Source organism: Thamnophis elegans, chromosome 3, assembly GCF_009769535.1.
Source record: "Thamnophis elegans isolate rThaEle1 chromosome 3, rThaEle1.pri, whole genome shotgun sequence".
In the NCBI taxonomy this organism is placed as follows: Eukaryota; Metazoa; Chordata; class Lepidosauria; order Squamata; family Colubridae; genus Thamnophis; species Thamnophis elegans.
The window spans coordinates 108,446,520-108,734,877 of NC_045543.1; the positions used below are offsets into that span (position 1 = coordinate 108,446,520).

The 288,358-nt window shown below is 36.1% G+C and overlaps 1 protein-coding gene across 4 annotated transcripts; it reads left to right on the forward strand.

The window, feature by feature from the left end:
- Nucleotides 1–17,348: 17,348 nt before the first annotated feature.
- MEF2C (myocyte enhancer factor 2C) lies at nt 17,349–168,285 on the forward strand. Of its 4 annotated transcripts, XM_032213051.1 has the most exons (11): nt 17,349–18,037; nt 74,810–75,003; nt 91,746–91,949; nt 121,428–121,487; nt 121,632–121,769; nt 136,740–136,926; nt 138,823–138,870; nt 156,459–156,631; nt 160,186–160,315; nt 161,633–161,768; nt 167,532–168,285. In XM_032213051.1, exons 2-11 carry the CDS (start codon nt 74,950–74,952, stop codon nt 167,851–167,853), a joined length of 1,452 nt encoding a protein of 483 aa, XP_032068942.1. In that variant the 5' UTR covers nt 17,349–18,037; nt 74,810–74,949; the 3' UTR covers nt 167,854–168,285. The 4 variants fall into 4 exon arrangements, with proteins under 4 accessions (XP_032068942.1, XP_032068941.1, XP_032068939.1 ...); XM_032213050.1 differs by lacking the exon at nt 121,632–121,769 and having other exon boundaries at nt 17,361–18,037; nt 121,428–121,571; nt 167,628–168,285; XM_032213048.1 differs by lacking the exon at nt 121,632–121,769 and having other exon boundaries at nt 17,362–18,037; nt 121,428–121,571.
- The last annotated feature ends 120,073 nt before the right edge of the window (nt 168,286–288,358 follow it).

Sequence of the window (288,358 nt, forward strand, 5' to 3'; positions counted from 1 at the left end):
TTTTGTTTTGCGATTTATATTGCTTTAAAAGACAGCTGCCTGCTTGGTTGGATTAATCAGTGGGCTTAGCAAGCCCTTGAACAGAACTGTGTACCAGTCATAGCAGCACTCTGCAATAAAACAGCACCTCATGAAAAGGTAGGCTGGTCTCATACATGCTGTCTCTATGCCAGGCTCCTTTCAAATTCCACTCATCTGAATGTGGCAGCTGTGTACTTAATCATATGACCATCTCGTGCCCTCAGTTTAATACTGAAAGGCCGCCAAGAATGAAAAGAAAAAATGTAGAGTACACACTATGGGACTCAGAGCTACAGAAGTCCTCGACTACGAACTCAATTGAGCCCAAAATTTCTGTTGCTAAACAAGACAGTTGTTAAGTGAATTTTTGCCCCATTTTACAACCATTGTTGTTAAGTGAATCTGGCTTCCCCATTGACTTTGTTTGGCTGAAGGCTGCAAAAGATGACATGATCCCGGGACATTGCAATTGTCATAAATGTGAGTCGGTTACCAAGTGTCTGAATTTTGATCACGTGACTGTGGGAACTGCTGCAACAAGTCATAAGTGTGACAAACAGGCATAAGTCACTTTTTTCACTGTAGTTGTAACTTTGAACAGTCACTAAATGCACTTTGTAAGTCAAAGATGACACGTAGACAGCATTCTATGCATGCTGCCTTACTTCCCAGATTGATTTATTATTTCATTTTTGAAAAATTTATATGACCACCCTATCTTATGAAACACATTTGGTTTGCGACATTAAAAATATTTTTTTTTAATTTATTTTTTTAAAAACCAATAGAAACAATAATACTGAACATGCCATTGTATTTGGCTTAGTGTAATGGGCAGATACTCTCATCAAGAGGAGGCCCAGAGGTAATCTGGTTTCATGCCATGTAGGGCTTTAAATGTGATAACCAATATCGTGAATTTCACCTGGGAAGAGATCAGGAGTTTCTTTATGTATTGAATTTATATGCTGCCACAAACTCACAATAGTCAGCTTTTGATACTATAAACCGGTATCTTATTAGACCACCTATGAATGTTGGATTAGGAATTGGTTTGCTCTTTCCTTAATGGACAGTTACAGTCTATTTTGGTGGGTGTGAGAGGTTGGCCTAAGGCAGGGGTGTCAAACTCAAGGCCTGGGGCCAGATCTGGCCCGAGAGATGCTTATATCTGACCCACAGGGCCAGCATAGAAACAGTGAAGGACTAGCCCGGGTGCCTCTGCCAGTGAAAATGGCACTTGGGAGGGCCATGGCGGCCCTCCCGAGCTCTATTTCACTGGCAGAGAGGTGCAGGAGGCCGTTGCAGCCAAAAATGAAACTTGGGACTGAGTGCTTAGGCCACCACAGGCACCCTCGACAAAAATGACATCAAGCTGGCCATGCCCACCCTGGCCATGCCCACTTTGCCCCCCCCCCAGGTCAAACACAACCTGATGCTGCCCTCAATGAAATCAAATTTGACACCCCTGGCCTAAGGCAACGGGGACGCTACAGGAGTTTGGTCCTTTCTCCCTTGCACTTTAACATCTATATGAAATCACTGGGGATCAACTGACAGTATAGAGTGGTATCATCAATGTATACATCCTATTCAATCACACACTGACACTTGAATAATAGGGAGATGCTGTTGATGATCTATTTTGGGGCTTGAAAATTATAAGGGCCTGGATGGGACATTACAGAAATTGAACTTAAGCAAGACAGTTGTTATTTGTACATCAGTGTTTCCATCAACAACAGGTTTATCTCTGGACATGCAAGCACTACATTTTAAGGACAAAGTTCCTGATTTTGGATCCTTCTGAACTCATAGCTCTTTCTTGAATATCAAATGGAAGCAAGGTCTAGAGGGCCTAAGCCCAGTGCAGGTTTGCCCAGTGCACTGATTTATACATCTCATGTTTTCCTTATCCCTCAGATAGATTACTGCCAATGTAGTTGAAATGTGGCCACCTTTGAAGGTTATGCAGATTATAACTAGTCCAAAATGCAAAGGCCCTTGTGCTTACTGGCATCCAGTGTAAGATTGATATTGTGGGTCCTGTACTGTTATTGATTCAGATCTGGGGACAATTAGGTCCTGGCTTTAACCTACAGTATAATTTACTGTGTATAGCTTGGTACCTGCCTGAATGTCTTCTCCAAACTGCTTCAGTGTCTCCTAGCAGAGTTGAGCAGAGCCAATGCCAAAATGTATTGCTGTTCAATGGCAACACAATACTGTAAAATGATCTCTTCTCAGAGATCAAGCTTTGCTTTCAATGGCTTTCAAAAAGTTGTTAAAATTGAGCTTTTCTGGAAATATTTCAAGTGATGTTTCTCTACTGTAGCATTTTTATAACTTCTATTTTTGTTATTTTTATTGTAAGAAGGTAGGTAGGTAGGTAGTTAGGTGGATGGGAAGGAAGGAAGGAAAGAAGGAAGGTAGATATTATGAGTAACCAATGTAACTAATATGATTTAACATCTGCCATACATATTCAAGGATTTAATCCTGGAGCAGGTTCAGATTGTACTTGCAAACAGACCCTGTTGTCTCTAGAACAGGAAAGGGCATTTTTTCTTTCCTGGTGTAGAACAGCACAGCTAGTGACATATGAGGAATAACTCCTCCTTTCAGTTCAACTTGGTCTTTCAAAGAAAGTGCAGTCATTAGAAAATCCTTTCAATCTGACTGTTGCCTCCCATTGCCATTTTCTAATATACTTATAGTGTGTTTCCCCCCCCCCCCTCTTTCAGTAAGAACAAAACAAGACAGGAATAAGTCTTTGCTAGATCTTTTATTTGTCTGCGGTGGCCTTAAAATATTTTCTAGCAGTCATTCTTGTAAATTTATCCTTTATATAAGCTATTACAGTGGTGCTTTGTTCTAAGACAGAGTTCCTGATTAGAGGATTTAGGGAGATGGGAATACATGGCAGCTCCCCTCTCCCAAAATAAGGAGTTTGAGCTACATAATTATTCCAATAATTGGTAATAGCTGCACCAGAAGGCAAAGGATGTTATTGCATCGTCTGATGGACTACTTATATTTTACATTTTTAGTTATCAAAAGGCTGGGCACTGATTATCCAGCATATTATGAGGCACTGCAATATTAAAGCTATTACCCTTTTAATGCCAAACTATTGCAAGGTTATTATTCAGAAAAGCCTCAGTCTGATTTTCATTCTGGGTCCATTGCCTCTCTCCCTGCTCTACATTATGAGGGTACAAGTCTCTGAGAAAGTATCAACTGCATTTTCTTCTCGTATATGTGCATAATTAAAGAAAAGTATTTTCAGATCAGAGGTTAGCATTGATGGTTGCACAGGTATTTTTCACTAGGTCTACACATCATTTAATTATGGTTTTTTAGAATAAACAACAGTCTGTCAAGCTGGCAGAAAAATCTAAAGCATAAATAGAAGTTAACAGATCATGACAGTTAAATCTGTGTGATAAGCTAAGCCCAAAGATACAATTCAGAGCTATGTATGTACTTGTCTGTCTGTCTGTCTGTCTGACTGTCTCTATCTATCTATCTATCTATCTATCTATCTATCTATCTATCTATCTATCTATCATCTATCTTAATGTAAGGACCTATTATATAACACCATGATTTTAAAATATTGAAACAGGTGGCACTTGGACAGAGTACATGACAGATCTTCTCCATTGTGTTTCAGAAATGTGACCTATATTTCACTTAAAATATGTATTATATAGAGCTGTGGTGTCAGAGTGGTTTGAATGCAGTATTGCAGGCTAATTCTGCTGACTGCAGGAGTTCGATTCTGAGTAGCTCAAGGTTGACTCAGCCTTCCACCTTCCAAGGTTGGTAAAATGAAGATTGTTGGGAACAATAATGCTGACTCTAAAGCACTTAGGGTTGTAAAGTACTATAATACTGTATATAAGTCTAAGCACTATTGCTATGCTGTGTACCTGTCAAGAGATGGATAGTGTAGTGGTTAAGATGCTGGTCTAGAAACTGGGAGTTCTAGACTGTCCCTTAGACACTGACATTCATTGTCTGACTTTGGGCAGTCACTCTCTTTCAGCCCAATTTACATCACTGGGTTGTTGTGGTGGGGGGAGGAAAGAGCTTTTTACATGCCACCTTGAGCTGCATAAGGGCAGGATATAAATAAAAGTAACAAGAACAGATTCTCTCAAAATGAGCCTTTTAGATTTGAATAAATTGAAGAATAAGCCTTTGTCACTGGCTATATTACTGGAATGTACATTGTAGCAATATTTATTTATTTATTTATTTACTATTTGTTTAATTTCTCTGTTGCCCATCACACCATTGGAGATTATGCACACACATAGATTTCAATTATTTTGCTTTCTTTTTTAACTACTGGAAAGAACATAGGGCCACCAAATTCTTCATTGGATTAGTCCTTGCCATTGCCCTAAAAACACTGGTTCTCCTAATTGCACATATAGACCTTCCATTACACGGCACCTGATGATATGTCAAGCGAGCTGTGTGAGCCTCAAGACCCCTTTGTGCTTGTTTTATTTTTTTTTAAATCCCCAATTGTTTAGTTAGACCAATAAGAGAAGAAAAGAGGCTTAGGGGACATACGATTTGGGAATAGACTTCTGAAGAAGAATTACCTTCCAGGACCCTTTTTTAAAGAAGAGGGGAGGGTTGTTTGACTTTGCTCTCTCAGGTAAAATAATTCAGCTCTCACTGAAAATCCACTTTCCAACCAAGGCAGAGAGAAAGATATTTGATTTATGACATTTCTTTTGCTACCAACACTGGAATTGTATCTTCAGTGTACAGAATGGAAATACTTTAAAAAAAAAAAGGCCTTGTGTTTAAAGGCAGGCCTGAAACATATGGACGATTAGGAAAAGGCACCAAAGAGCTGCCCAAAGCCCCTGCCTAACTGGATGAATCCACTCAACGGCCAAGCAGATTATCTGTAAATTCGTGCGCTGCTTTTATATCCCTCCCCAAATCCTGCTTATTTCGTCCTGCCTAAGAGCTTCGGTTGCCCTGGGAGCCGAAAGACCCGACCTATGCCGTGGGAGTCTGAAAGAGAGAGAGAGCCGGCGGCAGACTCAAAAAAGCTCGTGTGGCTGGCTGAGATTTGAGCGAAGCTTTTCCCTCTGGAGCCACGCGGTTCTAAAGTGCGCGACTTCTTTCGAAGCGGCGTGAACCTCCGCAACGACCCCCCCCCCACCGCCCCTTCCACAAATTAACCCTTTCAACCGAGCCGCTCTTGAGTGCAGTAAGAATCAAAGGGGCGGAGCAAATCGGCCCAGACAACAGCCGAAACCCCTCGCTTCCCGGGCTCCCCCCCCCCGGCTGCGTGGCTAACAAGCGCGTGGCTTGTGTCACAGCGAAGAAAACTCGAAGCGGGCGACTTTGGGGCTGACCTGGCCGACTCAAAAGTAAAGCCGCCCTTGAAAGCGCGGCGGCGGCGGCAACATTTCTTGGAGGTCCCCCTCGCGAGTGGCCCGAAGGACCGACGAAGCGATGCTTTTGGACTCGGGGACGGCGGCGGAAGCGAGATCGCTTTAAAAGCCGGGGGTCGTGCGTAGGTCGCAGCCTTGTTCTGCTTCCCTTGACTTGCTTTGCTTGTGGGCGGGTGGAGCCGGTAGTTCTGGAAGCGCGACTGTCATCCACGGAAGTTTATGAGCTAATTAAATATACCGGTTTTTAGGGAGCCCAGTCGAATTATTTTTTTTTTAGTTAAACCGGTGGGTGTCCAAATTCCAAAAGGTACAGAACTTTCTCGGCTCCTTTTATGATGGCTTTGAAGCCAAACAGCTCTCGGAATCTCTCCCCTCCCCGGCCTTCTTTGCGGTACCTGTCGATTTTCTGGTTTTAAATGGACAGCTTCTAAATCGGGATGAGTGGAGGGAGGGGTGAACTGTTAGGGGAAATCGGATCTGCTTACTGCAAACTGGTAAAGTGAAATGCGCAGGGTTGCCATCGCCGTTTCCCCTTGCTTCTTTTCTGGCAAGGTTTCCTATGGTTTTTAACCTAGTGCCGTTAGAATGTCAGGAACGGAAGTTTTTTTTTTCCTTCCCCTCAAAATCTTTCCATACTGGGAAAATATTTCGCCTCTCGAATTTCTGCCTGCTCTGCTATATTAACATTTGCCTGGGAGTTCTCAGGAGGGGGCGTAGCTCAGTGGCAGAGCGCGCAGGCTTGGCAGGCGGATGTTCCCCGCTTCACATCCCCTGGCGCTTCCTGGCAGCGCCGCGAAAAGTCTAGCCTCAAAGTGTCAGTAGTGACGGGCTTAGATGGCCGGCAAGTTGACTGCATCGGAGGCAATATGCTCCTCCTCATAATATATATGGAGAGTTGCGGTGTGCCGTGTAATTTCATTAACTCAATATTCTCCCTACCTGATGCCCACCAATAGGGACCGCAGCTCCCAGAATCCCAAACAGTCATGGTAAGTGGGGAATTCTGGGAATTGCAGTCCTAATAAGCCCTTCTGCCTAGTTGGGGCAGCTGATCTATTTATAAATTGATTCAAGCAGGTGCACTTATATACAACATAATATGCTTCTCCAGGGCCAAAGTGAGTTCTTTTTCCTCAGTATCCACAAATGGAACACTCTGACATTCTCCCGTTTCTGAAAGACACGTTTATCTACTTAGCCCTTTTGACAGACTCAGAACTTGCCGTGTAATATATATTTGGATGTTCATGTGTGCTCACTTTCTTAAATACACAAAACTTTTTTCTTACCTTTTCTACTTAGACAATCTAATCCTATTCATATTTACTCTGAGTAAATTCCATAAGGTTCAATGAAAAAAAAATGTAAGGAAAATGTGCACAGCATTGCAACAACCTTAAAAACTGTCCCTGATTCATTTTAAATGACAGGTTCTTCCAACATAGCCACCCAATTTTGAATCCCTCTAGACTTTTTTTACATTTCAGAATTCTGCTTCTTCCCTTTGAAACATACCTTTATTTTTTGCCTTAATTAAACAAACCTTGGTTAAGTGTGTCAAGCACAGTGCCTATTAAAGAGAAAACTAAACCATCTTGGTCTGTCAAAATAAACTCAGAGAACTCTGCATAGCCAAACATTTGAGATACCAATCATTCTATGAAAAGGCCTGTACATATGTTGTGCCTGTAGAGCTGTATCAAATGTAGGAGGAATTTGTTAATTTGCAAGCCTTTAAAATGGTCTCACAGATGGAGAAGGAAGATATCTGAAATAGCAAAAAAAAGTTAAGAGTGCAAGGTAGTCATTTTTACCTGTGAGTAAAATATGGGACATAGTAGAACTTAAAAATCAATGCATGAATTTAAATTGTTATAAACTTAATACAGCATGAATAAAATCTGTATATTGTATGTGTTGAGGTGTTCACGTTGTTTCCATTTCCCCCAGTTCCTTTAAAAGGAGAATATAATAGAGACTCGCTATGCTATATGTATTAGATAGCATATTTACAAATGTTTAGGATTAGGGTTAAGCCATATGAAAACCAGTTAATATAAGAGGAAGTAATAGTCATTAAACAATATCAGTTGCTTAATCATTATATGTAGTTATAAGGTATGAACTACACAAAAGTTTTACAATAAAATCTTCTCAAAATGTTTTTCTCTCTCTCTGTTGCTGATATTTAAACTGCTTAAAGAGTGCTTCTCCCAGCCTTTAGACAGCAAGGAGTAATTTGGAACTATTATTGGTCACACAAGCTATTCATCAGAAATAGTTCTCATTTTTCAGCATTAGATACAGGCTATATAAATTTGTAAGTGAGGGAGGTAATTATTCATTTAATGGATTGGAAAGATATTGAAAGATGGCTTTAGTCAGTATGGGTACTTTATTGCTACTATACTACTTGAGCCATATTGGTGCGGTGGTTAGAATGCAGTATTGCAGGCTGACTCTGCTCATTGCCAAGAGTTCAATCCTGATCAGCATAACGTTGACTTAGCCTTCCATCTTTCCAAGGTTGGTAAAATGAGGACCCAGATTGTTGGGAACAATATGCTGACTCTGTAAACTGTTTAGAGTGTGCTATAAGGTACTACAAAGAGGTATATAAGTCTAAGTGCTATTGCTATTTTTACTTTTATCATTAGCTGTCTACATTTTCAGTTGAGCCAATTCTATACCCATACAAGACACAGAATCTGCAGCAATAGAGCCCAAGAAGAACCAGAATTCTAAACTGATCTAGTAGAGCCTATTGCAAAATATACAGGCTTACAATCTAGCAAGGTATTAAAAAGCAATATCCTATATACAAGTACATTAGTGGACTTTGAAGAACTTGGGTAAAAAAGTATTGATACTTTTGAACTTGGAAGTTAGAACAACAACAAATCGACCAATCCAGAGCTCTCACTGAAGTCACAAGGAAGGAAGGAAGGAAGGAAGGAAGGAAGGAAGGAAGGAAGGAAGGAAGGAAGGAAGGAAGGAAGGAAGGAAGGAAGGAAATAACCAGGGTCAAGTTATTCTGCTTCAGACACATTTTGCAAAGAAAAGGCTCTGATTTTGGGAAAGTTGGGAGGTAAAGATAAGAGGAAGACCAAAAACAAAGTTATTGTGGCAATGGATACACTACTGGAAAACCTGAAGGACCAGATAGAGACAAATTGTCATGTTATCTATATGACGGATGTCAAACTCACAGGCCGCGAACCAGATGCATCATGCTCTGGCCACGCCCACCCCATTTTAGAAAAAAAAGGGGGCGGGAATTGTGATACATCAAGTGACAATGTGATACTACAAGTTTGACGCCCCGATCTATGTGGTTGCTAAGAATCCTTACCAACCTGATGGCATATAAAAAAATAATCAAAATAAAGAAGTAGGGAGAATGATAGAAAGCATAACATTTCATTGTCTGTTGTTTTTTTTAACTCACTATTTTCTACAGAAATTCATCAAGAGATCTCACAGTGGATCAAGATTAATTTTATATTCATTATATTAGTATCTGCTGTTAAGACTGACCACATAGGACTTATTTTATCCTGATAATGCACAGAATATTGTGTAATGCACATATTAGTACACAAGTAAAATTTGGATAGGTAATAATAATAGTAGTTGTAATAAAATATTATGCTGACATAAAGCCATCTTTTCAACATTTTTCCATTAAATATACACTCTGCAATAGTGCCATAATAATTTGAGTTTAATTTATGCAGCATGATGAATAAGTCAGAAAATAAGCATATACATTTATTGAGAAAGCTAAAACTGTTAAAAATTATACCAAGTATCAAGGATATATTTTATTTGCATTTATTTCAGTCTGGTATTCTAGACCTGGTGTAAGACTTGGCTCACTATTATTATAATTCAGCATTTCAAAGACAGAATTCAGATGGAATTTACTAAACCGGTTGATCTTTAAACTTGTTCCTAATACGTAGTTTCTAAGTGATAGCAGCTATTTGCCTAAGGCATAAAAGGAGTTATTTTCAAAGGTTTTTATACAAATTGCTTCACTAATAAGAGACCTGTATTTTAATAATCTCTTACTGTTGTGCTTTTAAACATTCAAGGTGCCGACTAAGAGTTGTAAACTGTGAAGTAAATACCATGGAACAGATTAAGTAAAGCAAATGACTTTCAAAATAAAGAGAGTGGACGTGGTAAGTGCTATATTCTTTTTTCATTTACATCATTCAATATTTCAAGAAAGCTCTGTTTATTAGTTTCATTCTCTACATTTTTTAAAGTTAAAGTGTAGGATAAACCCTGCAGTAGTAGGTACTAAAAGGTAGTATAATGACAAAGACTTTCTATAATCACAACTTATTGTACATTATACCATTTTAACTCTGGCATGCAATTTATATTCAGGTGTCACTTTTCAGCACCTAGCTTTGAAAATATATTTTACAATTAATTCATTTCCAAGAAATTACATACATTTTCTTTCTCCCCTGTGGACTGTGAAATATTTAAATTACCCTTCTGGAATCTATATCCTATTATAATGAGATTCTGGGAATTTACATGTTATATGAAATTATAAAAGTAATATGGATTGAAATAATGTTCTGAATAAGTGGGAGAACAAATAAAGTATTGTTGATCTTGAGGGGTAGATTAATCTCTAGCCTTGATTTTTTTTTTGAATATGTTACTCTGACACCTACCTCAATTAATTCTATGTGTGCAGGTGAGCGAAAAAGAAAGAGTTATAAAGCTCACTATAAAAGCTGTATCAAAAGCTTAAAAGCAGGCAGATATGAGAAGTGTTTCAGCAAACCATTTTTTAAAGATGGGATGGATTTGATGAAATCAAAGAAGTGTTTACCAACCGAGACAACTTTTAAGATGCGTGAACTTCAATTTCCAGAATTATCCAGCCAACACTGAAGTTGAGGTCCACATGTCTTAAAGTTGTGAAGGTTGAGCAACACTCAAGTAGAGTAAGAAGAATAGTAGGGTGGGGCTGGACCCTGGATGGAAAATTGAAACCACAGCACTCAGGGTTAGGATGCATAAACTGTGGGGCTATTTTCAACATAACCTTGGCTCCCTGTAATTTAAATGTCATTTTTACTGAGTAAATTGGCAGGCTCATTACTGTTAAAGAATTAAACATTTGACTATCATTCTAAAATGAGAAAAAACTTGGGTAATTACTGAAAGAGGATGTTAACTGAGCTCACCATGAAATAATCATATTCGTAAGGGAAACAGACACTTGGCTACACCTCAGCCCTTCAGTAAGGTTATAGAAGGGTTGATTATTCCAATAATTACACCTCCTGTTGTGCTTTTTTTTTTTTTAAAGTCAGATGTAAGTTTCAGGTGGAAGGCTGGGAAACAGTGCAAAATTTCTGTTTCCTGTTGCCAGCAGGCCTGTGCCTAACAGGAACCTTTAATCTTACCTTTTTGGAAAGAATCCAGAGGGGATTTGCTGCCAATTATTGGCTGTTTGTAACACATGTTTTAAAAATATGGTCTGAAGGTAACATTTCAATGTAAATTATACCGAATTCTAAATGACACAGGAAGATTCCACAGGTGTTGTAAGAGCTATTTTTATTTGTTCACTAAAATGTTCTCTACTGAGTTTTGACAATTAAAGAAACTATAGTATTTGGCTTCTACAATTTGTCTACAATGAATTGCAATGGTTTTTTTTTTCAAAAAGCAAAACAGTAGCACCCCTTACTCATTGCCTTGAGGATCTTTTCTTTGACTGAAAAATATTGCCATTAACTGCTGAGTATAGACTTAATATAAAATCATGACTATTTAAAGAATCATTCTAATAATGAATACTAAGATGCACCTAGTTGACCTGATCTGGATCAGAAGCTTAGCAAATTGAGGATTTATTAGCATTTGAATGGGAAATGTTAGGAAATTCAAACTGATATCAGTATAGGAAATTTAAAACAAAAACAAACAGTTACTACTTTTAAACATCCCGATTTCAAATAATCCTAATTAGAAATCTTTAAGAAGTTTTTGGGGCATATTCGAACTATATAAAAACTGATGTACTATGTAATATAAAGTGCCTAATGGTAGTTAGATTGCTGAACTATAATTCCCATACAATGAAATTATGTGGCAATTATGGTTCAAGCAGCATTTGAAATCCCCACCTTTGTTTTATTTACCAACATGGGGCTTAAAACTTCAACAATCACATCCTCATTATATAAACATATGAAAGCCAGGTCCTAAATTCTTTTTATTTTAGCCCAGCTTGTAGAGATCATTTAGGTCTACAATATATATGCTACATGATCAGAGGTGGGTTCCTACCAGTTCGCACCAGTTCGGTGGAACCAGTTGATCAAATCTACTGAACCGGTTAGAAGAGGTTCCACCAGTGGATCCGGAAAGCAGGCCACATCTACAGAAGAGGTTCCAAATTTTTTTGAAACCCACCACTCACACACACACACAGACTCACACAGAGAAAGAGAAAGAAAGGAAGAAATAAATAAAGAAAAAAGAAAGAAAAGTGAGAGAGAGATGAAAGAAAAAAAGGAAAAAGGGACAGAGAGACAAAAGGAAGGAAGAAGAGAGAGAGAGAGAGAGAGAGAGAGAGAGAGAGAGAACGCAAGCCACTCCCACAAAGGAGGCCACATCCACAGAGTAGTTTCGAAAAAAATTTGAAACCCACCACTGTACATGATCTAACTTTATATACTATTAAAATTGTGGCATCATGGAGAGGATTATGGAGATGGTCTTGAAGAAGGAATGCAACAGTCATTACATATATAAATAGCAGCTGGGAAAAGAATAAGAAGGAAACTCAAGATATTCCTGCCTTGATTTTCTTTGGTATGAAAACAGAGAGACATATACTCTAATCAGGCTTTCAAAATTCTGTTATTATATCCTGCAACAATAAAGTATAGTTTCAGTAGCCCATCAAAAACGGCTAATACATCACCAAAATAAGACAAATCTGATTTATTGAGAAGTACATTAATGCCATTTAAAGTAGACTCATGGATCAGGTCTCTATTTTGCTGTATTAATAGATTATCTCCTCACATCCTCACTGCAAATGGATAGTTGTGCTCTAGAAAAGGAAAACTGATACAAAAATAAGCCCCACTAAAAACAGTGGAGCTTCATTCTGGTTGCAAATATCTAGGCATGCTCTAATAAGTTTTCCCTGGTTGAGGAAATGTGGTTAAGGCATGTTTATAAGCACGTATGCATTGATCAGTTCTTACAATATTCCATGTGTGAGGCATATATTACTACTTCCTTGTGTAAATAGTCATTTCAGATCAAATCTAGTTCATGTAAAACACAATACTTTTCAAAAGGCAAAGTACCACATCTTATTGGAATTCATTGAATGATAGCTTTATGATTGATGTAGATTGCAGCACGTGAAATACGAGTGCATAGCAATTATTCTTAGATAAGAGCTGTAGTGATGATGCTATGTGATCATATGGTTTCAGATGCTCCTAGATTTCTCCATTGTTTTAATCACTGTTTCACTGTATGTAAATAAATATGTAAATATGTAAATAAACTTAAAATACAAATGTTCAGTAAAAAATTCCAATTGATTATTGAAATAATTTTAGGGTCTCTTTTCATGTGTTATATCTTTGCCAACAGGAAACTGTGTCTGACTGTGGAAATAATAGAATGGCAAGTCCACCCCATAATGAATAAAAAATGTACATGTCTTCTTAATGTATTGTTCTAGTTTGATTTTGTTTTCTGAAGTATACTGTCAAAAGGACACAAAACTTTTTGCATTATAAATAATATAAATGTACTTTTTTCATTTCTGTCACCTCAATTCTGGAAGGTCACAGATCTGTCTTATCCATTTTCATTTTTCAAAATGGAAAATAAATGAAATAATAAAATACAAATAAATATATAAAGGAAAAACAAAATGAACAATGTTTAAAACATATAAATACTTATATTTAAGCATACATAGGATATAGTCACTTTTTTCTTTGGTACATCAATTCAGTCTTCATTCATGGTGACTTACATGGACAAGTCCAAGTAGTTTTTATCGCAATAGTTTTGGATTACCTCTATCCTTAGACTAAACCAAAGAAACTAAGCCACGGTCACCCTGTGGTTTAATGCCTAAGTCAGGACTAGCTCTCCTCATTCCATCTTAATTGTAGATCAATGCACTAGATCTGAACATAAGATACCCACCAAAGGTCTGCATTACTGCATAATGGTTTAACAAAGTTCTTTGATAGTAGGAATGTTAAAATGTCAAGATCAGCATTGTTTGCACAGTTGCAACTGCTAACTTGACTTTTATTAGCCTATCCTGTGGACACCCATGCTTCATAACACTAAAAGGCAATATAGGATGAGAATTTTAAAAAATGTTGCAGGAAAAGAGTACTTGAAATCATAATGATAAAACTAAGGGTTGATATTCATGGATTTTCACTCATCTACTGGTTTCTCTAAAGGCTTAATTTAATTCTCCCTTATATTATCTATAGTGCCATCTATGTGCTGGGGCTATACAAAGCTTTAGAAATCTGACTTAAAGAATGTAGTACAGACTAAGAATGTAGTACAGACTATACTTCAATGGTACTTGAATGTATTGTATTTATGTAGTCCTGGTGAAGAACTTAGTAGTAATGAAGTTTATCAGATAAGTTTTCCTTGTAAGATAGTGAACCATCCCAATATCATAAAAACTTCCATCTTCCATAAGCCGGTCATCCCCCCAAAATGATGAAGCAATATTGATTTCATTGAATTTATAAATGAGCAAAGCAACCCCATCTTAATTCTCGAGGAACTGCCATGTCCTGTGCTCTGCAATTTTACTATGACCAGTGGGAGATTACTGCAACTGGTAGAAAATTTCATTAGTTCATGAAATGCATCAGGAAAATGAATATGCTTTACTTGGCTTCAACCCAAATGAAATGTCTGAGCTTTCTGCAGCTGGGTTGAGAAATTTCCAGTGTTTTAACAGCACAGAATCATTTTTGCACTTATATGAGAATCCCCTCATTTAACTGATGAATAATATAGCCTTGCTTCCAGTCTCCTTTTTAAACAATTCCTACCTTTACTCTCAGAGATTGTGCATTTAAAAAAAAAATGGAATTCCTTTACCCTGGCCCTGGAATATTTAATTACAAGTACTTAATTTTTGTCCAAAGTTGCAAAAGAATTGTGCAGAGGGGTGCATTGATATCTGAAGAAAAAGGAACACAAGAGAAAGTAGGATTATATTAAAACCCAAAGTAGTCATGTTGCCCATTCTAGAATTCACATTAGGTCAATATCTTAATTTCAGCAATTGAAAGATGGTAGGACTAACTAAAGTGTCTCATAACACAGTGAAAACACACCCAAATTCTCTAAAATTCTTCTTCAGAAGAAAGGTTAAAGTGCAAAAAAAGAGTGAGAATAAAGAAAAAAATGTTTCTAGATACTGTGCAAAGTAATTGGGGTTTTGTTCACTGCTCCCCTATTTTGCTTGATCTCCATGTTGGTGATTTGCATTTTGCCCAACCTTCTGAAGAAGGGCCAAGTTTCTGGATACAGTAACATAGTTGCTGTGAATGATAATAATAGAATATCTGTTTGTAATGGCTGGCATCCTTAAAATTATTGCCTTTGTATTATAAGTATAAGTATAATCTTTATTGTCATTGTACATAAATACAATGAAAATGGTTTTAACCTCACTGGTGCAAAATTATAACAGAAACGGAAAAAAGAAAGAAAAAGAAAAAAAAACTGGTATGTGCATGGAGTGATTGTGGTTGCATTTAAAAGTCTCACAGCCCAAGGATAGAAACTATGTTTAAACGTATTTGTTCTGATGGCTATGCTTTGATGTCTTCTGCCTGATGGTAGAAGTGCAAAGAGACACTGACCAGGGTGTGAATCATCTCTGAGTATCTTCCTTACTCTGCTAAAGCAGCGAGATCTGGCAATGTCATCCAGTGGTGTCAGAGGGCAACCAATGGTTTCTTGTGCAGAATTATCACTCTCTGTAGTGCCTTCCTGTCCGCAGCTTTATGGGCAACAATATTTTATGTATTGATCCCCCACCTTTTCCCATGGGTATATCAATGGCAAGCCGCAAATGTTCACAAAAACAACCCCAAAAGAGAACTGAAGACTTGTAAAGTTTAATGGATAGGGCCCTAAGACCGTCCCTTTTCTGGAAGGTCACTTCGTGTCAATCTAAAGGGGACTCTACAGTACTTCCAAGGAAAGGCGCGTGTAGGATTGCAGCATACGGTGACGAAGCGAAGGCTACTCTCGCTTTTTGGACTACTCCCGCCTGATTCTGAAGCGGTGAGTTGGCACGGCAGACTTTCTGGAAGCAAAGCGTTTTTATACGGAGGAAACGTGCAATCTTGCTAGCAAAAGCATATCCGCGCAAAAAGAGCGCCTAAAAGTCAGGAATCAGCCAGGAAAAAGAAAGGATCGGTACTTTTAGCTACTACTACTACTGTGTCCTTGGCGAGCTGGGGCGGCTGCTTTTATCTGACTTTCTTCTTTCCATCCTCGCCTTCAAAAGTTTAGTCTCGGAACAAGGGCGGACAGCCTAGCGCTACGAGGCGGAAGCCGGACGAAAACTAAAAGGAGCCGATTTGCAGACTCAGTGTCTTAAGAAAGGTGCAGAAAAGGGATGGAGGCAAAAAGGGAGGAGAAAGGAAATGTCAACGGCCATGATTTAAAAAATAATAATAAAAGGAGGGGGAGTCGCATCCGCTGCTTGTCTTGCATCTCATCCCTGCCAGATATTGGGGAAGAGGGCGGGGGATGTTTCCAAAGTGCCTCGAAAGTTGGCCCGATAGCTCTGACCCAGCCTCCCTGGTGGAAGTCGGCGGAGTCCTTCCTCCGTTTCCCCGCCAAGAACGGCGCAGGCTCCCCATTTCACCCCTTTCCCACCCCCTCCACCCACCCGCAGTCCGCTTCTGCCGGAGGAGTTGGCTGGCAGGCCGTCCCGGACGGACCGCTCCGCTTCGCTCTCGCAGCGCCGTTTTCGGATCGGTCCATCGATTTCGCTACTACGTTGAGGAGAAGCGGAAAAGAAACAAGGGCGAAAACGAGTTGCCCCAAAGGACCAAGGCTTGAGCAAAAGCCCTTCTCGCTCCGGTCTCTGGCGAACATCCGAAGAGCCTTTCTGAAAAGGTCGCCGCTGAAGGAATGCGGAGTCCCTTTCTCTTAAGCAACCCCCCCTCCTCCCGCCTCAGGTTTCTGGTCAAGAAGACCTACTTCGGCTGGTTCCGGCAGCAATATCGCCCTCTATCCCACCCACCCCCAGCCCAATTTTTTAAAGGCCCCCATCGTCATCTTCCCATGGAGATGTATGGGGGGGGGGGGAAGAAGGGGAAAGAGCGATGCAATTCTCCGCCTTATTGCCGCGATCTCTACGAGTGCGTGTAATAATACAGGATTGTCATTAGGGTTGCTCCATGGCATATGTCGTTTCGCCAACTCTCCTAAACCGCTAAACCAGCCCTCCCTTCTCTCTTCCCCACCCCCCCCCACCCCCGGCGGTAAAAAACTAAAATTAGCAAAATGTCAGGCATGGCAAGATTGATTCAGCCCAGATGCAATTATCATTTAAAAAGTGCTTGATTGAGGTGCCTGATGTTGGGTGATTTATTCTGCATACCATATACATAATTAAAGTAGGGTAGTGGAGTAATTTATCAATCTCGTTGAGACTAGAGAGGGGCACGGAAGGCGGAAAGAGAGAGAGAGGGAGAGAGAGAGAGAGCTCTTTGCCACCGCCTCTGCTCTGCTCTGCGCTGGTCGCTCTCTCTGCGCTCTGTTTGTTTTATTAAAACGCGTTCGGGATGTGATCCCGCCCCCTTTTTTCAAGAGTGAAACTGATTATTTCTCCAGCTCGGCAAGAGAGAGTCCGTTTGGGATTGTGGGAGAGAGAGAGAGAAAAGAGGGAGGAAAAAAAAGAGGAGGAGGGAAGGCAGAAGGAAGAGAAGCCTCGCCGGGCGTGGAGTTTTTGAATCCTCCCTTCCCTGCCTCTCTCCTCTCCCCCCTCCCCTCCTTCCTGCGATCCGTGATGTTACAAAGCCCGTGAGCTGTGCTTTCCCCATTCGCCTCCTGTCACTTCCTTCCTGGACGCTCTCAGGACGAGTCCGCTTACTTTTAATCCGACCAGCAGCACGGGCACTTGCGCCTGCTGCACGCTTAGGGACACACACGACCGCCGCCGCCGCCGCCACCACCACCAGCAGCAGCGCCACCAGCGCCACCACAGAGCTCCTGGCGGTTCATTGGATTGATTTTCAAGGTTGTGTGTCTGTATGCGCGCGCTGTTGTGCGCGCGCGCGCCCGTGTGCATGTGTGGTTAAACGAGGCTGCGTGTTGGACCAGGTGGAGAACATCTTACAAGGCTGGAAGAATTAAAAGCTTTTTCCCTCCGTTCCTTTTCCTCCTCCTTCTCCTCCTCCTCCCCCCCCTGCTCTATTCAATCACTTCTCTTTCTCTCCCTTGTTTCTCAAGAAGAGGAAAAAAGATCTCTCAAGGACTCGTCTGATCATCCAAACATTTGCGATGTAAGTACACGTGCAATTCCATTTAGAAGTCAGGCTGTGTTGACACTGCTGGATGTCTTAATGATAGGCATTGTGACTTGTATGGCAGTAAAGTCAGGTGTCCTGGGGATGGTAGCGTCAGCCAGCAGTAGATGGCTTTGAGGAAATGTGGCACTCTTAAGTCATATAGGTAAGTTGCTGAGAATGTCTTCCTCTCTTCCCCTCCATCTGCTTGAGTGTTTAAAGTTTCATGAAGTTACTTCACGTCATTGGTGTATTTTGGTATTGTGGAGTGAGCTAGGGTTGTTTGTCTTTTAACATTTTACCAAATGCGTATGACCTTGGAGTACTTGCCCCATGAATTATCAAACAGTGCAGTGAAGAAATAACCTGGCATAAGAGCAAATGCCCTTTTAAACTTCGATGTGTGTGCAGTACATCACTTTTCATGCTTTGGTTTTCATCACAGCATCTCTCCCAACACATGTTTGCCTTTATAAGATTTTTTTTATGAAATGGAGGAAATTAGAACATGAGAATGGAAAAGGAAGTGATGTTCCACTTTTGCAGTCTTTCTAACTTTAGCTATAAGTTGAGCGAGGTTGCATTGCACTTTAAAAGCCTAGTCCCCCCCACCCTTAATTAAAACTTCAGGCTGAAGATGAGTATGAAAGGACAAGGGAAATCTATACAGAATACTCTTTCATTGTAAAAAAAATAAAGTAGTTATAGCTTCTTCATAGGATCTAGTGGTTTCCTAACAGACTTGGCAATTAATAGGAAAAATTGCTTTTAATATTGTTTATTAATATATTTTACAGTAATAAAACTTTGTGCTTTAATATTGACATTACTTGCAAATGTTGGGCAGTTTCATCTTTAAGTAGCACAGATTGGACTTTAAATAAGATACTTATGGCATGTACTTTATATCTGCTACTGTTGGATAAGTAAGCAGCACAAGGGCAATCTGCCAGTATTTCAGAGGTGGACTAAAGATTCTTGACTTGAGAAGAAATGTCTTTTAGTGAATTATAAAAGCAATTGTCTTTAAATGGTATCAGTTCTATATAGTTTTAGTACAACATATAAATATGTTCTAAGAGCCAATTGTCCTAGCTGTATATCTGAAGTCTATTACTTTAAATTGCATTCAGTAGCGATTGCATAACATAGATACCTACAAGAAATATAATAATACTAAGCTATAAGGCATAGTACCTATGAAGTAATAATTCTGTTTTAAAGAGCAGTATTCAGGTATAACCAGTCTCATTTGATTTCTTTTTTCAATTTAAGATTTTAACATATAGTCAGCATTGTATCAGATGGTCTGATACATTTAAGATTAATGGATTTTCATTGCACAGCTTTGATAAGCTGTAGCTCGGTATCAAAATAATAAAAGTACTGTGTTTTTTTATACTGCCAGAAGTGATAGGCAATAAAATTCACGTATTTAGAAAGTGTTAAGGCAATTCCTATTATTCTTAAATGGCTATTGCATTCATTTTAATGTGACAAAGATTATTTAGTGCTATTAGGAATACTGACTAAAATCGTGAGGATTTGATAAGTTCTGTCAGTATTATTGCAGATATGTTTTACTTTGTTTTACTTCTTATACAGAATAAATTGCTCTTCTATATTCAAATATTAGTTTTGAAACATGCAAGCCATTTCATGAGTTAAGTTTCAGTCAACAGTGCCTTGCATGACAGTCATATAAATGAGTGAAGGTTTATGAAATGAAACTCATTATCAGAAACAAGTATCTTTGGGGTTGTTACGAACAGTGCTTTGAACAGTGTAGACTGCCAGCTGATTACACTTCCTTAGATTTTCTTTTAAAGTATGCTAAATTATTAAAGTCACATCTGTGTAACAGGTGATATATAACTGCATATAAATTAGAAATGTAATAATGGAATATTCTAGATTCAGAGCTGAGTAATACCCTATTAGGATGCACTACAATGGCACAAAAACTATATGACCTATTATTAGACTACGTTATTTAAAGTTAAAGTATGTCTGAATTGTCCTTTATAGAATAATTTGCATATGCAATAATGCAATCATAAAACATTATATTGAAAGATATTTATTTAGAATACAATTGTAAATAATGATGTACTACCAGGATTAATAATTAAAATATACTTTTTTGGTCATCTAATACCAAGATAATAACAGATTTTATTAATATTATGCAATATACAAACAACTATGTCTGTACTTTAATTAATGTTACATACTTAATAAGGGAATAAAACTATTTTTGTCTCACATTATAAAATACATAATTATTGGATGAGTAAATAGAAATAAACTTTAAACAGTTAGCATGACTGAACTGCAAACTTGCTTAACTCTTATATGTTCTCTTTATGATACTGATGAAAAATAAAGCCACAGTTTAAATCACATAGATACTAAGATCTATAGAACTCTGAGAAATACATTTCTTAAGGCTAGATTTTAAATACTTTGTAAGCAGTATTGCCTTCAAAGTAAGAAACTATGGTTCAGTCATTTTTAAGTGTTTAACAAATTAGACAGTGCCATTTTTACTTCCTTCCCTGACTATCCCAGGATTTTTTATTTATTTATTTTAATGTTTACATAGCATCATGTTTCCATATTAAATACCATAAAGAATGCTTACATTAAAAATGTTAAGATTTAAACCTGTTGGACATAGACCAACTTTTCAATTATGCCACTTAAGTCAAATTATTTTTAAAAAAAACATAGATTGGGATAGTTTAAATTCTGATATTTTTATACATGGACCGTAAAAAAGTCCTATTAATGAAAACAAAAATAGTTCACTCATCTTTTCTATTGCAAATGACATTTATCCCAAGTATTTGTCTGATATATATTCTTTACTTATTTCCATCTCATAAATGTTATGTATTTGACAAAATGGAGACATCAAATTTAGCAAAGATATACATCCCTGTGCTATAGTGTTAAAACCTATATTAAATTATGTGTTAAACAGCTGTTGCTATACTTTTTTATTTATAATATATATAAAGAAGGCCTAAGAACTATAGAGTAGATTAACAGAGTAAAGAAGTTGTAAATAAGGTGTGCATATTTCCAAGCACATTTCTTTATTTTAAGGGTATAATGATTGGTTTATGGTTCCAAACTGGTTTACGTTAATCTTCTGAGAGGTGTCAGGCAGTATGGTAGTTGTGGACAGGTGTGATTAAATCCTAGTATCTTCATCTGTACCTTAATCTCAACTGTTGCATTGACTGCAGTGCAGCAAAGCAGGGTTGTTTGTTAGGATCTGTCATCTTTAGGAAATCAGAGCAGATTATATAGACAATTCACAAAACCAACAGTGACAACGAAGTCTTATGTGCCTTACAAAAGGAGGATTAGGCAGTTCAGATGTCAACTTGATTGGACAGAGATAAAAGCTGATTGCTGCTGCGTGGCAAGGCACACTTCATTTTCAATTGGTTATTTATTAGATAAGGAGTATCATACTTCGCTTAATCATTGTTAGGATACTATTGGAAATATAGGAAGCTCAGGTTTTCAGTCAGAATATGAGTTTTGGAAAAGATGTCATTCAGACTGCAACATATACAGTATAGTTACAATGTTTTAAAACACTGTGCAATGATAAAACCTTGGAAAGTTCTATTTTATGATACCACAGTACCTGATGAACTGGCATATGCCCCAATACTATAAGATTGTTCCAAAAGTATGGTCTATTTTTTTTTACATATATACAACAGAAAGCAAGACAGAAGCATAGCACATCCAAACATTTTCAGAATATTTTACTGAAATCATTGGCATTGCTGCTGAATACATTATTTCAGAATTACAATTATTCAATTAAATTATTAATTTATCAGAATATGTATTGCCTTCAGTCTGTTTCATTCCCAGGAACTTTTGACAAACTGTTTTGGAGAGAGTATCCAGTTGTGTTTGTATATTGTATTTGGGAAGGTAACTGGCATTTTTTATTACAACATTTGAAAGCTTTGAGTTGCTTTTTGCTGATTAATTGTCCAATATTTCTCATTTTTTTAAAAACAAAATACTGTTTTTAAAAAGCACGGTGGTTTTGCCTTCTGTAACATCAGCGAGTCAGATATAAACATATATATTGTTTCTGATTGCCTGTGATATAAATTTCTAAAACTAATACTGTACTTGTAACATTTTCTATTAATTTTAAGTATTTTAAATTGCATTTTTTTCAAAATTAATTATACTTGTTTAATTACAAATGTTTCATATTTGCGATATTTTATGTTCATTTACTCCCCCCACCCCTGCAATCTAATTTCATATTTATAAGATTCACAGTTTAGATTATGGTCTATATAAGGTGATTCTATTTATGCACTATGGTCCTAAACACATTGCCTGGAAATAAGTCCCATTGAAGTCAGCAGAGTATGATCTAAATACATATAGAGTTGAGATGCCGGTCAGTCTACAGAGAAGAATGTTAGTACTAGATTCCTATGTATGTTTATTTAAAAGTAAACTCCCCCAAATCTAGTAGAATTCATTTTGAAATAATAGGTTAGATTAGATGTCAGTCAACATAAATCAAAGCATTATGATATAACTGGATTGGATGCATAAGTGTGAGAAATAACACTGAAAAAATTACCTTCTTAGTTTGAGCGTGTTACAAATACACAAGCCTGTAACAGTCCATTTCATATACTACAAGCATTTCACAGCAATGTAGAAGCAAAGTCTTGTGAAAGTAAAAATGTATTACCATTGATATGCTATATGAACTTTATCAAATATTATTACATAGTTCAAATAATGTATGGTTGCTGCTAAAGATTAAATATAATTAAAGATGTTTGCTATAAATAATCAAGAATGAAACATGAAAGTTTACGATAACATTCTTGAAACTGGCTTAAGTTTTCAATACTTGTAAAAATATACAGTTTAAAAAAATAGTACTGATATGAAATATTTTAATTATATAGAAGAGATTATCTCTTCAATTTGTAAACCTTTCTGGTAGCCATTATTTTAAATACAAATGAGCCACTGAGCAACAATATTTTAGTTTTCAATTTTTGTATCCTTCAATGGTTTGCTGAGCAAAAGTATAACTTCCTAAATTAGTTATGTTGTATGGAATAATCACTTATCAAAGTTAATCTTTGGAGAACTTTATAGGTATCAGTCAATAGCCTAAATATACATTTAACCTAAATGTAGTATATTAATGATATAATAAATCCACCGTGCCTTTTCAGTATGCTGAGAACTAGCATGTCATTTTTTTTCTTACATTCAATTGTGTTTAATTCTTGAGAGTGCCTGAACAGGTCCCTGAAGTTTTCTTGGCAAGATTTTCAAAAGTGGTTCACCATTGCCTCCTTCCTAAGGCTAAGAGAAGGTGACTGGCTCAAGGTCACTGACTTTGTACCTAAGGCAGGACTAGAACTCATGGTCTCCCAGTTTCTAATCTGATACCTTAACCACTGCATCAAAGTGGTTTATAGCCTGAATTACAAATTTGGATGATGATAAAACTATTTTTTCATCTATCTAGAACTTGTGAAACTATTCAACTAAAAGTTGGATAAATATTAAACATTTCTTTTAGAATTCATAGCCTCAGATTTGTTCATAATACTCCAAAACCACAACACACAATGCTTTGTTTACAGTTCTTAATGACCTGTACTGAAATTTATTTTTGGAACAAAAGTATCAAGTGGTCTTTAATCTAAAACTCTGCCATATAATTAACTGCTAAGCTTACATTTAGTAAGATACAATTCTAAAATATGCCTTTTTAAAAATTCCATTTGGAATGAAAACGTAAGTTACTTATAACCATCACTATTAACTTAAACTTTAGCATAGGAATCTAAAAAATTAAGATATTGCTGAGAAAACGTACTCACCACTTATTGTTTGAATGCCACAGAAAGTTTTGATATAATTTTGTATAAAGTGATGTTTGCATTTCCATTAAAGCCCATGATATTTAAAGAGAGTTATTGTACACAACTCTGACAATGTATTAAATAAAACTGCAATTGGATTAAAATTTCTAAAAATATGGAGAATGTACAGAATAAATATTTAAAACTAGATTAAATTAAATTAAAAACTAGACTGGCAAATGACACAAAGATGGCATATATAATAATAAAAGTATAAGCAAGATATTATCTTGTTTGCTTGCTACCAGAAATGTTATGGTTTTTCTAGTAAGGGTTGGAAGAAGAGCACAGATGAGTAGATTTCAGAGAAAATCTTTTAGTCATTTATCGTACTAGCAGAATATAGCTGACATTGATGGGCTGTGTCCATGAGTTTCCTAGTATGGCTTTGTTGCAGTTCCTTAATAGTTAGTTAAGTATATTCACGATGGAGATATTTCAGAATATATTACAGTCCTTTTTCCTCCAGTCCTGAAAGCAAAGAAGAAATGTGTTGAACATGTTCCTATGACCTGACATACTTTTCTTTTTCCTGGAAAATGGAAGGCAACTCTTAAAGCTATGAACTTTTCATTAAAGAAAGACATGGATTTAGATACTTGCATTAAACCATATGTGCATAGAAATCATTTAAAGGTTTTTATTTTTTACAAGGGAGACAATTTTGCATTGCAAAATTTGCAATGCCTTTATATCATAGAGTTCTATAGCTGAAATTAAAACACATAGAACACTAAAAAAATCAGATGTATGTGTGTGTGTCTGTGTATACATACATACATGCATACATACATACATACATACATACATATATATATATATATATATATAACATTGCATTTCATTGGTTTGTCAAGGGTCAGCCTAGTATATAATGCATGTTTAGTAAATCTGTAGGTGTAATGAAATGCTTATTATTAGAAGTAAGAGTTATTGTTTACATATGTTGCCATTTTCCTATACCCATAAATCGGACCAGATTTTCATATCTTTCAGACCCATTTAATTAATAAAAACATCTCTCAATGTGCCACATAATTTACAGTACTGTACATGTTCTTTCATGTCACGTCCAAGCCTAGAATAACATGGACGCTGTGTTGTTGGGACATTTTGGCTATTTGCTCTACTATAGTTACTCCTATCCTCCTATAATCGTTGACAAAGATAGTACAGATTCAGTGTTATCCTAGTCTACATAGTGCATAAAGTTATATATTCTTAGATCATACTCTGCCATAATATAGGTTTAGACTTAATATGCTTTGTAACCCAGTTGTACATTATAAATCATGGCTTAGGATTTATAAATTCTGCCAATATTTGCTCTGTCTTAATGGACAATGTGAATCCAGACATATGGTCAAGGATGAGTCATTGGCAGCTACCTGAGGTTCCACGAAATGATCTGTGAAATCCAATGAGTGGAAGGATGAACCTAGAAATTGAATACTGGGTTGCATTGAAACACAGTAGAGACAGGAAGTTTTTGTTGTCCGGTTAAAGTACTATCCTAAGCAGGAAGCATATAATGTTTCCTGTTTTGGATGGCCAATGTCTTGCCTGGTGAGTGAAGATACTTTATTATAAGTTTCAAAGGGAACATCTACATACCAAGTATTGCCTGCAGTGCCAAGGATACAGTTAGAGTCTAAATTGGGAAAAAATTGCTGAACAGTTTCTTAATTGCCTATTGCAGCAAGGCAATATAGTATTTTCTTAGTAGTCACACAGCATTCTGGATGCGTCAGTCTTCTGCCTACTGGTATTCTTCTGAATTTGATCTATAAGAATTACCAGAATTATATTGGTTAAAGGAAGAATACAGTGGTGCTTAGGTATATGATCTTAAAAATTATTTGTTATGTAGATATTCTAAAAGAATGGACAGTGAACTTGGACTGGAAATGGTTTTTTTCCCAATGCTTTCAACACTTCCTGTTTTTAATTTTTAAAAATGAATCAAAATGCCTGCAGAAGAAGAAATTAAGAGCAGAAAGAAAAATCAGAGAGGGAAGCTTAATCCTCCTGTTTATAGTTTTTCTGTTTGAAATGTCCAAGTTTTTTTTTTCCTATATTAGATTATATACATATATACTTATACATCTACACACCAACATTAAAGCTGAACCCAACAGGTTATGAGTATATTCAGATCTCTGGTCATTTGAAATGGAAAAATGAAACAGAAAAGGAAAACATGCATCATCCTTCTTTGTTCTTTGACTGTAAACTTTTATTTTTCCAAGGTATCTGGTTTGCTTCTTATTAAGGACCCTTTTTTTAAAAAAAAAATTAAAGATCTGTTTTACATCTTTATCTAAGAACAGGAAGGCAGTTGGTAATGGGTTCAGATCTAACTATGAAAGCATTCAAAAATAGAAAGTTTCATCAGGTCCAAAAGTTGACCACAAGAAAAATTGTGGGTGAAATGGTTGCACTGCATTTTAGTTAACTTAAGAGAATTTAATGAATTTGATCTGTCTCTTTTGAGCCCTTACATTTGCAATGTTAAATTTATATATTAGCCTAGTTATCTATCTAGAGTATATTTTTAAACTGGCTTTTAATACATTTATATCAGAGATGCAAACTCAACCAAGTGTTATTTGTAGTTGAATACATAAACAAAGCAGAATGAATGTCACTTGTAGCCTACAACTATTGCCTGGATTAAACTGCAGTGCTAGTTTTCAAATAATACCTGTTAAAAGGTACAGGGGTGGACGTGTGGGTTGGAATACTTATCAGAAAGAACTGAGAGGGCTAATTGCTTACCCATAAAATGTAGAGAAACAGTTTTCAAAGATAAGACAATCTGTAGGTAATGGCATCTTGTAACAGATAAACAATATATGAATGCTTTCTTCATTGGAATGTTAGTAATTGCAAAGCAGATTAAGTCAATGATTAAAAGCATGGATTTTGTTCTGCAGTGCATACAGTGATGTTGTGATATACAGTTGTGATACAGTTGTGATATACGGTTATATATCACAACTGCTGACATGCAACTATTTTCTGAGAAAAAAAAGGTCTTGCTAATCTAAACTGTTTCATTGAATCTGACCTTTAGGTTTTTGGTTTTTGTTTTATTTTTTGGAAAATTCTGATGTTTTAAGTAATATGTACACTCATTATGGATTTCTATCCTGTTAATTGTATTCTACTGGTAGGTAGTAGAAAGTAGAAAATCAGAAAGAATGGCTTTCTGAAGGTAATCAGAAAATTTAGAACAAAATAACTATTACTGTTATAAAATGCTATTATAAAACTAATCACTATAAAATAAGTCAACTACTTGGTAGGATTGCAATACAATAATTTATTAAACTTGTATGCTGCCCAAATCTCAACAACTATAGACAGCTCACAATGAACATACAAGGGATTAGAGTAAATTCAATAACACATATAAATAAAGTAAAAGAAAGATAGATGGCAGGGGTGATCAAGGGAAGGATCTAGCTGGCCTTGTTAAACCCCAGATGAACATGTCTGGAATTCAATTATGGCTATTGTGAAAGTTTTGTTTACTGTAGCCAAGAACTTTGAAACTGAAGTAATCCTGATTTAATTGCTATTCTCTTTGATTTATTCTATATTCTACATACTGTCTCTTACATATCTGTGTGTATGCATATCTGTGTTTTCTTATACTTTACATCTATATATTCTATTTATTGTTTGCTACTTGTTCTATTTATATTCTCTGCTTTTGTCAAACCAGCTTTCAGATGGCCCATGGCAAATACTTTGTCACCATAACGTTGCCCTTTTATACAAATTATTTATTCTTTTTTTTTTAAAGGCCAGGAGACAGAGGGAGAAAAGTTAGTATGATTAATCAGTTTCTGTCAACTTTAGTGTTTAAATTCTAGAATAAGTATTCTTGCCACTGACAAAACATGAAACTAGTAAACTTTACAAAAATGAAGTATGTGTGAGTATATATCATAATAATATGAACATTAATGAAGTATTGTAACCTGATATTGTATTTAGCAATTAATGAATCTGAAAGTGTATTTCATTAATCTACGAAAAAGCAAATGTTTCTTTTTAAAGGCATTTTATAACTTAGTGATATCAGACTGTAAATACTATTATTAAAAGTAAAAGTATAGTAATTGATAACCATTTAATCTGGCGCTTTACTGAGAGACACTAATCATTAGGTGGAAACAGGACACTTTAACATGCAATAAAATATGCAACTAGGAAAGCTTCAGTAAATATATACCTAAACTGAACCCATATTTTTCCTTAAATCTGATTAAGCCTTACACATGATGATTTGTTATATGTAAACAAGGATTACGTTCTTATTTGTGTATTTTTATTAAGATAGGAATATCAGGGACTACATCAACCAGGCTCCCTAAATGAGAGTGGTTGGTTTTTGTTTTTTTTTAAAGTACTGAACCTTTTTTTAATGTTTATCAGAAACTGTAGTAAGTTAGTATCCCATGTGGTACAATTTGCACATGGAATAACAGATGCCAGTATACTCTTTTTGCATGTCCCAGGACTTACATGTAGTGTGTTTTATGGCTGATGAATATTGTCTTGATTCTTAAATCATAGTGTAAGATTAATTATTGCTGGGATTTAAACATTTCAGAAAAAGATGGTACTATAGTTAAGGAAAAACAAACACTTGTTTTCCCTTCACGGGCTGTGTCATGATGAAAAAGATGAGATGTAAGTTATGAGATAGAGACTTCAGCACATAACATTGATAGAATAATTTAGTTTCTGACCAAGTTAATATCGTCTGAGATCAAATGCATTGTTTATTGGTGATTTATTTTTTTAAAAAAACAACCTTATTTTTTATTAGGGACATGCTACAATGGGTATAGTTCTTTCTACTTTTCTACACTGGGCTTTTGACACATTCAAATATATTCACACACACTGTACACTTCCTGCAAATTCATGAGCATCTGAAGTGGTGATATTTATATTTTAGTGTTGCGTTCACTATGAATGTTCAAAAAGGTAGTATCAGCATATTTAGCTTGTATTCAAAAATCCAATGGATCCATTGTATTGTAATACTTATGAAAGGGATCTGTATAGTAATTTAGGAAGTTGCATCCTTTCAGTTAACAGCTGAAAGGTTGGTGGTGACATGGAGGTCTTTTTAATCTTTTTGGATTCCTGCTATAATCAACAGCAACAGTGCAACTGAGCCAGCTTCAGGGCAGCTCTGCCCCTTACTAAATATATCTTTCAACATCAGCTTTGTCCATATTAAAAAAAATGCTATTATCTCACACTTGGAATTACTGCACTTGCACACAATAGGATTTCTAAGGGAATAGGTAGGTAGGATCACACTAACTGTAATTGTTATCATAACTGTTGCCATTATTCTTACCACATGATATCAATGTGAAAAAATGTGAAATGGGTTATAGTGGAATCCTGCAGCTAATGGCAAATGACCCTAAGCTTAGTTTGCCATGATAAGATTGAAGAAGCATATTTGTGGAATAAGAAAATTTAGAAAAAACAGAAGTTCTGCTAAATATTCAATGACAAAATAAGACTTTTATTATTTTTCCAAGTTAACAGAGAGGACATTGCTGATTGTGTTATTGATGTGAGATTAAAATAATGAACATTACTCTTATGTTTTTGTTCTTGTTTCACTAAACCATTATAGTATTCCACTTTGGAAAATAAAAGCTCATTTATTTCCTACCTGGGAAAAAAAAAACCTGTGAAATTGTGCTGTATATTTTCAGAAGCCATGGCTAGTGGTGACTGCCAGGCCCCAAACAGAGGACTTGAGGGGCCACATAGAGCCTCAGAGTTTCAGGTTGATTATTCTTACTGTATGCATGGAACAAACTGCACCTGCAGAAGAAGTAAATTAATAGTAGGAAGTTACTGCCATCTGAAGCTAAGGAATGAAGCCCTGTAATAATTCTGGTAGAATTCTTTGGTGGTTGGGGGGAGGGGGGAACCTATCAGCTAAACAAGCAACAAACACATAGAAGTTAATTTTCTATTATTGACCTGAACCTGAATGAGAAATTGTTGCAATTTTAACAATTGTATGTGTGTGTGTATGTATGTGTATATGTATATGTATGTATATGTACATATACATGTACATACATATACATATACATATCTCAACTACATTTTGCTGTGGCTAACCAACACTTTGATTAAAGGTGCAATTCCTATATACCACGGTCAGTACTTAGAATTTTCAGTCATACTGCAGTCACTGCCTACTAAACCCTAAAACACAATTTGAACCCTAAAACACAATTTATGTTCCAGCATTTATGTATTCACAGTTGCTGGGAATGAAATGCTAAAAGTGGCTTGAATATTATATAGGTGCTTGGGAAAAAATGAAACCTTAAATCCTTTTTTTTTCATTTGCTGGATGATACATTTTAATATAATCAGTGAAGAACAATTGTCACTAGATAACTAGATCTTCTGGTTCCATTTCTGGAATGGATATTTATGTGTCGTTTGAATTGGTGAATTTGTATATGATTTTCAGAATTGAAAATCAAACTTCATTAGAATATTGAGCAAACTTTCATTCTTGCAGGATGCTTATCTAAAAAACCTTTTTTCACTTTGAATCACTTGTAAATGAGGAAAGGTTGACTACCTTTAATTTAAAAAAAATAAAAATAAAAACACAATTGCTTCGATGGTCAGTAGAATTAGAAACAACTTTTTATATAAGTGCTTCAGTATTTACACATATGTTTGTGACCAAATGTATACTCTATTTTCCATATGATTTCATAACTTGTGAACCTTTAAAATAAATAGATCTTCGCTGTTCTAGTTGTTTCTTTTCTTGTAAGCACTAGTTGTCTCATTCTTAGTGCAATATATATATTTATTCATGGAAGTATGTCACAGGGCTTTTAGTGAGGCTCACACTTAAGTAAGCAGTAAGTTTACAGTAGTTAATTTGTGAATGGTAAAGTTTGCATATTCCCTGAAGTTTTCTTTAAATTCTCATTTGCGGTGCTAAAGGCTGCTTAAATTTAGTGTTGTGGAGAAGAATCACTACTTTTTACCAGTATTCATTCACATGGGGCTGAAAGTGCATCTGGGGTGGTTGCCTTTGGCAGGCATTTCATATAGACTTAACTTAGCAAATCTCTATCCTGTTGCCGTTGGCTTTTGTTATCTTTCTGTCACTCTCTCCTGTTCTGAAGCAGGATCATAAGGATATGCAGTGTCAGTGAGATAAAACAGGACTTCTTGCTGGCCGCATAACCCAAAATGCCTATAACTTTATCTCTTGGAGTTGCTAGGTAATAGAATGTAATGAGATGCAGGCATTTGGAATACCAAATGCAGGATGCAACTTTGTGGGATGCACGTGTTTTGTTTTTTTAAAGCAATGTACAAATGAAGATGTTAAGAATTAAAGTGGATGTGGAAAATATAGATCACAGCAATAGACAAAGAAGAGTACTCTTTTGTACTTGGGAAGAAATCCAGGTGGTTTCCAGAGAAAGATTTGGCCAATATACAGTACTATAATTTTTTTCAGATGGATACTTCATCATATCCCTAAAGCAGTATATAAGAGTTTAGGATTCAGTGGTAGGATTCAGTAATGATCGTATTAAAGAAGGAACTTTTTCTGTTTTAGCTCCCCCCTTCCCCCTCTGTATTGGGGCAATCAAATAGAAATTAGCAGTGGAGAGAATTTGTTCAGTTTATCATTTATTTGCCTTTATAAACCATTATATATATATTTGCTTCATTTTGATTTAATGTGACTGAATAGTGTACTGTGCTAGCTAACTTTTTCATTTTATTCCTTTCTCCACACAAGTTTATTGTTCTCAGTTAAAAAAAAAGAACTTTGTTCATGTATCAAATAAGCCGATGCTTCCTGATTAATTTTACCTACTTGTGTAAAGAAAGACAGTTGTGGATAAGAAAATTGATTTGTCTTTATGTGTCACTGGGACCACTTTCTTCATTTTAGGGAATATTCATAGTTTTTTTTTTTTCTGTTTATAATAAAAGGAGTCTTTTAGGGGCCTAACTGTAATTTGCTGTAGTGATTTAAATCAGAAATCATGGACACTTTTGGACCTTAGAGCATTGTGTTACAGTAGATTGTGTGTGTGTGTTTATATCACATCATAGAATCTGATTCTTGAAAATTGAATAATTTTCTTGAATGATTTATATTGGAAGACTGAAAACTGGTAATTAATCATTTGGCCTAACCAACAACATTTTGAAAAAAACAAATCCAGATATTGTATAGTTGGGCTAATTCTTTCATTTTGCTACTATATGTGGAATGCCTTATATAGAAAAAGAAGAATAGCTAGTATTGAAACGCTGATTGTGGGCACCTCATTGTGGCCACTTTTATCTACTTAATGAAGTCTTCAGTGATAACCTCTGATAATCATTTCTATCATTTCCTTTGTCTGTAGATAATTTCATCCAATAGGCAAAAGGAATGACATAGAATAAATTATTATTATTCAGCCTGAGACATTTCATTTCTAATCCTGAATTCACAAAGTTACTATCTGAAAAAAAAATCCCCATCCTTTCAAATGAAATAAATTTTTAAAAGGGAATTCTAGTCTTCCTTCCTTACAAAAACCCATGTGCTGAGTGAATTATTCCCATCTGCCCTTCTTCTACTCCCATTCGGTAACCTTGTTGCAAGGTTATGATTAGTGAGAAATGGATCTTAATCACCAGTTGTAACGTTCTCCTTTCGCTGCAGCTGTTGCAGGCAAGCTACCACACTGCAAAACTTTGACTTTGGTTTCATTTGAAATCCAAGGGGAAAAATATTTTCAAGCATTTTGAACATAAAACTGTTTAATTACTTTTATTTAGAAGGACTACAAAGTTTCAGATTCAGTTTCCAAAAGGTGCTTTGGTTTGTACAGAACTAGAAATACAGAGGTGTCTGTCCTTTAGTGATACCTCATGACCTTCATTTTTAGTGTTGTTGTTGTTCTTTCAGTGAAACGTGGCAGAAGGGCTAAAAACTCATTTTCTAGTAAAATATTTCTTTTCCTTAAAAAATAGGGAAATTTAAGATATTGTTTATATAATGTGCTACTGAATTTAATTAAAACGTTAACCTGCTCTATTTTTAATTCTTTTATGATAGCTGTGCCAAACTGTCCATGTGTATCTCTTTGTTATCACCTGTTTCATCTTCAGCAGATGCACACAATCTGCTCTCTTGTCACTAAATAGGGTGAAGAAGATGTTAGAACATTCAGCTGTTCTGCATAAAAAATCTTTTCTTCAAATTGTGTAGCATAAAATTGAGGGGGAGAATACACTTCTGATTATACACTTCAAAATACCATAATGTAAACATTCGAATCAGGAACCTTTGAAATGATTAGATTAGTGGTCAGATTAAAGTTTTGTGTAGATACTTTTTTGCATCAATTTTCTTAATCACTGAATCAACTCTCAATTTTCTACTACACATACAAGGATTAAATACTGATATTTTAATGGCACTTCCTTTTGCTGGATTAAGATGTTAAATAAGAAGGGAAAAGGTTCTGAACTAAAGAGATCTTCTGAATATACTTTTTTTTACAGAATATATGCTGCAAAAAAATAAGTTGTACAGAATGCCTTTTTGTAAATAATGGATCCCCCACCCAGCCAGCTTCTCATTTAACGCTAAATATTTATGGGAGATGATGCCCACGTAGTAGTCCATCACTGGTGCGATGGACTACTATGAAGCAGCATTTTTTTAAGAAAGAGGAAACAGTCCCAAGAAGGCAGGGAGAGAGACAAGAGGCAGCCCAGCTCAGAATTGCATAAGAGAAAAAGGTAGAGCATAAGGATAGCCACTCCGTAAACTCTCTGAGGAGATATGTATTAGACTGAGGATACTAACAGCTTAGTCTGACAAGATTCTGTCTATTATGTATAAGTAAAACATTCTGGTTGAATTGTTATACGTCATTCGTTATTCATCGGTTTAGCTTGACAATATTACTGTTGGAATCCATGATCATCTTATTTAATCCATTTTATACCATTCTGTATCTCCAAGAGATCTTCAAGTAGGGTATGGTAAAATTCAATGTTGTCTAAAGCCACTATAATATAAAAAAGAATAATATAGACTTTACAAAAATTTAAACATTCCATATTTTTTAAAAAGAAATGCTTATGAAAAACCTGCCAATTTGTAAAAAGTACATCTAATGACGGTTGAAAATGGATGGCTTCCCTGGAATTATCTGGCACTTTCACAGCTTCATGGTTCCTGTACCTCTGACTAAAAGACTATTGCAAAATACTAGCAGAAAACATATAGTACTTCCAATACTATAGAAACATAATTGAATAGGCCTTGTATTAATGGAAACATCTTTTGGGCTGTTATTTAGCCATTATGGTGATATTACAGAAAGGAATACAATATGAAATATGGCTCTGCCACGCCCTCCTGATTTCTTAATGTCCTTTGCATTACACTCATATGCATTAAGATAACTGTTGTCCCTTTGTCAAATGGCTCTGGTGAACCAAAATAGTTCCAGAATACTAAAGAAAGTGCTGTGGTCTATGATACTTCTGCTTCTGCAAGAAATTGAGATGGAGGCAGTCTCATTAATAATTGACTCAGCCAAATGTGTTTAAAATATATTAGGGGGCTTGCAGTTTCATAGAATATTTTTGAGTTGCTCTTTTATTGCCATATTGCCAGGGATAATGGGAGCGTAGATAAAATCCTATGTCTATTCCTCCTTCAGTGACAATATGGAATTAAAACTTCATATAGAATTTCATTGGCAAATAGACTGCATACCACTAATAGTTAAATTGAGTCTTACTGAGAATCCACAAAATATTTCTTAACAAAAGCTTCTTTTTGGGAGGGGGGGGTGAAGGCTTTTGGGACCCTTTTTAAAAGGCAATACAGATTGAATAAGTAAATGCCTCCTTTTTTAGCTTATCTAGAGAAAACACATCTTGCTTTTGTAATGCATGCCTTTATGACTGCCAAACTAGATAACAGAAATGTGCTGCCTCTGGGGCCACCTTGGGTAATTCTTAAAAGCTGGGGCAGAATGTAGCATGAAGAAATAGATCCACCTTACCCAACCCAATGGTCTCCTGAAGTGTTGGATTGTAATTCCCAGCATTGGATTGTAATTCCCATCCGTGTCTCTTTGGCATATTTAATATGGACTATAATTATTTGATTCTAATCTTGACTCATTTTAAGATGTTGCTTTTATTTTCGACATTCTTCCAAACTGGAGACAACTTATCTGAAAAACTGTGAGTCTCTGGGTTGGATTATTCTAGTCATTGGTTTTAGTAGTTCTGTTTTCTTCTTTTAAGCTTTTTAAAAAGTATTTGGTCTTTATTTTATTTTTTGTTCTTCAGAGTTTCTTCTGTTTGATCATCTCTTTTTGCAACATAATGAACAGATTTAATCAATAAATCCTTTTGCAGCTATTGTACATTAAGATCCAATTTCCTCAGAAGATCATTCTTGTGAGGTAGGATGTGTTGGGAGACATGAGTCCAAAAGTCACTGTGTAAGCTCTATAGCTACAGTAGGTGGAGTCCTTATGACCCCTTTGTATTGGTGTTTACCGTAACTTGAATTCTTTTTATGATTCACAATTCATTCTCTTTGTCTGTCTGTCTGTCTGTCTGTCTGTTTCTCTCTCTCTCTCTCTCTCTCCCTCTCTCTCTCTCTCTCTCACACACACACACACACACACACACACACGGGCAGGAGGGGAATCCACATATATGTGAACATATATACAAATAAAATTTGCCCACACTATTTTCTATTTTGGGGGATTTTTTTCAGTTTTTCAACAGATAAGCTCTTGAAGTTTGTCCATTTTTCATCAAACTTTCCCTGACAAAAAAAACCTATTTTCCACTGTACACCCCAGATGTTTTAATTCATACTGTGAATCTTATCTGTATCTTTTTATGATGTTTTTGAACTTCTTTAATGACAGTGAGGTGGCAGTGGTGTAGCTACTGTATATTTTTGGACCCTCTTTGTGTTGTATTTCTTCACCTGAAAAACAGGAAGAGATGGATGGATGGATGGATGGATGGATGGATGGAAGAAAAAAAGGAAGGAACTGCTGACTGTCTTGTCTATCTGTCTGTCTCTTTCTCTCTCACACACACACACACACATACACACACCTTTTTTTTTGACAGAAATCTTAGCCTGGCAATATTTGGAAATAGAGCTTATGCTCTAGATAGCTTGATTAAAGCACCTATGATATGCAAGATCTGGGCCTGTATTTGAAGGCAAGAACAGCAAAGCAGAAATTTGCAATAGTGGTGAATATTTGTAGCTCAGGTATAGGATGAGAGTGAAGCTTCATTCTCCAAGCTTGTGGGTTGGTTTCCAAATGTTTCATTACCAGACTAAGTAAAATCTTCAGCTGAGTCAGTGATGCCCTTATAAACAGAAGAACACTTGACACTGACATCCATAAACTCTGCTGAAGATGTTACCTAGCCTGGTAACGAAACGTTTGGAAATCAATGCACAAGAGAACGAACCTTCTCCCTCAAAGTAGAAATTACTACTGTTATGCTTCCATTAAAATGTCTTTGTATGAGTCTGTGTGTATGTGATTGTTATGTCTGTGTGCTTGTATGTATGCATGCAGTCTGTCCCTGGGTCTAAAGATGAACTGTTAGGAAAACTCATGACCTTTAAAAAAAGAAAAAGAAAAGAAAAAGAATTTTTGAACATCAAATGTAAAAGTACAATGCATGCATACCGAACAACAGATTTTGAGTTACAATTTAATGTCAACCAGAATCCTATTATTCTTATGCTTAACGATAAAACTTATGACTTATTTCCCCTTTTTCATAGGAGTTGATTTCTTAGGGTGTTTTCGATAACTAAAAAATTAATTCTTCAACAGAGGAAAGCTCCATTAATTCCCAAAATCAAAGACTGTTTTAATGAGCTTAGTGACTTGACTGAATTTAAAGTAGTTGCTATATACATTTACATAAATTAAATATATTTAAAGAATTTTATCTCTATTTTTAGAGAGGTTTTTTTTCAAAAATACTGTTCTACTTTAGGGTTGGCTGTCATTAATTTAAAGACTGGATTATTCAGTTATCAGGACAAAAATTACTATGTGCTTCTTCAAAAATATTGAAGAATATTTTTTAAAAGGTATGTGTGCGTATTACATTGAAATACTAGTCAATGTAGATAGTTGTATCTTCATTGACTGAAATATTAGTGACACTAGCATCCTGTAAAAACAACTTTATTTCCTCAATTTGCTAATTGCTAAACTGATACATCTAGAAAGATGAATTTGAAGCAATTCTAAATATTTTGAAGTAATGTATGCCTACCAGTCTGAATATGTTTATACACACACTCACTCTGGGAGACTTCGTACAATATCGTAGAAATGAAAAGTAATGTAGGAGAAACAAGTGGCAACAACATATCACAGAAAGATCCATAATAAAAATACCTTTTTTAATGCATTGATCATATGGTTGAAATTTGATTGAATTGACTAGATGAAGTGAGATGTTATGTCCAGGTTTATGAGTTTGTGTGCTTTTGCTGTGCAGGAATAATAGTAGTTCAGGTAATAGGGTGATTAAATTAAAGAAGAATGGAATGGAATGGAATAGAATAGAATAGAATAGAATAGAATAGAATAGAATAGAATAGAATAGAATAGAATTCTTTATTGGCCAAGTATGACTGGACACACAAGGAATTTATCTTTGGTGCATATGTTCTCAATGCACATAAAAGGGTGAAAAAAGAAAAAATACATTCATAAAGAATCATAAGATATAACACTTAGTGATAGTCATAGGTTAATAATAAGCAAACAGGAAACAGTTTGTTTCCATACTAGGAAACAAGCAGAACAATATAATTCAATATTATAAAGATATATGATTATGATTATGGGCAACAATCTTCATTCCTGATTTTAAAGTTTGAATTACATTAGGATCTCCTCAGAATATATTAGAAGTGAAGCTCTTCAGAAAATATAAACTAAGATGAAGAAAAATTGAAAGAAGTGGGTACCTTTAGGCATGAGAAAAACCTGAAGAAGGATATGAGAATAATGTCTATGGAGATTCTCAGTCATCCAGGTCGTGGTTGTCCCAAGGAAAAAATGAAGCCCATTTACCTTTGAAAAAGACACTTTGGGGGATTTGAGACTAATTCTCAAGTATCTGAAAGAAAGCGATCGTGGTACATTTTCTATCACCACAGTATATATAGAATAACAGATTTGAAGTCAGCTTTCAGTGGAATGGTAGAACAATAAGCATTTTGACAGTCCAGTTACTTAGAAAAATGGTGATTTTTTTTTAATACATTTATGCTGAGAACAGATAGTTATCTCTCAGCAATGCTTCAATTTGTAGAATGGGACTCCGGTGACCTAAATTCCCATTCCAACACTGTGTTTCTCTGTAGTATTTAACTAGTCAAAGGAAAACAGGACATTTGGAAAAAATAACTATTCAAAATTTCCTCTTTCGCATTAGAAAGATAAGAACAATAGTGTTCAAGGATCCATATACAGCAGTTTATAGTACACAAAGTATACATTCAACTGAAATTAAACAGCTATATACAGGAGAGATTTAAAAGTCTCTATTTAGTCTACAGTGATAATGATGGAAAATAATAGATAAATATAAAAATAAAGGAAACCCTGTGCTGAGATACAAAAGGCTGTTCAGAAAAGCAAAGACTTATGATTAGATCTGGGTACTGCCTTTATATTTTGAGCACTGATCCTTGAAAATCAGACAATAGAGCCAGTATAATATCGGCACCTACCATAATAAAGATGAGTTCTTCTTTCCTATTGTTCAGAAAAAAATAATTCCTTCCTGAATTGAGGAAGTGGAAATATGCAGATAAAAGTTGCAGCTACTGATGTGTTTTTAAAAAATGCTTGCTCCCCCTTGGTAATATTGAGCATTTATAAGCCATATTTCTTTCAAATATATGCTGCTTATTTGTGTTCTAAATCAATATTCATATGCTTGTAAATTACTTTTTTCAGTTTAAATTTCTTGGAACAACAGAATAATATATAAACCTTCCTTGCCTTATCATCCAGATTGACTTGTTAATAAGTCCAGTAGGATTCAATGACTTCTTTCCAAGGTGTAATTAATTGCATACTGGAGTTTTGGCCAATTCACTTAGAAATAATTTTTGAGCAAGTTCTCATCGGTACATAAAGGTATCATTTAAAACAATCCTCTTTGTATTATTTAGCATCCTCTGGAATCCCTGCATAAAGCTTAAATAGGCTAAGAGGGAAGGTGGGTATATCGTCATTAAATATTCTACTCATACGATATGTTCTATATAATATGATTGATATGCATGTACAACTGGAGAAGATGAGTTAATCAATTTTCTATGGAAACAGTTACTGTGTGTGCGTGCATGCGTGTGTGTGTGTGTGTGTGTGTGTGTGAGAGAGAGAGAGAGAGAGAGAGCGCCTATGTGTGAAAATAACAAGTCAGTAATTTATCAACCATCCAAAACGATTAAGCTTAACCAAAGCGTTTTTCACTCTTTGTGCACCACATAAGATGACTAAATATTTAGAGCTTTCTCTTAAGCATACTTAGTTCAGTTGAATTCAAAAGGACTTTTATTCAAGTAATTATGTTCAGGACTGGTATTTAAAGTTTTCCAAATTTTCATTGCATGATGCTCAGTAAACCTGCTATGGTTTACAATTCCCATTATTCCCCATTTGCTCTGAAAACTCCTCAGCTGGGAAGCTGAAAAATTCAGTGAGTTTTGCTTCTTAGTAGAAGCCTCTGTGCTGGTTCTTTCTAATATTTGCTTTGTTTCTGCTGTTTCCCTTTTGACATACATAGCTTTTCATACTTTCCCACAAAGTTTTATTTCACAGGGCTACGGATGTCTGTGTGACATGACATGACATAGTGTTGCTTCAACCTGATTTGCTTTGCTATAATGATTCATCTTGGTTTGCTTCAATCATATCTGGACAGTGGCTTAGTAGGAGCAACTCTTAGCTTTCCCCCTACTTAACTGAAGTGACTCTAGGCTGGATGCCATGAGAAAGGTGTGAAGGCTTTGCTAAAGTCCGCAAAGTCTGGAAAGTCTGCAGCGTGTATTAAATAGTCTTCAAGCTGGCTTTCTTCAGTGCTTTCCAGTTTAGGGGCATTTTGGGCCCTTAATCCTGTGAAGGTTTGAGCACTGGCAATACTGATAATAAGGTGCAAATTCTGAACTTGCTAAGACAGAAACTTTGTAACTAGAAGAAAATGAATGTCTAAACAATTAGTATCTGCTTATCTAAAACAATGACCAGAAGTCTATTCACATGGAAAGGCAAGAGGAAAAGGCTTAGAGTCAAAATAGGTTTCTTTCTTTCTTTCTTTCTTTCTTTCTTTCTTTCTTTCTGTCTGTCTTTCTTTCTTTCTCTCTCTCTCTCTCTCTCCCCCCCCTCTCTCTCACACACACACTGTTCATCCATCGTGTTTGAAGAGAACCTTGACATCTAATTGAGAGGATGTCAAGATTTGTGCGTCAATTGGATTAAAGCGAGGGAGAGGTATGCAGAGTCAGCTTCATACTCTCTTTTCTGATTCCATCTTGCTCCAGTAGCAGGACAAGAATCAAGACAGTTAGAGATGGGCTAGGTGCAGTGGTTGACCAGGGCGTCTTTTGTGTCTTGCCGTACCCTTAGCGTAACACACACACACACAAAACACAAACTTGTACATAAATATATTCCTGTCTGCAGTAATGATTTATGCAGTTATGCTGTGAAGCTTCTGCTCTTAGCTACTTATTGCACACCGGTTTTGTTTCTAGAGATTTACTGATCTTACATCTAGTAGTAGGCAAATTGTACGACAGAAACAGTCTTCCTGGATGATTTCTCTTGCCCATTGATCATCTAGGGAGCAGGTGGGCACAGTTAAACCTTCTTCTCCTATATTGGCAATTCTATTTGAAAACATTTGAACAAACTTTGAAACGAAACAAAATGTGATCTTACAAGTGAGATATCTGTACTATACTGCTTCATGAAGCATCTTTGAAAGGGTGCTTCATTTGAAACTTTGTCCAAGAAAAGCATCTTTTAAAAGTTTTGCAGACCCTTACTGAATATACAGTAAATATGTATCTATATAAATATCAATCCTTTGATGTAAGCAAGGTTAGAAAAAAGCAGCCTTGGAAAGATATTTTTTTTAATGTGGAAAGAGTATTCTCAAAATCCCTATTTCAATTTATACTTAATACAATCAAGGCGAAGTTGTTTTGAGTTTCATTTTCTATTTTCCCATGATTCAAATTTCCTTTTTGTAGCGTATTAGCTTTCCTTTACCCCTTTTCTGAGTAAAACCCACTTAAATAATAAATGAAATAAAGGTACAGCAGTAACAAGTCAACACGCAAACACTTCTGCTAATGTAGATGATGGATAACAGTGCTGGAGTATTCTTTTTATCCTTCTCTCACTTGTTCAGTGTCCACCAAATCACAAAGTATATTGCTTTCTACATATTGTTGTTAAAAAATTATTGTTTTTTTTTTCATTTTTTATCATTAGAGACTAAGTATGCTAATTAGAATGTAAGGTTCTGTGCCATTGGTAGAACAGAAAAAATTCTCTATCTCTCTTTGAATATAGAAAAATTGCTATAAAATTCTCAGTATCGACAATGAATTTTGTAATAGATATTCTCAGACACTGGAAGCAAATATGGACACACTTGCCTAGTTTATCAATAGTTATCCAGTTGCAGAATGTATTTCAATAATTTGGGGATATTCGTTTATGGATTTTGTTGGATATGGGATTATTTTAAACCCTAACCATAAGTTAAATTTGTTTTGTTTTAAATGCTTTCAATTTCTTCCTGCCTCATACTTTTTCAAAATAGCTTTTCTGTCATATTCTTGAATAGAATATTTCTTTTCAACACAATTCCTTATGGAATTAGAGAAGATAGCTTTAAATAGGCACAGTATATCTAATAATCACAAAACCAATCTGAAAGTTATTTTCTCCTGCCATGCAACTGCTCCTGGTACAGTATTAATAATATGATTGAGCCCAACCTCTTCCTAAATGTAGTTGTATATTTTATGAAAACAAAGTATTATATATATGTGTGTGCGCATGCACACACAAACTCAAGTTTTAAATGTAACTATTTTTCTTCCATAGCTTTAATTTAGATAAATATTGTTTTTAGGCTTGATTTTTTTTTATAAAAGCACTTTCTTCCCTGTGGTTATACCATGAAAATTTAAAGAAATGGCATTAAAGGAAAAATAGAATTCTCTTAGTACAGCCAAGAAAGAACAAATGTGGATATTTTGCACTCAGAATACTTTGCAATGCTTTGCCAGCATCTCTGTTTCTGATTGAGATAGACCACCCTCTTTAACAGTGAAGTGTTGATTTTTCTCTCTGCTGGTTTGGTCATGGCCTTAGTTGGGTACAGCTAGCTTGTTTTGTGAAGCTGTCCCAAAATATGTATTATTCATGGCCTACTGCAAAGACTTGGCATACTTGTAATGATAGGTTAGAATTTTAAGATTAGTCCAGTACACACATATCTTAAGACTGTTTTAACCGATTCAGGAAAAGCACATATCTTCACTTTTTTCCCCCTACATCTGCATACATTCTGTCCATGGTATTCCCCAAAAAGAACTAATGACATATTTTCAAATGGTGGATGCATGTTTATTTCAAAATGAGCCAACTGATGCCATTTGGTTTTGCTTTATATTTATTGACATGATATTTGTGCAAATCTTAGGACTCAAACTCAAAAGCATTGTTCAGGGTTTAATTCCTGAGAATCTACATTTTTTATTTACTAACCAGGATACAACACTGTATTAAGAAAGCTGTGAAAGAGATCTCTGCTAAGCTTTGTTGTTGGGTAATTTATTGTTTGAGTGGAATTGTAGTAGTTATTGGATTTTTATTTATAAAGTGACAAAATGAGTAAGTTTCTAGGCAGAAAGGTGTTAGCAATACAGTAGCTCACCTGTATCCTTTAAACCATCTGTGCAAATGTTTTTTATTTTATTTACAATAATACTTTAACACAGTCCTGGCCCTTCCCTTAAATGTACATGGTATAGTCCTAGAGAGGTGTAAAACCAATACTGTACCATCTTTTACGTAGGTAATAACCACCTCCTGTATGTTTTTATCTTGATTTGTATATCATTGAATTCACTATTTCCATGTTTCCCTCTTATCGTAGTTAATGAGAAATAAACCTCTTTCTGCCAAGTAAAAATTTAGACTGTGGTGGCTTGGTGGTAGGATAAAAATCGGTGCATATCTTGAGCCCTGCTTGCTCTTTATCTGACAGAATATCAGTATAGAATTGTTTGGTTAATATTTAAAACACAAAACAGCCTACAGAGATCAGTAGTTTAGCCAGCCCAAGAATTTGTAGGCAGTCTACATAATCCTTGGGTATTTCATTTTTCTGAAATTTGCCTCTTATAATTTTTAAAAGCCAAGAGTGGCCCTAACTCTAGACTTCTTCAAAATTTATAAAATATTCTTTGAAGATATATTTATACTTCTTTACTCTTCTAGTAGAATCCTAAGTTTCTGTAACAAATCTTTTTCTCAGCAGGAATGTTAACTTTTAATTTGAAAATATTAGAAGTGGATCAAGTTACTATATCCCATATTGCAAAACTAGGGTGTATAACTTGCACATTATGCAAACCTATTTAATTTGTTTTTTAAAAATTCCTTTTTAAGTAGTTTTTTAAAAGAATGTATTGGATAATTAAAACTATCATCAATATTGATACAAGTAGCTCTTTCCTAAATAAAAAGGTTTTCTTTTAATTCCTAATTTGGAATAGTGTTCAGGCTAATCAAGGAAAAATGTTCAGTGGTACTATTAAATAAGGCAAACCAGACATTTTCACTAATTTCCTTCTTCCATAAAATCATTATATTGCCCTTTTGATTCATTTGAATTACCTACATTGTTATATTTCAGTTCCCAGAAAAGAAATTATTTTCTCTCTTGTAGATAATCTCATAATTTTTTTTAGCATTTTATAGACTTCAACCACTGAAACTTTCTCTTTCTCCTTTTCAAGGTCCCTTTGTCAAGCAGACTCATGTAAGAATGTATAAACTACAGGTAGAGTTCAGTTAATGGATACATAAAGAAAACTCATCACTTTACAATATCTCTCTGTATGTAGTTCGGTGCTTTCTTTTTTTAGGTGGCATTTCTCTTTTCAGTCTGAAGCTAATGCTACTGGAAACTAGTTAAAGGATATTAAAGTTTTAGGAAAATCCTGCAACACAATTCTGAACAGAAAGATCCAGCCTGGAATGGCAAAAAGGATAAATCTAGAGCTGCAATTGTTATGTCATTTTCCTGGATTAAGCACCATTGTTTTACTTCCCAGTTGATACCATTACAATATCACCCTAGGAGCAGTGACAGTAGGATTTAAATTCAGGGATGAAAAGGTCCTCCGATCTGATATCCTGATAAGCTTTCTTAAGCTTTCTTTCTTTAATAAATGTATAGAAAAGGAAAAAGGGCAAAAGGCTGATGGGAAAAATGGAAGGGGAGGGAATAGGTGATTGTAACCCCACCTTTTCCACCTGGGGGGAAAGCAGGCTGCTTCACCCTTTCCTTCACTCTCAATAAGCCAGTAGTCTATTATGCCTTTTTTCCCCCGTTTGTCCATTTGCTTGAAGCTACTGCTGTTTTTCCTGAGCACTTTGCTTGCCAGAAAACATAGATTTCTTTTCCTTGGTGGACTGGGTTCCGCTGACAATGCTCTCTCTTGGCCCACCTCAGGCTTATGCTCATATGAGACCACTTCCCACTTCTTTCAGCATTGGCCAGTTTCGTGCTTACTCTTTGCTTTTTCTTAAACATGGGGAAGGGTCCACGCATTTCCTGCCACGCCCACCCTTTTATCCAATCATGACTTCTGCTCCTTTACAGTCCTTTCCTGACTCTTCTGGTTTCCTGTACAATAGGCTACATCAGAAACTAGGGCAAACTCTGGTAAAAAGCAGGTTTTTGGTGGAAAGGAACAAATCTGACTCTACCAATATGGCAATATTATGTTTGACAATTTTTCACTTCAGTATTCATTTTGACCAATGCATAAGTTGTAAGAAATGGTTTCTTATGAAATATTTATCTGCTCATCAAAAACTAACATATAAGTCAGCAATGTGAATAGGTTTCCTGATTCTTTAAATGTCACAATGACAAAATTGGTACTCCTTCTGAATTTGTTTACTGTCCGGGTGTATCAGTGTGTTTGTCAGAGGGTTCAGTGTTATTCTCTGAATATTATCTCAACTATGCTGCTATATTCTCACCCCTACCCATTTAAGGTAAAACAAATAAGAAATGAAATGGTTAAATAATCTTCTCACCACCTCAGTTGAAAGCAAGTTCATAGCTTTCTCAACTGCATTTCAATTAATTAAAATAAGAAAAATATATATGAATGTGTGTGTGTGTGCATGTGTGTGCATCTGTGTGTGAAAGAGAACAGGTAATGATGAATTTAAAAAAAGAACAAATTCAAACATGAGTACTTATTACAAGCTAACATAAGACTCCAAGAATCTCAGAACTTATTAGACATACTAAAGATCACATAATCAAATAACTATCATTAAATAATAATTGCATAGATAAATATTTCATTATATTTATCCAAACTAAGTCTACATCAATAGGCAATCTACTCATAGGTGGCAAGTGCAATCAGATCCTTGATCCACTGATTGAAATAGTCTTTATCTTTCTAATGCTGTATATCACCAGTCTTTTGGCCATAATAAGGATACAGAGAATCTATTTACATTGTCTACTCATCAAATTTCAAGTATTATGTAGTTCAAAAACATATTATTGCCTATTTTTTGTAGATTTTGTCACACAATATGTGTACATAATTCAGTATTTATTCCTTAAATTTAGTAAGTGTAAGACACTGTAAAAACAAGTTCTAAAGATGCATTGTCCTTTTTGCACCACTTGCAAAAGTTTTTGACCACCATTTTTTATACAAATGTATCAGAGTCCAATAAATCCTAAATACTATTTTTGTTTTATAAGTTGTAATATTATAGAAGTTAAAACATTCTCCCATTATCTAGACCAGGGGTGTGAAACTGGCGGCCGCAGGCCAAATGCGTCATGCACAGGCCACGTCCACCACAGATCCGCAAAGGGATAAAGCATCGTGAAATGTCACGTGACAGCAACGTGATGCCGTGAGTTAGACACCCATAATCTAGACAATATAGGACTCTCTAATTTTTTATTTCATTCATTTATTGTAACAAATATCTATCAAGAAATAAGAGTAGACTTTTTTAGTTTTAAAGGATTTAATACAGTAAGTTGTTCTATATGTATAGGCTCCCCAGATTATTTTTTACCATCATGACACCTGGCAAGCAAAAACTGCTTATCTTAATATTGGTCTTGAAAGTATGTAGGATTAAAATACTTTTTGACAAGAGGGACTAATATTTATTGGTACGCTAAGAATACTCTGAATCAGGAGAGGTAGAATTTGGAGTCATTTGTTGTTGGTTTTTTTTTTTTGTTAGTTTGGAATTATAATGATGAAATAAAGAAGCTTTTCCTTTTATAGAAGAGAACTGTAACTGGAGAAAGGGCTAGTCCATAGCTTAGTCAGAACATGAATTCCTTTGTATTGGATCTATTTGTTATCCGTGTGTGTGTGAAGAGTAAATTTTTGGCAATTAATATTAACTGAATCATAATCAGAGTTATGAGTAATTTTTGGATCAGCTACAGAAAAATAAAAAATGCATATAGAAATCTAATTCTTTGTCAAGGAATTAAATCTAACACATGTCTAAGAGGTGTGAATAGTATATATTACCACCCTAACCATCTTCGTGCCAGACTTGTAACCAATAACATTTTATTAAGTCAAGAAGGAAATTAATAACGGTTCTATATGAAGCTTGGCAGCAGTGCCAAAATCAGCATGGCAGGTATAAGTCTTACCATCAAGTTGACTAGACAAAAAATTCTAAAACAGGCATTCAAGATCAGGGTTGCCATGTTTTGTTAGTTGTGTCTTTGATATGTTGATATTAATAAGGATTAAAAAGGATTATCTCTATGCTGTATACCACTCTTTCCCAAACTTGCCAATTTTAAAATGTGTGGACTTCAAGTGGTAGAATTACCTAACTGGCTAGGGAATCCGGGAATTGAAGTCAACACATCTTAAATTCAAGCTGGCTAGGGAATTCTGGGAGTTGAAGTTCATATATTTTAAAATTGCCAAGTCTGAGGAAGAACTCTAAAGAATATTTACTGCACATCTACTGATTTCTCTAATATATGCAACTCTTCATTTGGGTGGTTTGTGGTCAACTGGTAACTAAGGATATAGACCTATTTACTATATAGTCATTTCTATAATTTCTTTCTGTGGAATCCTCATCTGATTGCTTGCTTGCAGATGTTTGATTATCCAACTAGATAACATCATCAGTGGCATTTGCTCTTGGTTTATATGCAATAGCTTGCCCTGCCAGTTTTTCTCTTTGGTTTTCTCCTTATAATTTCTTTCTTTAAATAAATGTATATTTACAGAGAGTTTGCTTAGTCTACATTAACTTGGAAACTTATGCTTTCCATTTGTGTTACTCCTTTCCATCTACAGTCTATAAAGACACAATTCAAAGATACAGATTGCCTTTGGGGAGAACAAGGCCTTCATCAGTTGATAAATGAATGTTAAGAGAAACAAAATAAGAAACCTTCACCTTTGATATCCATGTTAGCCTGAATGAGCCTGAGAACTGAAGTGTTTTAAAAGTGCTTCAGGGTATAATTTCTGAGCTTCGTGCATTCCAGAGTTGTTGGGGATTTGTGTTCTAGAAGTCCTAGCCAGCCCAGTTACTGGTTATGTTATCCCAATACATCTGGTGAGGTGTAGAGAAAGGCTTTTGCAAATGATGTCCTTATTTGTCCTATGGTGACCTTACATTGCTATCCATGGCTTTTTTAGAATTAGAAAAAGATTATTTTAATTCCCTCCAATCTGCCCTGTCATTTTCAGGCTGCTGAAAATGCTCACAGGCTTGAACAAGTGCTCTTCAACGTAAAATCATTAGTTTTACAATGCTTAGAAGCATCGGTTTGATTTTAAGGCGGGACAGGGGCCTTCAACAGCACATATCTGGGTTATATTGTGTTCAGTGTAACATTATTTGGCCAGCTGACTTTATTCAGGCATACCATGTTCCCTTTATGATTCTTTTCACTGTATGGGAGATAAGCAAGTGATCAAGCATTTGTGCAATTAAAAGATTCTGTAACCAACTGCTTTTTTATTTTATACTACAGCAAATGACTTCACAAATGACTACATACAGGTAGTCCTTGACTTACAATCACAATTGGGACTATTGCTAAGGAGGCAGTTCTAAGTGAGTTGTAACTGATTTGATGACCTTTTCTTCCACAGTTGCTGAACAGATCACTGCAATTAAGTGAATCACTTGTTCACTTAAGTGAATCACTTGTTCACTGTTAAATCAAGCTAGCTTCTCCCATTGCCTTTGCTTGTCAGAAACTGGCTGGGAAGATTGCAAAAGCTGATCACATGATCCTGGGTTGCTGCAACCATCATAAATAGATGACAGTTGCCAAATACCCAAAGTTTGATTACGTGACTGTGGGGATGCTGCAACAGTTGTAACTGCGAGGACCAGTTGCAAGTCATTATTTTCAATGCTGCTGTAACTTTGAATGATCACTAAACAAATGATTGTAAATCAAGGACTACTGGGTACAGCTATACAACATACCAGAAAGGTACAATGTAGAGGTGGGTTGTTCCCGGTTCAGCCCACATCAGCCAAATTGGTAGTGGCGGTGGTAGGAGGCTCTGGCCACTCAGAAGCTTTTGCGCATGCACAGAAGCATCATGTGTACATGTGAGCGCGGGAGCACGAGTGAAACGGTAGCACTGGGATTTGAAACCCACTTCTGGTACAAGGCTAATGTGGATCATTCATTACTTCAGATGCTTTACAGTAGTTCTGTCTCATGTACAATATATTTGTATTTCTTGTTTTTATTTTTTAAAAGCAATGCTAATTTTCTTACCGATGAAATGCTGCTTTTCTCAAGGATTTTCTGATTTAAAGAAAGTTGGTGTATTGTGTAATACCTGTTGTCATAAACCCAAGAACTTTAGCAAAGCAAAACACTCTGGCTTTTTTATCTATAGTTAGAAAATAAACTTATAGCCTGGTTGTGTAGGTACAGTAGCTACATGTCTAACCAATCAAGATACCCATCAATTGTGAAAGCTTTTGACATGAGGTGTAACTGAAAAACTATAGAAGTATGATGCTGAAAAAGGTTTTCTCATTAAACAAATCATCCAAATTGTTAGAGCTTCATCCCTCCTCCTCCATGCCTTAATGGAAGTCACATTGTGTGACTTCTCCCACACACACACATACACACATACATTGTGTGTATGTGTGTGTGTGTGTGGGGGGGAGGTAGCAATCACTTGTCATGCAATAATTGCTATAATGTAAAATTAGAACAATATGAATAAGCCTCTGTTGTATAAGTCCAAGGATGCTTATTGTGAATGACATACATTTAAAATTAGTCTTTGAAAAAAAAAACTGAAAAACCCAAAGAAGCTGATGTAAGTATATATTTTATACAGTCTGTATGTGAAAGTATTTTCAATTTCTGTTACTGATATGTGTGGCTTTAAAAGAATTTGTGGTCAAGATACACTGACTGGACTATGAACATACTTTTTCATTCTATTTCTTAAAGATGAAGATCAAATTATAGATTCCCATGCACTGTAATGTTTTTAAGATTGACATTAAATCAGGCAGTGGTTATATTAGATAGGTATACATTTCTTGATAAATCATTCCAAGTCCTCTTACTAAGCATCCAGACAAAACATGGTGCATTTTTAATTTAATGGCTTTCTCTTTTATGGACTCCTGAAATACTTTTCTTTGCTGGGATAGTATATCATCTCTGCATTCATATCAATAAAGATATACACTCTTCTCTTCTGATTTGGTGTATATGAATATTGTCCTTCAGAGCTATGTATATGGATTTAATGACTAATTGTAAATGGATTTGGTAGTCCACAATTTCATTGAATCCAAATGTCTGCAAAACACTGAAACCTCAAACCATTTTGGAACATCATCACTTAGGACACAAATTTCCACCCTGCCACCTTGTTTTCTCTCAACCTTTCATTCAGCAGTGTCAGCTTAAATGAATCAGTTTTCTCCAGCCAGATGTAGATGACTGCATCATCCGTAATTTTAGCCAGAAAGATGGAAAGCTGTAGTAGATCATTCACCAGATGAAATACATAGTCATCATGTTTGTTTGCATATAGTTCTTGCATCCATTGGGCCTTTATAAAGATTTGAAAGAGATCATCATAAAGCATGTTGCCAGAAACCAATTGTCATCAGCATAGCATAAGTTACTGATGTTTCTGCCTCCAGTTTTAAAACTATGCTCATCTTCTTTTAATTCAGTTTACCTTAATATACATGAAGCATGTAAAGTGAGTAAACAAGGGAGAAATATGCAGCCTTACTATTTGCCAACTTGGAGCCAGTCTGTTTCACCAAGTTTCTTCTGTGAATTCCTGACTTGTATATACCGTAACTGTTGTCCTGAGGACAATAAGATGTTCTGTGATTCACAATTTTATAAACACATCCCATAGCTTGACATGAACGACACAATCAAAGGCCTCTCTATAATCAATGAAGAGCCCATGCTTTCTTTTTGGTTTTATTTCACTTTCTGAATTATTGAATACAAATAAATGGAAATGCACGCAACAATAATGTATTTTTAATTTCAATTTAATGTTATTACTTTTATATATCATAGTTTTTCTTTTAAAATTGGGCAGTGTAGAACACACAGTTCTCTCCTATCCCAAATTTTCCAGTGTTCAATAAAGTAGATTATGTGCAGAAAGACAAGCCCAGGACCATATAGTGAGTGCTACAATGCTGGGAAGTTTTAACCTGGCTCTAATCCTATTTCAATCATGGTCTCTTAATACAAAGGCATCTTATCCTATTTCAGCTATTCACTTTGATGCCACATATGAAAAGGAGGCAACAATAATATACACTTTATGTACATCATATTTCTCCAGGTGCTGGCAGCACGGTCACATATATTATTGCCTATAAGTCTGGCAAGAGTCACACTAAAGTACATGTGCATGAGTGCAAAAGTCAGAATCAAGCTTTAATGCTATAATCCAATTAAGAGGATTTATCACCATTATCTCAGCCTATGTGATCATAATCAGAAACTGTTCCTGAAAATGAATTTTAGCCCTTAGTAATGTAAGGGAACTCTTAAGAAGATGTTCAAAACATATATTAGGTTTATTGGTAAGGGCATTGTTAGAATGTGTTGTCTCCTGTTACCTATATATGTTTTTTTTTTGGTATATGAAGTGAAGCCTTCAGTATCTTAGCCATGCAGGACTGTTTATAAAACTGTTTTTTTTAATGTGGTATAATAAATGCATGGAACTGAAAGGAACTGAATGAGACAAATTCAGGACACAATGCTGTCCGATATTGTGCCTTGAATATTGAGATTCTAGCATTTATCATTTATCAATTCTATACTTCATGTCCAAAGTAAAAAAAAAATGTGTTTTGCTTTTCGCATGCACATGCGCGCGCACACATAGAGAACTGACAAGAAATAGTAGTATCAGTATAAGACAATACTTTAATGTTTAAAAGCCATACCTGCTGAGTCTATGGCTGAGTTCTTACAAAATAGAGAAAATTTCAAAAAATGAACTTCTGCCACCAGAAACAACTACAAAGTAGATATCAGGTAAACCTCTCCAAGGAGAGGTAATTTCACAAGTGACTGCTCTTGCTGCAAGATCTATTAAGTAGTCATCTACCTAAATTAGAAATGGGCACAGTTTTTAGAATCCTTTGCCAGATTTGGGGGAAGAAATTGGATGGGAGGTGTTCCAGCAATTTGCCAAAGGCTGGTCTCTTCTTACAGTAGCAGTACAGTAACAATGGAAAAAGTTCAATAAGCGTTCCTTTATGATATTGTCCTTTGGCATTTAATTGAAGGATAGAATTAGGGGGGCTGCAGACCACCAGAAGAAAAAGCAGTGCATTCTTAAGTAAATATGCTTAAGAACACCGTGAGAGTTTTCTGAATGTTTTATGTCCTTTGGGGAAAAAATCTTTAGCAAAGTCTCATCAGACTGAATGGAAAACTGGTGGGAAAAGTGCAAGATAATTTCTATGTGTGGCACAAGTTGAATTTTCTCTAGTTTATGAGGATATTTGGAATTTAGAACTAGTTTGGTGTAGTAGTTTAGATGGGGGCCTAAAGAACAGTTCCTGTGCCAGTTTAGGCATGAAAAACTTTGGACCAGTCACTTTTCTCAGGCCAACCCACCTTACAGGGTTGCTGTTGTGGAGAAAATAGGAGGAGGAAGGAGTATTATATACGTTTGCCACCTTGAGTTCCTTATAAAAGTAATAAAGGCAAGATAAAAACCCACCTTGAATGATAAAGTATAGGAAGAAATGTTTTTTTCAAGGAATCTGGCCTCAAACTAAGATTGAAAGACATACATTGGATTTAGTTTAATCAGTACTTATGTGAGTTTCCCCATATATGTTCATTTTCAAGATGATTAACAATGAAGAGATCCTATCATCCATAGTATGTTTCATGGGTTCACCGACAAATGCGCGATAGACAAATGCGCGCTGACAAAACCGCGATGGACAAATGAGCGCCGTCAAAATCGCTAATTGATTTTCGACATGCACGCCGACAAATGCGCTCTGACAAAATCGTGTCATCAACAAACGCGTATACGTACGTTATAACCCTAACCCTAAACTTTTTCGATGTTATTGTGCTTGTCATCACGCTTTTGTCAGTGCAATTTTGACGTCACAAATTTGTGGGCACAATTTTGACATCACGTTTTAATCGGCGCTATTTTGTCAGCGCGCATATGTCTATTGCGCAATTGTCGGGTCACGTGTTTCATGAATTTCTCTGAATACATTATCACTTTCATATGTAACAATATTGTCTACAGGAATTTATTATCAGGAAAGAGATCTCTCATTCTTTAATATTTCATATATTAAATGAAATAAAATATTAAAGAACACACACACACCATATTTCCCTGAAAATAAGATGGGTCTTATATTATTTTTTTTGCTCCAAAAGGCACATTAGGTTTTATTTTTGGGAAATATGGTACTAAATGCGATCATCAGGCTGCCAATTTAACTGGGACTTATTTTGGGGGTAAGGCTTATATTACAAGCATCCTGAAAAAAATCATGTTACGGCTTATTTGTAGGATGGTTCTTATTTTCAGGGAAACACGGTATATACATAATACTTTGTCAGCTTTATGACTTTAGATGAACATGTGCTATAAAATTTATAGGCCACCCTTTGTATCTCAAGGTAATGGCATTTTACCACTTTTTAGACTTCTATCTGCATTTTGTTCAGGAACTCAAGGCCTGCTAGCTGGTGAGTTTCCATGCCTAAGATTGGAACTGCCCTATTGGCAATCAAACACTTTAACCCCCATGCTAGTTCTTTTATACTACATGATTGTGAGGGTTGGGAGTCTTTCTTAAAAATAATGCAATTATTTTTACATATAGCCACATGTGTGGTCTGTTGCAATAATGAAAAGGTTTGTAGTAACCCAATGACTTCATTGTTGGAAACATTTTCTAGACAATTTAATATAAGTAAAGAAATAGATTAACAATATTCTTTACTGTCCTCAATATTATTTATTAAAAATAATAAATACGAGAACATAGTCCTTTGTCCCAGTAGAAATTGGCATGAAATGAGATATCAGTGCTGGTGCCAAAGATACAGTATTATTTCAATATTTGCTTTATAATACCTGGCATAAATGCAAGTTGTACTCTTTTAATGTTACAAAGCTTTCTTTGGCTGTGTTCTTCATAAAGAATATGTTGGTAACTAATCAAATTTCTGATAGAGAGAAATGCATTATATCGAACCATGCTCAATATCTTTATTTTTATTTATTTATTTTTCACATAGCTGAACCACCATCTCCCTCAAAGAGCATGTTAGTAATGTTTAAGTGTTTATTCATCTGGCCTAAACATCTTGGCAGTTCTAGGGCCCTAAAAATGCAAGATGTTGTTTTAGATTCTAGTTGCGTAATACGCAATGTTTTGAAAGGTGAATTTTTTAGGATCTGGTCAATAAAACAGAAATGTTATCACTGGCAGCAACATTAAATAATCAAGATGTCAGCAATTGGCCACAGTTGTTTGAATCTCAGCCTTGGAAGTGGATTTGCCCTTGAAGTAGTTAGAAACAGTGTAAAACGGACCACAAAGTCTTTTTTATATATCTATTTTCTTTGCCTATTTTAATGTCTGCTTTATGTAAATGTCTTAGTCATCTATTATGGCATAACAGGTTACGCAGATATGCCATTGTGTAAAATACCTTAAGATAATCATTTTTAAAGCAAAAACTGACAAAACAACAACTTAAAAACAATGAAAGAGATGTAAAACATTTTAAAATAGTATTTCAGTTAAAAATAAGAATAGGAACATTAAGAAAAACATTAGAAGTTAGAAACAGTTTCTATTTGTAAGAGACACAACAGATAAAGGTCTCTCACTTCCCTCAGATATAGTCTGGAAGAGTAAAAAAAAAAGCCATGGCTACAGGGCCTATTCACTTACATGTGATTTGCAGTAAATTTCTCCTGGTCATTTTGAAGGTAAGCATGGTAATTGTCTTTTTTTAAGTCAACATTTTAGTCTGTCTAGAACAATATTGGCTATTATGCCTGGAAATGCATTCTAGTATCTCAGATAAAAGTTGCAGCTTTTGGCATTACCAGTAAAAGGCTGTTTATTTTGCTAACTTTTGTGGAAAGAAAAGAAGTAGTAGAAACAACAACAAAAAATCTACATTATGTATGAAAAATAATGATTCAAACAGAATGTTTATCTCATGTAAAAATTCTGTGAATAAGTCTGGGTTATTGTACAATTAAAGCCTCACTAGAAGAACTCTTGCAAATATCCAAATTTAAACATTTATAAGGCTGTCTGATTGCATTTTAACACTTGATTGTATACAGTAGTGGCCAAAATTGTGGAAACCTTTTGAAAAAAGTGTATTTTTGAGGTTTGATGGTTAATACCACCACTTTTTTTAGTAGTACCATAAAATTATATATCAATGGAAGGCAATTTAATCAAGAATGTAATGCAACAAAGTTTGTTTAATTATCTATATTTTATGAAAAGTTATATACAGTCATTCAATCTTGGTTTCACATTATAACAGCTGCAGAACTAAAAGACTTGGTTCACTCCATGGGAAGACATTGTAAGGCCGTAAATCATGCTAAAGGTTTCCCAATTAAGTATTAACTGACATGGTGATAATTTTTATGTATCTCATTTTTTCTACGTGTTTCACTTTTCTTATAACTGCTATTCTAATAGCAAATACTTCATAAAAGTTATTGTATTACATTCTTGATTAAATTATCTTTCCATTGATATATAATTTTATGATACTACTCCAAAAAAAAGTGTTATTAGCCATCAAACCTCAAAATACTTTTCCCAAAAGATTTCCACAATTTTGGCCACTACTTTATAATATAAAAACAATGTAAATGAAAACAATATTAGCAAAATAGAGTCTTAATCTGTCTAATAGAAAGAATGGAAGCAAATTAAAACTAGTATCTGTGTATAGAAGTGGCTATAGTAGTGAAATTGTCTGCATTCCTAAACCCAGCTTGTGTGAGAATTAGATGTCAGCTCAAGCCTTGAACTCTGCCTTAAAAACAATACTAATAGTGTGACCATTGGCTAGTTTTTACCTTGTCTTTCAAGCTGTACTATCGTGCAGGAGACTTATAAGAATAAAAGGAAACGAGAAGAATTATTGATGCCATTTTGATTCCTTGCAGAAAAATGTGGTGGTGGTGGTGGTGGTGGTGGTCAAGGAGGAGGAGGAGGAGGAGGAGGAGGAGGAGGAGGAGGAGGAGGAGGAGGAGGATGAAAGGGGCAATAAGAAACTAAATTCTTTCTTTCATAATTGGTTTTCCAAAATAACTTGCTAGGCTCAACTTGCCTCTGCAAAAAGAACAACTTTCTTCATTTATTTTCATTTTTTAAACAACACTTATCTTTTCAGTCAACATTTACAGCTCCCAATTAAATCCTTTTGTATTAAATTGGTTACCCAGAGTTCATACATCATACTAGAAGTTGGAACTGTCATAAACTGTTAGGAAGATTGCCAATCCTCTGCTAGTTTGGCCACTGTTATGCTGACACAGTCATCTGTGGAATATCTCAAAATACAAGATATCACTTAGTCTTGAAAATCATATTGAGTTTGCAGAAGCATTGTTCACTTCCCTGTGGACATCAAATCATAATAGAGAATAAATTCAAACTAAAATACTGGTAGTTCAGCCTCATAAACTCCTAGCGATTATTTAGTAGTACTTTAGGTAATTATTTATTTGTAGTCAGATAAACAGTTTAGTGCAGTGGCCCCCAAACTTTTGGGCACCAGGACCGGTTCCATGAAGAAAGGTTTTTATGTGGACCAGATGAGACAGGGTTTTGCATGCTGCCTGCAGCCTGCGGATGGGGCTTCATTTGAGTGGCCCTATTGCTGGCATGTCATGGCTCAGTGCCAGTCCACAGGCCAGGAGTTGGGGACTCCTGGTTTAGCGGTTCCTTACACTATCTTGAAACATTGGCAAAAATACTATCACTTTATCCTGTTAATAATACTGAAAGTAGCTATAGAGAGTGGGGTTTTGCTTTCTCTTAAGTTTCTGTTTGATAGATTGATTCCTTGCTATGTAGCAATTATCAGGAGTAACTTCTTAAGATTATTTCAGACCACAAAATAAAATTTCATTGTCTCAAGACTTCTAAGAGAAAAAGTTATTCGTGGAGCGAAAAAAGCATTTACCATTTGCAATCTTTGTGTTGTTTGCAAACAAAATCACTCTCATGGGTATTTGAATGAACTAATCTCATGTTGTTATATGCATGTATGAATCATATAAACTGGTTTTAGATTGGAGTTGGTAGAAATATGGCAGAGTCATTATGTTTTACTATAATGAACAACCATATAAATCTATTTGTAACTTCCAATTGCAGTTCTGCAAGTAGGACCACAGTTGTAATTTTCTGAAATTTGCTACATCCATGAAACCATTCAAACTGGGAATAATCTCCTGAATACTAGAGTGCACCACTTTAAAGCATTTCTTCATTCTGTATTTGGCTCAATAGGACTGTGTGTCTATTTTGCTAAAATATTTGAGTAGTTACTTATTGTTCCTAAAGCATGTTATATTCTGAAAATGAAGTTTAAAAAAAATCTTCACATTAGAACTGAAATGAAGCCTATAGTTCCATTTCTTTCCTTCCAATACCTATCCTATCCTGGCCAATTGGATCACATCAGAAAGTCCTTTTTTCATTAGCACAGTCTAGCTGAATGTTACATCATGAAGCAAGATACCTAGTCTTGTAATTGACACTGACAAGACTCTGCATGGAGAAATCTGTAGAATGGACTTGTCAAACCTATTTTTTCTCCTTATATTAATATGTCTAAATGCAGCTATAAACTTTGCATAGGTAGGAGTCCCTGTGGATTTTACTTCAGTAGTTGTTGCCACCTGTAGGAGGCAGCACTCATCTCCATTTCAAGGTCATGAGCCAGCGCTATCCAAAGACTTTTTCTGTGGTCATGTGGCTAACATGACATCATGGAGCACTGTTTCTTCCCCACTAAAGTTGTACCTATTTATTTACTCGCATTTGCATGCTTTTGAACTGCTAGTAGCTAGGCGAAGATGCATAACACTCAGGCCTTAAACTTGGCCTTCCAATAACAAGCCCACTTTTTTAACCACTGAGCCATTATGCCTTGCATGTGTAAGATTTGAAACATTACTACAGAACACTTTATTTTGATAAACAAGTTTTAATAATGTCCAAGACATTTGTTTGTAATTCTTCACTGTATTTGCACATTTATCACAGGTTTAATGATGTAGGTTATAAGCATGTACATGTGTGTGCAAGGGAGATGAGAAGTTTGAAGGCTGTAATGTGTATAAATGGTGTTTATGAAAGTGCAGGCGAAATCAACTGCAAGGCAAAAAATTGCTGGAAGATCCTTAACTCTTTGTCTTTTTTATTTTCATTTTCTCTCCTTACCAAGCCTGTAAGCTTCTGACCATGTGAATTTTTTGCTTTTAGGGGTGGGGGGAAGCAATAAGAAATTAAACTTAACTGTCATCTGCCCCATATGCTGTTGCCTAAGCTTCAGTAAATGGTTAATATAATTCCATGTGAAAGCACTTCTGAAGTAGATTTTTTTCTTTCTCATTTTTTTCTTCTTACAGGCCTTAATATGATAAATAAATATGATACAGAGATTTCCTCAAGTCTTCTTCCACAGTTGGCATGGGTTGTATGTGGGAAGCTAGGTAGAAAAAGCATTTAGTTTGTCAGCAATGTCATAAATAGATGAAAGGCCTTTTTATGGTACTTAAACTACTGGAATGTACAGATTAATTTTGGTAATTTTGAGTTTATATTTTTTTAATCCTATGTATATCATAAACATAAATTTAATTTTAAAAAAATTAGAGCCATTCTTAAATAAGAAATATATAGTTAGATCTTAATATTTTATATCTGAAGTTTATATAATGAATTTTATTTCTTTCAATGGGACTTATTTCTGTATATCCATGCATAGCATTCAGAGTTAAATTCCACTATTATAAATGGTAATTTTGAAGCTAACAGTTTCCTTAATAATTATGAAAAGAACAATATGTCTAGAAGAAAACGTATATGGAAAGGACACTAAGATAAAAATTATTTGGGGCAGTTGTTAGAATATTTTAGCAATTTAGTTCTATTGTTTCCTTCTATCTATCCTATTTCCAACTGATCCGTTGAACAAAAAAGAAAATAATAAATGAGCAATTGTTTTTGAAGATCTTGTTATCTTAAGCAGTTTTCTACATGACACCGGTGACTGCTATTCAAAGAAGTAAGATACAGTCCAACTGGATAGACAGAGCTGATTATATGGTTGCTTAGATTTGAATCTTAATTTTACTTAAATATCTAAAATGTCATCCAACTTCAATTTTTTCTTACTAATTGTATTAAAAAGCAACAGAAAAATGTGTTTTTAAAAGTAAATAAATAAATGAGATGGCAAAACTAGTCAATGGCAAATATCTAATGGACCTAACAAAGAATTCCTAGCCTAAAGCCTGCAAGAAGAGTCCTTTTTAAGGCCTTCCTTAGTGATTCTGATTTCTGGGATAATCCCACTCCAGAAGGCAGATACCACAACAGATAAGGCACACTTCTGGGGTTTTAATAAATGACACAGCTTAATCAAAATAAGTGCTTCCTGATCTAGAAAGCCCAAATCAAGCTGCACAAGGCTTTTCTTAGCCACAGCTGTCACCTTCTCGACAAGCAGGATCTGTGTCTAGGAAGACACTCAAATTGCATACCACACTTGAATAGTGAAGTGCTATCTCACCCCAGGTTTTTTACACTATATGTTTTTGCCTTTTCTGATGGTAGTTCTAAAGTATATATTTCAATAGAAAGACGAAAGAGCAAGAGCAAATTTGACACATTTCCATAAAGAATTCACTAAGCAGATTAAGTAATAGGAAGGTAGCTAAATAATTTTTTAGTGTCATTTGTTATGGAACTCAATGTAAAATTGAATAAGGTTATGAAATGAATTTTTCTGTATCTTTGCAAAGATTCTCAAGGGGAAGAAACTAGGTTTCTTGGCAACAAGGTCAGTTTTGCTTTACATTTCTCAGTTCATTCCAAAACTGAAGCTACTGCTGTCATTAATTGGAGGCAGGCTGCAATATTTGGAAAAGTATCAGCTAGGTTGAATTTTTAGCATTTTAAATTTTTGCTGAGGTTGTAATAAAAACTACTATCAATTGTTTCAGTCTCTTTAAAATAAATGAATTAAAAGTGTCAACGTAGCCATTATTGTTTGTAAACCATAATATACCAAACCAAATATGTTGTTTTGGCCTGGTAGGATTTGTTTAATAATGAAATTGAAGTTGCAGTTAACTTTGGAGTAGATCTTTGCAACTTTTTCCAATTTGATAGCTTCCAGTTTTTTAGATGTAAAACAACGATATCCATAAAATTTCAATCAAAATAGTCAATATGGTGGCTACAATAATGCAATTGAAGCCTTGCCCTTTTTTTATATGAGTCTTGATATTTTTTTTCACCCACTTGCTATGGATCATTTTCATAAAAAGTCAAGTAAACTATACATGGTCAGAGCCCAGGGGAGACCGAAGGCAGCAATGCTTGGAAATTGGACTGGGCCTTGTGGTTCAAATTTTTCATCTTAACATATAACTGAGATTATCACTGACCCATTCTATTTCCAAGACTATAGTTTTGGAATTTAAATGAAGAGAAATAACATTATCTACTTGGATTGGCACTAATTCTCCTATTTCCTGGATTAGTTCAGTTTAATAAGAAAATGGCTCTTTTTAACACTATGATTTTTTGCTGTTTTTTTAAAGGATAGAAATGAATGCACTAAACTTACTAAAGAATAAGTAGATCTACTTCTATTTTACTCTTCCAGTCTATCAAGCTGTATGTCACTTATGCATACAACTATTAATTTTTTTATTTGAAACATTTATATATGTTTTATATGTAACAAACCAACCCTCTTATAACCAATTCTGGGTGGTTCTCAGTCAAAAGTAAAAGAAATGTTCTAGTTGTAGCAAAAATAAAGTAAAGAGTGATATTCTCAAAGCATTATCTTAAGGTCATAGTTAGCTTGGATCAAGCAATCACTTTACAGTTCTGTACATGTTTCTTCCAAAGTATGCTTGAGAATCTTACTCCTATTTATGTGTGCATAGGAATGTAGCCTTTATCACATGGGCATCCTTGTTTACTTTTTACTACTTAGATGTTGAGAATGTTTACTCCCATAGAAATATTTATTATAAGTACAACTGGTATGGGGATTTTCAGGAAAGTGCTGTGCTTGAACAGATATGTAAGTGACGAAATAGGAAAGGAAAAAAATGTATGGGGTTCATTTCATGAAATGAATACCATCTATCGACATGCGATATAAATAGAAGCTGGAGATGTATAACAATTATATTACTAAAGATATATTCTTTAACATATTTTTTACATATTAATTTATTGACTTGTTTATTTAAATTACATCTAACTATCTCATGGTGGCATACATAAAATTCTCCCATGGATTTTTTTTCTTACATAGACACACTAGTATTTTTTTATTTTTATCCTTAGTGTTCAAGTTTTGCTATAACATCAAAAATAGGTAGCTAAAAATAGATTGTACTTCTAGCAGTCCATAAGAAAAAAAATATGTTTGAGTTTTTGGGGAGAAAGAGCTTTGGAGGACAGTGAAGAAGAAAATATGATTTATAAATGTGGAATATTCTTCTCAACTGTGCCTTATATTAGAGTTTATAAATTCACATGTACTATTTTATTAAAAAGGTGGCAGAATGTGCATAGAAATAAAATGGCTTGTTGTCTGATACTTAGCAAATGATGATCTGCAATTTCATTTCTATCACCTAGATTCATGATGGCGAACCAGAGGTGGCATGTAGCACCCTCTCTGTGGGCAGTGTGCCATCGTCAGCTGTTCTTCTGGTTTCCAGTACACCAGCTGATCTTCGCATGTGCCAAAGCCCCAGAAACCTGAAGATGAGCTGGCAGTGCACACCCAAAGACCAGGTGGGTGGCGCGCATATGCGCACCGGCCAACTGGTGTTCAGGTTTCTAGGGCTGTGACACGTGCTCTGGTTTGGTCACTTGGTGCCGAAAAGGTTCGCCATCACTGACCTAGAGTATCTGTTTTGTTTTCTAATCTTCAACACCTTTGATAGGTTGAATAAGATTTTTTTTAAGAATAATATTTATATGTCTAGTTTGGCTAATATGCTATTAGTGTTGGATTCCCCCCCGCCCCCCCAAACACATGTATTAATGAACTTTTTTGTTTGGAAAAATTATGACTTACTTTGAAGACATTTGTTGTAAACATGTTGGAAGCGAGAATGTATGGTTTCTATCTCAAACCACTAAAAAACATCTGCATGTCTTTTTAGTGCTGACTAATGGTATCATTTCTGTTGATCTGATATCCCTAGAGATTTTCTACATATATGTATATGTAGAATTAATATTTCTTCTTGGGGAAGTCCGGTTTAACTATTGTCCTTCATAAGCAAAATATGTTCTAAAATTATTATATTATGATCATTGGAATTAATCAGAAATTGTACAGAAAAAATACATTTAGACCAAGCCAGAACAGTTTATGACTTGCCAAGCTGAAAACAGTGCACTGATTGCTCTAGAGCTGGGTTATTCAAACTTAGGAACCTCAAGACTTGTGGACTTCAATTCTCAGAATTCCTAACATAGAACTCTGTGAGTTGTAGTCCGCAAGTCTTAAAGTTCCCAAGGTTGGACACCCCAGCTCTAGAGGTTAGTGGAACTTTTGGTTCAGGCAGATCATATTTGTCTATTTAATAATATTTTTATTGTTATATTTTCATCTATCCAATAATCAAAATTCTGAATGTATTAGACAACTGTTTGTAAAATAAAATGGTAAAAAAATTAAAGTATGTTAATATATCTCATAACAAGAAAAGAAAATACTTAAAAATCACTGTTCCAGTGAAATGCACTTAAAACTAAGCTGGCATTTTAAGTGTTCCAAGGTAATTTTCTTTTTCTAAGCAAATTTTTAAAAGTAATTAGAAACCCTTGATGAAACCGTATATTTATGATGAAAATAAATACATTTTCGTAAAAGATGAAAAAATTATGCAATCACAAGTTTATAAAATCGGGGAAGTCGGAAGCTAATAAGAAATACGACACATGAGTAGAAAATTTCTTTTCCTTTTCTTTTCAATATGACTGAGACTAATAGGGTCTAAAAGAAGAAAATTAGGTGTGGAAAATTCCTCATTGATCTTTTAAGAGAAATTATTCAATACAATGGGATTGTTGCGTTCCCATTTATGCACTGAAGAAAATACATTGATACACGTGCCATGCAACTGTAGAGCTACATACAGTAATCCAATAAAAGATATGCCTAAATTACATTCTGTTTATTATTTGGGTGTAATCTAAGAACCATATTCAAGCTTGCTTATCGCCTTGATCAAGGCCTATCATCTATTGTAACAATATATTTTAAAAAGATAATGTACGTTTTTACAATGTAGAAAGAACAGAAAGAAAATATCACTTACATTGAAATAAATTTACCTCAGTAATGTATCTTGGTATAAAAAAATGACGGGGTTAAATCGATGCAGTTTTTAGTTCAAAGAAAAAGCTTAAGGTAAATCCCTAGACTGATGTTACAATTTAGATTTTAAAAAGTCAAATCTACCCATAAAATATTTTAAAATGGAGGAGAAATTCATTTGTTCATCATTTATTCATTCATTTATATCCTTATAAATATAATAAATTTTGAGTACTAAATCCTAAGGACACCTGTATTACAAGCAAATTGTAGAAATGTTGCTTCAAAGCTTCATACTGGATATGTGTGAAACATTTTTAAAATAGAATTTAAGGATACATTTTATTATGTTTTTCCCACCCCTCTGGGGATTTGTTTCTCACGTAGTTCTCATTTCACAGAATCACAGAAGGAAAGGGGTAATTTAGTCAATTAAATCCAATCCTCAGCTCAGAGAATAAATCCAAATTAAAGCATGCTCAGTGGAGTGCCATCCAACTTCTGCTTGCACTCATTCAGCAAAGTGGAATCTATTCCTTCCAAAGATAATTGGTCAAACTGAACCATTTTTACACCATTTTTCTTTCAGTACTACTCAACAAAATAAAAATCCTGCAGAATTACCAAGTTTATCAGGTGGTCAAAAGAAATATATAAAAAGAAATTTACAGCCAGTCCTCAACCTTACAGCCACTGAAGCATTCTCACAGTCATGTGATTGTGATTCGGGCACTTTCCAAATTGTTCAAGAACAATTAAAATTAAGAAATGAAGAAAAAGACATTTAAAAAAAACAAAAGATAAAAATTCTAATATAGTTAAGGATTTGTCCATTCCATGATGTTTTTATATAGAGTCATTGTACTGAAGGGATCTTAAAAATCATAAATAAGAACTTTTGACTTGTCCTTTTTCTCACACAGCATTTAGCATCTTTCATATGATGTATGTTGTAACTTAATGAAACTAATTTCAAGAAAACTTACCTGATATGTGAATAAGGCTGTTTTGAAGGTGAATATCTCTTATCATGAATCTTCATAATAGTGTTCAACTGCATTTACCAGATAAACTTAATTGGTATTAAAGAAATAGATCAAAGTAAACAAAGATATACAAATGAGAAGATTCGTCATTTTATTGGATTTGAAGACCATTGAGTTGTGCATCTTAATTGGGGCCAGTTGGGATCATTTAATAATTGCTGTCAGAATATCAGATTTAATTCTCTTTATGCAAGTACTACAGTGGGATGGAGTTAAGCAAATTGTCATTTAAGGTTCCAAATGAACAAAGCTTTAATTAGGTTGATTAGCCTTCTATAAGACAAAAGAAGGAACTCTAAAAGGGATATGTATTATGAGTCTTGCATTACTAGTATCAAATGCTTTTATACAGTGTATGTATGCATTTGCATGATGCTTATTTTATTAATACATTTCTATGCTACCCATCAATAGCAGTTTTCACATGAGTCCCCTGTAATTTAAAAAAATCATGCACAAAGTTAATATTATGTGGCAATTGTGTATGTCCTTTCCTCAGAATATTACTTCTAAGTAGATAGGCATGCATAACAAAAAAAAGATTAGGGACAGTAGCTGAGCTATTAGGTTGTTCTGTCTCCCCACCCCCACCCCCACCCCTGTATTGGGTTTTTCCCAAATGTTCATCTCTATTTATTTATTTTTTGTTTTATTTTACTTTTGAGATGTAAGCTATCCAGAGTCATTTGGGAATTGTATTGCCTGTGATTCCAATAAATAAATGTTCCAGTTCATAATGTAAAATAGCATGTTTTTCTGGATGTATCCTAACAGAACATCATTCTTGCCAGACAGGAGAGCTTTCTGGTTCTTGTTTGGCTTATATGCAAGAATCAAACATGCACAATCCACAAGATATTAAAACATCACATTTGGAATTTGTGTTCTTCATTATTCTACCTACAGGTAATTAATTTTTGCTTGTTGTAAGCAACTATCTATACTAAACATTTCTGAGAATCAACTTCTTCAGCATACTTTATTTTCCTATTAAATAAGATTCGGACCGAGAGAAATAGGAAAAAGATCAATCCAACAATCCATTGTAACCTAAAGATTCTACTTAAAATATTGTACCTGTACTTAAACTTCAAAGCTAATCTATGTGTTTTAATGTGTAATCTTAGCTGCTTTTGTGTCAAAGGTTCAAGTTGCCTGCACAAGAATAGTTTTCATCCTTTTTATCACACTTTACTGCTTTTAAGAACGATTTTTGTCAGGGATCACTGTGTATACTAATAGGCTAGAAAAAAATTTCTGGGAAAATGTAATGTAATTGAAGGCCGTCGAAAGATTAGCTAATGTATCTTACAATTGATTTTGTTATTTTCCCCCTAGTGTACTCCATCTGACAATAATAAAATGAAAAATATTGACAATAATCTCTGAAGTGAAAAAAGGAAGGATATCTTCCATTGGAACAAAGTTTTTTAACCAAGCAAATATTTGGTTATGAAAACTAAGTACCAACTTAAAAATTTAAATAACAATATGTATATGTAAATTAACTATATATTTATAGTTTTGTGTAATAATGAAATGCATTTTCCTAAAGAGATCCGTTCTGTTCCTACCATTGACAGCTTCTGCAATATCTAGATACTTACCATTTCTTTGCACACCAACCTGTGCCTTATAGTTCATTATAGAAATATCTTGAATAGATGTTTAATCTAAGTATGGTCCTGACCAACTAGATATAAGGGCAACAGTGTGGTACTTTTTAAATAATTTGTCTGTTGGTATTTAATCATGCCACATGACCACGGAGACGTCTTTGGAGAGCGCTGGCTCTTTGGCTTTGAAACAGAAATGAGCACCATCCCCTAGAGTCGGGAATGACTAGCACATATGTGCGAGGGGAATCTTTACCTTTACTTTACCTGTTGGTGTTATTTTCAAATCTCTACCAAATTTTGAAGTGGAACTAAAATTCAGTTGCTGATGCCTGTAGTATGGGTAACATTTCCTAGATCAGCACTGGGATATACAAGTTCTGTAAAAAAAAGGAGGGGTTCTTATTTCAGGGTGTGTTGAGAGCCATATTTCTAATGGTTTTCAACCAGGGGAATCTCTGGGGGACCTAGAGTATTTTAAGGGTACCACAGGGAAAAATATCTAGTAGGGGCATAGTGTGTGATGAAAAGCAAAATGTATAATTTTGCAAATACTATTGTAGATGCCAGAAAACATACCAGTTATTATGTTGTGTCTTTTTCCTAATAATGGGATGTGGACTGGGAGGCCAAACAGGAGAAAACCAAGGTCAGAAAGGGGATAACAATTGAAAAATGGTTGGATAACATTGTTGTAGAACAAAAATAAATTATATTTAATTTAAATTTGTATTTGCATTCAATTAAAATTAAATATAATTGACATTATGCTCAAATCATGTGTGTAATTTTTGTTTTTTTTTGGGGGGGGGGACGGATTGCATTGAGTTCAGAATTGCAAAGATTGGAAAATCTTGGTGTTTGCTTATTTCCTGTAAACATTTCATTACCAAACTAGATAACTTCATCAGGGAAACAAGAGAATGGAGTTTACTGGTCATATGTGCGTGACAGTTTGCCCCACTTGTCTTGATTAGGATTGTAGTTAGTGTGCTTGTTTCTGATGGGCCTACTGAACTTGCTTGGCTATAATATTTTATTCAGAGTTGTTCTATTTATTTTGTTGGTTCTTGCTGTGCTAATTTGTGGAAGTCAATCCTAAAGTATGTGCCATGGACTGTTTGCTTCCTTTTGTTGCTTTGGCTTTTGTTGCTTTTTAAATACTGGTAATTTGTAGATTTGGCTTTTGTTTCTGAAAGCTACTGCAAAGACTTTGAGGGATTATGTGAAATCACCTTCAGATTAGTTGAAAAGGATTAGATGGTGAATGAACATATGACAGAAACCTATGACATGTAAAATCTTGAAAGAAAAGTTGGGTCAACTCTTGATTATTTTCAATTTGCAGCATCAATGACAGGTTTTACTGCCTAGGTTTAAAACATGGAAATGTCAGGGGGATCATGGATATCAACTTTCAAATGATGAGCCAAGGAAGTTATAGTTTTGTAACAAATAACATTTTGAGCATAATACCAGTGGCCAGATTATCTGAGGGACCACCTCTATTGGAACTATTATGTCCGGTATGAGAGCCTCTGCTGGTCCCATCTGCAAAAAGAGTTCCATCTGATGACACCTAAAAGGTTCTTCTTTTGTGCTCCCATAGTGAGATTACTACGAATCCTCATAGCTTTCCAGAAAATCTTTAAAGTAGGTTCTTTTTCCAGTAAAATGGAACAAGAACCAGAATTATCAGGTTAAATTATTAAAAAAATAATCTTTTCCTTATGATTTCCTCCTGATTTATCTACTTAGAGAGTAGATAAATCAGTGCAATTGAGCATATTGCTAAAAGTTGCTTTCTTGTGAGGCAGGCCACAAAATTATGAAATATGTCTGTTGTGAAATAGAAAAGTTTGGGCTCTGATTGCAATAGAATCTGCCAATTTGATCAGGTTTGTCACTTTACCATGACTGCTATATTTATTTGTTTTTATCTACTGAACACTTATGAGGAATTATAACATATTCTTTACTTATTTAGTATGATTCTTGAGTGATGTGTCATTAAAATCATTAAAAGCTGACAGAAAAAATAGAAACACAGAGCCAAGCTCCCCCCCTTCCCAAAATTTTGGGAGATACATTAAAACTAAATTGTGACAATATATCATACAATAATATTCAGTGGCATAGAACAGAGTAAAGCAGAATAAAAGAGACAGACTGTGGTACTATTAGCAAAAAGGCCTTAAAAAAATAACGGATGTTTCATCTGTAAAGATTTGACTTTGTAATTATAATTGAATGGAAAAGTGTTATCTTAAATAAATTGGAAAAAGTGTTATCTTAAATAAATTGGAAAAAGAAAACAAATAATAGTAAATCTGAAAATAGCACAAAATTTTAGAATCACATTTCATGGTCATTTAATTAGTCATACAATGCTTTGAATATTAAGAGACCAAATTAAATGAACTGTTATCCAATACTTCAAAGGGGCATCCATTTAAGAAAGATTGTTTTAATGTTTCTATACTTCTGTTCATTTCTGATCAAATTATGCAGTTCTTAGGCTAAGCTATATACTCTTGTAGAACATCCATGGCAAACTTTCTGTTGTAAGCAAATGTTATCTTAAAATGAATTCTAAAATGAAGTCTTTCCCCACATTTTAATGTGGCTGTCTAGCCGTATCATGGAAATATGTAAATGTAGGTTGTGTTCAGGTTTTGCACTGAAATGTTTGGGACAGATGTTAGAATCTTGTAAAGATCCGGAGCGTCTTTCTTTTTCTTAATAGTGTCTCTCTGCTCAAATTATATTTCTCCTTGTAGTGAGCATGCTGTCTCTGTGTTGTAGTGCAGCGGTAATGACATCTAGTGTATAACTGTATAATGAAGTGGTTTTATTTTTTTTTTAATAAAAACATAAAAATATTTTTTATAAAGAAAGCTGAAAATTAAGAAAGTAATATAAAGAATAAGGAAAGAAGAAAAAATAGGAAAAAAGGAGGACAAAGTCATAGATTCAGAAAACAAAGTAGAACGAAAGAAACAGAAAAAACTATAAAGAACTAGCTTCTGATTTTCTTTAAATCGTAATATAAATTTACTTCTTACTCTGGTTATATCATGAGTTTCATTTTTTCTAAGCTATATTTTGAACTATTGAGATCATAAGTCATAAATTCATCTTTTTCTGTTCCACACAAGAAGTCTAGAAAGGATTTCCAGTGAAGCATACATTTTCTCTAATCAAAGATGTTAATTTGACCACTTTGCAAATTCCATCATCTTATCATTCATTTTCCATTGTAGGCAATGTTGGCTCCTTCCACCTCTGTGCATATAATAATCTTGCTGTACTTACCATATATAAAAACAAAGTTACCTGACTCTTTCCTAATTATTTTTAAATCATTGTCCAGAGAAAAGCCTCTTAAGGCATATTAAACTTTAAAATCTTTTGTATCATTTGAACTGAAAACTTTCTGAATGAATATATATATATCTCCACTAAGCATGATAGAAGTTCCTTCTTGTTTAAATTTCCAATATAATTTTGAACTGACCTTATGCATTCGAGACAGTTTTGCAGCGACATACGGTACTCAATACATCATTTTATTTTTAAAAAAATCTGTAAGATTGTGACAAGGTGTAAATTCCAGACTTTTTCAACTACATATTCCTCCACTATTCTATGTGAATATTATAACCATAGTGTATGAAGAGATATTTTTAGAGAACCATATTTAGGTTTAAACTATATGTGAAGTATGTCAGGGAAAATTAATTTGATGATGGCTTTATGCATTGGCCTGAACATTCATCGGCTCAGTGTTTTCTCCAATAGAAGCACACCAGACTTGTCTATAAAGCACTTACTCTTTGTGCCATGTTTAGAGAATGGAACTAGAGTCATTTCCATTTAAGACTAATAATCAGCAGGAAAACTTACAGCTTTGGCAGCTCTCTACCTCTCTCAACCTGATTTATCTTACAAGGAACTGATTTATTGACTTAGTAAAGATTATGTCCTATTGAATTGGGTTTGGGCTATCCAATTTCTTCTTACGGGAAATGTAGATGTGTGTTACAATGTAAATAAATGCCATCTCAATCTTTATATTAAACTTGGAGCATCCTTATCTCATTCTATTTACAGCCAGAGTTTTACATGTTGAAATTGACGATTCCTGCTGCAATTCATAGCCACATAAAGCAAAATCTCAATACTGTAAAGCTTCTCCCGAAGAATGTTAGCTAAACTTGCCAATGTTTGTTACATCATATTGCAATTCCTATTTTAATATGCATGAAACATTATCTTCTGGCGTCAGTGCACATGTAGGTTTTTGTTGTGGAGGTCGTTTTTTGCATGTCTAAAAGAAAACAGAAAAAAGACTCTATGTTTACCTTTTAAAACATTTTTCATTAAATCTTATCCATGCAAAGTTAGAGGCAGCTGTTGATATATGCAGTTAAATCAAAACAGGGCATGGAGTAGGAAACAGCAGGGACTGTATCTAATTAATATAGAGATAGGTTTTTTTTAAAAAAAGCAAAACCTTACATCATCACCAAACACATTGACTTTTCTTTCTTAGTTGTTTCCTTATTTATAAATTAAATGTTTAGATTCCTCCATTTTGATTTTCCTTCTTGCCCTTTGAGTTATTTGTTCAAAGGGACCCCTGTCTGAAGTATTGCAGCAGAACAGATTCAAAAATGTCTGTTCAGAGAAGGAAGTGAAGAGTTTTGGTTCCCATTTTGCACTTCTGGAACAGTTTAAGGAAGGAAGCACCTTTACACCTTTTATTGTTCGTGGTTGCTGACATCATGTCCTTCCCTGACCACTCAGTGCGTGTTTCCTGCCATTCTGTCAAGACGCTGCTGTGATACTGAGTGGTAGATGGACAGAATGTGTAAGAGAGCAGGCAGAGAAGAGACTGCAGTGTGTGGATTTGTCCACTGGAACTCAGATTCTTCTTCCCTCAGCTGTCTCTGCTTTTGCCAAATTGTAAAGCGAACAGAAGCCCGCCAAAATGAAGTTCCTCATTTTAGCAAACAATCTGATTTTTTTTTGTAAGTGTTTGGGTTTCTGAAAGGGGGAAAATGCTGAAGGCAGTAATTTTGAAGACTGAAACATCAACATTTTTAATGCATATAATGCTGTCATTGTTTTAGAAGATTTCTTTAATGTAGACCTATTTGGATAGGGTTTCTAGAATAATTTAATTCATAGTTTTGGGTGGTGAACATTCTTTAGAGCAGCCTAGAGCTTGTGCTATTGTTAATTTTTTTTTTTTTTTTTTTTTTGAGAAATGCATGGTAGGTTTTCATAGGCAACTTTTAACTGAAAGTTGATCTTGTAGAAGTTTCACAAGCAGGTGGTCAACATACTTTTAGATATTTGGCAATATTAGAGGGTAGATGGCTCATAAATTGACTATGCTTTTAAATTTATCCCACAATATATCTTTACTAAGTATGGGTTTGAATCATTCATATATATATACATACATGCATACATACATACACACATACACACATACACACATACACACACATACCTACACACACACACATACATATACATATATTCTATTTTTAGTTCATGCATGCATATGAGTGTATTTATAGAGGTATTTTTCTGCTATCTTCAGGCGGGGGGGGGGGGGGAATCAGCTGGAAAAAAAAACCTAAAACCCTACAAAGCCACTTTTGAGCAAAAGCTATTCTTAATCTCTGTTGTTTATAATTGATAGTTGTATCTCTGAATCATGTGTATGTTTCTAAGTGCCTGCGTATGTGCACATATGTATGTATGAATTAGTGAGTGTTTACAGATAGATACAGTGAACATACTGTTAAGCTTCTTGATCCTCCACATTCCTGTATCTGAGAAGCAGCAACCTAATAAATGGGATCAATGTTTCCTTTTTAAATTGCAAGGGTTATTCTCTCTCCCTCCCCCTTTACCATTACCACCAACTTGTCAACAAATTGTTGCTGCAAACAGGCACAATGATTCAAATTCATCTTTTAAATTACAGTGATACAAATGTGGTGTTCTGTAAGTCTCCTTAGTAGGTTTGTTTGCTGGTTCCAAGAGGTATTTGTGAAACTATTTTTAGAATATTTTATATAGTTGCTGAATGTTTAACGTTCCTGACACCGGACTGTTTCTATTTTTCTTTTTCTTTCTGAAAGCTCAATATGAAATGTGGAACTGATAGTGTGTGGGAGGGGCTAACCATGCTGCTGTTTTACCCCGGCTCTGCTCACAAGATCCTGCAGACAAGAGTGTCAGCATTCAGTGATTTCCCGTTCTCCCCCTATTCCTCCCTCCACCCCCCCACCCCCGCCTAAAGTTTTTCTCATGCAGGCTTCAGACTCTGGATGTGTAAAGCAACTCTCATCCTGGCTAACTGTCACCACTTCTTTAATCTGCCCACTCTGACCTTCCACCCTCAACCGAATAAGAGCTTAGGCAGACATAAGGCTGTAAGCCAATAGTGCCTCTGGCTCCACGTGAGTGAATGAAAGGAAAGGAAATTGTCCCATATGTTTTTGCTGTGGATTAGTCTATGGGTTGTGTATGTGGTGGAGAAAGCCTGTTAAACTTCTTTGGGTTCATCTCGTACATGAAAATTACCTGGCTTTTTTAAAATCAGAGGTAAGAATCACTATTTGGTATGGATGGGAAGTGGGGACAGGAGAAAGGCTAAGGAGATGCTCCCAAGAAAAAGTACAGTCAAAAACAAATAAACATGTATAGGCAGTAACTGCCATTAACACTAAGGGACTATGACATGTTCAAATGTATATGATATGCAATACAGTTTTAGAGAGGTTGTTTGAATTTTACTCTATTTCTGGATTATTATGAACAGATCAAGTTGCATCAGTTAACATTGTAGAACTGTACAAATTGAACTGTTTTACCGACACATAGCCTGATTTAGATAGTTATGAAAACATCAATTCTGCAGTTTTTAATGCTATAAAGTAATAGTATCCGCAATTATATTATGAAAACATTATGAAATATAATGCTGATTTGCAGTATAACAGTATACATTTCTAACTATGAGTAAGCTTAGTGAATTCTAAGGAATTTATTCTCTAAAAAGAATATTTAAAATTGCATCTTCAGAGTGTATAGAATGTGGAATTTGTGTGAAAGTAACACATGTTCCCTTCAATTTCTGTTTAAAAGACAAATATCTTTCAACTAAGAAAAGGAGGAGAAAGGAGGACATCAAAATGAGAATCAGTTTTATTGCATGAAAAACAGTACATTGATAAATCATTGCTTCTTATTTTTACATAATTGTTCAGGTTGGTTGTAAGAAAAACCAGTGTCCAATTAACCAGAAAAAACAGTCTGCACATGTATATGCTTTTAATTAATAAATAATTTTGTTATATCAGAATTGTGTATAAAATAATCATCCTGCAACATGCTCACTCACCTAAAATAATCTGACTAATAGGAATAGGATTTTACTATGATATGCAGTATATGAATATGGAAAAGCTGATTTCTCCAACTAATGTTGAAATCTTTTCATGACATTTACAGCCAACTTTTAGGATTGCAAAAAGCTACTGAGAAATTTCTGTCTTTAGGTTTTATGTAATTTGAATTATATTCTTATAATTCTATTGGTTTTTAATTCACAAATATATATTTTATTTTTAGTTTATGTTTTGCAGTGGGTTGGATTAATATTGTGGTTTCTAGCATTTTGGTGGAGGACTTTAAGAAGAGCTGCCATGTGTTTGTGGATTTTTGGTGCAATTATGACTTTTTACAATGTGGTTTTTGTTTGTTCGCTTGCAGTGTATAAGATTTGGTACATGTAATATATCAACAACTGTTCTATTTATTGTGTTTCCTGTAGATGGAGATATATACAAATGTATTTAGGAAATATATACATACTAAACTATGATAGAAGGATGAATACTTTTTTCTTTTGAAATCTTTTTAAATGCGAGATAATTTTAAAAGATTTAATAATCAGCTGACATTTCCCATATATCAAATAAAACATTAATAAAATAATGGTCCAGCCTATTTGCATAATAAGAAGCATTATTATCTCTTCTGTTTTCATTCAAAAGTGAATTAGCTTGATTACTTAGCTTGCATAGGTATGGAAGGCTTCATTAACTCTCTGATTCAGGTAATTTTTCATATTTCTGACGATGTATTACAGAACAGAAAAATGTGCATCGATGAAATGGAGAGCATTTACTTTAATTGTTATAGTGATGCCTTAAAAGGATTCTCCAACACTTACACTTTGAATCTCGTCTTGTATGCATGAATGTTCTAAATAATTGTCTGTAGAACTAGAGTGCCAAAGGTATTTAAGAAAAACCTTGACAACCAATCTGTCAGTAATTAATAATGATAATGCCGAACCATTCTTGACTTCATTTCTAATGTAGTTGCTTATTTAGCAGTTCTACGTGCTAAATGTATTCAGGCTACTTGATAAAATACCACAACTAATCAAGTTATATTGATAATTTGTCTGAGTAACTTAACTATTCACTTCTTTTGTGTACTTGGCAGGAACGGATGCAGGGGTCTGTGAATTGAATTGTGTAAGTGCTGAAGAAGGAGTCTTGGTTTGAGGAAACAGGAAAGAGGAAGGAAAGAGAAGAAGAAAATACAGAAGTGTAGAAACGAACGAAAGAAGAAAAACGGGGACTATGGGGAGAAAAAAGATTCAGATCACGAGGATAATGGATGAACGTAATAGGCAGGTAAGTTGAAATTTAAAAATTCAGTATCATCAGATCTTATAAAGGCTATAATTGTCACATGTGCACTGAATCAATGGGACATAATAATGGATCATAATATGTGTTTCATGTGTAGTTTTCAATTTCTATTGAACTATTAACATACACACATATTTGTAAAAGCAAATTATTCCTGGAATTCCTTATCTCATGAAATGATTGATACTTAATGTAATATTTTTATTAAAGCAAAACACACTTCATTTTATCATCCATATAACTGCTTAGTATCTTAATTTGAAATAATTCAATGATCAAGATAATTCATATAACTCTTACCATTTTTAATGAACTGGTTTTTGAAACTGACTAGGATCATATTGGATAGTTATATTGTTTAATGCTAATTTTGTAATGTAAAACATAACATGGTAGCACTTTGTGGACTTGTTTAATTGTTATTCTTATTTTAAAAATTCCTTTTATGAAATCTGAAAGTTCTCAAGATAGAATTTCTAGTTTGATCTAGATAATTCTGAAATGTCAGCAATACATCTTGCATCAATACAGTAACCCTATATAGAAATTACTTCTGGAGAAATTAAATTGTTGTTTAAAATTAAGGCTGTAATTGCTTTCTATGAAAAAATGTATAGAAACAAAGAAACAATCATTAAAAGTCAACACATATTTGCAGGCATGTAAAAAAAAAGTTTAAAATCTGCCAAAAAGAAGAATAACAGATGTGACTATGTATCTTCAAATATGTTATGGATGCATGCTACATCTTGGGTTTAGATTAGGTTTTGAAAATGAGAACATGTTCCATTTAACTCATTTTAATTGATTATGCAGATCCAGAGGCTTATGGGTAATTGTTTCTTTCTATTCGAGCCACAGACAGGATTTCTAAGTATTATTATTATTCCTTTTTCCTAACTAGAGCAGTAAGAAGTCTTAATCTTTACCCTTTTAATCTTTGTGCTGTCTTTATATTCCAATGCAACCAGGGTATCTGTAACTAGCAAGCAGCTTTTTGCCTGTATCCCTCTTGCTGATCAGTTGCATTCCCCTTATAAATACGATGCAACGTTGGAATAATTTATAGTTCTAATTTTCAAGTGAGTCTTGTGTAAAATTTGAAAACACTGCAATTACAAGCATAACTTGACCTCTTCATGGCAGAAAATCAAGTTTCAAATAAAGGCAACAGTGATAATACTTGATAGATTCATTCAAAGTCTTCCCTCTAGATTACTTATTGTTCTGGGAAAAATTAAAAAGCATTAATTTTGTCAGTAGCAAAGTCTCATATCTGTTTTAATTGTTTATTCTTTGGAATTTAAATTGAAATATAAAATAGAGACTAGCAGCGTTAAGGATATAGACATTGGTAAATTTTACCGTAATTCTTTTAGCCATTTTCTTTCAAGTTATGTCAAAATAAATTTAAAAGTGGAGGGAATTTAAATGTCTACTTATTTTTTTAAGGGAATAAAGTTTGCTCATACATCAGATCTTTTCTTTTAGGCAGACATGGCAAAAATTTCAGATGATATATTTATAAGAATAGTGTTTTCTGCTTTTATTGAAAAACTTCTGTATATTCAAAATACAGATGTTATTTAGTCAAATATTTGAATAAAATATTATTAAAAATAAGAATGTAATATTTAATAAATATCAATGACCAGAAACAGGATCCAGCCACAGCTAAGTTGTGCCGATTTCAAGACAGATTTAAGGCACTGGATTTTAAATTAGTTAAATTTAAAAGAGCTTAACATTGACTCAATTATGCAAAATGTTCTGGAGGGTTAAAGGCCATTATATTTAATCATAGTAGTTATTTTTCTATCATTGCATTTGAAATTCTCTCTCTTGTCTTATTCTTTGGTAAAATGTTGGCACAATACTTCTGGCACAATTGATAGAGATGAATTCTGTTGTTGAACTTGTTTTTGAAAATGCTTAGACTTTTAATACTCCATTGTAAGTTTCAAGAGCAGGCAAAACTTTTATGTCGTATTAGTTTTGCTATTTCTTAGGAAACAAAATTAAATGTTATTTCATAATTATCATAATAGTGAACTGAGTAAACCAAGAGTTGGAAGAAGTTAAATTATATGACTAAACTAAGTTTTTATTAGAGATTCTATGAATCTGATTATATTTTCTAGAGGTAACTATAGAATAGTGTGTAAAGCATATCTGGAGCCTTCAACAGATTCAGTAGAAATCTTTGTTTCTCCAGTGGAGAATTTCTGTTGGAGCCAAGGAGCCATCTTTTTACAAAGGCAAATCTGAATCCAACCTATCATTTTTGTAAGATGTAAGAGTGCATTTGAAACTCCATATACACTATATATCTCTTTCAAAAATATTAGGAAATCAATTTTACAATAGTGTAGAACCAAGATGAAATTTGGAAATTTAGATTAGTCATGGCTATTTTTTTTCTTTCTGATTTCAGTGGGATTTTGTGAGAACTTTCTTTAGTTGCATAGTTTTTTATTTAATAGACGAGTGTTAAAAGATTCACATGCTTGTATTGGAGACTTGCTTAGTATGGAAGGGATAAAATTATCATTTTGTTTTCAATAACTCTTTAATTTGCATAAGAAAATATACATAGGACATGATTGTTTTAAAATTAGGATTAGTTGTGTGGGAAATATAGATGGCTTAATTTTTTTTTCCTGAAACATAATTTGGTTGAATGCATCTATAATATTATTAGATTGACGTTGGTAGACAAAAATTTAGAATGTGTTCCTTCCCTTTTTGGCTCTTGTTTGCCAACCTAGAAAAGTATATACTTCTTTCTGAAACAGAAGGATTGTGAATTGCAGGGGAGACACACACACACACACACACACACACACACACACACACACACACACACACACCCCACACATTTCATGATAAAATACCAATTGAGCATTTATGTGTTTCTTCTTTAGTCCATCAAAGCACAAATGCATAACATCACAAGGCAATATTTCCTCAACACATGAAAATCTTTCAAAGTATTTTTAAACACCTGCAATTTTGATCATCCATAATTTAACCACCTCCATTCAATATTTTAATACTTTTTCTTTTCTTAAGTTATGCATGTTAAATTTGGTTTGACTAGTTTTTAAATAGAATCTGAGATTCTCAAGATTTCCAGGGTACTTCAAGAACCATGTGCTCACTGAATTTTTTTTAGTCATGCTAAAAATAAATTATAAAGTTTTGAGAGTTATCAGTTGTAGCAGCCAGTGCAAAAGCAGTTATAGAACTGGTGTAGAGAATAATTCCAAGGAAGAGATGTAAAAATCAAAATGCATTAATTCCCATCTTCATGCTGTGTTTAAACACTTTCCTGCAAAATGATTTCCTCTATGAGTGTCCAAATTCCTTTTTGCAAAATTTCTCATCATTTAATATTATAATACAATTGTATTTGCCATTTCCCATTATAAAATTGAGTAAATATAAACACTAATTAATTAATTAATTATTAGTACAACTAATAAACTTCTTCTATTCTGCTCTGTTTTAGAAAATTAATGTGCTGATGAATAGAGAGAATTGCAATCTGTTTACATGATTTATTTTCAATATTCTTTTGGAAAGAAATATATGAGCTTTGATTATTTCAACTAACAAAATATGTCCATGTATTGTAATGTATGTACTAACCGTATGTTATAGCAAGTAATGAAATAAATAAAAGAATTGTATGTTTGTGTGTGTGTAGGCATACACACACATACACACAATTCTTTTATTTGGTTATTTATTTATTTATTTATTTATTTATTTATTTATTTATTTATAGTGTGTGTAGGCATACATACTATGACACTGTAGTTGTGCAAGCACAAAATAGTATCAGTTCTGAATTATTAGTTAGAAAAAAGGATCTCAATTTTTTTTGCCGTAACTCCGTTATGCTTTCAATGCACAACAATAATGTTTCAAATGTAAGCAGGGCAGATAAAGTATTTTATGTAAAACATTTTACTGCTTTGATACTCGGCCACTGAATTCACTGCTAGTGTTGTACCTTTATCCTTCCTTCCGTCTCTCCTTCCTTCCTTCCTTCCTCCCTCCCTTCCTTCCTTCCTTCCTTCCTTCCTTCTTTGGGCTGCTCAAAATATCAAGCCTAAAAATTTTGTTCTGCCACCTGAATTATCTCTGGCTGTCAATATTCATGGACCAGAGATTGGCACTGTAGCACCCATGGGTGCTATAGTGACCATGATACCACTAGATGGCATACATTGTCTGTATATGTTTGGGTGGGGGGCTGTATTTGCGTTTGTAAAAAACACACATTTAAAATGGCCAAAATTCCATCCAAAGAGCCAAATTCCACAAGATCTCTTTCTGATTTTTAAATTCAAATTACTTCATTCTTGCATCTTCAATGTTGTAAGACATGCAGCAACTTCCAGCTTTCTGACAAGATTACTAATTCTTTTGGAGACTAAAAAAAACAATCTCTGCCTGCCAGTCAGTCAGACAGTCTCTCCCTCTCTCTCTCTCTCTCACTCACTCTGCCTTCCTCCCTCCCTCCCTCCCTCCCTCCCTCTCTCCCCCCCTCTCTCATGTGTACAGATATAGATATAATGAGCTGTGTGACAACACATAAATGCTGTCAATAAATAAATAAATCTTAGCATTTGGAACTACAAGTGGGCATTATGTGATCAGAGCTTAGTCTTAATATAAATTTATATTTACTTTCCCCACCTCCCTCGATATTGCTGCATTATGAAGTGAAGGAATGAGGGTCAGTATCACTCTTGCTGAAATCTCGAGTCTTTTTTGAAAATTCAAGACTCTGCTGCTTAAGACCTCTCTTTCTGGATAAGAAATGTTGAGAGAACACCTCGTTCCTTTGTTTTAATTTTCCACATAAAGTCAGAATTTTCTTTAAAAATTACCAAGCTAATGGCATACCAGTTTAAAAATATTCTGTTAAAATAATGCTATGTTTGATGGATTTAAAGGATTTTTAGATTTAGACCTAGATTTGCAACTGCTTTGGAACACCTTTGTATATTAGCCTCAGAATCATAAGCTCTTTAGCATTTCAGATTTTTGGTTTTGAACCACAATATATTAAAATGTATTATTATAAATAAAAATGGTGGAGATCATAGTGGTGAGGATAATGATGATGATGCAATGAAACAGTGAGAAATAGCATTACATGAAATGTTTTAATCTTTATCACTTTATGGTATGGATATGGTTAGCAGACATTCTGATCATGTAAGAATAAGATTAAAATAGATTTTTAAATGTTTCTCTAAGTTAAAAGGGAAGGAGCACCTTTGTGTACATGCATAAGCATAAGGATTTATATACAGTATGTATGTATGTATGTGTGTGTGTGTGTGTGTGTGTGTGTGTGTATATATATATATATATATATATATATATATATATATATATATATTCATACTTGTAATGCTTTAGGGCTGTTTGGAACATGGAATTGTGGATGATTAATGCAAAGATTTATGAATTGATATCAGTACCTCTGAAACATGACAGTAGAAAGGCAGAGAATTAAAACAAAAAAAGCTTCAAACATATGTGGAACAGAGGTAGGTTGTGCCTGTTTGGCCCAGATCAGCCGAACCGGTAGTAGTAGTGACGGGACGCTCCACCCACTTCCCTGGTAACTTCTGCACATGTGCGAGCGGGAGTGAGCGGGAGTAAAAAGATTAGCAACCCACCTCTGGTGTGGAACACATCAAAACAAAAATATTATCTATATTTTGACCCAGATATAGGGTGCTGTGTATTAAAAAAAATGTTTTTCCCCAAGCATGTCTCATAATACAATGAAACACTCACCCCCAGAAGCCACATTCTAAAAGTCAGGCATATGATTGGAATGGAAAGAATATTGAAAGAGATTAGGAACTACAAGAAGTGGTAGGTAAATAGGGGTATAAAACCACCTTTTTGCCAGCTGATTTTTCTTGGAACCTAAACATATGCAAATATCATATTTTAATACATTAAAAAAGGCAAGGGGCCATTCATTGATCCAAATGATTACAGTGCTTTGATGGCACAGAGCAAATAACTCTGGAATAGATATAGACAAGATATAGGCAGTTTCATTTTAGCTCCAGTGAAGTAATAAAACCTGAATGAATCATGACAGACTTACTCTATGAATTTTACTGAGGTTTGGATGTCCTATGATACTGGCAGCATTGCTGAGGTGTCATATAGGATGTCTGCTTCTAGAGGTATCTTTAGAGCCAAGGCAGAAAATTCTCTCTTCTTCCCTTGCTCAGCATTCTACAAGAAAAATACAGCCAGATATAGTGTTAATCGGCAAGTTCCCGACACACTCTTCCCTAAATGATAAAACAATATCAGGCCTGTGGCTGACTTAATTAATCATATCCCATTGGCCACGGTGAGGGAGATTAAAAACAAAAAGTGTTTCTCAATGTGTCTTTGTTTGGATTCTCTCCCTTTCTCAACTGTACAGAATTGAGTTCATAAGTTTGATTAATTTGCTGCATATTCATTTTAGCTTTAATGTCAGTGGCTAACAAATTCAACATCTGTCAGGTTCATCTAGGAAATGGAGGAGGAACCATACTTGTTGCTCTTCTTGTCTGCTTTTGCTTTTAAAAAAGAAATCCCTCCCATTGTAGACAACAAGATAATGTTAGAACTAAAAAAGAACCTGATCCCCCCCACTTAAGTTTGTGAATAAGGATTCATTGGATCGGCCCTCCTGATCAAGCCTTGTTGTGGTTTCTGATTCGTCCTCTTTTGTTTTTAGTCAGAATTTTGAAGTCAGTAATCAGTTTTATTTATTTATGACCTAAAGGCTGTAATTTTTTTTTTAAAGTCAGGGTAAAAAAATTATCTGAAGGGCCAGAATGAATGATGTTCAGTTGCTTATCTAAAATTTTAATTTCCCTCCATTTGGGAGCAGGTACTCCAATTCATTCTACAATTCCTGTGATCCCTCTCTCCCCCCCCAGTTAACCAATATCTGTTTCCAATATTATATGCATTATCGGTATTTCAAAATAGAAACATCCATTTTTCTGTTAATTCTAGTTGTGTAGTGAAACACGAGGTTGTGAAATTAAATTAAAAGGAAAACAAAGTATTTATAATGACAAAAACCAAAACAATCCTCAGGATTTTATTTATTATACTTAGAAAATGTGTAATTCTTGAAAATTTTATTATAGGAATGAATGCTATATATTACACTGCAATGGTGCATACGTTAGCTGCGGTGTTTGATTAATTTTCTTCATATAATCAACACAATAGTTTTAACAACATTAAAAAGATTTTCATTATTTTCAATACAAGAATCTAGAAATCTGGGCAGTGCCACTTTTAAAACATGTGAAATAATCTGCCTTCAAAAATGGAGATGCATTCAATTATATATATGAGCAATCTAAAATTAAAGGATTATTTTTTCTTACCAATGGTTGATTGGTATCATAATTTGAAACAAATTTGAGCTGATTAATAAATTTGGTATATATGCTTTTGTTTTTAATAATAAACATATACACTTACATCATTAGCAATTAAAATTGTAAAATCTCATAAGTGCAATAGCTTGCAAGTTAAATAGAAGACTGTAAAACAAGATGTAGCATATGGCTTTCCAGATGTGGCTGGGCTACAACTTCTAGGGACCCACCCAGCATGCCAGTAAGTGAAGGATTCTGAAAGTAATAGTTAAACAACATGAAATTATCAAGCAGCTCACACCAGCACATTTGCTCATTCACAAAATGCAGAAAGCCAGAAGGCTTTGTATACAGATATAACAATCTCATTTTTTTCACCGTCGGTTTACTGTCACAAATTATGCTGTCTGTATTCTTAGATATGAAAATTCATGAAAGTAAAATATAATACAAGTTTCCATATTTTATAAAAAAAAATCATGAGTTTTCTCTTCATACTTGAAAAATATGTTATTCAATAGTTGACTGTGCTTAAATAAGTAGGATGGGAATTGTAATTTTTCCCCTCAAACAGAATTTTTAAGAAAAAAAATCTTAATAGTAGTATTCCATTGCACAGTTGAGATGGAAATGTTTTAAAATATATGATCTTATAGTTATGATTCTAGTATTTCTTTGTTCATGCCTATTTTCGAACAACAATGATATCTCAAGATAAATATATCTTTATTTATGCCAAGTGAAGCTAAATTCCGAAAGCCCTCCTTGAGGTACAGAAATTTTGTTTGTTGAAAAAGGGGGTACTAATTGATACCAGTATCCAGGGGCTCCGTGGATCAGGAAGCCTTGACTGATAAACTGTATTGAAGCATAATTTTAGAATGAATTATTTATATAGATTACATTGCTCTTCATTCTCAGTACAAGCGAGAATGTAAACAGCAAACCATGTCAATGAGTTGTCAAAGACTAGAACAAGCAAGCCAAAGAAACAATTATGTCTGTCTTTTAAGGATTCATTTGGAAGGCCCTCAGGGAATAAGAACTGGAGGTGGGAAGCAAAACTAAAGTCATTGTGTGGAGGAAGAAGTTGCACTCTTCCTGTTTTGACAGGAAATGGAGACAAATGTGCTTCCTGACCATTTGCTCGGTAGGGAATGAAATATTCTCTGACCTTTACCTCATGAACATTTTAGCTTTGTTTTAACTAGTAAACATGTTTTCAACCCAAACATGTATTTATATTTGCCAAAGTGTCTTAGCATTTTGTGGCTAAAGTGTAGTCTTATTGTTTATTACAATGCATCATACAAATTCTTCTGCGCTATCGTGTAACATTCAGAAAGATATAGTTTGTTGCAGAAAGAAAGTTTTCTCAGATGATTCTCAAAAACACCCACAATGTTTACTTTAGGGATAAAAAAATACAGTGCAGAGAGTGAAACAGAATGAGAGATAATCAAGGATATTCCTGTCATGCAGTAAAGTCCAGAACTGCCATTCTGAGGAAGCCCATCTATCCAATTTGCAAAGAAATAAAATTGTTTTCAGATGTATTCAAGAAAGGGGATGCTAAATATTGATAAGTCATAAAGTCAGTTAAAATGCCAATTTATATAGAGATGCCCTTTTGTTTGCTATTCTTTAAAAACAAATTTGCTTACAAAATGCCCAGTCCTATATAGCTCTCTTCTTCATTACAAGGCTTCTATTGTTGTAGGGGGGGAAGGGGGGTAGGTGTTGTTTCATGGTAGTCCATGAAGCTGTTCTCTCTTTTATTCTGTTTTCCAATCCTCAACCCGGTTCAATAGCATATTTAGATTTAGGTACATTCAATCCCACTGAAGTTAGTGATACTCAATCATCTTATTACTTCAAATCTATTTTTTGGCTTGCTTCGGAATGGATGGGGGTAGTTCACATTAGAGCCACAACTTGAAAGCATCTGTATTGCAGCTCCTTTTTAGCCAGTTGTGGAACAGGATGCTTTGTCAAGGACAATGGTTCCCTTTTCAGTTTCTCTCAGTCCTGTCTTGTCCCTGTAAATTATACTGAAGGATTATAAGGAACATAGCAGGAGGGTGATGAACTGTCATTTGCTGCTTCTTTTAAAGGTCCTTTCATTCAGTGGGTCCTATCTGGTCATGATACAAAAGAAGATTTGTCAGGGGAAAACCCTACAATGATGCTTCAACTTATCACTGAGTGGAATCATAAAGTTGGATGCAAGAGAATCTTTGTTCAGACATGATTTGAAACCCTCAAATAGTAAAGAAAAGAGAGAAAAAGAGATTTAGCTTGGAGAGTTTTACAACAAAAAAACTGTTGACAGTTTTGTATGGAAGCTGATTGTATCTTAGATCAGTGGTCCCAACCTTTTGGGCACCAAGGACCAGTTCTGTGAAGAGAGGTTTTTCTGTGGACCTCAGGAGGCATGGTTTCGTGTACTGCCTTCATCCAGTGGATGGAGCTTTGCTTGTTTGTATGACCCAGTTTCTGGCATGCCGCAGTCTGGTGCTTGTCCACAAACCAGGGGTCTGCTTTAGATACTTTTCTAGAAAAGATATGCAGAAGTACTAACAATTCTGATCTGGAAAATTGAAAGAATATAAGAACTATAAAGAGTTTTGAGAGAATATTTTATTTTTGATAGACATAATGTTGGATCCAGATGGTTATGACTAAAAATCTGATTAACTTCAGTGGGAGCAACAAACTCAGTTTTATTGAAGATTGTCAAAAATATTACAATTTTTTAAATGTCAGGTATAATTAGCATTAAACATGTTGATTATTTCTACATGGTGTATTTGTATTTTTTGTATTTCCATTTCTATATGCAGTGGAATAATGGAAGACTAAGCAATATGGGGCTTTCTAGATGTGTTAACATTAAATAATTATTGAGAATAATTTTGGGTAAGGTTTCTAGAAAATACCAGGATAAAGAAAATTAAATAATAGCTCCACTTTGTATTGTGAAATAAAAGGGTCACAGCAAGTCTGTTCTTTCTTTCTATCAGTGGTAGATACCAACACTGTTATTATAGGAGGGTCATAATTATTTTGCCAGCTTACTAAATTTTTAAAATAGAGACAGAAATATCCTGAGAAGGGGGAAGAGGAGGGACAACAGCCATAAAAGCAACATAGTTCTGTATCATAATTTATCACCACAAAAGTGGATGACGTAGTAAGTGGATTTGTGGCTTTTACCTTCCACCCGTAATTTTTGCTCCTACACTGAGCCATTTACAGCTAGGAGTGGCACAGAATTTCAGCTATAATTTTAGTTAAACATAAACAATGGCTAAATGACATTCCTTTTTTGGTACCACAAATTGATGGGATGGCTTCTAGGTGGAAGAAGTCAATTTTGTCATGTTCTACAAAGTTCTGTTATATGTCTGAGAATCAGATCAGAAAACAATAAAGACTTCTTCATTACAAATAAACATTTTAGTTTGTCCATTTTCAATAGTTATACAAGATGGGTCATTTTGTATCTCTGTATTTATATTGTAGAAAGACTCGCTCATCGTTTGAACCTACATTAGCATATAGTGATTTTCACCAATGTGGCCTCAGGCTAAGCTGAAAACATGGAAGTTGCTCATATAATAGATAGGGATTAAATTGGCTCAGTAGTTCCAAACATAGTGTCTCTTCACAGATAGTAGACATGCTGAACAGTGGATTGTGTACTGCATTGGATAGATTTCAACAAACATGTGGTGGCATCTGATTCTTGTCCTTTTTCCCCACCAATTCATTCATTTTCCTGAGGTGAAAGAGAAGGTATGTGAACAATAAGTGAAAAGATACACATTATGTTCAAGGATTATGAACACTATTATGTTTTAATACTGAAAATCGTATTAGAGTTGGGTTGTTTTAGTACAAATCAATCTTGCTAATCATCAAAGCATAAATAAGCCCAATGAGGTCCCATATCCTCATTCTTGTTAAGACAATAAAAATATAATTTAAAACTACTTTATATAGAAAAAAAAATAGATATATATGTCTCAAAAGCAAATTAAGCATTGTCTCAAAATGGGTGGAGAAATATTAAAGCATTGTAAAGCAAATTTGGAAAACCATTAACCTGAATTTCAGGCTTATAGTGAATAAGTACAAATAAAAATATTAAAACAGTTTATTACAACAAATGAAATATTAGAAAACTTTAAAAAGTTGTGATAAAATGTTCTCTGTTTAGCAGCAGCCAATGAAAATCTTGCAAATTTGCATAGCAATGTCTCTTTGTCTAAATTCATTAAATATTCAATTTTATATGAATCAGGCTAAAATGATTTTCTTACTAAGAGGGGCTGCATACTACTTCCATATGCTTATGTGGAAGGAGGTCAGTACAATAAACAATGGTAAAATCTTCTATAATTTCCTTGGAGCAAGGAAAGTATATATTATATGGAGTATTGAGAAATTGACTTTCTCAAGTTACTGATGCCATTTTCTGGAATCTGAAGTGCCTCTCAGAGGGAGGACACTGCAACATACTTCAGATAACATTCATATTCATTTTTAGTGCATGCCAAGGGATAATTTTGTTTTGTAATAATTTAAACAATTTAAATTTAAGAATTTCAGCACCCTGTTTTTGAATAAAAGATTGTTATATGGATTATTTGAATTTAAAAAGAATTTTGGAGAAAAACAAAGATACACATGTGATGGAATGAAAATGTAAAGCATTTAGTACAAGATGAGTGGAAAAATTCACTAGCTCCAGAAGGCACTGCTTTACAAGTCAAAAATCGAGTAATGAGAGGAGTTTTGCATTTATTCCAGTTTTAATTAGGTATATATCAGCTCCTGCATAGAGAGAGGGAACAGGAGCACCTTAAAGTAAACCTAAGTTAGTTCCAAGGAGTTTTTTTTAAAGAGTTCCATGTCATTAAATTGATAGTGAATAAGGTGGCATAAATTAGTCTTCTATGACAAATTAACTAAAATGTTAGCCAGTGCTTATTTATCTATGATTTTATATAATGTCCGTTTTGATAGGACACTGCTTAAAAAAGAAAAGAAGCACAATGAAACCAGGAGTAGTCAGAATAAAAGGCTGTTTGCTAGATAGCTATATTAAACATATAGAATTTTGGAAATGTTCAGGCAAGCATGCCTGAAGATGAGAATAGGCACAGAGAAGATATGGCGTTGTCTCCATCATTCTATTTAATAGAGGAACATCAAGGCAGGAAAGTTGTAACTGGATAAGGATGAGAAAGAAATTATTATAGACAATTATAATATCTGAATTATTTTTAATAATTCAGGTTCTATTATGCATATATAATTAGTTGTTTAGTTATGCCATTTATTTTCATTCACATTGGAAAACCACTAAAAGATGGTGGGAAATAAATATAATGATAAATATCATTATTGATTATCACAAGAATTAGTATTGACTGTGTTCATTCAGTATTGGTGGGCTGTGAAATTTTAATTTTCTACTTCTCATTGATATAGAACATAATATTTCTGCGTGGATAAATAGAAACCTGGTGCAACTAGTCATTTGGTGATTGCCTAGCACTTTTGTCTTCAGAAAATGACGTGAACCCATGAATTAAAACAAGTTAATTTACACAGATAAAAATATAAAACAATGTGTTGATTGGCACTAAACCTACATTGAGTCATAATTCAATAGGTTCACCTATAACCCTTGAAATAGGATGTAATAAGTATAATAACAGCAGTATTTTGTAGCCTGTCTCCACTAGTAGTGTCAATTAGGATATAAAGCAATCAACCACCATAGTAACTTATAAATTCAATTATATACATGGTTTACCAATTATCAGGACACATATTGATAGGATTTTCAGGGCTGGATTGAGATTATCTGAAATTACTATTTATAATATTTGAAAAAGCTAATTGCAGAAAATAATTTAGAAGAGTATTTTAGAAGGCAAGGATATTTTTAGAAGATCCTGGGAAATAACATTGCAGCCTTCTAAAAAACTGGAAATTTTGCATACAATATTCAGATACATACATACAACATGTGTGTGTGTATAATACACACATTCATTCGGTCTGATAACTATAATAACTATAAAATATGTGTAAATATGCTCATCAATAGTCATAATGGAACAAGATTGTTACACATAAGCAACACAGTTCCAAATTTTGGAATCAGTGAAAATAATGGACTATGAACTATTTGCTGTTTGGCTATGTATGTTTTGGATAAGCATCTATAATCTGTTCACCAAAAAGAAAAAAAGAATATTAATTGCAGAAACAAATATGTAAAAACCCATTTTCATTCCAGAAACATTTTTCTGTAACAGAGTTAAGCGTTTAGTGCCATTGAAGTCTTTCAAGTGCAACTCTCATCCATTCTAGTTTAGCACAGCTAATGCCAAAAGACCATAGCAGTTGTTGTTTACTATTCATGGGACAAATCCTAATGTGAGGATTCAGTCCCAGGACATCTGATATCAAGGACAATGAGAAAGGTTATCATTTCAGCATTTCCTCTAAGCACCAATATGCTTATATGGAATTAGATAAACGTTTTTATTATTAAGACATTTGTGGAACTAAATATTTCAGACAAATATGGTAGAAAATGGTACTGCTAGAGCTAGGAAGATATTTCAGGGTTTTCATGCCTGCAGATAAATTCAATTATTTAAAACTTTATTAATGAGGACAAATTCACATATCTTCAGATTCAAGGTGACTTGAACCGAGACAAGAGACTGATTTTAATTAATTAGTTGAATGATTAATTTAGCATACTGGAGAGACCAATGTATTATTTAAAAGTACATAATATTGTTTTTTGTTTTTATAAATCACATACATTAAAAACCTAATATACTTTGTTTTAGCACATGAATAATGAAAAAGAAAAGAATTAAATACCTTTCATGATGCTCTTAATAATTTCTTAAGTCTTGAACTTTCACTAACACAAAAAGAATAGATTCATTCCTATGACAGCTTATTGTAAAAGTATAAGAGATTAATGATTTATGATGATACTGTGCTAAGTGCAAAGAAGTCTGAAATTTTTAACTGTGAGTGGCATATTTTAAATGAATAGTAAAAATTATTTCACTTTAGAAACAGTGATGCATAAAACCAGTTTTATATCTTGGTGAACAATGGTAATATTGTCATATAATGCACCTGGGGAAAATGCTAATGAATCATATTCCAAGCAATTAGGATTACATTTTAATCTTTTTTTTAAATAAAGAAATGCTTTAGTTATTCTGTCATTGTTTTAAATTACAGACTAATGAAAAGAAATCATTTGCAAAAGTCTGCAACAAATCTCATGAAAATTAGTGTGTGCTGTGTAGCACATTCATGTGGTCAGCTTCAGTATTCAGAAACACCTAACTGTAAACACAGTGGTCTTACAGATATTTCTGTTCCAAAATGTACTTTGATGGTGAGAATGTTTAATATGCTAAATTCTGAGGTTTTTCTTCAACAGAAACTATTCTATATACAGACAGTCTTCTTCCAGTACTGTGGTTTGCAAGTTTCATTGAAAATAGTTTCAAATGCAGTAACAGTGTACGGGATTTATATATCCAGCCCAATCCATATTTTAGGCTCTAGACCTTTTCCTTTTTTTAAAAAAAAAAGAGCAAATCGCACACAAACTCATATCCCTTGGAAAATATATTTTCATGTTTTACAAAGCAAAATCCAGCTTGAAATAACGTTAGTTTCAAAATGGCTATAAACATGCCTATTAGTATTATATGGCTAAATTTTATCAATTTCTTTGACAAAGTTCAATTTGGTTTCATGAGCTCAAGTGTTTTTGGAGTGTAAAATCAAGATCAACAAATACAGAATAGTGGTAATCCTAGTGGATAGGGTACCATAATTTTCTTCTCAATTTTTGGACAAGTTAAATGCTTGTTTATTCAATGCTCTGTGCACTTGTATAGCAATCTCTATCAATGCTCTTCATGGAATATGAGGTTATCCTATTATCATCCTAATAGGATGCTAAACTCTTTTTCAAGGAATCCTACTGAAATAGTTTGAATTCCACAGAGTTATGCCGATTTACTTCGCTAGTATTATTCAGATATGTACTCACAACTTTATATACAGTGTTTGTTGGCTTGTCGATCAATACTAATGTGATGCAGTTCAGCAAATTTGATAGTTAAATTGAATATTATGATTGCAAATTATATTAAATACTACTTTAATGAAGACTACAGAAAGTTGTGTGTATATACTCATGTGAATACAATGTAACATAATGTAATAATTTGAAAATTATTTTAGACTTCTGCATCTATATAATAAAAAATCAATAGATTTTTTTCAAGGCAGAAAATCAATAGATGCAAATGTAGTTTGTTTATATTATAGAATATCAATTTGCAAAGAACAGGGAACTAGATACATTTTTGAGTTGGGATAGCTGGTAACATGAAATGGATTTAATATCACGTTTTTCATGGTATAGTTAAATGATATTTTATAGCAGTTTGCAGTTGCATTAGCATGCATTAGATATATAAGATTATTAAACACATCTTTATGAATAATACATATTGAAGTGTTGTATGCTTTATAGAAACCCATGCAGATATTCTTACTGATAGCATTAATGAACTGATAGAAACTAGAACTAATTAAGTTTCCTAAGAGCATGAAACAAGCTCTTTAGCCATAGCATTATAGGATTGATTTGATTACATCAGAAAACTGTTAGATTGGTTTCTTATAATCAGTGCCTGATGAAGAAAACGTTAATATTTTTTATTTAGAAAGCAGTCCTTTTTAAACAATCGGTTATTTGACACAAGGAAGGCCTGTTTTGTTACAGGTCTCCTAATATGCAGTTGGTTAGAACTGGCTAACATATACATGAAATCCTCCAAAGAGATCAATGAATTATAAATTTAAATGTTGGTAGATTTGCAAGCAAGAAACTATATTATAGTAAATGAAAATAAAAAGTATAGGAAACTGACAATGTATGTAATAGTTGATATAAGAAGAACATTAAAGATGACATTATGTATTACATATTTTGAATTGCATTATTATATAGAATGTTCTGGTTTAAATCTGTAAAGATGAGCCCAGATTAATGAATGTCATTCAAGCCTTCCTTCAATTAGTTGTTTATTATATAGGGTATATTTGCACTCTGCATTGATATTATGCACTCCACTTCTGAACTTGTTAGAATCTAGGTATAAAAGCAATTGAGAAAGGATCAAACCTGATTTCTGCCTTTATTGTTTGTTTTAGGTGACTTTTACGAAGAGGAAATTTGGGTTAATGAAGAAGGCTTATGAGTTGAGTGTTCTATGCGACTGTGAAATTGCTCTCATAATATTCAACAGCACCAATAAACTTTTCCAGTATGCCAGCACTGATATGGACAAGGTGTTGCTGAAGTATACAGAATACAATGAGCCGCATGAGAGTCGAACGAATTCAGATATTGTCGAGGTAAGTATTATACTGAATAAGGATGGTTTCTTTCCCTATAATGTACTGTACTAATTTGAAACTGATTTCATTTTCTATGTGACAGTTACCTGAGCTAGTTCAGTCCATAACACTCTCCTTTAGTGCATTCTTTTTGTTAGTTCATTTGGCTTCAATTTTATATTTGTAAAAGAATAAACCTTTCTTAAAATTCACATAGTTTCATCTTATCAAATACAATCTCACAAATTTTTAAAACCATGGATTCATATTTAAAAATATTCCCTCCAATATATTTTGTAATGCTCTAGCAAGTGAAATATAATTTATGAGTCTAACCATACAAATAAAGAAAGCTTTTGGTAAATTTACCTTATACATGTTCCTTAATATATATTGATCGCTATATTATTTTGTTTTGAAGAGAATAATAGCATTGATTTTCAAATGTGTTCTAATTTTTTGCTTGCTGTCATCAATTTACTTTGGAATCTTATGACTATCTTAAACAAAGATGTAAACAGAGTTGCTCCGTCTCAGGAACCTTAAGGTTTTTTAAACAAATGCATACTTTATTGTAACAATCTTAAATAATTTGCTGCTGATTTCACTGGAGCCAGAGTTTAAGTGCATGTCTGGTGGCTAGTTGTATTTCTGATTCTGCACTTCAATGCAAATACAGAAGTACACAATATAATCTTGCAAAAAAAAGTGAAGACCTTCCAAACTTCCAAAAATCCCAATGCAAATACAAATATTCTAGTCTTCTACTTAATTTAGAAACAATGTTTTAAGCAATAAAAATTTTGTTGATTACTAAAGTTGAATAAATTTATACTTTCAGTCAACTTCTGGAAGAAAAAAATGTAAATAAATTACTGTTATAGGCCTTCTTGTGGATTCTTAAGAACTATTATTAACATTTACAGCAGACCATTAAACTACTCTTTCTTTTCTTCCGTTCTTGACTAACAACAAATAAGGAAAGATTCTATTCAATGAAATTCCAGCATATTAATAAAACAAGATGATCTTTCTTGATGAGAGAAACCACTCTGACCTAACAGAAAACCTATCTTCCCCAACTTGCATTCTCTTGTGGCTTGATATTCTCTATTATGAATTATTTTACTTCAGGAATTTGCCATCTCCATCCTTTGTTTCCACTTTATGACCAATTGAAGAAATCTCTCTCAGAAGAAGTTTTTATGACAATAGAAAGAAACGTTACTATCATGTGAATTACTTAGTTGATTAGAAATATTGAAGTTAGTTACGCTGAATGATTTCAAAATAAAAGTGTAGGTACAGGAACAAAACCTGCCACCATGCAGGATAATTGGCATGCAGGATAATTGGAGAATGATTAATATGTTCTACTATTCATTGTAACAGGATATTTCATAGAACACTTTTTACAAATGCCTTATTTTAACAAACAATATCCGCCATCCCCAAAATTTAAAAAAAGATTATCAGATGAAAATTTTGCTCCTAAAATCCCTATATTTTTTTATCTAGATTAGTTTCCATAGATTTCTTTGAATACTAATAATCTTGTCTGTTCCAAAAATCATTGATACAGGACTTCATTTTTCATTTTCTCTTCTTAATTCCTAATAGCATCAGATACCTGTCATTAGCAGCAGGCTGTGTGAATGTTAATCCTGTAGGCAAGTTATATTTTCAGCTATGGGATGTTCCCTCACAATTATTGAATATTGAATGTAGCCTTGGGGATAACTTTAACTTTTATCTATGTCCTTTATAGTACAGTACTATTTTGCTTTTATCTGAAACTGATGGATTTTTTGGTTTCTAAGAGAAAGAAATGGTTAAATGCGAGAAGTAAAGATATTGGTAAACGGCCATGGACAAACAGAAGTACTTCCTGAGAAAAGATGTATGTCATCTGTGCTTGGTGACAAATGTACAATACACAATTATGTGTTTCTGTAGCAGTGGCTGTTTATTAATTTATGTCAGCAAAAGTTTTGGACTCTTTATAACCAAAAAAGCAGTAGTTATAGGAACACAGTGAAAATCATTTTAGAATATTTAAACAGTTAAACAGTAATCACACAAAAGAGATACAAAAGGCTTGCTGCATTGTTCTTTACCATATGGCTTGGTAGCTGCTAAAATAGCTTACTAACTTGAAAGGATGTGATTTTCTATATTCAGAACGAAGTATGGAGTGCAGAGGTCATTCCGGATTCAGCAGTGTTTCAGGGTCAAAGGAAATAATTCTGCAGTATGTGGGGGATGTTTAGGGAAAAAAAGAATCTTTACATTAGCCAAAAAAATCTTCAGCATAATTATATTGTTTTACTTGATAATTAGCATCACTGTTGCCAGTACAATGAAGCAAGAAAACAAAAGCTGAAGTGGCAGGCAGCTTTGTACACAGAAAGTATCTCAGTACATGTCTTGGTGTAGAACAAAGAATTGTCATCTTTTCAATATTTAAATACATCAGTAAAAGATGTATTTAAAGCAAAACTCTGCACTGCCAATCCTATGCAAACCTGGGTTGCAATTCTGTGCATAATACATTAAGAACTATACCATTATATCATTTAACCCTCCAAGACCAAAAATAAAACCCAGATTTTTGAGGCTAGTCAGGTGCTAAATTTCCCTTTCTGTTTCTCTACCCAGCTTGAAGGTTGACATTGTCCAAATAAGGTTGGAGTTATAGGCAAAAGGAAGATGAGATGTTTCTCTACCATATCTACACCCTGGAGAAAAACTGCTGTATGTGTAGCCTGGCTTAAGGCTGCTCTCTCCCATTGAGGATGAGATTATTCTAAGGAAAAGGGACCAATAGGAATTGCATTGAAGATTATTTCTTCATTGCTGCCAGTTGACATTGCAAGTTCAGGCTTGTCAGGATACTGCAATTGCACTTTAAAATTGTTCCATCAATTATACTTAAGAATGAGTCCTTTAAGCCAACTTGTATCAAATAAAGGGACTATTCTTCACATCAAGAATGTGATATTTTTGTTGCGTAGGGTGGATTTTTTTTATTTTTAGTTCTTTTTAAAGACAGCAGAAAATGGATCACTTTCATCTTCTGATTATTCAACTGACCTTCTACATTCTTACAGATAAATATTTTATATCCATAAGTTTAAGTTATATGTGATTCAAATAGCCAATGCATACATGCTGATGATATGAATGTCATCTCTTTCTAAAATTTTAATTTGATAATTTAGTATTTTATAGAATGGCCTTGTGGGATGCCTTTCTATATGCAGTTCTCATAAATGTGGTTTGCTGTGTATTTTTACACAGCAAACCACATTTATGAGAACTGCATGTAGAAATTATGCAGAAACAACAATAAATGTATTTTTAATTGTTTGCTTCCAAGAGCAATTATTCCTAACAAATAAGTCTATTAACCATAGTTTTTATTAAAACAATTTTGTTGCTGTTATTATAATGGCACAGAAGAATGACCCAGCTTTTGAATTATCTTGAACTCTTTATCAGTACTCCAGAAAAGGCAAGAAATAAGAAAGATGCAGGAAAATTCAGAATTTAGTCTCTAGATGTTTCAGGTATAGGGTCTTACTGTGAAAAGATTTATTTATTTACTTAGCATATTTATTTGGCCATCCACCTATAAAGAACTCCAAACAACTTATCTCTGTTGCTAAAAAAAATTCTTCCTTCCTTTAAAAAAAAAATACATTAGCCCACAATCCATTTTCTGACCAATAAGTCAGAGAAAGAGTGGAATTTTACATAATAATCTTGTTTGTTTCTTTTCAAAATGCAACTTGTAAAATCCATGGATGAAAGAAAAGACTCAGTAAAATAACTAAGGAACTTCACTCAGAAGTGCTCAGAAAACGCAACTGGACTTTCTTGGGTTTTTTCTTTGATTTCATCTCATCCAAAAGGTTTTGGGACGATGATCTAAATGATTGAGAATCTCCATAGACATAAGGAACTTAACAGAATTTACAAAACTTTATTTTTATTAGCACATTTTGTTTCGAAAGTGCAATTTAGCAGAACAACCCTAAAGAAAGTAAACTGAATTTCACTAAGACATATTAGACCAATCAATCTTAGAAGGTAAACTGTTAATATAGTAATTAGATTCAGTTGTTTGCATTCACCTGTTTGTTGTTTTCTAATAGAAAATGAAATGGGGGGTTTTTTTTGGGGGGGGGGAGATATCACAGGCTTCCTATTCCCTGGATTTTTCTTTTAATATTATGTTTTCTTACCTCAGGATACCTTGCTTATGTAGCTGAATTATTTCAGTCCTGCATAGCAGATTTAGGTCAGGGCATGATAAAACTAAAACTATTATTACAACTGAACCTTTGTCCTTTTAAACAATTTAAGAACAACAGTTCTTTCCAAAATTGCTAACATAAAATCATAACCCTTACATGAATCAAAGTGCAATCTGCATATTTTATCAAAACATTGTTAAACAAAAATGTAAAATAATTGGCCACTTTTTAAAATGTTACATGTGAACCGAATTTATTGTGGGATTCATTGAACACTTAGCATCTGGGAAGAAGGTATCAGACAATTTTAATCAAAATAATGTTATAAGGTTGTATTCTACTATCATTTGGGCTCCCATGTTCTTATTGTCTATGGTTTTAATACACATTAAAGTGTTGCTTAGTTCCAACATCTGAACATCTAGTTGGTGTTTTTGTTTAATTTAATTTTAATTTAATTTTTTGCCCATTCTCTTTCATTGTTACATAGAATATCATAAATCTTTTAAAGTTCTACAGACAGTCTCTCTAATTTTGCTTTTACACTAACTCTGTTTCTTTCGATTTATGTTTCTACCTGTCTCTCAGACAATCATTCACCTTCTCTGTTAAATCTGGTACATCAATATTTTACTTCTCTGCTTTTCTTAGATGTTTCATCCTTCTTTGTTCTCACTACCTGTTACTTTTTACCATGATTGCTGTTTTATAGTTAGGTTAACCTACTTTACTCAGATTTTCCCTTCTTTCTAAATTTTTAACCTTAGTAACTTTCCCTTAATTTAATTCTTCAAAGATCTGACTGCTTGATTTTATCACACTGTTTTTTGCTAAATATAAGTCTGATTCTCTGGAGAACTTTCCTTTGCTTTTCCTATGTTCTCCAAATTGCTCAGTTAAATGTTTAAATGTACATTACTTAAACCCTATCTTCGCACATTATGATTTGGATCTTCTGTACATCATTTTTTTTGTTTATAGTTTCAAAAAGGAGATAAGAGATGGTATGTTAATTCAATGACCAGAGTTTGGTTCAAATCAAGAGTTAAAAATAGATTTTTATCTTTGTTCAGTCTTAGATCTTTCCTTAGGAGAGGCTAAATCAGGTTAAATTCAGGTTCTTTGTAACTCTAATAAAAGAGCACAATAAAATTATACAGTTGTCCATGATTATAGGCTGACTTCCACTGAAATTAATGCCAGGTATCTAAATGATCTTAATGGAATTGCATTGCAGAACATAAAGAAAAAATGAAAATGGTACTTTAAACATTGTTCTTTTTTAATAGCACTGCTAAATTGAGAATTGATATAATCGAAGACGTATGAAACATTAGGGAAAATGTTCCTAGTCAAACAAATTTAGTCACTAACCCACCATATACATATTAAATACCTCCCAACAATTAAATACCTCCCAATAATGTGGCATGAAAATAAAATTTCTGATCTATAGTGAAATGATACCATGTTTCTCCAAAAATAAGAGAGGGTCTCATTTTCTTTTGACCCCCAACATATGCGCTTGGCCTTATTTTTGGGGAGGTCTTATTATTTTTGAGATGTAGGAGGTGGCGAGCGTGTTCACCTCATGGCTGCTGCTGTGTTGCAATATTTTCGGGGAGGGCTTATTTTAGAGGATGCGCTCAAAAGCCCAATTGGGCTTATTATCTGGGGAGGGGGGATTTTCAGGGAAACAGGGTATTAGGTCAAACCAATATTCTTGGTGTAATAAACTATTCTCTGTTATTTGTTCCTTATTCCTTCCTATATACCAGATTTTATTACTTCAATCTTACATCTAAACTAGAAAAAGCACAGGCTATAACAGATATATAAAATTTAAAACACGGGATTTGAGTATTTGTTTTCAAACGCCAGTCAATGAATGTAGAGGTACTAACAAAATTACCGTAATCTTGCTTCTCTAATAACAACATGAGTAATAATCAACAAATTTCAGTAAAAGAAAGTTAGTTTGTCCAGCACTACCATTTTTTCCCATTCGAATACTTAAGAAAAGTTTCTTAGTATACTAAATAGGGCTGTACAATATTTTGAAACCAGTGTAAGCATTGCATATGTCCAGAACATCTTAAATCTCCCAATTCTTTTTCTACTTTCACACACTACTTTAACAGGTTGTAGACAGATGCTATGTTCATACATCTTTCAGAGAACATAGCAATAGCAATAGCAGTTAGACTTATATACCGCTTCATAGGGCTTTCAGCCCTCTCTAAGCGGTTTACAGAGTGAGCATATTGCCCCCAACAATCCGGGTCCTCATTTTACCCACCTCGGAAGGATGGAAGGCTGAGTCAACCCTGAGCCAGTGAGATTTGAACAGCCGAACTGCAGAACTGCAGTCAGCTGAAGTAGCCTGCAGTGCTGCATTTAACCACTGCGCCACCTCGGCTCTACAAATCTGAAGTTTAGATTTAGATTGTTTATTTGTATGCTGCCCTTTTCCCTGGGGGGACTCAGGGCGGCTCACAATCCAAAGGAAGGGGGGGAAAACAGACTTTTACATATAAGACAGTACATGATTAAAACGCAACATTCCTACCATTCGGGCGGGTTACAATCTTTAGCCCCAGGCCTGACGGGATAGCCAGATTCTAAGGGCTGTGCGGAAGGTCTGGAGGGTGGTGAGGGTACGAAGCTCCACGGGGAGATCGTTCCATTGGGTCAGGGCTACCACCGAGAAGGCTCTCCTCCGCGTGGTGGCCAGTCGGCATTGGCCAGCGGATGGAACTCGGAGGAGGCGTAAATGAGGAGATCTAATGGGTCGTGTGGAGGTGATCGGCAGTAGGCGGTCTCTCAAGTACCCAGATCCACTACCATGAAGGGCTTTATAGGTGGCATATATCGGAGATCGACAGGTAGCCAGCGCAGCTCGCGGAGGATAGGTGTTACGTGGGTGAAGCGAGGTGCACCCACAATCGCTCGCGCGGCTGCATTCTGAACTAGCTGAAGTCGCCAAATACTCCTCAAGGGCAGCCCCATGTAGAGCACATTGCAGTACTCCAGCCTAGAGGTCACAAGGGCACGAGTGACTGTTGTGAGAGCCTCCCGGTGCTGCACACAGACGTAAGACTATGGAGAACCTCCATTATTGACATCAGTTGTAGTCTTGACTGGCATCTCATAAACTAAATATATATATATATATATATATTGATACATTCTACAAAATAGTTACACTTTATTCCTTACAAACACAGAGGAATTGCATCTAAGTAAGGCTCTCTGAAGGCAGGAATTTGAAAGCAACTAATATAAATTAAAATGCATAAGTACTGTGAGAGTAACTCCATATTCTTTCTGTCTCATGCTTATGTTTCATAAATGATGAAACATCCCCTTTCTAAACATATTTACTTAACAGCAAATCTTAGTAATTTCTGCAAAATTTGCTGCCAGCTGAGTGATCATGGTCATGCAGAGTCAATATCACATCAGACCATTTGCTGCAGATAGTAGGAGAAGCAGCAACAGCAGATGGAGAAGTCAGTATTGGCAGATGCTTCACTGCTTCTCTCTGTCTTCCTCATTAGATTATTAAAAAAACTTCACATATATTATATAATTATTTTTGGGAAATATATATTATGAGACAATGTGTAAATTTTATAGTATGACTTAGCTCTGTTCCAAACCAATGTTTGGAATCCAGTGCATATGACAAAATAGTATTAGTCCTGGCGGTAGGGATTTTTTTTCTTTATCCAGGTGTTATTATAAATCTCTAACAGTATTTTATTGTTCTAATGATGTCAAGTTGTTGAGAAAATCTATATCGGATCATAAGTAACTAAGTAATAATAACAAAGTAATCATGGTAACTTGAGTATGTTGAAAACCTTAAAACAATTAGGCACAATATTATTTGGATTGTACAGAGAGTATATGTTCATGCACATCACTGAAGCAAAAGTGATATCTTAAGTTTGAAAGAAATGTCAAAGTATGATTTTGCCTATTTTCTTATTGTGCCTCAAATCTCTCTTGTAGTAGAGTCTATACCATACCTAAGATTAGTTACCTGGTGAGAAATTCTGAATGCATTGAAAGAGGGGGAAAAAATCTGTCAATTAATTTTAAAGGTCACAGCATTAATGATCTACTGGGAGGTTAATTAGATTCTGAAAGCTTTTTATATCAATTAAGATACTTATCTATATAAATAAGAACCTCTCACTATTTCAAGCTATGAACCTTTATTCGCTTATTTTGAGTAGTCTTAGACATGATAAAAATGCAGGGTTGGAAGGAAATTAAGGGCAAGGTCTTCATATATCCTGTTTCCATCCTTCCTTATTCAAATCTAAATAATAGAGATATGGTTTGTTCAGAGCTTGAATGTCTCCATCAATATGATAGTCAATTTCACATGTAATGGAGTAAGCAACCTCCTATGCTATAATGTCAGAAACTGATTTAGAAAAGATATTGTCAGGAAGAGTCATTTTCAATTTTCAATGAATGAAACAAATCTTAAAAGCCAACTAACTGAGCAACCCAATTCCCATAATAACTTAAATGGGAATTCTACAGTAAGGAGATTACAACTGGCATAATGATTTTGTAAGAGATTATCTGTGGAAATGAAACATACCCCCAAAACTTGTCAAAGGCAAGATTCTTTCTTAGCTATAAGTTATACTACTCTTCAAAATATTGAGGTGAAGAGCCCCATAATATTGGTTTTTCTTGGCATATGATTGAAGGACATGAAACCAAAATAACTAGTGTATTGGAAAAATCAATGGAATGAAAGGCTGAGCATTCACATGCCATCTTAGTCTCCTCCATCAGGGAGAATTTCTTTACCTTTGAAGGCTTTCTAAGATCATATCCATTTCTTAAAATGAATGATATCTGGGAGGAAAAATGCTAATGCATTTGCCTGGCATTAAGAAATATCTCTCTGTCCTAACATTTTTCCCAGCTACTGGCATTCGGAGACAGAACGCCTCTGAAGTTAGATTTCCTTTACAACAGTTACAGCAGATAACTTTGAGTTGCCTCATCCTGCCTACGTCTTTAAGGCATGGTGAGAGTTGTGTGGAATGTATAGCCAATAGGACTTATTACCTTGGAATAGCAAGTAGAAAACCATAAATTATAATTTTAAAAATGCAAGTCATTGGATCCATTCTGGCAGTCAAGTATATCTTCTGGATTGAGCAATTTTAACATTCTTCGAATAGATGAGCTGAAGAGAAAGGGTAGCTTACTGTTTCTTTAAAAAGGATCAGAAGCATTATCAACTTTTTTTTTTGCTTGCTTTACCAAATTCAGCAGATCAGGTCTTTGCAAATGGCTGTGAATTTGATTCTCAAGACAGTAATCACCAGCAGGAAATGATAATTATCACAAGAGTACTAAGCAGTAACAGATTCAAGAAATAGAGAAAATGACCATGGGAGTCTTGAGCTACAAGGTTCAGTGATCTTATAATGCAAATGCAGGAAATGAAAAAGCAATCCAAAGTTTGAAAACATCTTTTTTTAAAAATAATTCAAGCAGTTTCAGAGAGAAAGAAGAATTTAACTTCACATTCAAAGGATTTTCTCCCCTTTCCCCCAAAATAAGAATTCTAATAGCTCAAAATTGATAATTAATGTAAAAATGGCTTGGAATATCTGAGGCAGTAGAAAAACAATTTTGTTAAAAAATAAAATAAACCAGCCATCGCTTATGTATTTTTGCATTGGGCATTTTTAATTCCTACACATAAAGCATTATAACTTTATGCTTTATGTATTCTTAATGTGTATTCTTAATGAAAGGCTATACTTAAAGAATAGTCTATCCTACCAATTCTATAATGGTAAATCTCATAATGAAATTTGTTGGTGAGATAAATATATGAAGGCAATAATTATTCAGGAAGTGGAAGGGATATTTAAGACACCTACTTGTATCAATTTTCTCCTATAGATGCTGTCTATATAAACCCCTCATTAAAGAGGCTTTAAATCTGGACGTTTACAAATATAAAGAGAAACTGGCTTTTAGAGGAGATATTTTTCAAGGCAACTTAGGCCATGAATGATGGACTTAGGAACTTTTCCCTCTTAGTGTTGATCTTCATCTTCACACTCAATATTTCCAGTATTGGGTTTGGCAACTAGCATTTCCTCACATAAAACGTTAATTCCATTGCAACCAATGGGGTTTTCTTCCAAGGAAACATGTTTAGAATTAGGCATTTGTTCCACTTGGTTTTAATACAGTAAGGCTAACATACAAATAAGGGTCTAATTCCTTATTTTCATGGAATTTATTTGTAGAATAATTGTTATTTGTAAGTAGTAAGGCTGTGCAGATGTGCTGCTTAAAATGCTGAGATGCTGGGCTTTGTTGAAAAGCCAATGCCACCATTTTGCTTCAGTGGCATATCTAGCAGAAATATAATCTGTATGTAGAGAGTTATAGCAGAACTTTTGTTGTTTCTTAAATCCCCCTTCTGAATGATTTGTACAGCTCTAATAATTAGAAGATACCGATGTGCTAGGTTATTCCTCCAGTTTGCTCCCAATTTATTTAATGAAGTGTTTAAATAAGTCCAGTTGAAAGTTATTATGCTATGGTAGAAAAGTTGTGAAGTATTTGATTTCTGTATTATAGCCATGAGTTTGCAAGAAAGTTACATTTATTCACCAAAACACCGAATTGGGATGGGTTATTTAGGCTGTGTAGTCCAAGGCTCTATTGAGCTGACAAATCTGAGTTGGTAACTGTCAAGTTGCTTTTTACTGTTAGAAAGTTTTTTCTTATATTCCAAATTATATACCCTGGGATGATAGAAAATGGATCTCTGCAACTCCTATCCAAACATTTGAAAAGTGCTATCACAACCTACCCAATATCCATAGAAGTAGACATCATTTCTGACACTTGCTGATATTGTGGCTAATATTTTCTGATTCCATTCTTTAAAAGTCTCTTTCAATATTTTTATTTTTGTAATCAATCATGAGTGGGGTATATCTTTCCTCATCCTAAAATTATTAGACTGTATAATGTCTAGTCTTTGAAGTCATGAGATGACTTATTTATATTGTGTCTTGTAAAAACCAAAACAGGATCTATTTCCCATAAGAAGCTTTTATATTCTGTAAGCAATTACAAAATCTTATTCTAAAAGTTTTGTTCCAATTTTATCTGGATCCTTGGTCCATTTATAACTTTCCTAGATCAAAAGTGTATTTAACTTTTAGCTGTTTATTTCATGTTACTTACATTCTTAAGTTTATAATTACAGTTTTGTTTCATTTGGGATTAAAAGGCGGACTTATCCTGCATTTTCAGACTTCTAATCTCTAATAGCTACAAGTAGTTAATGAGTAAATTTCTGGAAGGGATGAAAAAGTGAAGTTTATTAATTTAGTGTCCTTTAAAAGGTTCTGCTGTGATTGGAAGCAAGATTGCTAATCACACCATATGTCAGCATTCAAACCAGTGAAAAACTGCTGTCCTGTGGTCTCCTCTGAAGAATCACCATCCAGACCATACGTGGATGATCTCTTCACATCTACTTATCTGAAGGGGTTCCAAAGCATTGGGGTATACACAAGCCCCTTGGCCTTTGCCACAGAGATGAGCTCCACTTTTCAGAACTCACATTGAATCTCACAATTCAACCAATCAATCAATAGAAATAGCCTTCAGAAGTTGTGGATGCTCCATCATTGGAGACTTTCAAAAAGAGATTGGACAACCATTTGTCTGTAATGGTAGCAGGGGGTTGGACTAGAAGAATTCTACTCTACTCCACTCTACTCTACTCTTTTACATTCCATCTTCTTTTCTATGGAACCATTATCTTGAAATTGAGTTTCTATTGAGCAGCATAAAATTGGCAAATGCATCTTTAGTGGCCATGGCTCACTGTTTATATTCAGTCTCTAATCAACTTCAAAATGCTCTGAAACTGGCAAGGGCCTTTAATTTCCCTAGCCCTTCCATTCCTGTTAACCACAGCCTAATGTTTTCGTGGTAAGAATCATAGGATACCAATATTATGAACAGGGAAAGGGAGAGCAAATTCTTTAAAAGTGATTCACAAACAATTCTTTTAATAGGAAAAAAAAGGATCTGAATCCATATTGTGTTATTTTCTTTAAGATATAAAAGAGTTGGCTTAAAAGCTGAGAAAAAAACCCTTCCATGTCTGTGTAATGTTCTTATAACCTAATAGTTCTAAATGTTTTGTTTTGGCTTTGTTTTTCCCCTCCTCCTTCTTAATCCAGTCATTTGTTTTTTTAGTCACTGATTCACATAGTAACAGCTTGTTGTATTTTGGTCTATTTGCCAGAGGCCTGGTTTATTTTTAAATTCTTGAACTTTTGGATTTTCTTTTATTTTCACAAGATTGGAAGCAGCTGAACTGCCTGGAGTTACAGGTTGAAAAGCTTGCTTTACATTATGAGAAAGGAAGCGCCACCCTCCCCCCTTCCCTTTTTGTGTTCCTTTTTATTTCCATTTTTTTATTTTTTCCCCCTAACAAATGTCTCTAACTGCTAGTTGCCTAAAAATAGAAAGCCACCTCACTAAAAATAGCTTGGCTCTCAGTCTTGCCAAGGAAAATGGAGAGGAATGGGCGTGGACTTCAAGGCTGAGTAATCCAGTTCTATTCATTCAGAGATCCCTTTGAGAATGTAGCTGATGATAAAGTGTCCTGCAAAAAAAAAAGGCCTCACTTGCTCTCTTCAGACGCCTAGGTGCCAATAAATATTTTAGCCGGAGGATTATTTTTTTTCTCGTAGTTGTAAACATTTTATGAAAGACAAGGTTTTGTTTCACAGCAGCTAACTTGCTGTCAAAAATAGCTGGCTTTTCCTGAAGTCTTTTCTCCAGCTCTCTCCAGCCTTCACTTTCCACAGGGCTTGAAGCTATTTCTTTCCTTTTTTAAAATGCATATTCTAACAGTGTCCAGTAAGGATACAACGTACTTCTTCATAAATTTAATTTAATATCTCAGTACTGCAGTTGTATTTAGGGGTTGTTTTCAAGAGTCACCCAATCTGAGAAATTATGTCTCTTAAATTTTTAAACTGGTAGCCTGGTAGGTTATAAGATCCCTGCTAACTCTTAAAATGCCTTTGAATTTTTTTCCTGCATTTATTATTCAACATTGTGAAAGTGAGGAATCTGAACTTAAATGCATTCTTTCAATTTTAATGGAGCACTAAGCAGGTTGATAGCAGAGCATCTAAAATTTCTTAGTGATTGCATCTTTTTTAAAAGGCACAGGACTTCAGAGAATATTCTTGTTCATGAAAGCTATTATTTTGGAAATACAGTTTTGATTTATTTTGGTTTTGTTAATGCCAGATCAATAGCAAACCACTTCCATATTGCTGCCAAGAAAACTTCACGGCCATGGCCACGTAGTTATCAGAACTAAGCTCTTTAAGGAGACCTTATTGAAGCACAGAATATATGAGGAACATTAATCAATAAATGATGATGTTAAAAATGGATTGAGAAGCAAATTTATATCCCTGCTGATGGATGAGCTCTATATATCTTATTACTACTTTTTATTTAGGCAGAAGAGTTTTGAGGACTTTTAAAAAAATTAAAAACAATCTTACACAGCTGGTTATACAGAAATCTCTGCAAAGTTCAGAAGGTTATTTTGTCTTGCTTATTGTTATACTCAGTTCCTGTAATGCTACTGGTGATAAGGCTCTGAAGACAAAGGACAATAATTGATGAGAGAGGACTTAAATCATCCCAGAAGAATTAGAAGCCTTGTATCTATCAACATTAACTCTTCTAGGCTTCTTCCGTCTTATAAGGAATTTTGTCTTACTGCACGTTTCAACATGCCCCTCTCTTCAGCAAATGCTTTTTGTAACAGAGGCAGACCATAAATGACCTCTTTATGCAGTAAACAGGGTGTCATGGTGTCTGTGTGGTGTATTAGTAATTGCCAAGACTGAATTACCATATTGTATCTTTACATATTGCATGGAAAAATAGAATGCCTGACCTGTGCAACTCCTTCCAGCCTAGTAGTAATCTGCTTATTGCTGTATCAGGGAGACAAATGTTTATTAAGAGACTGTTGTATTCACCCTCTTTCACATTGCTGAATATAGTACAGATAACTTGCTTTTAACTTTCATTAACCTCTTCCCTTATTTACATATTTCTGACAAAACCCGAATTAAATTTCAAAATTTTCCCTTTGTTATAGTAAACAAAAGTTACTTATTTGTGTACACCCATGTCATCTATACCCATTTTCATGTACTGTAGATATTATTGATTGGTTTTCAATGTATTTCAGAAATCTGTAAATGTAAATGATATGGTTTTCCTAATGCTCAAAATAAGTTAGTGAAAACTAACAAATATATTGGTTTGTAAAACTGTCAAGTTTGGTTGGTTAACCTAGCTACTTAATAATCATATCACCAATAGTGAATTGAGTTTGTATAGTGAGTTGTTGTTTGTTATAATTACTTATATGTTAATTGTTTAATAGTTTAAATATTCAATAAATATTTGAAATGGCAATTTGCTGAAGTTTTATAAGATTCAAAAAATCAAAAAAAATCAAGATGATTTTTTTTCATATTCAACATTGAAAGCAAATTTACATATATATATGCATGTATGTATGTATCCATCCATCCATCCATCCATCCATCCATCCATTATGGCTTGACATTTCAAGCTTCACAGTGTTATGTAGAAAAAGAATAAAAAATAGCAAGCCATAAGCATGCATAGCTAAAAGAAAGCATAGCTAAAGTAAATCCATATCAACACTGGTTTCCTGTGCTTCTTCATAGGTATACCTTGTAAATAATTCTCACTTTTATTATGCCTATGGATTGCATTTTGTTCTTTAAACTTCTCATCTTTCTCTTTTTCAGGATCTTATCATTTCCATCTAATTATCAAACCTCAACCATTTATTTTTCCTCCATATATTTGTATTGGAATTTGATTCTCATTCTTTGTTACATAAGCAAATCAGTTCAACATATTGGTCACTCGGCTTTGTTTTTAATTCACATTCATTCAGCACCTTTTTATTCATCTTGTTTTACTGCATGTATTTTAAATACAACTTACTGTGCACTCAACTTACTTTGATGCTTTTCCTAACCTATCTAACTCTTCCTGTATAACAAAGCAGGCAGAAACACATTCTTATCCACATCATTTTTGCTTATTTTAATAAACACCTATACTGCGCCACAGACCCCATACTTTCTACCAGCTTTCTAATGGCATTTGCACATCTTAAAATTTTTCTATTTTCTCATCTGTAATAAACATATGGGGTACATACATTCCCTTTTTTACCATTCATATATTGCACTCAGTCATTGCGAAATTTAATTTTTATTTCGAGAGAAAACAATTAGTTTATTGAACAAAACTGCCACACAGTAGAAGCTAAGTAGTATTATCACAAAGGGAGGTGATTAAGACGAGCTCCATGGGAAATGAGCCAAGGTTTTGAGAAGAATAAAGCATAGAGTGTCCAGGCTGAGGAAGGCAGTTAACCAAGTATGAGAACAAAGGGTGTGAGAAGAAATAAAGAAGGAAATGAATCAGATCAAGGATGGAATTAACCCTGTGATCCTTATTGCCCTTCATTTGGCCTTCCTTCTTTCAGGAGAAGGGAAAATAATGCTTCCTTCCTATCTTCTGCTGTATGGAATAAATGAAAAGAGATAGCATGGTTTCTGGAAGGAGCTCACCAGATTGGGCAATTTGGCATAGAGAGCTAATGAACCCCAAATGGCCACTGGACTGAGATTTTCCTCTGCTTAGCTAGCTAGTTGACTAATAAAACACAGAGAAAGTCTGAGGATAAGTGAATGAGGAAATGTATGGACAATGTGTACTATATATTTGTACTGGAGAATAGAAAAAGGCAAGAGAATTAAGGAAAATATTTCATATTCTAACTGCAGTGATAGGAGATTGTAACAAAAACTAAAATACTCTTGAACACAGTACAGTGTACAAGTGTGAAGTTAAATGAATCTCTCAGCTGTATATAAAAAGTTATTTCTGTGATTTATGACAGATTTAAAAAGACTTTCCCTGTATCCTTATTTCCAGATGTCTCCATTTATAGCTCCAAATGTTGTTAAGTCTAAGCAGTTTCACCTAATTTTCTTCATTAGCAAGAGTCTTGAACTGTCAGGCCCCCTGCAGATAACAAGATCTGACAGTTGTTGACTGAAGTTGCAACTTCCTGAACCAATAATCCAAAATAAAACTAGCTGAGAATGTACCTGTCCAGAGCTTACTCAAAGCTGAGAATTTCAATAGCAATTTAAGTAGGACTGTGGAATGGTAATACGAACAGGAAAACTTACAGTAATATAGTTTAAGGTTTTTTTAAAGCAGAATTGCACAAGCTAAATCCAAAATAGTGTGCCCATTCCCAGTTTTATATGCAGATTTAAAATCTCTTAATACATTTCTGCTGAATTGAAATTGTTAATGTTAAAAATATGTTGTTAAATATGCAAGGAACAATAATTCCTTCTGCCATTTTATAAGTTAACACTGCCATTCACCTAGTTTGGCCATTTCAGCTTGTCTACTAGAATTTATATTTTTCATTAGAAAAATAGTGATAAGATAAGGAGAAAAATTAAACATCCTGATACTGTTTATCTCTTTACTGCTAGATTTAAATTATTTGTGTGATCTAGCTATGTTATAAAGCACATAATTTTATCTTCTCTTTCTCTTGAGAAATGAACAAATTAGAATCATTGTGTCCAATGCCAGTGCTCTTACCATTCAGGCACCACTATATAACATTTTTATACTGAAGTGCCATATAATATGTTTCTCTCATATTATATATTTTGTTGCACCTCAACTAAACAACCTGTCTTGTACAGATATTGCTGAGCAGTGTCAAAATATAGGAAACATACAAATTAATCAACAACAGTAAGATGACCACCATCCTTCACTACTGCCTATTAAGCTTCTGAAAATGAAAGAGCCAGGGGTGAGGGGGTATCTCCAGAGCCAGCTTCTTCCACAATATGGCACAGAATGGGCAGAATCATTTTGGACAAGATGGTTCCTTATGACAATTGGAAAAACAGTTATACTTTTTGGGTCAGGAAACAGATGTGAATGTCTAGTGGATTATAATGCCTCAGATTTGTGATATGTGTAGGAGAAAATGGAAGCACTAGTTTGTTCCAACGGACAATTAGTCAGCAAAGTGTTGTGGTTGCAAACAACCTAAATTAAATTTAACTAAAGTCTCTTAATCACAATGATAAATTTTTCCACTCTATTTTGCATAGTCAGACTCCACCTTTAGTATTGTACCCAATAATGGTCACTACTTTTTAAAAAGTCAGATAAACTAGAAAAAATGGAAATGAAGGATATAAATCAAAATTGTAACTAAAGATGGTCAAACATCTATACAACAAAATTCTATGAAAAAAACGTTTAAAAATCCTGGAGTGTTTACTTTGCAACAAAAAGACTAAAAAGAAGATATGGTAGTACTCTTGTCATAGAAAAGTAGATCAAGACCTGATGTTCATCATCCCAAAGCACAGGATGTGAAATAATGGATATAAGTTATAATACGTCAGGTTCCAATTGAATGCTAGGAAAATCTTCCTAACAATAAAAGAGTTTACTAGGAGAACCAATTACATAGTGATCTGGTGGGATTTCCTTTATCTGATATATTCAGCTAGAATTTGGAATGTCATCTGCTAGAGATATTACAATCTGGATCCCTTCACTGACACTTTGGATTCCTTCACTGAGCAAATTGGTCTCTTCCAACTTTGTGATTCTGTGATAATCCCAAGAGTTTTCATAACTGAGAACTTGTATTTTTCTGTCCTCGTACGGTATTTTAACCACCACTCTATACTGACTTTTAGAAGCCGTCTATAAAGGAGTTTTCCAGTGTTTTGCTCCCTAATCTGATATACACAGTATGTCATATCATAGTATAATACACATACATAGTATGTACATAGTATAATACATGTATATACATTGAATTAATGCAATATAAAGATGAGTTAGTTGCTTTAGAATGATTAGCCTCTACTGATATACAGAGAAGTTCATGAGTATGTCATTTAAGTCCCATAAACTAAGTGCCAGCTTTCTATCCTCTAGATCTAAAGGCTTGCTACATTTTCGGAATCTTCTAGGAAACAATTGAATTCTAGCACTTGAATCCTAGTACTGTAGAATATGAGAAAAAAAACCCTCTTCTCATACAACCTAAAATGACAAAGTTCTACAGAAGAGCTTTGCTTGCCATTTTCTATAACTTTTCCTATGCTGGGATATATTTTTTGAGATGGAACAGGAAGTTATTTTAAAGCTGGCTGGGTGGCGGAGGAATTATCATGGGTCAACTGCTGACTGGAGATGACAGTTTTTTCTGGTTGGGGTAGTAGTCTGAGAAAAGTGGAAAGGACTAGATAAAGACTTCAATGTTGAATTTGAACTGTGATCAAGAATCTTCTTGACTGTTTTGCACAGCAATGTCCAGCAGAAGGAGTTACCTGGCCCTTTTCTTGCCATTGGTAGCAGTGGTGGGTTGCCAATTTTACTACTGGTTCGGGCACGCTTCCTCATGCACAGATGCATCTGGGCGGATGGAAGGAGCCTCCCATTGCTGCTACTACCGGTTTGCCCGAATCGGCAGCAACCCACCTCTGATTTATAGTAGTGGAGTTTTAAATTTCTGTGCTTAATAAGTGCCTAAACTAATACAGTTATTTGTTCAAATTATGTGCTATAGGGATTTTGTGAGTATATTTAATTATGACGGAAAGCCACATTTAGGCAAGTTATAATGAGTTCTCTGTGCACTTTTTTATTTATTTGTCCATAGGTAAATTCCTGAAATAGCTGTTACAAATTGTATACAGATTTTAAACACATGGGGGTGTTTAACGCGCAGGTGATAGTGGGTGTGCCACATTACACCTATCCTCCGTGAGCTGCACTGGCTACCCATTGGTCTCCGGACTCAATTCAAGGTGTTGGTTATCACCTTTAAAGCCCTACATGGCTTAGGGCCAGGATACCTTCGAGACCGCCTGCTGACACATACCTCCCAGCGACCAGTAAGATCCCATAGATTGGGCCTCCTTCGGGTACCGTCGGCCAAACAATGTTGGCTGGTGGGCCCTCGGAGGAGAGCCTTCTCGGTGGCTGCTCCGACTCTTTGGAACCAGCTTCCCCCGGAAATCCGGACCATACCCACTCTGATGGCTTTCAGGAAAGCAGTAAAAACTTGGCCTGGGGCTGTTGACCTCACTGTTGAGGTCCGGCCCCGACTAGAATGAATTTATGAGGGATGACTGTTATTTTAAATTGTATTGTTGTTATGTTTCTTTATATTTTCTTTGTAAGCCGCCCGGAGTCCTTTGGGATTGGACGGCATATAAAAGCTTTAAATAAAATAAAAAATAAATATAATTTAAGGAGCATGGTCTGCAGTCTTAACCTTCCTATGCATCCTTTTAAAAAAGGAGATGGATATGTCCTTCATATTAATTGGCTAACCACTGATTCTGCAGGATAAACTGCATGGCCATATGTACTGCACAGATTTTTCACACAATTATATTGAATCATGACTATATTAGATTTCAAGCATTACTGCCACTGTCTGAGTCAATAAAGGAACAATGGGAAGTGAGGGAATAAACAATTATGTATGTTTTAGAGACTCATTGTCTTAGAGCAACAAAACAACAGAAAGGCTGCCTCAGCTGACCTTTGTTTAGTGACATTGGCACATTTCTAAAGACGACTCTGAGTTGCATCTGTCTACTGTTACTATTCCTCTAAGATTTGAGAATAAGAGCCACTGTAAAACTAAAGATGGTGCTAGGAGACTGGTGACATCAAGGAATGTTTCTTATGAGTACATGACATCATTGGCAGAGGCTACCTATTAAATATGGTGTGCTGAACCATGAATATATTTATGAACTCAATCTAGTATATCAAAACCAATATAAATAGAACTATTAAAGTCTTCTAGTTTTAAGCCCTTACATGCAGTTACAGCACATTGAGATTATTGACCCCATATTAATTTAATTTTGCATCAAAAGTACACAGCTTTGTATCATTCTTATTTCATATGGATTGTTTTACATCTCCTTTAAGCAGCTTGGAATCACTTCATTTTCCTTTATTTTCAGTTAATTCAGTTCATTTTTCTCTTGCTTCTTTTCTATAACTGGAAATACAAGCAGCTAACCTGATTCTTGACTGTTTCAAAGCTATCCCAGTTGAATAACTAAAGTGTAATTGGCCAAAATCCTGTTAATGTTTTTCACCAGTTGCTTATAAAAGCTGTGAGGGACAGCAGGGGGTATGGAAACCCCATTCCTATAGGATTCGATAACCAGCAGTGCTATAACATATATAATTTGCTCAAGATATTGACTAGGTTTTTTTTATCTGTGACAGAATTTCTGTGTTCATGCATGGGATGGAATTATTATTTTTCCTTTTTGACTCTGCTTCTAAAAATCTCTCATAGATTGGGGACAATTTGGAAATGAAACATTAGGACAGTTTGAAGGGAGAAGTGTTCAATCTTGACAACTTTAAAACTTGTGGATAGCACTTCCAGCCAGCCCACCATGGAACTCTGGGAGCTGAAGTCCACAAGTCTTAAAGACACCCCTGATTTAAGAGCTTTTAGAGAGATATTTCACATTCTGCTAGAGCATGGGTGTCAAACTCGCCGTGTCACATTGCTGTCATGTGACATTTCACAATGCTTTCCCCATTTACAGAGCTGGCAAGGCCTGTACATGACGCATCCAGCCCGTGGCCACCAGTTTGACACCCTTATACTAAAGCAGTAACAAAGTACTTGTCTTTGAGATGCTTACGTGGCTCTGTTGTTGAAGTGGCTATTATCAGCTTTTTGTCTAGATTTCTTATTTCTGTTTTTACTTTTTAAAGTGATTTTATAGTTTTCCATGTGGTTTTATCTGTATTGTGTGTTACCCAGAGCTTTTGGTGAGATGTGCAGGTATAGAAATTTGATTGATAAATAAATAGCATGTGATTTTTGCAAAGCAGATATCTTACTGGAATTAGAATTAGAGTCTCCATTATTCTTAAAATGTGACAGGACATTGTTATAAGACGTTATTTCTGAAAATTTATTTTCCTTGTGATGGAATGTGTTAAATCTGATAGCATTGTGCTCTGAAGCCTTGATCTGTATGAGCAGCACCATATAAATTGGGATACACCCAATCCTATGCAACTTTAGCCAGAAAACTGCTCCCTTTTCCTTTGTGCCTATAGCAGTGACTGCTCCCCCCTATTGTTGTTATTCAATCTTGCCTTGCCTGTTTTTAACTCTTTAAATGTTTTTCTTCTACTTTGAAAAGAATCCAGCTTCACAAATCCAAATCAGTTTAGAGTCAAGAATGTAGTGGTATATGGACATATATGTATACACAGAGAAACAGCTACGGAAAATCTAATTGCTACGACAGGATGAATGGTGTTCACCTTTTAAAACAAAGAATTACACAACTTTGCTACAATTAGAGTAAAAAAAGGCTTTCTTCTAACCACTACAATTACATTAACCACCAGGAGGAAAGTGGTCACTGTAACTGAAAATACCACACAGGATATACTCTGGGTAAAAAGAGGAGGGGTGGAAATCATGTAAAACCCAAAACATGGGCACAAGAAAAGTGGACTGAATATACCATTCTGATAAATAAACTTCTGAAAAGTGGTAAGACTTTGGGAAAAGCTGTGTCTGTGAGTCTGTGTGTGTGACAATATAAGGGTGATATCCACTTTTTTTTTTTAACTAAGAACCACTTTTTAAAAGTTAGAATATCCCCTAGTAAAATGCACAATGATATGTATATATGCCCTTAATTAAAATTAGTAGTTAATACAAATAGTCTCAAGTTATGAATGTAATAATATTCCCTTTTTCTCAGAACAATTTTGATCTTTGAGAAGCATATTCAAAGTTTTCAAGACTTGCATGTAATCATAGATTACATTTATTTATTTTTCATATCTATATACTGCCCATCTCACAACATGTGGCTCTGGGTTTGAGTTGAATCTGAACTATGGCAATATAGTAAAAGAATGTGTTAAGACACGGCATATATTTGGTGGTGTTTCAGTTCCTCTTTTTGTTTTGGTGATTTTGAAAATAATTCAGAAATTTTATGGGTCATTTGGATTTTGAATTCCTTGGATTTTTAGTGAAGTCAATATGCATTGTGAAAATTATATATAAATCCAGCTAGAAAACCAAGGAGTCTACGAAATTCCATGCAAAATCTACCCTGCAACATACATAGGACAAATGAACAGGAGAATAAATGCACGCATCATAGAATACAAGAACTCAGTAAGAAAAAAAGAAAAAACTTCCCTCCCTTTTCCAGCACCTTAAAGCTACGAGACATGAAATTAATTTTGAAGGAACCAGGTTAATCTCCAAAACTGAACACTTCAACAAGAGAATAATTATGGAAGCTATCAAAATAGAGAAACAACCCACAACTTAAATAAACGTGACGATACCTCCTGCCTACCAGACTTCTGGAAACCAGCCCTAGTCAACAAACGAGCCCCACCCACCACCCAGGCTATTACAACACTAAACAATAACAGACACACAGCCAGCACCAAACTACCAATTATGAGACAACCACACAACCAATCATTCCACTTACTGAAACAAAGTCAGCACCTCACACACCCCCACCCATATTTATAGAGAGACGGCAGCTCCAACCACGGTTTAAGCCCAAAACCTAGCCTGAAGATGGTGAGTGACACCTGGCCGAAACATTGCCAAGACAATCTCAATCTTACATTCATATAGCCATAATTTGGTATACCATTGTAGCAGAATCACCACCACTTATTTGGAATGTTTAGATAGGTTTACTCTCAGAATATATACATTGCTTATGACATAGTAAACAACTAAAATTGTGATGGGACTTCTTAGTACAGATTTCATGCTTGCAAATATCAACAATTCTGGTGCACCCCAGAACAAATCTTTCAACCTTTTGCAGGTGCAACACTTCTCTATGACTTGCCTTTCTCCAGACTTCCACAGTGTGATTTAAAGCACTTTCATATTCTTTCTGGGTTGTCTACTTCAACCAATAGCCTGAAAAGAAATTACTTGTGCAACTCTGAAACACTTCTGAATCATTTTCAAAGAGTACATATCCCAAACATGTTATGTTTCTTAATCTATTACTTGCATGCCATTCATAATTTAGTAGAAAGTTTAAACCAGAAGCAGGCAACTTGGAGACCTGGAGGTGGGGACAAGGTTTTTTTTTTAATCTGCCTCTGCTCCCAGGCCACTGGAAGATGACTGTGACATAATAATGTCACTAAAGAGAGCCTCCTTAATAATTTTCAGTTCTTAGTTAGCTTTTGTTTGAGGTTTTTGTGTATGTTTTTTATGTTATGTATGTATTATGTATGAATGTATTAAATTTTTATGCCACTCATCTCCCCTATAAAGCAGCTCTTGCAACCAATGCATCTCATACAACAGGAGTATTATATCTCATACAACAGGGGCCCTAGAACTGTGCATGCTTCTGCCTTCTGCTCCAGCTGCAGCTTTTGAATACTCTTGAAGAGTAGTCCCATGTAGAGCTTGTTGCAGTAATCCAACCAACAGATAACTAGGACTTGAGTGACCAGGTGCAGGAGTCACGGTCCAGGACAGGGCACAACTAGCACACAACATGAAGTTGTACAAAGGCCCTTCTAGCCACTCCTACCACTTGCTCTTTGAGTAGGAGTTGTGAATCCAGGACAAATTCCAACTTGTGGTTTGTTTGGGTTAGTGCAACTCCATCCAGAACTAAAGATGATAAACAACTGGTTCCTAAGGTCCTTTGCCTCCACAGCTATTCCATCTTGCCAGGATTCATTTGAACCCTGTTGTTCCCCATCCATACTCCTACAGCCTCCAGGCACTGAGAAAGGGCAGCCACAGCATTGCTTGGAAATAATGCTGAAATATAATCTGAAAATGCTTAAAGAAAAAAAATTCCTATTATCTAGTTACCCAGTTGTTGTGGGAGGGCTTATTAAATATCTCTGGTAATGTTGCCAAATATGGGATTGCTAGCATGTTGGTGGTGTGTTTTCAGTTGAGTCATCATTGCAAAGCCTCTTCTTTTGTGCCACCTCTGTAAGTGTAGGCTTGTAGATGAAATGCAAAACCAAAAGATCGGTTGCTTACAGTTCCTAGGCCTATTATATGCCTGATTCTAAAGTCCAGGGGAAAAAGTTGGCCTCTAGTAATTATATTCTATCATTCAGTTTCTGCTGGCTGCATCACACATCATTTCCTGTCCTAAAAATAGTTACTGGTAAAGGATAATTTTGATGTTTCCACCCTAGGGATGGCTACTTTAAAAGAACAAAAAAACTCCAAAACATGGTATGCCTTGTTAGATGCAGCTGTATAATATAATTTCTCATTTTTTTTTATTTTGTGCTTTAATTAACATTTTTACATCTGTAGGACATAAAAGTAGCAAAGAAAATTAATACTAAAGATTTAGGTCTTTATTTGTAAAGCTTAAGGCATAGGTTTATACATATTACATTTTTCAAAGGTTTTATGTACTTCTGTTGTTGTTTTTTCTAAACACATAAAATATAGAGAGGGTGTTTACATGTGTTTTCAAGCAGGTGTATCATTCCAGCATATTCAGCTTGGAGCCAGATTGGCTCTGTAGTCAGGACCAAAGTAGGTAAGAAGAGACAGATAATTCAAGAGACAGACAAAAAATGCATATATCTACTACCTCCTCATAAAGCTGAGTTAGTACTATTGAATCTGCCTTTATAGTAGCCCGTTTCACTTAAGACAGTGTCTGGAGCAATCAAGTTCTAGGAGATTGAATATGGGATAAAGGAAGAATTTAGAAAAGTCTGTCTTTTCCAAGGTTGTATATATGAATGGAAAAGACACCTTAATCAGTAGTGGTCTCCTCAGATTTAGTCTGGCCTTCACTGGGCAATCTAATTTTCCTTGTGTGTACCGCATAGAATAGCTTCTTAGAAAATATCTTGAAAGTCAGGGTACTATATATGGATCTGTCATCCTGTAGATATATATGTAGAGAAATGATATGTTGTCTTTGGAAAAAAGGCGGCTGCTTTCAGTTTGTAAACCATGCATAACTGAAATAAATATTCTGACTATAGAGTAACACCACTGGAATTGACATAATGGTTTATTTTGCATTTGTACACAATGGAAACAAATGCTGGACTAAAAGGCCTTCGGGTTCTGTTCTGTTTGAGCTTCACTTGACCCTTGCAGTGGGAAAGCCGCTGCAGCGGGTCCCAATGTGTACATTTTCCTTTCATGGTATGGCAAGCATATTTATAATTTTTTTTAAAAGGGTTCAAGTTTTATTTTAAGTATTTTTCATTTATTGCTCAGATTATATTGTATTTATGCTTCTATAAATATTAAGCCAAATTAGATGGTAAATGAAAATTACCAATTGCTGCTTTTTCCCAGGCTTTGGGAACAAGAGTACTGTATTTGTAACAGCAACACTGACAGACAGAACATCAGTCTTACTCCAGTGAAGATTTCCACAGGCTGCTAAATGGAGAGCAGGCATTTAGTTGAGCTTTGAAGGAAACAATATTAACATGAAATGGTGGTGGCATAGTTGGAAAAAATTGGAAAGTTGATGCAGGAGATTCATATCGGGCAGTCATGCGGTGTGTATGTCTCCTAAATCTTAAATTCAGCATTGTCAGCTCCTCAGATGTCCTCCAGTTTCCTCTTCTGTTATTTTACCCTACAGTGTATGATCTTTCCTCCTCCCTCAAAGATTGAGATGGAGATGCTAAGTCACTTTGGGGCTGGTATAACTTCAGAATTGGGAAGTGAAGGTTGTTTCTGACTAAGGTCTTGAGCATGTATCTGTCAGAAATCATGTGTTAATCATTGAAGATACAGCTTTTATATCACCGGATACAAATTCATATTAGATTGTTTGTGCTTTTATCTGAGTCTTACTAACATTAAATAAGTAAATGCTAATAATATCTGAAATGTTTCATTTGGGGCTGTTGTTTTTTAACAAAAAACCTTCAGGTGAGTATGAATTAGATGGTGGAGAAGGTATTTGATAACTGCATTAGTGAAATTGTTTATTGATATTAGGGAATGATCTGATCAAGTAATAAACGTTAGAAGAAATTAATTTTTCACCTGAGGATATGGTTCTTATAAAGAAAATACAAAAGGTTAGATTTAACAGAGTGGATAAAGGAAAAAAGATTTTTAGCATGGTGATACAGTCATTCAGTGGCCCAATTCCATATATATAAAAGGTGGAAAAAACTGAACAGGTTTGAATTTAACTTCACTAAGTAATAAGGTGTGTATAAACTGACATCTGAATGAGAAGTCTTTCTCATTCTGAAGAAAATAGTTGGATAATATTTAAAAATATTTAATATTTGGAAAATATTTTAAAAATAATTAAGTCATAGTTAAGCCATAGTTAAAATATTGGCTGAATATCAATGCATCTTTATTTTAATTTTTACAATGACCATATTACTGTAAGACTTTTCCCATAGTACCCATCTACAGAAAGTTGAATTGAGGCGCTGTTATAAAGCAATAGGATTTCTTTCTTCTTTAAATGAGAACAAAAACTTTTTTAAAAAATGGCACTGAAGAGATAATCTGGACTTGTGTATAAACAAGTTTAAAACCCATTTGCATATGTGGGCTATTGTGGGAAGGAAACTTGTATAAGAAACAGCATGTGTCATTCTTAAACACTTAACTCAGTGAAGAACTGAAAACTGTGACACCATTACAAGGACAAAAAGCAGACTGCTGAAATCCACAGAGATTAGCAGCCTTAGTACACAGAAACACAATTGAGAAAAGCCATGTATGGTCATGTTGCAGCAGGAGCTGCTGTGATTGGCTGCTGTCACTTGGTCTTTGCCAGAGTAGACAACAGGTGCAGAGTTGCTGACAGGTGTGAATGTCTAAAATACGTAAGATTGCTGATGCCTAGTGATGTAGCCTTATGTCAGATTGTGAAGTGCTGAGCTCTCATGGACAAGAATCCAGCTTGCATATTTTTCAGATCAGTTGAAGTGTACTCATTCACCCCTTCCTCTCTTCTCTTCCTGGGCCCTTAGTGAATGCCTAGATGACTAAACTTAACCCCTGCTGGGGCCTCAGGACACTGAAGTCTGAGTAAATTTGTAGAAGAAATGTATACCTACCATTCTTGCCATTTGGATTTTATTTAATTAAGTTGTATATAGACTGAATTGTCTGAAATACATCTTTTTCCCAATCCTTCCACCCTACAAACTGTCATGATTCCTTAGTCCATACTTAGATAATTTCATGTTTTACTTGGTACATGCTTCTCACATTCTATGTTCCAGTTGCATGTATTCTTGTGAAACAAGAAACTCCTTTTACACCTGGTGTTCTAAAGAGTACAAGTGCCTTTTGCATCATCAGTGATCAGACTTTCTTGTAGCTTCTTTTTTTTTTTTGGCTCTGTCATTATCTCAATATCTACTTTTAAAAGTTCAATAGTCTTTCCAATAAGTGGATAAGTGGCTTTTGTCCTGCATTTGGTGCTCAAACTCATATAAATGTTACTGTGATACCCATACAATTTGTCTCTATCATACAGACATTTTGTTTGTCATTGCCATTTCATAGGTTTTATTTGGGGGGCTTTCTCCTACATATCCGTTGGGAATTACCCTTAGCATCATCTCTTCCTTTTCCATTTATCAGCATCTTGTTCCCACTAAATAAATCTCAGCATCTCTAAAGTTATTCAATCCTCTCAACCTATCACTGGGTTTTCAAGTATGGATTGTAAAAATAAAAACTTATATAGATAGATTTTGTTTTAATCATTACAACAGAAATTTCCTAATTTTTAAAATGAGAATGAGTAAGAGCTGACATTCAGAAATGCTACCAAGCATTTTTATTGAGCTTTCTGCAGTGCCAAATAAGAGTGGCAAATGTTATACTCACAATAGGGTTGGATTGGGAATATACCGCACAAATTCCTGCTTCCTTGTGTTACTCAAGACATAAATCTTTATAATGGGAGCAAGGAGCATAAGACCTGGCTGGCCTTCAATGACAGACAAAGACATCTGAGATGCACTACAAAAAAAAAGATTTATTCCTCTTTATAATTCAAATCTCTAACTTTTTTTGTGGAGACTGTTGGCATCTCAGAAATCTGAATGGCCCATGTTCTTTGACTGGTATTTTCTCTATAGGATTAAAAAAAAAGTTGCTTTTTTTTCTTAAAAAAAATAAATACTATAAGATGCTAAAAATGTATTAATTTTCAATATTACCCAAAATTCAGAATTTGATGTACAGCAAGACTTGTCTCAAAATTCTGATAAAACTAGTAAGATGATAGGAAGATAAAATTGTAAATTTAACCTGATTCTTTGTTCCAAAGTGATTTATAAGTAATTATTTCAGTTTCTGTTTTTTTTGTAAGGTTGTGTGTCAAGGGAAAAATTTGATCACAGTGTTTCATTAATGTTGAAGATCATGCTACTGTAGATAACTGATTATATTAGGTTTTACTTTATAGAAACTGATTTAAAATGTTTTTTAAAAAACAAAGATTTTTCAAGTTATGGTATTACATGTAAGAGTCAGAGTATCTTGACAATTACATGACCATTATCACTTTAACTCCTTCATTTTAGTGCTCTTACAGAGCAGTATTAGGGCAGATTGATCTGTAGATTAATATAAGAACAATTGTAGGCTTGATACTGTACTGCCATTCTATTCACTATGAACTACTAGTTCTTTTTTGATTGAATTCTTTGCCCTGTGTGTATTTAAACTATTGATGTTTCCATTCCTGAGAAAAGCTGTGATGGTAATACAGATATTTTATTAGAAGTTATGCTCTCTTCATTTACTAATTCTGTTTCAGGAGAGCTGTCTTTGGTAACAAAATCTGCTGTTTATTGACCTAAACATCTCAATTTACTGTCTCTCCCTAATGTATAATGTGACAGCCTTCAACCAGTCTGTACTGCGGTAAAGGCCCTGAATTGTTCTTGCTGCCTCTGTCAAGGCTTCAACTTTCTAAATTATCTATTTCAGACGTTGAGAAAGAAAGGACTTAATGGGTGTGACAGTCCAGATCCCGATGCAGATGATTCAGTAGGTCACAGCCCTGAGTCTGAGGACAAGTACAGGAAAATTAATGAAGATATTGATCTAATGATCAGCAGGCAAAGATTATGTGTAAGTACTCTGAATTCCCTTCATTTTTTTTACTTTCTGATATTTCTCTGAACCTGGCAGGCATTGAACAAGAAAGAAAACAAAGGCTGTGAAAGCCCTGATCCAGACTCCTCTTATGCCCTCACCCCACGCACTGAAGAAAAATATAAAAAAATTAATGAAGAGTTTGATAATATGATCAAGAGCCATAAAATTCCTGTAAGTACCAAAGGTTAGATGGCTGTCTGCTGATAACCACTGCAGTAACACACCCTAACCCTTTCAGTTCTGGTTTCTTCCAAAATAAAACACATTCAGTGAGGGGCATATTTCGACAGCACCCATTAAAACCAACATACAGAGAGGAAGTAGGACCCAATTATCTTTTTTTTTCTTTTTTTCACTCTTGAAGTGTGGAAAGTTCCTTCATGACATGTGTTTGACAAAACCTAAAGAAGGAAGCTTTTGAAAGTAGACGTTATGTATAGTAAATTTACAGAATTCTGGTTTACCACACTGAGCTACCCCAAAATGTATTTAGAGAATATCGGTAAAACATGCTGTGGAGAAGTGACATTCTCACAGTTTTATGTGGGTCTGAAGGAAGAAGAAACAGTATAAAATGAAAAATCTCTTAATGTAATATTTTCAAGATACTGCTACTGCTGGAATTTAGTGTTCTTAATTCAGTTACCACACTGAAGGGTTATGTAGCTACTTGCTAGTTGCAGGAAAAGAGTCTGCATGAGAATCTAATGGTAGCATTCAATCATTTATGTGTGTTGAGGATAACTTTACAGCTTTATCAGACAATTTGCTTTGATTCCATCAGCATTCCTCTTAATGCTTTAACGAGCGCTAAATTTTGTTTTAACCATAGCCAAATTTCTAACAGTCATATGCCTTGCCAGATATTTAAGAGAAATAACTCTGCATGTAGCTATTTTGTTTGCATATACATAAAAGGGGAAATTTGTGCGAATATGACAAGTGCTGTCATAATATGGTTAGTATTATTACATGTATTCAAGTGGACATTTGTTTTCATCCATTCTAGACTAAAAGAACAGTCCTTTGGCACTTAAACATATATCAAAAATAAGGCTCATAAATACTGATGTATTCATAAAGTGACAGTGGTTTTAAGAATAAAATCAGGAGTTCACTATCAGGATAAATCCTGTGAAGTCCTATAAACCCAAATCTCTTTCATGTTACCGTAAAACCTAGTAATGGGAACCAAATAGTAAGGCATACCAACTTTTATTATCATTTATCATGGCTGTCATTTATCTAGATGTATTTATCTTTATATTTGTAAATTAAATATTTAGTTAACTATAAAAAATGGGTTTTTTAACAGCATCTATCAATTGAATATAAAAACCAAAGAAGAATAAACAGTAGTCAATTCTTAAAAAGAGAATCCAGACCAGGAAACCAAAACTAAGAATACTAATATTATCTTTATTGTAAGATCATGGTAATAGAGTCTTGCAAGTCTGAAAACTTCTCCCCTCCCCTGCCTTTATTGTCCAAAGAACTAGAGCAGGTCAATTCTGATATCCTTTCATCATCTACTTTGGCCTCAGATTTCTTTTTATTATATATAAAGTTTTTTTATTTTTCCATTTTCATAACATATAACCACATGTATATTATTACATAGACAACATTGTATTGTATTATTAAATGTTTACATCAATTCATCTTACCATCAACTCCCAAAAATAATTATTGGCTCTTCTGCTCTCCCTAAATCAGTGGTGGGTTTTAAAAAAATTTAGAACCTCTTCTGTAGGTGTGGCCTGCTTTGTGGGAGTGGCTTGCCAGCCATGTGACCAAGTGGGAGTGGCTTGGCAGTCATGTGTTTGGGTGGGCATTGCCAACTTGTAAAACGTGGTGAAACTCACTTAACAATGCTCTTGCTTAGCAACCAAAATGTTGGCTCAGAAACTCTGGCATTTGAAGCACGCAAGTCTTAAAGCTGTCAAGTTACAAGACCCTTGCACCCCTAACCCTTTAGAAAAAAAACCCCAGGGGCGTTCAAACTTGACAGCTTTAAGACTTGTGGACTTCAGCTCCCAGAATTCCTCCTCCAGTCATGTTGGCTCAGGAATTATAGCATTGAAGTATGCAAGTCAAGATACAAGACCCTTGCACCCCTAATCCTTAAAAAAACAACCCAGGAATATTCAAACTTGACAGCTTTAAGACTTTAAGGTTTAGATAGGACTCTTAGAGGTGGGCGGGGTGATTGGTGAGCCATCCAATTAGTGAGTGGCAGACGGGGCAAGCGTGGTGTGGACGGGTGGAGGAGGGAGCTGGAACCGGTTCTAAACGGCACGGTAGATTTGTGGAACCTCTTCTATAGAAGAGGTTAGAACTGGCAGGAACCCACTTCTGCCCTAAACCACATATTGCCTCAGATTTTTCATATCAGACCATTGTTCCTCCTCCCTCTCAGGGTTATTCTCACAGCCCATTACATCTGTACAGAAAAGTTATAAAGAAAGAAAAATGAAACCAAAAACAATAAAAAAAAAAACCAACCAAACTATTTAGGACACATTTATGAATACATAAAAGTAGAAAATATCTACATAAGGATTGCAATTAATGTTAGATGTATTTCATATTTTATTATAATTATCCAAAATGAATTTGTATCTATAACTCATTCATAACTAATTCATTTCAATCTTGGTAATAATATCAACTCAAAAGTCCATAGAGAAGCAGGGATCTTTACTTTCCAAAATAGTAGAATAATGCATATTTTTTTAAAAAAGCTTTCTTTATCCAAATATCAGTTTCCATGCAATAGGAATCTAGTTTCTATAAAAAAATGAACATGTGACAACACTAAATAATGTTCTTGTTACTACATGTAATGATTTCTTCCCAAAGCAGAACAGTTATAAAATACTGTACAAACATATCTTTGCATGAAGCATTGACTGCATCTTTCTTTAACAACATGACAGTTTATCTAGCTTATTCTATATAAACACAACAGAGTTCAGTAAGTCTAAAGTATTGTTGTTGATATTGTTATTAAATAAATTGTAACCTAAGATCTATTGAAATTTCTGGGATTGATGTTAACACTTCTTTCCATTGTCTAGGTAAACTAATCTCTTATTCATTATTCCATTCAACTATTACAAATTGTATATCAAAATGATCCACACTAACAGAATTTATATAAAAAGTAATTCTGGAAGGTTTTTTGTGTCATTGGATTTAATAATCACCCAGTTGTTTCCAAGACTTAAAATGCTGTAGGCCATAACTGGGTGTCAATAAATGTAATTGTAAATACTGTCTCTGGGATGTTTTAGGGATATAGTATTCATCCTTTAAAGTTAAAAAAACTATTTTAAAAATCATCATTTTCACATAATTGATATAAAGTCTAAATCCCAGATTCCATACAAGTTTTACATACATATTTTAGACTAATTTTATTAACATTTACAAGTACGACAGAAAAACTAATATAAACTAGAGAAAAATAAAAATAAAAAAATAGCTGTAGAAAAGATAAAATAGAAATAAAAAAGAAATTTACAAAAGAATATAGTGAAAAAAAATAAAAGAAATACATTAAAAATTTACTTTCCACTTCATCACAACTTTATTTAAAAAAAAAAACAATTTTATTTTTCAAAATATGTATATTTTAATTAGTTTTGAGATCTAGATTACTCCATATCATCAACTTAGGATAGAAAAAAGATCAAAGTACTATTTCCAAAAAATAATGTACCATAATCTTCAAATTGATGTACCAGTAAGTAGACTTGTATTAAATTTCTTATATTTTGGTCCTAATGTGTGAATATGTGACTGTAGATTTTGTGGCACTCTTGAATTCAAAGATCTCCAAAAATGTTAGCATTCCATATATCAAGCTGGTGTGCAGTTGGGAGATCTCCTAGTCTCATGACTCCTGTTAAAAGAACAGATAGCAACTGTGACTAAGTAGATATTTACACTGATTTCCTTGTCATGCCTTCATCACTTCCCAAATAAATTACAGGTAGTTGTTGGCTTGTGACCACCATTGAGCCCAAAATTTCCATTTCCAAGTAAGACAGTTGTTAAGTGAGTTTTACCTTGTTTTATGGCCTTTTTGCCCCAGTTGTTAAGTGAATCACTGCAGTTGTTAAATGAATCATTGTGGTCATTAAATTAATCTGGTTCTGGTTCATTGATTTTGCTCATCAGAATCTGGCAGGAAAGGTTACAGATGGTGATCCCATGATCCAAGACAATGCAACTGTCATAAATACATGGCAATTGCCAAGCACCCAAATTGTGATCACATGACCATAGGGATGCTGCAGTGGTTGTAAGTGTGAAAATCAATCACATATCACTTTTTTTCAGTGCAGGGACTATCGTACTGTAACGTGTTGTACATGGGGTTGCTTTTGAACAGTATTCGGAAGCTGCAATGCTTCGGAATTGCAGCATAAGCAGTTTTGAATACTTTGTGATACGACCATGTGAAATCTGTGATCTGAAATCTTCATAGGCCTCTTATCGGTGTAATTTAGGGTGTTGATTGTCACCTATACAGCCCTCAATGGCAGAGACTCATGGTAATTTCAGGACTGCCTGTATCTGATTGCTTCTGCTCAGTCCACCAGAAGTAGGATTGATGCGTTCATGATTCCTTCAGTTAGGGTTAGGATTAGGGTAGGACCTAGAAATTGTGACTTTTTTGTTACAGCATCTATGGAGAAGCATTCTCCTGAAGATCAGGAGGCATAAGGCATTAAATCCTAAAATGGTTTCCCAGGCATTTGGGCCTGGAGGTTAAATCATGTCTGATCTACACTCTTTGAAAATGGAATGATTTTTAGACTTTGGGCATACCGTATGTTGTATTATCACTATTATTTCAGATTAGTACTAGTAAATATTTGGAATGCCAGTCAGCTGTTCCACAGCTAAAGGAGCAGCAGCAGAAGAAGAGCTGGCAGCAAAACTTGAATATGCTTGGCAACATGACTTTTGGGTCAGTGGCAGTGGTATTGTAAATGTATTACTTTTTGAAAAAATCTGGATAGGCTGCACAAGGTTGTTTGACTGGCTGCATGAGGTCCTAAAGCCACATGGTGTGCAGGACAGATATAGACATTACCACTTTGGCCACTTATCCTCTTTTATATTGTTCTTTCTCTAGGTAGTTAACATCCATGTAAAAGATGTGTGGATTTTTTTCATCTTTGTTCTCAATAAATTTGATAATCCATAGCACGTATCAATTATGGTTGCAGCATTTTAATTTTGGTGAGAGTCTCTCAAGGATCCTTAATCTTAAAGAGTATTATCTAGTCAAACACAGCACTCAGCAGAAATGCTCAACAATTTGAGCAAGTTATAAGGCATATAATCTTTACAAAATAAAAAGTGGGTCATATTTACAATTGCTTTAAAGAATAAAATTAATGGAGATTAAGACAATAGGAAAGATACTTTTCTATTACAGAAATAACTTTTTGTCTAGATATAGACATTGATATATTTTTTTTCTAATTTCAAACAAAACTCTTATTATCTGCAGTGATCAGAGAAATTAGTTCATTCTTCTGAAAGTCATAAGCTGTTTTGCAGAATGTGACTATTTACAAAATAAAAAAATGCCCTCCAGACAGTACCGTATGTCTATGGAGATTCTCAATCATCGTCCCAAAGTGCTTTTTTCCAAAAGGTAACTGGGCTTTCTTTAGTTTTCCTTTGAAAATATTTTGCTTCTTATCCAAGAAGCTTTTTCAGTTCTTTAATTTAGAACTGAAGAAGCTTCTTGGATAGGAAGTAAAATGTTTTCAAAAGAAAAAATAAAAGAAATACCAGTTTTCTTTTGGAAAAAAGACCTTTGGATCTCAAAACAGTAACAACAAAATATACCTGACATAAGTGAAACTGCATATATGTGCAAGATTTGTTTTCCTGATGGGAGACATTTGCTATTAAAATTATTGCCATTTTTTTCTCTTAGATTGTTTAAAAAGCATTCATAAGGTGGTATACAGTATTTTTCAGGTGTGTTGAAGAACACTTGACAGACTTGATCTGGTCTTTGTAATAAAAGTCATACTTCTGCAAACTTTTGGAGAATTTAATATTTTATTCAAGAGGCCAGAAAATCTTCAAATGGGACCAATGTTAAGAGTACTATTTTCTAAAATGCTTAACATGTGTATGCAATTTTTAATTGAATGCATGCACACTCATATTTCCTTTTCCACTCATGGTCTTCTCACTTGCCTAATTCCATATGTTGAAAAGAGAGCTTTGAAGTTTTGAGTGTGATTTTATTTTGGCTAAACTTCAACCTGACACTGTTGCTTGATTAGGATTTACTGATTAAATGGCCTTGTGAAATCTCCTACCCTTCTTTCTTCCTTAACAGAAATCTTACTGTTTTAGATTTGCTTCTTTTCAAATCCCTTCACTTAGGCTTGTGATGGGAAACTCAGACCTCTACTCAAATGGAATTGCAGTATTAAGGAACCAGATGTAGCGAAAGATGGAAATAAAAACAGATGGAGCTCCTCTTGTAATAATGTTTGAAGAACTATAAGAGATAAGACTAGCCTAGCAACCTGTTTCCTGTAGTAACCAGCCAGGAAGCCTGTTCGCAGCTCTGAACTTCTTATACCTTGGTAGAAGGTAGTTATTACAATAGACGTTCTGCTACTATAATGCTTTCTAGTGTCAGTTTTAAACCCATCTATATTAATGTCCAACATTGCATCATGCAGAAACATATTCAATGGTTCAAACAACTTTCCCGGAAGCATTTCCTTTCACCATTCTTGAATTGGGTGTTAATTATTGATAATAGTGAAATGATAGGAAACATAGGGCTTGCAAAACTTTTTTTATACATATAAAATACATTCCTGGCAATCTCAATCTTAGCAATGCTTCAGACTAGAAATGAAGTATAATTAATTAGATAGATAGATAGATAGATAGATAGATAGATAGATAGATAGATAGATAGATAGATGATAGATAGATGATAGATAAATAGATAGATAGATAGATAGATAGATAGATAGATAGATAGACAGACATACAGACAGACAGACAGACAGACAGACAGACATGTGTGTGTGTATGCCATGAAGACTGAAATTGCTACTTTTTTAACCTGTCTTCCAAGATAATCCATTAAATATTATTGAATAATATCATCACCATCATCATTGCTGGAAGTATATATCTATACGTGGAATCAGATTATTGTGACAATCTGTAGATCAATTTAAAACATGTAGCACAATCTTGGAAAGCATTGTTTTAAAAATAAAACAATATTTTTGATGCAATGACAGACAGGTATATGATATAAACAATTTCTGTCCATTTTTACTCTGTGATATTTGTTAAATACTGATCACTACTGAACAATGAAAAAATATTGGCAATTGGATTATGTTGGTAGTAGTAGCACTACTCTCTGAAACCCATCTCCCATATTCTGAAGGCCATGGTAAATTGTCATTGCAAATAACTACAGTACCTTCCTCTCCTATTTAGAATAGTAGCTAAAATTTTGTTCAAGTGCTATACGCAAAGCAGTTATGTGCAAAAACAGTTTGTGTAGGACCATGCACATATCTGCTTTCCCTGAAAGTACAATCGTAGAGAGGCTGCAGTAAGAAGAGATAGAAATGCTGCATTCAGCATGCCAATAGAAAGCTCTCTGTGGGTGTTTTTTGTATTTATAAATGCATATGTTCCATTGACATAAAAGCATAAGAGGAAAATTGTTTTAAAGTCTATTGTAAAATATGTAAGAATTAAGCCTAATGAAGGAAGCTATATTTGATATTGTCATATCTGTGTGTTAAAATGCAGAACTGAAACAATTGTGAGACCTCTGAACTAATGTAAAGAATTTGTGCTAGACTTAGCACTTCACTGGGTAAGAAAGGTTTTCAATGTCTTCTCACCAAAAACTGTTTATAGTTTTATTTTATTATTTATAGCAGAGAGCTATAACTTTTCAAGCTAAAGGCTTTTATTTAAAGTTTGTATGATGGCGTACAAGCCATACCAAAATATAGGCCAAAGGAAAACTTGCATGTCATTGAATTTTAATGTATATTTACATTAATTCTGATTAACATGATGACACCCCATGCATTTATTTCTTAAGCTACATTTCAAATTGCAATTCAAAATGAACTTTTGGAGGAACATTGGAGCACATCCAAAGCATTCATAGGCCCTTTTGTCTATGTAAGCTCAAATAGGACATTGCTGACTTCTACAAATTATAGAATTCGTAAAATTTACATTCTTTGTTTAATAACCCTCCAAAAAAGTTGGTGTTTCATTAATTCATGAGTAAGCAACAAAGCACTCTTGGGCACCAATGAGCTAAGAGCCATCTCTCTTGATTCCTGCTGGGCTCCCAGTCTCAGAACTAGGAAGCCTGCAATTAAACCCACGTTTACACTATTTTTAGTGCTAATATAATTTCTTCTGGACCCCACATAGAACTGCCCAGGTCTTCTTTAATGAATAAAAATAATGGGAGGCTGCCACCCAGTGCTTTTCAGAAAAATATCTATTTCTCTATATATAAATAGACAAAGGTAAGTTGATTGGTTAGGACAGCAGCTATAGGAGAAGGACTGCTAAAACCAGGGGAAGGGGTAAAAAAAAGGGTGCAGACCATTAGAGAAGATTCCTGTACCTTGGCTTCTAGCAATAAATCAATTAATTGAACCGTCACATGTAGACCTAGTTTTTCCAAGCCATTCAGCAGCTTCGCTAAGAAAAACTCTTGGAAAAGTTTCTCTTGGAAAGTGAGTAACATCTTCTCAAGGAGACATATTTTTTTAAGAGTGTCTTATCAAAATATCAGGCATATAAATCAGTAAATCAACCTTCCACCCAGGAGCCATACAATAATACAAGATTTTATCATTGCTACACCATTATAATGTCTCATAAAAACCCATTTGTGGGGCAGTCTGCCTTGCAAAGGTTTGTCACTTAATTACATTTCTGAAGACAGTTGGTGCATATGACACAGCAAAGTCTTACCTCAGCTTCAGTAGATTCCCAAAAGCCATTTGCAGTTACAGTTTGCTGTTTGAAAGCATTCAAATGTAAGTAGATTAATAGGTACCACTTTGGTGGAAAGGTGACAGTCATGCTGGCCACATGACTATGGAAATGTCTTTAGATAACACTGGCTAACTCGGCTAAGAAAGGGAGATGAGCACTGCCCCCTTGAATCAGATACAATTGGACAGGGGAAACGTTTACCTTTATGCTTTAGAGAACTAGGAATATGTCCTTTTTAAAATGGAATAACTTTAGATTTCAGGGTCCCTAGAAAAATAATGCAGAAATGAAATGAAAATTCTCAGAAACCATTTTGAAACTTTTAACCCTCACAATATTACCTCTGTCTTCAGGCCATAACTGAACCCTCCTAGATTTTGCTTTAGTTATTCCAGTTTTATAGTAGCATTTTCCCTCTTCTCTTAACTCAATCCTTGCCTTGGACAGAATTTGGTATGTTGCACTGTTAAATTTCTTGATAACATGGCTAAGGATGGAATATGATCTTCTCATAATGACCACTTTCATCTTTTGTGGGCATGCCCTCTCCCCACTAATTGCTGGGCACTGCCCACTAGGTCCATTTTGGCTGCTTGGGAGACCAGGTTTCCACAGAGGCAGCCTCCCTTTTAATGCCTGGCCTGAAACACATGAAAAGCATTATTTGAGAACTTATGCTGACACTAAGAAAGATGGAGTATCTGGACATGGAAGGGTTATTATTGACTTATCCAGTGAAATAAAATGGGAAAAAAATGAAAAGCTTCATAGAACTTAATAATAAAGCTTAAAATAAAAAAGGTCTGAAAAATTCCAAACTCAATTTTCAAGATTGTCTACTTTAATCCCAAATTCTTGGAATTAAAATGTGCTAACAATGTTGCTATGCATCTTTATTAATGGGTCATGAAATACATATTTTCCTTCCACAGTTACTTTTACATGCTTTCTTATTTATTAGCAGACTATTACTCTTTTTCACTTGTTCTCACTCACTTTCATACTTAAATGTGTCTTCATGGAAACATCTTATGGCAATTTTATTCTATATGTGCTACAAACTATAAGCAAGTATAGAAGTCACTTTGTTGAAAAGCATTTTCAACATCACATTAAGTCAAAATTAGATTGTAAGTTCATTAGTGCATATAATTTTGGAATAAATTATTTGAATATATTTTGGAAATGTATTTCCCAAAATTATCAGTATTTGAATAATTTTTTTAAAAAGCATAACTACTCTAGAAATTCACAGTTGATCTCTTATGTGATTCCGTGATTGCTGCAAATTGAATATGCTATCTTTCTCTGGCAGTTTGACAGTTACAGCAACACTACATTGGCTAAAGGACCATATCTGTTTTTCTAGAGCATAACACTATTAAAACAAGTATTCCACTGATATAATCAACCTCAAAAAATTCTCCAGATGAAATTTTCTAGAGAGGTGCCTGGTTTTTCTCTTTGCTTTCAGGAAACTGTTTTTTAATGTCAGCTTGTTTATATGTTAATTTAATATGAAAAGTAGTATTCAGAATTGCCACATAGCATTAAATGCAGAATGTTTTGAAATGTAGGGAATAATTCACAATATCTGCTCTGCAACTCATTTATTTATTATTAATTAAAATAATAAATAAATTTATTAGCCTTTCAGAGGAGACATTTCATAATTTCCCTGTATATACAGTAGGTTAAACAGTTGTGAAATTATTATATTCTATGCTGATCCTAAAGGAGAAAGAGAATGAGAGCAGATAGCCCTGTAGATGTCTCTTGAAACTTTTAGGCTTTCTGTCAGAACAATTTGCTTCAAAATTTGCTTGAAACAAATTGGAAATTGAATTGTTACGGACACTGGTAGAAATACATGTGGAGCCAGCTGTCAATATTTTGCATGACATAAATTATAGCTTTTTTCAAAATACAATTTGTTTTAAGCTTACTGAGTCTACTTCAAAAACAACAGCAATATCAACAAGGCATTATAGTATGTATCACAAATCTACTTAGAAGTACAGTCCAAGCCTACTTACCTCTAATTCTTATAAGAAAGGAATCCTTCTAATGGCATTATCCTATTTTGTTCAGAATCATTCAATCCCTATAGCAGTTGTAGCTAGGTACCATGTTTTCCCCAAAATAAGACATGGTCTTATTTTCTTTTGATCCCCGAAATAAGCACTTAGCCTTATTTTCGGGGAGATCTTATTATTTTTGAGATGCAGGAGGCGGCGAACAGATTTTTCGGGAAAGGGATTATTTTAACGCATGTGCTCAAAAGCCTGATTGGGTTTATTACCTAGGGAGGTTTTATTTTTGAGGAAACAGGGTAGGGCCAAAATTAAGTTAACTAGGCATCACAATGAAATCAGAAAGCAATGAACAGCTGACATAATACAGCAACCATTAAACCTGGAGAATTTTATAGTGACCACCTGGTGAGTTCTTCCTTTGTTAGAAGTCTTCAAAAAAAGATTTAATGGTGATCTGTCAAAGATGTTTTAGCAGATCTCCGCTAGCTAAAAAATTAATCTCTAAGAATCTCTTCCAACCTTATGGCCTGGAACCTAGCCCAAAATATACTGGAAGTTATAGTTGGACTTCAGAAAGATGCACTGTGTGCTGTTACCCACATGTAGTTCTTTTTTTCTGAGCCCCTAAATGGGCATTTCTCCACCATTTGATTGCTTGGATTTGTAACCTTTGGATGCTAAAGTTTTCTACATGGAGGATATGGCTGAAAGTTTTTTAAGATTTTGTGCTGCAGGACGCAAAGAGTGCCAGAAAGTTGTGCAGGAAGGGGAGTCTTGAAACTCCCTACATAATAGATTCTATTTCTAGCTCACAAGTTCCCAAAAGTTCCTGTTACGTAACCCCAACATTTGGGCTCTGAGCTTTAAAGAGTGAATTTCACCCATTGTGTTTCTATACTTGGATACATAATTGTATGATATTTCAAATTATATGGTTCACATGTTTCCTAAGAAACTAAGCCTTCATCATAATTCATGCTTCTTCCTTTGCTGTAGTATATGTGTTGAAAAACATCCTCAAGAAGACATACATCAAGAGCGCAAAAGTGTTTTTAAAATTTGTTTTTCAATTTGGGCTAAAGAAAAGTCAAGATAGGCTTTTAAACAACTCCCTTTGCCACACAACAGTGATGCTCAATATATTTAGATTATCTTCAGACATTCTAAAAAGAGCTAGAGCAAAGAATGTGCAGGGCCCTTAAACTGTCTCAAACTTACCTTCAAAATTATAGATGGTTTTTAACAGGTTTATGACTTTTTGTATGCAATGTTTTCACTTTCCTCTCTATGTAATACTCTTTACAAGTTTGTATTTTATTTTCACAGAGGGGTTACAAAACTTTAAAACTCATAAAATACAATAATTAGTTTTAATACAAATTCAAAAATATTGAAGCAGTTTTGTTTTTTTTGCAAATGCACAAGAGTTCAACTAAGTACCAATTAGAGTAAAAATCCTATAGATGTTTTGTTTTTTTTTAATCTAACTTGCTTTTTGTAATTTTCAAAAAAGATCCAGCACTCAATAAGAACTTATCTCTCTGTTCCAAAATTAGGATGTAACATTCCGGAGTATAAATGTGCAGCTCAATAATAAAATACAATATCAATAATGATCAATATAAAGTATATAATTCTTTAAAATAGGCAAATAATAGTAAAATCAATCCGTAAAACTGAAATGAAAATAATTTCTGGTGAATAAGACTCAGAGTTACTGCTTAGTATTATCCTGATCATGAAAGTATACTGTTCAAGAACTGTGTGGTTTTTATTACAAAAAGGAGATATATACAGTAGAGTAAAAGCCATATCTTCAACTAGTTACTATGAATGCCTATTTTCTGTATTGTACTACAACTTGCAAAAATGCATTCGTCAGCTGAAAGCATAACGGATTCTTCATATGTACTAAAGAACGGAAAGTGCCATGTGATCACAGGTTCCTGTGAGTGGCTTTTTTAACTTACTATCAATGTATCATGGTATATGCTTATAGAAGCAGTTATTTTCCCTAATACTATCATGTTAGCATGTACTGTAAGTTGGAGCTAACATATTCAGTTTGATAGTTTACATGACATTACCAGAAGTCAAGAAGTTGCAAGCAAATTCAAAAAATTATAGCTGCTGCATGAAGAGATGGTGTCAAGTAATTTCCACATGATGCTTTCCTTAGGCTTTGTTCCAGATCAAATACTGTAGTGTAATAGTGTTGTTTTTTAAAATAGAGATGGAACATAATAGGATTTTGTTTAATGTCTTAGATTGTAATTGGAGTGCCTTCAATTGAAAAGATACTATTGACCTAGGGTCAACTACCTATCACCTCCATTGACAGCTGATCTTGTAGCACCTGATTAAAAGAAATTGTTAAGCTAGTTTCTATAAAATACATGTGGAAACAATTCATGAGAAATTATTCTCTGTGATTAAAGCATTATCAGTAAGTGGTTTGCATTGTTGTTGTTCCTAAGAATTTCTAATTTTTGTTATCTTAGATTTCACAAACTCTGGAGAATTTTCAGCAATTTACTTTTTTTAGAGGCTGATAATATATTGTAAATATATTTTATTTGAAAAGTCCTTGCTCTGCTCCTAATCTTGTATGGGGTAATGTAAAGGCTGAAAAAATAGCATCACAAAGGCTGGGAGTATTAAGTCTCTTCATTGATTTTCTTCTTTCTTTGTTGATGTTCATTTCCATTTAGTTACTTTATACTAAGTAGCACAGAAGAAAGTAAGGAGTTAATTGTGAACGAATATTATTAAACAACTAAAGGCCAAAAGAATCTAAAGAATGCTATGAAATATTACTAAAGAAATTATAATTTTAGGGGCTTTTCAGAATGGCTCTTTTATTTAAAAGTTAAATAACTAGAAGGTATGCCAGAGGTCAATCTCATCCCACAATTTCATCATGCTACTGGATTGCAGGCTGCACAATATATTTCATAGTAATTGTTTCAGTAGGGTTGCTTATCCCTATATTAAGAAATATTCAAAATCCAAATATAATAACATGTCGTCTGATTAAGTGTTCTGATTTACCAAATGATTTTTAATTTCATTCATCATTAATAATGACAAATTGCAAACATTTGCATAAGCTGGCATTGCACAGAAGCAATGGTTCCAGTCAGGTGTTATTGTTTTTTAATGTTTGCAGAAAGGCTTTTGACCCAGAAAGGTCAAGAGGTAAGAAGTAATATCCCTCCTCCTGTGCGACACCCTAACTAGGGTGATTTGTAGTGGGAAGGGATGAAAAAGTCAGAGGAGGGCTTCAGCCACACAGTTGTGCCTGTCAAATTGACTTTTTGACACACACATTCTCTGCAGACCACCTCTCCTAAACTTTTGGCAAACTCTGTAACTTTTTAAGCCTTTTTTTTTTTAGGAAAAGGAAGAATGGGAATTAATGAAAGAGATGAAGAATAGGTGAAAATCAGATTCTTCTCTCGATGAATTCCAAGAATAAGAGCACTGTGTAAACAGAAATCCATTCAGGGAATCAGCTACCAAGTCACATCTATTTATTTCAGTTTATAAGATAAACACTATTGGTCCTAGTACTGATATATTCCTAAAAACCCAGATTATCAATTTTGTGAAGAAACCAATATTCAGCCAGTTTGCTTTTCCCTGAATAATTTACAATTCATAATCATATATCTATAATCTCTTTTTATCTATGACATCGTATTAGAACGCAACTACTAAATAATATTGATTTCAATGAGTGGAAGAAACCTGAATGAAACAAGGGTTGTGAAAAATAGGTGGAGCAGAAAACATCCAATCAGGCACCCTTTAATACAAGGAAATGTGGACATTGTAGCAAGACAGGATAGAGAAGACATATTCATTACCAATTTTAAAATTCATCCATTGCGAGGGATAAATTTTTGCTAGTGACTCCTTTCTGCTTTTTTCTAACCAGAATTTATAAAACATTTGAACTAAGTATAAAATAATATATTGTATGAATATCTTGTACCTCTATATTATTCTTGTCTTTTGTTTCCCTTTTTTATTATTGTTACTATAGGCTGTTCAACCACCTAACTTTGAGATGCCAGTTTCTATCCCAGTGTCCAACCACAACAGCTTGGTATACAGCAACCCAGTTAGTTCATTGGGTAACCCCAACCTTTTGCCTCTGGCCCACCCTTCCTTACAGCGGAATAGCATGTCTCCTGGGGTGACACATAGACCACCAAGTGCAGGTAACACAGGTAAGTTTTGCCCAGTTCTACCTCTTTGCTTCAAACGCAACATTTCTATATCTACAGATTGTTACTTGCAAAGCAAGAGTATGTCAGGGTTCTTCAAAAGTCTATTGATTACTTGCCAATATGAAAGTCACACATTTTTTGAAAAATGAATCTACCATGGATTCTTGTCCAGCTTTTTCAAAAATTGAGTAAGCCTAATATATGTATAGCAGCACCAGATTCTTGGTAGACACATAGCTTCTAATCATTTTTGTAAAGTACGATTGCTTTGTGTGGCATATGTTTATTCTCTGAACGTATGTGTATGTGGATTTCATTGGGGGCTAAGATGTATCCTGGCATGGGTTTTCCAGTTGTGGAAAGATTGACCTCACAATCCATACCCAGAGTCATTTTGGCAGAATTATTATAAGATTCTAACTCTTCTCTCTCATTAAAGCGATAATAGCCCCTTATCCTAAAATGCTGGGCTTTCCGAAGGTTATCCAGCCTTAGTATTTACAACTAAATAAAATATGTTTTAAAGATTCTAAATACTGTAGAAACCAGAAGTAGGTAACATAAGAAGACTATATTTGAAACATAAAAATTAGTGGATTTAATCTCCAGGACACTATTATGCAAGGTCAGTTGAAAAGCATACATGTTCAGGAGGAACGTAGCAGAAAACGTCCTAGTAGGCCACATCTTCTGATTTTCTGATCTTAATCCATTTTATCTTTTATTAAATCTCAGTTAAAACTGTCTTAGAAAATGAGGTTGTAAATTTTTACTCTAGTCATAAAATGCAAATTACCTACTTTTTTATAATAATATTAAAAGCTAGGGAAGGAAATTGGAAACAGAACTAAAGATACTATAGATCATTTGAATCTGGAGTCAAGTGATCAAATGCAGCTTCTGAAATAATGTGCTTTATTATTATACACTGAGGCACATATCTCAAGGCTGTATTTATTTATGTGTTACATTTATATCCCACCTCAATCCCACAGAACTCTTGACAGCTTTGCAGAAAGCAGAAATCATTAAAACATTTGTGGTCCAATTAACATTATATAAAGCCTGAAACCTAACAACACACAAAAGTCGCAAATGTTCCAATCCCAAAACAGTCCCAAATGTCCTGTGGAGGAACTCCCATCTAGGTTCCAGTGGGAGGTGTCTCCTGCACTTCATCTCCCCTCAACTCCCCAAAGTAGGGAATTAACTGGTGCTTTCCCCGAAAGATTGAATAGGACAAGCTGATTCTAATAGATGAACATGGCCCTGACGGTAGGTTGGTGCCAAACCAAAGAAGGCTTGCCCACGTGGCATCAAAATTCAAGAGAATCTAAATAACTTTACTGGCCAAAGGCTGTGTTAACTTAACACAGTGGCTGAGGTGACAAATTCCTTCTAAGTAGAAATTAAGCTACTTTTCCTCCAACCACTTACCCATGTTTCTGAAGTTCTCAGAATTTCCAATCAGGGTGGAAGGGACAAGTCTTTCTAACACATTTGAAGGTCACAAAGGTGGAAAAGGGGATAGGAAAAATCTGTGAAATATTAATGGCTGTATACATTGTAATCACATAAGTTTATAATCATTACAATAGTTCATTAGTTGACAATGTATTATATTAGTTTGTCCATTATAAATTCAGTCAATAATGTATGAACAACTACTCACTGAAGCCACTAAATAATGCTTATGCTTTGAAGGAGGAATAAGATAATTTTGTACATAGACGGGAGTCTGGGTGGTTTAAACAGCCTGATCTTTATGAAAATTCTGGTGGTGCAAACTCCTCTAGGGCTCACATTACTTTAAGGAATAAACTGTAATTGCTGCTTGACCTTTGTGGTTTCTTCAGCTCCTCTCTCAGTTTGACTATTTTATTTGTCCTCTCCTAGGTGGCCTGATGGGTGGGGACCTCACAACCGGTGCAGGCACCAGTGCAGGTAAACAGAAGGATGTTTTATGTACCTTATTAAAATGGTTACAGAGTCCACAACAGAGAGTTAGCATGAGGCCAGTCCTAAAATAACTCTATATAATGTTATTAATACCAGAATTAGGTTATTCCTTGAAAATCCTATCAACAAACACCTTCTCAATGCTGAGATTTCCCAATTTCCTTATATTTAAGCAGTCTTTTTTTAAAGGAAATATTTTTATGCATAGTTATGCAGATTCTTATAAGGATATTCAACAGATAAATGAAAGAGCTGATTCAAAACTTTTCTTGGAAATTGTCACATGCAAGTATTTATGTCAGTGTGTAGAGGTTTTTGGTGTTATTCCAGAAAATGCTTCAGAAATTTTTAACAAGTGGATTGTTTGCTTTCCACTTTATACAAGGGCATTATGGTTTTACTTTACACTTTTATCCTATCTTGGTTTTCTGGCAACCTAAGTCAAATGTTCAAAAACAGTATTTAATATAAATAAATGTTTCTTAATAAAAATATAACCTTAGAGAACAAAGGGTGCACACATAACACATAAATATATATATATATATATATATATATATATATATATATATATATATATACATACATACATACATACATACATACATACATACATACATACATACATACATACATACATACATATATATATATATATATATATATATATATATATATATATAAGTCATCTGCCTAAACAAAGAAAGGTATATCTAAACCAGTGGTGGGTTGCTTATCCCGTTCCAATCGGTTCGGTTGGAACGGAGCCGGCGGCGGCCTCATGCACGCGCGCAGTTCACGCATGCATCTTAGCACCTGCGCGATGCTCCAGCTGCTCGCGGAGAATCGTGCAGGCGCTGTATGTGCCATGTGCCTGCGTGGAAGCGCAGAAGCCTTCAAAGACCGGTAAGGAGCGAGGGCGGGCAGGTGGGCCCTTCGCCGTTCCTGGAAGTTACTTCCGGGTTCGCCGACCAACCAGTTCGCGGGGACCGCCGTGAACCGGTTGAAACCCACCCCTGATCTAAACTACATACCATGTTTCCCTGAAAATAGGTTTTATTTTATTTTGACCCCTGAAATAAGTGCTTGGATTTATTTTCAAAGAGCTCTTATTATTTTTGAGGTGCAGGAGGCGGCGAGCGTGATCACTGTGCCTGCTGCTGTGTTGCAATATTTTCAGGGAGGGTTTATTTTCAGGCAACAGGGTTATTACCACTAATTTTTTTTAGTGCCATTTTTCATATACAAACAGTTCCAAATGTTTCTCACTTTCCCTTCCTACCAAGAAAAAGGGTTTTAGCAGTGATTTGTCACAATATCACTGACTAAAATATGTTTTAAAAATGTTTTAGTTTATTACCAAGATTCAGACTCTCATTCAAGTGAAAGAAAATTTTCTCTGTCTACTGATATAATTGCTCCCACATTTGACTTTTTTACAGGAAAATCTTAAGTACTGTGACTGTTATTTTGGGCTTGACGAAGTAAAATTAGTTATAGTTTATAGACTTTAGCAAGCTGCTTTAAAATAGGTTTGTTTCTGTGGCCATAACATGTAGATTACAGCAATTTACAATTTTCCTTATTAGTGCATCCCACTGTTATAAAACATGGAAAATGTTACTTATCTTGATTCTGTAATTCCAGTTACTCCAATCCTGTTTCATTTTGGGAATATCTATTCAAGATTCCTGACTTTGTTTCCATTGTAAGATTTTGAATGGAAATTGACTACTAATGAGTGCCCTCTTCTGGCTTCTTAAATCATTCCACCACCCACGCATAGTTTTAGAACAATTTTAATGCCTATGAAATGAGTGCTTCTTAAATGCAGAGCTCCCACAAATATCATTTATTTTGTCAGAAAGAAACTTGATTAAATTGTTAGAAAATGTGGCTGCTTTCTTTTTATATATATATATATATATATAGTAATATATTGCTTGGAAGTATAATAAAAGATTTTTTAAAAAATTGCTATAGATGAGTATTGGTAAATAAAAATATAATTGTGTACAGAACTCTGGTTCCTTTTGGTGACAAATTTGAATTTAGACCTCACTGCGGATGTGCATTCCTTCTGTCTTAAATATGGAGTAATAAGAGTTTTGCTGTAGGGCAGAACAAGATGAGAGGTCATTATAAGGTTGAGATGTCTGCCACAGTGCCATAATTTAACAGTACTTCTATTTTGGAGAATCTTCTTTCTCTCTCTTAAATATCAAAAGTTCTTTGTTTACCACTTTTTCATGAGGAACAGAGGCCCATGTGTCTTTTCCTGCTGCCATGTTCGAGACTAATACGATGATACTGCTGTTGAAGTTGAGAGCATACACATTCTTTGTTAAATTAGAATTTTAATGCACTTGCATTTTCCTGTTGCATCTAAAAATAGTCTGCTTACAACAAAGAACCAGAAATTGGAGATTTTGGAGATTTGGAGATTTGCTATAGTAATTATAAAGTGAACATACTTATTTGCTAATTGTGAAGCCATCAATTTCTTCATTACTTTAACAGATTACCATATAGCAAGAACGTGGAAATAAGAGGGGAAGGAAATCTTCTTAGGTCAGATACATACATGCAGTGGTGTATTAACCATTAAGCAGACTAAGCATGTGCTTAGGGCACCAGGCCCAAGGGGACACCACAAAGTTGAGAAAGAAAGAACAAAAACCAATGAAAAGTTGTAACGTATATACAAAGGAGGGGGCACCAAGATTTGTCAGTGCTTTGCATGCCAGTGAGCCTTAATCCACCACTGCATACATGTCTTATTGGCCAGTTTGGATCATTTTGAATAATAATTCTAAAATCATCCATCTTTGAGTGCCTAACCAAGGCATAAATAGAACTTGGGAATACTGACTGCTTTTTATTATCCCACACAATTAAATACCAGAAGAGGTATTTTTAACTAAAACCAAGGCTATCTTGGATTTGCTAGACTAAATTTGTTCAAAGGTACTCTCCAATTGGATTACTTATGCCACGTGATAGTCAGAGTTGCCAACAGAATGAAAGAGAACTTCCTATTTAGTGTGGAGTTGCTAAGTTATAAATATAGCCATGGGTTTGGCAACTTTCTTTTAAACCAAAAGCGTGTATGAAGGGAAAGAATAAGATACTCTTGACCTTAAGCCAATATGCCCTTGAGCCAAACAGTCTTACAGTTACATCCTTCATTCTTGCACGCAGAAAAATATATTAGGCATCTAACCTGTAGAAGATGCAGGCCTGGTTTTTTAAAGGATCAAACATTGAAAGTAAATATATTTTTAAATATGGCAATAAAGTAAGAAGCATATAGGTTTGCAGTATGTTTTGAATTCAGATTGTAATCACAATAATAGCAAACATTAGTATTGGAAGTCAGAAAAAAATATTAAAATACCATATGAATATTTTCAGAATGCTGAATATTATTTATCTATACATTTCATTCATTTTCCCTCTTATGGCTTTTTAAAATAAATGCAGGGAACTTTATTGTAAGTTTCCAAATAACTATTTTATACCTGCTTGGAAACTTGATCTGTTGTATTTTCTACATCTGAGAATTGGGCTTGTAAAGCAGTTTGGGGAGGATAATATTGGAAAAGATGTTGATAACAGTGGGGCTACCTGCCAACTGCCAATGAATAGGATTGCAATTTCCTATTCAATAGGATTGCAATTTCCAATTTGGTTGTGTGTGTGTGACATCATATTTATCAACAGATAGTATAAACATTGACCCTCTACAATTTGTCTACCCTGTGCCAGCCATGTTTTACTATATTTTAGTCAGGCATTCTATATCTATTTTTGCTGTTGTTTCAAAAAGCTTTTGGCAAGAAAAAAATAATTGGCTACCAGAAGATTGGTATAATGTTTTACTGCAAGATTGTCTCCCTTACAGCTGGCATAATCCACCTTTTCCCAATTATGTTTGCATGTTTGCCTTTAAATTAGTCTTGACTCCTGGACAAGTCCCTTCAATTTTCTTGGCAAGATTTCAGAAGTGGTTTGCCATAGCCTTCTTCCTAGGGCTAAGAGACAGAGAGAGTGTTTGTCTGGCCAGCTGGCTTTGTGGGACTAGAACTCACAGTCTCTCAGTTTTTAGCCAATGCCTTAACCACTACACCAAATTATTTATTTATTTATAAAATGTATAGGCCACTCATCTTACATCAAGGTAACTACAGGGAATGAAATTAAATGGAAGCTGAATTCATTATTTACACTTTAATTTTTATTTTTTATGTTACTCTTCAAATCATCCTTTTAAAATTCTTGTGTCACACATCTCAAAATTAAAGCTACCAAGTAAACATGTCAACTATATGTAATGAAGAGGCTGACTACAGCTGTCATGTTTTGGGTTTGGGTTTTCCTAAAAGCAAAAAAACAAACAAACCCCACAGTAATTATATTTCATGCCAGTGGTACACAATGCTGTTTCTACAGTATTATGAAAAGTTACATTCAATGGCAGAACTAAATACTTCGCATGCAAAGAATCAAGGAGCGTGGTGGCTCAGTGACTAAGACACTCAGCTTGTTGATTAGAAAGGTCGGCAGTTCAACTGTTTGAATCCCTAGTGCTGCATTATGGAGTGAGCTCCCGTTACTTGTCCCAGCTTCTTGCAACCTAGCAGTTCGAAAATATGTAAAAATGCAAGTAGAAAAATAGGAACCACCTTGGTGGGAAGGTCACAGTGTTGCATGTGCCTTTGGTGTTTAGTTATGTTGGCCACATGACCATGAAAATGTCTTCAGGCAGTGCTGACTCTTCGGCTTTGAAACAGAGATGAGCACCGCACCGTAGATTCGGGAACAACTAGTACATATGTGCGAGGGAAAGCTTTACCTGTACTTTATGCAGAGAATCCCAGGTTCAGTTTCCTGGGAACTTCAAGTAGCATTCACAATGTCACTTGTCTTTATTCTTGAAAAGCTGCTGCCAATCAGCATTAAGGCATCGTTGGACAAAGTCATGTTTTGGCTAAGAACAAGGCATGTTGCTATACTTAAAAGCAGGGTTTAAAATATGTTACTGTAAAGGAGATACATGTTTTCCGGTGTTACAGAAGTGGAGACTACAGAGTTTAAAACCCAAATTTAAAAGGGGAAAGGATAACAGCTTCTGATGAAAGCAAGCATTGCTACATGAAAGACATTTCTGTTACCAGATAAGGAAATGTCCTTCCATTGCAACATCATCTGAAATGTGTCAATGGACAGAAAGACTTGAAGTCTTTTGGAATGTGCAGTTCATTGTGACAATGATTGTCAAATTTGGCCAATTTGAATTTTGAGGTTTTTTGCAAGATTATATCATGCTTATATTACACCATTTGTTCTGCTGCTTTTGGTCACACATGGGCTGCATGTTAATTTATTATATATTCTTCTAGCCTTTCAAACTAAATAGAAATGTAGGTAATAGCTATTTATAATTTATGGGTCTCTTGGTCAAAGGAACTCTGGGCATGCTTTCAAAATAATACAGCCAAAGGAAAAATTTGCAAAGAAAAAGAAGGCAACATGCCCAAATAAGCCTATCCCAAACAAGCAGAGTATGAAGCAATCAGTAGTAAGCCTTTGAACAAATCCTAAAATAATACAGGCAGCCCAAACTCATAAATATCAATGGAATGTACATCTCTTTACATTGGCAGTGGCCAATCAAAACAAACTCCCACTTAAAAAAAACACCATAGGTGACTTAATATCTTTTTGCTGCCAATTAACACTTCTTTAGCTCCAGTCACATATAACGCACAATACAAAATAAGTTCTTATGTATTCATAAAGTTTACTGGCTACACCAGAAGCAATTGACATAGATATGTTGTTGCAAATAGTGAAGTATCCCATTAAATAACAGAAGGATAGTCCAAAGTTTGGACACATTACTTTTTATTATGGAGGATCATATAAACATATTTTCTTATTAAGGAGATGCAACACCCACTCAGCCTCATGCTTAGAAGAAATCTGCTATGATTGCATGGTGCCAAAGCCAACACATTATACAAAGCAAAGTTTGGTGTTGCCTAGCCAACTACTTCTGCAAATCTTATCAGATCCTCCCCCCCCCCATGTTACATATATTCACATGTTTGTTGAATTGATATGTGAAAATGATACACCTATAAGTAAAACCATGTTGAAATGTGTGTGTATATACAGTTATGAATAAGTCCTTAGTAAGCTGACTGTTGAAATGTTTGGTATGTTACATTTTCTTTAAATGGATTATTTAGTTTGAGCATTCATGTGAACATGATAAACAACAGAATAATATTTTATTGCCTGCAAATGTGAGTTTTTATAAACCTTTAAGGAAGATTAACTCCTGCTTTGGGAAAATGTGCCTTTTTCTATGGTTCCTACTTTGTTTGCCATTCTTTTCTTTAAAAATGTTCCCAGTCTTATCCTCTCTAATTTACAATGTCTCAATATTTATCTTTATACAATGATGGATTGAAAGACTAAATCACAGAGCCAGTAATGAGAATCTGTTCTTTTAAATGAGTCATAGTCTTTCCAAGGTGATTTTTGGGAGGAAGAAGAAAAAAAGAATGATTGACTTTTCTCTTCTTAAATAACAAGCAATTAAGTACATTCTTATAGGAAACCCACACTCAAATAATAACTTTTCAGTTGGTGCAATCAGTTCTTTCCCCATGCTATTGTTGAAGTGACTGTGGTATGCATTCATTTTGCATGTGACAATCTGTCCTTTTATTCTGAGAAAAAGTATTAGGAAGTATTGCAAATCAGAAAACATCTGGATTTCAACACACCCTCGAATATTGAAAGAAATAGTTGAAACTTCTGGATTTGGAACAGAACAAAGTGTTAGCTTCAGAATGTAAAACAAGCCATGAGTTTGAACTCTTTGGAGTGAGGAGTCCAGTTTTATTTTAAAATCTCCAAACAGTATTTAATACAGTTAATTTAAAAATAAGCTAAAAGTTAAAACATGTGCTACCTTAAAAAATAACGAGTTGGCTTCTAAGTGTCATATGTCTTGTAAGCAGCCTTCCTTTTGGTGCTTGTTAAAACTTACAGATTAAAATAGATAGAAATTCAGCAGTTTTGTGACCATGTCTGATCCTGGCTTTCTATTTTAAAAGGGAGAAAAAACAAGGCTTTATATTAGAGAAACAATTGATTTATAAAGCCACAACTAAAAATAAATGAATAGTTTACATATTTCTATAAAATAACTATCTGTATCTTTTGTTATGAAGCATAACATTAGGCTATACTGATATTCCAGTGTGGAATATCAGTATATCCTAATATTATGCTTCATAATGCAACAACATAAGGGAACTTTACATCTAGTCCAACGATGACTCTACCATGAGCAGCTAGATACCAGTGGAAGTTCACAATAAATCATGAGCACATTATGAGCCTGATATTCATGTCCCTTTGCTGCTGGTGGTACTCTCTATCTCTCTTTCTCTCTCTGCATGCATGCTTTCTTTATCTTTTATGAACTGATCTCCTTTGAAGCCACCTCAGTTGTGGTGTCTCTATGGTATGGCTTAATGAAGGATTACTTTATCTGTCATTAGTATCGCTTCAACTTCTTCTGATGTTGCCTACATATCCTATGAACCTCAAAATATTGAAAATATTTAAGAGACACAATTAGGCAATCAGTGTTCCCTCTAGCTGGCCAACAGAAAATTGCAAAAAACATTCCTTCAGTGCCCCATTCCCTAACATAAGGCAAAAAAATTAAACAGCTAAAATCTCTCCCCGTGTTTTTTGTATATGTTATGAGTACATTTTTATTTTATCATTTTATAAAATGTTGACCAGGCATCTTTCCTTTTTAAATATTTTTTTAAATCCCTTTGAGAACTGTGATAATAGCATGATTTTCTTAGCAGCTGTAACTGGTTATAAATTGCAGTATGAGGCTTCTGTGTGGGAGGAGGTTAGAATAATGGCTCTGTTGGTCCCAGAGGCTGCAAAACAAGGTGAGGAAAGAGTTGAGTCTTCACACTGCTTAAATAAGCAGAGAAATCAAGCTGGGCTGCTTTTTACAGAGATAGTGAAACTGACTAGAAGAATTAAATAGGTTTATCTTAAGTGACCTGCAAAATCTACTACAACTGTGAAGGTGGGTGAAGCTAGAATTTCTGCAAAGTTCCAACATTAGCAATTGCAAAACAGAAATTTTACGATTTGAACTGTACCACAACCACTTTGGAAATAAATTGGTGATTCAGTTGAAAAAAACAGTGTGGTAACTCAATTCTATAGTGCAAGTGCCCATGTAGAGAGCCCCAATGGAAAAAAAGTAAGTTTAGCTTCACACAATTCATAATTTTATACCGCTCATTTCCCTCCGTTACTAACTAAATGTCCACCAATATTGTAATGTCTCTTTTTATTCCAGTCAGATTTTTTTCCTTTTTTCACATTTCACTAATACTAATTAATCTTATTCATTGGCACAGAAATTATAGGGATGTTACAATAGTCGGAACTGTGAAAAACATTTATGTCACTTTTTTCAGTTGTAACTTTGAACAGTCACTAAATGAACTATTGTAAGTTGAGAACTACCTGCACTATGTTTCGATTGGCTTATACTTAACAGAAAAGCTTAACCATGCAATACTGCATCCCTTATAGTAGAATACCAGCATTTAATCTCTTGACCTTGATACTCAAGATGTTTAAAACTGTAGCCATTAAACAAAAATCAAAACTTGACATCAGAATCTAATATTTCTAAGTACCTTGTTTAATTAATTAAATGTAATTACTGAGTTGACTGGTTAAGAGAAATGAGGAGCCAAGGATAAGAAAGATAATATGATAGATATGGTTTAAAAATCATTTTGCTGAGTGGAACAAATAAATCAATACAATTTGTGCTCAATATAGAGGAAATAACAGGTTTTCTTGCACCACAGCAATACATTTCTCCAATTCAGAAACTATTAAAAAAAACTATCAAATATAAATTTCATGATCTATGTGAAGGGATTACAGAGTTAATGTTGACTGCATGCAACATCCATTCTAGGAATAAAAAAACCTAAAAATGACAGAATCCTGATTGTGCAATTAAGATATGAATATATTTGCTTTTGAATGCTTCTAATATTAGCAGTCTCTACAAAGTCCTGCTCTGTTCTGTTACCAAATAAGCTGATGTTTTCACACCAGCATTTCCCTGTCATTGTACAGATAGGTTAATGACATGGATAAATAAAAAGTAGGTCCAGTATAATTCGCATAGCCTAGATACACTGAATAGTTATATCTAATACTTAAAAGTAATATTAGATATGCTCCTTGTTCCTTTATACGTATTTGAAAATCAGATATAGTGCTGTGGTGGCACAGTGGTTAGAATATTGTAGGCTTTGTCTGTTGACTGCCGACTGCCACCAGTTCGATTCTCACCAGCTCAAGGTTAACTCAGCCTTCCATCCTTCTGAGGTCAGTAAAATGAGAACCTAGATTGTTGGGAACAATATTCTGGCTCTGTAAATTGCTTAGAGAGGGCTGTAAAGCTTAAAGTATAAAAGTCCAAGTGCTATTGCTATTTGGGCAACATTCTTGTATATTTAAATGATTCTATGCACAAGGATTGCCACTCAGAAAATGACTAACATTTTCATTTACTGAATGCTAATCCTTATAAAACCAGAACAGTGTCACTCATTTCATTTGGGAAAGAAAACCACCAAAACATGGTGAAATGAATTAAATATAGAATGCCACATCAAAGTAGGGGCAGATCATGTGGAGAGGTGGGTGGACTCAACCCAGGTCAGCTGACTGATTACATGCCTGCCCAGCATTTGTTACAAGCCAAACTATTTCAATAAACATTTTGTAAATCTTCAGCCACATTTTTTTTTAATGTTCTGTTCATAATTTCCACAAGCCATAAAAGTAACATCAGAGAGTCGTTGCTTGCATCTCTGAAACCATGACAAATTCATGATGTCCAATCTCGGCTAGCATCTGTTTCCAAGGGCAAATTTACCATATCTATTCTTCAAATGTTACAGATGAGGTTAATTGACGATGATTATGCTTTAGCTATGCAATTTAAATGCCTTTGTGTGATGTCTTGAGAATCCTACTTATAGATGATCATTTGCATAGTCATATCTATATTTTTTCCCCCAAAGTTCTGTTTAGCTGTTGTTCTATGACTGAAGATGTCCCAACATCAAAGCTCATAGCAGGACAGTAACAGCCATGTTAAATAAAAAATACCAAAAGTATTTGTAATAGAAGATAGAGATCTGAGGTAATTTTTCCTCAGCAAAATGGATCTAACCCATTCCTGATTCTCTTCTCATAAAGGACTGTAGAAAACTTAACCTACAAATACATCCTTTAGAATTACTCAATAATGCAAAGGTTGTGATTGAATGCAAGTCCCTCAAAAATTATTTTTAGTCCATCAATATATCTTTTATGCCATATCTGGCTTAGTCTGCTCCCAGAAACGTAGCATTGAAAGGCCATTAGTGCAATAATGCGGGGATCAGAAATGACTTTTTAAAGATTTTTTTTTTCTTTTTCTGGAAGAGTATGCTTCCACTTGGGCCTTCCTCTGCAATTTCCACTCAGCCAAGTTAATGTACTTCAATAGACTTAAAGATGTAATACATAGTAGAAAGCTTTAGTTAGTTTAGTAGCAAGTTGCATTAAAGATGAAGGAATTGCATGGTTTTCTGGATTGCCCCAGCCTAGGTTGTAGTTGCTGTTTTACTTTGTAATTCAAAACATTGTTATATTTTATTCTGGTTTTTTAAAAATAAATAAATAAAAGAACATTGTGTCAAAAACAATAAGCATCTAACATTTGATACTGGTTGTTCTCCTAGGAATTCACAATGATATGCATGCAGTTGCCTTTTATGTTTCTGGTTGGTTTGATACGGTGGCTCACTCTTTCTGTTCATTATTATGTTAAACCTAGAAGTGGTGTAGGTTAAATTAAAATACAAAACAAAACAGCACTACCCAAACACAAAAGACAGTTCTCAAGAGCTTTGGGGAATCCCAAGATTTGCAAAGCCGTCTTGAAGAAAAAAAATACTTAAAGGATTTTTTTTAAACTACAAATAGCACATTGTTTTGGAATGTTGACTTAATAAGGATTGAGAGGGAGCTGAGATAGGGAAAAGGGATAAGTTAGATTCTCCAGAATCCTGAACATGGATGTACTACGTGGCAACATTTTAAGAGAGACCATCCTTGTATGGCAGGTTGGAGGTCAACTAGTCCAAGCCCCTGCCAATGCAGGAATTCTCATACCATCCACAACAAATGGCTGTCCAATCATTCCTTGAAAACCTCCCCTGATGGAGCATCTATGAAACACATGTAGACTGCTCCATGCTAAATAGCTGTCACAATCTGGAAATTTGTCCGTATTTAAAGTGTTGATCTCTGAGTCAAGCTTTTATCCATTGCTTCTTGTCTTACCCTTAACTGCTGTAGAGAATAAATCCAGACCCTCTTTGGGTAACATCCAACATCCGTGCCTATGAGGAAGACTGCTATCATATATGTCCATGGCCTTTTCTTTTTAAGGCTAAAATATATCATGTACCTTTAAACACTCTTTGAATTATTTAACCTTAAGAACTCTCTTCCATAAGGAAGTGTGTGTATGCTCATGCAACTGTATTTTATATAAATACAGCCCATAACTTTTCTTTTGTACATTATTACTTAGGCTTCCAACCTCAGAGCTTCATATCTCAGGAAATAGGTCAGGTGTCTGTATTTGTATTGTTCCCTTACTTAGCAAAATCTCATTTTAAAACCCTTCATCTGTTCTCCAAATAAGATAGGCAGGAGCATTTATTGAGTGGGGGGTGGGGGGAGGTGTTAGACACATTCCATTTCATTTCTCCTTATCAGTGTTATTGGTTTCTACAAAGGACTCCTAGGACATTGGATGAAAAAGTGGCTACTTGCTCCAATACAACACTTAGGAAGAAATAGAGTTGCTTCTTGTTTTTAAACATCATTTACTCAATAAAATCAATAACACAAAAAGTAAGTTCTTGTAATGGTCTGTGAAAAAAAAATTCCCAGTGATTGCTGGTGTTTTAGAGCCTCTTGTCTGAGAAGTGTATGTCCCTCTCAAACTTTTACTTCTCCATTAGCAGCGGCATTGTTATTACAGGTATGCACTGCAAGTTATATCCATAACATTGAATGTATTCTATTTCAACAAATACATGGCTTTTAATCAAATAAAATATAAAGCAAACTAGTTCTCCATTTCATCTGGTCCTTATTTTCTCCTAATTTATAATCAGGAAATCCATCAGTACATGGCATATAATTTTCCCTCTTTCTAGTGGCTTGTGGGACATAGCATTGTGCACACAGTTGCATTTAAATTGATAACCGTCCAGGCAAAGTGTAATTTTAAAGGACAGGCTAAAGAAAGGTTTAATCTCTATATTAGAAGGGCTGAGTCGATTTTGTTGCTGCTGGGTTTTTCCTTTGCCTCCGAACTTTCAGGGCATTTAACTTTTAAGGTGCCTCAGCCAGAGCCTTTAACAGAGGATGCGGTTTAAGCATCCAGATTAAATGCAGATTCCCTTCTGCTACAGGCCACATGCATGTATTCATCATGGATTTTCAAATGATGGGTTTATATATCATTGGTTTTGGGTCTACAGTCTTACATTCCAGGATCCATCCTCTGCCAAATGCGTAACGATTTGGTGGCTGGAAGGAGAAACAGTCATTATATGGCTCCAAATTGCCAGCTGGCATAATGTGCCAAGAACAGCAGAAATCCATTGGTAAAGAGAAGATTGCAATCGCTCTTTAAAATAATTTGATGCTCTAAAAATATATATGCAGGAAATATCATCACGTTTCAAAATATTTTACGATCGTGGATAAATACATAAAGAATTACATGACTGGTATCTGTAAGTGGCACAGTCTAAAATGATTGGAAGGCATTACCAGTGGAAAGCTGTATTATATGAACTGCTTTAATTTAATATAAGAGATGCGGTGGCTCAGTGACTAAAATGCTGAGCTTGTCAATCAGAAAGGTCGGCAGTTCAGTGGTTTGAATCCCTAGCACCACGTAACGGAGTGAGCTCTGTTACTTGTCCCAGCTTCTGTCAACCTAGCAGTTCGAAAACATGTAAAAAATGCAAGTAGAAAATAAGGGCCCACCTTTGGTGGGAAGATAACAGTGTTCCGTGCACCTTTGGCGTTTAGTCATGCTGGCCACATGACCACAGAGACGCCTTCAGACAGCGCTGGCTCTTCGGCTTTGAAACCGAGATGAGCACCGCCTCCTAGAGTCGGGAACAACTAGAACATACAGTATGTGCAAAGGGAACCTTTGCCTTTACCTAATTTAATATATTGGTGGGTTTTAAGGGAAAACAAGTATCTCTCCATCATACCCTTTAATTCATTTTCTTAAAAAAAACACATAGAAATGAGACTGTTAGATTATACAGACAAACATTTTTAATACAAGATAAATTGTATATTTGCAGGCATATAAAAAAGAATTTGTATTTGCGTATAAAAAAAATATCCTGTACTGAACAATATACTGAACAATTGATTGTCACTTTTTTGAACTTATTGATTAGATTTATATCTTACTTTCCTCACAAGCATATTATATGATATAATATAATAAAACAGTTTTAATTTCGTATATCAGAACAAGCAATCCATTGCAAATGTTAATAGACATGTTACTTTATGTATTATGTACAATATGTGTTATATAAAGGTAGAATGTATGGGAGCCCTGGACCTCCTTTATCTTAAAAAAAATCCTAAATATTCTTGTTACAGTTTAATGTCCACGGACACAGGAATTATGTTCTGTGAAACTCTAGAAGTATTAACAGTAGTGCAATCTTAATTATTTTACCGTATTCAGAAATAAGTCCTGTTCTGATGAATTTAGTTGCTTCCTATTGTAGCGTAAGAAAATGAAATAGCTGATTATTAGAAAATTAAAAATAAATCTATGCTATTGTGTTTCGCATTATAGTTATTTACACGTTTTGTGTATACCACTGAGTGTGTGAATAAGTGAAGTATTTCCTCATAAGTTGGTGATTTCATGCTATGGTGCCACTTTTTATATACATTTTCAGTAATACTATTGGGATGGGACATTTAAGGCATGCCTCTAAATGCCATTATTTCAGTGGCCTTCAAAATGGGATTTTACTTCTAAGAGTTCCAGGGACTTATTGTGATGTTAGTATAGCAGTTGCCCTTTTTGATTACTGACACTGCAAGAGAATGAAATGCTCTCAAGTAAACAAATTGAAAAACCACTGCCCTGTTAAATAAGTTTAGTTCCTCCCATGTTTCCTCTTCCTCCTCCTCCTCCTCCTCCTCCTCCTCCTCCTCCTCCTCCTCCTCCTTCTGGTGCTGAGAAAGGCTGCTTAATTGCAGTGCTGTGCCAGCATTATCATTGTGATTATTGCAGTTTCAAATGGGAAGCAGCACTGCTTCTGAAAGCACCAAATTAGCACAATGTGAAGATGCCTGTATGTCAGGATGTAAAGCTACAAGTACAGAGATGACATGAAGGGGTGTGTTCAAAATCAGAACCAACTCCTGCTGAACTCAGCATTCAGGATTGGGCTCCGAAAGGGGAGGAAGGGATTGAGGATGAAGCATTTCAGAGGCTTCTGAGTCCTCCTCCGGTTTGTTTTCTCCTTCTTCTTTCTTTTCTGGAAATTATAGCCTTGCTGCACTTTCTTTTGTTTCAAAACAAAAAAGCCTAAAGTGGGGGAATAAAGTGAGTCAAGCTAAGCAGAATTCTATTGCATTTGTCCATAAAGCAGCCCCTTTTATCATGGTTTGCTTTGTTCTTTCTTGTTCTATTTCCCTCCCCCCACCACCTCCCCAGCAATATCATCTGACGTTGGTTTCTTTCTTCTGTGTAACAAGCATTTGGTAATATCCAGTTAAATATTCAATACTGTACAAGAGAGCATACAGAATCCAATCAACCTCTCGACTCAGGTGGCTCAGATTTTTCCTCAAGGTCACCAGACTTTCTGTTAGGAACCTAAAATATTAAAAGAGCAATGTCGAGGAGTCCTATTGTTTATATTACCATCCCATTCTTTTTTTAACTCTTCTGTTTCTTATTTATCTGAACAGCAGACTTGTGGTACAGGTCAGATTCTGAGAGTGAACTTCATAGCTCAGGTGATTTGGACTGAGATGTCGGTTTTCCTGCATATCCTTCATTCACATATATAGACACATAATTCAATTTGTCTGTGGAGTATAGAGAGATACAAGAACAATAGATCTTTTTTGAGACATAGTATATGAAGGACAAACTGTGCCTCACCCTAATATATATTAGGGACGCGGTGGCTCAGTGGCTAAAGCGCTGAGCTTGTTGATGAGAAAGGTCAGCAGTTCGGTGGTTCCAATTCCTAGCACCGCATAACTGAGTGAGCTCCATTACTTGTCCCAGCTTCTGCCAACCTAGCAGTTCAAAAGCACGTAAAAAATGCAAGTAGAAAAATAGGGACTACCTTTGGTGGAAAGGTTCTGTGCGCCTTCAGTGTTTAGTCATGCTGGCCACATGACCATGGAGATGTCTTCGGCCAGCGCTAGCTATTTGGCTTTGAAACAAAGATGAGCACCGCACCCTAAAGTCAGGAACAACTAGTATATATGTGCAGGGGAACCTTTATCTTTTTATATGTGTGTGGATATATATATATATCCTGATTTTTAATATCAGGGTATTATGTGTAGATGTGTATATACACATAATGATAATATGTGTGTATTAAAAATCTTTTAATTTAAAAATCTTTTGCTTTATAAAGAACACATACAATCATAGCTCCTTTTCCAAGTCCTTACATCGATGTAGCCAGAGTTCCACCGTCTAAGAATTAGGGGTAGATAGTGACAGGTAAAGAAAATCCAAGTTTTGGAAGTATAAAAAAGTTCACGGATTTGCAGAAACCAAGACAACCCCATTACGTTGAATACTGAAAATGGACCAGTGATTGGAGGGAGAAGAGTAAACTGGAGGCAGGGGAAAAGGATTGGAATCTATTTGAAAGTTGATTTGGTTAAAACACTGTATTATTTTAATTGTTATAGAACATAGTAAGCAACTTATAACTTTGTATTTTAATTGCAATTGCTTTTGTTCTTATTTGGATGCTTCCCATGAAGCAGGTATAGGCAACAAGAGATTCTAGAAAGGTGTGCAACCTTAGACTTTTTCTTTTGTTTCCCTATTACCAAAATGACTGAAAATTGGAGGAATGAATGCTTTAATGAAAAATAGCATACAGGTACTCCTCAACTTATGATCACAATTGCACCCAAAATTTCTGTTGCTAAGCAAGACAGTTCAGTGAGTTTATCCCATTTTATGACCTTTCTTGCCACAGTTAAGGGAATCATTGCAGTGGTTAAGTTAGGAACATAGTTGTTAAGAGAATCTGACTTCCCCTTTGACTTAGCTTGTCTGCAGGTCACAAAAAGTGATCCAGGACACTATGACTATCATAGATACATGCCAGTTTCCAAGAATCCAAATTTTGATTCACATAACCACCATGGGAATGCTGCTACAGTTGTAAGTTTGAAAATGATTTAAGTCACTTTTTTCAGTGCTTTGTAATTTCAAACGGTCACTAAATAAAAGTTTGTAAATCAAGGACTATCTGTAATTTAGTTCTGAAACTCTCACAATAGTCCTCACCACTCAGCAAAACCAGAATGTTTTTTAATCTGCCCATGTGCATGATATAGTTGTACTCAGTTTACATATCATACCACCCACTTCAGAGTGTGAATATATGTGGCTCCAAACAATCAAAAGGTAGCTCACAGCTTTTGTATGGCTTAGTCAGATGATTATCAAAATACAAATTTGAAAATGAATATGCAGACCCGTTGTTCTACATTCCAAAATTTCAGTCCAAACAATTGTTGTCTTCTGCTACTACTCAGCTAGGATGCTTACCTGTACATACCACATGAAGTGAAATGAAACAAAATGAAATAATGAAATGAAATACTGTTTATTCAAACAATGACCAGCAAAACGTGAAATAAAAATACAAAGAGATAAAATACTAGCATAACATAGATAAAATAGCAATTAAAAATTAACATACACTTCTGTAATGGTGTGTTAATTACCTTTGCGAGTTTATTTTAAAATATTGCAATTCATGCAATACATGTCACTTAGGATGATGAAGAGAGGTTATTGTAGCAACTATCATGACCAATTATCTTCTATTTTGCTACTTTTATTATTTTAAGGAAACGATTCCATCCCACTGGTTCATCAGACACCACATTCCTTTTCTAGGCACCTTCCATACGTAACTGCCCAAAAAATCTTAGCCAACTTGGGGAATACTAGTGTGGGTCTTTAGAACAATTGGTACACACATATTGATCTTACTGAAAAGAAGAACAATATTCCCTGAGGATATTTCAATCTACCTACCTAGGAATCCATTGTTAAACTTGTATTTGTTTGCATTTCTTTGCAACATGAACAGGGAATGGGTATGGCAACCCTAGGAACTCCCCAGGTCTGCTGGTCTCACCTGGCAACTTGAACAAGAATATGCAAGCAAAATCACCACCACCCATGAATTTGGGATTGAACAATCGTAAACCAGACCTCCGAGTGCTGATTCCACCGGGAAGCAAGAACACAATGCCATCTGTGGTAATGCATTATTTTCTTCCTTTTCCTTCAAAGATACAAAGATTCCAATGGGCTTTAGATTAACCTAAATGGTAGGAAATTATTTGCTCAAGAATATTATTCAGGGCTCTTGTTCTTAAACTGAAAGGGTTTTCAGCTAGATTTAGTTCAACAATGAATAGATTGATGTATTAAGTCTTTTGCCAATTGTCACTCTCCAGACATAAGTTGACATTGTACTTACTGGTATTTCCAGCCAACATGCCAACAGCTGAGGATTCTGGGATTTGCAACCCAAATATAGTTTGACAGCACTTGTTAGGTGTGGCTGGGGATTATTAAATTAAAATTATTTTCAAGCAGTTTGCAGGATGGTTTGGCAATATTCTTAATAATGCACTATAGGAATGGAAAGCAATTCTCCTGTAGATTCAATGGGATGAGATTTGGAAGTGTTGCTCCAGATAAATTCATGGCAGAATGAATACTAGCAACAGTCTGAGTCCTGCCCAGATTTATCCTTCCTTCAACCAGAAATTGCTATAAAGGTCTAATATTATACTTAATTATTTGAAAAGTTAAGGAAGTTACTTGAAAACAACAGTGCCATGGTTTTTGAAAGAAAAAACTTTTAATAGAGTTGATTTATTTCAATCCATTTGTCAGACAGGGAATAGTTTCCACAAAATAACTGATTATATATACATTATTCAGCTATTTGTCTTTATTACCCGTTTAATCAACCTCAAAATTATGTAGGTGTACGCGGTAGCTCAATGGCTAAGACGCTGAGCTTGTCGACCAGAAAAGTCGGCAGTTCAATGGTTTCAATCCCTAGCGCCGTGTAACGGAGTGAGCTTCTGTTACTTATCCCAGGTTCTGCCAATCTAGCAGTTTGAAAAGCATGTAAAAATGCAAGAAGAAAAATAGGGACCACTTTGGTGGGAAGGTAACAGCGCTCTGTGCGCCTTCAGCATTTAGTCATGCCAGCCACATGACCACAGAGACATCTTTGGACAGCACTGGCTCTATGGCTTTGAAACAGAGATGACCACCTCCCCCTAGTGTCAGGAACGACTAGCACATATGTGCTAAGGAAACCTTTACCTTTACCTTACTTTTTACCATAGTGACAGTTTGAAGGCAGGGACATTTTGGTTGGATATTTTTACGTATTTTTATTAGAAGTGTGTGTGGGAGAGGACATGATATAAGCGATACCTGCCACTTAGATAGAGGCAACTTAAAATCATATGCAATACATGAATTAAATTCATAAAAATATTGTTTTCAAACACAGTATTTAATATTTTGTAACATTGTTATTTCGCTGTTTGCTCCTCCTGTTCTCAAGAGCTGCCCATTTTATATAAAATTTCAACTTTTTCCTAGGAGTGAGGCAACCATTTATAATATTCTGAATCAGGGAACAAACCAAAGCTTTCATTCCTTGTAAACTTAATTAGGATTTTTCTCCTTGAATTCAATAAGGCTTGGTGCAGATAAGACAGAAATGAATTTTACAAGAATTGTATTTTGACAAAAATCAAAACAATGCACTAGTCTGAATTTGGATTTTATGTTCAAATGATGATACTTTTATATAATTTTGATTTGTGAGTGCTACTACTATAGCCAGGGTTTTTTTTCAATTGTATTTTTAAAAGGTTGCTATTCTCTGTGATTTCATACTTTCTTTTATTACTGTATATAGCATTTTAAAGCTATGCTTTGACATCATATGAAAACAATACTTTACGTTTTAATTGAAACAAAAAGTAATAACCTGAAGAAGTGTATCTTTATTTCTGCAACATCTACAGTATCCTTGTGCATTAAACTCGTATCTTTCATTATGTACTATGAAAGAATATAGGAGGTTAATTTTCCGTGTAATCCATAAAAGTAGGACTATTTGAAAAACAAATCTGATAAGAAATGCTAGGTAATTCTGAGGATACTGCTCTTTCTAAATCAAATTGACAATTATTTTAAATAGTTCTGTGTTAAAACTACCAGCCTGATGCATTTATGCATCCCCTTTGTAGTTTCCATTTGGATAAAACCCAACTATCTCTTCTTGAAGGAATAGGATAAGCTGAATTGCTTGTGCAGCTGACCTTTAGAAAACATCTCCATCAAATGTTTTATTTCTAGGAACATCTAAATTAATAATACTTTCCAAGAGGTCATCTGATTGGCAAGATATTTTGCAACAATGATGTCATTGAGGATGAGTCGCAGATGGAGTCATGATTAGGAAAGCAAAAACATGGGTGTGATACTCTTAGATTAATCTTCATCTCTAAGGGGAAAAGGAAGAAGCTAACCAGGACTTTATGTCCTAAACATAGGAATTTAAATAATGTTTAATGAGATTATATTAGAGTACGTAACTAGCTTGATAGCCAATTCTACTGTGCATTATTGTGAAACAATGCCTTCTTGCATTGGAAGCAGAAGGCTTTAGAATATTTGCTTTTCCTAATTTATTCATCCTCCTCTCTCATGCTATCAGTCTGAGGATGTTGATCTGCTTTTGGTAAGTGGGGATAATGTTTATTGAAGACGTGCAGAAACAATTCATTTGCCTTTCCCTACTGATTTGGCAGCTGAAATATAATGGAACTTTTCTTCAAAAACAAATAGAAGTCTATCCCATCTATCATCTAAGGCTTGAAAGTTGTTTGAAAACCTTGTATTTAACTGCTGTAAAGCAACAATTTTAAAAACGTTGGATTTCAGTAATGTCACCTTTGAATGCCCAAACTTTTTAATGTTTCTGCCAAATGCCCTATGCCTTTAAATTTCCAATCTTGATTTGTACATGTTAAAGTCCCACAGTAAAAAAAAAATACAGGGTAAATATATAAAATATCTTTCATATAAGTTTCACCATTTTTAAGAATGAAGTGACCATAGCACCATCTGCTGGAGAAAATAGAATATGCAGTATTGCATATTCATCATCTAGCTTCCCTATTTTAAGCATAAGCAGCCAGTTCACCTAAGGAGGTCTGTGTATGTAAGCAGGCTTCTGCACTTGCCCCAAATTATAACAGAAACCATAGAAAAGTTGAATAGGCATGTATCATGGTCATATCATTAGGTTGCTTTCAACAGTTAATCCTCTACTACCATCTGGCATAACTCATCCTACTTGGACACTTTTTAAAAGCATCCTTGGAACTGAACTGGGATGAAGGGGTAGCATATATTTTTAGTTACATTTTCAGGCAATTTTTTTGAAACCTAAATGATTACACGTTAAATATTCTTATCCTCCTAATATGACTGCTCCTAATGTATATTGGGGGGGGGGGAGGAGAAAAATCTTATATGTTTGGTAACCTAGGAGATTCTGATTTAATGAGTTACTATGGTGACAACTGTTCTCTTGAAAAAATGATAAATCATGAGATTGGCAGAGTTCATAAAAGCGACAGGATAAATGATTAATGTAGTAAAATCTGTATGCAATTTTGTACCATAGGAACAAATCCAATCTCTAAATATAATTTGTTTCAAATGTTTTCCATGCTTCCATTAATATGTTTATTTTACTCATTTAAAAGAATCAAAGGATAAATAACTCTCAGTCTGCTCAGTCATTGGCTACTCCGGTGGTTTCCGTGGCAACTCCTACTTTACCAGGGCAAGGGATGGGAGGATACCCGTCAGCCATTTCAACAACATATGGTACCGGTAAGTTTCCACATAATTCTGAACCTTATAGATTAATTGAGGAAAAAGCCAGATATTAACATACAAGATAACCCAAATAGTTATGAATTTGATGCTTGTGGTAATATGAAATGAAACATATGTAGAATCCTGTCTCGTTTTTGTTGTGCATCGTAATAATAATTGCTTTTAAGTGGCTTAAGAATCACTCATTCACACTTGACAGTTGAAGAGCCACTTAAATTTCCCTTATCAGAAAGTGCTTTGACATTCCTACTGTAATAATTAATTTGTGCCTGCTGGCACATTGTAGGTATAACCTACCTACATCATACACTTTTGAAAGAGCAGAAATACTTCCACACCTACCTGAACTGCAGACTCCACAGTGTCTTATTTGTACACTCGTGTGGCAATCCCATTTGTACATTAGAAAGACATGATAGGAAACAATAATGATAGTAAGAGGGCATATCACTCCAGAACTATCTATTGTATAATATGCAGGGCCTGGCAGAGCCAAGAATGGCTGCACCTAATGCTTATCTGGAATGGGGAGGCATTTTCCAGTTCAAGGTACCTCCAAAAGTTGAAGCCCAAAGTATGTCCATCCTCCATTGACTAGGGTTCTAAAACTCAATATGAGCCTGGCTGGTCTAGAGGCTACACAATGCAAAAACTAAGTTTCTGCACCTTTCTTCACTTCTGTACTTACAAGCTTGAATGTGTATGTAACATCACAGTCCATGGGAACATAGTAATAAACCCACCCCAGGGCCTAAGGTTGCTATTTCCAAGAATCCAAAGCTAATCTAATTTTGATTGCACTTTAATTTCCCTTAAAGCTGATATATTTGGCCCATACTCAGTATCAAGGGAAGGAACCCTGGTCTTCCAGTAGGTGCTAATCTAGAGTGCCCAGCATCCATTGCTATGCAGGGCCACATAACTTCTTGCCCAACAATATCCAAAGAGTCATAGGTTTCCCATTCCTTGCAAGTAAACTGACTTTGTAGGCTTCATTTTTTGGTGTTGATAAATGTGTGCTACAAATATTACAAAACTTCACAAGCTGAAAGTTCACCAGGAACCAGAAAATCACATATTTAGGATTTATATCCTAAGATAGTAAGCTGAGTTTATGCACTTGTCTATTTATGCATGTGTCCACCTATTGTGCTCGCAGTGAGTGGGGAAGAGAAGGGAGCGTCTTTAATACCAAAACTGCAAAAGATGTTACAATGCCTTATTAATGGAATTGGAGAGAATTTGTTCATAGTTATCAAACTCTTTCTTCTTAATTTTTAAATTGTTTTTTTTTTTTATTCTTGCATTCAGAGTATTCGCTAAGTAGTGCAGATTTGTCATCATTGTCTGGCTTTAACACAGCCAGTGCTCTCCACTTGGGTTCAGTAACTGGCTGGCAGCAGCAACATCTACACAACATGCCACCATCTGCCCTCAGTCAATTGGGGTAAGTCAGAATTCAAAGCATCATATTATTTTTAAAAGACCCATGATATCTCTTTCCTTCCCTGTCGTTCTCCCCCCTAATCATCATCATCATCATCATCCTGGTTTTGGTTATAAAGTTTTTTCCCTTTCTGTTGGAGAAATAACAGTTAATAGCCAGTCCGGTGTTTGGAGAATAATGCTCAGAGTTTCTAGTACCCTTGAAAGGAACCAAAGCTATAGTCTTGGCAGAATGACTGAATTCTCTTTTTCCTACAAAAAAACCAAGAGAGTGGCCTCCATCTAATTCTGCCCTGTGTCCCTTCCTCTGTAGATAACATTCTGGTGGTTGTCAGTAGAAAGTGATATGAGAGGCAGGTGTAACACATAACAAATGGCAGGCCTGCAATATGTCAGTGATTGATGCATCATGCATATGGATAGATTGCAGTGCAGCATTTTTTTGTCATTAGCTAACATGGGGGAGGAGAGCAGGTTAGTGAAATCAGGCAACAGGTGGTCTATGGGATTGTCTTGGTAGTAGAGTTTCAACATTAGCTTTACTAGGCCATGTTTTATTTTATTTATTTGTATCCCGCCTTTATTATTTTTACAAATAACTCAAGGTGGGCAACAGTTCCATATCCCTCCTTCTATTGTTTTTCCACAACAACAGTCCTGTGTGGTGAAAGAAAATGACTGGTCCAGGGTCACCCAGTTGACTTTCATGTTACCAATAGAAGAGAACAGATGAAGCTCAGGGTGGAACTGTGAAGTCCTCGGTGCTCTCTGAGTTTGGCTACTATGTGTTTCAGCTACGTTACATTAGGCTAGAAGCAGCTGGCTTCACCCGGGCTGGCCATGAAATAACCTTCTAGCCCAAATTCAGCTACCCCAAAAGCACAGTGGTGAGAACCCATTTGCTCCCTTGAATGTGGCTTCTTTCTTCCTCTTTCTTTCTTGACCTGCCTCAAAACAGCAAGAGGTAGGGAGGGGAAATCAGTATTCCTTCCATACAGTCCCATTCTCTCAATCTGGAGGTGTGTCCCAAGTGAAAGACAAGCCAATTTAGATCATCTAAGATATCATCCTATCATGGAGAGTTGTAAAAGGTGAAAAAAGGACTATAGTAAATCCCCTGCAAGGAATCCTCACATAACCACCATTCATTTAGCAACAGATATTACAACACTACTGAAAAAAAAGGTGATTTATGACCCGTCCTTGCTCTTACAATCGTACCAGCATTCTCATGGTCACATGATCAAGATTCGAGTGCTTGGCAACTGTTGTGCATTTAGGACCATTGTATCATCCTGTGGCCACAGGGTTGCCATTTGAAACCTTCCCAGACAGTTTCCGATGAGCGAAGTCAATGGAGAACTGGTGGTCATGTGATATCTCAACAACCACGGTGAAGGAGCCGAGGTGGCGCAGTGGTTAGAGTGCAGTACTGCAGGCCACTTCAGCTGACTGCTATCTGCAGTTTGGCGGTTCAAATCTCACCGGCTCAAGGTTGACTCAGCCTTCCATCCTTCCGAGGTGGGTGAAATGAGGACCCAGACTATGGGGGCAATATGCTGACTCTGTAAACTGCTTAGAGAGGGCTGAAAGCCCTATGAAGCGGTATATAAGTCTAACTGCTATTGCTATTGCTATTCGCTAAATGGCAGCAGAAAAAATGTCATAAAATTGAGTGCAGTCACATGATTGCACCGCTTAAGAACAAATTTTAGGGCCCTCTTATAGTCATAAGTTGAGGACTACCTGTACTTTGAATGTGGTTGTTTTAATAGCTAGCATCCCAAGAGATATCAAATGACTGGAATGTCTAAAATCCTGTAGATTATTTGACAGAAGGCATACTTCCATCATTTCTGAGGAAAAGCTCACATAAACTTACCACCTACTTGAGCTGAGTCTAGAAATTACAGGCCAAAAGTTCAGACCTTGAAAGCAGATAAGCAATTCATTTAGAGCTCATCTGTTTTCCCCAATCTATTAACATAAATTTTCCCCAATCTTTGCTGATTGTATCATAACCTTGTAGGCGCAGTGATATTAAAATTCAAGGGTTCTTGTTTTTTCTTCTCTGCTTTTAACCAGAGCCTTAAACCATTCAGACTTTAAGACTTTACTGCACTTTGCAATACCTGTCTGCTTAGTATTACCAACTGACCTACCAGCTTGAACCACACATAATCCACATTTGCTTGAGCGTCAAGCATTTTAGAAGAGGCACAGATATTTCACTTATTCCCCTTATAAGATGATAAATTACATATTCAAAAGGTTGCCAGCGAGCAAGTGTAGTGTTTATTTTCCCAGTGAAAGGGCATGCATTCCTGCCCTCTAGTGGCACATTCAGGAGGGAAAAGCCTATACTAATGTATACTATGCTATTGTAAGTTCCAGAAACAAAAAATTAAATATAAACAAATCCAGTGGAACAAGGGAACTAGCAAACCATAATGTTCACTTTTCCTATTATCTGAATTGCACATAGTCAAGGCTGAATTTCTTTTCAGTGATTGGAGACATGAGTGCACTACAGATATTCCTCAATTTATGTCCACAAATGGAATTTCCACCAGACATAGTGCAATTGCAAGTAGAATTGGTCCTGATTTTAGAACAGTTTTTACATCAGTCATGAAATGAGTGACCATGATTGTTAAGCAAATCCAACTTGTCCAATAGGCATTTTCTGCCAGAAAAAATGGCAAAAAAGTTGCATATGTTGATCATATGATTGCAAGACATTTCAATTGGTAATAATTGTTGCCAAGCTCCCCAGTTGTGATCACATGACCAAGGAGTTGTGTCACAGTCATAAGTATACATAGAGATCATAACTCACTTTTCTCCAAGGCCATCCTAACTTTGAATATATTGTTAAATGAACAATATAAATCAAGGACTATTTGTAATAAAAGGCCCTTGTGGGCCTATTTACTGAGATGCCCTTCTTTCAGGATGCATTGAAAGCAGTAGCTCAGTCCTATTTAAATTAAACAGGGTACCATTCACTTCAGTGAGAAGTGGATTATACCAATTATTTTGTATGTAAGAAGTAAAAATTGTATTGCCGTCAAAAGTCTATTATATATTTCCTATAATCTTCATAATAATATTCTTTGTCCATTAATCTTAAGTGTTTTTAAAAAATACATTACAAAATAGAAAATACTCCACGTAAGCATTTAAAGTGAAAAAATTGTTTTCAATTGAATACCATAACATAAACAGACTTGTTTCACAAAGAAAGCGAGGTTCATAATTAAATGCTAAACCAGTTATGGCGAACCTATGGCATACGTGCCAGAGGTGGCACCCACGCATGCCATCGCCAGCTGCTCTTCTGGTTTCCGGCACACTGGTCTTTGCGCACGCTGAAGTGCTGGAAATTCCAAAACCAGCTGGCCAGTGTGCATGCATGCACTGGCCACCTGGTGTTTGGGTTTCTGGTGCTCCACTGAACACAAAGACCAGCTGGCCGACATGCATGCATGTGCCAGAAACCTGAAGACCAGGTGGCCAGCACATGCATGCGCACCAGCCATTTGGTGCTTGGGTTTCCGGTGCCCAAGCGTGTGTATGCGCATGCACGCACATTCCTGTTTGGGCACTCAGTGTTGAAAATGGTTGCCATCACTGTGTTAAACCAATAGCAAAACTTCATAGACTTGACACACACTATCATCTATTTCTAGTGCCACCATAAAATATCTGCCTTAATTTTGTGTGTACATTATTCTATGAATATTTATTTTACATTTTTCAAAAATTGGAACTAACTGAAAAAAATAAAAAATAAGAAAATAAGGAATTCACTTGGCAATTCCTTCTGTAAATCTTGTAAATCAGATTTAATCTGAAATTAAATAGCAGTTTGTTAGTCCCAAAGAAAAGAAAATACTTCTTTTAATTCTGCTCTATCCAATTTAGTATGTAAACTGGATCTTAAGAGTGTACAATTTTACTTTTTTAGAAATCAAGAAAACTATGTATGAGACCTTATTTATAGCTAGTGCTTCTAGCTTTCACAGCAAATAAAGATATTCATTACACAGCAAGTTGAACTAATTTCCAATAGTTAACTGATCCCAACAATAGACAGTGTGTTAACTTCAGGTATTGCCAAGAATGTAAAATCAAGACAATTCTACCCTTTGGCTTGCTTTTCACGCAACCGCAACTGTAGGGCCAACATGCTTGTCCATTAAACAACTGCACCAATTTTGACAAAATCAGCTGAATGCAGGGCAGATGAAAGCAATTACGGATTGCAGCATTTCTCTTCTTCTTTGTTGACTAACAATAGCCATTCATTATTAAACATTGTGACAATTAATGATAAAAGCATTGCCACATCATTCCAAGGATAGATATCTAGCATTGTTTTGCATTTCTGGAGAGTTTAGAGAACAGTTGGCTACAGTCCTTCACATTGTGTTTAGCCACAAAGATTTTAGAGGGTTAGGGCTGAGCATGTGGGCTTTCCAGTTTTTTTAAATGTGCAGCTCCAGTGCTCAAGTGACATATCTCCTTTATGCCATAGCCTTTCATCCCTCGGTGGAACATTCAATCTGCCCTGTCAGCTCTGAGTGATATACAACTTCCATGCACCATCAACAAGTATTCACAAAGTTGGGAAATTATGCACATAACATTTTCCCTTCCCATCACCATTCTTCTGGGTCTAGAAAACAAGCCTATTTTAGACATCTTAGTAGTTATGATAGAAATTTCAAATATTGTCATAAGTATGTAAGACGTTTATGTTTGACTAATGAAGTTGAATGTCATGATGAGGACATTTCAAGTCATTGCCATTAACATAGCTATTAGCACATTTTGAACGCTTATTGGTTGAGGATTTATCCACATGGTGGCCGAGGAATTTTGGGAGATGAAATGTCTGCATCTTAACATTGCTGAGTTTGAGAAACACTGATTTAAATAATTATATTGAAAATAAACATGAAAATAAAAAAGCCTCTTGGTTCCAATTCCATTGTCAAAAGAGGAGAGAGGGGGGAAATTACAGGAGGCAATAAGCAACAGATAATTTGGTGGTGTTTAACTCAAAATCATGGTTTCGTTTGGTGACTTTTTCTAATGTAACAAGGCTTTAGAATAAATCAGAACTTTCTGTATCCAATCATGCATCAACATTTTGCTTATACTAAAAATGAATATTAGTTTCTATGTACCTTTAGGGTGATACAGATTTTGGTAGGGAATTTCCTGAACCTTTGCTCAAACCTCTTTCCAATATGAGTTGCCATACACCTCAGGATGCTCACCAGAGTCCAGAAGAATGAACCTATGATGTCTTGAAAGCCATGTGAAAAACCAAAAGATGCTGACTAGAACAACCCCAATTGCTCTTGTAGTTGAGTTATAAGCTATCTACACTAGTCTGCCATACAGCCTACCATCTTTTTAAATGACTTTTCTGTATATGCACACATTAAGAAATCAGTCATGGTTTCAAAAACAGCAAGGTGTAGCTCACACTATTTCCATTTGAGATAAAAATCATCCTGGCTTCAATTCTGAGCAATCCATAGAACAAACTGCAAGGACCATCTTAGGAGAGTCATCCTTTCAGACATGTCCCACAGCTGCAGAGACAATCCTTCACACACAGTCCTCCTTGGCCTTGTGCAGGGATCAGTCCCGTCCCCACCCCCGTCTCTTAGCTGGTATTTTGTATAAGTGTGCATTTCAGGGGGCCCTGCCTCCTCCGTCTGTAACTGGGTTTCCTTTCCTCCTACAGAGCTTGCACTAGCACTCATTTATCTCAGAATACAAATCTCTCCCTGCCTTCTACTCAAAGCCTCAACATCAAGTCCGAACCTGTTTCTCCTCCTAGAGACCGTACCACCACGCCATCGAGATATCCACAGCACACGCGCCACGAGGCGGGAAGATCTCCTGTTGACAGCTTGAGCAGCTGTAGTAGTTCCTACGATGGAAGCGACAGGGAAGATCACCGAAATGAATTCCACTCTCCCATTGGACTCACCAGACCTTCGCCGGACGAAAGGGAAAGTCCCTCCGTGAAGCGCATGCGGCTCTCTGAAGGATGGGCAACATGATAACTTTACTAGCTATTAGAGGTTTTTTTTTCCTTGCAGTGCGTGTGTGTGCTATACCTTAAGGGGAAAGTGGGAGGGGGGTCAATATGCATTATATGTGCTGTGTGTGGGGAGGGGGGGAAAGTCAGGTACTCTGTTTTGTAAAAGTACTTTTAAATTGCCTCAGTGATACCATATTAAAAAAGATAAACAGCAATGCTGAAGAGATGCTTCGCACTTGAGTTGTACAACAGATCACTTGTACAAAATAGGTTTTAAGGTTAACTTCTTTTTACTGTTGTGCTCCCTTGCAAAATGTATGTTACAATAGATAGTGTCATGTTGCAGGTTCAACGTTATTTACATGTAAATAGCCAAAAACAGGGGGAAAAAAGAGGAGGCATTTGCCCAATCCTGGGCAAATCTTTACTGAGAGAGAAAGTGGCTGTTATGCAACAAATAGAAATTGTACAGATGTTTTGGGAGACCCAGAAATCGGGTGATTAAGGAAAAAAGAAAAGAAGGAAAATTTTACCTCACTTAGTGCAGGGGTCTCCAATCTTGGCAACTTTAAGACTTGTGGACTTCACCTCCCAGAGTTCCTCAGCCAGCAAAGCTCGCTGAGGAACTCTGGGAGTTGACGTCCACAAGTCTTAAAGTTGCCAAGGTTGGAGACCCCTGACTTCGTGTATCTGAAAATGCTCACAAATGTGTTGGCATATTGTATGAGTATGGCACTCAGTTAAACGGATCAAAATCATTTAAAAGAGGACCATACTTGTGGGGGAAAAAATGTTTTGGGGTTCTTTTTTTTAGTGTGAGGGCTAACCTATTTAATTTTTTTTTTAATTCTGGGTCTGGATCACTTATTAAATAAAAATATTAAAAAATATGTAAATTACATTTTCCTTATTTTCATATTAAAAAGTAAGACAGAGTTTGCAAAGCATTGTGGCTTTTTGTAGTTTTACATAAGCCAAAATGTGTTCTCCCCCTTCATAGCTTTGCCAATATTTTAAACAGCCCTGAAGGAAACAAAAGGGGGGATTTTTTTTGTATAGAAAGCACTACCCTAAGCCATGAAGAACTCCATGCTTTGCTAACCAAGGTAATTGTTTTCTCTTTGCAGAAATTTTGTTTTTGAAATGTGTATTTCTAATTATATAAAATATTAAGAATCTTTTAAAAATCTGTGAAATTAACATGCTTGTGTATAGCTTTCTAATATATATAATAATTATGGTAATAGCAGAAGTTTTTGTTATCTTAATAGTGAGGGAATTATATTTGTGCAGTTGCACATTTAAGTAACTATTTTTTCCTTTTAGTTTTTCTTTTAATCAGAATACATTTTACAGAATCAGTCAGCTGTTGGGGGCTAATCTGCAAACGATTAGGATTTTCCCTTCCTAAAGCAGCCCATATCATTCTAATACATCAGCAGTCAGTTTTGCATCTTGAGTAGTTTCATCATATATTTGAAATGTTCTTCGTACCTTATTTATGTTTTACGTATCTTGAGGCTTTCTGCCCCTTAGATCACAATGTGGCTCAACTGTCTTGTTTCTATACATCCTATATAACTAGCAATCTTTTAGCTGTAAGAGGTAACTGAGAAAGCTTGCACAATCCCAAACAAAATGGAAATCTGGAGTAAAATGAACATAATTTTAAAATCCATAACAATTACCCCAAATTTGGTATCCTGACTGCATATGTTATGTCCAACATTCAGTAGGTTATCTCAGAACTACAAGCAGATTCAGATTCAAATGTGATCAAGGAAAAGTGGCCTTGGTGGCCTAGATAGCCCTTCCAACTCTGTGATTCTTTACTTTTTGTACTCTTTCATACAGAGTAATTGAGGACAGGAATAGCACCAAAAGGTCACCGTTCTAACTTCAATCTGGCTATAAATGTTGAGTTGTTTATGTCCAAGAATGAATTTATACGTGCATTACATTATTTATAATACCATCATGTACAGGTATACTGCAAAATAAATCCAATAAGGTCAAAGGGATTTGTTTCCAGATGACTGAATATAGGTTTACTCAGTATTTTGCTATGCAACACTTGATGACATGGCTGAATGTATGGACCACTGAAAAGTGTTGGGCTTATTTTGACATCTGTATTTAGTTGGTGTTAAGCATGTGTATCATGTTGAGTAACTAGAGCTGAATTCCACAGTTCCATTCAAATGTAGTGGCTGCTGTGTTTTCTTTGAGCAATCAGCCTTGCTATAAAAATTGACTATTATAATTTTCTAATTTAATTGGTTTGGTCACCCAGAACAACATCCATTCTGTTCTACTTTCCTCTTATTGGAGAAAGTGAACATTATCCATAATTCCTACCCATACCTTTAATTAAGAATAATATCAGAATAAAGTTATGCCTGCACAGGGTATCTAATTTATCTGACATTAGCACATATTATTTATAATTTAGCAGGCATAAAAATGCATGAAAGCTATGTCATTTGCTTTAAATACTTCCTTCCTTCATACATACTGGGATTGATTCTTGAAAGGAAAGGATATTTTCCCCCCATACTAAATAATGTGTGAAAGGTATATCTGGATTCCCAGTGCTGTAGGAGAATCCCTTTGTATATGACTTAGTTTATTTTATTCTTTATAATTGTTTTATATTTCTTGGAGCTTTAAGATCTGTCATGCAAATTAGGTCTTGATGGTCCACTCTGCTGAGCTGACCAAGTGACTGAGTAAATGCTACAAGTGATGTAGCTTATTTTCTTTCTTAGGACAGGAGGGCAGGGTAGCAATGTAGGATGGAAGAAATATGAGTAATTTCTAGCACATTAGAGTCAAAGCACAGTTTATGATGCAGTTCCTTGAACTGCTCATTTTGATACAGTATTAATATAAAGCAGAGTGAAAAGTCTGGACTCCTATTCACTCTTTACCACTTAATCCAGTTGCTGATTAATCTGTGAGACCTTTCCAGAGTCATGAACAAGCATTAGCAAACCAACAGACTTTGGCAAATGTTAATGTAGACATAGATGTCTACATAAGAAAGTTGTGAAAACTCTGTTTGATTAAGGATACCAACCAAATATAGATGTACGGCTTTGTTCACTTTTAACAAAATCAGTAATAATGATACCACGTTAGCTATACCACAGCTGTAGTGTCATAGCTTATGATTCCAGGCTGGCTTAGCAGTTGCTTTTTCTTATCCTAAGCATTTCTTGACTAGCCCAGAAAATCTTGGGAGTATGCTGAAGCCATATCATTTGCATGTATGTTCTAGATAATAGAAAAACTGCTTTGATAATGCATAATTCCACCAATGACTTTAAACAGATACACCTGCATTAAAGGAAGTGAGAATGGTGCCAATGTTTGATTTTACTAACTTCAGTCAGGGTTCCAAATGATTTTCTTCACTTTAACATTTAGCACCACTTGAGAACATTCATCTTCAACAGGAATTAAATATGCAATATGTATGTGGCCATTTTTTAAAAAAAAGAAAAAGAAAGAAATAATATTTGGCTTACCAGCATAGTTGTAAGTCATTTGTCAATGTGGGAGGGTGAGAGTGACGGCCATATGCATGTACACATAAAATTACTCTTGAGCCTATAGAATTGAGAGGTTCTGTATATGTTAACCAATGGAAATAAGCTCCTCCCACTCAGCCAGGCAATTGAATTGAATTGTGCAAGAATGGATATTAGTATTTCTTCCTTTTTCCACTATTGAGCGAAACTAAAATATAGAGGCACAAATCCTAGGGTTAACTGAACATTGTAAATGGATTTAATTAATAAAGAAGCACAATGTTTAATGGTGATGTTATTTTCTAGAAGCTTTAGCAGTCAATCCTTAACTGTTCTTTTTATCTATACCTTAATAATTTTTGGTAAAACTACCACGGAGGGACTTATGGTGTGATTCTTTTGTATGTAAGCAGTTTTGGGGCAGTGCCTCATAAAAGGATTGAGACTTTCTTCAACCTGAGCAGAACAAAATTAAAGGCAACATGCAATAGCCAAAAGAATGTCTTCTCCCCTTAAGATGATATTTATTTTGGAAATAGTTTTTTAATGAAGGGATAAAGCCTGTTTTCTGATGACAGTATAGCATATACACCACCCTTTCCAAATCTAGTGCCTTTTTAATATAGTGTCACAGTAAAATTCCTACCCAAAAAGGAAATAGGGATTGGCCATACCTTAGCTGGGAAAGATGAAATTTTTAATTCATATATGAAGAACACTAGGTTGGGGAAAGCTAATAGAGCACACATTTATATATTGTATGCATTGATGCCTTTCTCAGAAAAGGAGATTTTAAAAATCATTTTAGTGCTTTATCAACGGGTGTTATTTTTCTTCTTCATTTTTTGGTAATCAAATGATTTCTATTTTTTCCAGGAGTGGAATTTAACATTTTTAATAATACAGTGATATCTGCTGTTTCTCAGAGGGTTTTTTCCCAAACACATCTAAAATGGAAGAATAAAACAATTGCTATGCTGTTTTCAAGAATGTCAAGAACCCCTTTTTGTATTGTTTGACTTTGTCTTAGCTTTTACCCATCTTCCTCATAGATGCAACAGTGTGGTTTGATTTGATTTGGTTTTCTTTCTTTCCTGCTGCCTCTAGAAGGCAAATACTTTGCCTTTATGTCCCAAAAAGCCACTTGAAACCTCAATAAATGCTATTGCCTAAACCCAGCATATTCCTCTGCTCCCATTTTATGCCATCTGCAGTGACATCTTAACGTCTGTGGCCTCCATTTCTTGACACGGTGAGTCCCTCAAATGGCTGGTGGAACATTAGTGTCAGTTGAGAAGACCTCATTCCCAACTAGTAACAGGCTTCTATGAACATATTCTAACCAAAGATGTGGAGCAATCCAAGTGTAGAATTGCACCCTTTGTATCAAATTCTCTACATCAGGATGGACATAATCATGTTGTTTAGTTTTGTTGTCCCTGCTTGTACCTCAAAGGGGCCCATACTTCAATTTTATTCAAAGATGTCAGCTCAGTGGTAAAAGAAACTCACTTAACCTAAAAAATATTTGACTTGGATTGCTTCAGATGATTTGCTTTTGCTTTATTTTATTTTAATCCTGGGAATTTGCTTTAATTAAATCAGTGATATTCTCCTGCTGATGGGCACATGAAAGCGTTTTACGAGAAATATTAAGCTTAGAGGCTCACAGCGGCATAAGCTGGACTTTGTCGCCACTAGATGACAAGATATTACAACAAATTTAAAAATTGCACCTGTGTATCTCAAGAGATTTAATCAGCTGTCTGTAGTGAACAATAAATAAATTAATGGGCAAAAAAAATCAGAAGTTCTTCCTGCTGGACATAAGGTATAATTTGTACTTTGCAGCCAAATCAGTAAAATTACTGGCTTTCTTAGTGTTACAGTGTCTGTGGTGCATTTTTTTTTTTGTTTAAAAAATTAAATAGTCTTTGCCTCAGTTAGACATCCATGACATATCAAATCAAGAGTTTAAAATATACAGACAAGACATGTTGTAATTCTAAAAGCAACTCTTCTCCTGTATTTTTTTTTCTATTGTCATGTTAACTCCCTGCTGACAGGATCTTAATGGGCAGCAGAATCTATTCTGGTAATATACTATCTTAATAGTGATAGCAATACAGATATATTAAAATATATAGTTTGATTTGTTTAAAAATATTTAAGCATTAGTATCTTCTTAATAAGATGAGCTAAGTTACTGTATGCAGTGGTGAAGCTACAGAAAAATGATCTGCAGGTGGATAGAATACTTTATCAGAGGTAATCTGTTTACTTTCCAAAAAAAATAGTAGCAACAACATTTTTCATTTGAGATATGCAATATTAATGCCAATATTAATAGCCTGCCATGTATTACATTTTCAGAACATTACAATATCTAGATATTAAAATAAGTCAACAGGCAAACTGCTCTTGCAATCAAGATCTATTAAAACTGTTTCTGAAATAACATCAAAAAGTGTAAACAGGTGTTTAAAATATAAAAAAAAGCTGTAAGTGTCTTGGGAAATTTTTTCCCTAAGATCTTTGGCAGCAAAGTAGGTGGACCGTAAACCTCTTCAAAACAGTCTGTCAAAATTGACTTTTGAACAGCATCTGACATAGGAAAGGTGATGTCAGCATCCAATATACCTGAGTAAAAGCCATCCTTGGAATTCTCAGGTCTTGGCCATTTAATATTTTAAAGATCAAAATTAGAACTTTCAGCAGAGTAAAGAAATGGATTGGAAGCTGTTATTGAGAAATTTCATTATGCAAGTAAATACTACAGAGTCTCTCACTATTGAGGAAGTTCAAATCCTTGATTTTGGTTAGATCGAGTAAGGGATTGAGCAAGGTGGCCAACAGGCCTCTTCTTTTGCTTCCCTTTTATAAAGTCATAGGAAGTTATTGGCAATATGGAGATGATTCTGGGGCTACTGTGTAATTAACCACTAAGACATGCATTTTGGAAACACATTCCACATCAACAAATTGGATGGCAGCAAATACCTATAGCAAGGAACCATTTTTTTATGGAGATCTATTCTTTGCTAAATGGGCCAGCCAAGCCCAGAAGCTAGTGAGACAATAGACTAGAAGTCAAATATTTCTGCACATTGAAAATTCCACCAGATCCTTCTATGATACAACCCCTTCTTGGTTTCGTCCACTTCCTCTTTCCCCTTACCTCTCCGCCCTCCCATATCTATTGTGAATTTTTCCCCACATAGCCAAGATCTGATGTTCAAGTATTTGTTGCTCTTTTTGCTTAGTTTTATTTCTGTAGTTACTAAAATACTAAAATCATGAGTTGGTCAATTACATTAAAAATTACACATTTTCTCAATTGTTTCATTCAAGATGGTAAAAGCCACTGGTTTCTACTGGCTGACATTTTTCAGCCAAATGTCCTAGTTGTAGGTATAGAATAACTAGCCACATCTAACTCGCTGTGGGGCAACTTGCCACAGGACAATTCAACATTTTATTAATCATTTCATCCAGTTACATTTATTGTAGGTGACCGTGTTTTATAAAAATTATTATGATCCTTTTATTTCTGGATTGACTTTATTTTATTATTATTGACCATTAATTTAACTTGTATTTGTTGAAGTTGGCCTGCTGCAATTAGTAATCCCGCCACGAGTTGACTGTGGTGAATTGGCCATGGCAAGTTGATCACTTAGTTGTTTCATGTTCCTGAGACATTCTTAGTGGGCAGAGACATCACAATGTTCCCAAATATGTTATTGTGAGATTATAATTTAGAAAATGTAAATCTCTAGGAATATCCATTGACCTCAGCATTTATTATCACACTTAAATAGGAAAAAGACTCTTTATCAAACAAAAGAGGAAGTGGAGCCGGTAGAAAGTAATCTACTATCACTGATGAAGCATCATAACCAAATGGCAAACAGAATCTCTGGATCCCCAATATAATGCAACATGGTAATTAAGCAAACAGCTGCAACAACTGTAGATACAATCATAGATAAATAGTACAGGTCTATGTCACATTAATGTAACAGGATTCATGTGTGTTCTTGAACAGGTTCATAGAATCCTATTTTGTTATCTCTATTCTGAACATTTTAAACTCAGGGCAGGCAATGTTGATCATCTGCAGAGGGAGGGAGAAGGCTAAAAAAGTAAGTTGGCAGACGCAACTAGTTACACAATCAACACTTTCCCCCTTTTTCTTGTGTGTCAGGCAAACATCAGGTTTTTATTTAATCTCAAATGCTGTGATATTAAACACTTTTACTAGAAAATAATAGGAGAGAGTTACTTCTGTTCAGATATGCTGAAACTCAAGGGTGGGTTGCTGCCGGCATTACTGCCAGTTCGGTACATGCACAATTTTGCGTGTGCAGGCTAGCTTCATGCATACGCACGCCAGACATGTGCTCCATGCATGTGCGCATTTACCCATAAATGCAATTTAAATTCTGTGCATGCACAGAACTGAAAAACAAGATGGTGCCACCACCAGGGGAACTGGTTCAGGGGCATGGCAGGCCTGGGTTCTGGAACTGTCGGTTTCAGCGACCCAGGCCACCAAACCACTACCGGTTCAGCCGAACTGGTCCGAACCAGTGGGAACCCACCACTGCCGAAACTTCCATAGAAACTGCTGGAATTCAACTGAACTAAACGAGTATGAACAAGTATAAAATTGCAGCTTTGACATTACTCAGAGAAGAGTAACCCTTTTTTAATGCCTTAATTTTTAATTATCTTGAACCAATCAAACCACAAGAAATTCTCTTTGTTGTTGTTGCAAAGCAGTAAATTTGAAAAGTGCTACTTTTTTTTACAACTCTTCCCATAGTTCAGATGCAGAAATCCATATAACCACTGCATGACAGCAAAGAGCCACAGAAAACTCTTGTAAATCCCTTGCTGCCAGATTTTTGCAGCACACAGACGACAGCTTTATATTTGTTGTTCTGCCTTAGGCAGCCAAATGCTTTGGCTCTTAACAATGAGTAAGCTATCACTGTTGGAATTAACTTTGCCATGCTCTGCCCATGATTTAGAAAGTTTATGAACCCATTTTTTTCTTCAAATACACACTGGAAGTGCTACCAATATAAATGTAATAACCAGAATGAATCGAGCAGATGGGATCCTACCAGAATCTTACAATGAATGTACTAATTGAAAATTAGTATAATGAACAAATCATAGGAGTAACAGCTAAGGGGACTATGTGCGTGTAGCATAATGAAGAGAATGTTTGGGGATAACATCGTCACTGTCTTCTGCTACTTGAAAGGCTGTCAAAGAGAAGAGTTCTAGTGTCCAAAGCACCTGAGGTAAGACAAGAAGCAATGGGTGGAAACGAGATCCAGTTTGGAACTAAGGAGAAATTTCTTGACAGTGAGAACAATTACTCAATGCAACAACTTACCTCTTTGGGTTGTGGGTGCTCCTTTGCTAGATATTTTCAAGGAAAGATTGGACAACTCTTTGTCCAAGATGGTATAAGGCAGAGGTCTTCAAACTTGACAACTTTAAGACTTGTGAACTTCAACTCTCAGAATTCCCCAGTCAACATAGCTTCCAGGCCTATGGTTCTATTTTATTCTAAAAGCATCCATGGGGTAGTCAAGAAAGTAAAGATGATAATGAATATATAAATGCAATAGAGTTGCAATTGTGGACTCTGGCTACAATCTTGACCTTCCTCACAGACATCATGGTTTCTATTCTCTCTATCCAACTACCTAAAAACTGAAGTGATAGGGGGGAGGTAGAAAATGATACCTAAACAGAGCCAGAATTGATATCTTCATCTGTAAACAGTAGCAATAATTTTCCAGGCCAGATTTGGTCAGCTAAATTTCAGGATAATCACATACAATTGTGCTTCATAAGGAAGTTCCTGTTTTTCCTTCCACCATTCCAGTTACACCTGTTCTTTCTGTCAGATGGAGAGACCCTACTTTAGGGGGGGGGGGAACAAGTTTCCTCTGCACCCATCAGCATCTATGCCTGTGTATTCCTTCATCTCAAAGTTTAGCTTAAGCTAAGTATGGCATTATATCTCTTGTGAAGTCTACATTGATCTAATGCAGTTTAAAATGTGGAAACAATGGCTAGCCTGCCAAAGGTGATAATCACAGGACAGCGTAACATTAGAAGCCCACATTTCATTTTAAAATAAATAAGGCACATAAACCTCCATACGAGCTTTCTATTAGAGAAAGAGCCTGCTGCAGAATGCACAGTGTGACATAGAAAAGATGCTTTTATTCTTAGTACATTATGTTCTTGAAAATCTATAGCAGCCTCTATAACGCTGAGCATATGAATTGCTTATACAGTTGCTTTTGTATATTCAGTTTTTCAGCCCTGCTGTTCATCTATGAAGTTGTCCGATTGTTCAATATTTGAATGCTGCTGCTACTTCTTTATAGTTGGGACACATGGCCCTGCCATGCCTCTTTGATTTGCATCTTACCATCACATTAGGTTACATCTGACATGACATTGTTTTCCATACTGAACTGCTGCTCATCTAGGCTTCAATGGCCGTTCCTTATGTTGTTGCTGCTGCTGTTGTGGCTGTGGTGGTGGTGGTTGTCATTTCACAGTAGCTGTTCATTTCTTGGGTTCCCAGTTTCTCCTGACTACCATCTTTGAGGCTACATTATCTAATCAGGAAATAAAAATCCAAAGGCAATTGATGCAAACAATAAGAATCAAAAAATGGATTCTGCTATAAGATGCAAAGAAATGCCCTGACATTTTCAAAAACTCAGTTAAAGAAGTTTTTAAGGGAGTAAAGACCTATGCAAAGGAACCAACCAATAGTTAAAAGATATTTATTGCAGTGAAATCTTAAGCTTTTGCCCTTTCAAAGGGCTGATACACTATTATCATATTACACATATTGCATAGGTAAAGAAAAAGATTGTTTTCATTTGCCATTCATTATTGAGTTTCAAGCTGTTAAGGGTATACAGAATCCTTAAACAAAAATTATCGCAATATTGTAGCTGATAAAACAGTGTTAGAATTAAATAATTATAGTCAAAATAAACAGTTAACAGTTTAAAAAAACAGGATCTCTATTATGAGCATCTAGGCTGCAAAAAGTTATATAGCCACTAGATGCAAGAGTCACAAAACTCTCTTTGCTGCCTCCTAATGGCAATCAGGACTTTTGCAACCTAGTTCCTGGTCACCATACTTTTTTTAAAAACCATGGAATTTGACAGTCATTAATATAGGCACAAGGTGTTCTTTCCACTGTGTAACCAAAACCTAAAGTGCACATTGACAGAGGCATATGGGGAGAAAATGATGGTGTGTGGGATGTCTTCACACAAATGTCATGACTCACACAGTTGTATCAATGGCTTTTATATGTTGATGTGAGTCTATGCCTGTCAAATTTGGGCATTAATTTGATTTGTTCCAGATGCCACAGGATATTTGATATGTGTCATTTAGTTAACAACAGGAAGGGTCACAGGCTGAGAGCTAAGTGAAATATAAATGCAATAAATTTATGATAAAAGTAAGCCAGTGCTTACTTTTCCATGTAATTGCAACAGTACATGAGATTAGTAAAGCTTCCAGATTTGGGCTGCAAAAGTCTGAAAAAGTGTTGGATGGCTGCAAAGAAAACTTGTTGCCATCTGGCGTGATTCGGATTTTTGCACTCTAGATCGTATAGTACTTAAGAAGTGTAGATGGATTTGTCACATAGTTCTGTAAGCTTTTGGGAGAAGTCTAAAGAAAGATCTTGGATAGATAAAACCTTGAACAATGTGTGGGTGTGAGTGTGGGTATGGGTGTGTGTTGGATCACTATTCTAGGGTCTTAGGAATTGAAGCAAATAACCAGCCACTACTGACATAAAAGAGAACTGCTAACCCAGAAAAATATTACAATGTAATCTTAAATGGTGAGTGGGAGGAGAGGGAAACACCACCTTACAGCACAGAAGAAATGAGAAAGAAGCAAGAGTTAGCTCCATATGAATTTTCTGCTAGAAAAGGGGACAATGAGCTTAGCAGGCAAGCAGTACAATGGTGGGTCTCTACCAGTTCGCACTGGTTCTCCCGTCAAGCAGAGAGCAAACCGGTTCTCTGTTCCTTTGAAAATGGGCCCATTCGCCCGTCCCTGAGTTATACCTACCCTTATTTCAGCTTATGAAGCCCAGCTGATCAGAGGCGGCAGAATGAATTGCTGCTTCTCATCTGTTTTCCTTACTTTCCAAGCAAGTTTCTTTCAAGTGTGCAACCGGTAGGAATGCCGGTAGGAACTCACCACTGAAGCATTAATAATGAAAAGCTATGTAACAAGAAGCAATATTGGCTTCAACATTTCCAGCAGCATCACTATAGTAAAAAAAAAATGGCTAAGATAAATGTCACGATGGTCTACCGAGGACCAGGTTGACAGAAGCATTAGTGAAGAAACCATGAGAGACATGCAGCTTTCACCCATTCAATCTGGTTATCCACTCCATCTATTATCCAGAATTATTATCCAGGATTAGGCAAATGTATTTTGGCTATACTTTCATGCTTGACAAATAGGACTTCTCCCCAATCAGTACGTAAATCTATACTCAGTTCTTGTACCTACAATTAGAAAAACAAATTGTACCCACAACAAGTACTATTGAAAGTTTTCATTACAGTCAACTTTTTAACACAAATACAACCTCCTCTTTCCAGTTCTGTGGTCACAGAAGAACTGCAGTTCCTGTTATCTGGGACCAGGCTGGTTAAGAATTATAGCTGTGTACTGCTTTATACAGCACTGGTAACTCTATTTTAAGAAACTTTGATCAATTATCTTTTCAAAGATTCACACATCAAAATGGGGATCTGCCTCAAAGCAAGAAATTGCATCTGGAGGACTCCAAAGTATTTGGGAGATTTTGTGGATTTTCTACTACCGTATCTTTGAGATTCTAATACACTACACAATGTTGCAGCCCATATGTCTGGCTGGTTGTGGGCAGGATAGAATGGTGTGACAAGTCTGACACTGATATGAGAACACAGATAATGAGATGCCTCCTTTTGTTGAATTCTCAACTTATCAGATTTCTTTCAAGGTGGCAGGCCTAATATTATTTGGGTTCATTCACATTCTCTTTCAGTTTTGTTCAGTCTTGTGCTGTTGGACTACTACTGTCAACTGTCCAACTAGGGAACCCAAAATAAGTAAACACTCTTGAGAGCTTAGAATTCCCAAAAGTAAGACTTTATTGGATACACCATTTTGGTACTGAAGAATCAAAACCAGCTCTGGTTTTCCTGCACAAATGCTTGCCTAATTAAACAATAGTGTCTCTTTCTCCCCACCCCTGGGTGATCACATTGTCCAATTATAAGACTCCTTTTGTTATGGGAACAGTCCACCTTCATCTTAAGCATCTGCAGTGATGACCTTGATGGTTTCCAAGCTCTCACGATTCATGAACAAATTCTCAGCATTCCATTCCACCCTTCCGTCCCCCCAGTTCATTGACCAGTTGAATAGCGATAAGGTTTGGCAGAAGCAAAGTGCTTCAGTCTTGATAACTACATTTGTTCTATGCTGTCTTGCCAACAGAATTGGGCACATAACTAATTTCCCAGCACTCCAAATATGGGGTATAAAGTCATCACTCTTGAGTTGAAGCTTACTTTTGCATTCTATATGACTGGAGCAAATTGAATCCTTTTCACATTATAGTGAATGAATGTGTCCGAAGGTTATACTGATAGGACTGGTATGAGCAGTTGCTATTTTTAAGAATGGAGTGAGTGCAAGTGGCAAGTGTTTGATGCCATATTTTTCTCCACAAACTGCCTATTTTTCTGGTTGCTTCTGCATCCTTGCTAATAAATTGACATAGAGTGCAGCCAACAAGCCACGACTTCATACACTGAATTCTGATACTGCCCTTCCAAAAGGGGCCAATCTTGTGAAATAACTAAGGTAGCCCGCCTTGCATTCCAGAAAAAAAATCTGGATCAGAGGTAGAAAAACTCGTAATATCAAATCAGCATTTAGTCTTCCAGATTCCAGGCCTCTGAAGCCAAGCTTTGCCAACATGAGTCATCCAGGGTAGGACTGAGCAACATAAAGCCAATGTTGAATTATTTTTTTTTGCATGAGAGGCCAAGCTTGCCAAAATGCTATGCCAGCCCTTATGGCACTCCAGAAAACTCAAAGCTCCGTGGGAGCGAAGCAGGGGTGGGTTCCTGCCAGTTCAAACCTCTTCTATAGAAGAGGTTCCACAAATCTACTGTGCCGTTTAGAACTGGTTCCAGCTCCCTCCCCCCGCCCGTCCGCACCAGGCTTGCTCCGCCCGCCGCTCACTGATTGGCTGGCTCACCAATCGCCCCACCCACCTCCAAGAGTCCTATCTAAACTTTAAAGTCTTAAAGCTGTCAAGTTTGAACATCCCTGGAGTTTTTTTTCCCTAAAGGATTAGGGTTGCAAGGGTCTTGTAACTTGACAGCTTTAAGACTTGCACACTTCAATGTCAGAGTTCCTGAGCCAACATGACTAGAGGAAGAATTCTGGGAGTTGAAGTCCATAAGTCTTAAAGCTGTCAGGTTTGAACACCCCTGGGGGGTGTTCTAAAGGGTTAGGGGTGTAAGGGTCTTGTAACTTGAAAGATTTAAGACTTGCATGCTTCAAATGCCAGAGAGTTTTTAAGTGGGTTTCACCACATTTTACAAGCTGCCCATGCCCACCCAGTCACATGACTTCCAAGCTCACACCCAGTCACATGACTTCCAAGGTCTCACCCAGTCACATGGCCAGCAAGCCACTCCCACAAAGCAGGCCACATCTACAGAAGAGGTTCTAAAATTTTTTGAAACCCACCATTGGAGCGAAGGGCACATCTATGGTACTCCAGTACAAAAGCAAACATGTAAGAGTTGTTAAAGTAGATATCTAAGTGTGGATTTTAGCACACGGGTTCAGCCAACATCTCCAGAAGTAGATTTCTAGACAGACAGCTTGAATGGAAGTTTACTGGACTTGCTGGAGAGGAATCTTCAGAGGGGGAATAAAGTCGATATTTTGGCATATAAATATAATAAATAAATACATAAATAAAAAAAGATGGCAACCATGATCAGGTGACCAAAACCCTGCCTAACTTTATGCATGGTATGGTATGCATGTGACACACTTTACAAATGGATGGGGCTTCAATCACATGGTTATAACTGGCATCTTGACTTTTTGGATCACTCCCAGGATGCCCTGGCTTTATGCCTTTTTCTTTTTTCAGTCTCATTCTCTCAGCTTTAAAAGAAAGGCCGGAGGAATATTTTTAAAATGATATTTTTGTTAGAGCTTTGAAGCTATGTATACGGGATACATACAGATTCTATCACGTCTGATCTTTTCATCCCATTCTGCTCCAATATTAAGTAGCTTATGCTGTTTGTGTTTTGAAGTTTCCCCATTGTAAGACTAGATTCATGATAGCAAACCTATGCTTGCCACAGGTGGCAGCTGAGCTCCACCACGCATGTGCATGTGCCTCCCGTGAGCTAGCTGATTTTTGGGTCTCTGCAGCGCATGTTGTTTAATCAAAATGCACTTAAAACACTATACAAGCCATTGAGGATATAACTAGATACATCCAATAGGAACAGGAAGTGCCTCACAAGAGCAGATAGAGATAAATCATAGAGAGGCAGGAAATGCATCACTGAACAATGGAGATGAATGCTAGAGACGAATAAAGCTGCATAGAAAGAAGATATAACACCTGTAACAGTGTGCATATTCACCCCACCACCCCCGCATGCTTGAATTAACACTGAATCTTTAATTACAATCTTGAAGCAAAGCACACTCTCTTAAAAACTCTAGTCTCCATCTTGAATTCACTCATAAGTTATTCACATAAGCTGATTCACACTGATTCACCTGAAGTTTAATAGACGGTATGGTCCAACACCTCCAAAGGGCATCATATTAGGGAAATGTTCAGCAGCATATAAAATAACCCAATAACCATTTGCATTCAAATTTCTTTTCAGTGGGCATCTGTGGAAATTAAATCTTTTCAGGCCAGTCTATCCTGATTACATTGTATTGTGCCTTGTTCTGTCAGCTAGCAACGGGCACTTCCTCTAAAGAGAAACATGATTCTCTTACATAACAGAATCATGTTAGTTTCTTTTGTCATGCTTGCATTCCCAGCTTGTCTCTAAAGAAAAATGGGATTTTCAATTTTACAGGAATCTTTTCTTAGCAACCAGTTTTTACAGAAAGTGTGGGCAAAGCTGGGCTTCAGACGCTATTTTTGGCAGTATTTCTTTTTTCTTCAGTAAACACAGCCGACAGCAAAATGTCACCTCTCCCTAACAAACAATCAAACCAGATGCAACTGAACTTCACAGACTGGTTGACAAGCTCGCCCCAGTGATTCATGCCACACATTTGGCATCCAAACAGCCAGACAAGCTGTCTCTATTGACATCTGCTCCCCTTCAACACATGACTTTTCCCCGTGGACTGACTGCCTCATCTCTGGCTAATCCCATCCCTGAGATCACTCTTCTAGTGCCAGGAAGATACATTTTCCAGCATTTTTACCCCTCAGTTTACATTGAATGTAATGAAAGAAGGGAGGAATCCTCGGCATGGATTACTGTGTTGCAGCCTTCTTTGTAGGGAGACTTGCAGATGAATATAATATCATTGCACAACCAAGTCTGCCCAGTCTGCAAATTCTCTGGCTTCCTATGCTTCAATTAAGTCTCAAAGAAGACATATTAGGGAGCTCTTCCCACTGAGATTTATCAGCAACAGCACTGGTGTCGTTGTGCTACTATCACTCAGCAGGAATTTTTTTTCTTCAACAAATAGCTGAGAAATTCTTCTTCCCAATGGCTGTGCTCCCAACAATTCAAAAGGCCATTTCTGCCCAATTTGACTCCTTGAAATCCCACTGATATCCATGCCTAGAATATCAACCATAGCTTGTCCCATCTGCCTCTAAATGTACAATGTCCCTGCCTCTTTTGGAAAAAATGTGTCTTTCCCAGAATTACTATCTCATGGTTTTAAATATATGGCATCTGAGCTTGGTTCTATGTAATAACAGCCCTGGAATTGAGACTTGCATTTCCCCAACAATCAAGAGTTGTTAAATGGATGTCATGGTTAACAGGGCATGTATTTTGATACCTGACCACTGAATCCATATTTTATAAGTAAGTGTGTGTGTGTGTGTGTGTGTGTGTGTGTGTGTGTGTAAAGAAGGGGATTCTCACTAATTGTGAGTTCCTGCTTATATTATTTATTTGTTACTAAAGGTGTCAATATGCGGGTCGTGTTTTAATACAGTTAATTATGACAATAAAATATCTCCCTTATTTACCTTGAGAGCTGGTTCAGGAACAATTGTGTTACTTTTTTTAAACAGTTAAGCAGAGTCATCCACATGGTGACTCTAGCAGCAACTATCCCAGCCTGGCTAGAGCAGCTCTTGCCTTTTTCTTTTTACATTTTTACATTTTCATCGTGGCAGACAAGAGGAGAGTTGAAATCCTCTGTGTCACAGCTGGAAAAGGTATGTGGGATGGATGGAGGGAGGGGGGAGGAATTCAAAATTATTGTAATTTGTAAGTAATTTTTTATTGTGAGTAATTTGTGTCTGTGTGTGTGCATGTGCGTGTGTTTGTTTCTTTACTCCACTCAAACAAACTCTTTCAATTTGAGAGTGAGTTTGTTTGAGAAGAGAGGGAAGGGGGAGAGGCAGGGAGGGCAGCTTGTTTGAGAAGAGAGGGGCAGCCTTGTTTGAGAAGAGTGGGGCAGCCCGCCAGCAGAGGCGGGTCTTTTAGCCGTCTCTGCTGGTGGGCTGGTACTTTCTTTCTTTTGCCTGCTGTGCCCACTTTCCCTTTCTACTCTCCCCCCCACCGGGAGCCCCGTCGTGCTCCCCTCTCCCTTTCCTCCTCCTCCTCTCCCCTTCCTTCACCAGCTGCTGCCTCGCCCCCCCCCCGTCTCCTCCATCCCCACTGCTGTGTCTGACAGAGGCGTTTAGCGTCTATGGCGGACATAAACGCGAGATGCCTCTGTTGGGGACAGTGGCGGGGACGCTGCTTCTCGCCACCACCGCGCTCCACCATCACGCTCCGCCGCCTCACCCCCCTCACCTTCTCCATCCCCGTCGCTATGTCCGACAGAGGCATCTCACATCTATGGCAGACATAAACGTGAGACACCTCTGCCGGGGACAGCAGCGGGGATGCTGCTTCTTGCCGCCATCGCACTCTGCCACCTCCCCTCCCGCCTCCTCCATCCCCACTGCTGTGTCCGACAGAGGCATCTCACTGTCTATGGCGGACATAAACGTGAGACGCCTCTGTCGGGGACAGCGGTGGGGATGCTGCTTCTCGCCGCCACTGTGCTCTTGCCTCACCAACTGTAAACTTCACCGCACGTCACTGGCAACATCTGAAGTGCCATGTATTCTCTCGAGCCAAAGGATTCAGAAGTCATGTGGTCTTTTAGAATGTATAGAATAACAGAGTTGGAAAGGACCTTGGAGGTCTTCTAGTCCAAGCCCCTGCTTAGACAGGAAACCCAATACTGCATCATACAAAAGATTAGCCAATCTCTTCTTTAAAACTTCCAGTGTTGGACCATTTACAATGTCTGGAGCAGTGGTGAGTTTCAAAAAATTTTAGAACCTCTTCTGTAGGTGTGGCCTGCTTTGTGGGAGTGCCTTGCCAGCCATGTGACCGGGTGGACATGGCAAACTTGTAAAATGTGGTGAAACTCACTTAACAAAACTCTTGCTTAGTAACCAAAATGTTGGCTCAGAAACTCTGGCATTTGAAGCACAGAAGTCTTAAAGCTGTCAAGTTACAAGACCCTTGTACCCCTAATCCTTTAGAAAAAAACCCCAGTGGTGTTCAAACTTGACAGCTTTAAGACTTGTGGACTTCAACTCCCAGAATTCCTCCTCCAATCATGTTGGCTCAGGAACTCTGGCATTGAATGTGCAAGTCTTAAAGCTGTCAAGTTAAAAGACCCTTGCACCCTTAACCCTTTAGAAAAAAATCCCCAGGGATGAGAGTCGAGGTGGCGCAGTGGTTAAATGCAGCATTGCAGGCTACTTCAGCTGACTGCAGTTCTGCCATTCGGCTGTTCAAATCTCACCGGCTCAAGGTTGACTCAGCATTCCATCCTTCCGAGGTGGGTAAAATGAGGACCCAGATTGTTGGGGGGAATATGCTGACTCTGTAAACCGCTTAGAGAGGGCTGAAAGCCCTATGAAGCGGTATATAAGTCTAACTGCTATTGCTATTGCTAGGTTCAAACTTGACAGCTTTAAGACTTGTGGACTTCAGTTCCCAGAATTCCTCCTCTCACTCTTCATCTTGATGATGTGCAGACGGTCAGGGGGAGGGAGCTGGAACTGGTTTTAAACAGCACTGTTGATTTGTGGAACCTCTTCTATAGAAGAGGTTAGAACTGGCAGGAACCCACCCCTGGTCTGGAGGCAAGTTGTTCCATTGATTAATTGTTCTAACTGTCAGGAAATTTCTCCTTAGTTTTAAGTTGCATCTCTCCTTGATTAGTTTCCACCCATTGCTTCTTGTCCTGCCCTCATGTGCTTTGGAGAATAGCTTGACTCCCTCTTTTTTGTGGCAGCCCCTGAGATATTGGAACACTGCTATCATGTCTCCCCTAGTCCTTCTTTTCATCAGACTAGACATATCCAGTTCCAGCAACCGTTCTTTATATGTTTTAGCCTCCAGTCCCCTAATCATCTTTGTTGCTCTTCTCTACACTCTTTCTAGAGTCTCAACATCTTCAGTGTATTCTGAATGTACTATGCTATGTGCAAATCAGTTCTCATAGAAATATTAAGTTGGAAGCACCCATTTAGGCATTACATTCAACTCTCTGTTCAATTAGGAATCCAAAATAAAGAGTGGATGGTTATAAGCACAGCCGGTGAGGGAACTCACCAGTTAGTTGCACAACTGGCTCCACTTTGAAAGTATTCTTACAATTGGAAGTTCTTCTGATTTTGTATTCTTTTTGTTGTCATAGCCTTAAGGTGGAAAATATATAGCCTGTGATTCCCTCCCTCACTGGATAGTATATGAAAAAGATAGTACTGTCAGAACATTTTTCTATCAGCCTTGTGAAAGTATAAAGATCAAACCTGAAATATTAGCATACCAGAGCACAATAAAATGAAATTGTTCTTCAAGAATAAAGACTAAATATTTGCAATGCAGTATGTTTTAAAATATTTGGATCCTGCAGTTCACAACCTGTCTATAATATGAGCAAAGATTTCACTTGGCCTTTCAGATCTTGCTGAATTATAGCTCCCAAACTGCCAGCTAGCAGAGCCTGTAATGACAGGTCCTTATATTCTTTGACTTTTAGAGGGTCACAAATTCCACCCCCTGCAATTGATCCAAAAGGAACACCCACAATGTGGCATGCATTTTGGTTCACACTTTCAAAATAAATTGGGTTTTTGGTCTGAGCATTACAGGATCTGTGCCTAGATATATGGTATAGGCATATCTTGGTAAGTTGGGAACTTCGTATTTCAGCGGTAAAGGTTTTTCACAGAAGATTATGGTTTTGAGAAGGACAGCTGGGTGGAAAGATTCTGGTCTGCAATCCTGCAAAATTAATTCTCACTAAGCTGAAAGCTCTGAATCATATGAAGTCCAGGATGTCCATATATTTTTCCGGGAGCAAGTAGATCTCTTGCTAATGGATTAGTGCATTTGTGTCACAGAAAGAAATCCATATGATGAAGTAAAATACTAAATGTGCTATGAATAAATTTTCAGTAAAATTTTTTACTGAACTCCAAGCAACAATGGTATTGCTGAATTTCAGAGGACGCATGAAGAAATGTGGGATTCAGGAAGGGCTTTCCAAGAAATAGCAAGTTTTATACATTGTTATGTAGCTAAAATTAATACATATTTCATAAATTCCAAAGTAGTCAAAAGAAGTGTATTTTATTTATTCATGAAATGTATACGCCTCACATCTCACTATTGCAGTGACTCTTGGCAGCTTAGAAGACCCACATCTTGCCAACAAATCTGTGTCCTATGGCCTTCATAGACTAGTTTAATAATATTAATACAAAATAAAGTATTCATAGAAGCATACCTGGAAGAACTGCAAAGGTCTATGTAGGGTCAAGAAAATGAAGCTTTGCCAGAATTAGATTGTAGAAGCAAACCAAGGGGAATCCGCTATAGAGAAAACCAACATAGCTACTGAATGTTTTTAATTTCTGATTCAGTCATCCTCTCCTCTGCCTTTTCCTCAGAAAGAAGCAAGCCCTCTAATTAAAAAAGAAATGGAGGGGGGATAACTGAGCATCTAGCACAGCACAAAAACAACAGAATAAGGTTTCTTGTGTTGAAACTTCTTCCAAAAAAACCATCTAGCACAAGTATTAAAAGATGCCAATACTGTAATGTCAAACATAAGCATCAGCTCATTGCAAGAAACAAACCAATTAATATACAGCATAGCTGCAACTATAATAGAATACCTGACATGCAAAAGAAAAAAAATCTAAACAGTATCAGCATTTACATCATCAAAATGGAAAATCAGGGTGGAAAATAAGATTAGCAAACTAATATGAGATGTAAGCAACCAAAACAGATGGTGGGGAGGGAGAGAACCGAAGAAAAAGACCAAAGGTTACTTAATCAAGAAATAGCACCTAGAAACAAGGAATATTAAGAAGACACTGAAAATAATAAAGCTGTAAAATAACAGCTACAGCCTAAGGTCAACAAATATGTAGATGAAATTGCACTCTATGAATCCATCTTTGAAGAGACTTCAGTGAACCAGCCAACACCTGACAAAAAAGAAACAGTACAGTTCTGGGTGAGCTAAGGAACAAGCCAAAGAAATGCAACAAGAATACAGCTTGAATAAGAGACATGAATAAAAATGAACAATAAATTAAAATGAAAGAACTTGTAATAATAGCAGAAAAGGCAAAAGGAAGAGCAAGAAAGAATTGGTCAGTACCAGATGAAGATGAACTGCTTGATTTTTGGTTGAAATATCTGACTAGTCTACACTCACTCATTGCCAAGCAATTTAAAAACATACTACAGGGAGTTGAAATTGGAGATTAGATAACATCTGGTGGGCAAAAGCTACCTGATAATGAAACATCTAACAAAAGGAACAGAAGTAGGCAACTACAGTCAATCATCTGCTTACCAACAACTTTCAAATTGCTAACAGGTGTGGAAACTAATGCAGTTCAATAGCACCTGGGTGAAAATAATCTCTTTCCACCTGAGAAGAAAGAAACTGCCTTTCTGGCAAAATTAAGAGCAGGAAAATTGAAGAAATAGACCATGGGTGTCAAACTTGCTACGTCTCATTGTCATGTGACGTATCACAATGTTTTCTTCCTTTTGTGGAGCTGGGGTGGGTGTGGCCTATGTGTGACGCATCTGGGCCACCACTTTGACACTGCTGAAATAGACAGAGGGACTAATTCTGGCTATGAAGACCAAGATGTAAAAAAAAAAACACGCATACAAAACAGAATTGAGAAGACAGCAACAAACAAAAAATGCCATCTCTACAAAGAAGCTGAATAAATAGTGGACCACCTAGTTATCTGCTGCAAGAAGATTATACGGACTGACTATAAGTAAAAGTAGCAAAAATGGTGCATTAGAAGATTGGCAAAAAAACACTGTTTGCTTGCAAATAAGAACCTGTGAAACCATGAATAATACTAAAAAAAGCTAATGCGCTCTAGAATTCAATTGAATTTAGAATTCAAACAGACAAGCACCTCCACATAACACCCAGGTCTTAACAATTGTTGATAAGAAAGCCAGAAAAAGTCTGACTGGTGGATGTTGCAGTACCTGGAGACAGCAGGAAAATCTGGAAAAAATCACAAAACTCAAAGACCCATAAATAGAAGAAACACAAAATAAAGCAAAGGTAGGACCAATCTTATTGCACCTTGGGTTCAATCCAAACATCTGGACACACTTGGCAAAATTACCAAGTTAATTGCAAAAAGCAGCCTTATTTGGAACAGCTTACATTCTGCAATGATTAAGGTAACATTGGGAAGAATTTGATAGGTAGACAAAAATGCCATATCCAGTCTAAATATCTGGCTAACTGTTAGACTAATCATAATAACAAATATTGTGAGAATTCCAAGCACAAACTGGTAAAGTCTTGGTGCATAATATAACAGATATAACTGTGATTGAAAAAAGGAGGTGTGTCTAATTGATGTGGCAATCAATGCTAGAGGATAGTACTAAAGTAGAAGAAAAGGAATTGTGGCAAGATCTAAAAATCAAACTTGAAAAATTATGGCATACATCAGACGTGGCATTCCCAGTGGTTATCAACATACTGGGTGTTATATCAGAATACCTTGGATCATACTTAGAAAATCTGAGCATTCACCAAAATTCCAAGTATCAAATTACAGATAGCAACATTGCTTCAATCCACATATATACCGATACATTACAACATGGTTCTTAGGAAAAACACAGAATACAGAATAACAAAATTGGAAGGGACCTTGGAGATCTTCTAATCCTATCCCCTGTCCAAGCAGGAACCCTATACCATTCCAGACCAATGGCTGTCCAATCTCAAAAACCACAAGTCATGGAACACCAACAACATCTGAAGGCAAGCCATTCCACTGATCAATTGTTCTCATTGTCAGGAAATTTCTCATTAGTTCTAAGTTGGATTTCTCTTTGATGAGTTTCCATCCAATACTTTCTTGCCTTGAAGTGCTTTGGAGAATAGGTTGTCCCCATCTTCATTATGAAAGCTCTCAAATACTGGAAGACTGCTATCATGTCACCCCTGGTCCTTCTCTTTGTTAGACCAGACATAACCAGTTCCTGAAACCAACATATGTTTTAGCCTCTAGTTTTCTAATCATTTTTGTTGCTCTTTTCTGCACTTTCTAGAGTCTCAACATCTTTTTTGTATCATGGAAGCCAGAACTGGATGCAGTACTTCAAGTATGGTTCTAATAAGGCAATATACTGTGGTACTAATATTTCACATGATCTCAATGCATATGAAGGCCAACACCAGCTAAAGAGGTAGCAACTGTTATTTCATTGTTGTGCCCAATAATAGTAATAAAATATAATGCAACCCCAGCTGGAAAAGGTTGCCTACATTTGCAATAAAATTGAAGTACTTTTCTCTAACTGAGCCAAAATACCATGAATTGCTTAAAGTAGATTTAAGGGGGAAATTTTATGATTGGAGATTCTAACTGAAATCTTGGGAACTTCCAAATGGAAAGTTCTGTGATTTTAAATGCAGAATTCTCCAGCCATCATGACCCTTCCTCGGGATTCTGGCCATTTTACTAAACCCATGATGGAAGAGTCTTAAAAATTATGGAACTGACAGAAATGGCACTATTAAAATCTCTTACTAGAAAAAAGGCATTGGTGAAATTTAACTTTAAATGGAAGCCTTTTATGGACTTTTTGCAAGAAATAGGGGAGAATCTTTCTATGTTTTCTCTCTATCTATCTCCACCTTTCTATGTTTGTTACTTTTTATCTTTATGTTCTATTTAAATAAGAATCTTAGTTGGTTTAGGGTTGAAAAAAAGTGACTGCCAAGGTCACCCAGCTGACTTTGAGTCTAAGGTAGGGCTAGAACTCACAGTCTCCTGGTTTCTAGCCTGATGTTAGAAATTATACTAAGTGGCTGTATCACTAAGAAGTAGATATAGTTATACTCTATTGAAGATAGTGTTCGAATAAAAGAATAAGTATATTACCTGTGAAATCACAGCTTTAGCTTTTTTTAAAGTATGCATTTTCTAATGCTAAGTTAATATATGAACTTGATATATGATCACATAAAGATAATACCAGAAACCATACTGAGATAATTAGACAGTGACTTATGAGAATATTGTCTGGATGTGGAAGAGGAATGTAAGGACTAGTCTTTCTTCAAAATACTAAATTTGCTTAATTTATACTGGCCACATCTAACCTGCCTTAGTGGAAAATTCAAGATGCCTGAAATGGGGGTAGGGGGCATGTCTTTTTGTATTTCTGTTTTGTATTTTGTTTAATTTAAATTGCAGTACAGGATGTAGAATTTTGTATTATTCTAGGAAGTGAAGTCCCACATATGTCATAGGCATCAGCTTTGGAAAATAATAAAAAGCAACCTGAGAGAGCAAGGTGGGAAAAAAAACAAGAAAATAAACCATGGTAAATATGCATTCTCTGGGAAGCAGCTATCAGTTTCAATGATTATAAAGATAATTATGAAAACCTATACCAACATCTACTTTGCCATTTTTTTTTCAAAAACATTATTCCTCTTGAAACAAGATTTTATTTTTCTACTTTATTCTGAGTGGTGGAATTTTTATTTCATCTGGTTGTTGTTATATTTTTGGAATTACTTTGCAACTCTGTTTTTTGGAAGTCAAAACAGAAATGCAACTTTATTTAAAATGGGAGTTTGATTGGATCGACTCCAACTTGTGCCGGCAAGGGAAAAAATATGTGTTGTGTGTTCTTAACAATTATTTTAACAAGACCGAAAATCTGGTCCTTCACAGAGGTTTATTTTTACCTCTATATTCCACCTACCTAAGTATTTTAACCTAAGGTTGGAGATAGATCTAATAGACCATTCAGATATGTCAAAAGGGGAAACATCCATCCTTTTGATCTTAGTTTAACAACCCTTGGAAGAATAGATGGTGCAACCTAACAGTCCCTGATCTCAGCAAACTGAAATGCCTGACTGTCACCCATTTCCCCATTTCAGCGGAAGAATACAATGAAAAGGCAATTTCTGGTTATTAACAGGAGAACCTACAAGGGATGAATTCTTTTAAAAAGTCAAAATGGTGGCCGTAATGATGTGATCAAAGCACATAAAAAAGTAGAGGCGTGACTGTATCATTGCGGCAGCCATGTTGACTTTTTGGAACACCACTGGTTAATTCTGCAATTCTGATTCCTCCACCCTCTGCCTTTGTTTCTGTGGATTTTGCAAATTTTCACAGTGTCCTGTCACTTTGAATTGACCTATTACAAGTCTTACTGATCCTGGAGTTTAAAACTGATTGAAACGTCATCCTTGTGAACCTGTGAACTTACTTCTGAGTAAATATGCACCATCTGGGACTGCCAGCATCTCTCTTCTCCATTGATTCCAAGGCCAAGTAGTGCAAAACCTAGTCCCTTCTCCAACTCCAAACTTTGGAGTTTTACTCTGAAATTCAACCTCCATTGCTGAGAAGTTTGTTCCACTATGTTTGTTGGCTCTCAGTTTCAGGTGAATGAAAAAAATGAATCCCCACACAGCACAGTGGTTTCTGGAGAACCTGTGTAACTCCAGACATACTTCTCTTTTGACTTTGTTAATCTCTGGTCAACAAACACAGCAGGCTGGTCACCAGTAGGATGGCTAGATAGCTCTACTTCTCTAAGAGAAAATGGAGGGTGGGAGAGAGACACACACAACACAGTTTCTTGAAATCTTTTGTGGGTCTAGAAAAGCTTTAACAACCCCAGAACGCTCCAATCCTACTCAAGTGGTACACTATTATGGTCCTGAACACCCTTCCCATCCTCAACCTGATGCTTGTGAAGGACATTGATTGTTCTACAGGTTGTTCCCTCCTAGTATAACAGGTTGGAGTGATGGGAAATCCTCTGGAAGGCCTTAGGCTGGGGCAGATTCCCTTCCAAGGAATGAATGAATACAACTCCCCTCCAAGGAGGAATGGATACAACCGTCTTCACTCCTTGGGGGGGGGGGGGCGGCGAAGGTGGAGACCTCTGGAGGGATTTGACCCCAGAAAAAAATAGTTGGGGCCCCAGTTTTTCCCTGGCCTTGCTGATGGAGCTTCCCCCGCAGTCCTCCCCCCAAGCGGATCTTGGGGGGTCAACGCCGCCTGATGCAACCCCACCGCTCGCTACCATTGATGGGTTGGCAAAAGGGGCTTGCGATCAGGCAAAGCAGCCAGGCTCACTTTCGCTTCACCTGATCAATGAGACGAGTCTTCAGCGTCCCTGTGTCGTGGGAATGCAAAGTGTGCAGAAGTCCTAGTTCTCCGGCATAAAGAACGGCGACCGATCCGAGCGTTTGAGACATGAGTGGCTTCCGTGGCCTTTTACCCCCATCTTCCAGGGGTTTGGGTTCACAGCCGCCTTTCCTTTAGCGCTGCTCGTTAATTTGGGAAAGGCTTCAGCTCTTTCCTCTAGAAACTTTCTTGCAATCCTCACACGCCGTTTTTATTCCCTATAAGCCCATCCACGTCCCTCTTTTTCTTTCCAGGTGCCTCTAGATATTTTGCAGCAAAGATACCTTACATTAATATTCAGGTGCGATGCATTGCGCCTGAAAAGGCATCGTCCTATTTCTCCGTTACACGATACCCGTTTAATGGCATGTCAGGCGCACCCGCTCAAAACTAAGCCTGGCTGAATTTAGCGGGATTTATTTCGTGACCACCTATTTTAAATCACTAAAGAAGAAGCAGATCAATATCATTCACAACTTTCTTTTTTTAATCCAGTGTTAGCCTAATGTAGATACCTTGATATCAAAGCTATGTTATTATTAGGACAATTGTATATAATTTCTGACGTTCTGCCGAATTCTTCTGAACTGAACTACTGTATTAAGAACGACCTTCATATATCAGTATTGATGGCTGCAGTTGTGGCTATTTGTAAAGAAATCTTGGGCGTGGATATGGTTTAAAACCAAGTACTTATATAATTGATCTAGTCGTTAAAAATGGAAATACTTGGGAAAGCAATTGAATCTTTGGGCGTTCACTTGAATTATTTGGAAAACGCAGGTTTCAGATGCTTAGTTTTTAGATGTAGATGTCTTGGTGGATGACATCCAGTAAAGATGGCATTGATCTGAAGTCCAGCAAATTAGACCTTGAAATTTAGGCACTAGGGATTTCTTCACTAAACATAAAAATGTGTTGAACTATTGAAACTTTTCTTTTTGCTTACTTTTAATCGGTGTCCTTCTTTCTGTACATTTCCCTACCCTTTATCTTTATTTTGACATGGTTAAACTACTCCCCCCCTCCCCCAAAAGGACCGGCGAGGGGTTTCCCCTGAGTAGAGAAGCGAAATGCAGGATGGCACAGGTCTTGGAAGAAATTAGAGAATTTAGGCTGAAAAAGTCTTTGATAAAAGATTCGTTTCATTACAAGTGGCTGAGCATTATTTTTCCATACGCACGCACAAGCACTCCCACAGGAAGCGTGTGCATGTAGATGGAGATACAGTAAAGAATAAACATGTAATGCATGAGGAATCGGAAGGGGGAATATAAATGGTACAGTAACCTGTACCGCCACATGACTTTTCTGAAACTTATTTCGATCTTCTTCAAGTCAAGAACTTCCCACCTGCCAAAACGGATTATGACAATCCAAACCATCCCTGATAAAACACCGATGCTGTCAGTGGAAACGGTTGATGGGCTTAAAAGTGCTGCAACTTCTCTGGGTTTGACCCAAAAGGAAACAGCCCACATGGTTATGTCTCAAGATGTTGCACTAAATACGGAAAGAGCCTTGGGGGTTTGTTTTTTAGGACAGAATCCAGCTCTTCAAGACGGAGCTCTAAGAGTTCCTAATTGAGACTAAACACTCTTCCCCGAGATTTCGTCTCGGGAGAAAGGAATACCCCGCCGGTGTCCGAAGGAAACTCCGTGAACTTCGATGGGAAATACTAAAAAAAAAAAAAAATCGCGCTTCATCAATTTCGTGTTCTATTGTTCTAATTAACAACTGGACATGCATATCACTTTGCGGGCCCCAAGCTTTTTGCATCATCAAAACTATATCCTTGCACATTTTTTTTTAAAAAAAATATAACATTAGAGTGGCCACCCGAAACTTTAAACGTTTAGGAATCCATTCGATTTCAAAGGCGATCTTGCGCAGATCAACAAGCTCATCCTTAGGATGGGAAAAGGAACTCCCAGCCAGGGACTCCCTGAGCAGAAAAGTGAAGGAGCGCCCCTCCAGGTCCAGGTCCTGATGGCAGGAACCGAACGTGGCCCATCAGGACCAGAAAAGTGACCCACCGGCCCCGATTGCCCGCCCCTTGCCAAGGAAGAGGGCCGGCGGATCCTGTCGGCAAAGGGCAGCCTCGGACGGCAGCTCCCTCTGAGGTCGGCGGACGCTGCAGGTCTCAAGAGTTCCGACCCGGTTTGCCCTACAGCAGAGTTTTATGGCGTGTCCACGATTCTCGCCCAGATCCCTTAAAAGTGATAAGGAAAGAGGCGAAGCTTGAGACTCTTTAGAGCCGTGTAGTTTCCTCGAACTTTCCGAGTTTGCAAGTTTCTTTGCTTGCTGAGGAAAAGCCTCGAAAGCTTTCCCGAGCTTGGAGACCAGTCCGGCTTGCATGCCCAGATTCTGCCACTAGAGGTCACTGTCCCACCACCGTCTCCCTGTGCCGAGTTCCACCTCCTTCCATGTTTTTTTTTTTTTAACTCAAATTAGCACCGTATTAATTAACGCCGTAGTCTATCAATCGCCGTTTCTCAGCCCAGGGCAAACGCAAGGTTTAGGTAGAACAAAGAAAAGCACTCGTTCCCCGTCTAATTTTCAAATGCCATCCAAAACAAAAATCCTTCATCCTTCACAAAACGGGAACCGAGCGTCTGAGTGACTAAGGTACAGTTTCCTAAGACTTTTAACTTTGGGGCTTATGAACCGGCGTCGCCGAGCTCTCTTCTCCGCTCCTGGCGCCGAAGAAGGACAGGGCGGAAGGGCGGGAAGGCTTGCGGGGGGGGGGGGAATGCTCGCTCGTTCGCGCTCTCGTGCAAGAAATGCCACAACGGCTGAGCGCCTGACGCGCGTTAAAATTGGCCGACGAGGACTAATCTCCATACTCTTTAATTACGGGAAAGGCTTCCATAAAAACATTCAGGCGGCAGGATTTGACTGACAGCTTCGCGTCTCTCCCCGACCCTTCGGGGCCCTTCAGAGGCCGCTTCTCCCTTCAGGACTGGGAGAGCTTCGAACGGAAGGGAAGGCCCAAACTTTGAAGGCCTCTCCGTAGAGCTCCCCGCCAATTGCTCTAGGCTTGTTTGCGAGGAAGGCAAACCCAGAAGGAGGGTTTCCCTCCCAGAAAGGGACCGCTTTTCTTTGAACCTGCTAGGCCTCTCCGCCTTCTCTCCCCAGTTTCAACCTGCTCTGAGGACCGGGCGTGTGCGTCGTATAGGCCAGGAAGCTCGCGGGGAGGCCGCGTGTGGCGGCGGTGGTGATGAGGGGAGAATAGCTGTGCGTTTATGTAGGTCAGCCACGGTAGGCCTGGCGAGCCGAAGTCCTGGGAGGGGTCAGGCGGACCACCGGTTCTGTTTCTGCTCAGGCTCGATGGACCTTGGTCAAGAGCCGCCGACCGGATCTTTCCTCTAGCGACGCTTTCGCCGCCCCGAAGAACGGCCAAGCCGATATTCGGAGGGGTTTCCCCGCCTGCTGTGAGGGAGCCTTTGCAGGCACAACTTCGACGGAGCGCTCCCTCCGCTAGGCCAGGAAACCGAGCTGGAGCGGGGGGAGGGGGGGACTGGGCGCCGCCGGCTTATTGAACGGAAGGCCATCAGCGCGTCGGGCCCTGCGGGCGGCGGTCCCTCAAGGCAGCTCGGCGGAGGCCCGGGGTCAATCACCGCTCGCTGTCGGTTCATCGGCATTTCCCTCCGAGAGCAAAGGCATCCGGCTGTCAGCCGTCCGGTGCGGTTTGTCTCCGAGCGATAGTGCCGTGGCTGGGTCAAGCCCTCCGGGGTCAGATGTCAGCTTGCCTGGAGTTCCCCTGCGCCCTGACCCGGCCTTCCCTTGCAAGGCGATGCGGCCACCCGCAGGACTCAGCTGGGCGGCGCAGGGCCTCCACTCCGCCCGCGATTAGCCCAGGAGGCGGCTTTTCCGAAGCCGGGTCGGCTGGAAGGCGTCAGGCGAGCAGCCCGGCTATTGTGGTGCCCTCCCCAACACACACAAACACTTTTTAAGAAAGCCTTTCGGGGCATCTGATGTTGTTTTTCGAGGAAGGACAAGGGAAGGCACGTCCCATATTAGGGCGGAAGGTTTTTGCTCCCCGATTGCCACCAATAGGGCTCCGGAGGCCTCTCACCCAAGGCACGAAGCGCCTGTTATGGCGCGCCCCTCTGGTGAAAAGAAGGGAATTGGCGCTCCCCCCCCCCCCCAATCTTTTAGCGAGGGCTGCTGGGCAGAAAGGGAGGCAGGCGAGCCACACCCACCCTGCCTCTCTTCGGCTGGATTCCGCAAGGGCTCGGAGCCTTTAGACCCCCGTCTCTTTCGTTAAGGACGCTCGGTCCTCTGCGGATTCCGCTATGGCAGGAGGCGACTCCCCAAAGTGCCGAAAGAAATAAGAGTACCAATAAAGGAGGATATGTATAGTTCAGAGTTGAAAAAAGGGACCCTGAGTTCTCTTTTGCTAAGACCATGTTTGGGGGCTGGGATGGAGTGGGGGTATGCGAGCTAGTCAGCCTGTCAACATTGACTGAATTGGAATGCGAAGTAGTTTCCTTTATCTCTAGCTGGGGAGAACAAATGGGGCGCAGATTTGCTGCTTTTGATGGGTCGTTTCACCATTTTCACTCCCTTGAAAGCGAGCGGGCGACCTCCTGAGGGCTTTTGACGCGCTTTCTTAGAAATTTGGGTGCCAGGGGATCCAATTCACCCCAAGGAGAACTGGAGTGTTTAATCTGGAACACAGACTCCTCAAAGGATGCCGTCCTCGAAAATGGATCAAGCTAGCCCTAATGATGTCACCCTTGGTTCTAAACGTATTTACATACCAATGTAATGCTGATTTCAACGGAGCTTGAATGAACGCGATTCAAAGATTGCTCTTTGGATAGGTCTCTGTCAGCGGGATATTCCCTTATAGGTGGTGCGGGTATATTAGACCTCAAACCGGTTTATGTACCACGCGACAGTATTACTCCCCCCGCCCCCCCACACACACACTTTAAAAAAAATAGTTGAGTGACCTGTGTATATATCAAACATGAAACTGACTTCGGAAACTTACCGATGAAATACAGACTGGTAAATCGCTGCCCCTTTATTTGAGACTTAATAATAACCCTTTGAGACTCGGCAATATTTGACTGGAGACTTTAAAAGCAACGCTGATTCGGCTAATGGAGTCGGGGTGGGAGGGGGACGAAGAGGAGAATCAGTGCCCACACTGGAAACTTTGCCCAGAACGAGAACGAAGGAGAGACCTCGTCATTTTTGGGGAAGGGTAACCACCAACTCAATCCTATTCCTTTTCCTTCTGATCTAGGTTCTATCGAACTAATGAGATTTACCTTGATTCCCTACCCTAAGCGAACGTAATATCGCAGTTTCCGAAGTGAGGGGAAAAAACCCAAACAGAACCGCACCGTAGCAGATGCTCCCCTTCTTTCCGTAAGACAGGGCTCGTTTATTCATGATCCCAAACAGGAGACGATGGGAAAGGCCGTATCCTCAAGAAAACTGTTAGGAACGTGGCGGAAATACGCTTTTCGCTAGAAATAAGGAAATACAGATTAATTACTACACCCCATGGAAGCGTGTAAAAACCTTGCAAAGTGGAGTCTGCAGGTCTTTCACCAACCCTGTCCTCGTTGATTCTCCAGAGCTAAGTATTTTATCCTCTAGTTTCGGTAACCCCTGATTAGCATTTCTCCGGGTGGAAACGCTCTTTAAGATAAGGCCGAGACGTCTGGCCCGGTCCAGGTCTGAACAGGACCCTCTGAAATTCGGAAACGCGGGGTCACGGCAAACAATGGGCACAATTATTACCTAAATCCCCCTGAAATGAAGCGGGTGCGCGCCAGACGGCCCCCTCCAGGTTACCAGTTGGGGTTCTTGCGCAGGTCCTATTAATTTCGCTGGGACCCAAGCAAGGTGTTCTCGAAATCGGATTGTGTTTTTTAGTCCGCTATTTTTTTAATTTGATATTTTAAAACATTGTGTATTTTTTTCTTTTAATTTGATCAACTGAATTTATTAAAGACATATCTGGGACAGATGTAGAAAGGGAAGTTGGGTCATTTTTCAGCTTAATGGTTTCTCTTTTACACCCGGACCTAAATTATCAAAGGTGGCCTATTTGGCAAAATCAGTGTTTCTCACTAATTCAGACATATTCTGTGTAAAGTCAGTGTCAAATAACCTCATCCAACCGAGGTTATCTGAAGCATATGTATTTCAGGTGATGTCCTGTAATATATATTTTAACAATAATTACACTATTTAACTAGTGCATTGAATTGATTTTATAACAGTCATAGGAAAGCAAATAGACCCCATTTACATTATTGACCTTTTCAACATATTTCAGCATGCAATTAATTTGATCTTTATATTTTATAATACAAAGGGTATATAAGAAATATTCACCATGTTGTAGTCCATTGTAATTTAAATAAGCCTAAATGCAAATTTTGCATGTGGAAAATATGCCCCATGTAAAGTTTGCTTTTTTGACATATGCTGACATGTCAATATTTTATCATTATTTAAACAGTATATAAAGGTAAAAGTGATGTAACTGAAAATAATTATGAAAAATGACTTTGCAATCATTTATTCAACAAACATAACATGTGCCATTTCATTCTATAGAAAAAGGAAATATACTTTTTGTTCTAATAAGTAGTATTGCCTGCTTTGACAGAAACAACTTAATAGAAATGTTTCTTATAACCATCTATAGTCTCCAACATTAATTGAGAGAATCCCCCCCCCCCACTTCTCCATACAGATTTTTTTTTAGCTGTGTGATGTTTGAGGGCTTTCTTCCATGCATGGCCTGTTCAATGGGATCTGGGATTTGACTTGGCCATTCCAGAATCCTCTATTTCTTTCTCTATCATGCAGCAATCCCATGGTGAATTTACTGGAATGTTTGGATCTTTGTCATGTTGCAAGGTCCACTTTCAGTTGAGTCTCATTCTTCTGACAAATGGCTTCATATTAACCTCAAGTATCCTCTGATACAATAAATAATTCATAGTGGATTCTGCAATGTTGAGTTGCCTAGGCCCCAATGCAACAAAGCAGCCCCAAACCATAGCATTCCAAGCACCAGGATTTATAATTATATTATATAATTATAATTGATATTAGGTTCTTTTGGTGAAATGCTGTCTTCAGTTTTTTCCAAACACCTCCAAATAACTCAATCTTTGTCTTGTTTGCACATTGTTCCAGAAGTCCTTGTCTTTGCCTAGTTGTTTAAGAACAAATTTAGTCTTACTTCAATGTTCTGTCTTAACAGCAAAGGTTTCCTCCTGGCACATCACCCCATATACAGCTTTCTAATAGTCAGATTTATGCACTTTGACACCAATAGTGATGAGAGAAATTTTTAGGTCACAGGATGAAATTTTGCTGTCCTTGGAGATTACTTTTAGCATCTTGCATTCTTCTGTGTGATGGCCTAGCCAGAGCAAGCTGGCAGTTATTTCCAACCCTTTCCACTTGTAGACGATCCTCATGATAGTGAAATGATTGATGTCTAATTGTTTGGCAATAAATCTCTTCCCAGATTCATGGGCTACAACCTTCTTTTTGAAGGCCTTAGAGAGAGCGGTGGATCTAGACATGATTATACCACAAACTTCAAAAAGTAAGTCAAACTAAATGTCTGAACTAAGACAGGATCCTTGCGCATCTTCTCTTAAGATGTTCCAATTTGAACCTGGTCTGGTATACTTTATTCTAATTTTAGTTATTTGAGGTGGTGTTAAATATAAGGGTGTAGTTACTTTTTCCACATGCAAAATTTGCATTTTTATATTGGTTTAAATTACACACCGAGCTACAACATGTTTGGTTTATATTTGTTATATCTCTTTATCATTATTCTTGAAATGTAGATCAAGTATCTGTATGTTGAAAAAGTAAAAAATCTCAATGGACTACTTGCTTTGTAACAAAACGGTGGTGTTATGTAAGCAGTTTTAAAAGTAATAAATTCACTGGCTCAGTGACATATTTTTAGTGAGACATTCCACTTCATCAGTTTTGCCAATTCCACTCTAAATCTAAAGTATGATTTGATCAACCTGTTTTAGAAATATTCTTATCTTAATATTTCTGAGGCTTTATTAGAAACTGTAGCTTGGCCTCCGAACAATGCAATTGTATGTAGGCCAGCTTTTTGAAAAAGAGCAGGAACAAAGGCAACTTCAGCTGCGAGAAATATTATGCAATTGATGGTGATGGTATGAAGTCAGGTTGATTTGGCAGTTTATGGACAATGGAAAGAAAAATGATTTTGCTGATTTTTACGTTTTTAATAAATGTGCTAAACTTTTAATGTTTTATGTTATGACATAACATATTATAAAACAATAACCACAAATTGTTTTTAGAAGTTTCTGATAGACTCAGGATAACATTTAAATTTACTATGAATTAAAGTTTTAAAAAATCTGAACTTAATAACATATTTTATATAACACGTTAAATTACAAAGAACATTTTAAACTCTGTGTATGCATATAGTTTTATGCAAAGTATTTAAATAATTATGCATAAACCAGAAATACTATACTTTTTATATACAGGCTTAGCAAATTTATGCCAGAAATGGTAGGTCTAACTTCCGATCCTCTACTAGTTGTACATAGGTCCTATGAAAATGAGTAGGATTTGCATTAAAAATTCATAGCTTCACTAACCTTCAGCCAGGCTCATTCTCTCCCATTTTTTTTTTTTTTGAAGCCAAATATTTCAGTACTGGTCTCAATAATATTGCACTGGGTTGGTAAAAGCCAATATAGGGAATTTGGAATAGTATACCAGAGGACTTGGAGGCAAGAAGTAAATTGAAGAAAATGCTGGGATGTAAACATTCTGGGAAGAAACCTTCAGCTGGCCTATGTGTTCTCACACCTCAAGACCTAGCACTACACACTTTTTCTGTACAGGGGTACTTGAATATTCCTCTCAGATCAGACTAAAGGTCGATTTCATGTATAAACCTGTTTCTTTACTGCTAATCTAGTGTGTCTAGAATGGACAGCTTCCCACAACATGGTGGTCTAGTACTTCAATCCTCTTCAATCTCCAAGCCCTTGGTTGGGTGGAAAGCATAGAATCCAATGTATTTGTAAGAACACCAAGTTCCTATGACACCAGAAAAAGCAACCATTTACAGTAGGAATATCTGAAAACAGCAGTATGAGCAATAAGAAAGATACTACTGTAGTCTCATGAAAAGTAATTAAGTCTTACTCCAGATGCATCAACTATAACATTAACGGAAGATCAGCCACTTCCTTATATCAAGATTGCCAGAATGCAATTACACCTTATTACTCCTGTTGTAACCCTTTATTGGATATCAAGTCCTGTGGGTTGCAAGTTCTTGACCTCCTAAGCAAGGCTAATTCCCATCTAAGGTAGAACAAACAACTTGAGTAAACCCTAACCTTAACCCTTTAGATCTCCTTAAAACTGAATAAATTTCTATATAAATTACTGGGGACTACAAACTTTCTCTTCCCAAATCTTGGATTGCTTCTTGCTTTCTGCTGCATACAGTCCAATTTGCTGCACCAGTTACTAAATGTCACTGAAAGCAGTGGAATGTTTCTGTCTGTAAGTCTATCATGCTAATTGTGTTGACTTTAAAGAGTTAAATTTAAAGGGTTAAATTTAAAGAGACTGTTATACGTATTATGTTCTTGAATAAACTGCAAATGTGTGTTTGCAGGCCACACTCCTAAAAGCATTTTCCTTGCTAGAATTACAGTCCACTTAAGGTTCCTTCTATTATTTAGCATCTAAATGGTGCTTATAAGATTGATTTAAGCTTTTGAAGTCCTAAAACAAAGATGGTATCAGATCTTAATATTTAATTTTCTGGTAGCCTTAGGCAAATCAATATGGACAATTCATTCTCTCTCTCTCTCTCTCTCTCTCTCTCTCTCTCTCTCTCTCTCTCTCTCTCTCTCTCTCTCTCTCTCCCTCCCTCCCTCCCTCCCTCCCTCCCTCCCTCCCCCCCCCCTCTCCCTCCCTCTCCCCCCTCTCTCTTGAATTCTTACTTGAGAGTGAGTCCCAACTGGATCTTATTCCAAAAAAAAGCTTACAGAGACTTTGCTTCAGGCTAAATGGAACTGTGGAGAATGACCTCAGCTGACTTCTTTGGAAGGTTTTCTAAGTCATTGCACATACAGCACACTTCTCTATGTTTACTCCACTGTATTAAATATAATCTGTTGCCAGAAAATACTGTTCTGGAACAGACTTTTTGGTCTCAAATAACAGGTCAGTATTTAGCATAAGAAAAAAGGTCTCCAAAACCTTATTCTCCATAATACATTGTAACATGTATTGATCAAAAACAGCAACATATGGTAATATATCTCTTTCCTGTAGAAATCAAGATCAAATGAAAATGTTACCACTTGCTATTTATACTTTGGTTTGGCATTGATTTTTACTTTCATGGATTCACCATAACCTTTTTATTTTCTATATTGAAATAAGGCCTTTTGAGTTAAATAGGACTTATGCTCAATTAAAGATGCACACAAGTCAAATGTTTCCATTTCTGGAGGTAAGTACTCCAAGCATTTATACAAAACCAAAGTATTTCTTTATCTTTCTATTGAAAACAAGTAGGACCAATTTGGGTTGATGGTGAATATGAACTATGTTTGCTGCTTAAATGGATATCCCAGATGTAACAAGCAACACTCCAGATCGATGGGAATTACTTTCAGTTACATTTCAGGAGAAATGCTAGTTATATGTACAATGCAAGCCAGTTAGGTCACCGCTGCAAGATTGCATATGGAGAATCTCTTTCCTTGCTCTTGGAAGCTCCTCAGATGACATATTCTAAGTCAGGCTTGCTTCTGTGCAGTGAAGGAAATGTATTTTACGACTAAAGGAGAACAACCTCGGGGGCGGGCCCAATAGGACTATTTCTTCATGTCGTCATCAAACTATCACTTTACTGTTGCCGCATATCTGAAGTACCGCTTCAATGGTACCTGGATGACGCTAAATCAGCGAAGGTTTCCTCTTCCCTTTAAAGGATGGGTCAGAAAGATTCGCTAATTCGGCATCAGATGACCGGGATATCAAAGCTGAAGCACCCGCGCTCTAAAGTAAAAGCAAAATCCCCTAAGCTCTATCCCATCTTTCATCCTTAGGCATCATGCGTAAATACGCTTAGTATCTGAGCGTGAAATACATGCAGGCGTTCACACTTCAGTTTATACACCCCTTCCACCACCTAATGTCGCCGCTTACATAATTGCAGCCACCATCTCGTTCTTGCCAAACACAACGTATTCAATAATTCTGGGGCAAAGTTTACATTGGGAAGGAGAGGCACCTTATCTTGGCTAAACTGAGAGCAGAATGTAGGGGATATAATCGCGACCGCTACCGAAAGGGCGTTGTGGTATCTTCGAGGGTTGAGTTGCCTAGTGCAAACCTTGCCCTGTTGGTGCGCGCGCGCAGATATTTTGATGCCTATTAATCTTCTGTAGAAACCTAACCGCTCATTTGCAGTTCATGCAGAAAATCACAAAGACAATTAACGTGTCTACACAGGCCAGGCTTTTGTGCTTATTTTCTAAAGGGCTCTGTGTGTGTGTGCGTGTGTGTGCGCGCGCGCGCGCCCCTGTGGATGTTGGTAAAGAAGCAAGAAAGCTCCTCTTTAGAGCTTCCTTTTATGAATACCATAAACGCCTTAGGATTTAGTATGAATCTCTGAAAAATCAATAATATCTACCCTTTATCAGCCCGCTTTCTCTCCTTCTCCCAGACTCCACATGAACCTCGGTCGCATTTATTACTTTTTTTCCCAGCTGCGTTTCCGATCAAGATAATAGGGTGCTGTTGCCATCCTATGCATCCTTTGGCCCGGCTTCAAAAATCAATGAGATACAGAACTAGGATTGTAGTATAATATTTGCTTCCAGTCAAAGGCCTTTTTGCCTCCTGAAAAGCAGGTTCGTCGGACCTGGCTTCACTTCAGGATCCTAAGCGCTCTTGCTCTCCAGCCAGGCCTCAAACAAGACCTAACACTCAATTGAATTGAATGAGGGGCTCTTTCAGATCGGGGGAACGGATCACCTTTGGGCTCAGTACGCGTGGGCTAAGGACAGGAGGAAGGCGGAATGCAAAGCTGACCCTCAAAGCTCTGAAGGCCTCGGTTCCCTTCCCAGGGCATCAACCACGCCTTTCGCCGCTTTCTCGCGGGGCTTTTTTCTGGAACGACGCGAAAGAGGATTGGGCGTATTCTGCGAGCTCCTTGGATATTACCGGGGCTCCGGGAAAGGGAGGCAAAGGCGATTTTTAGACTGCTTGCTCCCTGAAATCTCCAGAAAAGGCGCCTCAGAAACCCGGCAGGGCCTCGCAAATTCGCTTGACGGAACGAGAAGTGAAGCCCGGTTGTAGCCTTAAGAACATCCTAGGTTGGATTGGGGCTTTTCTGTTCACTGTGCAGGTTATGGGCACACATGCTGAGATCTAAGGTCGATTGTCTGGATGCCACGATCTTGAAGCAACCCGGGTGGGAAAGGTCACCGTTCTCTCAACTGGTTCCCGCAGAAATATATACAATCCGAAGAAAGATATAAACCGAGGTGGCACTTGAGGCTGATGAAAATCTGCTCCAAATGCCACCCTCCCCCTCGTGGTGATAAAGAGGAACGTGGTTGGATCAGCTTCGTCGCCGTCTCTAGAAGAAGAAAAGAACCGACGGCGGGGAGTGCTAGAGGTTTGGCCTGCTACAGCGCGCCTTTTCTAGTTACCCACTGAGGCAGGGGCTTCAGAAGGCCGGATGCGCCGCCACTGACGCGAGAAAGGAAGCCGACCTCTAGGCGAGAAACAGTGGCTGCTGAGGGGAAGCTCGCCTTTAGCTCGTTGGTCCCGCGCCTTCACGGCTTGGCCTGGGCAAAGGAAAGAACCCAAGAAGTTCTGTCTGTTTAGCACACGGCTTTCAAGCAAGAGCCGAAGGTCACTTCCACGCAACCCACGTGGGCGAGTCTTCCGTGGGATTTGGACCGCGGTGGAGTTCAGCTCTGGGAGTTGAGCGCCTCGGGGCGGGTAGGGGGGCGGGAGGGGAGGAGCGTAGACGTTTAAAGAGACTTTCCAAAACCCCCGTTTTCACTCGCGCGCGCGCGCTCGGGAGGGCTTTCAAACTAGGCGCAGAGCTCCCTCCCCCTCCCACAAGTACTATTTTATGCCGGCGGGGAGGGGGCTACTGAGGGGGCGTCATATTCCAACCACCCGCTGAGGGGCAGCCCCCCCCCCAAGCCACCTCCCCTCGCAGCTCCGGCTCCCTCGCCCGTTACACACACTCACAAGCGCACGCACGCGTGCACACGGGGCTCTTGGCTCGTGCTGAATGAACGGCGCTCGATTTGCGAAAGTCAGTCCCCAAGTAAGCGCAAGGGGCGGGGTGTCAGGGGGAGAACCGCTAGGAGACGCCCGCCAAGCCGGCCCGACAGCTCGGGAAAACGCCTCGGCCGACGCTGCTCCGCCGAGTGCCACAGCCTAGGTAAGTAAGCGCGGCATTCTGCTGCGCCCTCTCGCTCCGGTTCCGCCGGGACGGACGGGCGCCTTTTCAGGCATCCCAGTATGGAAAGGGGGAAGGCTGGGGGGATGCTGAGTCGAGCGAGAATAGCACTTGGCTCGGCCGGGCATTGGCAATCGACGACAGGGTAGGCGGAGAGTCCTTCGTTTGCCCCTTTCCTAGCCTGGCTCCGTCCGTCCTCCTGTCCCTCGTGGGCCAAGATGCTGATTCTTCAGCCAGCGAAGCCACAATTCTAGGGAGGAAAGTTTCGAGCCTTGAAAAGTGGCCCTTCCTTCCTTCCTTCCGTCCCTCGAAAGCTGGGAATGTGGGCTTCTCCTCCCCCCCAAAAAATCTATTTGCTATTAAATGGGAACTCTTTTATGGAATGGTTCCCTTTCGAGTAGAGGTTCGAAAGCGCGACCAGCCGACGGCAACTTCCTCGTAGGCTTGGAAAAGAGAAGGGAGAAGTCATCAAATCCCATTTGATGGCTGGGCATATCGGTTCCCTTTCTAAGGACAAACACGTGAGCTTCTTTCGGCACATCCCAGGACCGCGTGAACTGGCGCATTCACACAGCCCGGCCTGGGAAAGAGGCCAGGAGTTTCGGTTTAGAAAGCAGCCTTTCGGATCTGGCCTAATTTACGAGACTATCCCTCATTTCGATCCCGGGAAAGGCACCCTTCATCGTTTCGCAAGCTTTAAGCGCTCGCTTCGTTGGGCGAGTGATTTTGTCCGGCAGAAATAAACGGTTAGCTACCCGGAGCCCGAACTCGCTTGGACCGTAGAGGTTAGTGGACGGATAACCGTGTGTCGTCAAATGAAGGCTTACAAACGGTCTTCCCTTCGGATGCTGGCTTTAAGCCCATTTGGTCCTGAGAAAGTTCTGTGTTCCTGCTGATGCTGAAGTCCAGTTGTTGCCTTTTCTTTGATCTGTGAACCCGTGAGCTGGAGGAGAGAAGGGGAACCCACGATTTCGTCTCGAATGTTCAATGGAGTGCTACGATCCACGGGTCAGTTGGGCCACGGCTGCTCTATTCGTCGTCCCGTTTGTTTAGTTTAAACGCCTATTCATCTGGCAAATGTGCTTACAATTAAACTTTTCAGAAAACACGCATAAGGTGGTAGGCTATAAACAAAGCTGAAAGCTCTTCAACATCAATTTTGAACCTCGATGGTTTTCGGTGAATTTTAACTTCAAGTGAATCTGGTGAAAATGAGTCAATGCCAAATAGTCTGGATTATTTGGTTCGTGAATCGATTGCACCGATAGAATACAATCAGGGAATTGATGGGGGAGCAGAACCATCGAAAGAGGGAGGGGATGCCTTTTGAAAATGGCTGCAAGAGCCGGCCACTCCCATAGAGTTATGTAATAGGGCTGCATATACATATAGCAAATCTGAGCAGGGAGATCTGATACATTGCCACTTCTTAAATAATTATCTTCTGGATTTTTTTTCACTGATTAGCCATCTGAAAGCTTGTGGGGGGGGGAGCTATGACATACAAAGAGTGTGGATTTTGAAGGTGACACCTTGTTAGGCTAAGGGCTCTTGACACTTTGTGATTTCCTTGTTCCATTAAGGAAATGCAAATCAGGAAGCAATGGAATTTTTATTAAAACACCTTCTCAACATTTAAATATTTAAAAAAGCTTCCAGTTAATAAAGATTGCACAAACCTACAGCATAGAAATAGATTGATACTTTTGAATGTTTAGTCAATTCTGAATTCAAAGGAATACATATTTTTGAAATAGCTTTTTACAATAGCTCCTAACACTGATCAATATTTCTTCTGAAGGATTATGGATTATTTATTTATTAACTAGAAATGAAATTAAGGCACACATAGTCACACCCAAAATCCATCTAAAGCAAAACATTTGGATTTCAACTACTTTAGCCGGCTGCAGCAGGCCAAGCTTAATCATTTAATGCAAGAATTATTAGTAAATACACAAAGAATATTCTTTATGTATGATGGTCAGTGAGGAAACAAGTGTGTTTGCATCAATTTAAAGGACACTCCCAGTGAAATCAATCACATTTCTCCTACAATCATCTGTAGTCTTTTCAATTACAAGGGAACAATGCTCTGGCTATTCTTTTCTTTTGGACATGAATGTAATTAAATCACTGATTTAAATAAAGCACCAGAAACATATTTTACTAGATACCTCTACTTGCAAGTAAGTACTATTTAAAGCAGTGAATCATTCTTCCACCCAAAAATGTTTAGGATCAGAATAACCAACAGGACATCATCAAATCAGATTTCTCCAGCTTTCTAGGTAAGAGTAATTACTTTATGATTTGTACATAAATGACCCTTGAAGAACAGCATTAGAACAATCCCAGTGTAGTGAAAGGGATCTTTGCCAAATGTCAATTACTGGCCTCAACAGTAAAACTCCATGTGATCCTAAGCATGTTTACTTGGATACGGTGATCCATCATCAGCCTCCTTGATACATTTCCCATAAGCAGACAAACAAAAAGCATCTGCCTTAAAAGACACTGCATGGCAGGAGAGTACATGCACAGGTATGATAAGTCATTAAATGCTCACAGTCATTTTTTCTTTGTCACATATTTTACTTATATAACTCTAAAGATAACTCTAAAGCAAAACATTTGGATTTCAACTACTTTAGCCTGCTGCAGCAGGCCAAGCTTACTCATTTAATCAAGAATTATTAGTAAATACACAAAGAATATTCTTTATGTATGACACAAGTTAATCTGTGAAGAAATTAATACAAATTAATCTGTGAAGGAATCAAATAAAAAAATCCATAGTATATTTACTCACAGTAAATCCAATTAACCTCAATGAGATTTAATTCCTGTTATGCATGTTTTAAGATTGCAGCCTACATGCTTAACTGCGAGTACAAGAAGATTTAATTTTTCTCCTAGAGAAAACTGAATTGGACATAAAACAAGGATTTGTGCTACAAATGTATTCTACTTAAAGCCACTGTCTGTCTCCTCTCACCTTCTTCACCAACGTTTAATTTGTGATTAGAACAAATATATAAGAGAGACTTTTCAATCCTAGTATTTCTGCACGTCCCAGGTATTATGGACCTTTTGTCTACTCAATTATCTCGATGGTCTTTTTGTCACTAACATCACAGAAGCCCCTTTCAAATGGGTGGACTAATTATTCCAGAGATGGGGAAAGAAAGAACCATTAAAGAATTTTCAACCTGCCCAGCAAAGAACAGTTTCTCTGTTAGAGACAGTTTCCATATTAATGCTATCTTCCCCAGGCTCCTAAAATATTATTCAAAACCCCTAGGGAAAATATGGTATCTTTTTAAAGCAAAAAAGAGAGTTCCCCTTTACTCTGCATGGATTGGTGTGGAAGCTCTGCACTAAAGCTTCTGCCTCTACCAGGATAAATCATGAATTTAAGAACAGGAGTAGGGTAAGGCAAGACTGGAGAATCTGTTCCTAGCCTTGGGCCCCGACTCCTCCTTTGAGCCTCAATAGGAGAAAGGTTCCCTACAGTGAAAGGTTTTGAATGGCTTTCTCATTTCTTTCAGGGTTGTTAGAGAAGGAAGGTAACTTTTAACATTCAGTGGTCTTACTTTGCTTTCCTTGCCTGAATATTAGGTTACTTGTTTATTTGTTTTTACAAAAGATCTGGTGTTTCAAGATTACAACTGAAGCCCAATCAGTTTGGGTCTTATTATTGCATGCAAGGGTTATGTTTCCTGGTTTTAATCACTGAGATCAGCTGAAATCATGTGGGTAAGTTGTTAAATACTAAACTAATTTTGCTCCTTTCCCCCACCCTGGTTCAATATAATATATTTAAAAGTCTAGGACAATGTTAACTATTTAATCACTTGTTTCCCTTGATTAATATCTTTCCTATTAGTGCTTAGATAATTTATATGGACAGCCAGTAGGTGTCGCTGTCTCCCTGCTGGCCAGAATAGGGTAATCAAGAGCCATTCAAGGGGGCAGCAGGAATGCTGTATGGTCCCTTACCTCTAAGGTAGCAAATTGCCTTTAGTGAGCTCACCTCTGGCACTAGACCATCTTGGTAGGGCATGACAAGTCGTGCCATTGCTTAAAAGATTATTTGGAGGCCATATTCTCCTATGAGTGAGCCCAACAATGGATATGGGGAGAAACACAAGGCTAGTGTATTGGAGTGGGGGGAGAACCATCATCAGAGCCCCGTCTCTCTCTAAGTACAGCTGTGCTTGTCTTTTTTTTTTTTTTTTAGCATGCAAGGTGGTTGGTAAGGAAAAAGCAGAAATCCAGGAAACAATAGAAGGCTGTACACACATACACAAAGAGACAGAGAGAGATGCCTTTGATGACGCCTCGTGTGTTAGTGTTGGGGCTACAATCATAACCGCATCGGTTGCTTTACATATGTTACTTTTATCCTTAAACATTTTTCATGAATCCCAATATTGTTGATTCACGAAAATGTAATTCTAACCAACGCTTTTGCTTACATCTATGCTTTCCCCTCCCAAATTTCCCTGAAACATGGATAAATTGTCAAGGATTGGAAATCTAGATTCACTTCTATAGCCTTGAAAATTGTCTCCCATTTCCTTTTACATTTTGCCTTGAGATGTCATGTGGCAATTATTATTAAACAGGAGGTTGGGATGATTTTTTTTTTTAGATGATTCCTAGAAAGTGCTTTGCATCTCATGAAGTGTTTTAATCGTGCCTTTTACAAAAGAAATTCCTATTTATGAATAGAAGTAAGAAGCGTGAGATTAATATCAAAACAGGATTAAGCTGATTGGCACAATATGCTTGTATTCAGAAAATAATTCATTTTAGTGGAAGTTGTTCTTAAGAAAAAGCATCAGTATAGACCAAAAATGCTGCTGGTCTCTCATTCCCACCCAATGTTGCTTCCAGAAGGATATATTTCCCCTCCCTTTTTTGTTGTAATCTAAGGCAATATATCCTACAAATCTTATAAGGAATGCATATTAATACAAAACTTGTGACCTGTGTGATGCTGAATAGGTTTTAAGAATATTATCGTTTTAAAGGGTGAGGAATCTCCTGAAAGACAGAAATCTTTGTTTTGTTTTCTTTTGGATGTCCTATGAATAATCTCTTATGAAAGCTCAATAGGTTAGTTTCTATTTTTTTAGACCAACGTCTAATTCCTAGTAACTGGTTCGTGAATATAAGAAACGAAGGGAGAAAGCTACTACCAACAGGGCGAACATTGAGTGATTTTTACACATGCCTATCGCCTGGTTGTGTATTTTAACTCTGGAGTACAGAGTTAGATGTGAGCAATTTGCTATGCGATATAATGGGTGACTTGATATTTATTGTTCGTGGCCGTCCAATTTAAGTGGCATATGGCTTAGACGAGGCAGCTGTCCCTTGATCTCCCTCTGGCACAAGCACTTGAGGTGCTGGGCGAGGGGTGGGGTGGGGGCGAAGAGTAGACGTGGATATGAGGGAGGGGCTGCTGGATGCAGGAGGGCCAAGGAAGTGGCCTTCACAGCGAGAGCAGCGTGCGAAGGAGTTGGGATTTGTGCAGATTGTTGAGTTCCTTCAATCACTGCCTGCAGGTGATGTGATTCACAGGGACAAGGCCTCTATATGGTAATTTCAGCTGGGCGGAAGGTATGTGTTGTATGTGTGGAAATGTGTTGTTGTGGGGGAAGCGGGCTCTCAATTAAGGAGACGGCTAATCTTGGACAGAGCGCTAGAATTGGACGGTGGGTGACCCTGCGCATCTTTTTTGCAGTGCCAGCATCTACCGGGCTGTTGCCTGCAGGGTAAGCAGGAGCACGGCGCAGGGCTAAGGGACAGGGATGGGAGAGAGCACGGTTAGCAATAAGCAAAGCATCTCTAGGGCCCTTATCCTCACACAACACCTAGACCGCCGATGTGAGGAGGGGGTGGTGGAGTAGACGCCCAAACAAATGCCTTTGATATTGGCTCCTTCAATAGACACATCATTATCCCACTTAAGTGTGTGTCGTGTGCACCTATCCTCTTCAGGTCTATGGACGGCTAGAGCTATAGGCAAGCTAAGGTGGTTCACGTGGTTTAATTAGTAACTCGAGAAGGTTGGGATTGTCTCAATCAATGAGATGGCCCCAATGTTCCGTGGAGAGGGCCAGCTTGGTGAGTAGTAAATGCTGGGCTCCCCGATTCATGCAAAGTACATACACGCATACGCACACACGCATACTTTCCTGCAATGTATTGTTCTATACATAGTGTGATAACAACTAATATAATGGAAGACGAAAATGTGGTTCTCCCACCCCTTTCTTTATGGTTTACGTGTAGCCATCTGACCACTTTTTATTGGGTGACATATCATATGAGCACTTTAGGGCACGTAAAATTGGAGATGGTGGTAAGGATGGATGTAGCATAAGCTCAAAGTGGATGGATTGGGATATAGGCATAACACAAAGCGGAAATCTCTCGGGCTTTTCTCAAAATCTAAATGGGCTCGGCTTTGAGGAGAGTTAACTTTGACCTTATGCATGTATGCAGGTAAGTAATTCGTGCTGTTCCTAATGACCTATGTATGTGCTTGCACTTATTTGGCTTAAATAGGTATGTGATATAAGTGTTATGTTCTTTTCCCCCGCCTGAATGTCAATCCTGCATTATTTTAGAAAGACGACTTGGGAAACAAAGTAATGGTTAAATTGGAACAAACGTTGGGTGACTTTAAATTACTATCTTTTAAAAAAAGAATTCCTCCAAAATAATGTTTGTCAAACATAATATTTCAGTATAGATGGAATGAATATGTGTATCTGTGTATATATATGTATATGAATATATATATTCATTCATAATACATCACTTGCTTATTAAACACTGATTTTATAAACAAGATCTCAGATGCATTGTCACACAAGAAGAAGTACTTGGCATAAAGCCAGACAAGTTTAAATGAAATGCATTAATAATATACCGCAGTCAGAAGGCAACATACAACATGGTTGAAAATGTCTTCCTTATAGAAATCTCTCTTCCCTCATTGTGGGCACATCTTTAAAAAAAAAAAAAATCAAATGAAAGGCTTCTGAAGCCAAAGGAGAATGTGCGTATAGACAGCAGGAGAGTGTTTTAAACAATTCCTATTATGCAAGCTTCCAGATGCTCCGCCCTCTTTTATTTTTATGCCTATGATGAGATTTATAATCAAACTTTGAATTTCCAGTTGCTGCCCTTATAGTTGATCAACTAAAGAAACACACACACACACACACACTCACACACACACACTGCATGCCAGTCTTCTCATTTTAAGACGAAGCAAAGGATTCTGAGGCTTCACATTGTGTTAGGGAACCATGTCCAAACATATTTTGAAAACCCTGCAGAAAATGAAGAAGCAGGAAGCAAAAGCAAACTGCATCTATAGAGAGCCACAGTAGAAAGGCCAATATGAAACAAATGAAAATAAAATGTTTTCCTTAAAAAAGAATAAGATGAAGGAAGAAAGGAAATCTAAAAATCTTAACTTCCAGTAAATGTTTTAAAAATGCAAATATACCTTTACATATGCATCAGTATTAAAAATAATGCATGCAGGAGCCAACCGGAGCAGCAGCAGCAGCAGCCAAAGGAGGAAAGCAGAATGGCGCAGCGTTGATTATGCATAGAGAGAGGCGTCTGGCTGAAGCCGCCTGCTTGTCACCTGTTCTCCGCGAGCGCTGCAGGCCGGCCGCTTGCCTTCAGCGGCAGAAGCCGATCGGCTGAAATCTTCCCGGCGCTTAGCAGATCTTGATCATTTGGGCTTTTGCTGGCTTTGATTTTTGGGAGGTGGTTGTTGTTGCTGTTTTAGGACGAAAGGCTCGGTTTGGTGAGCTCTGCTTTTTTTTCTCTCCCCCCTCCCGCCCGTTTTTTAAAAAAAGATTGTTCCTTTAATTAAAATCTTCCATGAAAGGAAGCGATCGCTCCGGGAATCTATAGTCTCTTCTTCATGCAGTAGGATTTGCATATTTTTAATGCCCTAATTTCCTTGATGTATGTAAATGGAGCCGGACGTACTGTTAGACTCAAGCTGACGTCAATGGACGTGACCTCGCTGCTAAACCTTGAACGTGAAGCTGGGATGAGAGAGGAGAAGCGAGCAAGCGAACGGGAGAGAGAGAAAGGGAGAGAGAGAGAGAGAAGAGGAAGGGAGGGAGGAGGCGAGGCAGAGCTAGAGTTCGGAATCTGAGGCTGCCGCTGCTGTTGGCACTGGAGGGGCAAGGGCAGCCGGCGAAACCGCCTGGGAGGGGGGGGGGTGGAAAAAACCCAAGAAGAAACTCGAGCTAAGAAAGGAATCTGGAGAAGACACCAACCTATCCAAGATTCTTTATTTGCCTGATGTTGCTCTGCAGCTCTGAACAAGCGATGTGCTGCTCCCTCTAATAAAATAAACATTTGCATCCATTCTCTTATAAGTTGGTAACCCTGCTACCAAATGCAATACTTGGAGGGGGATCGGGAGGAGAGGGACTATTGCAAGCGGAGCTCTTCATGTCTCCCCCACCCACCCCTCCTCTCCGAAAGTGGGACGCGGCGACGGTGGTTTCTGTCTCCGATGAGAAGGCATTGCAGAGCCGGACTGTGGCCGCGTAGGTGCCTGCCCGGCCAACGCGCGCCGGCTACCCGCGGCGGTGGCGTGTTCGGGAGCGTGAACGAAAAGCCAGTGCTACCCGCGAATGTACGAAGAGGGAGCTGGGGACGAGGATAGCAGCCCTCCAGGCGATATTCTGCGCAGGTGGAAGGAGAAGAGAAAGTGAGGGAAGGAAGAGATGAACCAGGCAGGTGCGGACTGAGACTCGCAAACATTCGTCGCTTGTTGCTGCGGTCGTCTTTCTCTTTCGGGACGTGTCACCTTTAGGTTCGGTGCTAAGAGACTGGGTGTAAATAGATCCAGAATTTCTCCAGTTAACCGCCAAGGATTTTGCCGAAAGGGACCAGAGCTAACGAAACGGGGTGTGGCGCGATAGGGGTAGTGAGAAGGGGCTCTCTTCTTCTGGCCTCCCTCCCACATCTCGCAACACATTTGTAGAGCTGGCTATGCTTGAAGGGATTGGTGAGTTTTCACTCAGGAGCATCCCTGGAGCGTATCCAGCTCTGCTTTCAAAAGAAGTTGGAGACACCCTCCGGTCAGCGTCATCTGCCTCCCTTTCCATCCCTTTGATGTGTCCATGACATCGGTACAAAATTTACCAGCATCGCCTGTAAATTGGGCGCAAAAGAACCCAACGTTCATTTGCCACCTAACGTACTGTATCTCCTTTGCTTCTTTCCTTAATTCAGAATCTAATTATTTATCTGAGTCGTTAGCTTGAGAGAACCTTTAAAATTAAAAGGTAATGGGGATAAATCCTGAATCTGAAGGCAAAACTCGGCCCTTAGTGTCTTTCTCGGTTTCTGCGCCTCTTTCTGTGCAGGTGTTTTTCTCTTGCCCGCCTGCTTTTTCTCTCCCGCCCCCACTCCCAAATAATATAGTCTATCTCTTCCATGCTCGCATTCTTTATAGGCTGGGGCAGAAAGTTCGCAGCCAGGATGCCCTTTTAGAGGTGGGGATGACTAGAGAAAACCGTGGAAGCCACTATCAGGGGTCAGAGTGCTAATGTCTCCGTGGCTAAATTTGGCGGGAAAGTGGCAGCCAGAGTAGGGAGGTCTGTGGCTCCAAGCGGCGTCTCTCTCCCGCCCAGTCTCTCATTATCAGCTTACCTCTCCTCCCCACCCCCACCTCCACCCACCATCTTTGCATGCGAAAGGTTTATTTGAATATTTTTTTAACAAGGCTCCTCCCAGCCAGCCGCCTCCTTTCCGGCAGGCACACATCTCCAACCCACAGCAATGGACTTCACAGGGTACACCTACAACTGACCACCATGGGCTCTAAAAGAGAGCTCTACAGAACCACCTAATAGAAGCCAAACGATTTGGCTTTCTTGACAGATCCCGAACCTTTATCGCTTCCAATTCACGCCAACGCGTTGTCACAAGATCTTTGGAGCGCCAAATTCATTATCTGCCCTTGCGTAAAACCCACTACACTCTCCTTTATACTCTGACGTTCAAACGGAGTATAGACCCACAAAATCACTGCTGCAGATTTTACACACATTTACAATGTTTGCGTTCGCGAGTACGCCACTTGCCTGGCTGGCTTTCTTTCACTTTCTTTCACTCTTGCTCATTCTGTTTCCACTCTCCGGGTGAGTAGGACAGGTGCCCTCTCAAACCCTCCGAGCAAGAAAGATAGGTGTTATTTGCTTTATCGAAAAAGATTGAACACATCCTACTGTTGGAGAAAGAGGAGAAATAGGACCAATTAAATCCGTCCAAGTTTGGGGACTGGAAACTTGGTCAAGTTAAATTAGTGATTTGTCAGAAAGAACTAATCATAAAAGCTCGGTCATCTCAAAGTAGAAATAAACATGTTTAGGGAAGGAAAGATATATATATCAAGCAAAAGCAGGAAACAAAACGCAAAAGGCTTTTGGTTTTAAATAAAAACCGCAAAGGCAGTGAAAAAGAACGGAAAGTAGAGAAATTCACGAAAAATGCATCTTTCTCGTCTCCCGCTATAGGGAAATTGTAGCCATTGGTCCCGTTTAGACTAGACATTTCTAATTTGTTCCGTCTGTCAGAAGAGGAATGAGAGAGGGCTTGATGCAAATTCATTATTTCTGGCAACGCATAACGTATAGCAGGAACTGAAAAAGACCGTGGCAATGGACGAACAATAGAGCTTCAGTTCGCGAGCGACAAAAGCGCTGGGGAACTGGTTGAATTTCAGAGCACGTCCTCCTTTACCAGAGAGGGCTGGGCTAGACCTCGGACAACCCCCCTCCTCCCCCCCCCCAAAAAAACTTGCAGAGAGCCTCACATACAATGCTTCACTTTCTACTCTGGAGCTTTGTGCACGCCGTATTAGGGGGCGAAACGCGTCTGTTTTAAATTCCCTCTTCGTTTTCTGCTGGATGGAAGGCGCATTTTTAGAATCAACCCCGCGAGTGCCGGACATTGGAATTAAAGCAGCCAGAGACAAATAGAGATAAAGAAACAAAAAATAAAAAAAAAATGAAGGAGCTCCTCTTGGAAGACTTTTGAAACTGTTTCGTGTGCATTAACAGGAAGTTTGGGGCTGCTCGGCTACTCTTTTTGCTTTGTTTTTCTTGCCTGGCGAAGATTCCACAACATCCACTGGAACCAGACCTCCCCCTCTTTTTTTTTTCCTTTTCTTTTTAAAGAAAACAAAACAAAGCTCTTCGTTCCTCCTTTCTGACCTCTCCCTCCTCCTCCTCTTCCTCCTGCGCTGCCCTGTTTGGAAAGAGAAGAAACCTGAAAAGTAAGTAGTCCTGCCGACTTGCCGTCTTTATCTGGGCAGAGCTGGGAGTAGGGCGAGTGAGGAAAACACTTTGTAAGAACTTCGTGCCGCAGATGTTCCTCTGATTCACGAGAAGTGGCTTCTCTGAACGTGAACTCCCCATGTGTCATGTTTCGGGGCAGAGAGATGTTTCCCTTAAACAGGTTGTATGGTTAGCCTTCCCGTTAACTCCATTCACTGGAGAGTGGGACGAAGTCTTAGCAGAAGTGGTGAGATTTATGAATTAACTTGAAAACTGGTAATTGATGGATGATTTTGAACTTGTGCTGTTGAAGCCTGCTGGCCGATGCTTGGGATGAGGGGTCTGTTAATTAGCATACAAAATGATTTCAAGTTGGGGAGTAGGAACAGCAAACTGGGACAGGAATATTTGGCCATAGAAATATTGGTGTATATTGATTTGCTATATAAGACTGGACTGAAGTTTATAGTAATACCTTAAAGATCTTGTTTGACTATTGTGGTTCTGACTTTTGAGTTAATGGCAGAAATATTACAAAGAGGAAAGGCTGTTATCAAACTTGTTATAATTTTTAGCTACTATTTAAAAGTACTATATAGATTGATGGAAATCTATGCCACAAAATTCCTAATAAGAAAACCAGTCTTACCTGAGCACTTCAACAATGCAGGATAGAATGCAGACAGATCTTGAATATACCCATCCAGGCACTTACAAAATAGCAGATGCATGACAATGTGCAAATGTCATCTTCTGTGCATGTTGGCCAAGCTGTTTTCATTGGTATTGTAGCTGTGCTTTTACGTGTAACTTCAAGGTTCAGCAGTCCATCTCCTCCTCTTGAAGCACATTGCTTATATTAGCTCTGAATGAGACTGCCAACTCAGGTTGTTGGCTCAGGAATGCCTACATGTGTTTTCTACCCATAAGCTCAGAAAGATGTATAATAAGTTTATAAGGTAATTAAGCTCATATAATTGTTTTTAGTTGACTTGAACTGATAAAATTGCTTGAATTAAGTCATCTCCACTGGGAATGGGTTCCACATCAACCTGAACCTCAAAGGAATCACTCCAAGCAGAGCATCAGTGTGTCAGATTTTCCAAATATTGAAGGTTACAAACAGGTTGATGCTGAGGGAGCAGAAGGTGGTCTCTGTAATTTCTCTCTGGACAGTCAAGTCTCTTCCTATCTTGAAGAAGGCTTATAACCACTGCCAGATTTTGTGCTACATAAGGAAGCCATATCTGTATACAGTACTGTACTTATGCAATAGGATTCATTTTCTAACTTAAAGAGAAGGCTGAAATGAAATGTCAGTGTTCATGGACAAAAGGAAAATGGTCAGGTTAAAAAGATGGTGTTTTTTTTAAAAAAATAGAATTGCCATTGCTTAGGTCTAATTTATTAATAATAGAGTTCTATGAGTAAAAGAATAAAAGTGAACTGTAGTCTTTGAAGGGCATATAAATGAAAAGCACAAACACTACATTTTCTCATAAGGTAATTGGGACATGTCTCTGTCTCTTTAAAGTCAAAACGCCTTCCATAAAAAATAGAAACGTGGGGTCTCTCATAAGCTTAGAAAACCTGAGTGAACTCATTTTGCATATTTTGAAAGTGGTGGCTAGGTGGAGCCTCCAGCCTTTTTTCAAGAAAGACCTGCCTTCAACCTGTAAATGTAGGTTCTTTGGCCTTTCCAGCTGACCATTCCACAGAATCCAAGCATTTTCATAATCTAAATCATTTGATCTCTCTATCCTCAATTTCTGAGCTTTACATCCCAGTTGAAGAGTTTACTGTTGAAGATTTGTTTTATGTTCAAAATGAAACACTTAACTCTTCAGGTACCAAAATACAAAAGAGTACATATGCATATCCCCCCCCCCTTTTACTGTACAAAAGATGGATATCTTAAGTAAATGCTAGTTTTTGTTTTGGTTACCAGATAAGAGCCATGAAACACACTCTAGCGGGAAATTGTTTTGTCCAAAATCTATGAAAATACACAGGACCATTTTAGGACATCAGGGTAATAATCTTGTCCAGCTCATTAATTTCCACTGAAGATGTGCAAGAACAATTCCTGGTGCTTTTTTCTCACAGACGTAGTCAATTGGTTGGTATAATTTTGTCTCTGTTATTATGATGGTCTTGAATATAGATTTTTTTTTTAAAAGCTAAGATTTTTCCTTTAAATTTACATTTTCTTCAGTGCATTTTTAAGTTGTTTTTGTTTTGTAATGACTATTCCCTTCTTTCTCTTTTTTTCTTTTAATCTAATTTTAGAGACAGACTTCCAGAGATAATCACATGGAATGACAATCACACAAAAAGGTAATTTCTTTTTAAAATAGCAAGTTTAAATTTATGCAAGTATCTGTATCCCTGCAATTAGCAACAGAAAGAGGAAAATATTTGCTTCTTAGAGATGTTTTACAAATGGCATTTGTCGCAACTATTATATATTAATTTTCAGCCCCACACGTGCAGCCTGCTATTATGTATCAGGAAATAATAGGAATACGTGGGATCCGCTAGAGAAGAAAGAGCAGAATCAGCAATCACATAAATAGTAGAACTGTGTTTTTTCTTTGTTTATTATTTTTAAAGTCGTTACAGTGAAACTTCAGATATGTAAATATAGATAATGCTGTGGCTTTGAGAAAGAATCTAATATGAACTTGGCATTTAGTAGGGAAGGGGTGAAAAAGGCCATCAGTCTTGTAACTATAATGCAGCTTGAAAGCAGCAGAAACAGATTTTTCCACCATTCCTGCAGAGGAGTTTGTCCAGATCACTGAATGTTGGTTCTCCAAGGGGGAGCTGACGAAACAGCTTTCTTATAAGAAGGCTTGTTTGTTCCAAAGAAGCTTTGATGGGTGTTTTGCTTTTATGCCAATATGTTCTGGACATCTATAAAGAGATTAGAAAACAAGTGAACAAAACAATCACATCTGAATCACCAAGCTATTAAGAGAATTTTACTGGAGAGATGAACAGGCACATGTTGCTATGATTCTTAGCATGCAATTTCTTTCAACAATGCTGGTTTTAAATGACCATGTCACTATTTTCAGTGCGTTTTAAAATAAATATATATATATATGATAGAGGTCGTAAAACTTTCCAGCACTTCTCATAATAGTAACAATTTCATCAATGTATGGCAAGTAGATTCGTGATGTCAAAGGCATCATGTCTAAGGCTCATCCTTTCCCTTGTTTGTATAGCTGAAAAAGAAAAGTAAAATGCATGTACAAATAAGTATTCAACATCAAAGAAACAACATGTATTTATTTTGACTTACACCTATGTCCTCTTTGGCCATTTTGCTAAACACTGACATCATGGTAAATTTGAATAAAATAGAAATGCTATTAGCTTTGTGAAGGTATTTTAGATCTGTTGCCAACTAAGACACAGGAAACACTTGTTCATACTTGTGAAGTTAGCTGCTTTCACACCATGAGGACTAGGATCACATAGGACACTTTGCAGAACAATATAGGTGAAGAAAAGCAATATCTTGATCTCCAGTAATAGGAGAGTTGCTCTCATACAAATGCCAACAAAATCAGGAAAGAGTATAGATGCAGGAACAGAATAGTTCCCACCCAGCCCCACTTGTGAATGTAGTGGATCAGAAAGGAAAGTCGAATAGTAAAACTAGAAATGTCTCTTGAACTAATATCATTTTAAATATAATTAGTTCTTTATGTATACACACTTTGATATGCTGATTTCAATGCCACACCCATATAAACCTAAGATCAGAGAGTCACATGTTAGCTGACTATATTCCCATTCCCCTCCCCACCATTTTCCAAATCTGGTCTGTGTAATACAGTACATGCCTAATCATTCATTCATTCTCTCTCTCTCTCTCTCTCTCTCTCTCTCTCTCTCTCTCTCTCTCTCTCTCTCTCTCACACACACACACACACACACACACACACACACACACAAACACACACTGCTGCCTTTTGTTTGTTTTTTTTTCAAAATAACAGGATGGGGTGGGGGTAGAGAAGGAAGAAGACTTTGTTCTGTGATACCTGCCATTTCAGAAATGCTCATTAGACAGCCCCACGTGATCAGTCTTTCCATATTCTTCAATATATTGGTGCCCAGCAGCTGGTCAAAACCCTAGTAGTACTTATGGAGCTGTAGATGATACTATGGCAAAATACAAGCCTTGAAGCTCAGGTATACTCACACAACATAAGATGATGCCATTAACTAGGTTTATCTGTGACAAAGGTCCCACTGTGCATAAATATCAAGATAGGAAGGGCACTTTATTTAAAAAAATGCAGTGTTTTGACTCCATTTGGTTATAAAACATCTTGTTTGGCATACTGGGAACATTTAGACAACATTTTCTTCTACTAATATGGGACGTTGTTCTATCATAATTTTGTTTTGTTTTGCTTTTTCTGTATGTGACTATATCCAACTTTAGACAATAATTAGACCATTTTTATTTACCTTTTTTTAAACAGTCTATGTTGTAAATGCTTATCCCTTTTCCACAATCTCCCCTATATTTCAGCCTTCAATGAGATTGCTTTGCAGCTCATGGCAGGCAGAGAGATGCCAGTATATACGGGCAATTCCATAAGTATCATGTGAACATGTCAAAGGGGGTGGGTGGGATTAAAGCCAGTTGTGATAAAGAGCTATCGATTAGTGTAGGGCACCAAAGAAGAATATCCTCTAAACAATTGAGATTTCAGATTGTTAGGATACGGTGGTGTGGCGGCAGCAGCAGCAGCAACAGTACAGGTCCAATTCCTCCTATACAAAGGAGAGAAGGAGGGAACGCAGGCATCGTCCTACTGAATTGTCAAAATGTCAATCTTTTATTACCTGGAGCATGATCTAGCCATTTGAGTGCTTTTATTAATTTGAACAGTAAATATATCCTATTGTAAGATTCCTCGTTTCCCTTCTAACCGAGGGGGGGGGTCTTAATGTTTGCACTTTACACTGGGGGGGGGATGTATCCCAAATACGTGGCTACATAATTCATAGGATGATGTCTGCCCCACCCACCCCCCAGCTTCCTTTTTTCACCTTTTCGAAATTAGGAGGTGATCATTGCAAGTCCAACTATTACACAGAATACATTTCCACGCCTGAGGATGGAACATTAATGATTTCCTCCAGTTCTACTCGGGGCACCCTGGCTCTCTTCTTAGCTACGTAGGAAGTTTGAGAAACCAACCCAAGTGCCCTTCCTCCCGCTCCTCGCTTTTTAAGGCCACCTCTATGAATGGAGCGAGGAGGCAGAGGGGGGCTGGTCTCTCCCTCTCTCTCTTCCCCCCCCACCCCACCCGGCCGCATGTTTACCTGTGTTGCATTTCTAAGGTGGGAGGGGTAGAGGCAGGCGAGAATGGCGCGTCTGTGTGCAAGAGGGATTGGGGGGGGGGGGTGTCGCGCGACAGAATAGCTGAAGCCGAGCAAAGAGAAAGCCCGCTGCTTGCAAGCTAGCCCCAATTGCCACCCGAGCTGGCTCCGTTGCACAGGCGCGCCGCGGCGCAATCCTCGCGGAGGCGGCTCGCAGTGCAGCCCCGGAAAGGGAGTCAGAAGTAGAGCCATTTATAAAAGCGCGAGAGAGGCAGCAGGCAGGCAGGCAGGCGAGCGCTCTTGTGCAGTGACATCGGACTCGCTGCGTAATGCAGCGCCAATTCCCAATCCCTGAAATGCAGGCCCAAGGACAGCCCCGTTCAGTCCCGCATCTCTTCTCCGTGCACAGCACACGCAGAGTCGTATCAGAGGAGAAATGCAGGCAAAAGGCTCTTCTCTTCTTTCTCTGCCCCCCCCCTTTGCCCCCCCCCCCGCCTGACATGCTTGTATGCCTGAGCGAGCCAGCGAGCCAGCGAAAAATCCTTCCAATCTTTGGGACGTTAGAGCGATCTGCGTTAGCAACCAGGAAGGTAAAAGGCCGCGGGCTTTAGAAACCTCTGTCTGTTCCAGCCTCTCTTCTCCCGGTAGCGCTAGAGAAGGCGATGCAGCGCTGGCTGGGAGGAGAGGTAAACGGGATCCAAAGGCTGCCGCCGCCTCCGCCGCTCTCATTGCTGGCGCGGAGGGCTCAGATTGCTGAATCTCTCATGCATATCAATAACCGGGTGTACTTGAAATTTCTCGTGACACCATCATTACCTTGGTCCCCTGCTGTCCAGGACCTCTGACCTTGCTGGGCTGGTCCACATTTGGGCACTTCAAGCCCACCAATGATAGCCCTTTTCTCCTTTTTTCAGACGGGGGGCAGCAGCAGCGGCAAGCCAACAAGACTGCAGCTTCTCATGCCCAGCTCTGGGAATCCGGAGAAACCGTGGATCTGCCAGGTTGCTTTCCCCCCCCCCCAGCCCTCCCCAACCAAACCCGCAAGATATTTGCTGCCACCATTTGGTTAAAATAAGAATGTTTAGGGCGCTGTGATGCATAGTCCCCCCCCCCCTCAAAAAAGAGCAGAAGGCAGAGCTGAATCCTCGCACCACCCGCACCGGCACGGCACCGTCATCTTGCCAATCCTGCTGAAATGGGATTCCCTTCTCCTCCCCATCTTCTTCCTTTCTCTGCGCTGGAAATATCGCCGATGGCTTTACATCTTTATAAGAGGTTAAAGACCCTTTCCTGAGAATGAAGCAATTTACAATGCAAATAGAGGCCTGTGGAGGGATGGATGCTTCACACTCTTAACAGCTTGATGCACCTTAATAGCTGGTTTTATTTTCTGATATTAACAGATGAATAGTTGGTCCATTGCTGCGGGAAATTACTGGATTGAAAGGAAAGAAAAAGAGAAAGCGTGCACAGGAAAGAGAGAGAGAAAGAAAGAAAGAAAGACAGAAGGGAAAGGAGAAAGAAAAAAAGTTTGGAGTAAAACTTTGAAGGCAATAACATCTTCTGGATGCGCCTTAGGAGCACGCATAGCTCCCACAGACTGTAACAGGTCATGATGGCTTTAAAAGGATGAGCATTTTGAGAGCAAGGTCGACTTGGAAAAATCTATTTGTGGAAACAGTCTGAATTCTAGTGAGGACAAGCTGAAAGCATTGCAAACTGTATGAGGGAAGCGAGTTGTTATCTTTGGTTATCTAGCTGTATGAGTGTGTTGGTCTTCATAAAGCTAGATAACCGAAAGTAAAAACTCCTTCATGATCTTCGTGCTGCTCAAGAAGCAAGAAAGGCTCCCACAAGGGACAATAAAAGCCCAGCTCTAACAAGGATGCTAACTGAATGGCACATTTCTGCAGATCAAGGCAAGAGAGAGGGAGAAAAAGAATGAAATGACGTGCCTGTGTCAAAGACATATGTACCTGTGTATCGATAGAGACATATCTGTAGGAGATACCAGGGCACAAGATGGTGAAGAATAAACCATACGCTGCAAAGAGGATATTGTACTCATGGTAAAACAAATGCATGTCCATGTTTTGCTTTTGTTTTGTTTTAGCTGTTCTGTGGGGAAGGAGTGGGGAGGGGCCGATGAAAGATGATCCTGTTTAAAAATGCAATTTGATTCTTTCCTGCTTAATCCTGTTCAGAAATAAGTTCCATGAGGTCAATGAGACTTGCTTCTAGGTGTTTGTATGGATCTGAAACCTTTAATGCACTTTTAAAATGTCAAGGAGGTTTTGCAATGTACAGCTGTGGCCTAGTGTGAATCAGAGATAATTTTAACAATTTTTGAATAGATGTGTGTCTGTGTTTCTCTTCTCTGTGAGATCTGCTTAACAGTTTTGGAGTATTGCTCAGAGTATTGCTATTTCAATGGGGAAGCACAATTTTTTTTGTATGGCATTAGGTGACATTAATATTTATTGAGGATTTGGAGGAGTACCACAAAATTGGAGATGTGTGTTTCTGTGTGTCTGTGTTACAGGAGGCTTGGAGGCAGCTTATGGTTGATTTAAAAAAAAAACGGAAGAAAAAGGAAACCAGTCTCCTATTCAAAATGCAAGCACAGATGCTTCTCTGTTCCTAGAGGGTTTCCTTGAGGAAGCTACTGAAGCAGAAAGACGTGATGGAGACGCGATTGCCTCCCCCCCTTGTCAAAATGTTAAAAAGTAGTCTGTGTCTTATTCTGTGGGTAGCATTGGAAATGAAAGTGACATTAACTCCCAAACCCACGTGTGTGTGCGCCTCCTCTCTTCTTGTTTAAGGATGGCCAGATTTATCCAGGAAACTGCTTTGGCATCCCTAACTGAAATAATTAGGACGTATATAGACCTGACCAAAAAAAAAAAAAAAAAACCCAGAATAAAAGGAAAGGGGGAGGTGAAATCCGAGGGTCTGGTCTTGCCTAATTGATTCCGTTAAACGGAATGCCTGAGATGTGAACGGCTGGATGCTCCTATTCCCACGCTCAGGGGCAAGTGGCCATGCTATGGCCCGGCAGCCTATGATAAACAGCCCTGCTGGGGGCTCCCTATGAAAAAAACATCAAGTGCACCACAGACTCATCTCCATCCCTTAAGAAAGTAGAGGCATTTCCCACCCACAGCCATCTGCAGGCACCCAAGAGGGGGACCCCAACTGTTTGGAACTGCAGATTGTTGCTGTTAGCTCTATCATTACTTTTTCAGCTTCTGCTAATAAAATATAGCTTTGCTTCTCATGTAGACATTTTCTACAGACAGAGAAAAGAGAAAGAGAAAGCAAAGAAGTGGTAAAAGGCAAAGTTATTTTTCTGGTTAAATGCACAACACAGGTTTTGGCCTAGCAAATGTTCAACAACATTCCCTCCTCCCTCCATCTAGAACCTGCTATTGTACTTTGCTGAAATTTTTGGAACTGTAAATAAATTTTAAATAAGTTTGATTACACAGTGAGCAATTAACTCCAAATGCCTCATCTATCACAAATTAAAATGTAGACTCCTCAAATCTTCTTATTGTGGGTTATATCTTGGTCTACTAAGCCATTAAGAGTTGAATTCAGCTCAAAGGAACTTTTTTTACTTGATAAGCTACTCAGAAGCCATATGCATTGAGGAATCCTTGCTGCCAAGCAAATATACACTGAACTGACATCTTAACCCAATTTTGGTTTAATCTCCCTCCAAACAAAAGGCATAATTGAAATTATACAACATACACTCTGTGTGTGTGTGTGCGTGTGTGTGTGATCAAAAAGAATTAAATGCATTAATGAGATGCACTTGGTCTTTTTGTTTTATATCAAATGGCATAAAACATAATTTTTATAGCAGACCTTCAGAGATCAATACTTTTACAGCAGCTACATTTTAAGGAGTTTAGATAGTGATTCTTTGTACAGAGTTTGGAAGAGAGAACTGTGCAGGTACTCTGTTTATAAAAGGTCCTGAGAAGCATGGTAGCTGTGCACGTGCCAGAGTTTATGACTGCAGAGACCAGTGAACAGTTTTTTGTTTGTTTACTTGACAAGTTCTGTTTGTTCAACCAACCTTTCATTGTTAAGTGTCTTTCTGCTTTTTCTTTACTGGATGTCCAGGGGTGCTGTGTACCTAGAGCTATTGTCTATTACAATTAACATTTACATTACAAAGTACGTGGTTTTCTTTTGTTAAGAAGCTTAATTAAGGCAATAAGATATTATGAAGGGGAGTCTTTTATTTAGCCAAAACATGAAATGGAGCAAAATTATTTTTACTTTGCTAAATAATTTTTTTTACTTACATCATTGACTTTTTTGTAAATTTGTTAAGAAAAAACACACCTAATTTTTTTCTTTATGAGATAATAATTCTGTGTTAGCCATTGTCACATCAGAATTGTTTTGTACCATGCTAATGTTACATGAGTATCAATCAATAAAATACATTTTAATGTTATTTTTTATTATTTATTATTTCTCTTCCACAAAACTTGTACAAATTAAGATAATTTTAATTTGCATTTTACATATTCCAACTTCTACCAATTCTAAGGGAAGTTCATTAAGTTCATATTTTATGATATGTTTCTCAAAATAATAATACTGCTAACAACAGGATCTTTCCTTTGAGCTCAAAGTAGCCTGAAAAATAAATTTTAAATCTAAAGAAGTATAATCTGAGTAGTCCTTTGAAGGCTAGCTTTAACACTGGAAGAGCCCAGATCAAATTTATTTAGCATACCATTGCATTGTAAAACAGTGGGAGTGAAGTTGCAAGGTTGCGTGAGTATGCATGTTAACTAGTGGGAACCAAGCCTTATTCCTTTTGAAAAGGGAGCAGCAGATTGCTGTGCAAGGCCAATGTTAAAAAGGCAGCTGAATTTAACACCATCTGGAAGAAAAGATCCCTTCACGACTTTCTCACACCGTCAGACAAAACTAGTGTCTCTTGTTCTGAGCCCTTGTCTATGTGGCCATACAATACTGAGTCATTATACTTTTGCTGAGAGAAAATTTGAGAACACAATATGGGTAACCAGTGAATGACCAAGTTTCATTGTGCCCGCTTAAGTCGATTGAAACCTACGTCTAGAGCCATGAATGGCAGTATTGTTTTCCTCACTGGGGCTATGCTAAATGTCAGAACAGTGTAAAGAAAAACTTGAAGTCTGCAAATAACTTACCAGATCTCAATTATAATATTTTCCCACACTAGAACTAATATCATTGCTAGGCTGTACAATGCACCACATAACAAAAAAACCACTAAAAAGTGTTCATTTAAAAGTTATTTTAGACAAGCAAACTCCCATCCCCCAGTTTGGTAGAGCTAGACTAATCCTTTGTAGAGAGGTTCAGGTTGTAAAACTGTTCTTCATATAATCCAGAAAATAAACAAACGGTGTAAACAGTTTACTCCATAAATGTACCTCCAGCAATTGGTATTCCAGCAAGAACTTCTTGTAATTCTGATACAATTCTGGTATAATTAGCTCTTCAGTTTGTTGCGTTTGGTGCTTCTCTTTGGATATTGACAAATTTAAATTTACAACCTATCTGAGGGAGATTTATTGAAAAGACTTCATAGATCTCTCTAACATGTGAAATAGTTTGTTTTAAAAAAAAGCTAAGCACCTTGCGATGGTGGTGTCATGCTTACTCTGCCCATTATTTTGTTAGTGTCATTTCATTTCATCCCTATCTTAGAATGAAAATGCAGGTCAATGATCACAAGCACTTTTCTTGAATATCTTGGCAACGTGAACAATATAAATCTAAGTACTTAATGAACAGAAATGTATTGGGTAATGCTGGGAGGAAGGTATTATGAGATAAGTCAAAATGTCTTGTTAAAATTTGAACTGTTTTGTTAATATAAACATTTTCATTACTACAGTGACAATAATAAACATACATCCTAAAAACTAATTATTAAATTTCCAGAGTACACATCATAGATTATAATCCTCAAATCATCATGAGTTCACTATATATTGGAGTAAACTGTTTTAGCTGTTGGCATAAAATATTATTTTGTTCATAATAAATAAGCAAACCTGGGTAATAACGGAGGTGTTTGGCTATTGTAAGGAGCCATGTTGAACACACAACCAAAAAAGTCTGTTTCTTCCTCTCTCAAACCAATAGCGCTTGGCCCGCCTCCCCACCTTCAGAAAACAGAATATAGGATTGGGCAGAAAAGGTGATAGAGATATGAACCTCTACAATTACTAAAGGGATATTTGTACTGATGCATTATGGCTTTTTCCAATCAAGCACTTCATTAATTCTTTTAATTTCACTGCATTTGTTAATAAGTGTTCCTTTGTTAATGAAGTGTTGGATCTACTGGAATTTTTTTGTATGGCATGAAACTCTTAATAAATTGTGATAGCATGATGGATGGAGATTATAAAGCAGACATAAAACAGGTAGTGATATTAAGGAAAAAAAGGCATTTCATTGCCAACTTGGAGTATGCAAGCTGATTTTTTTTAAAAATAAAAACTTACATTAATCTAAACAAGTCTAGATGTGGACTATTGGCTGCCAAATAAATTGAGATTACTACAGCCAATGGTTCCAGTCCATTGTTATTTCAAAATTCTGACATGATGTACATTTCATAACCCTCATTTACATAATCCCTGAGTTCTGATTATGGCGCTTCCTATATCAATTTGAATTATTAGCAGGTTTAATATTTCAAGACATTTTGAAGAAACTCTTAAAAATACTCTCAACACTTTTGACCAAGATTGAACATTTTAACTGAAGGCATTAACAGGTTTATTATTAAGTTGATTGAAATAAATGTGCAACATTGTCCTATAATGTTTACTCAGAAGTAAGTTCCATCCACTCAATCCGATTTCCTCAGGTAGAAAGAGATGAGGTTTCTACCTTACTGTCACTGCTTTAGTGGAATCTCAGATGTTTATAATGAAGTCCTTCAATGAAGTAGCTTTGTGGTTCAGTTGTAAATTTTCCTTTCCTCCTCCTTTTCTTTCTCAACACATTAAACCAAGAGAGAATTTATGCAGAGATGAACCCAACATTTGATTCATTTCAGGCCCTTTGCAGAATTGACAAGAAAGAGCCATTAGCTCGGGAACAAAAACTTTGCAGATGTATGGATTTCTGCTCTCCTGGGTAGCCACCAGGAGGGATTGGTTGGGCAGGAACATTGCCATGTTGCTGTTATTGCTGCTGAGCCTGACTCCATGCTGATTGTTCACTAGCACAGTGCAATGTGATCTTAGTGCAGTCCTTTGATGAAAGATGCTGAAGATCATTTAGAACAGGAAGGCAGCAGGCAGGCTCAGGCAGCTGGCCTGCTGAATTCTTGCACTTGTTGCTTTAGAGCTGAGACTGCTAAGAGCAGGCAAGTTTCTGCCAAAGTGGATTGAAAGAGCAACCCGAGATTGAAAAAGATATAAGTGTCAGCGCTGATTTTTTTTTTTTAAAAAAACCCAATTATTATTTTGCATTGTATTTTGAAGTAAGGAAAACAAACTCTTCCATCTCGTTAACATGAGCTTATTTGGATGTGTGTCCCTCTGCAGAGACTTGTTCAAAAGATGTTGCCCTCCATCAACTCACCCCTGTGAGTTTTAGGGTCAGTCTTCTGAGGCTATTACAGCAGCAGCAGCAGCAGCAGCGGTTGCTGGCTTAGCAATGGCAGTGAGCAGATAGGACGCTGGGCAGTACCAGGCTGCTGTATGACAAGCAACAGTTGCCTCTCAGGCACGAACAGTGATTGGTGTTTCCTGGGAGATGGGGTGGCTGAGCTCAGAGGCTTGCCTGCCCGCTCTTCTCCATCTGGCGTGGGCTCTGCCTGGTGAGGGCAAAGCAGCCTCATTCTTGTTATGTCCAAGTTCCTTATCTTCATCTCCATCAGCTTTTAATGCATGCCCTCAGGTTGCCAGGTTTATTTTTTGTCTTTATGTAGGCGATTCATGTAATGTTTGCTTTCCATCTTGAGTTGCTACCACTTACCACTACTACTACTGCTACAAACCCCAGTCACTGAATCTACAACTCCTCTCATGAAGATCACATAAAGACTATTTTCAGTTGTTATTATACATTTTCTTCTGAAAAGTGATGGGTGATTATTGATTTTTATGATTAGCTAGTTGTAAATAATGTTCTCTGGTGGGTGCATGGTAGGGAGGAAAAAGGACAGCATTCCCACCCATATATCTTTTATTTAGTTGTTTTTATTTTGGTGGAATTACATTGGTTCTTGGTATCAATCTGTGCAGTATGAAGTCTTGAAGCAAAAAGTAAGTGGATGCACTGTTGATTGATTTTTATAGGGATTAATGTAGTTTTGTTAGGCAAGAGTTGGCAGATGTAGGATTTGTATGACAGTTCTGCATATTTACTCATTACTCTGCCTTCTTTTTCTTCCATAATCCTCAGGATCCCACTCTAAAATGCGATATGAAAGATATAGAAATGAATTTTACTTTCATAATTGTAGTTTCATAAGGTAGTTCCTTTTAGTTCCATATATTAATATCTAAGGTAGCCTAAATAGAAATGAAATGATATTGGAGATCTTTTCAAAAATCTAAAATACATGTTTCTAAACTTGAAGAATATACCAGCAAACATAAACATTCATAATTTGGTCCACTGAAAGCAGCAATTTCCTCTTCTCTCATTGCAAAGTCATTGCACCTGTCCTATGGAACAGCTTAATCCCTATATTTGGATGGCCTTCCAAAAGCCTCTAAACACTTGGCTTTTTCCTGAGTATTGGGCCAGGAAATTAAGTGAGCCCATTTTTGAGGGGCAGCTGTGAATGTGGATACATATGCCATAGGCCAGATATGTTTTGGGGCTTTTTATTGTGTATTGATATTTTTATTGTTTATCACACTTCTTTACTGAACAGTATCATATGTTGCGTGTGCAGTCATATCAATCAATGAACTAAATATATAATTAGCTTTGTCTGTCTGAAGTTAGCTAGAGCCCCGTTGCTATGTACAGTAGGACTTTTTCAGAGGTAGCTTTCAAAATTGGTGTCTGAAGTATTTCCTAAAGCCCATTAATGACATCATGCATGGACATTTAAACTTGTTGTAAGTTTCAGAGAGGATTACAAAGAAACCATGCTGTGCTCAAGTAATGATACCATCTTAACTTTTCAACTGGGAGTTAAATCCACCCACCTCGGTCTGGAATTTCTTCCTTGCTAATGGACTGAAAAGGAGGAAAGACCTTGACCTGTGGTTAAAAAAGAAAACTAGATTCGGAGCATAACATTTACAATGACTTTGTGCAGCAATCATTTTAGTAGGCTCGCTTGGCAAATCATAATCTAAAATGAATTTTTTTTCACATTAAAAATGCATCCATACATTTGCCAAAATAAATGCTGCACTACCATTGTTGACATCATTTTGTTTCTAATGACTAATGCTTAGGAACCAAGCAATGTTATTTTTATAAAGGCAGTGGATGAGATATATTTTAGAAAGCTACTTTAATAGCCTTTGTAGTCAGCTGATGAAAAACCATCTCTATTTTGTTGGCCAGGTTTTAGAACCTTGAAATGCTCATGTTCTTAAAGACATATGGTACTTTATCTATTTTGTGCTAAGAAAAAACTCCTTTTGTACAGTATAAAAGAAAAGAAAAGAAAGAAGGAAGGAAGAAAGGACAGAAAAAAGATGCATAGTTATCTAATTCCTACTGTTTCTCTCTATTCCCTTTCTTTTTCTCTTTTCTCTTCTTCATTTCACAGTGATCCATTTAGGAGATCAATATTATTTTTAATCATGCCTAAGGTATCTGTACATGTGTACATGGCTAAATATACACACATCCAAATATATATGCATGCAAATATTCATTTATGCTGTCAGTAAAATAAGAGGCCTTTGTTCTTAGCAAATGAGAACATGATAAAAAAATGTGGGCGTATTAAATGTCTGCCTTTTTTCTTTCTTCATTTTACAATTTGAAAATACATTCATTTTTTATTTGTTCAATAGTTTTGTATTAGAACACCATGTATTGTTTGGCACACTGTGACCCTGGCTGATCTGTAAACTGGAAGCAGGTAAATCAAGTTCCCTTAAAAATAATATAAATGCATCAATATCTTGCTTAGTGCATCAATATAAATCTACTAGAAGAAAGATTATACTGTAATTTGCTTCCACAATGTTTCAGATTGTTAAAATGTAGTCGAGATCAGTAGAAAAATTCCAATGGATCTGGATGGTTGCAGATTAAATCCCAAGTGATCATTTTTCAGTGGTCAATATTGGAAGATTAATATAATGTATAATATTACATCTTCATTTTATGCAGGCAAAGGCTCATGTTTAAATACAGTGTAAGACAGAGGGAAAGAAATTAGTGAATTCTTTTTAAGTGTAAAGCCAATATAAAAATATTTTTTCTATTATGTGTATTAGTAAACCATTTTGCTTTGAATCAACCTCTACCGTATTTTATTAGAATATTCATAAAAGACAATATGTCCTGAAGAGACCATGTCCTAAGGAATGATAAGTAATGATAATAAAGTATTTAGAGAATGGAAGTATTTTGGTAAAATTTAAAAATATTCTGAAATTTCAGTTTTTAAATCCATTGTTATATTAGAAATTTGTATTGTTTTCTAATGATTCTATTTATAGAAATTAAATTAAAAATGAAATGCTCTGTTTATTATGCATAGTTACTAACACCAAGAAACCAAAGTCTGGTTTATACCACAATATAGTTATTTTTAGAATACTAGTCATAGGGTGAATCTATAAGACAATCACCTTCCTTTGGTCTCTTGGAGATGATTCTGCTTTGAAAGATTACATTTATCTGCAAAAATAACTTTAGCCTTGTAATGATCATGAATAATTGTGAATATATCCAAAAAAATGGTATGGGGAAAAAGCCTCTTAAAATTATCAGTTATAATAAATAGACAGTAGTAATTATTGTATGGCTTCTACTAAAAGTTCCTCGATCACTCATTAAGAGGCTATTTGCTTATGTGGAAATGAATCGAAAACTACACTTAACAAGATTATTCTGTGAAAAAAGCCCACTGCTCTTAATTTATTACAGCTGGTTGTGGAATACAATATGTATGCTTCTGGAAATGATTTATTAGGGAATATTAATATTAATTGGTTGCTTCAGATAAATTCTATAGTGCTGAACTGGCAAATATGCTGATACTTTGATTTTTAAATAATTGTTGTGCCATCCTAAGAATGTCACTGAAAACAAACCAATTGATTTCAACATTTTCCCCCTACATGTTAAAAAGTGGGAGACAAATAGAGAAGGTATGAGAATGATTCAAGTAAACTTAAATATTTTGTAATCTAGATGATGCAACTTGCAAAATTAAATATTGGTTTACAATATTGGATTGAATCATGCCACTGTATAATCTATAAAGATTTTAAAATTTAAACTAAAAGGGCTGATTCAGAAAAGAATAATTATGAAGCTTCACATATGTATAAGCTCAAGATGCTGTAATACACACACACACACACACACATACACACACACATAAACACACACATATTTTATTTCCTATATATGATACAAATTAAAAGAGATAAGTATGGACTCCAAACTTTCACAATATGACTTACGATAGCTAATGAGAATCCATTGACTTATTTCTATTTATATCAATGTTTTTCATGGGCCTTGGCTTTAACTATAATGCTTTCTTTTTTTAAAAAAATAGTTCAGTAGTATTTCATCTGGTTTAAATCCAGTTTTCTTTTCTCATGAATATTTACGCATTTTCTGTAACTGGTTTGTGGATTATTTTCAATGTGTTCTAGTCATTGAGTACAGTTTAGATCTGGTATCATAGAAAGAGTATCAGTTTTCTACCTAGCAGTTTGTTTCAATATAGTGAAACACTATACTAAAAAATAAGTCAGATATTTTATTATTTAAACATATTTAATTGAATACAGTGGTATTAGAGGTCTCAGCATTTTACAAGTGATATTGCTATATGGTGATGTCAGTTTAATGCTTCATCATTACAACACCCATAGCTGCCTTTCCGATATCTCTTCAGTCCACTGGATTTTGAATAGGGATTATGATTTTTATAGTGATAAATAAATTACTATAATGGTAGTTAAAATACCACTCAGATTTATAAAATCACTGCATTAAAATAATATATTATGCATTGTTTAATTATTTATCAAGACTAATTTAAAATTACTGTAGGGTAAACCATATATTCATTTTTAAATTATGGCCCCCGTACAACATATAAACATGTTTTGGCCGGCTAAAAAGAAGAGCTGGAATGCTATCGTGGAGTAATCTTTATTAAATGTGACCTGGTTGTGTGGCAAAATAATATTGTTAAAGATGTATGGCATTCATTTGCTTGAAATAAAATGGAATAGAACATAATGTATAAATTTGAGGTAGATATAATTAATAAATATTGTGAACTTCTTTCATCAGAATCAGTTATTGAAATAACACTTGAGTGTAAAAAAAAGCTGACAGACATTTGGATAGACAGATATCTATACTCCAATGACCAAACATAAACAGGACAGACACTAGTAAAATATTGAAGAATAATATCATTTTAATCTTGTATTCAGTATCAAAAATGCAGAATTTTGCTGACATCGATGAATAGCATTGCAGCTCTCAGAAAATCCAATTCATTACATTCTTCAAGAGAAAAGGCACACAAACTCTAATCTTTGCATATAATCACCATACTATCATGCAATTATATTATAGGAATGAAACACAGCCGTTCTTTCCTTCTGCTTCTTTTTCTGACCCCACCCTGTTTAAGCTGCTAATGAAATACTGGAGATTGATTGCAACATGCCTGCAAGGGCATATTTACTCTACCATATATAGTCAATTCCATTTGGTGCATTAGCATGTAGGCATTTTATGCAAATTTAGTGAGAAAATGACTCATGTATATGATTTAATATGCATCAGCAATAACTCGGAACATCCTCATATGAAGAAATTAAAAATTCATTATGGAACTAGACTAGTGTTGCTACATGGCTAAAACATTATTAAAGCATATTTCAGTGTTTTGCTTACACGAGGATTGTCATCATGGTGCCACCATTTCATGACAAAGCCTGTAGAACGGAAAACATTCAACTTAAAATGTCTGCTGGCACACATCGCTGGATTTGTATGTCACTAAACAATGAACGAGCCTAGCCTTGAATACCAACTATTTAATTAGCACTTTTGACAGCCATGCATAAAAAACCAGCTCATTTACATTCATCATGCTTAACGATTATTCCCATAAAAGCTACATTTTTTTCATATAGCCTTGCATAGTAGTGTACCGTTGTGCATATATATATATATATATATATATATATATATATATATATATATATATATATATATAACCTCAACATTGAACATTGAAGGAGTTGATGAAAACATACAAATATGTGATATTTCCTGTGGTGATACAGTTTAATTATTTAATTTAACCATCAATGTGGTGCAATAGGCTGGATACAACTAATAATTAAGACCCGCAAAGGGCAACAGAAACTCTGTAATGGTCACCAGTTTAATTAAAGGTCATTATTGTAAATTTTTGGATGTACAATTATATTTAATGACAAGTGATATCTTGAAAATACTGCTTGAGAAAAATATGAATTTCTTATTGTAAACATTATTGGGAGATGCAGCTGTGAGGTGTAAATTAATCTAATAAACACATAACAATAATTTGTGAAAGGCAGACTTTTACATTTTGAAATTCACTCCTTTAAATTGTGAATTCTGCTTAATTTTCTTCTCAGCTACATTCTGAGAAATTATAATTTCTCAGATATTTGGTTATGTTGGCTGTGTCAAGATGGATTCTAATTACAAATGAACAACTTTATAATGAATATAATCTACAGGAATGCCACTACAGAAAAAAATGGCAAATGATTGTTAACTAATAGTAGTCTGCAAAGTATTTCATTTATGATGCTGGCCCATGCTTATCTCAGATTAAAGGTTTCTTATATAGTAAATGTACATATATAGAGTTTTTATTTTTTAAAAAAGGAACACAAATTATTTTTATTAGGTTGCTATGTATACCATAACAATAGAATAAAAATCTGAAGGAATATTTAGTTTTTGGTCCAGTAAAACATTAATGTATGATGTGTATCTGATGAGATCTTCATATTTCAATATTTGCAATTAAAATAGCATTAAGAATTTATAAGCATATGGAATTATTATAGTAGGGCCCAAGTATATTTCTTTGTTGAATAATGTTGCAGGTTAATTTAAAACCTATAACATTCTAGAAAAGGAGTTACTTTAGAAGAACAGTAAATGACAAAATAACATTTAGGTAGTAAATATTTAGAAATTTTGCATTAATGTTTTTAGGATATTGTTCTCATACATATCGTTTGCTTATTAAATGCCAAAGATCAAAATGGTGTTATGATCTAATACATTTTATTAAAAATGATCTTCAAGTGCTATAACTTTTTAATCTATATAAAACATATATATGTATGTAAATGAAACAAACAAAATGTTAAAAAGTTATGGTATTTATATAGTTACTTACCAAACACATCTAAATTATATTGAAATAATCAAAATATATTTACAATTCCCAAGGCATGTCACAACTTTTGTCTGGAAATTGAAAGTTGAAAAATTTGACACGCCTTACATATACATGTCTCACAATATTATTTATTCCTTACACAAAACATAGCATTACATGACTTTGAGAATATCTTCATTCCCAAACACTAATGTTAGGAATCTATCTACAATCACACACACACACACACACACACACACACACAGAGAGAGAGAGAGAGAGAGAGAGAGAGAGAGAGAGAGAGAGAGAGAATGTATCTACAAATGTTAGATATTAATGTTATAATATAATATAATGAAATGTAATGCAATGCAATGCAATGCACACAACTCACCTCAACACAATACAATGTAATATTTTTACTGGCTATGATGGAATAATAATTTTGATTTCTTTTTAAAAAATCATATGATCTACATTGACTAGGACATAAATAATATGAATTAGAATTCTTTTATGCTTTTTCTACAAATGGTACAATATTAGAACATCACATGGGTGACTAGCATTTTGTTTTGTAGTCTCTTATTAATATGGCTTGCTTTACTAATAAGCAAATGGAACAAATATGTTAACTCTTGATTTTCTCATAGCCATGGATGTTTCTCTACCATTAATGGCAGGTGATTCCAATACTTTCTTTTGAAACAACATTTAAATGAGGGAAAGTATCATTTGGATTTGTGTAATAACAGTAAGTTCAACTATAGAAAATACACACAAGCCATCACCACAATTTCCCTAATAGCAAAGTTTTTCAGAAGCAGCAGCAAAACCTCTGTTCTATGTTGTATCAGTGGTGAAATTTTTTTTACTAACGGTTCTGTGGGCCTGGCTTAGTGGGTGGGCTTAGTGGGCGTGCCAGGGGAAGAATACTGCAAAAACCCCATTCCCTCCCACTCCCGGCGATATTGCAAAATCCCCATTCCTGGGGGAAGGATATTGCAAAATCTCCATTCCCGCCCATTTCTAGGGCCAGCCAGAGGTGGTATTTGCTGGTCCTCCGAACAACTCAAAATGTTCACTACCGGTTCTCCATAACTGGTCAGAACCTGCTAAATTTCACCCCTGGGTTGTATCATAATTATCTAGAATGGTAAGAAAATCCAACAGATATAATGCTAGTGTACTGTATATAGAAAGGTGGAATGGATCATTCATTCTGGTTTCTAATTCTTCAAGAATCACAGTTTTTTTTTTTTAAAAAAATACACATTGAATTAATTTTTCACATAAAGTCCTGACATTTTAGAGAATCCTTCAGGGCTAATTTGTGTAGTGATATAGAAAAATAGAAAATACATGTACCCAATATGGCAGTATTCCTGCCCAGGTACCATCTGGGGAATAATAGAAATACAAACATAGGTTTAAAGGATACACTTTAGACTCAGAAATGAAAATGGCTATTTAAGATGCATAAGCTTGTGTTGTACATCTCTAGGGTATTATTATATTTAACACAAGAATAGTTCCTCCTTTATTTGTCAGAAATACATGACAATTGTCTACCATGCTATACAAAGATGTACCTTAGAACTTTGTTTCTACAAGAAAACATGAATACTGAACATAGTATGAGAATGTTGTAGAGATACTCTAAATGCAAATATACTTTAGTTTCATTGCAACATTCAGAATTTTTTGTGATAGAGCACAGTAAAAGTTTATTGCATTTAAAGAAGGTGGGAAAAGGCTTGTGTAGAATAATGGACCAAGCATTGTTTCCTTACACCACCTTCACATTAACAGGTTTTTCAGAGAAACTGATTGAAATAACATCAAATTTAGCATATATTTAGAGCCGAGGTGGCGCAGTGGTTAAATGCAGCACTGCAGGCTATTTCAGCTGACTGCAGTTCTGCAGTTCGGCTGTTCAAATCTCACCGGCTCAGGGTTGACTCAGCCTTCCATCCTTCCGAGGTGGGTAAAATGAGGACCCGGATTGTTGTTTGGGGCAATATGCTGACTCTGTAAACCGCTTAGAGAGGGCTGAAAGCCCCATGAAGTGGTATATAAGTCTAACTGCTATTGCTATATATGCAAATTGTGTAATAGAAACAGCATATTAATTTTGAGAAGAGTTGTAAATAAGTAGATGAGTATGATAAATTTGAATGTAGAAATGAAGATTCAGATTCTAACTTAGTCATCACTTTGAATAAACAAATCTCTAACTTGTTAAAAGCTAAATAAGAGTTGTTAAAAGCTAAAATAAGAGGACCCAATGTGTTTAGTCACAAGTATTTTGGCTGAAGAGCTGAATATTAATGTAATATGCTATAATGCACATCTAGACTGCATTCTTGTTTATGGTACATTCCATTGATTTCATATAATATTATGTGCCAGCACAGTAAATCAATTTCCTTTAGGTGACTTTGTATATAGGAAAGAGGAACACGCATATCTGAGAGATGCAGCAAAGTTTTATCAACAGGTAAACATCAATGGTGATTCCACTCAGATAGCAGAATGTCTAAGCTAAGCATTGTGTATAGTTTGGAAGTTCTGATCATAATATTATATTTAACTTGTCTCTTGGGAAACTAAAGTAGGGGAATGTTTATTCTTTCTACTATCATAAGCTTGTCTTTTGATTCTCCAAATCTATTGGTACCTGGATAATATTTTCCCTGGCATTTTCTCCTGCATTCGCCTTTTGTCCACAAGTGCACATCTAGTGTTTATTTCATTGACAAGATTCGTATTAAGCTTTTTGTGTTTCAAGAAAATAATAATTTCATTTCATCATCCTACTGTCTCAACCTTTCCACAGTGACTGTTCTACACCAAAGTGTCTCAACAGCCCTGTCTCTCCGAATGTACATTTCTGGTCCTGTGTCTCGCTGATCTAGGTTTCCTAGTTCTCAACAAGAGGCTGATGTCCACCAATTCCTCATTCCTTAAATGATTTTTCTCAAAAATTTTTCCTCACATCTGATTTGATGATTTCTATTTATTGCTTCTTTATCAATTTTGGTAAAGAATCAATTGATTCTTTATCAAAACCAATTTTGTTTTATTTATTTTGTACAATGACAATAAAGGCTATACTACTATTGATTCTTTATCTTTAAAATTCCCATTTTAAAAACCTCTTAGCTTTCCACAGATCTTAAAGAAAGTCACAAGCAATTTAGCTTTGAAGCTACTACCAAAGCATTTAACTTCCCAATCATGGGCTGCATGTTTGGTAACTATAAGCTAGAATTATTCAGTGTAAACATTTACCCATTATTAAACAGATTACAGATGAGCTGGAAAGAGAAAAGGCATATGAAAAGAAAGACAACAGATATGTAAATTCCTCTTCCCAGGAATGCAAGTAGGAAATTGTTTTAGAGCAAATGAATATATATTTATTCCTAATGTGCCACGTAATAATTTGGCTGAAAACTACAATAGTGCTGCCTTTTATTATGCATAGTGTGTAGTTTTCAATCAGAAAAAGGGGTAGAGCTGTTTACCCAATTTGGCTTTTGGAAACTCCCAGGGTTTGTGGGAGCTGTAGTCCAATTCACATAGGATGAGAAAGACTGATTTAAACTATAAACATCCAGTACATATTTTTCAAGTTATACTTGGCTATTTCACTATCAGTCATAAGGAATATTATGTGGACAATTAGACAAACAAGCAGCAATGACTTGTATAAATTATGTATTATTCTGCATATTTTTATATCCAATTTAGAGATAGCTGTATAATGATTCTTGCCCATAGCAGCTACTATTTTTTCAGTTATTCAGTACTGGGTGGCTAACAGAATTGTGGTTAATACTTTGCTTAGTAGTATTCTGCATTAATAAATATTCTGCATTAATTTTATTCTACACATAGACTAAAAATTAAATGTTTATTGACTGAGTCTTTATAGGTTGTAATCCATATTACATATAAATGATTCTACTTGAGGGGTTTCATTAGGAAAAGCAGCTTCAGGAGAGTAATTTTGATTAGAAAAGTAACAATTATGTTTAATATTTTCTTGTTTTTTCATTATATTTCATTATGAGCCTTGATGGGGCAGTGGTTAGAATGCAGTATTGCAGACTAACTCTGTCCACAGTCTGGAGTTTGATTCTAACTGGTTCAAGATTGACTCAGCCTTTCATCCTTCTGAGGTCAGTAAAACGAGGACCCAGATTGTTGGGGACAATATGCTGACACTGTAAATTGCTCAGAGAGTGCTGTAAAGCACTATGGGGTAATATATAAGTCTAACTGCTATTGCTATTGCTATATCTCCAAATTCAAACTTTCGCAACATTTCTTCTATAAAGCTCCAAATCTTTTTATTATATATACACATTTTTGGATGGAGCAACCAGTTACAGTATGATCACAAGCAGGGAAGGGCTGCTATGGGTTGCCTGGGTTCAAGAGAACCCATAGCTAATGTTATAGCCAGTTCGGGGAACCTCCAAATCCCATCCTTTGCTGGCTATGCCCATACCTCCCCTCCCATCCCATGCGGCCTGTTTTGGATGCGAGGTAAGTGCAGGCCCACGCAGAGGCTGGGGAAGGATGAAAATGGGCCTCCTGGAAGTTCTGGAAGGCCAGGAAAAGGCCCATTTTCGCTCTCCTGGAGGCTTGAGGAAAATTCCGGAGCCTGGGGAAGGCAAAAATGCCCCCCCCCTTGGTACAGGACGCCGACTAGGCCACACCCACCATGTCCATGCCCACCTAGCAACCGGCAAAGAACCCATTGCTGAAATTTTTGAAGCCCACCCCTGATTGCAAGGGTCACTCTGATTTCAGGGCAAACTGGTTGGTCAACAAATCCATATTCTCTCCATCATGTCGTTTTATATAAAGTATAATTGGTTCCATTGTAGCCATTTTTTTAGTGTGCTACAAATGTGGAAAAACAGTACGGTTCTACATATTGTGAACAATCTGTCTCAGAAAAGCGTCTAATGGCGGGATGTTTATAGATTTGTGGATTCCCATTTGCCTCAGTCAGAACATTGTAGAATAGCCTTACAGAATAAAGATAACACTCAAACCAGAAAATTAGGATCCACAACATATTTTTATCATTAAGTCCTCCCTGCACTGAACCAGAAGAACAGATGCATAGGAAAATCAGATGAACTCTAGCTAAGTTGGGTGAATTTAACTTTCATTGAAATAAAGGGACTCACCTCTTACCTGTAATTTCAACTGAAGGCCATCTGGAGCTTTTATTCTTTTTTTACCAGAAGCAATTTCCATGTTTTAAAAAAAACATATTTTCCCTGATTTAAAATTGTGAAACGTGCTCTTTTTCTCTTCTTTTTCTTGTTTTGCCATAGGTGCATCAGTTAGACATGTTGCACAATCAGTGCACTCAGAGAAAAAAGCATCATTTCAGAACAGATTCAGACTCCCTCTTTCTGCCTTGTAATTAATATTTTTGCATAAGAGGAGCACTGGAACAGATTTTTAATGTACCTGTATTTTTTGAACTATAAGATGCACCGGTGTATAAGACACACCAAGATTTTGAAGAGGTAAATTTTAACAAAGATGTTTTTGCCCCTAAGAGCACTCTGCAGCCCTCCCAAACCCACTGCATGCCCCATTTTTTGTGAAAGAGAGGGCAAAAACGTGATGTAGGGGAGGTTTGGGAAGCGAAAAATGGGCCCTTTTTTTTGCAAAAACAGGTCCTTTATTTTGCAAAAATGGAGAGTGCAGAGGGTTTGGGAGGCCTGTAGAGTGCTCCTGGGGGTTGGAGAGGGCAAAAACAAGCAAAAAATGTCCCCTTTTTCACAGAAAATGGGGCATGCAGAAAGTATGGAAGGCTTGTAGAGTGTTACTGGGGACTTGGGAGGGCAAAAACACCCTTGTTTTGTGAAAGACTGGCTCATTTTCACTCATTTTTGTTCTCCCCAGCCCCCAAGAGCACTCTACAGGCCTCCCAAACCCTCTGCCCATCCATTTTTATGAAAAACGGGATGCACGGGACAGGGTTTCGGCAGGCCAATTTTTTTGGGGGGGGGTGCGTCTTATATTCCGAAAAATACGGTATGTTCTATTTTTTCTGGCATAGGAAAACTATTTTTCCCTAATCGGTAGACATATTAACAAATGAAAATCAATAAATATGCAATGACTTGTTCAAATCACATTTACATGAGAAAACAATCTTTTTTGAGCTGATAATAAGTCATTGTGTTAGTAATACATGTATGTATATATGTATATATGTATGTACTGTATGTATGTATGTATAGTATGCCTAAATTTTCATATATCAAGATATCTACTTAGCCTTTCATTGTGCGTGAGAGGGCCTCTCATTATTTTCTCAGCAAGAGGAATTGACTGGGATTTCTTTTTTTCGGTTCTGAAAGGCTGACCTAGACTTCTGGCATTCAGGCAATGATTTGTTCCTTTTGGAAAAAGCTTTTAGTAATCTATTCAGATATGATTATTTTTAAAATTAAAATACCCTGTAAAATATACAATGCTAGACACACAGGAGATAAAAATACATTACATGGCACCCACCAAAATACTATTATGTCTGCATTAGATACACCTGGTGTGACAATCCAGTCCAAAACTTGTTAATTGTCATTGTGATGGTACGCAGTTTGGCTACAGTTCTAGACATTTTCCACTTCTGGTTGTATAGTAGTACTGCACGATTTCCATATAAAGCAGGCGGAATAGTTTGCAGTTATATGGGAGATTGTTTACTTTTCAGAAGTGATTGATAGATGGGACATTTCATACATTTCTACCTCAGTTTCCAAGTCTGAGCAAATATGCAAACATAGCAATACCATTGTATCAACCCAACAGTACCACTGAGGGAAAAGCATCCAAAGATATTACATTTAACTGACTAGATTAGAAGTGTGCCTTAACTACCGCAGTGAATGTTTTGGGGTATTTTAATATCTTAGCCTAAAGTTTTCAAAAAACTGAAGTTATAATTACTATTTATTTATTTTTCACATTGCCATTACCCTCAAAGAGGGATTCTTTGAATTATTGGGATTTAATTATAAATACAATCACAATTCAAGTAAGTAAGAATGAATTCAAATTGTAACATTTGGAGACCTTTCACCACTTACTGCTTTTACCTGGAATAATGTTATACTGTAGATACATAAAGTGCAATTCTATAGTTTTCTGACAAATATGTGATATTTATTTATATTTATTGATACTTCTTTGTCTCAAATGAGATACGGTTTCCTTTATGAGCAGGGGTTGGACTAGAAGACCTCCAAGGTTCCATCCAATTCTGTTATTATGTTCTGTTCTGTTCTGCTGTTCTACTTTTTTATACCTTATTAAGTTATATTTAAAAATTATTTAATAAACATTCCTACAAATTATATCATTGTACAGAATTTAAAAAGAAATACAGTACATTGACCAACCTTAAGTAAGAAATTAGTTATTTTATTTGTGTTTATAATTTACCTTTTTAAAAATTTGCAGATTTTCAAATGCAGATTTGTATATACAAACTGTTCTAAAAAGTGGTGGATTTGGATAGTCTCAATAGTTAAGAAATCATTTCAGTTAGGTTCTGAATAGCTTGTATATGATGTATTTTATTACTGAGCTCTCCATATAGACCATTGTCATAACATACATGCTAAATGTTCCACTAAAAACAGTGCTGTTATTGACAGATGTGGCCTTGAGGCATGCACAAAATGTGACATTCAGAACGTAATATATTAAAATTTTAAAGACAGAGTCTGCTTTTTCCTAAGCTTTTAAAAATAAAAAAGGGTTCAGATTGTAGTGAATATGATGTTGAACAATATTATTTCTAATGGTACTGTTCAGTAGCATATTAAGAAGACAAGATACAGCAGACTGAATTCCACTAATATTAGCAGAATAAAATGTAAATGTTTGGCAGAACTGTGACACGTTTGTGTGTGTAATATATTATTACCTAGGCTTAGTCTTTTAAACAAAGTGTGTTTGTGTGTGTGTGTGTGTGTGTGTATAGTGTGTGTGTGTGTATGAGTGTGTGTGTGTGTGTATGTGTGTGTATGTAAGATACTGTCAATCTTACCCAGGAAAAGACCTGAATACACCAAGACCTGCATACACACACACACACACATACACACACACACACTAGAGGTGGGTTCCTGCCAGTTCTAACCTCTTCTATAGAAGAGGTTCCACAAATCTACAGTGCCATTTAGAACCGGTTCCAGCTCCCTCCCCCCCGCACTTCCGGACATCAAGATGAAGAGCGAGAGGAGGAATCCTGGGAGTTGTAAGTCCACAAGTCTTAAAGTTGTCAAGTTTGAACACCTCTAGGGTTTTTTTCTAAAGGGTTAGGGGTGCAAGGGTCTTGTAACTTGACAGCTTTAAGACTTGTGTGCTTCAAATGCCAGAGTTCCCGAGCTAATATTTTGGTTGCTAAGGAAGAGCGTTGTTAAGTGAGTTTCACCACATTTTACAAGTTGGCCATGCCCATCCAATCACATGATTGCCAAGCCACTCCCACCCAGTCACATGGCCGGCAAGCCACTCCCACAAAGTAGGCCACACCTGCAGAAGAGGTTCTAAAAAATTTTGAAATTCACCACTCATACATACATACATACATACATATCAAAGAGGAATGTTTAACAAAGAGAAATGTGTTTGAGTGTGTGTGTGAGAGTGTCTAAACATTTACTGTCTAAATAGGAACTACAAATGCCATCTCTTCTTTGTGTCAAAGCAGTAAGTGCTGTAACCAACTTCATATTAGGATACAGCTGCTTATATAAAGGAAATGTAAATAATTTCTAACTTGCTCTGCACTCTTCACAAATGTCCCATAGAGAATACTCCAAGCTTTGGCAAAATATTTGAAGGATATATAGGGATGGAAGGAAAAAATAATAATTTGTTGCTGCAATAACCGGATTGGATCCAACCCATAGTAGTGTACTCAGAACTATCAAATTATTTTTATACCTGGAGCAGAAAACCCCACAAGTGTTTCTATCTATTCCTTGAAGTAAAATACAATGCCAACAAATACATAACAATTTATTTCAGAACTGATATGTTTTCTAGAAGGTGCCCTTATTCCCATAGCCATTTCTGCAAGGATTTCTTTGCTTAAGATAATCTTCTGTCATCCCTATATAACTGGTTTTCTAGTCATTTTTTCCAGTAACAAGAAGAAAACTCTTCTAAGTGGCAAATGAGTAATAAGAATAAAAGCAATATAGTGTTATCAGTCACTTAGATCAGATCTTGAAATATTTTGAGGGGGGCTTTGCTATTGATCTCGGTTTCAGGATTCCTAGTGGCCAATTTATAATCAACTCTAAATCTATAATGGTTCAGCAGCCTTGAGCAATGTCTAACTGCTTGTACTATACAGTTATTTTTTTAAAAAAAAAGTTTCTGTTTTAGATTTAAAGTGGCAAAACGTGTATATACAGCTATTGGTATCCTTTTTGTCCCATGGTCTTTGAAACATTTATCTACTTATAAAATGAATTCAAGATTCCTCTTACATTTCCTTGAATCTATTTAGATCCCTTTTTATGTATTTTCAAGGGAGTTAGAATTGGCAGTAAGCTTCTAGAGCTGCATCTGTAAAGTTGTCTCTCTGGAAAAAGAATATTGCAATTTCATGGGAATAATAATCTCCTCTCCAGTTCTTTAAGGCAGTATTTTCTTCTCCAAATTGATTATCAAATTCCCATCAGTTCTAGATAAGGATAATGGGAACTCATGTACAACAGATTTGGAAAGTGCCTGGCCAAGCACAGCTAGTTTATGGCAACTCTTCTTACAGTGTTTCTGTATTTTCGGTTCGTGTGTTTTTGTGTGGACATCCACATCCCACTAGTTTTGGATTTGCTCAAAAGCTATATTATTAATTCATTTCCTATGCATGAGTTTAATAGTATTGTAAAAGAGACTCTGTTTTGATCGGTACAGATGTACTGATGACTTTGTATGAGATTTTGATTACCTAGAATATCTATATATGCCTGCAGAGAGAGGAAGTTTTTTGAAGCTGCTGAAAAAGGAAACTTCCAAATGAAGTAATTTTCCCACCAGTAATGTGGACAGGACCTATTTAGTGGCTGGCACTGCTATGAAGGAAATGGCCAAAGATCCAAATTTACATTCAGTTTAAGAAGTGATCTGTTTAACTAAGGAAACTGTGATGGTACTTGTACTTCTGGTTGCATATGCAATTCTTTTGGATTTGATTTATGTTGGCATATGTTAAAAGTAACCTATATTAAAATAATACTTGGTTGGGAATGCGGAGGAAAAGTTACAGATGAACAAAAACCATTTCCTGCTTATAGCCCCCATACAGTGGTAACTTATGCCTTCTCTCATGCAAGATCAAAATACAATAGTGATCAAAGAAAACAAGAAATGCATTAAAATGTCTTTATAATCATAAAATGAATGCAATTTTTAAAAAGTGCTTAGACAAGAATATAAAAATTCTAACAACTGTCACCAATATAACCCAGAACGTAACAACATTACTCTGAATAATGCTTTATCGCAGGTCATTTTATAGCTATTTATTTGCTCAGAGCTCAAAACCTGTATCCAGAGACCATTTGGTTAAAGAAGAACATTTACGTGCAATTATGTTTCTTGTTTTTAAGCTTTTGATTTATGTTTTTATTTTGTATGAACAAGGATGACATTCAAATAGGAATAGCTGATTGGAAGCATAGTTCTTTTCTGATTATTGCAGTACAAGCTTTCTCATTTGTTTTTTTTTTTAAAAATATTTTGCTTTTTTTATTGGAAAGATCATAAAATAAATCTCAAGTGTGATGGATTAAAAATGCTTCGCTTTACAATTATCTTTTGCAAATAAAGTATACCTTTTGCAAATAAAGTATACATGCACAAAAATCACCTTATAAACAATCATGCTCTGTTCAGTATTTACCCTATACTAGTTAATTCTTTTGATTTGCAGAGGAAGTGGCTTCCACAAGAGGTTGTTCTTTGCATAGTGATGATTATCTTTCTCATTGCAATGAGAAAGGCGTTAGCTAGAACTTTTCCTCTCTTAAAGGTTTCTAGTTTAATGGAACTTACTCCCAGGTAAGTGAAGATGACAACCTTGATAATGGGTTGTGACATGTGCTTTTGCACTTGATAAATTCCCTCTGTGATTTCCCCTCTTGAGATTTCCTTAGTTTTTTTTCAACATATGGCTAGCAGGCAGCACTTTCACTTATTTGGTTTTGCAAATTGTGTTTGCAAAGTTTGACAATGCATCTCTGCTCACTTCACAAAACTAAATTAAAAATTTTGGCAAAGAATTTTACTGTAAAATTGTTTGGTACTTTTACTGCAGATAGTAAGGAGAGGATTTGCATATTTATAGTCAGCATATGTTTCTTTACATTGTTTATATATGACTCGTAGAGAGATTGCACAAAAATACAGCTAAATGTTTGAAACATGAAATTATTTCTTTTATGTTTCAAATATTTAAAGGCAATTCATTGCATTCATAGTTAATGTGGTTTTGGCAAGTATTCATGAGCAGAAAAAAAAAAGCTTCATTTTTGAATGGCATGTTGGAAGGTCCACTGAGAAAGTAGGCAAGATCAGATGAAAAGTAGGTAAGATCATACAAAACTGGATTGGGGTATTTTAAATTCAAAATACAGGGACTCCTTGACGCCTGACCAGAATTGAGCCCAAAAAGTCTGTGCTAAATTAGATGTTTTTTTAAGTGAGTTTTGCCCCATTTTACGAGCTGTCTTGCCAAACGTATTAAGTGAATCACTGCAGTTGTTAAGTTAGTAAGTAAATTTGACTTCCCCATTGATTTGGCTTGTCAGAAGGTCACAAAAGGTGAACATGTGAACTCAGGACACTGCAATCATCATTAATACAAGTCAGTTGTCAAGTGGCTGAATTTTGATCACACTGCAATGGTCCCAATTGGTCATAAGTCACTTTTTTCAGTACTACTGTAACTTCAAATGGTCACTAAGCAAACAGTTGTAAGTCAAGGACTACCTGTATCCTTACCTGTAGCTAATCTCTATCCTGAATTATATTTACATTTAACATGTTCAAAGTAATAACTAGGATATAAAGAAGAACAATGGTCAGCTAAATTTTGATGATTGCCCAGATTTAAACCGTGTATATTTCTGAATTTTCAAATAAGTCAAAATGTGGATTGAGATCATTTTACTTCAAGAGATTTCATCAAGTTTAAACATAGCTTAATTTATTAAGTCAAATAACTTAAAATGTAATATACTGTCCTTCCAAACTGCAACATTTGTGACTTTTAAGATCATTAAGATTAAGATTTTAGAAAAAACTTAGTTGTTTAAGAATTATATTAGTGTTATAGCACTTGTTTCTTTTAAGAATCCCATTCAAATTCAAAGCTCTAAAAGGAGGGGAGGAAGCATTGCATGCATGAAATATTTTCTTATACTTGTTATTTCATAATGGATCTTTTATCAGGCATTACACAGCTATTTCAAAATCACAGTAAAGACTGTTTTCTACTTAAACCCTGGTTTGAACATTTGTTATATTATGGTTCAGAAGCCTTATTCTCTGGCAATTTTCCGGATAGGTTACTGCGACATTCTTACAGAAACCTATAGAACAAATGCTACCAAAAGAGTCATAGAATTCTGTTTAGTTTAAGAAGATCAAAACTATATTTCAAAATAGATTTCCTTAAACAAGTGAGGCTTCCTCCTGAAAAATGGGCAAAGAATTGCTGTCTAATAATCAAACTCTGACTTAGTCTGCCATAAGTTTCTACCTTATGGAAAATATGATGAGACTTCAGCTCACAGAATTTTATAGACAGTCAGATTGGGGGGAAAGCTGCTGTTCTGAGTCATGATTTTTCAAGTCAGTCTCTTTTAGTCCTGGCATTCTACTGCTAGTAGGAAGGTAATAACTGATGGTTTGAGAGACACAAAGATTACTAAAACTATTATTAAAATGTGTATGATTAATTATGACATTCCTACAGCCCCCATCTAAATGCCCTCAGTTCTGGAAGAGCAGCATAAATACAGAATTTCTAACCTTATTTTCTTTAAAAAGTATCGTGTATTAAAGTATTTGCATTAAACTATCATATGAATGTGTTTTTTTCTATGTGTGTATTGGAAGAGAAATCATACATTGTTCAAAAGAAATAACTGCAGCAAATTACAAAAGGCGAATCCAAGGAAGTCTTTCAAAATACAAAACTAAATCATATTAGTTCAATACCTACTGGAAAAAAAAACAATTTTTGAAATAGTACCTCAAGATTTGATAATAAAGTTGCTGCAAACAAAGGGCACTTACATATTCAAACCTTACAGCATTTATACGTTTAAAAAAATATGCATCATAAATTGAGCTTGAAAACAACCAACCAATGACTATTGTTTTACTAAATTGGTGTACTATGCTTTTGCTGAGTGGATCCAGACCGTACTCTACAACATCATTTGATGTTAATTTTTAGTTGTAAAATTTGGAACAAAGACAGCATGCATTATCACAAGAAAAGTAATGATCTCCAGAATCATTACTGGGCTATTTTCATAGTTGACGGTTATGGCAATACGTATGTTCAAAGCCCCAGCCCTTTGCACATGCAGGTGATGGAGGTGAGATGCCAACACTGCTGCAATTGCCTTCTTGGGATATTTAATCCCTCCCCTGAGGATGCTGCTAGCATCATTCCTTTCTATTTCTTTGCTATTTCAACTGCACTCCCATCTCTCTAAAATATAATCTTCCCATATATTCTTTTATATGTATATGTGCATGTATACATATAGCAATAGTACTTAGACTTATATACCGCTTCACAGGGCTTTACAACCCTCTCTAAGTTGTTTAGAGTGTCAGCATATTGCCTCCAACAATCTGAGTCCTCATTTTAACCACCTTGGAAGGATGGAAGGCTGAGTCAACCTTCAGCCTGGTGAGATTCGATCTGCTAAATTGTTCGACAGCCAGCAGTCAGCAGAAATAGCCTGCAATACTGCATTCTAACTACTGTGCCACCGTGGCTCATATGTATATGTATTTGTATTATTAAAAGGGTTTTTTCTTAACAAAATACAAATAGAAATAAAGACAATGGAAAACTGGAAAAGGAAAGGGAATAGAAGGGATGAAGTAAAGAAAAAGAAAGAGAAAGAAAAACCAGCAATTTCTGACTTTTTTCAGTGTAGTAAGATGCAAAAATAATAATATCAATTGTTTAGTTATTAACCAATAGCTATTTCTATAACAATAACCTGTGTAATTGTCAAAATTCAAAGTCAAAGTGTCATTTTTTTAAATCTTTCACACAGGAAGTCCAGAAGTGGTTTCCAAGTCTTTCCATACTTCTTAAAAATTAGTTCTTGTGTTTGAAAGCAGGTCAGTTTATTTTACTGAATGATAGTGAAAAAATATATTCTTGGCTTCCATCTTATATTTGGTATCCTTTTTTTCCTCTTTGTACCCAAGCCTGGATTCACAATCCATCTACTGTCAGGCTCAGGAACTTCCTACTCCAGATTAATTTAATAAAAATAAGAAACATAGGTTGACATAAATCTATGATAGTCATACCATACTATCTATGAGCCGGGCAAAAAAAAAGCACATATGCTCAATGCATTATTTAAAGCCTTTTGCAATTGTGACAAGAATCACAAAACCAGTATTATACTGCATTTTATAAATTCTTAACGATCAAAGCAGTAAAAGGTGATCCAAATTTACAACCCTGAATGTTATAAATCATCTGAAATATCACTTTGATATCTGCATACATATTCAGCAAAATGGGGATTTTAATGTATAGCTATTTAGAGGTTGCATATGTCTTTCATCGCAGCCTTATACCTTAATAAATGCAAACCAACACCCGTAATATTTTACCCCTATTCTTATTTAAAGAAGTTAGATCCAGTTAAGCCTAAGGATGTCATACAGCTGCATTCAATTATGAATTGCATACTTGTTCACACAATATTTCAATACAGCCCCTCCCCAGTTATGTTTCAGGTGATATTAAATAGTGTTCAGCTGTTTGTTGTTGACAGTGAGAAGATGTTTTCCTTATCCTATACCAGAAATATGTACAGTTAGATCAAAAATATTGTGAGCCTTTCCAGAATGATAAAAATTGAGACTTACATGTTGCAAAACTGAAAAAAAACCTCATTATTTAGTGACACTGTTGTTATAGTTAAGCAAAAAGAACAATGCTCAGATTTTAAGTTGTGTGAAAAATATGAACAGAGAAGTCAAAGTATTTGTAAAAAATACAGGAAGGAAAAATATAGTTCAATTTCTATGATCTGATTTATTTAATATAAAGTATTATATAAAGTATAGAGTTTATCCTTAAAATTCTCATACTTTCATTCTTTGGATATTGAGATTTGGATATTCATTGAATGAGAAACAGTTTGATCTTGTGGATAAGATGCTGATCTAGAAATCAGAAGACTGTGAGTTCTAATCCTGCTTGAAGACACGAAAGCCGTCTGGGTGACTTTGGGACACTCATTCTCTCAACCCAGCTCAACTCACAGGTTTTTTGTTGCAGGGAAATAGGAGGATAAAGAGAATTACGTATAAGTTATTTATAAAAATAATAAAGGCATGATAGAAATAAATCAAATATTATTTAATGCTTCATTCATTTTCCCAAAATACCCTTCTTTATTCTGACAAACAAACCACTTTCTCTTTCAAAATGAGAAATGGGAATCAATGTAGCTCTCATGTTAAGAGCCGAGGTGGCGCAGTGGTTAAATGCAGCACTGCAGGCTACTGCTAGATCAGCAGTTCAGCGGTTCAAATCCCACCGGCTCAGGGTTGACTCAGCCTTCCATCCTTCCGAGGTGGGTAAAATGAGGACCCAGATTGTTGGGGGCAATATGCTGAAAGCCCTATGAAGCGGTATATAAGTCTACTGCTATTGCTATATTGCTATTAAAATCTCCTCTAACTAGCCCAACATAAGATTGAGAACAACATTTTAAATTTATTCTTCAATTAATAGTTATTTGATTCATAATTGTATTTTCATATATTATATTGTACACAAAATATAATATAATCATAACCATATACTCTCTCTGTATGTGGGGGAAGGGCTGTTGCATTCAGCACACACCACATACATACATACATAGAGTACATGGTTATGACCATAAAGTTCACTGAACTTAGAAATTAATCAAGAATCAGCTAATACTTTTGTTGCCATTTTTTCAGACTTTTTGTAAACCCTGTTCCATGCTCAACACTTTCTAATATTGACAGTAGATATTATCAGACCCTGATCACTGAGGTACAGTATCCATAAACAGTGTAGCTGGCATACCAACTTGTCAATAAGTACCAGAGAGAACATTTGCGACCTCAGTAATAAAACACCCTTAACCAAAAACCTTGTTCCTTTGGGAGTGCAAAGAAATTGTTGAATGTCATTACTTAGATAAGGTTCTTCTAAATATTACTTCCATTTTATCTGGCTTAGGTTTCAGTTTATCTGTCTTCATTCATACTGTTCATATAGCCAGACTTCTGCCAGGCTGGATCTAAAGAAAATATACCATCTTGATTAAAATGGAAAATATTTTATGCATTACGACTGTGATGGCAGACCGATGGCACATGTGCCACAGGTGCCCCAGGACACAGAAGCCATCACCCCAGCTCAGCTCCAGGACGCATGCAGGAGCGCCTCCTACTGGGCAGCTGACTTTTGGATCTCTGCCATGTATGAGTGGAAGCAGGGTGCTTTTTTTCAAAAGGCAACTGGACCGTTTTTTTTTCCCCTTGGGGAAAGAAGGATGATTTTAGAACCAGTGAAACTTTTTGGATGAGAAGTGAAATGTCTTCTTCCTCAAAGAAAAAAGCACCTTTGAGACAACTATGACCTGGATGACTGAAAATCTCCAAAGATTAAAGCAGCCGCATCCTCCAAAAGGCTTGATGTGATTCTTTCAAGGCTTTCCTTTGTCATCTTTGCATGCACCAGCAACAATTCTATGGAAATGTGAGTAAAGTTCTGTTATGGCACACATACCTGGGTGCTACTGGGGAAAGCTTCTGAAGCAGTAATTCATTGTGCATTTCAGGGGTGCAGCTCAGTGGTGGGTTGCTCCCAGTTCACCGCGGTTCAGCTGAACCAGTAGTAACGCGTGGTGGGAGGCCCTGCCCACCCGCCCGGATGCTTCTGTGCAGAAGCGTTACACAAGACACAGAGTGCATGTGAGAGCGAGCCTGAACCGATAGTAAAAATATTTGCAACCCACCATTGGCTCAGCTGCTTTAATGCATTAATGCTTTGCTTGTACAAATGTGTTTTGAAGCATATCCTCCTTAGTGCTCTGTACAATATTATGGAATATATTGACTACATAATATCAAATTTTGGCTAGTTTTGTTTCTCTTCTGGATACAAGAATTTTCATTACCCTGGGAACAGGATAGTTGAGAAAAATTGAAGGAAACAATAGGAGGGATGTGTTTTTATAGGCTTTTCTTCTGTCACTCATCTTAATTAGAGTTTTGAAGACTACTAATGCTCTTTCATGAAACTTATTTTTTCTTGGCTTTGGTTTATTTATCTATAAATATATTTTATCTATCCTAATTTCATGATTCAGGATTGTTTGCTGCCTTTTTTATCAATAAAAGAACATTGTAATTTTTGGCATGAGAAAATTTCTGAGAAGTCAACACTTTATTTGGGTTTGAGCAGCATGTTTACCAACCTATGAATGTAATAGTATAACCTTAGTTCATCTGTTATTGAATTCAGAGTTAAAATGACAAATAAAATAAAATAAAAACAGTTATGAGATTGTTCCATATCTGTTAGACATTATTGAATAGAATCAGATTTTGTGTAACTAGCATAAAATGTGTTAAAGAAAACAAACATAAACAAGTATTTTGTTATAATCAAAAGCAGGTTAGCTGGATTAACTTTGCTATTCTCTATACAAATATCTATATAATTACTAATATTTCAGTGTGGTGTTTACTTTTATTTTGCTGTAATTGAATGCAAGGATACTTTTAATAGAGGTTTTTCAACAGATGAAGGTGAAATGGGAATGCTCAGCATTATCTTGATTTAAGAGACACTTCCAGTGATATGGAAACATAGGCAGCTGCATATATGTGAGCACTGTTTGATAATTATACATTTATACCATAAATATTGGGTAGGGGAAAAAAACCACAGCCCTCTTTCTTCTAAAAAAACTCTTTCTTCTAAGTAATCAGATGTTGCAAAAGTGATTTTTTTAAAAATACAGGTAGTCCTCAACTTACAACAGTTTGTTTAGTGACTGTTCAAAATTACAACAGCATCAAAAAAATGACTTCTGGCCATGGTTCATACTTATGATCAGGGGCGGGTTGCTGCTGGCATTACTGCTGGTTCAGTGTGTGGACAATTTTGCACGAGCAGTTGCCCATAAATAAGTCTGTGCATGCGCAGAACATTAAAACCTGAAAAAAAAATTCCACGCCAACCGGGGAACCAGTTCAGAGTCGTGGGAGGCTTGGGCCACTGCCGGTTCTGGCAACCCAGGCGGCAAACCACTACTGGTTTGGACGAACTGGTCCAAACCGATAGGAACCCACCTCTGCTTACGACTCCTGCAGCATCCCCATGGACATGTGATTAAAATTTAGACACTCGGTAACTGACTCATATTTATTATGATTGTAATCCCAAGGTCATATGATCACCTTTTGTGACCTTCTGAGAAGCAAAGTCAATGGAGAAGGCAGATTCCATCAACAACCGTGTTACTAACCTAAAAACTGCAGGGATTCACTTAAGATTGGTGGCAAGAAAAGGGCAAAACTCACTTAACAACTTTGTCACTTATCAATGGAAATTTGGGGCTCAGTGATGATTGTAAGTCAAAGCCCACCCATATAAAAAAGATGTTGAAGCAATTCAGTTCACTCATCCTACAGTCAGTGTAGGCAACATACAACAGTTCAGTTCACTCATCCTATAGTTGATGTGAAAAACTGGCATTCCCAGGTCCTACACAGTTTCAAAATCTCTTTTCTGTACCATCAGAGAATCTTTTGACCATGATTGCTGGAAAATGGCAGCCTGATTTCTTGGCATTTTGAGTTGGTTAACTCTAGAATAAAATTTAAATAATAGTCAGGCATATGAAAATTAATAAACAAAGAACCTCTCCAATCTCCAACAGTTAACAAACAACAGTTTTGACTCTCAACTCTACAAAAAGTGGTTCAATACAAATAAGCCTATCTCTGGCCTGCAGAGAAAGTGGATTTCCATGATAATACTTTATATATGAATGTACCATATTTTTTGGAGTATGACACACCTTTTTTTTCAAAAAAAAAAGAGGGTTAAAATCTGGGTGCAATGAATACAGCATTTTTGGCCTATTGAAACCCCACCCCTTTTGCAAAAATGGACATACATAGGGTTTGGGAGGCATACAGAGTGCAAAAACTTTTTAAAAAAATTTACCTCTTTAAAATCATGATGCGTCTTATAGTCTAAAAAATGTGGTATATCATATTCTGGATTATACAAATCTTGATGCTTCTGTAGTTTGTATGCATAAATAATGTCTGCATTTCAATGTCATCAATAGGTAAGATATTTATATGTCTTATGTCATACAGCATATACTACATGAATATTTGGTAATCTGACTAAGAGATTTCAGTTTATTTTAGCTTCTTTACCCTGAAACCCTTCTTTGTTCTGGATTTGAGTCCATTTTATGTCTTGCTGAAAAATATGTTGCTCCAGATTAATGACTTGCACAATACCTGTTCTAAAATCTAAGAGGACTGAATTCAATGCTTCATATTCTAATACTTAATTCAATAATGAAAAACAACAACAACAACACTCCATTCCAATTCGTAAAAGGATAAAAAAACAGTAAGTAAGCAGGGACCACATCAAGGAAATGTTGCAAAAGGAGCTTTGTATTCTTTGCATGGTGCCATCTCCTTTTCAATAACCACTTTAGTAACAGTTTTTGTTCGCATGGTAAAACAGCAGTAGGCACGAGTACACAGAGGCTGTAGGCTGCTGTTGGGAAAACACAGATTTAAAAGGAGTTAAAATGCTGGAGGGGTCTTTCTCACATGAGGATAAAGATATGAGACAGGCAGTGATCTCCTGAATTCACTGCTGAGATAACTTTCTCTTGACTTGGCAAACTGCTGTTTCTTCTGACCATCTGCAACTTCTAATGATCACACTATAATGCCTTTGTAAAAAAAACTTTATTTTTTAAGTTGTAAGTTTGTATCATTAAAAAAATTATATCACTGCGACTGGAGTTAAACTGATTTTTTTTAAAAAATGTCTAAAGAGGGCCATATGTTTGTTAACCAATATTTTAGTACCCAGGAATTACTAGGACATTCATGTCTTAGTACTATGCAATTACAACATTATTGTGTTCCTTTTAAGCTTACGAAATTTCATTTGAGTTAAAATATAACTAATTGTGATGAAATATAGAAAATGTAGCAATATCCCATGTTTCTTTACAAATTTATTTCAAGATATAATTCAAAGTGCATCTTAACTGAACCAGGGTCAGGACATCTAATAATCAATTACTATCCATTCATATATATTAGAATAATTAGATATTGGTTCAACAAATCATTTCTTTTAGAACATATGTACTCTCTTCATTGATGCAAGCCCTAAGGAATCCTTTCTCATTTATGATTTGGTGATGTGTTTTGATGCTTAAATTCAGAACCACATAAATAATAGATTATTGAACTTGGACTGCTTGGAAATAATTTCCAAATATCTGATAGAGAAATATATTGTAAATAAGAAAAAAAAGTTGACAGATAAAAAAAATCTCCATCAAGAGCTGTTTAACTTTATTGATGGTATTAATATATTACAATCCTTAAACTTTTTATAATTCAAAAATGGTTATTGTATTGGTTTATTTTAAAATACTTTAAGCCCCCACATTTCTATCTTAAAAGCACTCTAAATGATTATTGTGACAATTAAAAACAAAATTTAAATACATATTTAAAACCATATGCAGTAAGTACATGTGCATGTAAATCAATCAGAAGAATGAGACTGATTAAACCAACCAATAAAGCCAAGTATTCCATAGGAAAAAAGATAGGAAGTCTTTGTTTTATCCTTGAAATTGGACTGAGCTGGAGCTAAAGGAGCTTTAGAGAATAAAGAACTGCACAAAATATTTGGTGCTACAGAAAAGGAATACTTCCCTGAAGATGCTAACCTTACACAGAATAGGAATTTGGAGGAAACCTATCTAACTCTTCTAATGAGCTGGGTAGAAAAATTGGGAAAAAGTGGTTTTTTTAAAGGAGCTTAAAAGACCCACAAGCAAATAGGGTAACCAATGGATCTAAATTAGTAGTAGTAGTAGTAGTAGTAGTAGTAGTAGTAGTAGTAGTAGTAGTAGTAGTAGTAGTATTTTTCTTCCCTCTGATCTTTTGAGATACTTAAAACTGTAGCTGCCACATTTTGGACAAGAGATCATGATCAATGTCAAGAGTATGATAATGAAATTCTACAAGAGAGCACCAAGAACAAAAAGGATAAAGTGGTTTAAAATACTGTTACCAACCAAAGGCAGGTGAATTGTTCCATCATTAAACAATAATAATAGTCAAGGTAATTTTTGTGTAGTGAGGGAAGACGCAGGAGCCATGGAACAGAGAGCAAGATCTTTATTAAGTACAAGATGACAGCGATTCACCTTCCCTGCAAACGGACAGGGTATTTATACACTCCCGACAGCAACTGTCATTAACTGTCAAATGACCAGCCAATCAGGCTATGCTGCGTCCCAGCCAATCATGGCGCAGCATAGCCTGTTGCTGGCCTATACAACAGTAATCAATACAGTGACTTTGGAATAATATGCATTAGTAATAGACTGCTGGCATTTCTTGTTTCATTAGATCGTTAACCAAAGGTAAATCTATTGTTATAGTTGATATTCAAACATTGTTGACTTGATTTGATTTAACATTGGACTATGAATTATTTCAAATGTTCCAAAGTAGTAGCTGAGTTAAGTGTTTTTTGGCCACAAATACATTTTTTTTAAAAAATCTAACCAATCACTCAAATCTAGGCTACCTTGAATGTAGTCTTGTGCTGGCCTAACCAAGGGCTGGGCATCACAAGACTGCATTCAAGGGTAGTCTGGTAGTAATAGGTTAGCATTTTCTTCTTTGGGTCCCTTGTAGAAATTTATTTTCAAGAACTAGTGTCAGCCTTTTTGTCTTGTTTAATTTCATTGGGGTTATGGTTATTTAAAATGATTAATTCATTTTTGTCAGATTAGTCTGAATAAATGTGATTGTACTCTAAAGCTTACCTATAAGGATTTTGTGTCTGTAACGATCACTTGGATTGTTAGGCAGAGTGATGCTACATGTCCTTGTTTCATAGCAAAGAAACTGTCCAGAATATTAAATCTGTGCAGGCATTGATCATCTTTTCAGAATTTTTTTCTTTAATACAGTATAGCTATCTTTGAGAAAGAAACTATCAAGAATGATTCCATAAAAACAGATACACTAGAAATCATCAGGAAATTTAACAATACTTCTCTTTGTTTGAATAAAGAGGTGTCTTCTCATACTATATGTATTGAATCCATGCAATCATGACTGTGTCACAATTAACTGCTGCCTCTCCCTTATTTTTGATTATTGTCTGCAGTAATTCTGTCTCATCCTATTTGTCATCATTTTTCATTTTCCTCTCTCTCCTTCCCTACATCAGTTTTGTGCTATGTATTTGTGCAGCTATATTTGCTCTCAAATCCCACAAATATAGAGACTTCCCAGAATTCCCTCTCGCATGGCCAAAAGCTACTGGAATTCTGAGAGTTGCAGTTCTGATGCTTTAGGGAAGCATCCAATAGCGAAGTGTGCTTAACATTTCAGAAGGCTGTTTATTGTATCACTATGTATGTAAACTATACAAAGAAATGCTGTTTTAATTCCTAAACACTTTTTATTGTTTTATAATCTACCTGTCAGTGCAGTGCCAAATTAGAGGCATTGTTTACATAGAAAGCTACCTCAAAATGAAAACGGAGCCAAGGAACAGCCTTTGCTTTCAAGGTTCCCCTTTCATTGTTCTTAATCTCAAAACCATTGGCCACATAAACAAATATGATACTGCGGTGAGACAAGAAGCTGCTATTTTGAGATAAGTGATTGGGTAAACATCTCAGAGTTATCTATGAGCAATATTTCATAAACTATGAAATTCAGAGAGAAAATAATTTCCTGGAGATGAATTGCAGCCACTATCCATTGTTCTTTCAAGTGGGTTATCTACATTATATCAGTTGGTATTGTTGTGACCGAGAACCTTTGTACTTGGGCACTATCTCGACTGTTGAGATACTAGAATAAAAACAAAAAACAAATTGATTATTGCCAGAAAAAACCTACATTGTGTTTTAATGTTATTCTATTTAAAAAGTTATTGTTTATATTATGAATCTAAGTGCTAGGAGAATGATTAAGCCACACAAAATGGTTTCAACTTAGCTATAAAATTCCTAGTGAGGGAATTGATTTGTGTTCTTTGCTGATTTTAATAACTATTACAGCAACTTGCCACATTATAGTAGATACATGAAGTTATATTAAATATTTGGATCGTTGGTATAGCTCATGTATATGATACATATTAATTAGCACACTTGCATAGTTTCCTGATATCATTCTTTTTATTTTGACCTTCTGTTCACATAAACAGCCTTTGTGCTGAACTTTGAATACTTCTTTCTATTATAGATGTTCATAATATTGAGATGTATGTAAAATATTTATATTCAGGTATAATATTTGTATGGTTTTAGGAGTAGAATTTAGTCTTCAAGTCTAGTAGCTCCTGATAGTCTAATATATTCAATTTAAAATCTAAATTAGTGCCATAACTACATCTCATGGCAGCAAAGTCCACAATTTAATAATATACAATGTAAAGAAGTATTTCGCTTTATTGATACTGAACGTTCCCGCATTCAATTTCAATGTATAATCCTAGAGTCCCAAAATTCTAATGTGAAGTAAAAAAAGTTCCCTTTTGAATCACATTTTCAATTCTGAGCATAATTTTCTATACCTTAATTTAGCTGCATTGCTTTCAGCTAAAAAAAACCTCTTATCTTTAAAGTCTTTCATCAAATTAATTATTTTGTTTGCCTTGTTTTATTTGGTACCAGTATCTATGGAGCTGTGATGTTTAGAATGATATGTGAAATTTGCCTTTCTTATAGCAAGTACACACTTTGCTGAAACAGTCACTATCAGTTTATTTATTAAACTTGTATGGCACTCATCTTCGTAGGTTGTTTTATTTGCCCACTTTTAGAAGATATGCTATACTATTGGTTCTTTAAAAAAAAGGTAGAAAAGATTTGACCTTGTGACAGAAAGTCTGGTTTGCTTTATCCTCACAACAACGCTACGTGGACATACATCTGCTTCAAACTTTCAGTAACAGTCTTATGAAGATTTCCAACATGATTAAATCAAAAAGGGATTTTGCAGAGCTCCAAAAGGATTTTTTCAAATGAGGAGGGTGAGCTTTAAAATGGCAGAAGATGTTCAAGGTATATCTAAATGCAAATTGATGTATACTGGCTCTAAAAATCCCAGGCTTTAATAATCTGATCATAACTTACACAGTGATTATACCAGTAGTAGTTATAGGGATATGTCACACCAAAGTGCATTGTAACATGTGAACAGAGCCAATCCTTAATACAGTTGCCCCCGGCAGAAAACAGTTTGGTTGCTACATGGCAATTTCGTTGCAGCTATGCTTTACATGGAAGGGTGGCAATAAAACATTTGATCAAATAAATATTGTCAAGGAAATATATGCACACATTCTTAGAAATGACTGAACAATATAATTAGTTAAATAGTGGTTTTCTTTATATATATTCATTTAGAAACTCACCAAGGGAATATGAGGCAAAATACTCCTGAAGAGAATCAGGCTGCAATGAAGTTTTCACTTATTTGGGAAAGTCCTATTGAGGAGCCATAAGTATAGTTTAAGAACAGTGGTGGGTCTCGGACCCCTTTGCAACTGATATGGTGCAATGAGGCCTGGTGGCAACCATATGAACACACACAGCTGCTCCAGCTGCTCGGTGGAGCTTCGCACAGGTGCTGTACTCTCCATACACTCTGTGCGCTCTGTGCGTGAAAGCGCTGAAGCGCTCAAATACAGGTAAGGACGGTGAGTGGGCCCTCCGGAGCTCTGTATCGGAACGGTACCCAGTGCTTCTGGCAGGCACTGGTATGCCCATACCGGGGAGTACTGCCTGCAATCCACTACTGGATAAGAATATATACGTAATTTCATATCCACACACAAGATACAAAGCAACTGTTTTATGTCTTCTCCGCCCTCTCAGCAGATAACAAAAGATTGATGCGGAGGGTTATTTTATTGTTATTCTTAATTAGTGAACAAAACATTGAAGAGGCATTCTTAAAAAAGAATTTGAGTGTTGCAAAGCAAAAGATGACCAACATGCTATTTTCCGAGCGGGAATGACTGAAATGGCTGTTTGGAATGATTCTTAGAAGAAACTCAGCATGAGGCCTTCTTTACCAATCTAAGGTAATTCTGCTGAAAGGCAAGAAATCCAAAGTGATGTATGTCCAGCTGGTTGTGTGTTGACAGTGGCAGGCCTAGCAAAAGTCCCATCTGCCTGAAGCCAAAAAACAGGAAGAATGGATAAAGCTACAGACTCCATCTTTAGAAGGCTCAATAACTTCTTTTTCACAGATTCAGAGTCAGAGAGCTAGACATTGTTGACCTGTCTTCTTCATACCTCAATGCTATGTAAAGATTGTTTGTAACCATAGCATACAATTAGCCCTGTTAAACTATTTAGATACATTTGGTTAGAAAACAGAAGAAAAGCAGGAAATATAATATTTTTTTTGGATTTTATTTTAAATCACAAGAACCAGGAGAATAAGACCCCAGGCAAGGAGGGAGCTAAGCATCTTCCTTTGCTGTTATAGACAAAAATTGAATCTGACCAGTACATTGGTAAACACGGGATGGTATATCAATTACAGCAGAAATATCTGTATTTGTGTAATACAGTGGTAGAATTTGGTCTCTTGAGACTGTTTTTGTGGGCAGAGGTGAAATTCCTTTCCATGGATATTAAAATTGATATTATTGTGTTTAAAACATTTTTTTTAAATGACTTAACAACATAGCAGCAGAAAATGCAGTGAGGTCTGAGGTTTATCTAGCTCTGTTTGGTCTGCTTCCTTGGGGTTAGATAAATTATGTACACTATTTTCACTTTATATAGCAGCTGAGTCCCTGAAAGATATTAATTATTACCTAATAACTTACACTAATTTTTCCCTTTGAGTATTTTAAAAAAACAGTTTAGTGACAATAGGATGAGGAACTAAAAGATAATTAATGGTTGTTAAGTTTCTGTCGCAAAACAAAATATTTGATCTTTGCTTAAAATTCATAGCAGAAGAAAGCAGAAATGTTTTATGTTGTGTATTTTTGACCTTTTTATAAAGAGAAACAAACATTTGATAGGGATAAAGAAGAAAAAATAGTGATTAAATTACTTACAAAGAATAAAAGTAAAGTTTATAGAAAAATAATATAATATACATTTTGATATAATTTGGGGGACAGTTTTTCTTTCTGTGTTTTATGAGGTAAATATTCAATTTCAGAATAGAAGCCTAAACAATTTTATTTCTGCATATGTATGTATATATATTTATTTCTGTGACTGCATCTCCTGCAGAAAATGAAATAAAAACATTGGTAGAAAAAAAGAAAATTTGAATATTAATGTTGAAATAATTATTTAACTTCAGTTTTTCCTAAAAAGTTGGTTGTATTTATTCATGAATATTTTCAGCAACTCAGAATGCTCAGCCAGCATTTCAGAAGCTATTGCTATACTATTGCAAGTTTAGAAATTATTAAATCCTGATGGACTCATATAATTCTACATAAAATTAAGGGTTCTTAATACATGCATAATATCAATTTCATGTCATGCAATAAAGTGAAGCCATCCATATCTATTTAGCTATGTGTCTATTTATATATATCAGGGGTGTCAAAGTCCTGGCCCACGGACCAGATGCGTCACGCACTGGCCATGCCCACCCCCAGTTTAGCAAATGGAGGGAAGATCCTGATAGGTCACGTGATGCCGCCGTGATGTGAGTTTGACATCCTGATTTCTATCTATCTATCTATCTATCTATCTATCTATCTATCTATCTATCTATCTATCTATCTATCTATCATCGATCTATCTATTCTTGATCTATCTATCTATCATTCCATTCCATACCACTCTATTCTATTCTATTCTATCTCTATCATCTATCCTTTCTCTCTCTCTCTCTCTCTCTCTGTATCACTTACCATCTATATCCTTTTGTCCAGATAATAGTCTGCTAAATTAATGGCCAATTATGCTATTTCTAAATAACTAATAATGTTATCACTGAAAAAGGAACTGGAGTTGTGTATCTTTCATTGAGCTGTGAGGAATTCCAATTCATATACTCTGTCAAGGGTGAAGAAAGTGCAACTTCAGAACACCTTCAGAGTGGTTATGATCAAAATGTTTTTGGAATAATGTGTAAGGGGTAAAAATGGATGTGCTAAAGTTTATAGAAGCTTAAGTACTTTTTCTTTTCATCTTTTTTGAGTACTTGGGCTTCTTGTTGCTTCCACATTTGGAATGAGATCCTTAGTGTGTTATATAAAGGTCATATAATGACTTTGAGCAAATAGAAACAGTACACTCCTAAACTATAGAAGGTGTTATTGATTAGTATTTTTACTAATCAAATCATTACATTTTACTCATTTTATTCTCATTTTTCTTCTTTGAAGGAGAAGAATCATGAGAGCACTGCCAGGATCAACCTTTTTTCTCCTTTGATAGACAAGAAGAGCATATGATGAAGCAGAAATTGTTTTCACTTTACTCTGGTTCTTTCATAAATAAACATATAAAATTGTCAAGTTTTCATCTCACCTTCCCCAACCTAATGCTCCTTAGTTAAATTATTAGGATTATTATTCCCAGAACTCATAACAAGTACAACCCTGTTGGAAATTTTTAGAATTATGCTCCCTGTGAACACCCTTAAATAGGCAAGAAACATTTGCAGGATGTAGCCATCCTGAAAATACATGTTTAGTTGAAATCCCAGAATGACGTACCACAAACTCAAAGTGTTGGTTCGAGTTCATTGTTTCACAAGACTCTATCAAGTAAAGTGACACAAGTATTTAATTCATATAAAAATGAATATATAATTGGAAGTAGTATCCACAGTGCACTTTGATCAAAGGCATGCTCATTCTTAAGCAATGAAGGAGGTGTCCTCTCTTGTTCATTATAATGCTTTGGATGCATCACATTATCAGATGCCAACATTAGCCCAATCCTGTATAAATAATAAGAAAAAAAATATCTCTAGAAGAATTTTCTACTTTTTCATTCAATTCTTTAATGTAACTTTTGGTTTGATGCAACCAATGCACAAAGCAAGCAAAAATAATTTGGATTTGCATCCAACCACCTACAAAGTGATTTGGATCATCTCAAGAAATACATTAAAATCTCCAGGAGATTTATAAGATGAGAACGCCATAATGTTACAGTTTATCTCTAATTATTTCAGTTTTAAGATGCTATCCAGTATTGCCATTTTGCTATATAATGGCCCATTTCTATCTTCTGACTTTTCACATTCTACAAAAAAATATCAAAAGACCCTTTGGCATCTTTTGAGCGTAACACATTTTATTAAATTTAGTCAGAAAAGGAATGATCAGGATTCTGCTTTTTTGTTACTGTGGTTAAAACAGCTCTCTTTCTACAAAGAGACCTGTAAACATTTGGTCTGTTATGATCCATAGATGCCATCATAGTTTTCTTCAAGATTTTTTCTAACTTTCAGGTTTGCATAAAATGGTGGCACTTTTCTTCATCTCCTGTATAATCCGGGAGCACTGCTCAGATGCTTTCTAATCGAAACAAAGGAAAGCTTAAGAAATAAAAGAGACATTAAAATGTGTTTTGTTACTGAACTCTTTAATCAATTCCCAAGAATTCAGGTCCTACTGGATTATTTTTTCACAACCATATGGAAAGTGTCTAACTGCGTGTTAGAATAGATACTAGTTTGCTTCATGATCCTAAACTGAAGTAGAACATTTTTTGTGACCTTGGTTCTTTTCAATCTCAATCCTGCTGTCAGGTTTATATCAATGTGGCGTTTTTTTTACTCCATTAAAAAAAAGGTTCTAAAATAACTTGTAATGTAAAATAATGTCAGTATTTTTACAAGCAAATCCATGCAATTCTCCTTGGACTATATAAAACAAAATAAAGCCATCAAGGGCACAGTGTTTGTCAGTAGCAGAACACAAACATTTACAATATTACTTAGTGATTTCCAGTATAATATATGTAAGTGCTTTTCTGATACTCATTTATTTATTAATTTCTTCAGCATCTTAATCAGAATCTCTGATACTTTAGATACAAGGTCTTCCATAATTTTCCATGCTCTTCTCTGTCACAATGGCTCAGGAAAACATTCTATAAACTATTGTATCCCATTTAGGTATTGATCATGACAAGTTCTCTTCTGACTGCTTCAGTAGTAGATCTCTTTTCTGGAATTGCATCTCTTGTTCACTTTATGAATTACATGAAGCAATACAATAGTAACATGGTTTTATCTGAACTTATCCGTGACTTTGCTGAGTGAATCTCACTTACACTTATCATGATTGAAGGATCCTGGTCACAGGAAGGTCATTTCTAATTATTAGGTCACAATAATGTGACTTTTGCGGTACCCACTTATTATCCATAGAGCTGTTTTTGAATGGTCTGGAAAATTCAACTGATATAGAATTATAAATATAATCTGGTTTAAATATTGAAATTTATATGCATTTGTAATAGTTTTCATTGGCTTTTAATTTATTTTCATAGTTAATTCAGGGTGCAAATTGACCTGCAATAATGTCAGTAGACTGGGATCTAAAAATCGGTAGCTTATGGAATATTTTCCTCAGACAACTTCAACTGGTAGGTGGCATCAGAAAAAGGCTTATTTTCCAAAGCATCAAACACTTTAATAAAACATTTTAATATCTTTTAATAATGTTTTTCTATTTTAATCTTTATTTTTACAGGCTGTTTATATATTACATATCGTATTTCCCAACCAACCATCTCCCTCAAGAGGGGCTCTGGGTGGTGTACCACATAATCAACGTATAAACAACATATTAACTTTAAAAACAATTTAAGATTAAAAGATGTTAAGTATATAAAATAATGACATGACATTGTAAAATTTCAAGAAGATGAAAAATTCCAAGATGTCTTTGTAATTAATTATAGTTAATTATTAGAACTGGAGTGAGTTCTCATGGGATCAACCAGCCCCACAATTGTGTAGTCCTCTGGAGCTCCAAGGCAAGGCTGCAGAGCTATGTTTTGACCCCTTTGGGGAAAGCAAGGAGAGTGGAGTGCCTCACCTCTGGGCATAGGATGTTCCATAATGTGGGGCAGCTGCAGAAAATCTCTCTTCCAATTCTTTGACCAACAGGTCTGCTGCATACCTTCCCTGCCTGATCAAGGGGGATGGGCTGATGTGATGGTGAAATCAATTCCATAGGTAACCTGGCTCCAAGTCATTTGGAGCTTTATAGGTGATGACCAACATCTTTAATTGGATCTGGAATCCATTGGCACCAAGTGCAGTTTGCAGAACAGGGTGTTATTTGTGGTCTTCTTTGGGCACCCAGTATGGCTTGTGTGGCCACCTCTGGATACTTTACAAGGATAACCCCATGTTGCATTAGTGTAATTGGGAGATGCCCAGGCCATGGGTGATCAAATGGACAGCTTCCTTGTTCAAGAAGGGGCATAACTAGTGTGTAACACAGAGTTGGGGAAAGGCCATCCTATCTACGACTGCCCCCTGTTCTTTCAGCAGGCATCATGAGTCCAAGAGGAACCCCAACTTTTGCACGAGAACGTTTGGTATGTTTGTCCTTTTAAATTACATTTATATTTATTATAAGATATTATTATTGTTGTGCATTTACATTTTTTATGCCTGTTATATTCTTTATAGCATGTTTAGTGTACATTTTATCATATTTTATGAAGTTAATTTTAGTTATTGAAATACGTAACACTTCTATAACTTACTTTGTTTGGGTAACTAATAAATAGAATTAAACAATGGCTAGAAGATTAATTTTTACTTCCAGTTTCTTACAGAAAAGCAATGCCTCAACAATGTTAAAGATTGTGATATAAAAACACTTAGAAGGAAGAAACACACAACAGATCATTAGTCCAGAATAAATGTGTTATCATAATTATTGATTTTACAGCGATGTTATGTCAGAATTTGAGATATATGTATCAGATGTAAATATCTGTGATTGTACATAGATTGCTTAATGAAACCAGTGGCATCTTCTAATGTCAACTTTTCCACACAATGCTTGTTTGACAAATAAACACAAATTACTGGATTTCTCTGGACTGGATTCTTGGCTGGAATTAATTGTTTTATTGAAAGATGATTATGTGAACTTATTCAAATAGAAAAAAAACCTGCTATTCTATTGCATTCCCTGTGTGGTAGAAATCAAATAAATTACCATCTGCTATCTCATCATAAACTGATAAACTTGTATCACCTCTACAATTTTATCAATTTTAGTAAAATATACTTCAAATTAAGATTCTGTCAGGCCATAGCTTATTTTGGACTGCATTGCCTGTCTTTGCTCACTTAAATGGGAATAAATCCCACTGAACATTAAATTACTCATTTTATTGGAAAATAGACTGAAGTGTGGTAATTTGAAAGTGTTATCAATTCAACCCACAGATTCTAGGATAAAAGAGAGTAAATGTTTCTTTATACAAAACAGGGATAAGTTTAAGCAATTAAAGAAATACCTAACAATTATAGTTACGTTATCAACATTATCAAAGTAACCATATTAAAACAAAAACTAACATAAATTTGTAAGTAAATCTATAAGATTTGTTACATAGTACTTCTTGCTTTCTAGACATTCTATTTTGAGTGGCTTTGGAGATTTGATTCAAGTCTTGTACACAGTTACTTTTGTACCCTTTGTAGTGTTGTACTTTTGGCTTCTTACTTTCTTCAAAATAAATGGAATCACGGCAAACAGGCAAAAAAAAATAGGACTGAGAAAGCTCAACTGGTGCATGCTGCTAAATATTGTAGGATCCATAATTACCAGAAATTTTGAAAATCTGACATAATTTCTGAGTGCTATTATTATTATTTTTTAGAAAAACTTCCATTGGTGAAAAAAAATAATCTTGGATTCCTGAGAGAATGTGTCATATTTGTATACATTCATGCGCAGCTTGATTTTGTGTAAGTTTGAGTGAAGGGATATCCATTAACTATTATATTTAGAGCCTTGGTGGCGCAGTGGTTAAAGTGCCGTACTGCAGGCCACTTTTGCTGACTGTCGGTTGCCTGCAATTTGGCAGTTCAAATCTTACCAGGCTCAGGGTTGACTCGGACTTCGATCCTTACAAAGTGGGTAAAATGAGGACCCAGATTGTTGAGGGGCAATATGCTGATTCTGTAAAACTTCTTAGAGAGGGTTGTAAAGCACTATAAAGCGGTATGTCTAAGTTCTATCGTTATTGCTATTGCTATATTATGTGTAGACTCGGTTTCTTGATTTTTTTTTTACTTCTATTGTGAAAGCTGTAAACGTACCCTTATAATTCAAGTAGATTGTTATACCGGGCATTTTAAGACTGCGACAATATTTTATATAGCATCTTTTACTTATACAGGTATATACTGTAACAAAGCAATGTACCAAGAGAAATGTTTTGTTTTATGACATCATTAATGTATCACAATTAGTGCTCTTTATTGCTTCCTGAAATTAAATTTACAAGAGAATGTTTATATATGTCTTATGGTTTCTTGTAGGCTTGGAAAAAGCAGGATTAGAATTAAATGTCATCTCAATTTGTAACATACGAATCAATGATCTTTAAAATAGTTTTAAAAGATAGATTTTCATTTTGGATGTTAAAAAAATAACTTATTGGAAGATTTATGCTTAATTTAAAGACACATGAAACTATACATTTGACAACATTATTCATTATAGCATGTATAAAAGAGATGAGATAGGTTGATGCTCTAACAAAAGTGGTTGGTAGTTTGAATGGAGTTTTCTCAAATATATCCCTCACTACCAAATACAATTGCCTTGCTATGGCCAAGTATTCCTGAATTTGTTTCTAGCATTGGTCAATTTATGCTTCAAAGCACTCTCTAGTTGTAATGGCCATAAAGTTTCTCCCAAACTTCAAGGACGAAAAAAAAAAGATGAAATGTGTGCTTTGATAACATAACACAAATACAACCTTTTGCACCGTGATGTTGGATGCAACATGTATATCATATGGTCACACACACACACACACACACACACACACACACACACAAAAACACACACTCCCATTAGGATACTTTGATTGTTTTGTTCCTTTGTGGTCTCTCCCTTATATTTTATATTCTATATTTGATATTCTATATGCAGTATGCCATACAGTGTATTCAGTTAGTAGTAGGCATGATGAGATGGCAGAAGTTCTACTTACCATATTATCTCAAAACATTGTCCTATAGTTTTACAGCTGGAGTTGATTTGCATTGTACTTCCTCCATGCATTAAATCCAGGTCTAGGCACAACACTAGAGCGTATGCATCCGGTTCTGAATGGAAAGGAATGTTAATACCATCTCTGCATACCATCCCTGCATGTTGTGTGATTTTTTGATTTCATAATAGAAAACCATAAATACAGTGCATGGTGCTAAATATGAAAAGTTTTATAAATAGATTTTTAGTGTTCCATATCCTATCTAAAAAGTAGATTGCACACATTCTAAGCTCACTGACATCTTGTATAAAAATGAGCATATCAGTTCTATGAATTTGTACATGAAAATACTGGTGCTAAAAGAGATTACATAATTCATTGTTTGAAGGATAAAGAAAAAGAGAAATTAATAAAATTCTCAGAATGCAAAATTGTTCATAAGAAGGAAGCCTTTAGGCTTTCCCTTTATAGAAATAGAGAAATGTCTCTTTTAAAACATATCAATATATCCATTTAATCATTCCAATTGCTATATTATTACTTCTTAAATATATGCTTTTATCTACAAATAAATCATTCAAATTATATGTAGCATAAGCTGACATGCAGAAAACTAAAGAAATATTGTAAAAGTATGTTCTATTTTTAAATCCTAATTAATCAAATCTTAGGCCTTCAGCAGCTCAGATGTGCAAAGCAGAAGTCTGATAGGATTGGGTGCTTAATTTTTTGTGATTAGTCTTAGCCCATCATTTTAATTTTTCTCCCTGGAGCTTGAGAGTAAGATTAAACAGCTCAGATCAGAGTCTGGGAGTCTTATTCACCCTCTGAGACTGTAGTTGAAGGTCATTGTTGACAGGACAAGTTTATGGCTGGTGTGTTTGGCTTAGCCTCTTCTAGAATATCTCTTTCCTTTGAAAACTGCATATGCAGCTTGAGTATCATTTCTACCCAGAAGATCTTCAAGTTTCTTCCTTCAGAATACTTCTCTCTTCAAGTTAAAATCCAGAGATGCTATGACATCATAATACTGGGGCTTGGTGTTTTTTTTTTTCTAATTTATGCCAAAGAAAAGATTAATGAAACAATTACTTTAAAAAATTTAAAAATCTAATTAATTGTACACATATATCCTAAATAAATTGCAAAAAATATAGAAGATTGGCCTGTCTGACATTAATGCAACATTATATGTTTATAGCCTATTACTAATATATTTGTTTCATAGACTAAGGAGGTCAGTTCATAAACCAACTGAGTGCAGTTTAGGTACTGCTAAGGGCATTTGTCTTCAACAGATATGCAGAAGATTCAAGCGCTCAATTGAGCATTTAAATCTTAAATTCTGGATTCAATCCAGTATAAGTTATGCTTTAAAAAACGTTAAACTTTCAGATTTTACATTATGAAAATATTTGTTACCATTACAATTTGGAGAAGCTGAAACTGATCTAATACATCATTAAAATACATGAATAATCATAGCAAGGAGATTTACAGTATACATTTTAAAAATGGTATTGTTCAGTGTGCTGTTTGATTGACAATGTGCTATATTCCATATCTGTAGAACAAAGACCATCTGAATAATGACTAGATGCAAGTAAAAAGCAAAATTACAGGGAAGAAGCAGAAGATGTAAAATACAGCAGTCAATGCAATGACCAGAGTATGCAGAATTTAAATGTTTAATGTCCACACACCCAGATTTCTTTTTCTGCCTTAGATCAGGCTGAGATCAGGCTGCAATACAAAAGAGAACATTTCCCTTTTGGATACAGATAGTTGTATACATATGTGTATGCATGTGTAGCTTGCAAATCTGTACTGTGTAGATCACTGTACTTGAGCAGAGATAGATGTGATAATTAGTAGCTTGGGAAAAGAAAGGAAGAGAAACCTCTGCTACTTCTGCTTATTCTGTTTTTATTTATTTATTTGCAATACACTGACTGAATACAAGCTTTCCCATTTCCCAGTCATGATGGAAGGTTAGAGTACAATGGAATCATTACAAAAATATGAATTAGAGCATATGGATACATTTTACTATGCTAGATTTTTGCAAGTTAATGTTTTCTGCCATTGTAATTTACATGATATATGTAAAAAATAAAATGCAAAATAAAGGAAGAATTTTTTACAGAAATGCATACACACAAAAAAGGAAGGAAGAAAAAAGAGGAAATATACATAGTAATGAAACAATCATCAATAAATAAATTATTTATCTTCCTATTTTACATACGTGTAGGGCCAAAGAGGCTCCATTATGTGGATGAATATGTCTGAAAAATGTTTAAAATATTAATTAATATGTTTTCAATACAGCATATCAATATATGCTAGTACATGTCAGGATAGCTGTCTTTGCTATCTGTTGAGTATTTTATTTTTCCTAAATATATGCTATTTAGTATCTTGAATGTAAATGCATGCGTAAATTGATCTGCTTTTCCAAATTAGTGCTATTGGGTCAAATATATTAATGCACAGTCTTGACAGAATGCCTCATTAATATACACATGTAAATTCAGGGACAACCCCAAGCCCCCGTTAGTAGGATTTATATTAAGACTGATATGTGATTGTAAGACATTTAGTACTTTACCAGAACTTTGGTTTGTAAGACATATAAAGATATTCCTTAGTCCATTAATGTGTAAAATTTCATACACACATATACACATATAATAACAAACCCTTAACTTGTAAATATTAAACATATTTATAAATTTTATAATTTATAATATATAAATATAATTATTGGTGAAATCCTGGAGCTGTGACATGGACAAAAACAGTATGCAGATATGTCTTTCATGCTTGTGAAGTTGACTGAAAAGCTCCCTGAAAATAAACTACTTCTGGTTTCTTGTAAACTGTAGATCCTTTCCTTAGTGGATGTGGAGAGAGAGAGTGAAACTAATACATCTTTCTTTGGCATATTAATTTTTTTGTGAAATAATTAAGTATTGCTATATATCAATCTTAACAAAATTGACTACTTTCTTGAACTTTTTGCTTCCCAATATTATATGTACATAAATCCATTTTATTACCAGCATCTTATACAAAATGAACCTTACTGAGCCAAATCTATCACAAAGGTAAATATAGCCACAACTCCACAAACTTCTTAAAATGGTTTCTTTTTTAAGAAAGATAGAAAAAAGCTCTGGTAAAAATTGGAGAATATAAGCAATATTGAAGAATATTTGTTCCATACACACAAGCACTCACTTATATTTTTATTTTGAAGTTCCATGGGTAAATTGACATAGTAGTATGAGCTACAGAAACAGATTGGTAGGGGCGTAGAGAAAGAAGAATATAGCAACTTGTAAATAAACCCATGAATATCAGGAAGCAGGGATACTTATATTATGCATTTTGCCACTACACTTCTGTGCTTGTAACCCATAAGGCCAGACATTTGTATCATGCAAGACGTAGAGCTGCCCGAGAGAGATTGGGAAGAAGAAAAGGCAGGGAGGGACAGCCAGACACAATGAAGCATAATAGCATTCCTGCATATCTAATAGCTTAAATATGCTATGCTTCACTATATCCACACATTATGTGTAATGTCAAGGAATCAGTTAATATCACATCAATATTTTACTCTTAAATTAAATACCTTCGGAAAAATGAAGATTAATAGTTTGAAAAGAGAGAAACCCCAAGATTAGAGTTAACAATATTCCTCAAGTACAAGCTTTCCTGTCTTTTGCACATAATGCCAATCATAAATGCTGCCTTTTTATTATGTATATTTGGCGATGCCACTCTGTCGCAGATCTAAGCAAATAAATAAAGATGTTTTTCGGCACTATATAAAAACACCCAGGACATAAGTGTTCATTGCTATATTTCACTTCAGCCATTGCCTGAATGTATGTTAAGAAAGTAGAAAGTGAGACTTTGCTAGTCTGTTGATAAGAAACAAAGAAGGTCTACATTGTCTTAACAAAGAAGAGGAGCGCTCTGTGTGTGTATGTGTGTATTACCATAGAGATTTCATCTTCCAGGTTTCTTCAGTCCAAAATTATAGGTAGGATGGGATGTCTGAGTGGCTTTTATTTTCAGTAGCTTTTGGAGGAATGCCCCTCCCCTCTCCCCGGCTTTCCTTTGCATGAAATGTCAAATTAATTTACAGGGTGCTATTACGGATAGGTTTGCTTGGTTTGTGGTTTGCTAGGAAAGACAAGCAGCTGAGACCAAGTCTTAGGATGGAGAGGGAGGAGGGGCAAGATTGCCAACCCAGCCCAGAGTGTGGCCAGATTCTGCAAGCAGCCTGCCTGTCTTTTGACAGCAGGCCAAAGAAACTCCTCTAGCTTTCATTTGCATCCTGAAGAATAGCCAGGATTAGAGGGAATTTATTTTCTTGCAGGATTTAGATCTGACATTTATGGTTTGGTTTGCAGGTTTCTTGAGGGAAAGTTTGTTTTCCTCTCAGAGAGGAAAATATTTTTGGAGAAAATAAAGGTTGCTTAGCAGAAACTGTAAATAAATATCTCCTTGGTAATTCTGGAATGGAACTTAGCTAATGAAATCAAAGATAGGTGTTTATTGTTAAATTATTGACTTTGCTCCTTAATATCCAACAGAGTAAGAGAGTCATTTTCTATCATTTTCAGTATGTGGCTATTTAACACAGGAACTGATTTTATCATAAAAATGGCAAGGAAGTATTTTTAAAATAACAAATTAAAAAATGTTTTTGAAGAAGAAAAATGCATTAAACTATATATTTTTTCTGTGACTAATTGTACAATCTAGTGGGGTGCCACAAATAGGAAATTATTCTTTTGTTCCTTTTCATCACATTTTAATTAATTTTTTTACAAGTTAACTATGTGGAATATAGTATCGATAGTATCAAACATATCAAGTATATATATTTAAAACTTCAGGTCACATGAAAGTAGATCTGGTTAACCTTCCAGTAAGCACACAGGATTCCAACTTCCATAAAACCAAAGCTTATTTTTTATTACTATGAAAAAAATGCTGACATTTTTCTAATATAAAGGAAAATGGATCGGGCTTAATTCTCTACCTTTAATTCATAATCATTATGCTGGAATTAAAACTGCAGGATTCTTAGACATTTCTCCTAATTTAGAGAGCATCAGGTTGAGGAATTTGCCCTGAATGAAGCTTCTGAAGGCCAAATGTGTAATATCTGGAAGCTGTTTTACAGCTTTCAGATGTTTTCTTAATCAAAATATCCAATTATTCTTAATATGGCATGAATTTTAGAAGTAACAACAAACATGGACACAGTTCAGTGGAGCTGTCTGGCATCTATGGTTCTATTATTATTACGTAAGTGTTTTGTGGCGAAGATATAGGATTTTTTAAAAATAAAATAATCTGATTATTACCACATGCATATACCAGAAAGTGCATGATTACACAGGTAATTGTCAAACAATCAACAGAGGTTACTTTTAATGTTTTTCCCATGGATTCAAGTAGATGCCAACACTTCCTGAGTGTGTGGAATTACTGCTAATTGATGAAGAAGAGCTGTTTACTGAAATTTTTAATTTTTGCATGAAAAAAGTCAATATACTATTAAAAGAATAGCATCCTTGAGCATGATTTCTTTCTATGTTTCAACTGAATGGACCAAATAATTCACTTCACCATTAGTTTTTGAATTCTAAATAGAATGTTCATCTGTTTTCCATGTTGGATTTATCCTGAGGGTGCTCACCACTTCTTTGGTTCTCTTATTTATTTATTTTAAAGAAAAACAATAAAAATTCTTTTGAGATGGAGGAAGTTTTTTGTTGATTCAAGACATATTTGCAAATCAATGGTGAGATTGACTACTACCTGATTTTTCCTCCCAAAGCTTGATTCCATAAAGTAAGTTCATTTTGAATTAGTTGAATATACTTTAAAATTAGCCTAACTGTTCCCAAAATGTTAAATTTGTTTTCATAGTCTACATAATTTTGTATGTAAATCTAAGTCTCCAACACATAGCTCTCCCCTAAAATGATAAGATGAAAATGTATGAAAGGAAGATCAGTGATCTCAAAATGGCAGATGTAATCTGGTGATTGTGATCAAGAGTTTTATCTTCTGCTACAGAATAAGAAACATTTTTAACATTTAAAATTTCTGTAGTATATAAATATAATCCTGATAGGTATAATTTGCAAAAATGGTGATAAATTGGAAAGCACAATATCTACCTGCTGTTCCTGAACATTTAGCATTTTCCAGGCAGATTTAGTTATACAACAACAAGATGGAACCCAGAAATGATAGTATATGCATATGAAACAGATATATCAGGCTTAAATTTAAGAAGACTCTTGTTTTTGTCATCATCCAATTTAATTGGAGCCTGATTTGCACTTCTGAAGAAACTATTCCTCCTTTGAATTTGCTATTATAGTGTCTTCTTTGTATTCCTGAACTTTGATTGATCACGAGCCATTGGATTATTGTTCACTGTTAGTAATGACCTAGATAGGTTTTCTCTAGGACAATTTTCAGGTCTTCCAAAAGTGCAACCATCAACCAGTAACTGAGTCCATCCACCTTCTTGCAGAATATCCTCTAATAAAAAAATACAAATGTTTTTATGTAGCACCAGAGTCAAACCAATAGACACTATCTCATGAACAGGAGCCTACTGAGACATTTTAAATGCTTTATTTTAACAACATAAGCATCTCACATTTATTCACTCGTTCAGGGGATTCATAAAGACCAATGAAGCTCTTCTGGTTGTTGACCAAGGAACAATAGGGTACTTGAGTTCCCCCTTGGAACATGCTTTGATAATAATTGGTAAAATGATGGGATTTCAAACTTCTCTTTCTTCCAACTTTCTGTATAGAGGCCAATATTGGCTAACCTTTTTGGCACCAAGTGCCAAAACAGGAGCACACATGTGCATGTACATGCTGGAAACTGTAAGAACAGCCTCCTAATGTGCATGCGTGCACTGGGAAGATGATCTTCCAGTTTCTGGTGCATGCATGCACAATAGTCAGCTGGTCTTTGTGCGTGCATGTGTGCCAGAAACCAAAAGGCCAAGTGACCAGTGTGCATGTGCGTGCTGGAAAGCAGAAGAGCAGCCGCCCTGCGTGTGCATGAACACTGGGCAGCTGCTCTTCCTGTTTACAGCACTCCCGCATGTGTGAAGACCAGCTGGCAAGTGCGCTCGAACCCGGAAAAGCAACGGGCAATGGCTTGTGTGCCCAGAGAGATGGCTCTGCGTGCCACTTCGGGCACACGTGTCATAGATTCGCCATCACAGATATAGCAATGCTGGATTGCTTCAGCTGAATTGCTGAACATCATCATTCACTAATTTTTAATCATAAATCATCTAGTAATCTGGTTAGGAGTCATTATGTCCTTGGTCATGACTATACCGTGATAGATAATACAAGAATACCATGTTCAAAAATTCTCTATCCATTCAAATCTCAACTTGGCACATCCTGAAATGAGTTCTTGTGGTATATACTCTGGGATTAACATAATTTTCACATTTCAGATCTCCTTTTCAGTGAGTGCAACTTTTCAATTTTTCAGTGTGTTTATGTCTCCCACTAATTGCTCCAACAACTGAATCTGTGACTCTTTTTATATCCCTATAACCGTGTGTGACATATTGCAAAGATGTAGGGCTTCATTCATGAACAGACTATCATTTTGATGTCGTTGACCTTTTATACATATCCCAATAGATTCTTTTGCCTAAGAGAATAAGGACTGAGCCTTGCAAGCTGAGAAACCAGGGGTTTCCAGGCTAGAAATAGCTCTTCTGTTAACAATGCTTAGTTGCCTCTTAAGAAACTAAGAGAGTCCATTAATTCAGAAAGGCAGAAGCAACATGCCTATATTTGGCACATAAACTGTATACTGTATATCAGGTTTAGGATGGCCCCAGCCCTGCTGACCTTTTGGAAGGCGTTGAAGATTTAGCTATGTGCTTAGGCCTGGAGTCCTGAGTGTCTAAAGCAGGGATCTCCAACCTTGGCAATTGTATGACTTGTGGACTTCAACTCCCAGAATTCCTCAGCCAGGTCTAAATGGCCCTGATTCCTGGTTATGTTGACTCTGACAGATTATAGTATCTTTGACTGCTACTTGTATTTGCTTTATTTTTTGTATTGTGTTTTAACTGTTTGTTTTTATGATTTTTCACTGAAGAGTTTGAGATGGGCATCTATGCAAATTGAATAATCAAATAAATAAATAAAATATCAAGTTTTTCCTTCACCACCCTAAAAATGTATTTAAATTTTGTATTTAAATTTTGATTCTTTTCTATAGTACATACGTTTCTGCCAAACCTAAGTCAAGAGATGGACTATAATTTGTCAGGAGGCCTGAAATTTACTCCTATGCCTGAGTATAAAGAAATATATGTTCACTTATATATTTTATTATCTTTATTTTGTATTTGTATTTAAGTTTATTTATTTGTTGCTAAAATGTGTCCCTTATTATTTCAATATTCAACTGCATAATTTTTTTTAAAAAATGCATAGTATAAAATGTAACAGAATTAATTCAGATTAAAATACAATCAAAATTAAAATAAACCATTTAAAAACAAAAATATTAAAAATTGGCAAAAGAAGTGTGATTTTATTATATTTCAAAATATTTGGAATAGCGACCAAACCAGACCTTGGAGTACATCCCATAACTGTAAAGGCCCTTTCTGCTCCTGTGAGTGGAGCTTCTAACAACAGGTTTTCCAATGATGACTGAACTCTGTAGCTCAGTGAGAGAGTACATACTTTGCCCACAAAAGTTCCAGCTTCAATTCCTGACATTTATAGGTAGGGCACTGTTGTGAAGCTGATGTGTGATGAGCTGGCCCATTAAAGCCAAGCCAATCATGCATCTGCTTGGAAGGAATGCTGGTGAAGGAGGCATCATCAGGAGATGAAGTTAAACACTGGTCCTTTTGCAACCTATCAAGGATTTATAAATAGATTGTGACACATTTACAAACAATTTCTTGTACTGCTTGACCTCCTGGCCTCTCTTTGTAAACCACACAAAATATGTATGCTTTCACTCTCTCTCTTGTACTATTCAGTCCACTAGCTCAGTGGCAGAGGTCATGTTTTGTAAACAATGAGTTCAATTTCAGTCCCTAATATCTTTTGATATGGCTGCAAAAGAACCATGATAGGAGAACTAGAGAACTACTACTGGTTTTGTATTGAGTACAATGACCTAGAGAAACAGATATTCTGCCTTAGTGTGAGGTGGATTTTTATGTTCTTTGTTCATCACTTCATGTACATGGCAAAGTATCTTTTTGGCATAGCAAATTAAGCTTAAAGGGGTTGCAAGCTTTGATCTGCTACTGCTGCAAGTAACTAACTCAGTCATTGTGCTGGGATGTGGCATGCCTAATGATGGTGTTCTACTGTACCGGTACACCATACTTCTAAGTATGATTAAAGTTTTAAAAGGGGATTTAAAAAAATCTAACAAACTGTTCAAACTCTATGCTAACTGAACTAAGAAATTTGTCTCGAGCTTAGTTTGGGAAAGTGGTTATGTCACCAGGCTAGAAACCAGAAAATTAGTTCTATCCAAGGGACAAGCCAGCTGAGTGACCTTGGCCAGGCTTTCTCTCTCAGCCTTACAAAGAAAGCAATGGCAAACCACTTTTGAATACCTTACCAAGGGACATCATCATCATTGTTACCATTGTCATCATCATTATCATCATCAAACTATGATTCATCAGGATCCTTTCAGAACACTAGCAGATATTTAAACAGTCTTCTATTTCGTACAAGTAAAAGTTTAAATGTTGAGAATCCAACAAACAAAAGATTCACCACTAAGAAAGCCCAAATTAATAATACTAATTACATAGATTGTTTTAAAATAGGTATTTTGTTTTTTACTCTCTAGGAGAGTTCATATTGTGCAAGGAGATACTATTGAATAGATTGATAAATAAAGAAAAGAATAAATGATTACTTGAGGGATAGATTAGAAACGGCCCCATCACTTTCATTTCAGTCATAGGCTTTATTCCCTAGGGTCATTCTTAAAAATTTGAATAAGTAGTAAGAAATAATAGCAATAATAGCAATAGCAGTAGACTTATATACCGCTTCATAGGGCTTTCAGCCCTCTCTAAGCGGTTTACAGAGAGTCAGCATATTGCCCCCAACAATCTGGGTCCTCATTTTACCCACCTCGGAAGGATGGAAGGCTGAGTCAACCCTGAGCCGGTGAGATTTGAAGCTGACAAGGGCTACAAAATATGGCACACAAACATATCTGATATCTCCGGCCCACATTTTAAAGAGTTTCTGATTTATCAATTAATTTGATGATGCTCAATAAACAAATGCCTATGTAAATTAATCAAAAGAAAAATAAAAAAGGCCAGGAACATAAGGGAAGAGGGTAAGATTGAAATAATAGGAAAAGTTTGTTTTGCTGGCATGTATATTTGTCACTTTTAGTCATGCAGCTGGACAAAGCTGGCTTATCCTATGGCTGAGTGGTGAGATTCAATTTTTTTTACTACTAGTTCTGTGGGCATGGCTTTGTGGACGTGGTAGGGGAAGGATACTGCAAAATCCCCATTCCCTCCCCATCTCACTAGCCTGCTTTCCAGCTCCATTCTCCTGTTCAGGGCAAAGAAAGGAAATCACCTGGGGGGCTGGGAGGCAGTGGGGTAGTGCCAGCCTATTTGCCGGTTCTCTGAACTACTCAAAATTTCCACTACCGGTTCTCCAGAACAGGTCAGAACTGGCTGAATACCACCTCTGCTATGGCCTCTCATCTGTGTCTGTTTTTAACCTTTATTTTCGTATTAAAGCACTTGGTAACTGAAAATATGAATACACATATTTAAAATAAAATATTTCAAGGCTTTGAAGACTATAGCATCACATTATTTATTTTATATAATCCTCTGTTGATGACATTAGTTGTCATTGTAAATAGAAATAAATGAAATACACAGTAAAATGAAAATCAGATAATTAACTAATTGCCTTTATATTATATTCTTGAGTAGCCATTAACAGTGAAAAGCAGGATTCAAGGACAAAATGCTAATAGCTTTTGATATAATTAAGACTTCACATACTAAAGTCTACTCAGATAAATATACTCCACCAACTTGATTGTGTGTGTATGCGTGCACATATATACATGCCAGTTTTCACCTTAATTATTTTAACTTGCAACTTGAAGAAGTTACAAAAGGTCCTCTTTTCTTCTAGGCCTGATCAGACAAGGAAAAACATATTGCTCATATATACATATAATGATAATCTGAGTTATCTCTAAATCCCAAGATACACGGAGTTCTTATGGATTTTTGGGAACAGTTTGTGATGTATTTGGGAAAAGCAACTTCAAATAGGAAAATTGTTTTGGTTTTTCAAACATTTAGATTATATACCAGTTTAAAGGATTATATGGGTTTATGGGTGCCACAAGCCTATTATGTTCATTATGTATACTCAAGAACAGGTGGGTCAAAATAGTGGCCTACAGACCTGATGTGTTGCACACAGGCCACGCCCACCCCAGCTCTGTGAATGGGAAAGCACCATGAAATATCACGTGATAGCAACGTGACGTGGCAAGTTTGACACTGGTGCTCTAGAATGATCATAAGTTTAATGAGATAATATTCATATGACCATATCCCAAAATGTCCTTTGGATGTGTTGCTAAAAGTAATGTTTATTTTTTGGGTTTAATTTTTACAATTAGAAGATTTGGATCTAAATGCTTAATAGCAATCAATGGCAAGCTGAATGTAAATGTATGCAGATATTGTGGGTATAGGATTTTTACTTTCCCTTCTATACATATTGTGATTTGCAAGTTGTCTTGAGTTTTGAATCATAGTCACTGGAATTATTGAAAAACACAAAAAATGCTGTAACTAGAAATTTATATAGCAAATTGTTTTCCCTCATATTTTTTCTATTTATATATCTAATTTAAATTAAACCTGCTTAGTTGTTCCTTTGGATAAGTCTTTTATAAAATCACTAATTGACTTATCAGATACAACCAATTTGCACTCATACACTTGTTCATAATTAATCTTTATAAAAAACAAAATAAAGCAAACTCTCAAAATGATTCAATAGATTTCACATGGTGTGTTAATTTGCATATATTTTAGCATTTTGGAACCAAATTTAAATAAAACACCAGACAGTGAATATTAAATCATAAGATGAAAGACAATTTTAAATAGATTGCATCAATGAGACAGTTTAAATGGCGAATATGACCATTTTCATGTTATATCTTTGTAGTTTTAGGTAGAAAGTATTTAGAGAGACAAAGGCTTATTTATTTCACCTAAAGAAGTAAAATTATCTTTTTGAAATCATGACAGGCTGTGAAAAAAAATTAGTAGATGTTTTAAGTAATTGTTGCAGTATTTTTTTTAAAAAAAATCTCTAGCTTTTAGTGATTACAGACAGCAAAAATATAAAAAATAAATTAGAAACAAAAATAATTAGATATTTGTCAATCTTGTTTAAATTGATGTTACTGATCTATAAATGTCACATTTAATAACCCTGGAAAATTATAATGGATCTCCATAATTATGCATATTCATGGTGTTGTTTTGCATGACCATAGGCATATTAGCTGCCTATACATACTATGAGGAAGTGAAAATAAATGATTTGGCAAACTGAAATTAATATTAGCATATTAGAAAAAAAAGCAATCCTTTGATTTTATTTGAATCCTTTTATTTTATCAGAAAAAAGACAATATAAATACTAAGATATGTATATGAATGCTTAAATGTGCATTTGATTACTGAAACATCTAAACACCAGAACTGAAAAAGCAAAATAATCATTTGTTTACCATGATGTGTTGGGTAATGTTTTCAGCAGGGGACCAACATCATGAGTTCTGCACAAAATAGACAAGCTGACTGCAAATTATATTAAGCAAACTATTGTTTCAGTGATGAATATGAAATCCCCCTACTCCTAATTATGTGGTACATTGCTAAAAGATTATGGACACAATCCACCAGAAAGTTTGCTCTGACTGAGCCCTATTCAAATGAATGACAGCTGACTGCTGAAAACTGATGCAGCTCCAATGAATTTCAATGGAATTTGGGCAGAAGAAGCTCCTGGTGGATTTTGCCCTAAAGTGGTAGAATTGTCCTGTTTGGGGCTCAATAGCTTTTTGTGCTGAGGCAGAGAGCAGAGTTAATCAGGAGCTTGAGAAGTAATTATCGGAAGAGTTTGGGTAGTACAAATGGTTGGGTAAACAGCAATTGTTCTTTCCACAAAATTCCAAATGGAAACAACAATGCTGGCATTGTCCTCTACTTCTCATTAAGGGGATTCAAAGATGGAGCTGAGCATTCTGAAGCGGATGGGAAACTGACAGGGAAACTGTACTCTGAATGAATCTCTCATGATCCCACTACAACAGGCTCTGGCTTTTGGCATCAGCAGTGCCAGCTGCATTGGGAGAAGCCAAGCCTGTCATACCATCTTCTCATCAAATTCTCAATATGCAATGGGTAAAAGCATAGTTAAAGCTTAATGAAGAAACAAATACAAAAGGAAAGATTAGGCCTTGTTAACACTTGCATTCATTTTTCCTTATTAAAAACTTGCACCAAAGACTTTTCCTTAACAGAGCCGGTTCTTATTTTTCTTTAGAAAGATTAACAATATTGATGAAGTATTTGTTCTTGAAAATACTTTTCCCCTTTAATATTGCTGTATAAATATTAAGCTAAAAATTGTATTGGCAAACTGTGACATTTGAAGTAGTCTTCTTCTGGAGACTACTATCACCACATCACCCGTAATTATTATTATTTTTTAAAAAACGATTGATCATTCAAACAAAAATATGGTACACTTTCCTTTCTTAAGAAAACATATTTTTATATCTCCCCCCCCTTTTTTTTTACAAATGTAACAGGCCAGCTTGATCACTCGCCAAAGACAGATGATGATTTTGGACATCATCAAATAGCAGGAAATAATTAGTTATTTAATGTGTTGTGAGTTTATGATGGCAATAGTGGTTGTTGTTTTTATTGCCAGAGAAAGGGCAATCTGCTTTTAGGGTTGTTGTTGTTGTTGTTGTTGTCCAATAACCTATTTGGGTATATTTATTGTATTATATATAGCATTTGTTCAAGAAAGGCAGTTTTTGTAAAGAGCAACTCGGATTACTTTAATAGAAGAAAAGGCGTGCAATCATTTGTATCAAATTACCTTTCCTGAGAACTTTTTTTTTGATGGAGTGTCCAGTTTCTCCCCGAACATAAATTTAACAGTCTGTGTGAGACAATGGCGATGGAACACATATAATAATTTGAATCAGAAAAAATAGATGGTAAAAGACATATAGAGCCCGCTCAGTGCTAGAAGTATTACCTTGAGTAAAAAATATAAATTAATATTATATCCCATTAAACAGAAGGTTGTTTTGAGATTCTGTACTTTTCCAAAAAGTTTTACAATGCAAGAAATCTAGATGTTAATACTTCCAGTGAATTCGGTATTCAGCATTATTACCGAACAACTGAGAAATCTGATTTAGTTTATATATTTGTCTTTTTTTCCTTTTTTTAGAAGAAGTGGTAGCATAGGGTAGTGGTTAAGGTGCTAGGCTATAAACTGGAAGAATTGAATTTCTGTTCCTTCCTTAAGCACTTTTCTTAGTCCCAAGAAAACGGTAAATCACTTCCAAAATTCTTGCCAAGGAGACTTCAGGGATTAGTACAAGCAGTTGAAGTTGGCTCAAGGACACAAAAAGAAAAAAAGGGAGTTAGTTTTTGTTTGCTGTCAATAAACTATCTCTATCTGAATAAACTAACATTATTCTAATACACAAAAGGGAGTTAGTTTTTGTTTCTGTCAATAAACTATCTCTATCTTAATAAATTAACATGATTCTAATACACAATAGATGTAAATTCTTCCATTCAGTATGTCACATGACATAACAATATGTATATGTATATATCTTTTTCAAAACAAAATTATTTCTGGTATAGTCCCAATCTATAGTCCCAATCATTGTAATTTAAGAGACAGCTATCTTCTTTCTAAGCCAAGCATTTGGATAAGATTCTATTATCTGCTGCAAAAGAGGAATGGACAGAGACAAAGATTTAGTAAAAGTTAGTTTTGCATAAAGAGGATGCTGATGACGTTTTGTCTCAAATAATTTATAGC

Excerpts from the sequence above, each read along its gene's own strand:
- MEF2C (XM_032213051.1), top strand. The coding sequence starts at position 74,950 with ATGGGGAGAAAAAAGATTCAGATCACGAGGATAATGGATGAACGTAAT. Across the intron at positions 121,770-136,739 it reads TCAAGAGCCATAAAATTCCT|GCTGTTCAACCACCTAACTT; the intron begins GTAAGTACCAAA and ends TTGTTACTATAG. Across the intron at positions 156,632-160,185 it reads AGAACACAATGCCATCTGTG|AATCAAAGGATAAATAACTC; the intron begins GTAATGCATTAT and ends CTCATTTAAAAG.